Source organism: Dasypus novemcinctus, chromosome 26 (assembly GCF_030445035.2).
Source record: "Dasypus novemcinctus isolate mDasNov1 chromosome 26, mDasNov1.1.hap2, whole genome shotgun sequence".
Classification (NCBI taxonomy): domain Eukaryota; kingdom Metazoa; phylum Chordata; class Mammalia; order Cingulata; family Dasypodidae; genus Dasypus; species Dasypus novemcinctus.
In genome coordinates this window covers 5,708,418-5,989,652 of record NC_080698.1, presented here as the reverse complement: position 1 = coordinate 5,989,652, position 281,235 = coordinate 5,708,418, and the positions used below count along the sequence as shown (strand labels likewise).

The window sequence follows — 281,235 nt, the reverse complement described above, 5'->3', positions numbered from 1 at the left end:
GTGCCCTGCCCGATGTCACACAGCCACAGAACCAGTTTAGAATTACTGCAGAGAAACCAGCACACTCCCCAGGCCACGAAGTGCCCTGAAGGCGGCGGACTTCACTCGACTTCAGGGGAGCGGCCCTTGGGCGGCATCCCCTGCTGGAGCACACCCTTCCTGGCAGCCCCGGGCAGCGGCCCCCGCAGGCCCCTCCCGCCGTCCGTCCGCACCTCGGCCCTTCCTTTTACAGCACTCTCCGGACTTCTAAATAAGTTCTCCTTTCTGTTGATAATTACATTTAAAAAAAAAAAAGCTTTGCGCCCCCAGCCGGCTGTGATCATCCTTTTGGGCCAGCGACACGAGCTCACGGGTCCCCCGCTGGCGATCCAGGGTGCCTTTCCAGCCTGCGGGCTCGACTCCCTCGGAGCCCGTGCACCTCCCCGGCTTCTCCCCAACCTCGCCCCTCTACCCCGTCCTCCCCTCCGCCCTCCCCCAGGGTAACTGAGGCCCCCCGAGCACGAGCCCAGCTCCCACGCAGAGCTGCCGCCTCCCGCCAGTGCGCCGGTGGATTTCAGCACGCTCCTGGCTCAGGAGACGTTAGGATAGCTCAAGCCCTTTTTACCCCAACACCTGCAAGGGAGCTGGAGAGGAGTTCATCTCGGGGTGCACGTTGGCCGGGGCTCAGGCGGGGATGGAGGTGCCGGGCAGGGAAGCAGTGGAAGGGGGCCGAGCGCTGGGGAGGGAAGGGACGAGCACAGGCCGGGCCGGGGCGAGGGAAGGCTGGGCAGAGCGGCTCGGCCGCGCCCGGAGCAGGTGGCTGTGGCCGTGCTTTCCCAGGTGGCTACCGCGGGGACCCGCTCCCGAGCCACCCGGCGCAGCGTGCTTCTCCTCGCCGACGCGGGTGGCCTGTGCTGCTGCAGCCCGGGGCACCGGGGCACGAGGCGGGCGGCTTCCCGGCTGATGCCAGGCCCCAGAGGCGCCGCGGGTCCACCTCGCTCTACAGGACTTCAGCCTGGGGCACGTTCTGGCCGCGAGGCCACACAGAGGCCCGACGCCACCCGAAGAGGGACGCCGCGCCGGCCCCGCTGCCGCAGCCCTGGGGCCTCACGCCGGGCCCCCGTCCCACGGAAACCGCCCGAGAGACTCGAGCCGGAACCACCACGGCCCTTTCTCAAATCCCTTCCCTGCGGAAACCCTGCGGGTGGTACAGTGGGCGTGGGTTTGAGGCACCCACCCTGGGGCCTTTTGTTACGCAGCACTAGCGCGGGAGCGGTGATTCTGGCCAAGGTTATTTCAGGGAGGGAAGCGACGTGGAGAGCTGAGGTCACTGCGGATGGTCTGAGGAAAGAGGCGTCGCTTGCTGCTCCTGGATCTTCGCCAACAGGCGGCTGGGATTGAACGGCTCGCGCCCTGAGTGGCCCGGGGTCTCCGGGGACACGCCCTCCTTCCCCGTGGAGCCCGCGGCGAGAGCGCAAGCCCCCCCGCCCACGCTGTGGGTCAACCCCCTGTTTCCGTTTCCCCACGGGGCAGTGTTCTTGGGCCCACAAACGGCGCCATTTCCACGACAGAAATGGGTTGGCTCTTACCCCGGGGATTTTGGGTCACTGGTGTACAGTTCGGTGGCCTCGGCAGATGCTGTTCCCCGGCTGCAGCTGGGGGCCATCGGCTCACGGCCGCGCCTGCCTCTCCCCGTCACTCGTCCCTCGGGCTTCGCTGCCGTGGGCCCCGGGCTCCCGCGCCTTCCCTCGGCGCCCGCGCGCCTCTCTGCCTCTGTGGCCTCTTTCCGTGTCTGCAGCTTTTTATTCCTCGTTTATAAAGGCCTCTGGGTAGAGGATTCACACCCACCCTGGGCCTGCAACCCAATCAAAGGCCCTTAGGTGGGTGCTCAGACCACCCCCGGGTCCTCAGGCACGCAGGCCTAGTCCAGCGCCCACCCCCGTGACCACCACCCCAGGGAGCTCCCTGGGCACCAAGGCAACAAAAGTTCTCCCTTGAGCAGCTCCAGTCTCCACCCCTCTCTGCATCGTGGGTCAGAGAGCACAGGCCAAAGCATCATCCTGTTCCCTCCCCCACCCCCCAATTAAACTCCCCCGTTACCCATCAAAACCCCCAGACATAGGGACAGCTGCGGCGGAGAACAGAGTGCTCCGTGCCCATCGCGCCTGCTCAGCTCACCAAAGACGCTCTCAGCTGGACTCCTCTCAGCCGATGGCCTCCTCTCCGCAGCGCACAGCTGACCGTCGAGGAACCAGAAATCCAGACAAGACCGTGTGAACGACCGCCCAGAGAAACGGGGATGGGAGAAGGGCGACGCTAAGACCGATCAGTCGCAGGAACCTTTCCCAGCAGTGCCGGGGGAGCATCACTGCGCATTTCATTCTAGATTCGAGGAGATGCCGGTGCCATGATGGAAACACAAAATGACACAGTTATTTTCAAACCACTTTGCTTTAAAAATGCAGAGATGATGACATGCGGACCGAGATGACTGTACACTGGAGGCTGGAAATTGCTAAGAGCTGGTCATCCCAGAGTCACCGTCGGCATCGTAAGCTGGATACGTTAGCTGAGAGGATCTGTCCCTCGGGCATGTGGGGCTGAGAGGACAGCTCTGGTGGCACCGAGCGTGGTTATCGCCAAGCAGGACGGAATCTGAGCTGACGTCCGCAGCTGCTTCCCTTCCTGGAGTGTCTAGACAAGACATGAAGAGTGAGGACCTCATTCCCTCAGATCTTATGACAATTAAAGACATGGGGAAGAAATGGAAGATCAAAGATGAGCTTTAAAGAGTCCCAGACCAGGAAAGCCGTGCTCCGTGTGAGAGTCAAGGGAAAGGGAGCTGAAACTGCCGAACTGAGGGAAGCGGATGTGGCTCACCTGATAGAGCGTCCGTCTACCACATGGAGGGTCCAGGGTTCAAACCCAGGGCCTCCTGACCCGTGTGGAGCTGGCCCACGGACAGTGCTGATGCGCGCAAGGAGTGCCGTGCCACAGAGGGGTGTCCCCCGCATAGGGGAGCCCCACGCACAAGGAGTGCACCCTGCAAGGAGAGCCGCTCCACACAAAGAAAGCACAGCCTGCTCAGGAGTGGTGCCGCACACACGGAGAGCTGCCGCAGCAAGATGACGCAACAAAAAGAGACGCAGTTTTCTAGTGTCACAGGATAATGCAAGGGGACGCAGAAGAACACAGCAAATGGACACAGAGAGCACACAATGGGGGGATAGGGGAAAGAAATAAATAGTAAAATAAAATAAAAGAAAGAAAGCAACTGCTGAAGTGCTGTGAGCTAAGCCTATGAGGGAATCTCATCGGAAAAAACGCCTGAGGTGGGAAGCAGCACTGATGCTCGTGCCACTTAGGGCACAGGGCCCCGGCGCCCACCCAGCCTGAGGCTTTTCAGGATGTACACAGACCCATTTGTCATCTACTTCTTTTCTCTCCCAGTAGGAAATGGTGACTTTTTGGCCCATGCCCTTTTCCTCTGTCCTTCATGACTCACAGATCGATTAATTGGGTCCCGCTTTGGTGACACACGGGCTGACCCTGCAGTAGAACTCCCCGTTTTGTTCCCGTCTCCCCCTCCCCCTCAGCATCAGGGGAGGCGAGGGCTGGAGCCCACCCCACCCCAGGGGCGGGGCCTAACAGTCCGAGCCAATGGTGGCGGCACATGCCCCGCTCTTCCTGTGATTGGCGGGACACGAGCCTGGCCAATGAGACATGAGTGAGAGTGTATGGGGCACGCTTGAGAACTGCTTTTTTACTGACCAGAAAGAGACGCACAGGAGGAGGGGCCTCTCTGTTTTAACCCTGGACATCGCTGGGTGTTCTGCTGGGGCTGGAGCTGTGACCGCCAGCCTGCGACGAGTGGGAGCCTAGCGAATGATGGAAAGGCAGAAGGGGCCTTTGCCATGGAGCTTTCGAATTAGCGACCTTGGAGACACCCAGGCTTGGGTATTTTTATTGCTGAAACTATTCGCAGTTGGTATTTCCACTGCGTGTAGCTGGAAACATCCAAACTGATAACTACTTAACCTTCCTCCAGTCTTCCCATTCTTGCCCAGTGGCCTCTTGGTGGGGACACTCCTTTCCTTTTTCATTCCTTTCATGTACCCAAAGATGGTGATAGGCATGGCTGATCAATTTGGCAAAAGGTCAACACTGCACCTGTGTCGTAGAAATGTGGTACCCTTGAGTTTTGAAATGAAATCAGGCATCAAATTCCAAAGCAGTGGTTCTAATTTTCAAAGGTCATAGATCCCTTTGCAAAGCCGATGAGAACTAAGAAGCAGCCCCTGAGAAGAATGAGCGAGCACAACCAACGTGTGCCAATACCAGGCCCACATGCTAAAGCCCCGGAAGCAGCTCAGGAATCACTTGTGGGAATCTCCACGAAAGCCTGACGTGGGTCAGAGGTGTCCATGTGTCCAGCTTATTCTGGACTTTTTGTTCACATAGTGGGATGAAGGAATTTTTTTACCAGGATTCAGGGGAAGGCTTTAACTGGAGCAGTGTGTGTCCATGCGTATGTGTTTGTGATGTGTGTAAAGGGTGCGAGGGAGAGAAATCCCAAGGAGACTGGACTATATTCTCCAAATGTTTGTGTAGTATATGGGGAGCCCCACAGGAGAGCTTTGAAAGGCAACCAAGAGAGGCTGGTGCCACCAAGATGGTGGGTAGCCGTGGTGTGTGACAGGCGGGTCCACATAACCCCTCAGATCTTCAGTAAAGTTACCAAACTCATTAAAGTAGAGAAAAGTTGGATTTCCTCTGGAAAAGACTGGTGGGGGTAAGGTCGCGTCTGGGTTGGAGGTGAGACAACACACACCAGCAGAGTGTGGTGCCAGAGAGAAGCCTAAGGAAAAAAGGTTTTAAAAAAAGATTAGGGGAAGTGGATTTGGCTCAACTGATAGAGCAGCCGCCTACCACGTGGGAGGTCCAGGGTTCAAACCCAGGGCCTCCTGATCTGTGTGCTGAGCTGGCCCATGTGCAGTGCAGCCGCACACAAGGAGTGCCATGCCACGCAGGGGTGTCCCCTGTGTAAGGGACCCCCACGCACAAGGAGCGTGCCCCATAAAGGAGAGTCGCCCCGTGCGGAAAAAGCGCAGCCCGCCCAGGAGTGGTGCTGCACACATGGAGAGCTGATGCAGTAAGATGACGCAATAAAAAGAGACACAGATTCCCAGAGCTGCCAAGAATACAAGCGGACACAGAAGAACACACAGCGAATGGACACAAGAGAGCAGACAATGAGGGGGGGAGAAATAAATAAAATAAATCTTTTTTAAAAATCAATCAGTTAATTAATTTAATGAAAAGATTAGGAGTTGAAATTTATAGAATCTACGAGAAAGGATCTGAACTTGCCCAATCCACTACACAGACTGTTTATATCAAATTTATTAAATCTCCAAGGGGCAGGAAGGATGGTCAGATTCCACGGGCGTCCTGAGTTCAGCCACAGGCCCTGAAAAGCACAGCAAGCCGGCGAGCCCGTTCTCGCTCAGATCCGTCCAAGTGAAGGAAACATTTTTCCAGGGTTATTTTTTTTACCTATGGATATTGCCACAACATTGTCTTCTATTTTTATTGCGTTAGCATGACTGTGTAGTATTTTGGCTACATGCATTATTCTTCCAACTATTTTCATCAAGAGCCTATTGTAGGTGTAAGGCAAACACAGGCGAGCTTTGGTTTTCAAATCCCGACACTCGCACTTTTTTCCTCTGGAATTTCCCACCAAATCTGCCGTATGATGGGAACGAGAACCCACGGGAAATGAACCGCAGCTGCATTAGCCCGGGCAAGTGTCTGCTAACTCCGTGTGCCTGGAACACAACCGGCTGGCGCCAATTTTAACAACCCCCCCTTCTGCTCTCCGGATACCTGAGCCGAAAGAGAAATGACACGGTGGTGGAAGCAGGGCTGGAGAAGGCAGGTCGGAAAACCTCCAGGGACACTGGCTCCCACTCACCTCCCGCCCCTCGCCCCACCCCCGTGAGCCTCGGGCACCTGCCTCCTGGCCCCCAGTCGGAGGTGGAGACTGCGCCAGGCCTGCAGGTGTGCGCACTGGGGGGGACGAGGGAGGGAGGGGGGCAGGGCCTGCCTGAGAAAACAGGTTTCGCTCCGGCCTCCTTCCCTCACCCGGATGGGAAGGGCAAGAGGCAACTAATTCACTGAGGCACCTTCACTACTTTTTTTTTCCCTTTGAGGTAAATTTTATTATTCAGCTAAATAAGAAACATTTTCACCTTTGCTCTTCCGTTGCCAATAATCGATTCAAGGTGCAGAGAGCAGTTTTAAGTTCAGCAACCACAAACGAACGGGCACTTTCAGCTTTATTAGATTCTTCCATTTGAGCTTCCTTTTCGCCAGTGAGCTGCTGTGTTGTTTTGGTTGCTATAAATCTTCCTCTAGAGCCTTTTGGAGTAGTCTGATTGAAATGAAATGCGAAACAGGAGCAACGATTCAAAGGCCTTAAGAATAAAACAAAGTTAAACTCCTGTGCTTCTGTGGATTTTCTGCTTGTCACCCCCCCCCTACAGATCTGGAATATGTGCACCCACTGCTCTTACTTCAACTCCCCCTGCGCCAAAGCCCACCCACAGCCCCGAAGCCGCCAGGGAGCGCCTCCCTTTGGACGCCAGCGCCCCTGCCCGCTAGCCAGCCAGCGCCCGGGCTCAGACACCCACACCCCGAGGCTGCAGAAGAGCTGGAGCGGGGAGGGCCAGAGCAGCCCCCCGTCCCTCCAGCCGGCGGAGCACCCTGGGGCGGCCTCAGAGCTGCACGACCGGTCCGTGCCTTCTCGGGGCGTCCGGGGTGTGCCATGACGCTGGGAGGTCTCCGAGGGGTGGTGAGTGACGTCCACCGCCCCCAGCGGCCTCGGCGGGGAGGCCTTCTCGCACAGTTCAGGGTGACAGAGGTTCGAGACCCAGGCAGGGTGGGCGCTCCTGGAGGCCGCCCCGTCCTGGGCGTCGCTCCAGCCTCCGCCTTCACGGCGCCTCCTCCTGTGCGTCCCTCTGCACCTTCAGGGGTCCTGTTAAAACGACCCCAGTCCAGCGGAGCCCTTCTGAGCTCACCTAAGTGCAGCCACCGACCCCGTATTTTCAAGTAAGGTCACATTCCGGGGTTCCGGGTGGACATGAATTGGGGGGTATCATTTAACCCAGTACAGTCTGGGGATGTGGATGAGATTCTGTTACTCTTTTCACAGATGGAGAAAGCTCTTGAAGATGCTGTGCTTTGTCGGCCGTGTTTCCAGGCAGTGGACGCGCTTTACTTCGTGGGGGAGGGAAGGCATGCGGGCCAATGCCCACGGCACAGGGGAGAAAGAGGGAGGAGCCACGCGGGAAACCCAGACCCTGCTCTGTGGACTCAGAGGAAGAGACTTCTGACTCGGGAAATCTGGGAAGACTTCCTGGAGGAGGAAAGATTCAAAGGAGACGTTAGAGTAAGGATGGGACTTCAATGGATGGACGAGGAGAAAATGGTGTTTTGTTCCAGATAGACCGTTTTTTGGCAGGAAGGGGGAGAAACCAACTCAGACCACTTCGTGGGAAGGAGTTTCCCTACAGGCAAGTACATGGACTAAAGTGACGGCGGAATTCCAGGGACCTGTCCTTCCCTTCGGACACCCCTTCCTCCTCCTGCTGGTTTCCTCGACAACGAGACTCACGGGGCGCCCCCTGGGTCAGAAGCAGCTGCTGGACGTGGAGCAGGGAGGGTGGAGGCGCTGCAGCCCTCCCGCGCTTCCTGCCTGAGTTTGAGGGTGAAGTAGGAAGGCCACTTGCTGGGTGGGGTGGCCTGCGCAGCCCTCCTCCCTTCCTCGGGAACCTCTCCCTTCACGCCCCCGGCCCCTGCCCCCACCCCCCCCCCCCGTGCCCCTGCCCCTTGCCCCCCCCATGCCCCCATGCCATGCCCCTGGCCCCTGCCATCTGCCCCTGCCCCTGCCCCCTGCCCTCTTTCCCCACCGCCACCCTGTGCCCCCAGCCCCTGCTGCCTGTCCCTGCCCCTGCCGCCTGCCTTTGCCCCCACCCCCCAGCCCCCACCCCCCAGGCCCCCCCGTCCCTGCCCTGTGCCCCCGGCCCCTGCCCCCTGCCCTGGCCCCCACCCCCTACTCTTGCCCTTGCCCCCTGCCCCCGCCCCATGCCCCTGGCCCCTGCTGCCTGCCCTTGCCCCCTGCCCCCTGTGCCCTGCCCTCAACCCCACCCCCAAGCCCCCGCCCCCACCCCCTACCATTGCCCTCGCCCCCTGCCCCTGCCTCCCCCTGCCCAGCCCAGCATGCCCTCCTCCGGAGGAGGCGCACCCTCAGGCGCCCATGCCGGGAGGGAAGGAGGCGCTCCCCCGCACGGCTGCTCTGCGCCCCCGTCCTTCAGGGCAGGCCCTGGTGGAGACTCGGGCTCCATAACGGGGTCCCAGCGAGCCGGCGAGCCTCACGAAGGGCTGGGGACTCACCTGCAGCCCCCAGCAGGCCTCCGGAGCCCCCATTTCATCCCCTCCACACCGAGGCAGGGCCTCCCCGGCATTGCGGGTGTTTCCTAATTAATATCTGTCACCAGGGCCAGCCAGGGCCGTCCCGCGGGCGGCGTTCCAGGAAGTCACCTGCCGCCCGGGGTGCAGGCAGCGCCCGCCAGATGCCAGGGGGTGAGGCTGGCGGACCGAACCCGGCCACGTCCAGGCGCACCCGCGACCACGACGCGTCCTCCACACGCACCGGCGGGGCCCAAATGACTTCATCCCGCTCCAGACCGGGGGACCCGGGGTCCCGTCCTGTGTCCCAGCAGGCAGAGGGAGGGAGCTCATCCTGGTGAGAGTCACGGGGTCCCCCTGCACTCACCCACGTCACCCTGAATCCGGGACGGCCTGGCCGTTCCTGGGGGCTGAGGCCTCGGGGGCCAGCGAGCTGCCGGGCCCGTCCAGCCGGCGCGGGCGCACCTTGTCCCGTCCCTTCTGTCCCCCGGCCTTTGTTTCGTCAGCAGTATCCCCCGCCGCTTTTGGTTTGGGGGAGCCGGGGGGGCGACCTGCGCCTTTTAGCGGTTCCGTCACTTTGCCGCCCCTTGTTCTGGAGCCTAGGGTTTCGTTTAGTTTGGGGGCGTTTCTTTTTCCTCCTGAAGATGGGCTGAACTTGCCCCCCCTTTCAAAGAAACCTTGCGTGTCCCTAGGGCTGGTGAGAAAGCTGGGTGTGATACTTCCTCGGCCAAGGGTGGGAGCAGGATGCAAGACAGAGAGGCGGGTGGGGTCCCCCACGCCCCGGACCTCCAGCCCCTACCTGTCCAGCCGCCCCGCCGCCAGGGCAGGGGACAGGACAGGCCCAGGGGGGACTCGAGTCCCCGCGGCCTCCACCCCAGCCCTGCCCCACCGAGGGAAAGCCGGAAGGAGGAGGCCTGTATCCATCAGCAGATGTCCTCCCGGGTGGCTCCACCAAGCGGAGCTCGGCGGCCGCTTGCCGGGATGGCGGGTCCCCGCGGCCTCCAGCGCAGCGCGGGCGCAGCCCCACATTAAGACCTGGCAGTGATGGCCGGAACTCCTGTTCCCACAGGCTGTACCGCAGGCTCCCTTGTCTCTCTCTTCCCAGATACTCCCGTCCCCAGGGCAGCCGGCACCCCCAGAGAAACGGAGCAGGTGAGTCAGCACATTCCTTACCTGCTGACCCGCCCCACCTGCCTGGGAGCAGAATCCGCCAGCACCCTTTACAGACACCCTCCCTGCTGCTCCGGGCAGAAATATAAGTTTCAGAGTCACCCCAGAAAGAGTCACGGGGACTTACACAAAAAGTAGGCACTGAGCTTCCTGGCAGGCAAAGGAAAAATGGATTTATCCTGCTTTAATTGTTAAATCAAAGAAAACATAACATATCATCTCAGGGACCCAAATCTAAGCAAATTTTCCTAATCCAGAGAGAGAGATTTCAAAAATATAAATGTGGAGGGGAAAGCACCTTGACCACTAAAGACTAAATACTGACCACCTGGTGGGAGAATTGAACAAGCTTGGCAGGGGCAGCCAGGGGGCATTTTACAAAACGCACAGTTATTTTTCCTGTGGCCCTTTCAAAATCCTCTGGAACTTGCACAAACCGCAAATTGCCAGCCCCGCCCCAGACCTACAGAATTGGAATCTCAGGGGGCGGCCAGGAGTCTGCACTTTCTCTGGAGTCGCCCAGGCAATTCTTGGGCACCCCACAATCGGAGAACTGACTTAGAACCTGCGCACCCTCGGAAGCTGCATTCCAAGTTGGACCTGCCAGAGTAGCACCTGTTTCCCCCACTGCGGCCTCCCTGAGCAGCAAAAGAAGTGTCCCCCCCCCTCCCCCCCGGGGATCCTGCCAGCGGCAGCCCTGGAAAACCAGGCGTTTTTCAAGGTCCCCTGCCCACACGTGGCCCCCGCTCCGGCCACATTAGCCTGAGTCCTCTGAGACGCAGGTGCCAAGAAGGGGTTAACGTGTCTGGGCTCCAGTAGGGGCCCTGCCTGTGTGGCAGGAAATGGGGAGGGAGCTGGGCAGGCTGTAAGTTGAACCTGACCCCAAGTCGGCTTGCCGGATTTAATAAGTAAAACATGGGGCTCCCGGGTAACTCTGATTTTAACTATAAACCAGACATCTGCAATTCACATTGGACTGAGGGTCTCGGATTGCACCTGGCAACTCGAACCCCAAGCAGGGGGCAAAGGTGGGCAGAGTGGGGACGTCCTAGCCACCCTGCGCAGAGGGGGTGTAAGAAAGAAATCTTCTTCTGGAAGAAAATAAGGCTCACCCGATTGTGGAAAAGAAAAAATTTATTCTCAGTCTTGCAAGAAGGGGCGCACAACCAAAAAATGTGGCTGGCGCCCCGAACAAAGAAGAATGACATAATTTATCCCCCTAAGCCCAGCACGCACGCCCTTCCTCTGTTTCTCCATAGATTGGCTACTTTAGAGGTTACAGCCTATTCGAGAAGATCTAACTTTCAAAAGTTTGTGATTAACTGCTTCCCCCATCACATTCCAACCATTTTAGCTTTTACCTGCTCCTTTTGCCAAATAAGGAGTGGAATTTAGTGCTGAATTGGTATTGACTTAGCTCTTTCTTGGGCATCCTTTTTACCAGCTATAGGACTGGCTTAAGCCGGTTTCCTTTGTTCCTGCTTAATCTGGGAGTGGGAGACTGAGGCCGTAGGCTGCCAGGTTACATTAATTAATATTTTCTTCCTTTATGTGAAAACTGAACTAATCTTCGTTTCTTACAGCGGGGACGTCCTAGCTGCTGTGCAAAGTCTGGGGGAGTCCCGGGTGCCCGGGGAGTGGGCCGGCCCCGGTGTCCCTGCCGCACTCGGCACTGATGGCCGGAGCGTGGGAAGGCACCCTCAGTGCAGGTGCGGGTGGCCCTTGGTCAGCCACCTCCCTGCGGTGGCCGCCCACCCCCACGCTCACGGCGGCAGGCTGGAGCACGGCGACTGCCACGGACACGTGCTCTAGCCCAGGCTCAGCGTTCTTGAAATGACGGCAAGAAAAAGCACCTGCGCCTCCGTTTTGCCCCCGACTCGCCGGTACACTGGACGGATAAACGGGGGTGGCGAGAGGGAGGACTTCTCAGTCCCGAGGTCAAAGGGTGCTTGTGCGGATCGGCCTTTGCAAAGGCTCGAGCCCCTGGCGGGGCCTGGGTCCCCCCATTTGAACGGCTCTCCTGGTGGGGGGCCCTCTGCCTCTGCCCTGCAGGGACCCCCCAGCACCGCTCAGCGGATGTGACCACGCCCCGCAGGCCTCAGGGGGAGTGGAGAGGAGGGCTGGAGGACAGCCCCTTGGGAGGCAGGCAGGGGTCCCCAGAACCCTGCATTGCCCTGTTCAAACTGTTCACATAAACTGTTCCATAACTGTTCCATAAACGCTCTGATACTTCTCCTTTCAAAAGTGGAGTCCAGCCCTCCTCTCCTTGCGTGTGGGGCATGCTTAGTGACTTGCTGTTAGCCAATGGAATGTGGCGGAAGCAATGCTGCCCCGTCCAAGCCTGGGGCCTTTATTAGCCAAAGGGGTGCTGATGCAAAGTACCAGAAATCGGTCGGCTTTTATAAAGGGTATTTATGTGGGGTAGGAGCTTACAGACACCAGGCCATAAAGCATAAGGTACTTCTCTCACCAGTCTGTTGCCACGTCTGCCAGGCCGTCTGCCTTCCTCTCAAGGCTCCGTGGTCCTGGCTTCTTCCAGTCTCAGCTGGAGGCTGGGCTAAGTCTCGTCTCTCTCCTGGGGCTTGTTTCTCTCTGGGTGCAGCTGCTCCGCTCTCCCCACAAGATCAGCTGTAGACGGTCAGGCAAACGGCTTCTCTCTCTTCGGGGCCTCTGCCGTGTCTAGTGGAGCCTCCTCTCCTTCCTCACGTTTCTGCTTCTCTGTGTCTACTTCCACAGGCTCCAGCACTGAAACCCCAACTTTCTCTTCTGCCCTGTTGTTTTCTCTGAGTCCCCGCCAGGGGGACTGTGACTCAACATCCTACTGATGTGGCCCAATCAAAGCCTCAATCATTTATTTAATCGAGTAAAAGTGAAACCTCTGAATCCAGTACAATCTAATATGCCCAGAGGGACAGGCCAGTTCACAAACACAATCCACGATCTACTTTTGGAATTCATAGCCAACACCAACCTGCAGGGGAGCCCGGAAGGCCCCGTGGCTTCCGCTCCCGGCCGGCTTGCCCTGCGGGAACCAGCTGCCCCCCCGTGCAGCTGCTCGGATCCGCCCCGGTCAAGACCTCGGATGACCGCAGCCCTGGCCGAAAGCTTGAGCACAACATCACGAGCGACGCGGAGCCAGAGCCACCAGGACACTGCTCCTGAATTCCTGACACACAGAAGCTGCAAGATAACTGATGCTTATTGTTTTCAGCCCCTGCATTTTGGGGTAATTCCTCACTCAGCAATAGATAACACATGCTAGCATTACAGTTACAAGTTCAAATCTCAGTTCCACTGCCTGGCTCTCTGTTCCTGGGCAAGGTACCGAACCCCTCTAAGTATTAGCCCCCTCTGGCTGCCCCCCAAACTGCATCCCACTAACTGGGGTGCCCTGAGAGGCCAGCCAGTTCCCTCCAAACATCTCCCGCCTTACTCTTGGCAAAGGCTTTCAGCCTTAAGTCAAGATTTTGTGGACTTATTTTCGGGCAGGGCAGGGGCCCTGGTCCCAGCTCTCAGGGCTTGGGAAAGGGCCTCAGAGGATAAGGGGGGCGATCCAAGGTCGCGGCCGGCATGCCCCTCCTGGCCCTCGGAATCCTGGCCACGTGCTCTGCACCCTTCCAGCTGCCCAGAGCTGCTCCCTGGGCCCTCAGGAAACCCCCTCCTGCTGGGGAGACCTGCAAGTGCCTGGGAGCTTCACACCCACCCCCTACCCCCCCAGCAGCCTGGGGGGCCAGGCTGAGGCCACACCTCCCCCCAGGACCCCCCTCGCTGGGCCGCTGCCCCTTCCCTTCCCCTCCCTTCCCGGGTTCTCCTGGTGAGCAGTCTGACCACTGCTATTCCAAAATAGACACTGGATTATGTTTGCGATCTGGTCTGTACCTGGGCGTGATTGAGTTATGATGAGGGGTGGGGACTCAGAGACAAAAGACATGGCAGGGAAGGGGATTTGGCTCAACTGATAGAGCATCCGCCTACCACATGGGAGGTCCAGGGTTCAAACCCGGGGCCTCCTTGACCCATGTGGTGAGCTGGCCCACGCGCAGTGCTGATGCGCGCAAGGAGTGCCCTGCCACACAGGGGTGTCCCCCCCACAGGGGAGCCTCACACGCAAGGAGTGTGCCCCATAAGGAGAGCCATCCCATGTGAAAAAAGCTCAGCCCACCCTGGAGTGGCGCCGCACACACAGAGAGCTGACGCAGCAGGATAATGCAAGAAAAAGAAACACAGATTCCTGGTGCCACTGACAAGAATACAAGCAGACACAGAAGAACACAGAATGGACACAGAGAGCAGACAACTTGGGGGGGAGGGGAGAGAAATAAATAAATCTTTTTAAAAAAAGGCATGGCAAAGGACAGAGTTGGGGGTTTCTGATGTTGGGGTTTTGATGTTGGAGTGTGATGCTGAAGCCTTAAGCTGCAGCCCTGGGAAGTCAGCTCACAGGGGAAAGAGAAGCCAGCCCCAGGAAGGGAGGAACGCTGAGCCCAGGAAGTAGCAAGCCTTGGGAAAGAAGGAATCTTGAATCCAGAGAGAAGCAAAACCCTGGAAAGGAGGAACCCAGGAAGCCTGAGCCCTCGCAGACGTCAGCAGCCATCTTGCTCCAACACATGGAAATAGACTTTGGTGAGGGAAGTAGCTTATGCTTTATGACCTGGTATCTGTAAGCTCCTACCCCAAACAAATACCCTTTATAAAACCAGCCGATCTCTGGTACTTTGCACCAGCACCCCTTTGGCTGACTGCTACACCCGGGAAGGTGCCATGATAAGGTGCCCGCACTCAAATCCTTGGCCCGGCCTCCGCGAGACCCTGACCTCAGGTGGGGAAGGAGCCTGGGCGGCCCTCCCTGAGCGTGGCCACAGCGCCACGCCAAGGGCACCGTTATGGATCCCGATCCTGGGTAGGACCGTCGCGCCACCTCTCCCGCGACAGCTGGCAGCAGGAGTTGCTGCTCTACCGTGCCACAGCGGAGGAAATGGGCACCAGGAGGCGCCGAGGGAAGGGGCAGAGGTGGGCCTCCAGCTCCGATGCGTTTCTCCGGGGGCGCCTCACTGCCTCCCCTCTCAGGGCTGCTTGGGAGGAGTCTCCCCCTGCTCACTGGTCAGCCCAGGAACACAGGTCCATTTCTAACCACAACGTCTCGAAGAAGAGGCAGCGCTCGAGGCACAGCGCTCCAGGCAGAGGGCTCGAGGCAGCGCTGCAGCCTGCTCCCCGTCCTCGGCCCTGGGGGTGGGCGGTGGAGGTGACGGCAGGTGCCTGTGTGCTGTCCCGGGGCCCCTGGCAGGACGGAGAGCTGCCCTTTCAAATGAAGCCACAAGGGCCAGCTGGCAGGGGTCCCTCAGCTGGAGGCAGGGCCCTCAGCAGCAGAGGAAATGGCGGGAAGATGAGTTCAGCCTCTCCTCCTTCCTGGGTCCCCCCAGGATCCTGGGTGGCCCCTCTTCTCATCTCTCACGACTGCGCTCGCTCTGTGCTCCAGCAACCGCGAGCACAACCTCGGCCTCTGCTGGGGCTGCTCCCCTCACCACGCTTCTTTCTGGAAGCGCTTCCTGAACCTGTTTTTTAGGTGGGTGCCATGAGGTGCATGGGTTAAAGGCTGGAGATCAGGCTCTTCTGCTGAACAAACGTATGAACTTGGGAAGTTATTCAACTTGTCCTTGGTGTTCTCATCTGTAAAATGGAGCCAAAGACACCTCCAATGGCTGTTGTGAAGGAAAATAAGAGAATTATATGTAAAGCACTGGACAGAGGGCCTGGTACATAATGAACGCTCTTTCTTTCTCAGATAGATAGATAGATAAATGTGATGATTAGATAGATAGTAGGTAGATGTGATTATAATAGATAGATAGAGATAGATGTGATGATTAGATAGATAGTAGACAGATGTGATTATGATAGATAGATGGATAGCTGGATAACAGAAAGAGAGAGAGATAGATGATAGAGAGAGAGAGAATTGGGGATTGAGTCACACCCCCCACGAAAGGCATGTCCCAACCCCTGGCCCTGAGAATGTGAACCCACTTGCCAGTGGACCCATGACGCTGTGGAAGTGTGGCCAGGCTGAAGGAAGGTGGGCCTTGGACCAACATGACTGAAGACATGGAGGGAGGAGGTCACAGGAGCAGCCAGAGGCTGGAGGTCAATGGAACCCAGAAGAGAAAGGAGAAAATGGCATCATGTGCAATGCCAGGTGACAGAAGAGCCAAGGGCCTAGGATTGCCAGCAGCCAGCCCCAGGACGCCACAATCTTTGGGGAGAAAGCATTGCCTAACCAACACCTTGATTTTGGACTTCCCCTCACCTCCAGACTCTGAGCCAATAAATTCCCATTGCTTAAGCCATCTCTCTGTGTGCTCTTTGTTTTAGCAGCTGGAAACTAAGATGATGATAGATTAGACAGAAAGAGATAGATAGATAGATAGATAGATAGATAGATAGATAGATAGATAGATAGATAGATAATCAACTGATAGATGATGGATATACAGGTAGAGATAGAGGAATCAGCTCTTGATGTAAAGTTCTAAGTGCCAGGCACAGTGCTGGGGTCTGGAAATGCTGGACGGGTCTGACAGAGCACTTGAGACAGAGCAGGCTCTTAATCAGTGTCTTCTTTTTACTTGATGTGGATCGACTTGCTCATCCCTCACCTGCAGTGGGAGACTGTGGTTTGTGAGACAATGTAATGTTGGAGTTAAGAACCCAGACTGGGGAAGCGGACTTGGCCCAGTGGTTAGGGCGTCTGCCTACCACATGGGAGGTCTACGGTTCAAACCCTGGGCCTCCTTGACCCGTGTGCAGCTGGCCCACGCGCAGTGCTGATGCGCGCAAGGAGTGCCGTGCCACACAGGGGTGTGCCCGCGTAGGGGAACCCCACACGCAAGGAGTGCGCCCCGTAAGGAGAGCCGCCCAGCACGAAAGAAAGTGCAGCCTGCCCAGGAATGGCGCCGCACACACGGAGAGCTGACACAACAAGATGACGAACAAAAAGAAACACAGATTCCTGGTGCCACTGATAAGGATAGAAGTGGTCACAGAAGAACACACAGCAAATGGACACAGAGAGCAGACAACTGGGGAGGGGGAGAGAAATAAACTAAAAAAAAGAAAAGCAGTCTGTCACCTTTAAAAAAAAAAAGAACTCAGACTGCTTCCAGCTAAGAGCCTCTTCACAGGGAGTATTGAGTTCAAATCCCAGCTCCTCCCTTTCCAGCTATGTAACTTCAGGTAAATCTCCAATTTACTTTCAGAGGTTGTTGGAAGGATCAATACGTGCTTTGGGCAGCATAAAGCAAGTGCCAATGAAATGGGAGGTGACAGTGACAAACAAGGGCTTCTGGGGATGCCAAGATGCAAAGGAAGACTGTCAGGGAGGAATTTCCAGCACGTGCAGGCAGGAGAGGAGGTGCACTTGGAGACGGGTGACCTTCCCAGCGATCTGCAGCATCAAGTCCCTGCAGGGCCCATTTTGACAGTCTGTCCTAGAGCCGGTTCTGGGCTCGGCCACAGCGCCGTCAGTCCTAACACGGGGACCCGCGGAGGAACAGGGTGAAGAGTTCTTGATAAAATAAAAACACCCTTTCGTAAATGCTGTCTGGAAGCATGCCAGGGACTTACGTGTTTTACGGTGGTTCATTTACACCTCACAACAGCCCTGTGAAGCAGATGTCGTTATGCCCATTTTATAGAGGAGGAAATTGAGCCTCAGGTGCCAGAACCTGCCCAAGTCCATCAAGAGCAGCGGCAGGATTCCAGCCCAGGAGCCGCTGGCGGGCCCTTCTCCTAGTACATCCCCTCCCGGCAGAGCCCCTTGGCTTTCGGGCAGCGTTCTTTTCTCTCCATCACAACCTAAAGCCGCGGATGAATCGTAGGAGGATCCTGTGTTGAGTCTTAGGATGACTGGTGTGGCCAGCGTTCCTTCCCAGCTCCAGCTGTCTCAGCGGTGGGAGCGCTCGCTGTCTGTCAAGCACCTCTGCGGAGGTGCTCAACCCAGACCCAGGTCCGCGAGCATGAAGTTTCCACCCCGTAGGAATCAACTCGCGCGTCTTTGTGAACTCTCCAGCATCTGCTCAGTAAATGGTTGTTGCATGAATACATGAAAAAGAGCAACTGTCCCTTACTGCGTGTTACTAATCTTCCTCTCCTTTGTTATCTCCTTGGCCTGGTCCTTGACCCAGGTCCAGCTCACAGTAGGTCCGCATGGTCCATCCATGGAGCCAGTTTGTGGTCATTCCCCTGTCCCCAAATGTGAAATGCAAATGGATTCTTGGGAGAAAAGTCCCCACATTGGGTCCTTGTTCTGGGGAGCTACTCTCATGGAAAAGGCCAAAGGGAAGCCCCTGGCCATGCCTCCCCCACCCACGTGGAGAATGGCAGAGACCAGTGTCTCCTTACCCTCAAGAGATGCCAAGATGGTGGTGCCCTGCCGAAGCCAGATGGGTCCTGAAGGGTGACAGTGAACTTCAAACTTAAAATCTAGTAGCCCAAGCTGATCCCCGGGCATGCTGTCTTTGCTGGAGCGGGCTAACAAGGCCCACGTGCGTGGTGTGCAGGCTTTAGCCTGGCAAATGCATTTTCCTTTTATCTCATCCTTACCGGAAAAGGAGATCAGAAACCATTCTGTTTCACTCGGGATGGGCAGCAGCGTACATTCATGATCTCGCCCAAGGGCCACGTTATCTCTCGCCTTTGGTCATGAATCCAAAGGGACCTACATTACTGGAGACGCAGGGACACCATCGTCCCCGACATTGATGAGATCACGTCATCGGAACAAAAGATGGAGCCCTGACAAATGGATCGGAGGCTTTACTGAGACGTGGGCCCTCCGGAGGGCGGGAGGCAAATTCCAGGAAGACTAAGGACACAGCTCGTCCCCTCCAAAGTGAGGAACGACTTCCTGCCCCTGCACTGAGCAGAAGCACCAGGTGGGCCTTTCAGGCCTGGACGCAGCATGTCCCACGCTGGGGGCTGCTGCCACCACCTGTGTGCCCAGCGGCATGGGTGGGGCCCTGAGCGGAGAGGGTTCTGCAGCAGGGCCAGGCTGTGGGGGACGGGGCCCAGCCAGTGGGTGACGGAGGCTCGGAAGGACCCCGTGGCATTAGAGGTGGGCTTGGGGCCTGTGACAGTGAACAGTAGACACCTGGGGTTCTGGAGCATCATCCGCTCTGGAGAGTTACGTACTTTTGGAAAACAGCGCCTGGCAGAGTCCCTGGGCCCTGGAGGGGATACAACGCCCAGCCACGGGACTTCCCACGCCCACGTGGCCAAAGCCGCCCATCCGGAGCAGGGCTCCAAAGACCCGCCAAGGGGTAGGGTCAAGCCCAGAGCTGCCCATCGTCAGACGGAAATGCCACAGCCAAGACCAAGCCCGAGCAGGGCCGGGGGGCACGAGTCACCGCACAGGCAGGTGGCCCGGACCGTGCCACCGGCCCACTGGGGCACAGGCCCGTCCCCCCCGCCTCGGCCCACGCCAGAGCCCGCAGGAAAGAAAGGCTGAGCTGGGCTCACGGGCGGGTCAGTCTTGTTTGTGGGTGAGGGCTGAAAATGGACCACAGCCCCATTCCGGGGCAGCCTTGAAAGACAGCAGTGACAAAAGGAGTGGAGAGAGAAGGGGGGAGGACCGGAGTGTGGCCAGGCCATGGGCAGTAGGGAACAGCATGGCTGGGCTGTCAGGGGCCTGGAAGAGAAAAAGGGGATGATGGGACAGAGGCAGGGGGAGGGGCTGTGGGTGTGCCCCCCGGGAGCGTCCCCAGAGAGCATCCTCCACCCGGGGCAGCAGGCGAGCCGTGGGTCCTGCGTGAGTGGGCTGCACCCACTGGGGTGGGTGGGCTTCCCCCTAGAGTCCCCCAGGAAAAGAGACCCAAGAGAATCCCAGAGGAGCCGCTTCTGGAATTAGCGCTGTAAAACTGCAGAACCCGAGCGGCGCGAGGGGTGGACTGCGGCCGAGGCTTGAGCGCTGCCCGGGTGGACCGCCCTCCCCTGCTGATGGCGCGCGGCTGAGCGCCGCTGCTGAACCTGCCTGACCCAAGGCCGGGTCCTCGTCACGCGGGCAGCCTGCGGTCAGCACCGGTCACTCCAGCACAGGTCCACCGCCGGCTCCAGCCCCACTCTGGGCAACGAGCGCCTGAGCACCGTACGCAGCGCGGCGCACCTGCTCCTTAGCTGTCAGACGCATGTTCTGACGGTTCACAGATGGAACTGGGTGGCGGGTGCCGTGCTGCGGACACAGAGAGAAAAGCATGTGCGGTCCGGGGAGAAGAAATTTAGGAGGGCCTCCCAGAGGTGGTGGCATTTGACCACATCCTGGAGCACAAGGAAGAGGAGTTCAGAGGCACAGAGCAGCATTCAGCCACAGGGGCCAGGGACTGGCAGGGCCCGATGCCAGGTGCCCCTTCGCGGCCATGGTGCTCCTCTCCTGCGCCTCCACGGAGCGGGGGGATTCGACACTCCCCCCACCCGGAGCTGGTCTGCTGGCCTGGGGGGCGTGATTTCCGCTGGCCTGAGGCTCACACTCCAGTCCCCACTGCGACCCCCGCAAAACCCCTGCAGTATTTCATTTTCTCGTTACTTAATGGGCCTGGCGCTAGTCACCCCGACCTCATCAGACCCCCGTGTCCCGCCAGCGCCAGGCCTTGTTCCCCACCAGTCTCTCCAGTGGGCTGTGGCTGGGGGCAGATGCTTCAGAAGTGACTGCCCAGTGGAACTGTCACTTACTGTTTCGTTTTTAGAACCAGACAAGCAAGATAAGTACCTCACAGAAAGCGTTCGATTTTCAAGAAGAGGGAAAAATAATTACCCGCAACCCCACACCCCAGCCCTCCTGTGGTAACCTGTCTGTGCATCTTCTTTGGGTCTTTTCTCAAAAGCCTACAATATCCTTTAACCAGTTACTTTTACTTGGGAATCCTGAGTTTTCCATTTAATGTCCCAGTGCACGCTTTCTTCACAATTTCTTTACTAATGAATACACAGTGCTCTGTCGAGTGGATGAGCCACGTTGTGCTTCATCATGAGTCCACCGGTCGCCATGTAGGTGGTGTCCAGTTTTTCCCTGCAGGGGACATCGTCCCACCGAGAACTTTTTCCAAAAGCAGAATTACCTCCTCAGGACAATTCCCAGGACAGAAACAACTGGGTCAGAAGCTGCAGGTGTATTTCTGGCTCTGGTTAGACAAATTGTCACAGTGACTTCTGATTTTGAGTTGTGATTATGGTAGTTGATGTCATTGTTGCTCTAAGAGTAAAAGATGGGGAAGCAGATGGGGTTCAAGCGATGGGGCTCCCACCTACTATATGGGAGGTCCAGGGTTCGATGGCCCGCATGGCGAGCTGGCCCAGGTGGAGGGCCGGCCCACACAGGAGTGTTGCCCCACGCAGGAGTGCTGGCCTGTGTGGCAAGCTGGCCCGAGCAGAGAGCTGGCACAGCAAGATGAGACAACAAAAAGGGACAATAAGAGACATAGCAGACCAGAGAGCTGAGGTGGTGCAAGAGATTGAGCACCTCTCTCCCACTCTGGAAGGTTCCAGGATCGGTTCCCATTGTCACCTGAAGAGAAGACAAGCAGACACAGAAGAACACACAGAGAATGGACAGAGAACAGACAACGAGGGGGAGAAGGGGGAATAAATAAATAAATAAATCTTAAAAAAAAAAAGTAAAAGATGACTGGTGTAGGAAATTTGGAAAAGTTGAAAGAAATGAATAAAAATCACCCATATTTCACATGCCTAAAGAGAATCATTATTGCTAACATGTTGGTATGTTTCTTTCCAGTCTATTGTTCTCTTTTTCTTTTTTTTTAGAGATTCATTTTTATTTACTTCTCTCCACTTCCCCTCTGCCCCTAATGTCTGCTCTTGTGTCCATTCGCTGTGTGTTCTCCTGTGTCCACTTGCATTCTTGGCGGCACTGGTAATCCGTGTCTCTTTTCGTTGCATCATCTTGTTGTGTCAGTTCTCTGTGTGTGCGGCGCCACTCCTGGGCGGGCTGCACTTTTTTCACATTGGGCAGCTCTCCTTGCAGGGCACACTCCTTGCACATGGGGCTCCCCTATGCAGGGGACACCCCTGTGTGGCACGGCACTCCTTGTGCACAGCAGCACTGCGCGTGGGCCAGCTCATTACGTAGGCCAGGAGGCCCTGGGTTTGAACCCTGGACCTCCTATATGGTAAGCAGACGCTCTATCAGTTGAGCCATATCTCCTTCCCATCCAGTCTATTATTCTTTATGTAAAATTTAGGCTTTTTTGTTTGTTTCTTTGTTTGTTTCAGGGCATGCGTGAATCAATGTAATTATGACTATACTCCAAATATATTGTAGATCACAATTTTCCTGTAACATAATAGCTAAGCATTTTCCAATTTATTGTAAGTTCATATATATATCAAGTTTAGGAAATGCATAATTTCCCACTGAGTACAAGGATCCTCATTTACTCTCCTATTATCCTGTTTGGGGGCATTTAAACTGGTTCCACCTTTTTTGCTTTTAAAAGCATATGCCACACAGGAGCAGATGTGACTCAAGCAGTTAAGCACCTGCTTCCCACATGGGAGGTCTCAGGTTTGGTGCCCAGTGCCTCCTAAAGACAAAAAAACAACAAGCAAAACAAATGAAAACACAAACTCAGGGGAGCCGATATGGCTCCGTGGTTGAGCGCCAGCTTCCCACATATGAAGTCCCGGGCTCAATCCTTAGGGCTGGTGCCTCAAAAAGAAAATTGTTACAAATAAATTTGCAAATTGACTTTTAAAAGTGATTTGTGAGTTGAGTAAATAGAAAAATTATGGAAACTCATACTAGAAGAGGTGACTAATTGGTCCTGATGGTGCAAAAGATTCCTTTCAAAACTTTTTCTCTGACTCATGAACAGAATTGAAATAACCAAGAGTGCCTGTGTTTCGTTTTGATTTGTCGGCAATCAAAGCCAGTGCCGCTGGCATCAGGGGCCCCAGCGCGCGGATGGCTTCACCGCTGCCATGTGCCTCGGGCAAGTCTTGCAGCCCTACATCTGGTAGCAGCAGCACTTCCTTCCACCAGCCTGCATCTGCGCGCAGAGGTTTCTTGTTTTTTCCAGTTTATTTTTGTCTTTATTTATTTTTTAATGTTACATTAAAAAAATATGAGGTCCCCATATACCCAACCACCCATCCCACTCCTCCCACAACAACCTCCTCCAACATCATAGGAAACTCACTGCACTCAGTGAACACATCTCTGAGCACTGCTGCACCACATGGTCAATGGTCCACATTTAAGCTTACATGCTCCCCCAGTCCACCCAGGGGGCCATGGGAGGACATACAATGTCCAGTAACTTTCCCCACAGTACCACCCAGGACAACTCCAAGTCCCGAAAATGCCCCCATATCACATCTCTTCTTTCCACTCCCCCCCGCCCCCCACCAGCAGCCATCATGGCCACTTTCTCCACCTCAATGCCACATTTACTTCCATCACTAATCACAACAATTCCAGAATAGAGCATCAGCAAGTCCACTCCAATCCATACTCCACTCCTCCATTCTGTGGACCCTGGGATGGTTGTGTCCACTCCACCTCTGTATCGAGAGGGTGCTTGGATTCCACTTGGATGATGGATGCAGTTCTCCTGTTTGCACTTGTAGGCACTCTTGGCTCCCTGGCATGGTGGTTGACCTTCACCTTCCTATTAGCTGGCTGGGGTAAGTCCAATAAACCAGAGGATAGGAGTTGCAAGTCTGTTGAGGCTCAGGGCCTGGCTATCACATGGAGAGTCCAGAGATTCAGGTCCCCTGAGTATACACTAAACCCCAGTGCCAACCACAGGTCTGGTAAAAGTGACAGGAGAGGCTTGTGAACAAAGATCACATCTGAGTCCAATTCCATCACACTTAGGAACACAAACTCCAAAGTAGGGCCAACTGACATGGCACTGAACTCCATCTGCCATGACCATAGAAACTGTGGGTCTCTGTAACCCTCACAAGAACCAATACCTGGGGTTGTATCTACTTTACCTGTCTCTGGGACTCTGTTGAGATGTGTGTAAGGGTGACCTCTCTGATGACCTCCCGGCTCTTTTTTGGAGACTCATGACCATATAAACTCATTTGTCCTTTCCATTTCCGCCTATCATTCAAGGTCAAAAAGCATTTTTAACTCCTGATATTACATGTAGTCTGATATATTCTGCTGGTCTGAGTTGACCCTTTCATTCAAGGTCGATCTCTGGTCACATCATCAGCTCGTACTTGGTAGTAATCCCTCGGTGCCAGGGAGGCTCATCCCCGGGAGTCATGTCCCATGATGGGGGGAAGGCAATGCATTTATATGCTGAGTTTGGCTTCGACATTGGCCATATTTGAGCAATATGGAGGCTCCCAGGAGGTAACTCTTAGGCACCCTGCAGCTCTAGGCCTAGTTCTTATTTCAGACACACAGGCTCACAAGCATAGTCATTAGCATCAAGGGCTCATTGTTGGACCATCCTTCCTTATTGGTCTTAGCCATTGCACTTGGGGGGGTTGTTGCTGTTCCCTTAGGGAATGCAACAGAGCTCCCCCAGCCAGGAACTCAGCACTCCCCCACCTGTCGTTCCCAACTGTAACCACCATGAAGATAATCAAACATTTTTATGCATCCCACACATATGCTCTGGAGAACTCCCTCCCAATCATGCGCCCCCCACCAATAACCCCCCACACCAGTATTCCTCCCCTGTCACCATTGAACCCCTCTGTGGCCCAAAACCTCCCTGAAAATGAAGCTCAATATATTGCCAGTTTCCATTAATAGTAAAATGGAATATAGTGATGGGTTTAAAGGTTAGATATAGAATACATACTAATTTAGAAAAATTAAATAAAAATAAATTGGGGTATCAAAAATTTTTAAATGAAAAAGTTTTGTTTTTGATGTTTTGCCTTCCATCACTGCAATAAGTTTGCCCCGTATGCACATTGGCAAGGCAACTTCTTCCATCTCTTCCTCAGATTCTATGTACTTTCTTTTTCTTTTTTTTTTTTTTTTCTAATTATTAAGCTTGTCTTCACAAAAGTTTTACACCACAGTAGTTCATATATACAATATACGGTACTCCCACATATTCAACATCAGACACTTTGTCCCTTCCCCCCAATAATCTTTTTACATGTTCATGGTATATTTACTGCAACTGATGTACAGATATTGAGACAATAGCTTTCAAACAAGGTTACTCTTGGGTTTACATTATGGTTTATATTTTAGACTATACAATTTTCTAAATTTTTAGTTATCTTATGTTTTTCATTATGATTTACATTTTAACCTATAGGCCCATATACATTTTTGGTGTAATTTAACATGTCCTATATCCATCCTTGCATAATCTTGTGGAACACTTCCATAGCCCCACAGTTACACTGATTCCACCTATTCAATACCTCTTTTCCCCTCCTCTCAGGGCCCACAGTGACAATCACTCTTCATGCTTGAAGGGCCATGTTCAGAGATACTTGCAAGAATGTCTGAGGGCTTGACATGCTCGACTGCCCTAATGCAGTGGGAGCCACCATTTCTCTCGAGAGATACAATTCCCTCTATTTGAGAACATTGGCCTCCCCAGGATGTGGGTATAACTTCGCTCGCATTGTATGGGTCTCCATCCAATGATATAACCTACTATGACAAAATGAGCACTCACACACTCCCTAGAAGCCTGTCCTGCATCAGATTCTCCCCTTTAAGCATCTTAAACAGGTAGACTTCCTTATTATATTTTGGAAAAAAAGTTTTCTCAACATTATACTCTCAACCACATACCTGACAATCTCCTATGTTCATATGTTCCCCCATTCTCCCCCCAGTTTCTTGGGCCATATTACCCATCCTCCCCTCCCTAGCACCCCTCAAGCCCACAAAGTCCCACCCAAAGGTATCCCTATGCCCCCATTTTATCCCTTCTCTCTACAAATACTTACCTCCAGTTTATCATAGATTTCACCCATAGATTTCATAGATTTCAGCTCACAACCTTCCTCTACCCCCCAAATTCCTTTAAGGCTATCATCCAGTCTCTAGCTCTGAGGCAACTTGCTTTATTTATTTCATATCATTGAGGTCATGTAGTATTTGTCCTTCAATGCCTGGGTTGCTTCCCTCAACATAAGGTTCTCAAGGTTCATCCATGTTATCACATGTGTTTGTAGTGTATTTGTTCTTAAAGCTGAGTAGTATTCCATTGTATGTATATACCACATTTTATTTATCCACTCATCTGTTCATGGGCATTTGGGTTGATTCCAACTTTTGGCAATAGGAAACAATGCTGCTATGAACATTGGTGTGCATATATCAGTTTGTGTCCTTGTTTTCAGTTCTACTGGGTATATACCCAGCAGTGGAATTGCTGGGTCATATGGCAAATCTATAGCTAGTTTTTTGAGAAACCGCCAAACTGTCCTCCAGAATGGCTGGATCTTTCTGCATTCACCAGCAGTGGACGAGTGTTCCCATTCCTCCACATCCTCTCCAGCATTTGTAGTCTTCTGTTTTTTTCATAGCTGCCAATCTTACGGGAGTAAGACGGTATCTAATTGTAGTTTCGATTTGCATTTCCCTGATAGCTAGAGATTTGGAGGATTTTTTCATGTGCTTTTTAGCCATTTGTATTTCTTCTTTGGAGAAGTGTGTGTTTAAATCTTTTTCCCATTTTTTAAATGGGTTGTCTTTTTATTTTCAAGATATAGGAGTTCTTTGTATATGCGAGATATAAGTCTCCTATCAGATATATGGCTACCAAATATTTTCTCCCATTGTGTAGGTTCTCTTTTCACTTTTGTGACAAACTCCTTTTAGGTACAGAAGACTTTAATTTTGAGGAAGTCCCATTTATCTATTTGTTCTTTTGCTGCTCGTGCTTTGGTATGAAGTTCATGAAGCCATTTCCTATTACAAGGTCCTGTAGATGGTTCCCAACATTGTTTTCCAAAGCCTTTATGGTCTTAGCTCTTTATGTAGGTCTTTGATCCATCTTGAGTTGACTTTTGTATAAGGTGTGAGTTGGTAATCCTCTTTCATTCTTTTATATATGGACATCCAGTTCTCCAGGCACCATTTGTTGAAGAGGCCATTCTCTTCCAGTTGAGAGGGTTTGGTGGCCTTATCAAATATTATATGACTGTATATATTAAGAGCTATATCAGAACCCTCAATTCAGTTCCATTGGTCAGTGTGCCTATCCTTGTGCCAATACCATGCTGTTTTCACTACTGTAGCTTTGTAGTATGTTTTGAAGTCAGGTAATGTGATTCCTCCAATTTCTTTTTTCTTTTTCAATGTGTCTTTGGCTATTCGGGGCATCTTTCCTTTCTGAATAAATTTCATAGCTAGTTTTTCTAGTTCATTAAAGAATGCTGTGTTGATTTTTATTGGGATTGCATTGAATGTGTAGATCAGTTTTGGTAGGATAGACATCTTAATAATATTTAGTCTTCCTATCCATGAACAGGTAATATTCTTCCATTTATTTAAGTCTTCTTTGATTTCCTTGAACAGGGTTGTGTAGTTTTTTGTGTATAAGTCTTTTATATCTTTGGTTAAATTTATTCCTAGGTGTTTGATTTCTTTATTTACTATTGTAAATGGTATTTGTTTCTTGATTTCCTCCTGAGGTTGTTCATTATTGGTGTACAGAAAGGCTACTGATTTTTGCGTATTGATCTTATAACCTGTGACTGTACTGAACTCATTTATGAGTTGTAGAAGCTTTCTTGTAGACTTCTCAGGGTTTTCTATGTATAGGAGCATGTCATCTGTAAATAATGAAATTTTGACTTCTTCCTTTCCAATTTGGATGACTTTTATATCTGTTTCTTGCCTCAGTGCTCGAGCAAGTACTTCTAAGTCAATGTTAAATAGAAGGGGTGATAGTGGGCATCCTTGTCTTGTTCCTGATCTTAGAGGGAAAGATTTTAGGATTTCACCATTGTAAATGATGTTGGCTGTGGGTTTTTCATATATATCCTTTATCATGTTCAGAAAATTTCCTTGCATTCCGATCTTTTGCAGTGTTTTTATCAAGAAAGAGTGCTGTATTTTGTCACATGCTTTTTCTGCATCTATAGATATGATCATGTAATTTTTTTCCTTTAGTCTGTTTATATGGTGTATTACATTGATTGATTTTCTTATGTTGAACCATCCTTGCATATCCGGAATGAATCCCACTTCGTCATGGTGTATAATTCGTTTAATGTGTTGTTGAACACAATTAGCAAGTATTTTGTTGAGGATTTTTGCATCTAGGTTCATTAGGGAAATTGGTCTGTAATTTTCTTTTCTTGTGTTGTCTTTGTTTGGCTTTGGTATTAGGGTAATGTTGGCATCATAGAATGAGTTAGGCAATGTTCCTTCTGTTTCGATTTTTTGGAAGAGTTTCAGCAAAATTGGCGTTAGTTCTTTCTGGAATGTTTGGTAGAATTCACCTGTGAAGCCATCTGGCCCTGGGCTCTTCTTAGTTGGAAAGTTTTTAATGACTGATTCTATCTCTTTATTTGTGATTGGTTTGTTGAGATCATTAATTTCTTCTTTCATCAATAGAGGTTGCTTATGTGTTTCCAGGAATTTGTCCGTTTCCTCTAAATTGTCCTTCTTGTTGGAATATAGTTTTTCAAAGTATCCTCTTATGATAGTCTTTATTTCTGTGGGGTCAGTGGTGATATCTCCTTTCTCATTTCTTATTTTGTGTATTTGCATCTTCTCCCTTTTTTTCTTTGTTAGTCTAGCTAAGGGTTTGTCAATTTTATTGATCTTCTCAAAGAACTGGCTCTTGGATTTGTTTATCTTTTCAAATGCTTTCTTATTTTCTATTTCATTTAGTTCTGCTCTTATCTTTGTTATTTCTTTCTTTCTTCTTCCTTTGGGGTTACTTTGTTGTTTTTTTACTAATTCCTCCAAGTGTGCAGTTAGTTCTTCAATTTTAGCTCTTTCTTCTTTTTTGATGTATGAATTTATGGCTATAAATTTCCCTCTCAGTACTGCTTTTGCTGCATCCCATAAGTTTTGATATGTTGTGTTATCATTTTCATTAGTTTCAAGTTAGTTATTAATTTCTTTTGAGATTTCCTCCTTGATCCACTGTTTTTCTAAGAGTGTGCGGTTTAATTTCCATATCTTGTTGTGAAATCTGGGTCTCTGGCCCTTGTAGATTTCCAGCTTCACTCCACTGTGGTCAGAGAAATTATTTTGTATGATTTCAATATTTCTGAATTGAGACTTTCTTTGTGGCCTAGCATATGATCTATCTTGGAGAATGATCCATATGCACTTGAGAAAAATGTATATCCTGCTGTATTTGGGTGTAATGTTCTGTATATATCTATTAGGTCCAGCTCCTCTAATATACAGTTCAAAGTTTTTGTTTCTTTATTGATTCTCTTTTGAGATGTTCTGTCCAAAGTTGATAGTAGTGTATTAAAGTCCCCCACTGTAATTGTAGAGGCATCTATTCTTTCACTTAGTTTTTCCAGTGTGTGCCTTACATATTTGGAGGTGCCCTTGTTAGAAGCATAAATATTTATGATTGTTCATTCTTCTTGAAAGATTATCCCTTTCACTAATATGCAGTGTCCGTCTTTGTCTCTCACAATTGTTTTGCATTTAAAGTCTATTTTGTCTGATATTAATATAGCTACTCCTGCTCTTTTTGGATTATTGTTTGCTTGTAAGATTGTATTCCAGCCACTCACTTTCAACCTCCTTGAGTCCCTGGGTCTAAGATGAGTTTCCTGTAGACAACATATAGATGGGTCATATTTCCTTATCCAATCTTCCAGTCTGTGTCTCTTAACAGGTGAGTTTAATCCACTGACATTCAGTGTTATTTCTTTCAAGGAATTACTTATATTAGCCATATTTCCTTTGGATTTGTGTTTGTCTTATTTTTTTTTTTTTTTCTCTTTTTGCAGTTTTAGCTGTTCTTACACTCTCCTTCAACTCTGTCTCTCCTGTTTGTTTCTTTCCTCCTGCAGAACTCCCTTTAATTTCTTGAAGGGCAGGTTTCTTGTTGGCATACTCTCTTAGTTTTTCTTTATCTGTGAATATTTTGAACTCTCCATCATTTTTGAATGCTAGCTTTGCTGGATAGAGTATTCTTGGTTGGAAATTCTTTTCTTTTAGTATCTTGAATATGTCATACCACTGCCTTTTTGCCTCCATGGTTTCATATGAGACATCAGCACTTAATCTTATGGATCCTCCCTTGTGTGTGATGGTTCTCTTTTCTCTTGCTCCTTTTAGTATTTTCTCTTTGTCTTGAGCATTGGATAATTTGACAATAATATGTCTTGGAGTAGGCCTGTTGGGATTTATGCTGTTTGGGGTGCATTGTGCTTCCTGGACATGTATATCCATCTCCCTCAATAGGTTTGGGAAGTTTTCAGCCATTATTTCCTCCAACACCCCTTCTGTCCCCTTTCCCTTCTCTTCTCCTTTTGGGATGCCTATTATGTGTATGTCTGTGCGTTTTGCATTGTCATTCAGGTCCCTAAGTCCCTGCTGGATTTTTTCTATCTTTTTATCGATTAATTCTACTATCTGTTTGATTTCAAATGTACTGTCTTCCACATCACTAATTCTTTCTTCTGCCTCTTCAAATCTGCTGTTATTTGCTGACAGTGTATTATTGATTTTTTGGATTGTGCTATTGATCCCCATCATCTCTGTGATCTTTTTGTGCATGATCATAAGTTCTTCTGTATGCTCTCCAAGTGTTTTCTTAATATGCTTAATCTCTTCCTTCACTTCATTGAATTGGTCCATGATGCATGTTTTGAGAGCTTTAATTACTTGTTCAGTGTTCCACTTCTCTTCCTGGCTTTTAGTTTGTTCATTGTATTGGGCCATGTTTTCCTGATTATTGGTGTGGTCTGTAGTTTTTTGTTGCTGTCTGGTCAATTTTATCTTGTTGGGTTTATTCTGTTGATTATCTTCTTATTCTAGCCTTGGGGTTTAATTAGTTGTAGTTTTTGCATGCATGTTAAGTCTTCTCTTTGTCACTTTTTTCTTCTTATTCTATTTCTCCTTGTTGTTGGCTAAGTTCCCTCAAAGGAAAATATTAGGTCCAGAGAAAGCAAAAGGGGCAAGAAAAGAAAAATATAATAGTAGTATTGACAGTGAGTGCTAGCAGAAGAACCAAGTGAGATCTAGGAGAATGGATATAGAACTCATGGAAGCTGTGTATAGTTAAGACCGTAAAAGAGTGGAGTACCTATAATGAGATAGTAAACTGAATACGGGGAGTAATATACTATGAATTAAAAGGTCAGTGTAGTCAGGAGAGAGGGAAAACGAAAAGAGAGGACAATAACATAAAGAGTGAATAAATGATAGAAAACAGATTAGAGATAAAAAGTCAGAAATATTGGGGGTTAAACAGAGAGAGGTGGAATGTAAGAAAAACAATAAATGATGGAGGAGAGTATTATGTAAAGGAAAGGGGATAGCGTTGGTAGCCAAAATCAGTACACCCAGAAAAGAGAAAATTGAGGATGAGGAATCACAACAAATAAGAAATGTTGCCTGCAGCACTAATATAAAAAAAGAAAAAGGGGGAGGGGGAGGGAGAAAGAGAGAAGAAAAATAAAAGTAGAGAGAGGGGAGAAAAAAGAAAAAGAAAAAAAAAGGGTGGTGGGGGGGGGGGGGGAAAGAGGAAGAAAAAACCAGAAAACAGACCAACAGAAAAGACCAGACAAGGCCCCAGGCAAAGAATCCTCTTTGCAATTGAATAAACTGCTTAGGAGTCTGACCTTCCCCCTTCTCCCTTCCTCACTTCCTTCTCTCCCAGGGCAGCAGGAAGGCTGTGTGAGGGCTCCTGCAGGAAATTCAAATGGGTCCCTGGTGAACCAACTCACCTGAGAAGATAATGACTCTTAATTTCTCGAGAGCGCACCCACCCCTGGCAGGAACCCTAAATATGCTACTGGAAGCCTGTAAAGCGTGTCCTACTGTCCCTCTCCCTTAGGTGTGCTACAAGGGGGCTGGTTAGTTTTCTGACTCCACCTCCTCCCAGATCGAGTTTCCTGTCCCAGGGAGATTAGGTAAATTGGGCTCTCACCAGATTCGCCTCTTCTCTATTCCTAGGCTCTCCCCAAGTCAGCTAATATCTCCTCCAAACTCAATAAAAAAGGGGGGACCAGAAAACTGAGCCTGCACTCCTTGGCCCCCCTGCACCTCCCACCTAAACTCTCCCACTCCTGGAATTCGTCTGCGCCTGGAGGGGTAGGGCAATGCCGGATTCCGGGAGTGCTGGGCTGGGGAACAGAGGCCCAGGAGAATGTGGACCCAGGGCATTTAGCGTGGGTCGCGGGGGTCCAGGGGACACAGGCTTGGGGTTCACGCATTTGGGGGCACGGGGCTTGGAGTCTCCGCCCCACGACCGTCAGTTCTCAGTGAACACCGCAGCTCCCAGCCCTCGGCGGCGAGGGATTTACCTTCCCACGGCCTCTGCGTTCAGTGTTAGAAACCCGCGGTTCCACCTTGAGCAAACACCAATTCTGCTGCAGTCTCGCCAAATCGATGTCCAGACACCTCCCGCCCTGCAGGTTCCCAAAACAGCCCGCTCCGTTGGGATTCCGTCACCACTCAGCCGGTCCCTTGCAAGAGAGATGACAACGGTGCACTTACTCAGAGGCCATCTTGCCCCGCCTCCCACAGGTTTCACTAGAAGTCCTGCCGCAGGGAGCCGATGTAGCTCAGTGGTTGAGCACCTGCTTCCCAGGTATGACATCTAGGTTCAGTCCCTGATACCTCCTAAAATTTAAATTAAAAATTAAAAACATCCACAGTCTCACCTCTGAGCTGCCGTTTGCTTCCTCGAGGACACGAGATCCACGGGTGTCCAAGGCTGGGGAGGGAGATCAGGAGCGAGCAGCACGGCTCGGTCCCGCCCAGGCCGCTAAGCGCGGCCCAAGTAGCTTCCTATGTGCAGACCTGGGAAGAGCAAGACTGTTAGGTTGGAAAACGGCCCCGGGGGACAGCGCAGGGTGAGGCTGTGCTCTCATTTGTGTAAAGATAAAACAGCACCAGAGACGGAGCGAGAGAGAGCAGCAAAGGGCTTAGTGGAACTCAGTGTCCCCAGAAATTTACCTGACTTACAAATGAAGGGTTTTGTTCAGTGAAAAGGCGATCTGGCCAATGACAGGTCTCAACGGAGAAATAATAAGCTGCAAGGCCGTAAAGGCGTTTATTTGGGGTCTTGGGATTGCAAACCAGAGAGCACGGCTTCAGGCAGCAGCCTGAGCTCTGCCTTGTCCTGGCATCTCCAGGAGAGGGTTTTTCGAGGAAAGAAGAAGCATGGACAAGCTGTTCGCAGGGGAGGATACTTGGGTGCTGCGGCTGTCCCTCTGGTGGGTGACCTGTGCTCTCTGTCTCTGGTTTGTTATGGTCCAGATGTCCTCGGGTCTTGGGAGCCCGGCTGCTCGAGGCGTTGCAAACTTAGCAGCATCTGGCTGAGCCCTGCCTGAGAGCGACTTCTAGTAGGACCCACCGGCTCCGTTTGAAAGCTCCTGACCACAGAAACGCCGATGAGCTTGGCTCCTTTTAACACTGGCGAGGTGGGAAGGTGTGAGGCCGGCTTCCCCAGACGCTTCCTCTGCCCCGGGCCGACTGCAGCTGAGACCCCCATCTCCCAGGCCCTCCCACCCTGCCCAGCTGGTCAGCAGGGCAGAAACCCTCGGAGGCTGCGAGTAAAAGGAGAGCGGGGCGGGGTGGGAGGGCAGGAGGGGGCAAGGAAAAGAGAAAGGCCGGCGTCCTCCCGGTAGCCAGGAAGGCCGCGGCCGGGGGCTGACGCTGCTCTCGAGCACGAGCGTCTCGCCCGCATCCTCCTCTTGGGATGCCCAGGGGGTGAGGGCCGCGGCAGCCTGGCCGCCACTGCCGGAGGCGGGGCCCTCCTGGGACGGGACCTGGGGCCCCCGTCGGCCTGGCCTCGCGGGGACACGGGCCCGCCTCGGGACGGCTGGACACGGGCGCCTCCGCCACCTCCTCCTCTGCACGCGCTCTCCGGCTCCTTGACAAGGTTTTGGAGCAAAGCACCTGAGCGCGCTAAGGCCTGGGAGGGACGATGAGACGCCGCGGCCAGTGGCTTCCAGGTGGCTCTTTCTCATCGGTAGGAATTAGTCTTTGGCGATAGAGCAATTAAATTGGACAGAACACGGGGAGACCGTGACCACAAAGCGGAAGCCCTGAGTAACAGGGGGAGGCCTGCGGGAGGGCACGGGGTGGACGGGAGGTGCCGCCCAAGGTGAGCCCATCTCCTGGGGCCGAGCGCCCCCGCTGGACGTCCCCGGCCCCCTCTTGACGCCAGCTCCCCGCTCGAGAGCTGGGCGGGCCGGGGCGAGGGGGCGATCTGGCTCTGTCCTCACCAACTTCCCACCAGGGTCGGAGAGGAGCCGGCCAAAGCCTGACCATGGCCGGGATTTGCTACAGAAAATGTCTCTTCCGACCTGCTCCTGCCCGTGGAATTCCACCCGTCAGGACCCAACTAGCCAGGGTCCCTCTCCCAGGCTTCCAAATCCCTGAGAAAAGACTCAGGAGACAGACAGGACTGCAGTATTGTCTCTACAAGGACAGCTCGTGCTTCGGGGTGACCGGGCCGGGCTCGGCAGTGAGGGCTTCGGGGGGGGACCCCATTTGGGCCTCACAGCGGCCCTGTGGCATCGACGCGAGTTATCTTTCCATTGATCGTGAAGACATGGAGGCACGCACGGGTTAGGGACCTGCCCACGAGCACCCCGCCGGCGAGAAGTGGGGAGCCAGGCCGCAGAGCGAGTGCTCGTGAGGGCCCGAGCACCCCCCATGCCGGCCACACTGGCCCGAGGGCGAGGCTCCAGCTGAGGCCGCGGGGCTCAGGGACGCGTCCCTCTCGTCCCTCTCGAAGGAGCCCGGCCTTGCCCTCCAGTCACGGCCGTGCCAGCCCCGGGTGGGGCGTGGCCCGGGGCACATCCCACGGGGGAGCGTGGACACCTGCACCCCAAAGACAGAAAGGCCACGGGCTCTGAGGGGCCCCCGGGCTGTCCTCCTTCACGCTGCGTCGCCTGAGTCGCTTCTCAAAAGCGCTCGCGCCCACCCCGATTCAAGCGGGCTCCCTGGGGGTGCCCAGGCGCCTGTGTCCCTGAAACGCTCCGGCTGGTTCTGACCGGCAGCCAGGGCTGAGGGCCGCTCCCGGCAGGAACTTCCTTGAGGGACAGCAAAGCCGAGGGCCGGCCCTGCCCTCTCACGGCGATTTCGCACGCGGGGGTGGGAGCCGCGGTCAGTCTCCGGGGGCGAATTTGTTTTGGTGATTTCATCTGGGACGGCTGAGATCCAGCCCCAAAGGGGAGGCTGTCGTGGTGGGGCAGGCAGCGCCGGGGGCGGCCGGTGGCCGGGGCCAAGAGGGCCCAGCAGGACCCAGCCGGCGTCCCCCTGCTGGGCTCCCACGGCTCAGGGTTAGAAACTGCCTTAGAAGCACCCAGGGCGGCCTCGGTGCCCAGGAGCAGCCTTGGTGGCCTTCACAGCGTCTGCCGGGCATCTCACGGCCTCAGTGGACTAGCTGCTCTGCTCCAGTGGTCTCTCTCTATTTTTTAAAATTTCTCCCCCCGCCCCCCCACACCCTGTTGTCTGCTCTGTGTCCATTTGCTGTGTGTTCTTCTGTGACCGCTTCTATCCTTATCAGCAGCACCAGGAATCTGTGTTTCTTCTTGTTGTGTCAGTTCTCCGTGTATGCGGCGCCATTCCTGGGCAGGCTGCACTTTCTTTCACACTGGGCGGCTCTCCTCACGGGCGCACTCCTTATGCGGGGGACACCCCTGCGTGGCACAGCACTCCCTGCGCACATCAGCACTGCACATGGGCCAGCTCCACACGGGTCAAGGAGGCCCAGGATTTGAACCGCAGGCCATGTGGTAGGCAGGTGTCTAACCATTGGACCAAGTCCGCTTCCCCATCCAGTGGTCTCTCTTGACTGGCAACTCTTCCTTGAACTGAGCTAGAACTTCCTTTCTGGAACAGCCAACCATACCCCATCTCTGCAAACGAGAATTCTCATCTCAGCTCAAGAGAACCGCCCTGTGACCTCTGAAATCTGTCCTCACACCCCCAGAACCTGCTCTGATGGGGACTGACGCCCTCAGGTCCCTCGAGGTCAGCACAAGCTACCTGCCCCAGCCCCTTACCACTCTGTCAGAGCGTCTCAGGGCTCCACCAGGGCGCTCGTCGTGCCACCAGGTACCGAGTGACGGCACTGAGTTCTGTCTGTACTCTACAAACCCTCTCTACAGCACTGGAAACAGATCCTGTGATAAGCCTCCTGTAGATGGGGAAACTAAGGCTCAGAGCTGTAGAGCCTCTTGCCCGGAGTCACACAGCAGGTTGTTGGTGGGACTGGGCTTCAGGCCACTCGTCTCACTGACCCTCCCCTGTCCGGGCCCCCCGGGGGCTGCCCAGAAAGCACATCGGAGCAGGTGCTCTGTGCGCCACGGCGGGGGCAGTGGAACAGCCACCGCCCTTGGCCTCCTAATCAGACGGGGGTTGACTCCATCGCCGTCGTTTCCACGATGGCCTGCCACGGCCAGCTTCAGGCACCCCATTGGTCAACCCCTCCCAGAAGAGAGGAACGCTGTCCTTGAGGAAGTGTGCCCAGCCCCCCCGTCCCACCCTGGGGGAGGTAAAGAGTGTTTGAAGTTTCCTCCCAAATGAGCTCATTTTTGCCACTTCCGGTTCTCAGCACTGTCTTTGGAACTAGTGTCTGATCCTTCAAATATATTTCATTATGTGAAAAATGCAGACAGCCCCAGAAAGGAAAATTGAAGCAGCCCGTAAAGTGATGAAAATGTTCAGGGATTAGCTAGCAGTGCTTGATGCACAAATTTATGAAAATACTAAAAACCACTCAAATGTACATTTTTAAAGGGTGAATTTGATGGCATGGGCACTGTAGCTCAAAAAAGCTATTAGTGAAAAAAAATACACTCCATAAAGCGCATACGTTTACTGGATTCAAGTGAACTTGGAAAGTTCTGGAAGGGATGAATGTGACAATCCCTTTAATATCTTTATATCACGAACATGCTCAATTTGTATAAAGTGGCTCAGCAAATCTGCCGTCTTTAAAACTGGCCCATTACATGAACGCCCGTTCTTTAGAGCCGTGGAAAGCAGGGAAGGCTGGGGCAGCATGCTCTGTGACCCTGAGCTCTTTGTTAAACTGCAGAATATCTAACACCGGAGGAAGGCTGTTCAAGTGGGGGGCAGTGGGGCTCGAGGACCAGCAGGCTGAGCTGTTTAAAACGATTTCTGCTTATTACTGGTTCTGAAGAATATCTAAAGACCTGAGTACTGAATTTCCTCAAAGCTAAGACACCATTGCTTACAAGGCTCGCCACTATTGCAGGCATTTCCAAGAAAGAATAAAACACCCTGTCTTCCTATCAAATCAGCTGTGGCATACATCCCAATTTCAGAGATGCCGAAGTGTGAGGAAAAATGAATGTCTCTGATGAAGATCCACTGAGGAGAGGAAACGAAATGCAAATACACCCACACGTGCACACATGCAAAAGCATACTAAATGTACATCATTATATAGAAACACTATATCATGCTTATAAAAATTCTACTTTGTAGTATTTGTAATACATGTAATTCATTAGTAAAATGGTATATACAGTTTGTAAGTGAATATGTATGTGTTTAAGTCATATACTCAAATAAATGAATGCTCTGAATCCATGAGATGTCATGAAAGACTTTTGAGGTGAAACATGTGGGAAGCATCTGACTTAAACAGGTCCCTCCCCGCAGGCCTCGTCAGAGCTTTGAGCAGGCTCACGGGTGCTATGAGCAAGAAGAAGTAGTTAAGAATGAGGTCTTCACACACACAGTGGTCCACAGATGCCTTTTTTTTTTTAAAGATTTTATTTTATTATTATTTTTTTATTTATTCCTCTCCCCCTCTCCCCCTGGTGGTCTGCTCTCATTGTCCATTTGCTGTGTAGTCTTCTGTGTCCGCTTGTATTCTCATCAGCAGCACCAGAAATCTGTGTCTCTTTTTGCTGCGTCAGCTCTCCCTGTGTGCAGCGCCACTCCTGGGCAGGCTGTGCTTTTTTCGCACAGGGTGGCTCTCCTTGCAGGGTGCACTCCTTACATGTGGGGCTCCCCTACGCAGGGGATACCTCTGCGTGGCAGGGCACTCCTTGCGCACATCAGCACTGCACATGGGCCAGCTCACCACATGGGCCAGGAGGCCCTGGGTTTGAACCCTGGACCTCCCATGTGGTAGGTGGATGCTCTATCCATCGAGCAAATCCACTTCCCTGGTTACCTTTCAAATGTCATTTTTAAAAGATTGCAGCATGAGTCAGCACAGTAGCAGAAAATGTTGTGTGAGTGCAGAAAGGCATGGAAAAGGGCACGGGGCCTGCGTTTAGTAGGAGTGTGGCAAATATTTGTCAGTAGAGGAATGGCTACAATTTCATGTACTCTTGCAAAGCTATGACCAAATGCCTATGGTTATGGAACTTAAGAATGAAAGTAGAAGAAACAGAATTAGGATAAGCTGCGTTTTATCATGGAGACGCATGCCAAAGGAGAGCTGACCACCCGCCAAGCAACGCAAGGGAAGGCAGAGGCTGCTGCATGCCCTGCCGTCTGTGTGTCAAGCATCATTCTGTCAGAAGCTTCCCCCGACTTTGACTTAACTTCTAGCAAAACATGGTGCAGTTGAGGAAAACATGAAAAGGAAAATGCAAACTCAATCTTGGTGTTCTTTGGCTAGCCTCAAATTTGTACCGACTGGGTAGACACTCTGCGTGTTATGAAAGCGCCGTGTCACGAGTTAGTTCGCCACACGTTTCTTTCTTAGTGGCACAGAAGGTTGTGGCGCTTCTTCCCCTGGGTAGAATCTTTGAATTGATTAGTGTGTGCGATGAGGTGGACACGAACTCACTTCACTAGGGGAGTACCTCGAAGGCCATTCCTGAGGGGACACACAGGTGGTGTGAGAATCGAGGCAACTCACTGAGCATCAGAAAAGAAGCAACCAGACAGCAGGTGCCTCCCAGCAGAAGCCCACTGCCCCGTGGGCGAAGAGGTCCTGCCAAGACAGACAGATTCAGGACCTCCTCGAGCTCCACCACCAGCTCGGGACGCAGAGGCAGAGGCGCCCACCCAGGGGCTCCAGGGCAGGCCAAGGACCCAGCTTCTTCAGTAATAAGCCTAAAGGAGAAAAACAGAAGGACGGGGGAACCCGACAGATTGAAAGATTTAAATAGGTTTAAAAGACAGATCATGGACTTCATGACTCACTTGAAGGAACAGAGTGTGAGGGGGACTAAGGCTCAGGTTGCAGTGAGGGGGACTAAGGCTAAGTTTGCAGTGAGGGGGCTAAGGCTGAGGTTGCAGTGGAGAAACCAGGCAGACACCCCCTTTCAAGGGACGCAGGACCCGGGGAGTCACAGAGCCCCAAAGTGGTGTGACGAGAAGGGCATCTCACCTCTGTTGGAATTCTTCCCAAAGATGCTTAACCCCATTGAATCGTGGAGAAAATATCAGGCAAACCCAGATGGAGAGGGCGGTCCCCAGTTCACCTGGCCTGCCCCCTCAAAACCGTCCAGGACGTAAAAAACAAGGAGGGACTGAGAACCTCACAGACTGGGGGAGTCTAAGGGCCCGTGACGACCAAACGCGATGTGGGGGCCTGGACGGGGTGCTGGAACAGAGAAAGGATGTTAGCGGGAAAACTGGTGAGCTCCGGAGGAGTTAACGCAACCGCCCCGTGGTAACACGGTGACGCAAGAATAAGACGTCCACGATAGAGGAACCTGGGGGAAAGGCACCTTCTTTGTACGTACTCACTATCTTTGCAACTGAAAACATAAAGTTATACCATAGGAACCAAATATATTGTGAAACATATTGTATGATTCAAAGAAAAGTGATCGGTATCCAGGACATTTAATTGAGAAATGTATGTTTTTCAACTGCGTTTTCTGTTTAGTGTTTTTTTTTTATCCCTCTTCCCCTTGCGACTTTTTGCGTGCTGTCGGTTCTCTGTGTCCATTCGCTGTACGTTCCTCCGTGTCTGTATTTATTTATTTTCCCCTCCCCCTTGCGGCTTGCTTGCCGTCTGCTCTCTGTGTCCATTCGCTGCCGGCTCTTCTGTGTTATTGCTTGTCTTCCTTCTTGTGTTGCGTCACCTTGCTGAGTCAGCTCTCCGTGGCACCTGCGGGCCGGGCAGCCCTCTGCAGCATGGGGACAAGCCCACCTTCACAAGGGGGCCCCGGGATGCGAACCGAGGGCCTCCCATACGGTAGACGGGAGCTCATCTGATTGAGCCACAGTCACTTCCCCTGTTTAGCTTTTAATTGTTTCTATTTTCATTTATTAAATGTACAAAATAAAGTTTTTAAAAATTGGGGATAAAAAAGATACCAAAGAATCTGTTTATTTTTTAAAAAGACATACCAACCAAAGACAATATATAAACCTAATTTGGATCCTGATTCAAACAACTAAACTATTTAAAAAAAAAAAAAAAGACACATATGAGACAATTGAAAATTTGAACACCTACCAGACATTTGATGCTGGCAAGGAGTCATCATTCATTATTTTTATATGTGATGATGGAAATATGCTATCAAAAAGTCCTAACTGGTTAGAGATACGTACTGAAATCTTTGCAGATGAAATGACTCAGTGTCTGAGGTTTGCTTTAAAATGATATAGAAAGCGGAAAAAGCGGGCAGGGGTGGGGACAGGTGGGGGTGACCACGAGTTGAAGCTGGATGATGGGTAACAACGGGTAGTGGGGTGCACCGTCCCATGCTCTCTGGTTTTGGGTGTGCTTGAGGTTTTGTGTAAGAGGAAAGATCCCCTGGCAGAGGCGATGGGGCCGGGCTCAGTGTCCCCCATCTCTGCCTCGAGCGGCTTGTGCCCTGGCCGGCTGGCAGGACGGGGCCCCTTCGCCATGCGGTGGCACCTCGAGGAGGGGCAGGCCCGCGCCTGCCTGGCACGTGCACCAGGGGAGCAGGCTTGCGCCCGCCCATGCCCACAGACTGGAGTGGGTAGGACAGTGAAGGCGGGGTAGGGGGCACCCCGGCACTCACGGCCTGCCCGATGGCGGGCACCAAGGGCTTCCACGCTGCTTGGCCAGCCCGGCCACCCCAGACACCTGGTGGCCTGGCCAGCCCAGACCCAGGCCCTCCGGGCTCCTGGACCAGCCGCGGCCCTGGCCAGCAGGAAGCACCAAGAGCCTCAGCCCGCACCCCTCGCCCAGGGCCACCTTCCCACCAGCCCGTGGGGCCAGGGGGAGGGGCACTGGCCATTCCACGGAGACAACAGCCGCGGCGCAGCGGGGGCCGAGGCCAAGCCGCAAAGAGCTGCGTGTCCGAGGGGGCGGCGGTGTGGTGAGTGGAGGGCGGGGCGCGAGGAGTCGTGCTGGCAGAGGCGAGGGCAGGGATTTTAGGCAGGGCTGCTCCTGGGCTCCTGCCTGCCCCTCAAGGTGGCCCGACTGCCTCACCCCTGCCTTGACCTCCGGCCGGCAGGAAGGTGACAGCCGACCCGCGCCGAGGCTGCCAGCTCGATGGCCTGTGACTCGATTCCCTCTCCGGGGGAAAGAAAAGCCTGGAAAGCCTTCTAAAGGCTGTTCTCCTTCCAAATTCCAAAGAGAAACATAGGAAAGAAAGAAGCTAGGCTGGCAGGCGGGGAGCTGACGCGGGGATGCGTCACATCCGAGGGCGGAGCAGGCTCCGGGGTGGGCAGGCTCGGCTTTCTCTGCCCCGCGGGCACGGGGCTTCCAGAGAGCCCGTTGCTCAACCACGAGACAGGAGGGGGGGCTCGGTCTCCTACCACGCGACCCCTCGTCCTGCCCCTGACGTTTCAGCCGACATCCCGGGTGGCATGACGCAGGGGGTGACGGATTGCCAGGTGTCGGTCACTTTGGGGCGACCCCTGAAGGCGGCCCCCACCTCCCGCTGCCACGTCCTGAGGCACACAGAACCCAGACAGCTCGGTGTCCGGTCCTCGGCAGCGTGCCCGGGGCTCCGTGAGGATTGTCCCTGTTTGAGTCATCCGAAGACTGAAATCGTACCACGCGATTGCCCCTGGGCCACGTTACTTGGCACAGTCATTCCCAAGGAACTCCTAGCTGCCCCGCGCCGTGGCGAACCCTCCCTCCCGAGGCTCGCCGCGGGGCCTCTGTCTGAACCGACTGCGCAGCTTCCGCCGTCATCCAGGAAGCGGCGCGGGCAGTGGCACTGCGGGCTGTCCGTGCAGGGAGAGGCCGACGTCGCGAGCTTGTCTAAGCACCTTCTCAGGCAAACTGCCTATTCACAGGCTCTGCTGAGACCAAATAAAGGCCCAGCCCACCGGCCCACCGGCCCCCGGGCCAAGCCCACCAGGCTGGGGTTGCTGCCAGACACCCAGCGTGGGCCACAGTGACCTCGTTCTGGAAGCCAGGGGCCCTACCTCTTCTTTTAAAGATTTGTTTTTTTATTTATTTCTCTCCCCTTCCCCGCGCCCTCCCCCCAGTTGTCTGCTCTCTGTGTCCATTCACTGTGTGTTCTGTGTCCGCTTCAGTTGTTGTCAGCGGCACCAGGAATCTGTGTCTCTTTTTGTTGCGTCATCTTGCTGCGTCAGCTCTCCGTGTGGGCTGCACCATTCCTGGGCAGGCTGCACTTTCTTTCGCCCTGGGTGGCTCTCCTTACGGGGCGCACTCCTTGCACGTGGGGCATCCTACTCAGGGGACACCCCTGAGCGGCACAGCACTCCTTGCGCGCATCAGCACTGCGCAGGGACCAGCTCACCACACTCAAGTTCCAAGGAGCTCTGTGGGCTCTGCTGGCCCTGGCAGCCCCCCACGCCTGCACGGGCCGGAGGGATGGATTCACCCCACAGCTGTTTGTCGAGCACCAGCTAAGTAATAAGCCCTGTTTTGGCTAGAGAGCGCTGTGATCAATACACAGAGACAGCCTCCTGCCTTGGAGAGCCGACACCCTCGTAGCTGACCAAGGCAGTAGAGAAGTTCTCGTCCGAGAACTCTCCCCTGCACCTGCACGCCTTGTGTCCCGGCCCAGCTGACCCCCGTGGCTAAAGCCATCTAGCTAACTTCACCATGCGCTGACTATGTGCCACGCACTGGGCTAAAACTTTTACATATTTGATCTCATTGATCTTTATAACACCATACAAAGGATGCCCCGGTTCACGGATGAGGAAACTGAGGCACGTAGAGCTGAACGAGTTGCACCAGCTGGTGAGACAGCAAATCCGAATTCGAATCCAGGACACCTGAGAGCAGGCGGGGTTCGCAGCCGCTGAGCCATCCTGCCGCCCCGTTTAGTGCGCTGAGTCACCCGGGCTCCTCCCTCCACGGGCCCCGGCACCAGAAGAGTCTCCTGGGCTTGCCTTGCAATTGGGATCCCAAGATCTCAGAAGCCCAAAATATCACAGGCTTGCAAAAGAGAGCAGTTTACGCTCTCCCACATATTAATAGAAATCCGGGGAGGAGCCCAGGGTGGCCGCGTCACCCCATGGGACCGGGGCCTCGGGCTCCTTCTTGGCGGTTGCTCAGCGGGTGCTCCCTGCGTCTGGAGGGCACACAGAGGCTGAGCCGGGGGGGACGCGTGTCCCAGCCAGACACCCATATCATTTCAGCGGGCTCATCAAGAAAAGCAATCGTTCCATGGGACTTGCCTCTGTCCACCTGTCCATCTGGTCCCTCAGGGAAGGGGGGCCCCAGCAGACATCCTTGGCCACACGTTTCACAGCACGGCCCAGTGGCACCGGCTGCTCTCTGAAGTGCGTGCTCCTCCCCCGGGAGCGCCTCATCTCTCTCTCCTGGCTGGATCTTGGGCTTCTTGTGTCCAGAAGCAGATGTACAGGAAGCTAGGAAAGCTCAAAGGCCCCTTCCAAGGGCCCGCGCTCCCTGCTCAGGGGCTTCTGTACAATTTGCGGAGGCAGGTACTGCAAGTGCACACGGCGTCTTCCTGCCGCCGCCCCCCATCCCGCTTCCCCTGACGCAGCGCAGCGCTGAGCGGCGGGGGCGTTTCGGGATCTGGCTAAGGGAGTGACCAAGTGGAGACACAGTCGGTTGGGGCTGGTGGTATGTTTAATGTAATTCACAGGCACGTTCATGTTAAGTCACGGCTAGTCATCGTGTTGCAGTATCGGCTTCCGGGGATGGTGCCGCCCGCCGCGCTGGCTCCCGAGCTGAGCGGAGCAAGGCGCGAGGCCAGAGATCGTGTCATAACAGGGCCCGTCTACAGCACCCACCAGGCGTTTACGGAAAATGGAGGGAGCCCGGGGAGCGTAAAACGTGAAGCAGCAGACGCTGTTCTCATCTATGCCCGGTCAAAAATAAATTGATGGGAAGCAGATTTGGCCCAACGGACAGGGCGTCCGCCTACCACATGGGAGGTCCAGGGTTCAAACCCAGGGCCTCCTGACACATGTGATGAGCTGGCCCATGCGCAGTGCTGATGCGCGCAAGGAGTGCCGTGCCACACAGGGGTGTCCCCCATGTAGGGGAGCCCCATGCACAAGGAGTGCACCTCGTGAGGAGAGCTGCCCAGTGCGAAAAGAGTGCAGCCTGCCCAGGGATGGTGCTACACACATGAGAGCTGACGCAGCAAGATGATGCAACAAATAGAGACACAGATTCCTAGTGCCACTGACAAGAACACAAGCAGACACAGAAGAACACACAGCAAATGGACACAGAGAGCAGACAACTGCGGGGGGGGGGGGCAGACTAGAAAGGGGAGAGAAATAAATAAAAAAAAATTTTAAAAAAATAAATAAATTGATAACGCAGCATATACAGTTATAAATTCACTGTGGTTTTTTTTCTTTTTATTTAATGGGAAGGTTTGTAGGACACAAACCTGTAGTGATTGTATAAACATGGGTACATCTGTAGGGGAACTCACGTTATGTATCCCCAACAAATCGGATTAGCATTTTAACTTATCTGATGCTTTCTGTCCTGTTAAAATCTGGCAGTTACAGATGAACTAGCACATACACCAATGAAGCGAAATGCTTGAGAAAATGAATGATACAGAGCTGTAGCAGGCAGTTAATAGTAAAGATATTATGCTATTTTTCTGGATCTGGGCAAGTTTGGTAATATTTTTCCTTTTTTTTTTTCAAGTTTGTAATTTGTTGCAATTTTCTGCTCACTCTAAATATGTAATCACGTTCCCCATCTGATATTCTATTTGTAATTTTGTATCCTCTTTCTTAAAGGGGATCCCCAAAAGTGATTAAGATCAGGTCCCACAAACCTAGATCTACACCTCCTTTGGTTTCATGGATTTCTTGTTTAATGGAATATAACCACGAGCATTTTCCTGAGAAAAGGTGGGTAGGAGGGCTTCCCTCTTACCCCCTCCCCCCCCAGATCTTGGATCTCTAAACTTTCCCCTTTTTCACCTCTTCACTTAATTGGTAGTTTGGCTGGGTATAGAATTCTAAGTTGGAAATTATTTTCCTTCAGAATTTTGAAGGCATTTCTTTATTGTCTTCCAGCTTCCAGTGTTGCTATTGAGAAATCCAAAGCCATTCTGATTTTTGTTCTTTTGTATAAGACTCTTTTCTTGTCTCTGGGAGTAACAGGATCTTCTTTTTGTTCACAGGTTTCTGAAATTTCACCATGGTAAGCCTGGATATGGGCCTTCTTTACCCATTGTGATGGACACTCCAGGGACCTATAAATCTAGAAATTCAGGTTATTCAGGTCTAGGAAAGTCTTCTTTTTTTTTTAAGGAGGTACTGGGGATTGAACCCAGGACCTCATAAAGGAAAGCCACTGAGCTACCTCTGTTCCCCAATAAGAGTCGGGGTTTTTTGTTTGTTTTTTAGGAGGTCTGGGGATTGAACCCAGAACCGTGTACATGGGAAGCAGATGCTCAACCACCTTTGTTCCATCCATTCCCGGAGATTCTGGAATTATATCACTGAAGATGTCTTTCCTGTGTTTTATCTGTCCTCTGTTCCTGGGACTTTTGAGGATTCCAAAGTGCAAATCATGTTATGTCTCCGTTTTCCCCACTGCTGCCCTCTCCAAGCAGAGAGGGTTACACTTGTTCATCTGCTTTCCAGCTTTCCAGATGATTTTGCTGTCGTGTTCTGTTCTCCCTGTCTTTGTGACCTTCTGTATTTTTCTTTCCTCCGAATACCTGTTCTGTAGCTTTCGTGGGGTTTCAGGAGGAGTAAAACTTAGAAGGGATTATCTGACAATCTGTCATTTCTCTCTGGCAACAGCCTGTTGCTGCCTGGATTTCCTCCAGGTGAGAAATAACCTTTTAAAATGGACTCCTTCCATGCAGCCACGTTTTTTAAATGCAAAACAGCTCCACATCTTGGCAATGCTTCGCTCACAGTCCACTCGGAAAACAAAGACATTATTTCAGCACATCTTGACTTCAGTTTATGATTGTGTCGTCACCTGGAGAATGCAGAAGCGCCTCGCTTCTCTCATCCCTTCTCTTTGCTGCCATTGTCTGGAACCATCGATTTACCCCTCACACTGGGAATTACTGGCTCTCGTGCCATTTTCAGAAGATTGGTGTCAACCAGCCCAGGGAGACCAGTTAAGCAAACTTTGGAGAAATGAGACAGCACTGAAATAACCTGCTCCTGAGGCTTAAACTTGTCAAGCAATATTTCCGATATTTTGGATTTAATGCACTGCCAGTCTTTAATAAGGTGCTATTAATATTACTGTTACTATTACATGTGGGAAACAATAGTGTTTGACTGCTAGGAAAAGAAGCTGGGGTACAGATGCCCACTTAGAATTAGGAAAAACAGACGACATCTGCTCTTACCTTCCTGGGCAGATGGAACATTTTTTAAGTTTTTTTACAAGATATTTCTTCAAATTTCTTGCCCTTAATTCAGTGGAGAGACACAAGCACCTCCCTGCTTTCCTCATCCTCTTCCTTCTCTCTCTCTCTCTCGACCGTTCCCGGCTCTCCGCCCCCCCGAGGGAAGTGGTCCAGGAGACAAGGTCCAAGTTCCCTGCAGCTCGCAGTCCTGGCCTCTCTGTAGGCTGGGTGGGGGGATCCCACCTCCAGCCTGAGGGCAGCGTGCTCCCACCCCTGGAGACACAGAAGGAAGGGGGAGCTCCTCAGAGGGGACCGCACACCCCAGCTGACAACGGGGCGACCCACAGGGACCAGCTCCCGCAGGAATGAAGCAGGCGGACGTCCTCACGCGTGCTTGGTGCCCATCCAGCCCCCCGGGACGGCCTGGGTGACCCCGGCCCAGGCGCGGCCTCCTTATGGGCACGCCGGTGGCCCACACGGTCATTTCGGCAGCACCGGGGTCTGCTGGCCGAGAGGTCCTGACCCATCCACAACTCTTCCTGTGGCCCTGTGACCCTGGACTTGGTGCACGGCCTACAGGGCAGAGGAGAGACGGAGGACCTTGGGAAGCAGACACAGGCTGCACGCCCGGGAGGAGGGTGTCACAGACCGGGCATCGGGGACCTTGCACCCCAGTTTTGGGCTTGGATGTGGCAGGCCCTCCCGCTTAGTTGGCTCCTCTCGGACCTTTCCATCTCCATGCACTCATTCGCTCCTTCGCTCGTTCTTCGGAAGCTCCGCACAGCAGCTCCGGTGATGGAGCGCTCATCCCGCACCGTCTAAGGCAACCTGTGCAGCTGACGGTCCGCCGGCGCCTGGGCTCAGGTTGCGGAACTCAGCAGCCTGTTTCCGCCGCGGCGCCCACGGTCGCTGCGGGCCTCAGCACGCCGCAGGCGGGGGCCACGGTCCCGCCGTGCCCTTGGCTTTCAAGTCCGGCGTCCAGCGGCACCAGCCAGGCAGCGCAAGGGAGAGGAGGGCGGCCGGGCACGGGCGGTCCACACGGGGATCCCCTGGGGAACGGGGCGCGCACCGGCCTCCGTCGTTCCCCGGAAGGCGGCCGGGCCCCTCCTGGGCGACCTTAGAGCCTGCGGAGAAAAGGACCTTTAGACCCGGAGCGCCACTGCCCCCCCGCCGCGGAGGGCGGGCTCGGCCGGCGAAGGCAGGGCAGGGCAGGGCCGCGGGGCGGGGGCCGAGGCAGGAAGGGCGGCGGGCGGGCCCCCGCGCAGGGCGGAGCCGAGCGCGCCCGCCGCAGGTGAGCCAGCGGGGCCCGAGTGCGGCGCGGCCGGTGCCAGGCGCGGGCGCCCGCGGCCTCCGCTCCGAGCCACCCACCCGAGCCGCCTTCCCCGCCAAGGCCCGGCCGCCCCGAAGCCATGGCCGGCCTGGCCCGCGGGGTCCCGCTGGCGCTGCTGGGGGCCTTGGTGCTGGGCGCGGCGCGCCTGCCGCACGGGGCGGGTGAGTGCGGGGCGTCCCGGGGCGTCGGGGCGGGTGAGTGCGGGGCGTCCCGGGGCGTCGGGGCGGGTGAGTGCGGGGCGCCGGGCGCGGGCTGCGCGCAGTGGCCGAGGCTCCGGGGATGCGGAGCGGGCGGGTGCGGGGCGCAGAGCGGGCGGCGGTGGCCGTGGCCGTGGCGGTCGCGCTGCGCCGAGGGCGCCTCGTCGGGCGTGGTGGCCGCGCGCCCCTGGGGTGGGAGAAAGCCCGCCCCGGCGCAGGCCGCACACGTGCCAGTGTCCCCGAGCGGGGGTGATCCCGCACCGGCCGAGGAGCGGGGGCAGCGCCCCGGAGCCGAGCCCGGGAGGCCTCCGAGGTGGCGCCCGCGCCCGGGGGCTGCGCCGGGATTCCTGGGGGCCCCGGCGGGCGGCAGGGGAGCGGGCCTTCCGCCCCCAGCCTCCTCGCCTGACCAGGGAGAAGGTGCAAGAAGCCCGCACTTAGGCGCCCTGGTTCCGCGCCCGCCCCTTCCGCGCCCTCCTGCTCTCCCCAAGTTCAGGCTCGTTAAGTGGAGACCTAACGCGCCCGCCCGGGCAGGCCCCGGGCACCGCGCTCTCACCTGCGCGTGGTGACCTTAACAGCCGAGGGGGGCGCGGGGCTGGTGCGGGGACCTGTGCCCCAGGCAACGCTGTGGGCCCTGAGGTCTTAGAGCGGTGGAGGTGGCCTGATTCCTGGAGGAAGCACTTGAGGCCAGGCCTCTCCTGAGAGCACAGGCCCTAGGTCCTCTAAACACAGCTCTCCAGGAAGGTGGGGTCCCCGTGCCTGCCCGCACCCAGGAAGGCGTTTGTTTGGCAGGCAGGTAGAGTAAAAGAAGGAGTAAGACCGGGCAGGGTGAGGTGTGCCTGGGTGTCGCAGTGGCTGCATCACCCGCCCAGCCGGCACAGCTTCCTGGTTCCTTTCTCCAACGTCAGGTGACGTATCGCCGCAGTCGACAAAAGTAAAAGACCTCGTTTAAAGCATGGTGTGTGAATTTAATGATTTAGGGCTGATTTTCAAGATTTCCTTTAATGGGAAAAAGAGGAATAAAGAGTGATCTGAGTGAGAAAAGTAAAGCATGTGTCCCCACACTTGAGAGCAGTGTGGGAAATGCGGGGAGTTGAGATGGTTCTCGGTGGTGGGTGACAGCAGCTGGGGACCCCTGGGGTACGGTGCTGCACAGCGAGCCGTAGCGTGGCGGGAGCGGCAGCCCGTCCTGGCTGACATCCGCTGCCCTGGGGACGTGGCCGTTTCGGTGTCCGGTGGCTCCAGTGCAGCCCTTCCTTCCAGGGAGCTCCTAGCCGCCCGAGCCACGCCTGGGGGTCAGTGTGGAGATAGCGGGGTGCAGGGCTCCTCCGGGTTCACCTGCCTGCACCCCTTCCCGGGGTCCCCGGAGCGGCCTGTGCCTCTGTGCCCCCGCTTTGCCTGGACACTTGGGGTAGGTCTGAGACGCCGAGGCCTCCGCAGTCACTGGAGAAGCAGGGGGCCGGCCTGGCGGGTTTGCTTGACAAATTCCTGAGCTCTTCTAGTAAAGGCGCCAGAGAAATTAAAGGGTGCGTCGCTGCTTAGGTGGGGAGGCGAGGGGAGTCTCCCTCTTGGTGGGCTGTGTCTGGGGCTGCCGCCCCCCGCCAGGAGTGGCGCGCTGACTGCGCTGGAACCGAGGCTTTGTCGGAACCCCTGGCTGCCTTCCAAGAAGTGCTCAGACGCGGGAGTCAGGCTCGGGGGCCTGGCCTTGCTCTCGTTGGTTCTTGCCAAATGTGATAGATCCACAAGGTGTGAGTGTGGGGTCCTCGTTCTTCGGGTTCGCGGGAGGCGCTGCTGGCTGTCGTCTGGCCTGTGGGGGCCCCCCGCCCCCCACATACACCCACAGACTTGCCCAACTTGGAAGTGAGAGGACAGCGGCGTGCCCGCCCTGAGGATGTGTTGGGTCGCCCTCCTGGTCAGCCTCGGGGCTCGCCTCAACTGCAGCCATTTCGTCTTGATGGCTGTGTCCTCATGCACACACATGCCCTCCGGGGGCCTCTCCTGGCCATCCCTGTGGAGGGAGTGAAAATGTTTTAAGTAATACATATTTACTGTTGAGAAGCCGCCAATAAATATAAGCAACCTGAAAAGCAATCATCTGTGAGCAAGCCATCTTGATCACCTTGTGTACAGACTTCTTGGTGCATGGGCGTGCGCACATAGGTGTGTGTTTAAAACCAAATGGGGTCATCCCCGTCATATGGCTTTAACCAATCCCCTATTGTTGGACACTTAGGTTGCTTCCATTTTTTTCTATTAAAGATAGAAAATGCCCCAAGATAGGAGACTGATGTATCAATTTTGACAGGCCTTTTTCCGTGAAATGACAATACAAATCACGTGGCAGAAGATTATATAATGACACGGAAAGACGTTGTCATGGTGCCTGGGTTGTAAAGTACTGCCCTCTGGACTGTCCCATTTTCATCTCTCCAAGAGTGAGTCCCTCTGCCTGTACTGCTCTTCACATCCTTGACCCCTTCTTTTGGGAAGAATTCTGGGAATGGAATTGCTGGGTTGAAGAGTGGCAAGGACGTGGGGCTTTGGGCTCATGTTTCCGCACCGCCCCGTGGAGAGCGTCGCGGTGTACCTTACGGCCGGCAGGGCACGAGTGCCTTTTTCCCCACCTTCACCCCTGCTTGTCACCGTGGCTGTTTTACTAGCGCCTACGGAAGAGCATTTTCCTCCTTTACTTCAGCAACCCTGGCCAGTGTTGGTGGGTGACACTCCTAGTCCAGCAGGGCTCCTGACCTTTTTTTGCCAAAATAGAACAGAACTTGAACGCCTTGGGGCATCGCCTGGGCCTCGCCTGTGCTTGCCCAGCGGTGCTGACCTGGATTTGGAGGGCGCACGTTGGCGGGCAGTGGAGGGGCACGGTTTGCTGGTCAGAGGGCCGAGGAGGGTGGGCATTGACCTCTGATTTGGGGCACCCATGGCAAAGGCTCTCTTCCCAGGTGATTAGGAAGGGTCCCTCCTGTTCAAGTATCAATCTAATTGTAAAAGTTTATCCCATAATCCAATTGTTCTAAACCCCTTCTCACCCTTTGTTATCAGCCCATCACTTCCTCCCTGGCAGCAGAGAGCATTCTAGACAAACAGGCAAGGAGAGCCAAGTTCCCTCCCTCGCCTCTTTGTAGCCCTGGGTTTGTATTCGTCCCTTCAGTCTTTTACATTACTGTCCTGCCTGCTACAGCTACTTGTAATTGCTCGTACACATTGAGGGCTGGCTCTGCCAGGCTCTCTCCAAGTCCTGTATGTGGAGCATCTCCTGCTCGGGATCCGTGATCCAATCGTGAAATCGTTCTGCATGAAAACACTAAGAAGGTCCTGTGTCTCAGTTATTCAAATGGAAAGAATGATGAGGCGTGCACAGAACCCCCAAACCCCACAGTTTCCGCAGGCCTAATGGAAACACAGGAGGATGCCGAGACAGAATTAACCAGGCCTGTTACGTTAAAATACCCGCGGCACCACTTACTTGTGCTTGTTCCCAGACACCCGTTCCGCAGCGGTGACTCGCAGCAGTTGTCCCTGTTGGCTCTCGCTGTGGCCCGGGGGTCCTGAGTCTACCTGCCGCGTTTAGGATATGAGGGGAGACTTCCGGCATGTCCTTCTGTCTAAAATGCTGGGCCGTGTTTGGAGATGTAAATACACATTTCCTAAATAGACATTGGCAACAAAAATTTTTTTGGATGGAAGAAACATAAGCTCTTCGAAGTCTGTGTAGTAAAAACCAAACTGTTTTCTCCTGAGAAAATGTAAATTGAGGCACAGTCTTGGGGAGGCCCGCATGTCATGTCGTCCTCTGTCCTCTCAAGCAAATGCCCTATAGCCTCCCTTTACCAGTGAGGAAGGGAAGGCGCGGAGAGGAAAATAACCTGCCCCGGGTTACCCAGAAGGTGGGTGGAGGTGCTCAGATGCCAACCCAGGGCGTCCGGCTCTCGAACCCAGACCCCACCACTGCTCGGCCGGTGGTGGCAGCGGACCCCTGCGGCACCATTTGCTGGACACTGTCTCTACACTCCGGAATTTTTTTCTTTAATTTAAAAAAATTTAACCAACACTGACTGAATGTACTGTTCCTATTTGTCCTGGGAATGAATATGTGTTTTTAATATTCCAACAAGTTGAAACAGGGTTTGGGAAAAAGAACACGTGCACATAGTAACAAAAAGTCAAGTGGTATAAAGGGACCTGCAGGGAAACGTAAATTCCTATCTACCTCCCACCCCAGACCCCAGACCCCCCCAGAGGCAGCCACGGTTTCTTGGGCATTGGCCCAGAGCTGTTCTGTGCAGGTACAAGCTGATAAGTCCATCAACGTTTTTTACACAAATGGGAGCATACTATAGAATATAGTATAGGATACATACCACGCGCATCTCTTTCTCTCTTTTTTTTTCTTTCTTTTTTTTTACTAAACTCAGTAAAAAAGTCTGTGTGGACTGAAAGTGAGTCCTCACCCGTGTGCACAGGGTCTATCAGTAGACACCGGGATTTCGAGAAGAGGAAAGCTTTATTTAGCAAAGGCTAGCCTCACGGAGACAGGAGGACAGTTATTTTCCTCCTGTCTATTTACCCGAGCTGGAATGGTGAGGGGTATTTACTGAATTAAGCCAAGGGAGGTGGGGATAAGGCTGCTAGGCCGCTGGTTGGTTAGTCAGCGTTCAGACTAGGGGTTGCACGTTGGTTGTTCGCGCAGGCTGACGGGCCCCATGTTTCTGATGCTGCCAGAACGTGTGATGGGAGGACCTCTTGCTTCCTTCTTGGGTCTGGTGTTTCTCTTTCCTGTTGTTTCTGCTCTCCTTGATTCCACCCGCCAGGGTGTTTTATGGTCCCGGGTCATTTTAACTTGAGGTCTCTTCCTCTGGCCGCGTGCGTCATTAATTTCAGTTCTGTGGGGAGTGAAGAAAACAGGACCTTGTCCTGAGGACAGCCAGATTCCTCCTTCATCTTCAAAGAGGGAAGTGGAAGTCCTGACAAGTTAGTCAGGAGGGGCTATTGTAGTGGGTTAGTGTGTTTCAGGGAGTGTGATTTTTACTACTATAATTCGGCAACGTTTTCTACATGGGTCTTTTAACTGCCTGTTCCTTTGCACTTAAAGCTAATTAAGGCTGGCCTGGCTGGAGCAGCCCAAAACAAGAACTTATGGAGTATGTCGGTGGGAATTCCGGAGAAAAGAGACGTGGAGACTTTTGCAGCCTAGTTAGGGAGGGAGCTGCTTCCGCAGTAAAAGGCATGTCAGGGTCCACTCCAAGTCCACAGCAGAACATACTGTCCCGTTTCTTTTTGACAGCTGCGTGATATTCCTTGGCTTGGGCACACCGGGCTGTATTTACCCCATTCCTCAGTGAGGCATCATTTCCAGTCTTTTGCCGCTATAAATAGACCTCCATGGCCATCTTTGCAGCTAACCATGTTGGGTACATGGACAAGCTTATCCGTAAGCAAAATTCCTGGAGGAGGAATTACTGGATCAAAGGGTTTGTACAGAAAGTTTCAAAGAACAATTGGAGGAAAAGGAGTAGTGCAGAGGCAAAGCAACTAGTCCAGGTCACAGCTCGTAGGTGGCGATGCGCTCTCTGAATCTGAGCAGTCTTCTTCCAGAGTGCAGCCACCTACCACCTTCAGTTCAAATTAATCACAAACTTTAGGTGAGCGGAGTGTTTTGCATTTCCTTTCAAATATTGACTTTCGACTAAGTGACCAGAATGCCATGGCCACGATGTATCAAGGAGCTGAAGGCGGGCCTGGGCTGTGGTGGCCCAGGTATGTTGTTGAGTGATTAGTTCTTACTGACTTCGGATGAGTCTCAGAGCGAAGGTGGCACCTGCTGCTGTAACACACAAGCCCAAACACGTGTGGTGGCTCCAACACAATACGTAATTATGTCTTGCTCATGTAAGGCCCAAAGCAGGGCGTCTTCTCCAAGCAAGGCTGGCAGGACCCAGGCTCCTCCCACTTTCTGGCCTCGCCATCTTTAGCACGTGGCTTCTGTGTTCATCTGCATCAAACTGGTAGAGCAAAAAAGAGGGGTCTTGCCTGGGAGGTTTTTATGGGGCAGGAATGGAGGTGGGCCGCATCGCTTCCACTCCCATGCCACCGGCTAGAACTCAGTGGCGTGGCCCCACCCACCTGGAATCGAGGGTGGAAACATGGGCTAGCTGTGAGCCCAGGAAGAAGCTGGCATTGTCCAGCTGGCAAGGCGTGGGCAGAGCGGTGGGAGCACCAGGTAGGAGAGTCAGGACACCAGGGCTCCACGTCTTGTCAACAGCTTTACAGCTTGGGAAAAATTGCCTTGCCTCTTGACCTCGGAGTTTCTATCTTTAATTTAGAAGCTTGAACTCTACAGAGGAAACTTCCGGCCCTAATGTTTTATGAACCGTTTTAAACCAAAGCTGATTTCTGGAATTTCTGGAGGCTTCTGACCTGGTGAACCAGCTCTGGCAGATTCATAGCCAACCACTGTGAGTTAAGTAACTGGAACAGCCAGCAGGCACTTATTAAACACCCATGGAATAAACAGATGGATAGTCCAAGGCAGGTATCGAATGCACCCATGATGGGTGCATTCCCAGGGAGGGAATGATCCAACAGAAGTTAGGGGACTCTTCCAAGCCACCCTGCTAGAAGGTGGCAGGGTCAGGAAGGACCAAAGTCCGATCGCTTGGCTCCCAAGGCAGACGGAAGAGGAGGAGGAGGGATGCGGATAAACATAGTCTCAGGGGCTGCACTTGTGAGCTCAAATACTGGGAAAGCCAGAAAGGAAGCAGATAGAAAGTGTGGCTCGTCGGATGGGACCACAGCCGTCTGGTGTCAGTGGTGGCGTCGGTGGGTTTGCAGGAATGCAGTCCCACTCCTGGAAACCTTCGAGGGGGATAACCAGAAAATGGCAGAGCGCGTCACAGTGGGGACCGTGATGCTACAAAGCAGTGTGTGGGAACAGCATGCCTTGTGCGGTTGTCTTCCCTTTCTGTCTGTATGTCGTATGAGCCCAGGGAAAAAAGCCTGAAGGAAGTAGCTGAACTGAAAACACCTGGCCTCCTGATGGGACCCAGGGGAATCCTCAGGAGTGAAAGACAGTTACTGATGACAGTGGTGACAGGAACTTGGCACGGCCCCGTGCTGGCATCCGTCCCTTCTGCTGGGTAGAGGCGCAGCTCAGTGACGTGACCGCGAGGCCATTCAACTCCGCACCGCAGAACGCCTACATCCTTCAATGTTAAATTTGGAAATGTCTTTTCAAAAAAATTAAAACCGTTCCCTGAGCACAGATGGTGTGACTTTCTTTAAGTTTTAAACGAAGCGCAAACACTCCTACCCTCAATGACAGAAGATCAAAGTGTTCTGGGTGAAATGTGCCATTTCTGCAGAAATGTACGAGGTGCCAATCTGCTGCCTTTGTTGGATGATAACGACAGTCTCTGGAAATAAGAGTTTTGTCAGCTTTCCAAGTCCAAGACTGCACGGAGTTCAAGTCAGGCTGTGGCCTTGCTTTTGTGTCTGCCCACCTGGCTGTCCACGATGGCAAAACCCTTGGAGCCTGGGGGAGCTGCTGCCACCCTGACTCTGTGCGGCCCCACGGGAGCTGCTGCCACGCTGACTCTGTGTGGCCCCACGGGAGCTGCTGCCACCCTGACTCTGTGCAGCCCCACGGGAGCTGCATGCGGACGGCCTACAGCCATATCTGCTGGGACAGATCTGGAGGTGGGAACGTCAGGCCATCCCAGCAAGGACGTTTGGCTCCTGAGCACAGCTCACAGCCATGTGGAGAGCACCACGTGGAGGACACGCAGGTTGGGGAGCGAAGCCCCTGAGTGTGAAGGGCCCAGGGCTCCTCCTCGGCCTGGGCAGGCCCTGTGCTGCCAGGCGAGGGGCACGCCGGCTGTGCGGGAGAGAGGGAGGGGTGCCGACGCGCGGCTGCTCTTCTGGAAGTCTGAGCTGTCTGCCGGAGGCCCCCGGGCATCAGGGATCCCGACCCAGGAGGAGGCACCCCGGGGTGATGGGCCATGCTCGCCGTGGATGGACCCGCTGGCAGGTCTCGCTGGCGTCGGGCCTGGGAGCGCCTCCGGTCCAGCCTCTCTCCCTCTCGTGGCTTCTGAGGGCTTGCCCACTGCTGCATTTCCCATTCACACTGTGCACCCCAAAGGGCTCAGGTTCCTGACGGGGAACTGGCAGAGGGAGAAGGGACAGAGAAACGGAAGGACAGGAGCCTTTCTAGCTTTTTGGAAACAGCCTTGCTCTGATAAGCTGTGGAGTTGGGCAAAGCTAGGTTCAAAGTCAGACTCCACCACGTTTTGGGTGACCTTGGGCATTTTATGTAACTTCTCTAAGACTCAATGGCGATGGCAGAGGTTGGCTCCACGATTGGCTAAAATCATGTGTGTAAATCCCTCAGCACTGTATCTGGCCTGGAACAAATTCCTCAGTTAATGAGAGTTGCTGTTGCCTTGACAGTTTGAGTTGGGCCCAGGAAAAAGATTTAGATTGTCAGTGGACAATCTGGCTAAAGTGCTGGGCCATGGAGTGTGTGAGCTCCCTACTGGGAGACCCACGGTGCTTCAGCGAATGTCCCAGCTCAGGCAACTCAGGGCACCTAGGAGGAGAGCTGCAAGAAATTTCTACGAGTGGAGCCCCTGGATGAGAAGGCCCATGCAGGAAATTGTTCTCAAAAACACTAGAAGTTTTTAAAAATTGTTTGCAAGTGAGTGCCTCTACACACGTCCATTTCCTGCTACCCAAGGAACTGACCATACCAGTGTTACATAACGTAAGTGGCCTGCCCAGGGACACACGAGGTGTAGAGGAGAGTGGCCTATCTCTGTGAACAGGTGTCATAAACTGAGACAGGGCTGGTGTGTACCAGCCCGTGAAACCAGAGCCAGAACTCCGTGGAGCCTGGCCGGCCACCGCCTTGAATCCCCACGGAGAGAGGGAAACTGCTGGCCATCTTATCAGGCACCTCCCCCTTGGGCTCAACCTGTTAGGGGAAAGGTGTCAGCTTGTCAGAGCATAGAAACCATTTCTCAGATTGTGAACAGTGCTTGCCGAAGCGCACCACCATCCAAATGCAGGGGAGCCTTTGAAATGGCAGCTTCCAGCCTCCCGTAGGAAATACGAGTCATGATACAGCCAAGAACTGGGGAAGCCAGACAAGGTGTATCCCCGAGACAGCTCCTTGTCCCGGAGCTGAAGACTGGAAACAACCAAATGCCCCTCATTTGGAAGTCTGGTGAAATAAATCGTGGTACATCCAAACAATGGGATTCTGGGCAGCCATTAAAAGAATGAGGCAGCTCTCTATGCACTGACATAAAATCACCTCCAAAATGTAATGTGGAGAGGAAAACCCAAGGTATGCCATGCTACCTTTTGGCAAAATGAAATAAAATAAAAAGAGATGATACATAGATATACACTTGTATAGTCATAGATTATCTCTGGAAGGACACACAAGAAACTGGTAATGATGATCACCCCTGGGAAGAGAACTGGATTCAAGGTTAAGAAGAAGACTTTACAGTTCAATTTTTTTTTTTTTACTTTGTGATGCATGTATTATTTATCTAAATGTAAATAATTTCAGCTTTATTGTGGCATAATATATAAATATACCATAAAATTCAGCACTCAGTTATACAGTTTGACAAGTCCTGTCAAAGCATGATATAAGGTTTCCGTCACCCGCTGCATTTCCCCAGGACCCTTTGCAATCAGTCCTGCCCCTTGGCCCCTGGAAACCACTGATTTACCTTCTATCCCATAGTTTGCCTTTAAAATACTTTTAAATTTAATTTAGAAAAAAAATTGAAGCCGGGTATGAGTATAGCAATCAATACTTTTGTTGCGTTTCAAAACAAATTTCCAGAGTGTAGAGCCTGTCTTTTTAAAAAGTGCAAAGTTACTTCCTGCCAGAATTTGTGTAGAAAGGTTGGAGTGGAAGTGTTAGGTTACTAGGATTCTGGGAACTGATAAACAAAAGCTGCCTTCTCTCCTTGTAGCTTTTCTTGAAAAGCAACTTGCTGCATTTTCCTGCTAGCCAGTTTTTAGGGCCTAGCACTGAGCCAACCTGGAGAACTGATTTTTGAATAGAATGTCTTGGGAAGATCTATCCCAGTCCTGGGTCATTTTGGTACCAAATCCACTTAATTCCACAGATATTGGTGGTCTCCTATACTAGATGCTGGGCATCTAGCCCTTGCAACCACAGTCCCTTGCTCTTGAGGGGCTCACCATCTAGAAGGGTTTCAAACATGTTACCAGGGGCCACAAATTGGTCACTTGGAAGCCTTGGCACAGTTACGTTGGATGTTTTGATATAAGCTAAATTACAAAGTATTACCAGAGCATGCACCCTCTGATTCAACAAAGACCATCTTCCCTCTTGGTTGCTCTCATTTATATTACTTACCCAGACCCTGAAAGGCATTTGAATTTGTGACACTGTCCAGTGTGATAAGTGCAGCAAAAGATATATGTATAAGATTTGCAATGAAGGTTGGGTATGGGAATAGCTTCTGTTGGCATGAAAAAGAGGAGGAGGGCAAGGTGTCCTGAGCATCTAATGTCAGTGGGACATCATAACAGAACCCTGAGACTGCTTCATTCTGGAGCAGAAGTATGGCTCTATTATTGATTACCAACAATCCCACAGTATTGTTTTGGTATTTGAAAAGGGATCTGCCATCGTCTCTGAAATGACAGCTTGCTAAGTGATCCACTGTCTGGAAAGATGTAATGCAGAGTTAGTTCTTCAATGTCTTTATTTATAACTGGAAGCCAGCTGCAGGAGCAAAACGTAATTGGGTTGAATGAGGATTAAATGGCTCCTTATTCTGGAATTTTCAGACTGAGTTTTGTTCCTGTCCTATTCTTCCTTCTCAAGAGCACTTAGCAGTAGGACCAACTCCTACTGTGAAGAAGGAATATGGTCCATGAAAATGAAAGTGCCCTGACCCGTAATCAATCTCTCTCTCAAGTTCCACCTACCAACACTATGTACTTTAGAACCAGGCATCTCAAAACCCCCATCTCCGCATTCTTGGTCCTCCAATTTAGTTTTTCCTATCCCTAAACTATTAGTGTAACTTCCCTGACTGCTGGCTGGCCCCAGCACACCTTATCCAGGTGCCAGTAACGGCTGTCCTGTTTGACCTAGACACCTGCCACGATGGCCATCCTCATTGACATCACACTTCCATGGGCTGGCCTGGCTCCTTTAGGTGTGGAAGGCATGTGCCTGTCTGGCCTCACAAATCTCCTGGGGTATGCTGACCTGTTTCTCCCTGGACTCCTAGGTTTGCCTGATGGAATCACTTTCTTGACCTGGTCTACGATCATTTGTGAGAACTTTATTCAAAGACTTCTTCCCCATCTCAGGCTATGTGGGTTGACCTCTCTTTTGATTGCTGAAAACGAACAAGAGAAAAGGGGGAGGTTGGAGTTGGTGCTCATCTCTAGTCCCTGAAATAAGAGGAGGTTTAAACAGAAGATGCATGCCGAATAGGTTTCCTTGGCCCCTGGGATGGTGATGCACCCACACTCCCCAGTCATGTTCCCCTAAGTGATCAGAGACCAGGTCTTTGCAATTAAGAAACTGGTAGACCTAAGGCCCCCCAAAGACCAATTTCACCCCTCTCTCAACTTCCATTCAGTGAAGGATGGCATTCAGAATGGCTCCGTCTCTGTGCCCTGGGTGCAGTGGGCGGGGGCTGCAGTCTGGCTTTCCATGTGCTCCCGTCTTTCTAGGAGCAGGTGGTGAGCCAGCTGTTGGTCAGCTTTCAGGCAGTAAAAGTCCAGGTGTGGGTGGCTGCCAAAGTACTGTCAGTAAAGGCAGCGAGGGAGGCGGTGAAGACGTCAGAGGCGAGAGGGACGACCTGACGCCACCCCTGGCTGCCCAGGGCGTGTCACTAATGGGGGAGGAGCCCACCAAGTATTGCCTTGGCTGGCTAGCCCTTCCACCCTCCGACATCTGCTGTGGTCTCAGGAGCCTCCTTACTGGGGCAGAGGGCAGGGTGGCTATTCAGAGTGGGTGTTTGGAAAAGAAAACACCAGCGCCTCTCTCCGTGTGGGTGGCGTGAAGCGGTACAAGCTTAAGTGAGTCCTTTTGACTGCTGTCCCTCTCTAGCTGAGATCTGAGCAAGCACTTGGGCCCAGGTTGCTGGTGGCCTGTGTCCTCGAGGATGACATCTTGAAGTGGCAGAAAGGGTGTGGGCTGTGGAGTCAGGCATGCTTGGGTTCGCATCTCAGCTGTGTGTTTTTCCAGCTGTGAATTCTAAGAGGTTACCTAAGGGAAATGTGCAGAAAGTGTCCATCGCATGGGGGATGCTGAACAAGTGGGGTCTGCTGAGTTACTACCGTCATTTCTAGAAGGATGGCAGCCCTCTGCCATGGCTAGCCCCTATACAGCCTGATGCTTCCAGAGTCTGGGGTTCAGAAGTCAGGCTCCCCACTGGGTCTCTCCTTGAATTCTGGGTTCTGCCTGGGCTCCCTCTTCTTGCTCTCGTTCAGCCCACAGGGCAAGCTGAGATGACCAGCCGTGGGAAACCTTGACCACGGCATCAACTTCTCTCTGACCTACTCATCCGCTGGCCTCCCGCCACCTTGCAGTATCTGAACACAAACTTTACAGTAAATGCAGTGTTCTAGACTCATAAGAGTGGTGACGGAGCACAGGATGGGAGGCTCAGCATCCCAAACAATACCTTGTCCTTCCCCAGCTCCTTTCCTTGAGCGATTCAGCAGGTCCTACAAAAACCGTGTACCGTCCCTGCCTGGTACCCCATCTGGCTGCGGAGCCTGTCTTCATTTTCTATTGTTGCGTAACAAATTGCCATAGACGTAGTGGCTTAAAGCAGCACCCATTTATTAGCTCACGGCTCTGTGGGCCAGAAGTCCAGCTGCAGCATGAGGAGCTGTCAATTCAGGGTTCCCCAGGGCTGAAGTCGAGACGTCAGCAAGCTGTGTTCTCCTTTGAGCTCAGGGTCCTCTTGAAGTACACACGATCGTGGCAGAATTCAGATCCTTGTGGCTGTAGGTCTGAGGTCCCCATTTCTTTGCTGGCTGTCAGGCAGGGGCCACTCTCAGCTCTTAGAGGCCACTCGCTTTCTTTGCCACCTGACCCGCTCCATCTTCCAAATGAGCTACAGAGAATCACCTTCATGTTGAATCCCTCTCACACTCTGACTCTTTCTCCAAGAAAAGCTCAGTCTCATTGAAAGCTCCCCTGATTACGTCAGGCCCACCCAGGATACCCCTCCTTTCTTAGAGTCATGGGAGCCATGCAATAGGACCTAATCACATGGGTGATTTCCCATCCTCTTCCAAGGCCCTCCCACACCAAGGGGTGGATATTATACAAGGGTGTGGGTCACTGGAAGTCACCTTGGATTTCTGCCTGCCGCAGGTACAGTGGCTCAGGGGTTTGTCCCATCCGTAGTGGCCATGCTTAGTTAAGGGCCTGCCACATGTCCAGCCCCATTTTCTGAGCTTTCTTTATGAGGTCTCATTCCAATATTTGTAAAAATCCCACATTGTTGATAATTTCAATCAAATGTGATAGACAAAAACCCAAGGCTTACGGTAAGGTCGCTTGTCCAGGGTGGCCCAGCGAGTAACTGAGTGGACTGAGCACACGAGACAGGAAGTGTCACGCTCATCAGGTGGCGTGATGGGGCCGATATATTCCAGTGGCCCCAGAACAGATCCCTGTCTCAGTAGAACCTCCGCCCTCCGCCCTCGTGGTTGGGTTTTCAAAGCTGCCAGCTCACCCGAATTCAAGGTGACTGCTTTGCTAATGGAACATTTCCCCGCCACCCCCAGCCCCACCTCTTGTCTCTAGCATTATCTTTTGAAGGAGGATGAAGAATAAGGTAGAAATAGGCTGTTGCCACTTTCTAGAAAAGCCGGTTTTAAACTAAACTTACTTTTAGTTTAACCAGCTCATGGCTTATGTTCAGACAAGTGAAAACCCTTTATATTGCTCCTAATCACCAAAGAATGCAATCCTTGTCAAAAAGCTGAAGTTTTTCTCAGCAGCTGTTGTCACCTAAGCTGGACGCTGCTGTTCAGTCTGTAGCACAGAGGAATGAAGAAAGTAAAGGTCTTTTGAAGGCATGTGGCTGACAGGCGGGGGGATTCTGACCCATTTTTCTCTTGCCAGGTATCTTAGTTAGGGTTCTCTAGGGAAACAGAACTGACGGGAGGTATCTGTAAATAATATGAGATTTTATAAAATTGTCTCATGTGACCTTGGGGATACACAAGTCCGAACTCCACAGGGCAGGCTGCAAACCAGGGGCTCCAATGAAAGTCCTTGATGAGTTCCCAGGAGACATTGACTGTCCAAAGCAGAGCTGGGAATTCTCTCTCTGAATGCTGAAATCACTTCCCTTGTTAAGGCCTTCAACTGATTGGGTGAGACGTCACTCATTGCTGACAGCAATCTCCTTGGCTGGTTGTCGGTGTAACCAGCCTTCTATGCAGTCAACTCACTGATGATTAAAGTCCGTAAATGTCCTCGTATTACAGTTAGCCCAGTGCTTGCTTGACCAGACAACCAGATACCATTACCTGGCAGAGCTGACCCAGTAGCCTAACCTTCACACCAGGGAAATGCTGCTGGTTATTTTTCTTAACCCTTAGCCATCTTTTGAGTTTTCTAGTTATTACATCTTCTTTTTCTTTTAAGAAAAATCTCTTCTCCCTTCCCCCAAAGAGACTAAGGGAGGTGTGAGTTTGAGTTGTAGTCCTTTTGCTCCACTTTTCATTGCTATTCCAATGAACGATTAGCATCAGTTTAACAGTGAAGCGCATGTTAGCGTCTAAGGCGTGCTCCGGAAGTGCAGTGGTGCGCGCAGAGCCAACACCTCTCTCCCCACAGAGAGGAAGCCTTGACAGCCCCGGGGTGCCATTCCACCAGCCACAAACGCGCCCCCGCCCCCAGCATAGCGCCCTGCTCTTTGGGCGACAGACCACGGGAAAGGACCCCTGAAATCTGAAGCCAGCAGGTTTTGCTTCTCATCCTTAGAGTTGGGCAAGCGACCATCGGTCACAACCGGGGCTGTGAAGCTCTCAAGATCCAGGGCCTGGAGGGCAGACTTCGAGTCCTCGTGGACAAGACCCAGTGCCCCACACTTGACAGGCACAAAGAGGGACTCAAGAGGGGGCGGGGGCGTGCCCAGGGGGCGGGGAGAGGGCTGGTCTCCTGAGCCAGCAGAGGGAGTTCCTGATCGCTAGCAATGGTTTTCCTGAGTTGCAGAAATGTCTTTGTTGAGACCTACAGTTAAGTGCCTAAATCTTAAGTGCACAGCTGGATGGGTTTTACACATGTGTGTGTATTCACATCCGTGTGTGTGTGTGTATCTAGTCATCACCCAGATCGAGATTGGAACGCTTCCTCCTGCCGATAGTTAATTCCTGTCCCTCAGGATGTCCCTGCGCCGACTGATGAGCACAGGTGAGCTTTGTCTTCTGGAGCTTGAAATAAAAGGAATCCGTGTTCGGGTTCTTGTTTAATCCTCCTGCTCAGTTTTCATCGCAGGGAGTCAAACAGCCGTTTAATCTCTGCAGGCAAGCTTGGGCCAGCGGGAACTCAATTCTTGAGGGCTGCCACCTGAAGCGACGGAACACTCAGCAGCTTCTGCGCCCCGGCAGGTGGGCGGGGGCGTTCCGTGTGCGTGCCCGCGGGCACGTACGAGTCAGTGCCTCCGTCTACTCGGCTCCTTCCCCTTCCGTCCCGTGGTCCTCCGTGACCTCCATGGTGGCCTTGGTTCACACTTCAAGGTCTGAGTGACCCTTTTTACCGTTTCGTGAAATGCCGATGTGATGCGAGGTGGCCCTCTGACGGCTTAGCGCATCGTCATGAATTCTTTCCCGTGGTCATGAACTGAGTTATACTGGTTGTTTCAGTCTATGATTCCCGTGTTTAACGTTTGTTATTACGCAGCTGCTTCATCAACCTCCATCAAAATTGCAAAACCGAGGTGTCTTTAGGCCGTCCGCTTCGTGGTTCATGTCCTTAAGTCCTTCCCCTGCTTCCCTGTCCTGACCTCATCCGGCCCAGCCCCGTGTCCCGCACCAGGAGAGAGGCCACCCTTGATCACCCCAGGCCCTTTATCTGTAACTGGTGGACCTGGTTCCACCCCCTGGAGGGTGACTACGATTGCAGGGCTTAGCGCTTAGGCTTAAGATGGGGCCCTTTCCCTGGGGGAGCCTGTGAAGTTAAATTGTGGTGGAACGGCAGACAAGTTCCTGTGGCCACCTAGGACCCAGGATCTTCTTTTGGGAGCTATGCCTGGTCTTGGGGGCTGGATGGCCACCTACCCAGCCATCGACCCCTTTCCCCAGACCTCCAACAGAAATCCAAAGCATTCCCCTAGCTTGGCCCGGCTGCCACACTGCCCCAGCCTCTTCCACTCCACGTCCCTTTACTTCTACGAAGGAGAATGAGAGGCTGTTGCCTGGCTCGCCCTGCAACCAACCTGGGGCCTAAGGTCAGGGGGTGGGCGTGGTAGGTTGGTGGGCCTTCCAGGGCCACCTTGGTTCCCAAGCCAAGGGACAGGTAGCTGCCCAGTTCAGACACCTGGAAGGATGGGGGCGGGGGCTCTCCATTCCTCTGAGAAGCATATGCCCAGTTGAGATGAAGGCACCCCAGTTAAAGAGGCAGACAGGTGGGCAGGTGGGATTACAGAGCTTCTCCTAAACTTCGGTCTGATTTTGCCCGTGAGTCTCACTGGTGGTCACAAGAAGTGACCGCCAGGCCGTGGCTTCTGCAGGATGCTGCTCCCTCAAGCCTAGCACTAGCCCCTCACGACTCGTGCCCTGTCCCAGGATCACGGCTGCTTTTCTTCAGCCATGTTAACCCCTCCCGCCCACAACAGCCCCCCAGGCAAACCTCCGGGGCCGCTGAACCACGCCGATTCCCTTCCCCTCGTCCTTGCAGCAAGACACTGCGGAAAAAATAAACAACCGTTCCAGTTCTCCAGGCACCATTTGTTGAATAGGCCATTCTCTCCTAGTTGAGAGGGTTTGGTGGCTTTATCGAATATTATATGGCTATATATTTGAGGTTCTATATCAGAACTTTCAATTCAACTCCATTGGTCAGTGTGTCTCTCCTTATGCCAGTACCATGCTGTTTTCACTACTGTAGCTTTATAGTATGTTTTGAAGTCAGGTAGTGTGATTCCTCCAATTTCATTTTTCTTTTTCAATATGTCTTTGGCTATTCGGGGCCTCTTTCCTTTCCAAATAAATTTCATAGTTAGTTTTTCTAGTTCCTTAAAGAATGCTGTGTTGATTTTTATTGGGATTGTATTGAATGTGTAGATCAGTTTTGGTAGGATAGACATCTTAATAATATTTATTCTTCCATTTATTTAGGTCTTCTTTGATTTCCTTGAACAGTCTTGTGTAGTTCTCTGTGTATAAGTTTTTTACATCTTTAGTTAAATTTATTCGTAAATATTTGATTTTTTTATTTACTATTGTAAATGGTATTTGTTTCTTGATTTCCTCCTGATGTTGCTCATTATTGGTGTACAAATTTCAGGGGCCCGTGAATCTTAAATTTAAACTCAAGCGACACTTCCAAGTGGTTCGGAAAGGAAGGAGGATTGGAGTTCACCCAGGGTGCCCTTTTGACCACGTTAAACAAGCATCTTTCCCTTGGGAGGTCCCGATGACCCCTTGGAGAGCCAACAGCTCAGAAGTATTGTTTTCTGCCTTGATTGCCTGGGACAAGCCTGGGACAAGCCATTCTCCTCAAAAAGTTCCAGGTGGGGAAGCAGCTGTGGCTCAATCAGATGAGCTCCAGTCTACCATATGGGAGGCCCTGGGTTCATGTCCCGGGGCCACCTTGTGAAGGCAGGCTGGCCCACACGCTGTGGAGCACTGCCCGGCCCACAGATGCCGCAGAGAGCTGACTCAGCAAGGTGACGCAACAAAAAGAAAGGAGACAAATGAGAACACAGAAGAGCCCACAACGAATGGATACAGAGAGCAGACAGCATGCAAAAAGCCACAAGCGGGGGAGGGGGATAAAAAATAAATTAAATTAAGATTTTTTTAAAAATCACTGGTGGAGTGCAGTGCTTCTCGGGCAGGCCAGCGCCACTGGGCCGTTGTTTCTCGTGCGCTGGGCCCTGGAGTCGGACGGCTTAGCCGGACCCCCTCTCTGCCCCTTACAAATCATGGTGCCTGTGCAAGGTACTGCACCTCTCTGAGCCTCCGTTTCCTTGTCTGTAAAGTGGAGGTAACTGTTAGAACCTCCTCGAGGGCTGGCTGGAGGATTCATAAATGCTTATCAAGCGCCAGCGTGGGGACTGGCGCACAGTGGGTGCACAGACCTTGCGTCTCGATCCCGGGGGCTTCTTGTCCACAGAGAGACTGGGGATTCCCTGCAGATAGCACCTCGGGTTCTGATTCTTTTTTATGTGAATGTGGGAAACCAAGCTACTTCTGAGTGGACAGAGCACTGTCCTTCCTGGTGTGATGCCTCAGTTTACCAGTCTTTGAATGGACCTGGCCAAGGCATTGACGTCGGGTGGCTAGACCAGTTGCCCCTCCACTGCCTTCAGGCCTCACTGCCCCAGACCCACGGGTTAGGAATCTGAGTCTGGTGACACGGCAGCCCGACGTCCCTTCCCAACGGCGGGCGCCATTAAAACAGGTTGTACTGGGGGTGGCCCCCAGCCCCTTGGTGGCAGCCAGCCACTCTGTTCACTAAATAAAAATGGCAGCGGTTACTCCCCTTCGCTGGTCGACTTAACCTGCCCCGGCAGCTTCTAAGAGGGCAGCTCAGCATGGCACCGGGGGGGATGGTACCTTGGGGGTACCAGGGGTGCCAGATTGAACCAGAATGTTCCAGATGCTTCTTGGGAAAGTCAGTTCACTTCTCTGAGCCTCACAGGGGTGCCGGGGCCCCGTGAGTTGCAGCGCTGCACGCCTGCACTCCCTCTCCAGCCTCCTCTGCCCGGACTCCGCGGCGTGGCCCCGAGGAAGCCATGGCCTGCACCCCTCGGTGTCCCAGCGCCCTCCACCTGTCCTTCCCGATACCCACGTGCTCCTGCTACTCTCTCGAGACCCAGCTGAATCGGCGCCCCTGCTGCGAAGCCTCCTTGGCCACAGCCCCCGGGCGGTTAGCTCGTGGCCTTCAGGGTGCCTTGAACTTCCTTGGAGGTGCCGGGTGGGGCAGATGGGCCAGAAGGCAAACGTGCCTTTAACTGCTGTGGCCGCAGCCGCCGCTCTCAGGGGCGGAAGCAAGCCCCCCGGGGAGGTGAGCCAGAGCGTGACGCCGCTGGGGACACTTCCTCGGACCCCAGTTTAAGGACACGTGCTCCAAACCTGGGCCCTGAAAGCAGCCACCGCGCTGCCTGGTGCTGCGTCGTGGCCGCGTGGCCTTGCCGAGAGAGGGGTGTCGGTCTGCAACGTGGCGCCTCCCTAAGGGACGATGCGGTGGTGGCGACCCAGCGCCTCTCCCCTCTCAGGCTCGCTGTGGGGTCTGACTCTCCACTCGGGCCGTGTCGGATGAGCCTGTCTTCACAGAAGGTGCCAGCTGAGTCACAATGACACGGTTTGGTTTCTGTCTCCCTCGCCGTCCTGGGGGCCCCTCGGGGGCTCCATGTGTCTCATTTACCCCCCGGTGCCCAGGCTGAGCCCAGGCCCTGGCCAGGGGCCACTCGGTTACTCATCGTTGAACGGAGAGCACCCAGCTCCCCAGGGATCCAGACCCAGAGCCCGGCAGCTGGCTCCCACCCGTCTAAAAAACTTTAGTCACGTCTCTCGGTCCTTTATGCTGTGTTTGGCAAACCTGGTGTTTACCTGCCGGAATTCCCTTCCTTGTGTTTGCCTCCCCTCACTGCAATCTAGAATCATTGCAAAGAAATAGGATCGGGGGTTGAAGAGGTAACAGGGCTGCTTGTATAATTTCCTGTGTGTCATGACGAACGGTGATTAAAGCCGTTGGAAATTCCTGCCCGAGAAGCGGCAGGTGAGGCAGAAACTAGCAGAGGTGGCCTAATAAGGAGAGGCGGGGAGTGGGAAGCGGAGGAAGAGGCCGGTGACTCACCAGCCCGAGGCCGGGGCCCATGAGCCGCACCGAGGTGCAGGGCTGCCCTGTTTCCTTCTAGCCGGAAAGACCTAGAAATCCCACCAGAACCTGAGCATTGCGTGCACTCCCGGAACTGAGGTCACGGAGCCCCTGAAGTATTAGACCCGAAACGCGCCCAGTTCCCGGCAGACGAGAGAAAGGAGCACCGAGGGGCACGCCCTGTCTGTTTCCTTTGAACCGCCATCCATTGAGCAGGTGCTCAGGTGTGCCAGGCCCGCGGGGGTCGGAGGCTGAGGTTTCATTCCACTGCGCGTGGTGCTCCCCATTTCAGGGATGTAGGCGCGGGATGATTCATAGCGGTGAGTGCGGAAGAGACATGTGCAAACAAAATAGTCTCAAACTCACAGCGTTCATGATACCAATGAGCTGGCAGGCTGCAAGCAGCGGGTCTCCCTGCTGCTTCGACTCCATGGAGAGAAATGCTGTTAGCGTGGTGGGATCGGCGGGGTGGAAGGAAGAGTCTAGGTTTTGAATATGGACGTGGCTGCAGCTCTCTCCCCGAACCGGGGCCCCCGGGGGACATAAGTATCCCTTAGTTGAAAGTGGCAGTCGTGTGGCTGCAACGCCCTAGGATGTGGCCCTGCTGCCAGGTCCAGCTGGCTCTGCCGGACAGGGGGCTGGAGCTTATACTTCCTCTGAGTGCGAGCCTGGAAGCCAGGTGAGGACCCTCAAGTCCAAGTTCTCTGGTCTGGGTCCCGGAGAGCTAGACAGCTAGATAGGTGTGGTTAGGGGGCAGAGCGTGTTGTCCAGCACAGGAGCGAGGCAGGATGTTAAAACCAACCAGAGCAGGTCGTTTAGCCCTTACGAGGCTCCGTGTTCCTTGTCCGTCGAGCAGCTTCCCCGGCCGTTCTCTGATGCTTCGCAGCCGGGGTATCTAAAATATTCTGCTCCAGACATCTCGGACGTGAGGTTTTAGGAACACTGGCCAGCCAGACAAGAAGCAGAGTCCGCGCCCAGCCGGCTGTGGCCTGCTGCTTTCCCGCAGGTGCGCCCAGAGCTGCCGTTTTGCCCTCCCTTCTCAGGCCAGGAGGGAAGGACCGAAGGCGTGGGGAGAGGACGGGAGGGGACACAGCAGGGGTAAAGGCCTGAAGGGTCCTGCTCACTTGCTGTTTCTTCCTTTCTCCAGAGGCCTTTGAGATTGCTCTGCCGCCTGGAAGCAACATCTCCGTTCTCATCCAACTCAGGACCCCAGCCCCGCCAGGGAGGCCCTGCTATATCCTGTTTTCTAAAAAACATTTAATTTCGTTGACCATCAAATCTGGAGAAAGAACCAGCTTTGCCTTTACCTGCCAGAATCCAGAGCATCACTTTGCCGTAGAGATCCAGAAGAATATTGGTGCGTACATACTCGTAAGCGGTTTGACAGACACTTTTAAGTGTCTCTGTGCCTCCCTGCGCCCCTTGCCCATGCTAGGCCAGTCTCTAACGCTAAAGAAGTAAGATCTGTTTGCAAGCCCTGCACTTCATTTAGCTCTCCTGCGTCTAGTCCCAGTTCAAGCAGCCCTAGGAGAAGATCACAAAGAGAGTCAGCAGCACAGCTAGTAAGTAACAGACAGGGACATGAACCCAGCTCCTCTGTGCCCTTAACCACTAGGCTACGCTGCCCCTCAACAGAGCACTGGCCAGAGCCACAAGCTACTTCAGGTCTGCCTGATGTGCTAAAGACGTCGGGCTGATGTGGAGGGGAAATCAAGGGAATTAAAGAAGGTAGCCTGGGTGCTGGGGGACAGAAGCATCAGAAGTTTGAGGAGGTAGAAGTGGGGAGTGGGTCCACAAGACACAGCCTTGGACATGACTGGTCATGTGACTCGTCACTGGTCACATGACTTCATCTGAATGACTTTATGCTGCGCTTTGTGCCTCAGTTTATTCTGGGCTGTAAAATAAGGGTCATCATACCAACCAATAGGATTGTTACGCGAATGAAATAACGATAATGGATTGAATTTAATAAACTATAGCAATTTGGTATTTTTCATAATTTTGATTTGGGGATAAAGGAGATTGATATAGGAAATAATAATCAGACAGAAAAAATTAAATTTATAAGCTTTTAATCATTTTAAGGTGAGCTTGCCAAATAGGAATTAAGAGATGTTTTAACAACAAAAGCACTTTTTCTGACCCAATCAAAGCCATATTCAGAGAAAATTCCTTAGTCTGTAAGGGGAAATGAATGAGACAACCTAATCAAGAAGCAAGGGAGTGGATATGGCTCAGTGGTTAAGCACCAGCTTCCCATATATGAGGTCCCAGCTCAATCACCAGCCCCTGGTACCTCAAAAAAAAAAAAAAAAGCAAGCAATTCATAAAAAGAAAAGGAGAAGTAAAAGGATTAAAAAACAGCAGTTTTTAAAACTACTTTTTAAAACTAAAAAAATACAATAAAACTAATTTTGCTAAATAGCGCCAAGGCCAGTTCTCTGAAAACACAAATTAAACAGACAAATCTCAGACTAGTCTGATGGAAAAAAGAGAGAGAAAATACAAATCCACAACATTAAAAATGCAAAAGTGAATTCAGCAACATACAGAGGCAAATTCTAAAATTTTAAGACTATGTATGACATTATGAAAATAAATGTAAAATCTGCATACAATGGACAATTTTCAGGGAAAATGTCATGTGATGAAATTGATTCATGGAAAAGTAGGAAACCTGAAATAACCAACGAGATGGCTGGAAAAAATGTCCAAGATAGGGGGTAGCAGGGGCTAGATAATATAGAAATGGTTTCATGGACGAGTTCTTTTCTTTTCTTTTTTTTTTTTTTCATGGACGAGTTCTGTAAAACTTCAAGAAGAGATAATTCCTGTAAAATTCAAACCATTTTACAAGAGTGTTGGTAAACTTTTTCTGTAAAAGGCCAGATAGTAAATATCCTAGGTTTTGTGGGACAGATGTCTCTGTGACAGCCACTCAGCTCTGCTGTTGTAACATGAAATCAGCCACAATCAATGCACGGAAGGGCATGACTGTGCTCAGGGAAATGTTAAATAACAGGTAGTGGCTAGACTGTGGACTGTGAGGTGTGGTTTGCTGATCCCTGTTCTAGAGCACAGAAAGAAGGGAAGTTTCCCAGTTCATTTTACAGCCCTGATGTCAAAATCAAACAAAGCATGACAAGAGAAAAGCGTAGACCAATCTTTTGTGAATATAAATGCAAAAACATCCTAAGGAAAATATGTAAGTATATATTGGTAATGAATAAAAATACTTTTTAAAATTCATGTCACTACAAAAAAAAAAGAAAAGAAAAGCCAAGGACCGAGGATTGCCAGCAGCTAGCCCCAGAATGCCACGTAATTCTAGGAGAAAGCATCACCCTGGTGGCAACTCGGTTTTGGACTTCTCGACTAAAAACCATGAGACAATAAATTCCCATTGTCTAAGTAAAAAAAATATGTATTGATATACCAAATTTTTAAAATGCATTGAGAATAAAATAACAAGAGCAGAGAAGGTTCGTTTGAAGAATGCAAGTATGTTTTAATATTAGCAAATTACTGAATGTGATCTTTGGCTTATTAGGTTAGAGGAGGGGAAAAGTACTTGAGATTATATGAAAAGAAGATTTTTTTAAAGTATTTAAAAGACTTTCAGTAAACTAGAAATAAATATTTTCTTATCCCAATAAGGTATGTCTATCAAAAACTGATAGCAAAAACCGTACTTGACAAACACAGAAGTCTTATCAATTAAACAGGGAAAAGCGTTAAGGAGTCTCAGTATGTATGCTATGTCAACATTTTTCTGAAAGTTCTAACAAAGACAATAAGACAAGAAAATAAAATAGGTAAAATTATTGGAGTAAAAAACAGTATTATCTTTATTTGCTGAATGATGTGGTCTTCCTCCTGGAACATAAAGAGAATCAAAAGAAAGTTATGAGAATTAATAAAAGAATTCAGCAAGTTTTCCCAATACTTGGTAAAAATTCCCAAACTAATAGCTTTTATATATGTCAGTAATAAGCATTTAGAAAATATAATGGGGAAAATAGATATGGCTCAAGCGGTTGAGTGCCTGCTTCCCACATGGGAGGCCCCAGGTTCTATCCCCAGTGCCTCTTTTTTTTTTTTTTTTAAAGATTTATTTATTTATTTAATTTCCCCCTCCCTCCCCTGGTTGTCTGTTCTTGGTGTCTATTTGCTGCGTCTTGTTTCTTTGTCCGCTTCTGTTGTCGTCAGCGGCACGGGAAGTGTGGGTGGCGCCATTCCTGGGCAGGCTGCACTTTCTTTTCACGCTGGGCGGCTCTCCTCACGGGCGCACTCCTTGCGCGTGGGGCTCCCCCATGCGGGGGACACCCTTGCGTGGCACGGCACTCCTTGCGCGCATCAGCACTGCGCATGGCCAGCTCCACACGGGTCAAGGAGGCCCGGGGTTTGAACCGCGGACCTCCCATATGGTAGACGGACGCCCTAACCACTGGGCCAAAGTCCGTTTCCCCCTAGTGCCTCTTAAAAACAAAAACAAACAACAAACAAACAAATGAGAAAAAGCAACTCAGGGAATCTGATGTGGCGCAGTGACTGAGCGCTGGCTTCTCACACACGGGGTCCCGGGTTCAATCCCTGGCACCTCAGAAAATAATCATAATAATAATGGTAAAAAGGATCCTGCTAATGATAACAAAAATTAAATATTTAGGAATAATCCTAATAAATACAGAGAATGTATCTGAAGCAAAATATGAAATTTTACTGAAAGACAGAAAAGAATAAATAAATGGGGAGAGGTGCCGTGTCCATTGGTGGAAACCACAGCATTTTTAAAGTGCCAATTCTCCCCAGGTTAATGTACCCATTTAATTCACTTACAATTAAAATCCCAATGAAGCTTTTGCAGAACTGAAGAGAATTTTGTTAGGAATCCAGTGAAATGGTGTGTTGCTATCAAAAGAAGGAAGTCTGTGTCTTCAACATAAAAAGATGCCCAAGATATTTCTGTTCAGTTAAAAACAATGCAGTTTTTATTGGGAGAATAATTTGTATAGTTCATTCCCACTTTATCACATACACACACATGCATGCACATGCACATATTATCTTACAAGTCCAGAGTCCAGAGGCATAAGCACCAAATGTCAATCTTCTGTGATCTCTCTAGGGAGTGGGAGGGAGGCGGAGCAAAACAGGTGCCTTCGTCTTCTCTTTCTAGTCTGCCATACTTGGTAGCCTTTCTGTTCTTACTATTGAGCATGCATTACTTACACAAACCGAAAAAGTGGCTTCCATTTTGAAAGAGAAAAAGAGACACAAATGACATTTCTCACAAGTCAAGCATTTGACTGTATTGGCATCTCTCTGCTAGGATGCCACGTTGAGTTTATTACGTCCTGTTTTCTCTCCGTGCTCAGAAGAATTGAGAATCACTTCAGAAATAACAGCCCTCCATCTTCTGGATAGGAATCATTTTAGTTTCCTTAAAGGTTTTTCGCTGGGTGGGATGCAGGAAAAGGTGTGGAAGCACGCCCATCATTTGACTGCTCTTACCTGTGTGTCTGTCCCAAAACCAGAGCTCTCAGCAACGAACTAAAACCCGCTTTCGTGATCTGCCTGTCCCAGTGTCACGTGGCTGGTGGCCAAGCCCAGGCTGGGAGCTGGGGCTTTCTGAATCTAGGTTCTTGGTGTGGAATTATATCACAATCTCCCGCTGTTTCAGGCGTTAAACAGGGTTGAGAAAGGTTTAGGGTCTCCCTGGACTAGAGTCCCTAACACCCAGCAGGGGCCTGCTGGAGAGAGGTACGGGGGAAGCTACCTGAGGCCAACTTTTTGAAGGAAAGAGGTGGCTTGATATAAATAATTCCTAAAGAACAGGTCCTGTGTAGTGGCACGCAGCCTCGTGTCAGCCGCGTTACTCCCGTGTTATCTAACCCTGGTCGGGCAGCCCAGTGCACTGGCGAGACCGCAGGTTGAACCTACACAGCCCGGGCTTGTCCTGGGATCGCCACGTACTTCCTGCAAGCGCTGGCGCTGCTCACCCAGACTCCGCGGCTGCTGCAAAATGAGAGGTTTGGCGTGGATGAGCTCAGAGGGCCTAGACATCTCTGAAATGTTCCCCATAATTCCCTTGGACAACACTGTCAAATAGCCCAAGAGAGCAATAATAACAATCTGCAGACCACTGCACTTGATCCCAGGTGCAAGACGACAAAAGCCTTTCGTGTCACGTTGCTCGGTTTCCATGGCTTCTTCCACACTGCCCTCTCACCGCCTCCTTGATAGGGACGTTTCATGTTTTGTTTTAAAAGGCTCAGGAAACAAAGCACATGGAAGGATGCCATTGGCTGAGAGCATTTTATTTTTTAATCACCCGCCATGGTAATAAAATACCAGCATTTAAACCTTGGGACAGGAAGACACCTGTGCCATGAAGGGGAGTTGTTGGTGATGGGCGTGTCGATGGGAAAACCACTTTTCAGTGTGCGTCTTGGCATTGTGCCCGAGAAATTGTGAATCTGGGGCTCTCCAGATGGAGGAAGTAGGACTTTCTGCAGCATTCTTTCCATTGCAAGTGGCCTCCCTCTGGCTTCCGGGAAAGCCAGTGCAGGGGCCCACCAGCTGGCTGGTGCAGCTTGGAAGCCTGGTAGTTAGGAGGGGGCTTGGTCTGGTTCCCTGAAAGCAGAGTCTGGGGCGGGATTCTGTGGAAGAACCTTCGTGAAAAGAGGGCAGCGGGACAGAGAAGGGAAGAAGCTGAGCAGGGATTGGTTTCCCCGGAGGCCTGCCTCGACCTGACCCCACAGCAGCGGCGCCAGCGTGAATTTGGCGTCGCCGGCTCTGTCACGGGCAGCACGGCGGCCAGTGCTCCAGCGCCAGGCGCCTCCTGGCTCTGGGAGTCGCTTGGGGCCTCCTCGGGGCAGGGTGGGTCTGTGGGCCCCCCGGCCACCACACTGGCAGCAGCGGGGGGCGGGCACCCAGCCTCGTGCTGGTCAAGGCCACCTTGGCGACACCCCGAGCGTGGCCGTGGGGGCCGAGCGGGGCGTGGCGTGCGTGGCCTCGTGGCCCTGGTGATCACAGGTTGTTTTTTTGTGGCTGTGTTCCAGACTGCATGTCCGGCCCGTGTCCCTTCGGGGAGGTCCAGCTCCAGCCCCCGACAGCGGCGCTGCCCGCCCTCAACAGGACGTTCGTCTGGGACGTGCGTGCCCACAAGAGCGTCGGCCTGGAGCTACGCTTCTCCCTGCCCCGCCTGCGGCAGATTGGGCCGGGCCAGCGCTGCCCCGACGGCGTCACGCACGCCATCAGCGGCCGCCTCCGCGGCGCCGCGGTGGGGATCGGGACCTTCTGCAGCAACGGCACCGTGTCCCGCATCAAGATGCAGGAGGGCGTGAAGATGGCCTTGCACCTGCCCTGGTCCCACCCCAGGAACGTGTCCGGCTTCAGCATCGCAAACCGGTCGTCTATAAAACGTGAGCGCCCTTCCCCTCCCCGCTGTGGGATCTGGCCGGGCCGGCAAAACCACCCCGGTCCTGGCCACCAGCGTTCCAAGTTGGCGCGTTGTGTGGTTCTCCCTCAGTGCTCAGCGGAGGACTCTGCGCTCCTGGCAGCAATGTGGCTCAGCGTCCCCGGTGTGAACGCAGCCTTATCTATGGAGCAGCAAGTGACAGCTCTTTTCTTTGTTCCTCTGTGCACAGGAGGTTTTTTCCCAAAGAAATGAAATGGGGGAGCAGGTGCAGCTCAGTGGCTGAGCACCTGCTTCCCGTGTATGAGGTCCTGGGTTCAATCCCCAGTACGTCCTAAAAAAAAACAAAAGAAAGAAAGAAATGGGATTGGTTCTCCAGACCCACCATGGTTGCTCCATTTTTAATTTCTTTGTCCTGTTTTTGGTCTCACATTTCTACTTCTCTTTCAGCCCTGCGCTACAGCTGGCTGACCCTAGCTCACAAGAGCCGGCTGTTAAATACTCAGCAATTTTATAAGCTGGCGTTAAGCAGAGCCATTACTAAAACTAAGTATAGGAACATGCATGAAATAAATTATATTAGAAGCAAAGGTAATAAATACCCAGAACTCATCCCTTCCTAATTACTTGGCTACTTACGATTCTGCGTGCTCGTAGGGTTATTTGTGTCGATCGCGTGTGTGGTGGAAATAACACGCCGTGGGGGTATGTTGGTGTGCGTCTCTTCCCGGCTCCACAGCCGGGCACCTCGTGTAGCCGGGCACCTCGTGTAGGCGGCTCGAAATGAGCCACGGCGGGAGCGTTTACACCGTGGAGGTTGGCAGGCGCTAGGCACCAGGCCGCCTCTTTCCGGCGAGTCGTTTATTGCACGTTTACGCGCACAGCGCTGGTGCCCTGCTTACCCAGCCCGCCTTGGGCGTGGACGTACGCGTGCACACCAGCCGCGCTGAGAAGCGTAATTAGCTCGTTCTCCAGCATCCACGCCCCTGGGCCCCGGCCCATCGGGGGGTCTGATCGCCTCCCTTTCTCTCTGGTTGGGGTCTGCCCCCCCCCAGGTCTGTGCCTCATCGAGTCCGTGTTTGAGGAAGAGGGCTCGGCCACCCTGATGTCCGCCAACTACCCTGGGGGCTTCCCCGAGGACGAGCTCATGACCTGGCAGTTCGTGGTCCCGGCGCACCTGCGGGCGAGCGTCTCCTTCCTCAACTTCAGCGTCTCCAACTGCGAGAAGAAGCAGGAGCGGGTGGAGTACTACATCCCCGGCTCCGCCACCAACCCCGAGGTGTTCCAGCTGCAGGACCAGCAGCCCGGCAACATGGCCGGGAACTTCAATCTCTCCCTGCAGGGATGTGACCAGGACGCCCAGAATCCCGGGATCCTCCGGCTGCAGTTTCAAGTTCTGGTCCAACATCCACAGAACGAGAGCAGTAAGTGGCGCCGCGCTTTCCTCCCCCCACCTCCACCCCCGCCCCAGCACCTGCTGTCCTCCCCGGGCCGTCTGTTTACAGAGAGGCTCCTTCCTGGTTTTCACCTGTGGCTTCTGGAAAACTTGGACTCTGGACCTGTAATAGTTCAGGAAGTGGTTGCGGGGCCGCCAGGCAGGCTCGTTGGTGCCCTCCTGGCACGAGGGCCTATTTTGGCTCGGTAAGCGGAGACCAAGTCTCGCATTCAGGGCGCGAGGTTGTTTTCAGAAGGCGTTGGAAGGTTACCTTCTAGAGTTTGTGTCTTGACCCTGCAATGTGAATTAGGGTGTTACCGGTATGACACAATGACAATAGCTGTTTGTGGTTTTTTTAAGATTTATTTTTTATTTATTCCCCTTCCCCACCCCCCCACCCCAGTTGTCTGCTCTCTCTGTCCATCCTCTGTGTGTTCTTCTGTGTTTGCCTGTATTCTTGTCAGTGGCACCAGGAATCTGTGTCTCTTTTTGTTGCGTCATCTTGCTGCATCAGCTCTCTGTGTGTGCAATGCCGCTCCCGGGCAGGCTGCACTTTCTTTCACACTGGGTGGCTCTCTTTACGGGGCACATTCCTTGCATGTGGGGCTCCCCTATGTGGGGGACACCCCTGTGTGGCACGGCACTCCTTGTGCACAGCACCACTGCATGTGGGCCAGCTCCACACGGGTCGGGAGGCCCTGGGATTGAACCCTGGACCTCCCATGTGGTAGACGGATGCTCTATCAGTTGGGCCAAATCTGCTTCCCACAATAGCTGTTTTATGGCCCAAGCCACCCCATGCCGTGGACACACCTGGCAGCCTCAGCTATTCCTTCTTTCAGCCCTGTAGGGGAGGTGGGAATCGTCTTCCTTTACAGCTGAGAAACCAGAGGTTCAGAGCAGAGATAGCCTGATGTCACACGGCTCGCCCAGAGCAGGGCAAGCCTGGGACCAAGGCTGTGCTCTGGGCCACTCTGACCCCAGGCCGGCGGGCAGAGTCCGCGGGGGCATCTTTCCACAATCTCAGGTGCCAGGCCGTGGACCGAGCGCCTCCTCACGTGGGGCCCCTGGATGCTCACCCTGGTCCTGACCCTGAGGGGAGTGGAGTGGGTTTTGAGAGAAAAGGTACAAGATGAGTTCGCAGTGGCTGTTCGGGGGGCTCTCCCATGGACTGTGAGGATCACGTGTGACGGGGGCCTTAGACCAGGACGTGTCCCATGTGTGCCGAGGATGGGCTCTGACCAGAGGGCTGCTTCTTGTTCTTGTTTTTATTTTTAAAGATTTATTTTTTATTTATTTCTCTCCTCTTCTTCGCTCCTCCCCTAGTTGTCCACTCTCTGTGTCCATTCGCTGTGTGTTCTTCTGTGTCTGCTTCTGTTGTCAGCGGCACGGGAATCTGTGTCTCTTTGTTGCATCATCTTGCTGCATCAGCTCTCTGTGTGTGCAGCGCCACTCCTGGGCAGGCTGCACTTTCTTTCGCACTGGGCAGCTCTCCTTGCGGGGTACATTCCTTGCGCGTGGGGCTCCCTTATGTGGGGGACACCCCTGCGTGGCCCAGCACTCTGTGTGCAGCAGCACTGCGCATGGACCAGCTCCACACGGGTCAAGGAGGCCCTGAGTTTGACCTCCCATGTGGTAGGCGGACGCCCCATCCATTGAGCTAAATCCGCTTCCCTTGTTTTTATTTTTACTTACTTCCAGGAAGCAGGCAGGGCCAGGCAGGAAAACGTGCGAAGGGGCGTGGGATGGCGTTCTAGCAGGGATGTCGTGGAGGCCCCGAGGGCCGCCCGCTGGCTGGCGCTGCCTGGTGCCCCCTCGGCGCCCTCGGGAAGCCTCAGCTCTGCCCGCGCTGGCCCGAGTGCCCAAGGCTCAGCTCAGCCAGGGAGGAGGCAGGGCTTCCTGAGACGTCCCCCGGAGCTGCCCGTTCACAAGTGTTCACGGCCCACATCGGTTCTCTATCGCTGCGCTGCGTCGGACACAGCCGGGAGGGGACGCGGCGGGGCGGGCTGGGGCTCAGAAGGCGAGGGCTGCCGCCGGCCTCTGAGTTAGCTGTCTGCTGTGACATCGGCTGGGTCGGGTTCTGGAACGCATCGCACGTTTAAACGTGCTCCCGTTTTGAGGCAGATAGTGGTTCACATCCGTTTAGGGGCGTCGAGCTGCTCGGGGGCTTCGGGGTTGCGCTGTCGTAGAGGATGGGTGGGCTTGGCCGGCGGGGATACCGTGGGGGATAAAATTAGGTCGGGTTGGACTCCCCGGGAGCTCCGGTGTCTGGACAGCTCCACCCGGACCCCGAATCGCCCCTCCACTCCCAGGGCCTGCCCGGGGCCCCCTGGCGCTCCTGCCCCCCGTCCTTCGGGAGCGTTTGCGGGGGGCTCATCCGGGGCAGCCCCGCCCGGCGGTCGAGGGCACGGCTCGGGCGCCGGCCTCTGCGTGGGAGCCCCGGGCCCCCCGCTGCTGCGTGGCGAGTCGCTTCACCCCCCGGGACCCTTATGTAAATGGAGGTGACAGGACCAGCCTCGCAAGGGTGCGTGAGGACAAGGTGAGGCAGCGCGGCGCCTGGCAGCTCGAAGGCGCGCTTTGAGGACCCTGTCAGCGCTGGTCGGGGCAGGGGTGCACGGTGAAAAGGGCTCAGCCCTTGTCCTAGAGGGAGGAGACCTGCAGGGCGCAGGCAGTGCCTCATGGGGCGGTTTTCGTGGCGGGTTAGGGAGTCTCGCCCCTGGGACAGGGAACCTCGGGCAGGGAGGAACGTCCAGGGGAGGCCGCAGCCAAGCCCGGCCCTGCTGGAAAGCCCCCTCGGGCTGAGCGCCCGCGTCCCTGCCGGCCTCCCAGGGCTCTGCGCACTGCACCTGCCCTCGCCTGGTCCTGGAGAAGAGGAAGGGAAGCTGGGCGGCGGAGGCTTGAGAGGTGGGCGCCCCTGCCCGTGCTCCTCCCAGAAAATCAGAGGAAAAGCCCCTGCGGCCTGCGCCCGTCTGAGCCCAGGCCCCGGCCTCTTGCCCCCGACTCGCCCCGCCTTTGTCCCCTGTGCAGGAAAGAGCTCCCCAGACAAGAGGCAGCACCCCGAGAGCGCACACGAGGATGGTTTGCGTCCTCAGGCCCCGTGCTGGCTCTGTCCGTCTCCGTGTCTGCGTGCCCTCAGCTCCTCCCGACCTGGAGTCTTGTCTTCTCCGTCTTCCTTCCCTCGGCGCAGTTTCCAGCACATTCCAGGCTCCCCGTACATCCTTGCTGCACCATCTTGGGAGGCAGCACCTTGTCCACAGTGGTCGAGAGCCCGTGCTCCACCCCCATGTGGAGGGCAAGAGGCAGGGGGCGCACCCAGAGGGCACCTGCTCCGAGCAAGAGCAGAGGCAGAGCCTGGAGACCTCCAGCCAAAGAGGTGGCTGAACAGCAGGCCCTGGAAAGCCGCGGCGGGGGCTGGAGGCGCACAGGCCCCCAGCCAGCCCAGACCCCTCGCCATCCATGGCAGGTCCTGAGCACGCTGGTCCAGGCGGAAGAAAAACCTCTGAATGTGGACCCCAGGCGGGTGGTAGGCTGCACCTGATGGGGGGCGGGGAACACCCTAATTAGGACACCCTACTCCCAGAGGTCTCTACTTGGCTGCAGAGTATCGTTAGGTTCAAACCAATCCCAGAGGACTCCCGCAGGGAAGATCTGTGCGTGGTTTGGCCACAAACATCCTGTGTCTTAGGATGAGTGGCATCACAGCTGCCCAGGACCTGGGAGCCACTCACCTGGCTGGCTGAGATGGCAGGTGTGAGCCCCACCCATGGCTGGTGCTGCCCAAAGCGTGCAGCTCGGCGACGCCCGAGAGCCTGGTTCTCGTTTGTCTCCACCAGGCAAATCTTGTTTTTATTAAGTTCTCCGCCGAGCACTCTCTTTTCCTTTTCGGTCATGCAGGTGACACTTTGTTACCTGGAGAAAGAAAAACTAATTCGGTCCTCTTGGAGTTTATCCTGATCAACAAGTAGAGTAAGACCTTCTCCATTGTCCCACGCAACCTGATTCTCTTTTTATGACCATTTCTCAGCTGTTCGGGTGGCCCGCTGGTAACGCTTAGCCAGTTAGTGCTGTTCACCTCTCCACAGCAGCCCCTTTAGCGGGAGCAGGCGCCGGCCTAGGGCGCCGCACGCCCTCCTCTAGCTCCCAGAAGATGAAAATACCAAACGGACCAGCTTCTGTAAGACTGGGTTTCTGGGTTTTCGCAAGTCAAATATCGGAGGTGGGTGTGAGTTTCCAGCATGTTACAAGGGTCGCAGGAGGCTTTGGTTCGTGAATCTAACTACGTGCTGGCCGCGAAGCTTTTACAACCTCTAGGAGCCCCCTGGACCCCTAACTAATTGTTGGCTTTTGTTTTTATTTTTTTGTTCAGTAACTCATGCTCTGTGAGTCTTTATTGTTCTGGCATCATGTATGAATGATATACTTCAATAAAAATTTTAAAAATGTAAAAAGCTTAGTGCAGGGAAGCAGATATGGCTCAAGTGATTGAGCTCCTGCCTACCACATGGGAGGTCCCTGGTTGGTTCCTGCTGCCTCCTAAAGAAGACAAAGAGCTAATGTGATGGATAGGTGCAGCAAGCTGACACAAGAAGATGACTCAACAAGAGACACAAGAAGAAGAAACACATAGTGAGAGAACCAACAAAGCAGGGAACAGTGGTGGTGCAAGCTTTTGGATGCTTCCCTCACACATCCAAGGTCCCAGTTTCAGTTCCTGGTGCCTCCTAAAGAAACAAGGAAGATGAACAGACACAGCAAGTGCAGACAACGAGGGGGTGAGGAGAAATAAGTAAATAATAAAAAATAAAAAGCTTAGCACACTGAAAAAAAAAGTTGTCCTGGCAGCGTTGATTTTGTTGCTTCTGGCGTTCCCACAAAGTCCATTTTCATTTTCAAGGGAGAAGTCTCAGTCTCTGGACCCCGTGAAGATGACCGAGCCTTCTGTCAGTAACCTAATCCCCTCAAAGTTTCCCCATGGCTCTAGAAGCAGCGTCCGTCATTACCACCTGGCCAGGGGCTTTCTGTGGTGAGGGGAAGTCGCCGGGTCTCTTTAAACCCCAGGCTCACCTCGTGTTTTCACATGAAGGCCGAGGCCTCTGCGTCGTGCAGAGCACACAGGATTCTTTCCAGAGTCTTGAGTCCCAGTCAGGGCTCTGCCCCTTGAGGAGCGAGACGCCTTCTCCGCTGTAAAGCGCTGAGAACCACACCGCCTCTCCACCCCTCCTGAGGGTTCGCTCTTTCTAGAGCTTTCCTTTGGTCGGTGAGTGGTTACTAGGCCAGAGGAGGGCTGCCGTCCCCCGCTCCTCGGCCCAGCGTGGACGCTGCACCTATCCTTTCAGCTATTTTGAGACCCAACCAGAAGAGGTGTGGACAGAAGGCGTTTGAAGTGACCGAGGGAGAACACGTGTGCGGGGTGGAGAGTGGTAACGAGGGGCCTCCCTTCAGAGGGTTCGCTCCAGAGCTGGAATCAGTTTTCTCCACAACCTGTGCTCTGTTCGGCTCAACTGCTGGGTGAAAAGTCACGGGCCGCCTGATTATTACACAGTTTTACAACTTTCAAAGGAAGTAAGAACTAACACCACAGTGCCGTGTCACACCCGCTAGGACGGCTGGGGGAAGAAAGGCCGGCGACAGCAAACGAGGGCGCGAATGCGAAGCTGTCATCTCTCAGGCACTCGGGCGAGGGTAAAATGGCGAAGCCGTGAGACCTCTGCAGTTTCCTGGGAAGTGAAATTAACCTACGTAGAAACTCCATTGCAAGCCATTTACCAGAGAGAACTGGAACGCTACGTCCACTCAAAGACTTGTCAAAGGACGGTCACAGTTGTCTTATTTATAACGGACAAAAATGGAATCGGCCCAAACCTCCATCAACTGAAGAGTGGACAAACTCCTTCAACGGACTCCTATGCAGCAGTAACAACTTCTGATACCCACACGACACGGAGGAGTCTTAAAAACATTCTGCTGAGTAAAAAAAGGCAATGCAGAAGAGCCCACGCTGTGTGATCCCGTTTATATGCAGTCCAGAGCGGGCAGAATCAGTGGTGGAAGTGAGAAAGTGGGTGCCCTTGAGAGAAGGGGAGCTGGGGATTGACTGGAGGGGCCAACAGAGAAGTCCCAGGGCTTGGGTTGCTGGTGGTACCGTGGGTGTGCAGAACTGTTCTGGAACGCATTAAACTGAACCCTGAAGGCCTGTGCGTTCTGTTTGTGTAAATTATACCTCAAAAAATAAAAAAGAAAGTCAAGGGAAGATAAACCAAATGGTTAGGAGGGTACAGCCAGGGGCCCGACTGCTCTGGGTCCCACTTACCAGCTAGCTGTGTGACTTCGGAAAAGTTACTTGACTTTGCTAAGATTGTATTTTCTAAAATGGGGAGAACAATAAATAGTACGACCTTCAACAAACTCAAACCGCGGACGTCTCGGGAAGGATCTATTTACTGTTGTATTCCAATGTGACAGAGCCGTGTGGAAGGTGGACAGACCCTCTCCAGGTGTTTGGTGACCGATAGTTGGACTAAACCAAATCCGCCCAAACGCGGCGCACTCTCAGGCATGTCAAGGAACACGTTGGCGTTGTGTGGCGGGGCAGACCAGCGCGGCGCAGCGGGGTGGCAGCGGCGGTTTCCAGCGGGCGTGACGTCCGAGCGAGCTGCACGGGACTCGATCCCAGAGCTCGCACGACTGCCGGTCTACTCGGCGCAGCCAGCAGGCTGGAGAAGAGAAGCCGGGGTCCCCAGAGGCAGCGGGCTTCGTGAAACGGGCACAGGCTTTGTCCTCAGAAGGACGTGGGCTTGAATCCCCATCCCCATGCTTCCGAGACTCAGTTTCCCTGTCTGCAGAATGGGGGTGATAGCACCTGCTGTGCTGCATTGTGTTTTTGTTCTGAATTGTCTCCCGCCCCCGAGGGAGACTTAGACATCCCCCCCCCACTGACGGCAGAGCTGGCGTGGGTCTTTGCTTTAGCCGCTGATCTGGAGGCAGAAGCGGTTCCGACGCCACCCAGGAGAAGCTGCAGCACCCGACGTGTGTTTCCCACCTAGCCCTCTCTCCCGAGCCGCACTGCCAGTCCAGTGTGCAGGTAAGATACGGACGCCTTGTCCCACAAGTTCTCCAGACTTGGCCTCCATGCCCACTTTCTAGAAGCCTCCAGAAGCTGTGATCCACCCACGCAGGAAGCAGAATCCATGAAGAGAGAGAGATGAGGGGTCCACGAGCCCAGAGCCTAATCCAAGACGGCAGCCGCAGGATGGGGGGAGGGCAGCTCAGAAGGCTCTGGAGAGGTTTCTAGAAAGATAAGGTCGATGAGTGTCTGCTCGGTTTGGAGGGAAGCCGAGGCGGGGAGGCGTGGTAGAAATCAGACCCGGAGCTGAGGGTAGCTGAAGCGGCCTTTAACGAGCGGGCTGAGCAGGTGCTGAGCCTGGAAGACCCCAGCAGCCCGGGTGGGGGGTTATAGCTCGTCCTGGGGCGAGACTGCCGCGGGCTGGAGCGGGCTGGAGCGGGCCAGTTCACGCTGGCTTCGCGGTCGTGTGGGCTCTGTAGGTCCATCCCTGTCCCTCGGACCTGGGCTGCTACTTTCAGACCTGAAGGTCAGGAGCTCAGGTTCACAGCACCTAGGAGCGCACCTGCAGGAGGGGGCGGGGGCAGGGCCTCACAGCAGCCGGGTTCACAAACACGGGGGAAGGAAATTTCTGCCCGTGGGAGGTGAATTCTTGATAAGTGAATGGAAACTCGGGAAATGACACAAATGACGCTGATTCACTGCAGGGAGAAGGAAAGCAGTGAAGGTCCACCCCCCAGAGTGGTTATCCACGCTCTCTATTGATTTTGTTTTACAGTCACGGCAACGCAAACAGAATCAGGATCGAACTGAAAATAGGGGCATGTGTTGGCAGGTGGGGGACCTGGAAGTGGGCACGGGCGGGGGAAGGAGAGGGAAATGCACGTCTTCCTTAGAGGGAAGCAGGAGAAAACGCCTGAACCTGGCCACGAAGCAGCTGTTGAGCGACCTGGGGGGCTGAAGCTGGAACCCACTCCAAGAACTGCAGGTTGTTCCAGGAGGGGGGCAGACGCTGGAGGGGGCTCTTTCACGGGAAACCGGGTGAAGCTGCGGGTGGGTGGTTCTCATCCAGGAGCCATCCGCCCCCCGCCCCGCCCCCACCCCGGGGCCACTTGACTGTTTGCGACATTTCTGGTTGTCACGGCTGTCCGGGGGCGTAGAGACCACAGATGGCCCAGTGCAGGGGCCGCCCCCCAGCAGGGCGCCACCCGGCCCCCAGAGGCCATCGCGCCATTGGAAGAACTTACACTCGGAGCCCGTGGAACTTTGATCACCGACAACGCGGGGGAGGGTGGGAGCCGGCTGCAGCTGGGCGGTGGGCCTCGATTGGGTGGGCACGGGCTGCGGGGGCACCCGGCGAGGGCCCCGATGGGGAGGGGCAGGGTGTCCTGGGCTGGCAGTGAGGGTGAGTTTTAAAGGACAGTAAGAAGCAGGCCGGACGTGGGGGCACGAGATTTCAAATCCATTTAATAAACCATGTCGTATTTAAGAGAGCAGCATTGGAATGTTTGCTCCAGCTCCGGGCATGGGGCATGTCTCTGATTAAAGCCCTCTTAGCTGCTGAGCTCCCTGGCGTCCTGCTCAAAAGGAGAAAGTCCACTAACTATACGGTTCTCGTTACTGGGAAGGAGGAAGCCTGGCAGGCCCCCTCGGTAAACAGCTTTCCCAGTGCGGAGCTGAGCTTCCTCGCTGAAGGCAGGGAGGCCAAGGGACCTGGCGGGCGGCATTGCCACCACCTTGCACCGGCACCCACCTAATTTGATGAGTTTCTATAAAAGCTCAATGAATGAAGTTAAAAAGCAACTCCATAAAAATTGACTTCCAGGGCTTCGTAGGGTGGTCTTCTGGGAATGACGGTATAAAGTCTTTCGTGAAGCCATCTGGCAGTCTGTTCTACAGAGTTGAAAAATATTCCTGTTTTACCCAGCAATCACAGTTCTGGAACTATTGTGTAAAAATAGATCAAAATAATAAAGTCAAACACGCAGAAGTGCCTGCCAGAGCCTTGCCGCATATGTGACAAGAAACCACTTAAGAGACATCACTGAAGTGGCCGATACTTGTGCAATTTTTTCCACTTACCCAAGAAAGACATGAATATTTCCTTGTAAAAATTCAGACAGTACAGACCACGCCCACGTCCCCACTTCCAGACCTGTGTCTGGGGTCACAGCTGTGGACCTTGTCGTATTTCTCTCCAGGCCCTTTGCCTCTTCCCGTGCGTGTGTATGTACATGTAGTGTAGGCACATCGTTTTATGAGAGATGTTACAACCTACCTGGTATCTACTCTACAAGTCATTCTACAACTTGCTGTGCTGTATATCTTGGAGGTTTTTATTTCTGTTTAGATCTCCCTCGTTCTTTTTAATTGCTGCATAATATTCCATTCATGAATATTCCATAGTTTATTCAACTTCTCTGATATTAGGTGGTCTCTCGTTTTCCACCATTTCAGTGCTGTGGTGAGAACACAGGCAGGGCATGCTGCTGGGTTCCCAGGGCTGCAGTTTCATTTGTATAGTGATGCCCAAATTGTTAAAACAGCATCTTGCACACTTGCCAGCAGTGTGAGAGTGGGCCTGTTTCTCTATAGCCTCCCCAGCACTTGCTATTACCAGGCTTTTTGATTTCCCCTCATCCGATCAGGGGGAATCTGTAACACTTTCAATTTGCTTTTCTCTGATTACTAGTGACATTAAGAACTTTTCATGTTTTGGATATTTGGACATTTGTTTCTCCTTTTCTCTGAACTGCTTGGTTTTCCTTTACATAGTTTTATTGGGTGATTGTCTTTCTCATGTTCATTTATCAGGTTTTTTAAAATATATTCTAGATTTGAATTCTTGGTTTCCTTTATATTTGGCAAATATTCTTTCTCGGCGTGACCCTTGTCCTCTGACTTTATTTATGGCACCAGTTGTCAGATATTTTAATCCTTTTCTTGTGGCTTTTATCATTCCAGTCGACTCCACTAGCATGAGGCTGTTCTTTGTTCTATGGTGGTGACTGCTGTGACAAGCAATCTAAATTTACTCTTTTGCTAATGGGAGAGTCAGGGCACCCAGCCCAGCCTGTAGAGCAGTTCATCTTTTCCTCGCCAGTTCAAAAACCAGTGTTTATTAAAGACTAAATACCATGACTCTGTCTTTACCCTGCCTAATCTATTCTTCTATTCCTGCACTCAGAGCATACTGTTAATTGTAGGAGGCTGTATGAAGGGGGGTGGAGAAGTTCACTTGGTTGAGTGTTTTGCAGCTATTAAGATGAATGGATAAAAAGATTAGTAACTATGAAAACTATATAGTAAAATAAAGTGTATAAAACAATAAAATAAAAGCAGAGTATGCAGTTTTATGTACACCGTGCTTGTAAGCAGGTAAAAATATGTGTACATATGAACAAGGACTAAAATGAAGAATGAAAACAGCTCAATGCTGTCCATTATGTTTCTTTTTTAATTTCTTTGAAAGTTATTATAACTGTTGCCTTAAAAATAGAAAGATTTTCAAACATTCCCCAGCCATGATACTACTTTACCGTTTTCTTCTCAGGAAATGTTTTGGACTAATTTTTTAAAAAACATTTTATGGTGAAATAATTTCAAACTTACAGGGCAGGTGCATAAATGATACAAATCCCATAGAGAACTCCACCTTACCCCCCCGCCCCCGGATACCCAGGTCCACCCAGCCTAACATTTCACCACCCCTGCCGTTATCATTCTCTCATCTGCCTTCTTAGGTATATGTTTTACGAACATTTGGGAGAAGGTTGCACACATCATACTCCTTGAACATATAAGACTTCTGTGTCCATCTCCTACCAGCAAGGATATTTACTTATGTAATCCCCTTAAGTGCAGTTACCAAGTTTAAGAAATGCAATGTTGATAAAAACTTGCATTCCATGTGCCAATTTCTTTCTTATGTGCCAATAATGTCCTTTTGGGCCTTTTCTCCTCCATTCTTAGATCCCATCCGGTATCATTATTACAGTTAATTGTCATTATCGCTTTAGTTTCTCTTTCTGTTTTTTTAAGTTGGGAAAACCTGTACAACTTAAATCTTCCCCTCCCAGCCCCTCCCGGGCACACCCTTTGGGGGATTTTGATCACGTCTGCAGGGCTGCAGTGCCCTCACCCCCTCCATCCCTGCAACTCTCCCTTCACCCCAACCAGACCCTACACTCGATTTGCTCTAACTCGCCGTTCCCCTCCCCGCCCCCGGCCTCCGCTAACCTGTGCTTCACTCTCCGCCTCTTCGCGTTTCCCCAGTCGCTGATACTTTCTTCGTGGTTACCATGGGGCTTAAACTGAACATCATAAATCTTGTTTGCTTTGATACCAATTTAACAATCATAAACTGTGCGTTCATAGACTGTGTTCCTATACCCCGTCTCCCCACCTTTATGTAGTTCCTGTCACAAATTATATGTTTATACTTAATGAGTCCAAAACCACTGATTTATCATTATATATATTCTTTTTTAGATTTATTTTATTTATTACACCCCCCACCCCACCCCCATTGTCTGCTCTCGTGTCCATTCGCTGTGTGTTCTTCTGTGTCCGCTTGCATTCTCAGCGGCACCAGGAATCTGTCTATTTTGTTGTTGTTGCATCATCTTGCTGCGTCAGCTCTCCGTGTGTGCGGCGCCACTCCTGGGCAGGCTGCGCTTTTTCCACGCGGGGCAGCTCCTTGCCTTGCACGCAGCAGCACTGCGCATGGGCCAGCTCCACACGGGCCAGGAGGCCCTGGATTTGAACTCTGGACCTCCCATGTGGTAGGCGGACACTCTCAGTTGAGCTGCCTCCGCTTCCCTATCATTGTATTTTATGCATTTGCCTTTTAGACCCAGTAGGAAATGTGAAAGTGTAAAAAACTACACCAGCTCTGGTATTTATATTTACCCACATCCTTGTCTTTCCTGGAGATCTTTATTTCCTCATGTGGCTCCAGAGAGCTGTCTAGTGTCCTTTCCTGTCACCCTTTGGCTCTCCCTTCAGCATTTCTTGCAGGGCCAGTCTAGTGGTGACGAGGCCCCGGGTTTTTGTTTATCTAGGACTGTCTTAATTCCTCTCTCATTTCTGAAAGACAGTCTTGCCGGGTATAGAATTCTTGGTGGGCAGTTTTTGCTTTCAGCATTTTTTTTCTCCCCCCTCGTCCCCTTGTCTGCTCTCTGCCCATTCGCTGTGTGTTCTTCTGTGTCTGCTTATATTCTCTTTTTTTTTTGTCTTTATTTTTTTAATTTTACATTCAAAAAATATGAGGTCCTCATATACCCCCCACCCCCCTCACCCCATAACAACAATCTCCTCCATCATCATGAGACATTCATTGCATTTGGTGAATACATCTCTGAGCCCCGCTGCACCTCATGGTCAATGGTCCACACCATAGCCCACACTCTCCCACAGTCCACCCAGTGGGCCATGGGAGGACATACAATGTCCAGTAACTGTCCCTGCAGCACCACCCAGGACAACTCCAACCCCCAAAAATGCCCCCACATCACATCTCTTCCTCCCACTCCCTACCCCCAGCAGCCACCATGGCCACTTTCTCCACACCAATGCCACATTTCTTCGATTACTAATCACAATAGTTCATGAATAGAATATCAGTAAGTCCACGCTAATCCATACTCTATTCCTCCATCCCGTGGACCTTAGAATGCTTGTGTCCCTTAGGTGGCTCCAGGAACTGATCCTAGGACCTTCTGGAGCGAGAGAGAGGTGATCATTCTCTTGCGCCACCTGAGCTCCCTGGTCTGCTGAGTCTCTTACTGTCTCTCCTCTGTGTCTCTTTTTGTTGCGTCATCTCGCTGCACCAGCTCTCCGCATGGGCCAGCACCCCACGTGGGCAGAACTCCTTGCACAGGGCAGCACTCTACCTGGGCCAGCTCGCCACAAGGGCCAGCTTGCCCTCACCAGGAGGCCCTGGGCATTGAACCCTGGACCTGCTATATGGTAGACAGGAGCCCAGTTGCTTGAGCCACATCCGCTTCTCTGCTTTCAGCATTTTAATTGTCTTCCCATATAGGCCATATATTCCCATAAATATGCCTTCTCGCTTCCACGGTGTCCAATGAGAAATCAATCTTATTGAATCTCCCTTGTGCACGACACGTTGCTTCTGTCTAGCAACTTTCGGAATTTTCTCTTTATCTTTGGCACTCAACAGTTGGATTATTAACTTGGCACTTCATGACTCTATTTGGGTTTATCCTGCTTGGAGTTTGTTGAGCATTTGGATGTGTATATTTATGTCTCAGTTTAAATTTGTACGTTTGCAGCCCTTATTTCCTTGAATATTCTCTCTGACCCTTTGTCTCTTCCTCCTCCTTCTGGGACTCCCACGATGTGACGTCGGTACCAACGGCGTCCCCCAGCTCCTGGGCCTGGTCACTTTGCGTCCTTCTTCCCTCTTTCTGCTCCTCAGATGGGATGGGTTCACTCGACTTACCTTCAAGTTCTGTGAATCGTTCTTCTGTCACCTCCAATCTGCTATCGAACTTATCTAGGGAATTTTTAACTTCTGTTACTGTGGCCTTCACCTCTGTTTGTTTCCTTTTCATAATTTCCATCTCTCTATTAATGTTCTCTTTCTTTTTTTTTTTGGCAGTACCAGGGATTGAACCTGGGACCTCGTACAAGCGAAGCAGGCACTCAACCACTGAGCCACACACCGCTCCTTAGTAGTCTGTGTTCAGCAGTTGTTTTCCTGATTTCCTTGACTGCTTTGGTCATGTTTCCTTTAGCTCTTTGAGCATGTTTAGGACCATTTTTAAAGTCTTGGTCTGGTGTGCCCCAGCTCTGACCTTCTTCACTGGTGGCTTCTAATGCTGTAATCCTCTCTTTAGCCTGAGCCATCACTTTCTCTTTCTTTGTATGTTTTGTAACCTTTTGTTGAAACCTGGACATCTGGATGTATTTTAACGTGTTACTGCTGGAATTTAGATGCTGAGGCATCTGTTCCTTAAGCTTGTGTCCAGCTACTGTAATGACAGAGCTCGCCTTGAGCGCCAGGAGCTAGCAACAAAAAACAAAGACGGAAAAAAGAGCCAGTTTTCCTACTCTTTGTAGATTGACCTGGGCAGATCCGCCCCTTCAGGGCTTCGCCGCAGTGAGCTGGGAAGAGCGCCAGGCCGAAGCCTTTCTGAGCCGTGTGTCTAGTCTTGGGCGTGCACACGCGGCCCTAGGAGTTCCCGTCTACACGGACACGCATGTTCCCTCTTCCCTGGGGAAAGTGTCCCCATGCCCGGGCACGGCGCTGTGTGTCCTGCAGCCAGCCGTCCCTCGCCCAGGCAGCACGCCCTGGCGGCTCTCCACGGCGCTCTGTAGGCGCGCCCAGCAGCCACCATCTACACACGGGGCGAGTCCTGACATGTTGAGTTCCTCGGTCCCCAGACAGGCCGGGCTGGACACACACGCCCCACGTGTGCACGAGGGCACCTGTGTCCCCCCGGAGGGGCCAAGCATCTGCCCTGGGAGCTGGGGCTGCCAGCCAGGGATGGGGCAGGGGCCGGCCAGGGCCCCCGGTCCCCCCTCTTTGAAGATGGCTTTGTCCTGCTGCAGCACTCGCTGTCGCTGCTGTCGTTGACTTTTCTCCGGAGCTTCCGGGAAGCGCATGCTGCAGGTTCCTGTGGCTGCCCAGCACGTCTGCTCCTTCTGCCAGGCCGGGTCCTGGCGCTCGTTTTTTGCCATTTCCTGTGGTTGCTGCCAGGCCCCCATCACGGCTGTTTCTCTTTGTCGTTCCAGATAAAACCTACCTGGTTGACCTGAGTAACGAGCGGGACATGTCGCTCACCATCGAGCCGCGGCTGGGCAAGCAGGGCCACGGGTTTGTGCCAGGCTGCTTCGTGTGTCTGGAGTCTCGGACCTGCAGTTCCAACGTGACCCTGGCCGCCGGCTCCAAGCACAGCATCTCCTTCCTCTGTGATGACCTCACGCGCCTGTGGATAAACGCGGAGAAAACCATAGGTATGCCCGTGCATGCCCGTCCAGGCCCGGCACGCCCCCGGCCTGTCTTCCCGGTGGGGTCGGGGGTGGGTGTGCAGCACAGGGCGGGCACGGGCCATGAGAGGCAAGAGGAGCCAGGCAGAGGCACGCCCGGGGCCAGGCGCCCGCTCAGCCTGCAGGTGCATCCTTTGGAGGTGTGGCCCGAGGCGTTGCGCGTTCCTGTGCCAGCTTCCCAAGGCGCCGTGCCCCGTGCCCACACCCCCCCAAGGTGCCGCGCCCCCTGCCCACACCCTCCGAGGATCACATGCCCCTGCCCACACCCCCCAAGGATCACAGGCCCCCTGCTCACACCCCCTGAGGCATGGCACGCCCCCTGCCCACACCCCTCCAGGCTTATGCCCCCTGCCCACACCCCCCTCAAGCCTCATATACCCCCTGCCCACACCCCCGAGGCTCTCGTGCCCCCTCCCCACAACCCCCGAGCCTCGCACACCCCCTGCCCACACCCCCCGAGGCTCTCATGCCCCCTGCCCACACCCCCCGAGGGTCGCACGCCCCGTGCCCACACTTCCTAAGATTGCACACCGTGTGCCCACACCCCCCGGGCGCTGCACACCCCGTGCCCACGCTGTGTCTCCTCGGCCCTCCTTCCAGGCCCCTGCTCGTGAAATCCTCTCCTCCGTGTAGCTCTCCCCCTCCTCTTCCATCCCCATGCCCTCTGCCCCCCTCGCCACCCACTTGTCTTCTTTCACAACAGCCAGTATCCTTGAGGGCAGGCGCTTTGGCTCGTCTATTTCCATCCCTGTAGGCTCTGGCACTGCTGGGCCTGTGCCAGCCGCTTTGTAAACGCTTGGTGAATGGCGGGCAGCAAAACCAGAGTGCACCCCCGCCGGGCCACCCACACCCCGTATCTTGAAATGGGTGCTCTTAAGAGTCTGTGCAACAGATGCAGGAACGGGGACCACTGAAGGCAAAGGAGGCTGCCTGAGGGGGGCGAGTCTAGAGCCCCCCAGTCGCCTCTCACTGCTCTAACCACTACGCAAACTGCCCCCCTTGGGCTGGCGTGCTGAGCAACACGCCTGCCCACGACATCTAGGACACAGACACGCAGAAGGGAGAACATGAGCAGAAAGGAAGGAGAACTTCCAACCATCAGTTCTCCGCAGAGGTGTCTGCCAAGTGGGTAGACAGTACAAGAGGGAGCACCAGAAAAGGAGCATCCGGGAGCCCAGGTGGAGGACAGAGCGGGAGAGGGGAGCGGGGGGCCCGGGCTGACCTGACAGACAGGAGAAAAGCTTCTGGTTCTCCACTTCGCATGGGTACCACAAGCCCCTCTTTTCCAGGCTGCACTGACCACCGCTACTGCCACAGGAGGTCCTTCCCGCTGCAGGTGCCCAGGGACATCCTCCAGCTGCCCGTGCAGCTGCACGACTTCTCCTGGAAGCTGGTGGTGCCCAAGGAGAGGCTGAGCCTGGCGCTGGTGCCGGCGCAGAAGCTGCAGCAGCACACCCACGAGAGGCCCTGCAATACCAGCTACAGCTACCGCGTGGCCAGTGCCGCCCGGGACCTTTACTTTGGCTCCTTCTGCCCCGGAGGCTCCGTCGAGCAGATCCAGGTGAAGGAGAACGTCTCGCTGACCCTCCGCACCTTTGCCCCCAGCTTCCACCAGGACGTCTCCAGGCAGGGCCTGACCGTGTCCTTCATACCGTATTTCAAAGGTAAGGTGATTTTCTTTCTCTCCCCCCAGTTTCCTGCCCCCTTAGTCTTTCTAGTTTGGGCCTTATATTTTAGTCTGGTTTTTGGTTTGTTTTTTTTAAAGATTTATTTTTTATTTCTCTCCCCTTCCCTGCCCCGCCCCAGTTGTCTGCTCTCTGTGTCCATTCGCTGTGTGCTCTTCTGTGTCCACTTATATTCTTGTCAGCGGCACCGGGAATCTGTGTCTCTTTTTGTTGCATCATCTTGCAGCATCAGCTCTCTGTGTGTGCGGGCCCTGCTCCTGGGCAGGCTGCACTTTCTTTCGCGCTGGGCGGCTCTCCTTGCAGGGTGCACTCCTTGCACGTGGAACTCCCCTACGTGGGGAAACCCTGTGTGGCATGACACTCCTTGCGCGCAGCAGCTCTGCGCGTGGGCCAGCTCACCACATGGGTCATGAGGCCCTGGGTTTGAACCTTGGACCTCCCATGTGGTAGGCGGACGCTCTGTCAGTTGAGCCAAATCTGCTTCCCTTAGCCTGGTTTTGTGGTCACTGTAATTAAGTTGATGGTTTGGAGATAAGGGGTGGCTAAGTAGGCTGGTCCTCACACGAGACAACTGGAAGATGATGAGTGCTAATCCAAACTGTGCCGTTAGCGTGGTGTGGAATTTCAGGGGTTAGGAATAAGAAGGCTCTTCCTGACGGTGGGAGGTGATGGGTAAGCAGCAGAACACGTAACCAGGTTCAGAGCCCTTTTGGATGCCGTTTGACAAAGATGATGGCATAAGAGTCTCAAGGATGCCATTCCCCTACAGAATGTTTGAAAAACCAGCAAAAACTGGTAGAGTTATCTTCCTCAAAAGAGTTAAAGGGTTGCAGTACCTTGGCAAGTGCCAAATGAAGAAAGCGCCCCTTTAAAAATCACAGGGCTGGAGAGGATTATGAGAAGGTGGTGGAGTGGGAAGCTCCAGGAGTCAGTCCCTCCAGCTAAGCCTCTGTGAGCTGCAGGAACTGTCTGAACCAACTATGTGAGAACTCTGGAGTCGGGTGGAACACTGTGCACCATCCAGGGATGAGCAGGAGGAGGAGGCTGGCACGTGCAGTAAATACCAGTAGATTCCACCCTCTGCGCCGCGGCTACACTGCCCCATCCCCCAGCGGTGTGGCTGCAGAGTGGAGGCCACAGCCCCGGCTGCTAGTGCAGCTTGCTGGGGCCAGGGTGGGTTCTAAGGACCGAGTCCGCCATAATCTGGAGCATGTGCTCTGATCACTGGTCACTGCTTTGGGTCAGCTACTTTAGGTGACTGGGAAAAGCTGCAGAGGTTCTGAAAGAGGCAATAACTTTTTTCTTTCTTCTCTTTGACACTTTCCCATTCCCTATTTGGAATGGACTCTCATGAATTGATGGCTCCAGTCCTCAGCAGCAGCAACAACAACAAACTTGCAATCCCAAAGAAGTAGGAGAAATAGATTTCCAGCATTACAACATAAAACTCAGAATGTCTAGTTCTTAACAAAAATAAATTACAAAACCTACAAAGAAACAGGAAAATATGACCCATTCACAGGGGTAAAAAAAATTGCCAGAAACCATCCCTGAGGAAGTACGTACATTAGAACTATAGTCAAAGATTTTAAGTCAACCACCTTAAATATGTTCAATGAACTAACATAATCCATATACAAAGAACTAAAGTAAATTAGGAAAACGTTGTCTAAACAAAATAAAGACATGGAAAAGGAACCAAACAGAGGGGAGCAGATGTAGCTCAAGTGGCGGAGCACCTGCTTCCCAGGTACAAGGTCCCAGGTTCAATCCCTGGTACCTCCTGAAAACAAACGAAAAAAACCAGCTCTCATTGGGGACTGGATGTAGCTCAGTGGTTGAGTGCCTGCTTCCCATGTATGAGGTCCTGAGTTCAATCCCCAGTCCTCCCCCTCCAAAAAAAGGAACCAAACAGAAATGTTGGAGCTACAAAATACAGTAATTGAAATGAGAAACTCAGATTCAACAGCAGATCTGAACAGGCAGAAGAAAGTCTTGGCAACCTTGAATATAAGACAGTAGAAATTATCCAGTATGAGGAACAAAAAGAAAAAATAATGAATAAAAATGAATTAGAGGGATGTGGACTTGGCTCAATGGATAGAGCGTCTGCCTACTACATGGGAGGTCCATGGTTCAAACCCAGGGCCTCCTTGACCCATGTGGAGCTGGCCCACGCGCAGTGCTGATGCGCACAAGGAGTGCCATGCCACACAGGGGTGTCCCCTGCATAGGGGAGCCCCACGTGCAAGGAGTGCACCCCATAAGGAGAACCGCCCAGCACAAAAGAAAGTTCAGCCTAGCCAGGAGTGGCGCTGGACACAGGGAGAGCTGACGCAGCAAGATGAAGCAACAAAAAGAGACACAGATTCCTGGTGCTGCTGACAAGAATAGAAGTAGACACAGAAGATGACACAGCGAATGGACATAGAGGGCAGACGATGTCAGGGGGGAGGGGAGAGAAATAAATAAAAATAAATCTTTAAAAAAAAAAAGTGAACAGAGCCTGAGGGACCTGTGGAACACCACGAAGCATAAAAACACACATTATTGGAGTCCCAGAAGGAAAATAGAGAGAAAAGCGGCAGAAAAAGTATTTGAAAAAAATAATAGTGGAAAACTTCCCAAATTTGATGACAGACATGAATATATATGTCCAGGAAGCTCAAAAAGCTCCAAGCAAGATAGACTCTAAGAGATACGCATCAAGACACATTAAAGCTAAATTGTCAAATTCCAAAGACCATGAGGATTTTTAAAGTAGCAAGTGAGAAGTGTCTTGTCACATTAAAGGAATCCCCAGTAAGACTAACAGCAGATTTCTCATAAGAATCCATGGAAGCCAGAAGACAGTGGATCAGCATATTTAATGTCCTTTAGAGATGAAAACTCTCAACCTAAAAGTCTATATCCAGCAAAATGACATTTACAGATAAATAATATCTGAAAGAATTCATTCCAGAAGACCTGCTCTACAAGAACTGCTAAATAAATCCTTCAGGCTGAAATAAAAGGATATCAGATAGTAAACTCTTAAGTCGTAGGAAGAAATAAAGAACACTGGTAAAGGTCATTACACAGGAAAATATGAAATCCTGTATTATTTTAATTTTGGTTTGTAAATGCTTGTTCTCTCCTATATGACTTAGGCAAATGTGTAAAATGATATTTTACATCTATGTTAATGGGCAAACAATGCATAAAGATTAATCTGAGATAACAACATAATGGGGGAGGGACAGAGATATATAGGAGTAAAGAGTTTATTACTGAAACTAGGTTGTTATTAGTTTAAGATGTTCATTGAATTTACAGAGGTAACTACTGAGAAAATAACTAAAAAATAAATAGAAAAGAAAAGGGAATCAAAATGGTACACTACTAAAAAAGCAACTAAATATTTTCTAAAAGGCAGTAATAATATAATTAAGAAGAAAAAACATGCTATACATTAAGAAAAAAATAGTTAAATGGCAGAAACAAATTCTTTCTTCACAGATATTTTTAATGTCAGTGGATTAAAATCATGATCCATCTATATGCTGTCTACAAGAGACTCACTTTTGGTATAGAAACACAAAGGGGTTGAAAGTAAAAGGGTGAAAGAAGATATTTCATGAAACAGTAATCAAAAGAGAGCTGAACTGGTTATATTCTTCTTAGAATAGAATTTAAATAAAAATATATGACTAGAGACAAAAAAGGATATTATATATTGATAAAAGTTTCAATCCAACAAGAAAATATAATGATTATAAACACACCTCTCAAGAGAGCCCCAAAATGTATGAAGCAAAAATCAGTGAACAGGGAGCAGAGGCGGTTTAAGCGATCAGGCACCTCCTCCCTCGTGGGAGGTGCAGGGATCGGTTCCCGGTGCCTCCTAAAAGAAAAGAGAAGACAGCGCACAATGAACAGACACAGCAAGTACAAACAATGAGGGGGTGGGGGTGAATAAATAAATAAAATCTTTAGGAAAAAATTAAAAATGAATTTACAAATCAATGAACAATATTAAACAGTTTGAACACGTGAACACACAAAGAACACTCCACCCAACAACAGCAGAATACACATTCTTCTCAAGTGCACATGGAACGTTTTCCAGGACAGGCCATATGTTAGGCGACTAACCCAATCTTACTAAATTTTAAAATATTGAAATCATACAAAATATCTTCTCAGGCCACACTGGAGTAAAGCAGGAAATCAATAAAGGAAAACTGGACATTTTACAAATGTGTAGAAATTAAACAACACAATATTAACCCACCAATGGGTCAAAGAAAAAAAAAATCACACAGGAAATTAGGAAATACCTTGAAACAAACAAAAATGAACACACAACATACCAAAACTTGTGGGATGCAGCAAAGTCAGTACTCAGAAGGAAATTTTAGCTCCGAATGCCTACATTAAAAAATAAGAAAGGGAAACAGACTTGGCCCAGTGGTTAGGGCGTCCGTCTACCACATGGGAGGTCCAAGGTTCAAACCCTGGGCCTCCATGACCCGTGTGCAGCCGGCCCATGCGCAGTGCTGATGCGCGCAAGGAGTGCCAGGCCACGCAGGGGTGTCCCCCGCGTAGGGGAGCCCCACGCCAAAGGAGTGCGCCCCATAAGGAGAGCCGCCCAGTGTGAAAGAAAGAGCAGCCTGCCCAGGAATGGCGCCGCACACACTTCCAGTGCCGCTGACAACAACTGAAGCGGACGAAGAAACAAGACGCAGCAAATAGACAGAGAACAGACAACCGGGGAAGGGGGCGGAATTAAATAAATAAAATAAATCTTTAAAAATAAATAAATAAATAAGAAAGGTCACATAGCAATAACCTAACTTCACACCTTCAGACACTAGAACAAGAAGAGTAAACTAAACCCAAAGTTAATAGAAAGAAGGAAATAGTGATGATTAGAATAGAGATCAATGAAATAGGCAACAGAATCAGCAAAACCAAAAGTTGTTTTTTTGAAGATCGATAAAATCAACAAACTTTAGCCAGACAAAGAAAAAGAGAACGAGAACACAAATAGCTAAAATCAAGAATGAAAGTGGGAACATTACCACTGGCCTTACAGAAATAAAAAGGATTATTAGAGGGTAGCATGAACAACTATACGCCATTAGAAAACCCATATGAAATGGAAAAATTCTTAAAACCACACAAATTACCTAATCTGACACAGAAGAAATAGAAAATCTTTTAAGACCTATAACAAATAAAAAGATTGAATCAGGAATCACTAACTTCCCAACAAAGAAGTCTGGCACCAGATGGTTTCGCTGTTGAATTCTATCAACTCTTTAAAAATTTGACACCAATCCTTCTCAAACTCTTCCAACAAATAGAGGAGGAGGGATCATTCCTTATCTTATTCTATGAGACCGGCATTACCCTGACACCAAAGCTGAATAAAAAAGCTTAAGAAAAGAAAAATTCAGACCAAATTCCCTATGAATGTAGATGGAAAAGTCCTCCGCACAGGCCAGAGGATCCAACAGTCAATTGAAAGGCTTATATACCATGACCAAGTGGGATTTATTTCAGGAATGCAATGATGGTTCAACATAAGGATCAGTCAGTGTAATATATCACTTAATAGAATGAAGGGGGGAAAAACACACATGATCATCTCAATTGATGCAGAAAAAGCATTTGATAAAATCCAACGTCCTTTCATGATAAAAACACATAGAAAACTAGGAATAGATGAGAACTTTCTCAACATGATAAAGGATATTTATGAAAAAACCCAGAGCAGTTATACTCAGTAGCAAAAGACCAAAAGCTTTCCCCCTAAGGTCAGGAACAACACAGGATGCCTGCTGTCACTGCTGTTACTGGACATTGTACTGGAGGTTCTAGCCAGAGCTTTCAAGCAAGAAAAAGGCATCCAAATTGGAAAAGAAGTCAAATTACCCATATTCACAGATGACAAAGATGCCTATATATAGAAAACCCCCCAAAAAATCTATAAGAGACCTATTAAAAATAATGAATGAAATCAGCAAAGTTGTGGATACAAGACAAACATAGAGAAGATAGTTCAGTTCCTGTACACCAGTAACGAACAATTTGTAAAGGCAATCAAAAAAACAATTCCATTTACAGTAGCTTCTAAAAGAATAAAATATCTAGAAATAAATTTAACCAAGGAAGTAAGCGACTTGTACATTGAAAACTACAAACATTGCTGAAAGAAATTAAGGAAGACGTAGGTAAATGGAAAGACATTCTGTATTCATGTATTGGATGACTTAATATTTATAAGATATCAATTCTGCCTAAAGTGACCAACAAATTAAATAACACTCTCTACCAAAATTCCAGCAATTTTTTTTTTTGCAGAAGTTGAAAAGCTGGTCCTCAAATTCATATGGAATTGCAAGGGCCCTAAATAACCAAAACAATCCTGAAAAAGAAGAACAATGTTGGAGGACTCACATTTCCTGATTTCAAAACTTACTATAAAGCTACAGAAATTAAAACAGTGTATTATGATATTGAGAGTCCTGAGTTAAATCTGCACATCTGTGGCCAGTTGATTTCCCAAGTCGTTACATCAGAGAAGCAATAGTCTCTTCAGCAAATGTTGGGACAACTGAAATCTACATGCAAAAGAATGAATGTGGACTCTTACCTTTCACCATATAAAAATATTAATTCAAAATAGATCAAAGACAAATATAAGAGCTAATACTATAAAATTCTTACAAGAAAACATAAGGAAATATTTTCAGGACCTTGTAGTAGGCAGTAGATTTTCAGATTTTCATCAAAAGCATGAACAACAGAAGAAAAAGTAGATAAATGGGACTTCATCAAAATTTAAAATCTTTCATGCATCAAAAGGCTTATCATGAAAGAAAAAGACAGCCTACAGAGTGGGAGAAAATATTTGGAAACCACGTATCTGATAAAGGTTAGTATCCGGAATAAATAAATAAATCCTACAATTCAACAGCAAAAAGATAACCCAATTTTCTAAAATGGACAAAAGATTTGAATAGGCATTTCTCCAAAGAAGATATACAAGTGGCCGGAGCACATGATTCCCCCGTCAGGGAATCGCAAATCAAAACCATGATGCAAACAGAGAATAAAAATAAGAGGGAAAAAAACACAGTGCAATGCCATTTCATGCCCGCTAAAATGGCAAATATAAAAAAAAATAAAATAACCAGAAAGTAAGTGTTGGAGAGGATGTGCAAAAACAGGAACACTTGTTCATTTTTGTTGGAAGGAATTTTTAAATAGTGTAGCTGCTGTGGAAGACAGCTTGGTGTTTCCTCAGAAGACTAAGTATAGAATTATCATATGATTTGGCAATCCCACTTATAGATATATACCCAAAAGATTTGAACAGATACTGGCACACCAATGCTCATAGCAGCTTTATTCACCAGTGCCAAAAGATGGAAGAAATTCAAGTGTCCATCACAGATGAATGGATAAACAAAATGTGGTGCATACATAGACAATGGAATGAAATTTAGCTGTAAAAGGAATGAAATTCTGATATGTGCAACACATGGATGAAAAATGTCAAGTTGTCTTGATGAAATAAGCCAGACACAAAAAGAAAAATATTGGATGATCTCACTGATAGGAAACAATTAGAATAAGTAAACTCATAGAGTCAGAAACTAGAATAAAGGTTACCAGGAGCTGGGTTGGAGGGTAGGGAATGGGGAGTTAATGCCTAACTGGGGCAGAATTCCTGCTCGGATGGATGGTGGATGGTAATGGATGGAGCTGATGATGGCAAACACTGTGACTGCAGTTACCACCTCTGCATTGTATAACTGAATGTGGTTAAAGGGGGAAATTTTAGATTGTATATGTTACTAGATGTATTAGTCAGTCAAAAGGGTGCTAATGCAAAATACCAGAAATTGGTTGGTTTTTATAAAGGGTATTTATTTGGGGTAGGAGCTTACAGATACCAGGCCATGAAGCATAAGTTACTTCCTTCACCAAAGTCTATTTCCACGTGTTGGAGCAAGATGGCTGCTGACGTCTGCGAGGGCTCAGGCTTCCTGGGTTCCTCTGGGCTCAGCTCCTCTGTTTTCTCCACAAGGTCAGCCGTAGACTATCCAGTGAACAGCTCTCTCTCTCTCCCCGGAGCTCCAGCTTCAGCATCAAGCTCCGACATTAAAAGCCCCCAACTCTGTCCTTTGCCATGTCTTCTATCTGTGAGTGGGTGGGGACTCGACGCCCTACTGGCACAAGAGGTTTGCGTGGTTACTTAATCAAGTAAACCTGTGAATCCAATATATCTAATATGTCCAGAGGCGAAGATCAGCTTACAAACATAATCCAATGTTTCTTTTTGGAATTCATCAATAATATCAAACTGCTACACTAGAATAAAAAATTTAAAAACAACAACATAGAACCGTACAACACAGTGTGCCCTAACAGGAACTATGGACTATAGTTAATAGCACAATTATAATATTTTTCATCAATTGTAACATTGGTACCACAGTAATGCGAAGGATTAAAAATAGCGGGGAAAATTAATTTTTAAAAAACTCTTGGAAAAAATAATACAATTTTAAAAAATGAAAATACACACCAAAAAAACTCTTGGAAACAGATTATTAAGTAATAATCAAATATTCCCTAGTCCTGGGTTTTTCTGTAGTGACCTGAAAAGCCCGGGCAGACGCTTTCTGACTCTGCGTGGACTGGGCAGAATGCTCTGGGAGCCCGGGGAAGGAGGACGGGGAGACGTGGTCTGCAGTGCTGTGGGCAGGAGACGAGGTCTAAACCGCTCACGCCGGGTGAAAGCCACACGGTTTGCTTAAGAACATCAGTCACCGTTACTGTTTGCTCCAAGCACAGGGACGTTCAGTTAGAGGCCGTTTTAAAATTTGCCAAGACCTTCATTTGAGGTTTGTTCTCAGAGGCAGGAGTGGGAGGGACAGGAACCTTTGGCCGTGAGATTGAGGTCCGTCCAGGCTGCCTGATTTCTCCAACGTTACCAGGGAAATTCCTTCTGGGGAGTCTTAGAAAATAAGACCTCTTCTCATCGGTGTAAAATGTTGCATTTTTATCTGGCCTGAAGGTCAGGAATGAGTGAGTGGACGTGGCCCTTTCAGATTTATCATTCTAGAATTCTTCCCCAGAACCTAGAAGTTTTTTGGTTTTTATTTTTGTGGTTTTTTTTTTTAATCTCTGAAACTGAACCCGGTATATACCAGTCCATCACCAGGCAGGAGCATTAGGTGGGTGTTAACCGTACCCAGCCCAAGAAAGCTGCCAGAGCCACTGGTCTGGCCAACAGGCATATTTGGGTTTCGTTACTTTGTTTTGCTTTTTCTAAAGAACTGAGCTCCAGGCTAGACAAGCTTCTAATGCTGCCCTGACCAGTACACAATAGCAGAAACATATGGCTATTTTTTTTTAAGAGAATATTTATTTATTTATTTATTTTTATTTCTCTCCCCTTCCCCGCCCCCTGTTGTCTGCTCTTTGTGTCCATTCGCTATGTGTTCTTCTGTGTCTGCCTGTATTCTTGTCAGTGGCACCCAGAAGCTGTGTCTCTTTTTGTTGCGTCATCTTGTTGCATCAGCTCTCCATGTGTGCAGCGCCGTTCTTGAGCAGGCTGCACTTTCTTTCACGCTAGGCGGCTCTCCTTACGGGGTGCTCTCCTTGTGCATGGAGCTCCCCTACACGGGGGACACCCGTGTGGCAGGGCACTCCTTGCGTGCATCAGCACTGTGCACAGGCCAGCTCACCACCTGGGTCAGGAGGCCCTGGGTTTGAACCCTGGACCTCCCATGTGGTAGGCGGATGCTCTATCTGTTGAGCCAAATCCACTTCCCTCATGTGGCTATTTAAATGAATGTTAAACAAAAGTTAAAACTTCAGCTCCTCGGTCACACCGGCCCATTCCAGGTGCTCAGGAGACACGTGTGCTAGCGGTGCCCATGTTGGACCGTGCGGGCAGAGACCATTTCCACCATTGCAGCCCTTTTCCCTCCATTTCGAGCGAGAGGAACAGCAATCTCGATTCCCTCCTTTCCCACAGAGGAAGGCATTTTCACGGTGGCCCCAGAGATGCAGAGCAAGGTCTACCTGAGGACCCCTAACTGGGACCGCGGCCTGCCGCCCCTCGCCTCGGTGTCCTGGAATGTCAGCGTGCCCGGCGACCAGGTGGCCTGCCTGACCTTCTCCAAGGAGCGGACCGGCGTGGTCTGCCAGACGGGGCGCGCCTTCATGATCATCCAGGAGCAGCGGACCAGAGCCGAGGAGATCTTCAGCCTGGAGGAGGAGGTGCTCCCCAAGCCCAGCTTCCGCCGTCACAGCTTCTGGGTCAATATCTCCAACTGCAGCCCCGTGAGCGGCAAGCAGCTGGACCTGCTCTTCTGGGTGACGCTCACCCCAAGGACCACGGGTAAGGGCCTTCAAGTTCTTTCAGGGATAGCAGTGGGCAGAAAATTGGCAGCTGAGGGGTGAGGAGCAAGCCAGGAATGGGAGTCAGCACATGGGGATTTGAGTGCTGGCTGTCCCTGTATCAGTCAGCTATTGTATCGACAATGCTGCATAACAAACTACCCTAGAACTTAATGGCTTAAAAACAACTATTTATTATTGCTCCCAGATTGGCTGGGCAGTTCTGGTCTGAGCTGGGCTTACTTGCAGGCAGCCATGGATTGGGAAGGCGACTTTCCTAAATACTCACCCATGTCTGGGCTCAGCCAAAATCAGCTAGGATGACTGGGTGTACTTGGCTCTCCTCCAGTTGGTCTCACCCTCCAGCCTGGGTTTATTCTCATAGTAGAGGCAGGGACATCCAGGAGAAACTGGAAGCACACAAGGTCTCTTGGTGCTTAGGGTAGGCCCTCACACACCATCATCCCTTCTACCGCATCTTTTGGCCAAAGCAAGTCATGTGAGCAGCCTTGATTCTCCCACTTGATGGGAGAAGCTGCAGAGTTGCAGAGTAAAGGACATATTTCAGGGAGGGGAGAAACAGGGCATTTTTTTAGTCAGTCTACCACAATCCTTTACTCTGATGTAGGGGAAGGCTGTGCACTCCCATGATCTCAGCTTCCTTTTCTGCAGAGAGTAGGTGATGATAAAAGGATTGCGGGGATTTGGTGTGCCTGATTAAAATGTGGGGACCTGGAAGGTGTGGCACAGGTACGTGGATATTTAGTACCAGTAAACACCGAATCCATGAAATGCCTTCAGGGCAGGCCTCAGAGCCGGCAAAGGACCCTGCCTTTACCCACAGCCACAGGAGCCCCCGAAGACTTTTGAGCAAGGAAATGCCCTATTCCTATTTGCACGTGGGGCAAGACAGTCCCTGGTGTGGCCTCGTTTCAGAGATGGACACAAAGCATCAGAGAGTGTTAGAAGGGACGTGGAGGTTGTTTCTTCCAGCCCCTTCCTTTTCTGGCCATCAGAGAGATGGAGTATCTGCCCAAGACCCCAGCAGGTTAGCCAAAGATTTGACAGGACCTGAGAGCCCTCAGTGGAAAGCTCTCTCCCGTTCTCGGTCAGTGCCTGGGGTTTCCTCCTCTCTGATGTTCGTTTTCTGCCATTTTCTCTATTCCTATTTTCTCTCAACCTCACCTTCTATTTTCTTAATGAACAAGGAAGAATGCCTAAATCCCTGTTTGGTGCAGCGTTCCCTCTCTGAGTTTTTTTCTTTTTCCTTTGTCCAACTCTAGGAAAACACAGCCTAGATGAAACAACCCCTTCCTTAACTCCTTCACTCTGTCTGTGCCCTGCTTTCTTCTACTCTCATCTGCACTGCTCTTCTCCAAGACAGGCCATGGTGATTGGGAACAGCACCTGGTAGTGTAGGCCTGGAGCAGCCTTTAGAGTAGATCTGGTAGGTCCCCCCAGTTTACTTCCTTATCTATTACTGCATAGCAAACTTCCCCAAAATTTAGCAGGCTTATGATGATAACTATTTTATTTGCTCACAATCCCATGGGCCAGGAATTTGGACAAGGCACAGCTGGATGGCTCATCTCTGTTCCAAGGAATCCGGGCCTCAGCCAGAGGCCTCGGACAGCTGGAGTCTGGCTGGTCTGGGTCAACGGGGCCATATGTCCAGGGCCGTGGTGCCCACCCTCGATGGGGTTCCTCGGTCTTTTTTCTCATGGAGTCTCCTCGTAGCTGGTTGGGCTTCCTCACAGCATGGTGGTCTAGCAGAGACTTCTTCCATGGTGGCCATCTTTCCCTCAGAGAGAGAGTTCAAGCTGCTGGTCCTCTTCAAGGTTAGGCCCAGAAATGGCATAGCCATGTTCTATCGGTCAACCCAAATTCAAGAGGAAGGGAAATAGTCTCCAACTAAGTTGAGGAGGAGCATCGCATAGAGGGCAGGAAGGGACGGGCGGCAGCCATCTTTGGAGACTATGACGCGGTCACCGTTGGCTTCACCCAAGTCTCCTCATCTCTCTCCTGTGTGTCTCTGCTCACAGACCTGACCACCATCGTCATCGCGGTCGTGGGAGGCGGAGCCTTACTGCTGTTTGCGCTCGGACTCATCATTTGCTTTGTGAGAAAGAAGTAGGTGGAATTTCTCAAAGCTGCTTTGACATCTCCTCAGGTCACACAGACCAGACGTAATTTTAATTGCTGACTTTGCTTGCTTGCTTCCTCTTTCTGCCCCAAAGAGCAGCAGTAAATAATGCTGCCAGATGTAAGTTATGCTTGGAGGGGAAAGAAAGCCCATACACGGGGGAGGGAAGAAGTGCCTTGACCGTTTTTGCCTACAGTTAGCCCTAAGCTGCCTCCGCTCGAGGCCCCTGTGAACCATTTACCGTGTCCTGGTTAGACTGTAGTCATCGCAGGGGAGGGCGTGGCAGGAAGAAGCTTCCTCAGGCCCTGCCAGGCCAGGTCTGAGCCCTCTCGCTCTGCCACCTTGAGGAAAGCGCACGCGGGTTGCCCCTGCTCGCTGACCTGGGGGCTCTTGAGCGCACCGTCTATTTTATGCTTGTTTATTGAGCTCTAGACGAGCACCAACGAGCTGGCCCTGTGGGTGAGAGGAAGGCAGGCCCAGCTCCTGACTCGCTCTACCTTCCGCCCCCTCGGGACGGCGGCTTCTGCCTCAGGAAAGGAGGACCATTCTTAGAGAGAGTCCATGCTGCCACCAGACTTCATAAATTCTACTCAGATTTCTGTGTGAAACCATGGGGAAGGGGGAGAAATGTGTTTTCCTTAGCATGATCTGACCTTCCAGAAAGTTTCAAAATGAAAACATTTTTTATGAATGGTGGCCGTGACGGAGCAAACAACTGAAATCCCTGACCTGAGACTGTCTAAAAAGGTGTCCCCTGAGACGGCAGACCTGCTCCCAGCAGACACAGGAGAGCGCTTTTCTCTGCGAAAGGCCACTGTGCACACATCCCACAGGGGCTTCTTCCCAACGTCACTTCCTGCTTCTCCCAGGAAGCTGCCTTGTCTGGGCTGCACAGAATGTGAACCTGTGGCATCGACGCCGGGCCCCTGCTCCCCCCAGGAGGGCGTCTGCTCTAAACGGCCGCAGTTCTGGCCTGAGGGTCACTCCCTGGCCACGGGTGAGGTCACTGGCTGGCAGGTGTGCATAAGTTGCTGTGGGAGATGGCAGGGAAACGGTGCCAACACACCCGTTCGGTGAACGTGTTTTCCAAAGGCCTCCTGGGCACTAAGAGCCACGCGGGGTGCCACGGGAGCCACGGCGAGCACGACGGGCCCTGCTGCAGAGCTCAGTCCAGGGGAGCACAGGGAAGACGGAGGCAGGCAAATAAATCAGCCATTTGGGCGCAGCACTAGAAAGTGGTCGTGGAAGTATCACCACGGCCGGACCTTGGGGGCCCATCCTCCTGGCCAGAGACTCGGTGTTGCGAGCTGAAGGTAGTAGCTTCACTTTTCATCCCAGGAAAGTGCCGGGAGCCTGCCCCCAGCTAGTGAACAGCCTGCACACGCAGGGCCGGCGGGCTGGCCGGCCTGCTGTCCTCCTCTCCACTCGCCGGCCAGCTGAAAACCCGGCCTCCCTGCTGTGTGGTTCCGAGACGGCGGCGCAGCCTTTGTTTCCCCTGGTGGGGAACGCAGATGCCCGTCCACATCCTGGTTTCCAAGAACAGTAAAAACCAAACGTTCCTGGTGCTCTTGAGCGCTCCGGCAGTGCAGCCTGAATCGGGTCTTCTTCTCAGCACTTTCTCTTTTGGAGCCAATTGCTCAGAACTGGCTTCTGATCTTCTCTCCCTCAACTCAAGTTGAACACAGAAATGCAGGCTTCCGGCCTGAGGCACCGTGTTGTCATTGGACATCTAGAAGGGCAGCGTCAGCCACGGGACAGTACCGGGTCCTGGGGTGGCCTGTGCGAGCCTGAGCCTGATGCACTTTAGAAGGGCCTGGAAGCACCATTGCCCACAGGGGAGGGGAGGGCTGCCAGCCATCTCCCCCACTGGATACTGCAAATCTGCCATCGAGGACGAGCCTGAGCAAGGCTGGTGCATTGAAGGCACCCGCTCTAAGCCACTCTGCCAGCTGCGACCCTTTAGTTTCCACCTTGAAAACTGGAGACGGGGCGGTGGGTGTAGCTCAAGGGTTGAGCTCCTGCTTCCCATGGACGAGGTCCTGGGTTCAATCCCTGGTGTCTCCTAAAAAGACAAAAGCTGGTCCTTTCTCTGTGCTCCCTGAGGTCAGCAGTTTTGGTGTCAAATGCTAAGCGATTTGGGGGCGCTGGGGAGACCCTTCAGGACCTGAGGAGCCTACCTTTGGGCCGGGCCGTATGATCGGGCACATCCCGGGTTGTCTGCTTTCTGAATTTCCTTTCTCCCCCTAGGAAGAAGAAGGTAAACAAGGGCCCCGCTGTCGGCGTCTACGACGGCAACATCAACACCCAGCTGCCGAGGCAGCCAAAAAAGTTCCAGAAGGGACGCAAGGACAACGACTCGCACGTGTACGCGGTCATTGACGACACCATGGTGTACGGCCACCTGCTGCAGGACTCCAGCGGGTCCTTCCTCCAGCCGGAGGTGGACGCCTACCGGCCCTTCCAGGGCCCCATGGGGGACTGCCCTCCCTCCCCGCCCCTCATGGGTTCCCGGGCACCCACGGCGAAGGTGGCCGCAGAAGAGCCACCCCCAGCCTCCCCTCCGGAGTCCGAGAGCGAACCCTACACCTTCTCCCACCCCAACAAGGAGAGTGTGGGCAACGGCAGCACAGCCGTCCCCTTGCTGGACATGCAGGGGCCGGCGGACCCAGCGCAGTAACTGCATCTGCCCCCACAGGCCTCCCTGAGATGCAGAGCCGGGCGCTGGCCCCCCGTTAGCCTTCCCAAGCAGAAGTCCTGAAGAGGAGGAGCTGCATGGAAGGACCTGCAGGAGGCATTTCCCAGCACCGCCCGCAGCTCGTCTCCAACTCGCGCCACAGACGTGACAAATTCTGCTCTGACGCAGCGTCGCAGTTCATGTCCTCTGAGCTGAGGTTCTTTGCAGAACGGATGTAATGAGAGGGAAGGGGCGCCACTGGCCCAGCTCAGGGTGGCAGCCCCTGGGTGTGGAATGGGAAGCAGAGCTTGTCCCCTTCAGAGATGCGCTTCCCATCCCTAGGCGCCCACCAAGGCCCCTGCTCTCACAGGGGCCCTGGATGAAATGACAATGTGCCTTTTACTCTTACTATTTACCTAGAGGTCCTGTGGACTTAAGGGCTTGCGTGTATGGCCACGCAGCAAGTTTTGCCTGCCTTTAGGGACCGCCAGTGCTACCTGGTTGGGACAGCTGGGTTTTGAGTTCTCCTGATCACCTGATAAAGATGTGCTTGTCCCTTGGGAGGTGGCAATAATTTGTCCAGCCAGAAAAGACATGCTGCATGTCTGCCGTGGTAAGGGACTCCCCTGTTCTCTGATCTTCATGTGTCTAGCCCGCTGCAGAAATTCACCTTGAGTGCCCTTGTCCATGAGTCCTGGAAATGAGAGAAATCTGAGCTGTCATGTGTGGTTCTCCCAACTGCAACAGTACTTGGATATTTAAACAGAAATTTAGAGTATATTTTCGTCCTCCTAAAAAGTTTAAAATTACTGCAGAGTGGCTCCCTAGGACTGCTGTGACAAATGAGCACAAATTTGGTGACTTCAACACCACAGATGTGTTATCTGGCAGTTGCGGAGGTCAGAAGCCATGGGTTTCGCGGGACTAAAATCGAGGTGTTGGCGGGGACCTTCGGGGGGCTGGGAGAACCCGTTTCCTTGCCACCTCCAGCTTCGAGAGGCCACCGGCCTGCCTCAGCTCGCGGCCCTCGAGTCGTCCTCAAGCTGGGCTCCCGTGATGCCCCCCCCCCTTTCACTTAGAAGGAAATTTCCTTTCTAAGCCCACCCGGATGAACCAGGGCAGATAAGCCAGGGAAATCTCCCATCTTAAGAGCCTTAACTTAAGGAGTTTGCCAGCTCCCTTCTGCCATGTAAGGTGAATACTCAGATTTCAAGGGTTTGGCCGTGGACGTCTTTGAGGGACCAGTCTACAAGCATCTCCCTCTCCTGCTTGGAGCAGCTGCACGGTGACCTGGTCCGGGGCATCTTGGCTAGCCTGCACAGTCTTTGCAAGGACTGCTTATGCTCATATTTGAATTGGTAACATTTCCACGTAAAAATCCAGACTGGCAGGTCTGGCCACCCCAGGGCTCATGTTCTCACTGCCAGCGTGGCTGGGACAGTCCCCCGGTCACCTCCGGCCACCCTGCTATGCTGCCATTGACCAGCGCCCTTGCGGGGTTGTTTCCTGGTCGTGAACTAGAAGGTTTGGGAGCTGTATCTCTTTTTTCTCCTTTTTTTTTTTAGCAGATCAGTTCTATTGATACCTATTAATATGGGAGCCACATCTCTTTTCAAGTGGGAAGAGGCACCATGAGGCTGGAGTATGTTTCAAGAACATTTCTCCTCACACTCTCAGTTGCTACTCGTCCTGGAATCTCTAGCTATCATTTGTGGGTTTGTGTTCTGACTGTACCTTTTTAGTGTCTTTAACTGGGTTCCACAGTTCACTCTTCCTCAGCCGGATCCCTCCTGCTCGTTTCTGAGCAGCTTTTTCTCAGGTTAGGCCCTTGTGCCTGAGGATTCTGGGAGCTGTGAGGAAACACACCCAGTCAGGCCGTGTACTTGTTAGGGCCTGTCGGCGTCACACAGTCCGCAGTTCTGCCGTGGCCAGGGCCCTGGCCTTGGCTTCACTGTGCTCAGGGAAGGCACCGCCTCGGCTTGTTCCAGGGCCACGCCGCTTCTCTCAGGAGCTTTGTGGTCTCCTCAAGGTCTTCTCCACAGCCTCTTCAGCTCTTTCTGGGGAGGAATTTGGTTTGTTTCTAGTGCCCTCAGTGCCGCCTGTGCCAGCAGCAGCCTTGCCCTCTGAAAGGCTGGCTCCCTGCCCGTTACCTTTAGCCTCTTGAGCCAAGAGGAGGGCTCTGGCTTCCTTCCCTCAGCTGAAATTTCATCTCCTAAAATTGCAGCTTCAGCCCTGGGCCGACGTTCTCCACCTTCCCCAGCCTCCCGGCCTCTTCCGAGGCCCACTCTAGTGGTCTGCGTCCTCCCGGGGGCAGATCGGCCCCCTTTGGCTGACTGTCCACCAGGCACATCACTCGCTTGCAGGGGCCTCAGGCAGCCATTTTCTTCTGAGCGCAAAACCACAGGCCAAGTTCTGTCTTCCTGAGACTCAGGGAGAGATTTCCTGAAGAGGTCTTCTGAAGACGGGCCTGGCCCGACGCTCCCCTGGCTGTTTTCTCCAGGGTTCCTGGAAGCCAGTCAGACGCCGCTTGCCGAAGCCCGCGGTGCCAGCCAGCGCTGAGGCCCCAGGCAGCTCCCACGCGTCGTGCCCGGAAGCACGGTCCGGGGTCTGGGAGCTAATGTGGGCGCCGTCCTGCACGGGAGGGAGGCGGGGACAATCCCACATCCAGAGGACATAATCTTGGCGAAACTTAGAGGACTGGTTTGCACGCTTAACCGGAAATAATTTATTTATTGTAATTTCTAGGTGGCATTTTATTCATTTCCTATGCTTTTTTTAAAAAATAAATGTACAAAAAATACAGACATCAAGTTGTTTAGATGCTTCAGCTACTTGTGCCCGGGTTCAGCTGTGGCCCCTGCTCCCCAGCTGTCACCGTGACCGGCTCGACATGGCTCAGCAGACGCTGCCTCCTCCACGTGTTCACGGGAGAGGAAGCCGGGCCTTAGGCCGCGGGCGCGCTCTTCATTTGACCAACACATTGTGTGAGACACACATGTTGTTTTTTTATTCCATGAAATAAAAATGTTAGTCTCGGAGTCTCGATACCACTGATTTCCCAATTTTCACTCTATGCAGGCTGAGTAAAGGAGCTGCTGCCAGTGGGCCCCTCAGGTGAGCGCTGGTTCTGCTCTCTCGTTGAGGCAGCAGGAGCCCCCTTTGTGTGACCATTCCCAGACGGACCCCACGGAGGCCCGAGGCCCTCTGAGCCTCCGGTGGAGGGTGCACCCTCGGCCAAGCAGAGGAGAGGGAGGCTGGTGGGAGAGGGACGCCCCCGCCACCCCCGTGCCCTTGGAGAGGAAACCCGAGCACATCCGTCGGATGCACCTGGGAGGACGCACGTGCTGTGTAACCAGCCACCCCAAAACTCGGTGCGCTGAGACGAGAAGAGTCGTTTAATTTGCTCACAGATCTGCAGCCCGAGCAGGGCTGAGCGGGGTGGCTCGTCCCTGCGCCATGCAGCGTCCGTGGGCACGGAGTGAAAGAACCCACTTTCAGGTGGCTCCCCGCACGCTGGCCGGCTGGGAGTGTTGCTTCCCCGTCTTGGACGCTGCCCGCATCCAGGCCTTCTTCACGGCCTGGGGGCTGCGTTGCAGGAGTGAGTGTCCCCAGGGTCCGAGCGGCCAGTCCCTCAGGGCCTGGGCCTGGAACCCAGCACGGTGTCACTGGAGCTCTTCCGGGGGCGCGTCCGTCACAGAGCCTGCCGAGAAGCAAGGGCAGGAAACAAAGGCTCCTGCACGTCACGGGAGAGCTCACGGATTTGCAGCCGTCTCTGATATGCTGCGGCGGGACCGGAGACCAGGGCCAAGGGGCCGTGCTGGCCAGTCCTTTTCCCTTCCCGCCACGTCCACCTCCGTGCCACGGCCCGCCTCCCTCACTGCCCCTGCTGCCGGGGCCTTTCTCCGTCTTCCACCTTCTGTTCTCTCTACCTGCACACGGCCCCAAGGGATGCCAGCTGCGTGCTCTGTGTTGACGGTGCCCCAAATCTCAGCACCCCGTGGGCTCTAAGCCCACATTGCCCACAGCCTGGCTATTCCAGTGGTTCCCGAAACCTGAGACTCCAGAGGTGTCATCCTATTACCTGCTCGACTCCTTGCCCTGATCTTCTTCCCCTTTGACGTGAGTTCGTCTCTTGGCCCTACCTAGCCGGGTAGCCTTGCGCTGGGTTCTTTTCCTGGGCCTCTGTTTTCTCAAATGGCTCCCAGAGCTTAAATCTTCAAAGGTCACCCACAGTTCTAAAATGCTTTGATACGTCCGGTCACCCAGGGCCAAACTGCTCGACCCGACTTCGGCTCGTCCCCGTCACTCTCCGTGATTGCTCTAGATTCTTCCGCCATCCAGCCCCCTCCTTTCCACCAGGCTTTGCTCGTCACGGGACACCCCCACTCTGAACCGTGTGCCTTCAGATTGGGTCCTGAGAACAAAAGCTGCCGTCTCGTGCTGGAGGAAGGACGGCTGCGGTCTACCACCCGGCCCGCCTCACCTCTCCAGAACCCACCCCCTTCCCCGACCCGACCTGGAAGCTTCGGGGTGCCTCCCGGCAACCCCGGCCCACGCCCCCGCTATTCCTGGACAACTCTCACCCAAAGCTGTCCGCTCTCAGCACCCCCCCCCCCCGTGAAAATCCCCCCAGCCCCTCAGATCCTATATCACAGACCCTGCTTCCCCCAGGAAGCCCTCCCGCTACACCCTAGCAGCAGTCCAACCCGCTTCCCGCTGGACCACGCACGCGCCACGCTTCCACAGGAGTATGTGCCTTGCGTGGCGTTCGCCCCGCACGCTCGTACCTGTCTCGGCGGCAGAGGCCCGTGTCCTGTAACTGGTTCATCTGCCTCACGCAGCCCACATGGTGGGGACCCTAGAAATAGGTCTGCTGGGTCTACTTGTCAGGCTGGAGACGCACCGCACAGCAGCGGGGGCCTCGGGCGGGTGCCGTGGTGGCGTCTTCCAGATGCGGGGACCTGGGATGGTTGCAGCAGCAGTGTCCCCTCCAGGTCCCTGGTGAGGAAGAGGAGGTGCAGGAGGGGGAGTCACCTGCCGGGGACCACAAACACCAGGCGACAGGCAGGACAGGGCCTGCGCGGCCTTTCCACGGGCCGTGGCTCAGCTGGGACCCCGAGGGCGGGGGGTGCTGCCGGGGAGCCCCCTGGGGCCCTGCTCTCCTCTCTCCTTCCTCCCCAGGCCCTGGGCATTGGGGTCAGAAGCCTCAAGGACTCTGAGGCCAGGACGCCTGGTCCCAGGCCCCACCTGTGCGCCCTCTGGACTTGGCACCCCAGGGTCTGGTGGGAGAGCCACAGGGCAGCGCGCCTCCGGCCCGCCAGGCGGTGCCAGCCCTCTCTTCCGCCCTCACCCCTGCCCTTCAGCCCACCTGTGTGGTTTTGGGGGTCGCTGTTGAAACAGGGCCACACGAGGCACCCTCCACGGGGCCATGGAACGTGCAAGCTACCCCCAGCCCCAGGGCCCACGAGGCCTCCGGGGGGGGCTGGTTCTTGGCCTTAAAGGTGCTCGTGAGGCACAAAAAGGCCGGACCCGTCCTCAGCAGGCTACCGGCTGCTTCCCACCCTTGATGAAGATATTGCAGGGGCCTGGACTGCGGTCATTTGAGATCCTGACCACAAGCAGGATGAGTGGCCTCAGGCCCCAGGACGAGGGCAGAGCCCGCGCGGGGGTCATGGAAGAGCCCCCGCCCCCCTGCAGCCCAGCAGCACACCAGCCCGCAGCCCACAGCCCGCAGCCCGCAGCCCGCGGCCCACCAGCCCACAGCCCGCAGCCCACCAGCCCACCAGCCCGCAGCCCACAGCCCACAGCCCACCAGCCCACAGCCCACAGCCCACCAGCCCACCAGCCCACCAGCCCGTAGCCCACCAGCCCACAGCCCACCAACCCGCAGCCCACCAGCCCACCAGCCCACCAGCCCGCAACCCACCAACCCGCAGCCCACCAGCCCACAGCCCACAGCCCACCAGCCCACCAGCCCACCAGCCCACAACCCTCCAGCCTGCAGCCCACCAGCCCACCAGCCCACAGCCCACAGCCCACCCACCCTCAGCTTCCTAGGCCTCTCTCCCGCTGGGCTGTGGACACTCTGGCCAGTGCCATCCCCCAGCCCCGGAGGCCGGACCAGCCTGGGAGCGCAGTCCGCGCAGTGGCACTGGCCGGCTCAGCAGGGCCTGCCTGGGCTTCCTGGGCCCCGCATGCCCATTCTGCACGGGTCCCACCCGGAGGGCAAGCTGCTCCCGCCCCACTTCACAGAGGCAGAAGCAGGCTCTCGGGGGGCACCGACTTGCCGGGTCCCACAGTGAAGCAAGGAACCAAGATGGGAGTCTGCTGTGTCTTCAGCTCCCTCACGGGTCACGCCACTTTGCTCACCCAGATTTTCCTCTCCTGGAGATCAGATATTTTTAAATGTTATGAAAGGGCCCTTAAGTACCACACTTTGGGTTAAAACACAATTATTAAACTGATCATCTGGAAAGAGAATATTTGTAAATAAGTTTAGAATGGTGCAGTTCAATATGGTAGCCGCTAGCTGCAAGTGGCTGTTAAAATGTAAGTTGCAATTCATTAAAATTCCATTTTTTAATTTAAAGTTCAGCTCCGCAGTCACACTAGTCATGTGACTAAGGGACTGCCATATTGGACAGAGAGACAGAAAATCCTATTGGATGTGCTGACACCGTGTGTGTGTGTGTGTGTGTGTGTGTGTGTGTGTGAGTATGTACAGCGTTTCTATCACAGGTATGAGACTTAATGGGAGGGCTCCCTGTCCAGCCTTCTGCCCAGGCTAGCAGCAGCATCCCGTGCCCCACCTGCTGCTTTAGGTCGGGATGCCTTCGCTGCTCTATAGGAGGACGAAATTAACTGAGAAACAGTGACACCCTTTATGCGTTGAACACTTACTTTGTGCCCGGAAGTCTATGAACTGTTTCATCTGGGCAGTTCTCCCGAACCTCGTACCTGAGCTTCAGCTCACCCTACCTGAGGGCACTGGAGGTCGTCTCTCCCTCCCTCGTCCAGGAGGCGTCTCCTTCACTCGGCCGCCTGGCCTCAGGCTCGCTGGCTTCCCACCGTGCCCTCTGGCCTCCCCACCTCGCCCTCCTTTGCGGGGTTTCCCTCCACCCCCAGCCCCCATCTCCCAATCTCTACACATCGAGAGGCCCCCGTTCACTCCTGAGAGCCTCTTGTTCTCGCTCCACTCACTCACGGGGTGGCCTCCTCATTGGTCATGCTCGTCTAGCCTAGCCAGACGTCTCCCCTTAATTTCTGACTTATGTGTCTCTCTCGACTCAGCATCTTCAGTCGGTGTCTCATGGGCATCTCAAATTCAACTCCCCTAAATGATACCTCCTGACATTGCCCCTCAAAACCCCAGGGTGAGGGTGGCCGGGAGCTCGGCTCCAACCCGGCTGATGGCAGCTCCATCCTTCCAGTTGCTCAGACCACAACCTTTGACTCCTCTCTTTCTCTCACGTCCGTTTCCTGCCCACCAGAAGATCCTGTTGGCTCTTCCTTCTACCCAGAGCCCAAGCCCTTCTCCCCACCTCCACTGCTTTTGCTTGATCCAAGCCATCGTCATTTCTCACCTGGATGGGGCAGCCGCCTGCGCTAGTCAGCGTCCTCTCGAGACAATAGCCAAGTGCTTCTGTTAATGTATAAGGCAGATTTTACAACAAACACTTCCATGACCCAAACACTTCCAAAACCCTTCCATGGCCCCAGTCACTCAAGGGAGAAGTTAGCGCCCACGAGGCCCTACAAGACGTGACCCCGCCACCTCTCTGACCTCAGCTCCTGCCACGCAGCCCTCAATCGCCCTCCTCCACGCACACAGCCCCTTGGCTACTTCTTCAACAGTCCAGTGCCACTAACTCTGTACTTGCTGTCCCCTTGCCTGGAGTGTTCTCCCTCCAGGTAGACCCCCGGCTCTCTCCCTGGCCTTAGTTAAGTCTTTAAAGTCGCTGAGTACTTCCGGGAACTCCCACGTGGCTTCCCTGGCCACAGTCTCCAAAATTCAAGCTTTCCTCCAATGTCAACCCTTCATAGCCACCTGTTCTGCTTTACTGTGCACTCCCAATGCTTCTCAGCACCTACAAACTCTATGTCTTGTGTATTTATCCTATCTTATGTTCAGTATTCTGACTAAATTATAAACTCCACGAGGCAGGGACTGTGGGTGTGTTTTGCTTACCACGGCATCCTCAGAACCTGGAGAAGTACCTGGCACATGGACAAGTTCAGATTGAGGTAATAAAACCAATAGTGGCTTAAACAAGATAGGGGCCTATTTTCTCACAAGAACATTAGGGGTGTTTCTATTTTTCTCTTTCACCATCCTGGATATGGCATCTACCATCGCTATTCCCTCATGGTCTCAATGTGCCTGCCAGAACTCCACCCATCACATACACATTCCAGGCAGGCGAAAAGGAGATGGGGCAGAAAGACACACATCTGTCAGCTGAGGCAAAAACCCTTTTAAAGTGCTTTCCCAGAAGCCCCATCCCATGTGAGGCTTACAGTTTACATCTGTCTTCAAAGACGATTGAAAAATTAGCTGGGCCATTGGTGACCTTGCAATGTAAAGTTCTTTTACTAAAAAAGAATGAGAGACTGTATATTGAGTAGGCAACTTCACACTATTGTTTCAGTCCCAGTGTCTTATATATTTATTGGTTTGTTTGCATATAAATAAGCTTGCGAGTTTCATTGCTCAAAAATGTACATTTGTTTCCAGCATAATGAAGGGATCGCCTTTGATTAGATGGCTAGGTTCTCTTCATTCAAACATTTTTGCATCGGGATAATTTTTCTCAGTTGCCTGCCTTATCAGTTTAAAAGCCTCTAAGGAGACCTCTCCCATCCCATCACTTTCCTTAGCTGATTAGAAGCCACTCTAATAGCTACTGTGTGTTTTAAATAGTTTCATCCTGTCTTTACATACTCGTGAAAAATATTTGAGTATAATTTAACATTGAAACTTTTTTTTCTAACATGAAAATGAGCATGTTTTTGGCAGGCTTCAAATGAAGGCCATTGTGTAACGCGATACAGTGCTGACACCACAAAAGATCTGTCGTGGCTCTAGCTGGAACATAGTGACGATTTCTTCTTTTATTATTTTTTACATAATAGGCATCAACTAACCCCAAAGTACCACTTGTCCCTAAAAGTTTATGGACATACGAGCCTTGGTCATCACTGAGTGATGCGGACATATGGACAGTGAAGGGGCTGCATGGAATGGCTGGTTTATGTGAGGGGCCCATCACGTCAGTGCGTTCATCCTCGGCGCCCCCCCATTTTGAGCAGGGCCTGCGTCTGTTGAGTCTCCAGGCCTCCTGAAGCCTTCCCTGGATGCAGTGTTTGTCCCTCTGGCCTCAGTGGACATCACCTGCCCTTCGCGGCTGGTGTCTTCTTCAATGGCCCAGGGCCTCCCTGGAGGGCTTTCTCAAAGCCGCATCAAACTGCCGGGATATTTATCTAAAATGCACATTCCTGGCTCTCCACCAGGAGCTCTGGGCCTGCAGCGCACCTCGCCAAGCTTCCAAGCCAAGGCCACACGGGAGAGGGGCCGCCCGGGGCGCTGGTGGGCGAGGCTGCGGGACGAGGACTGAGGCTCCGCAGGCGACCTGGACAGAGACCCGAGGCCACCCCGTGCCCCGCGGGGGGGCTCCGCGTCACCCACCCAACTTGCAAATGCCGGGTCAGGGACCACTTCCCAGCGGCCAGAGGGTCAGCCTCGCCCTGGACCTGCGATTCCTTCTGGCACTGGCCCACGGAGCCCAGGAAGTGGCAAACGGGCAGGCGTTTCCCAGGGCCACGCCGCACCTGCTCAGCCCAGCCCCTCGCGGGCGGCTCGAGGGTGAGCCGCTGGCGGCACACGGGGTCAGGGTCTTCACCCACAAGTGTGACCGTTTAAAAATGACCCCGTGAGACTCTGAAGTGACCTTTTTTTTTTTTAATTTTCCTCAATCTTTTAAAGCATTGCTTGAAAGGAGACAAGAAAATAAATTTAAAATATAAAAAAAATAAATAATAAACTGTTGGACAGGTTCTTAGGGAAATCTTTCAACACACAAAAGAGGAGAGAATAGTACAATGACGGCTAGCGTAGCCATCACCCCGTTACTGTGGCTTTTCCACCATTACCGGCCTCTCGCCATGCTTGAGTCACGGAGGTCCCTCACCCAGGGGACTGGCCTCTCCCTGCAGAAGGCCCTTGGAGAAGCTGCAGGGGTTGCCCCTACCTCCGGCCCCGGCCCCTCCCCAGCGCTTAGCCGCCTCCGGAAATGTAAAGAACACCGAGACCAGCAGGCTTGCAGGGACTGGGAGGTGTGCTTCCCCGGGGAGGCTTGACCAGGCAACGCTTCCCCCCAGACAGCGGAGCGCCCCGCGGCACGGCGTTCACAGGGTTAAACGCACCCACCTTGCTCGGGCAGCTCCAGCATCCCATAATAGGTACCCAGGAATTGGGAGAAACGGGAAAACAAGCTAAATGTGATCATCACCCCAATTATCTAAGCCTGGGGTTCTAAGGGCTCTTTATTTTTTTTTTTTAATTCTTTTTTTTTTTATTATTTTTCTAAGGGCTCTTAGAAAAAGGCAACCTCGCCTTCCTTTTTTGGGTTCTCAATCTTGTAACACACAACATCATTCATAAGCCTAGAAAAATCCCCAGTCGGGTTCGAGTGGCCCCAGCGTCTTCCAAGGAAGAGATGACTGCGAGCCGTCTGTGCCCTCCCCAGTCATCAGCGTCAGAGAGGCAGGGCGCAGCAAATCACGGCCACCTCCCCTCTGCGTGGACGGCAGGTGAGGCGTCTAGCTCAAACTCTCGGAATTATATAAATGCGATAAACGGGTTAGGAAAGCAAACTCTGGTTTTATTCCCATGGGATATCAATCATGTTAACTTAAAAAATAGACCTCTTATTTTGGGGTCTCTCTCCCAGCTCCTCAAATGCTCTCAGATCCAGATTTACCGCCTTACCCTCCCCTCCTTAACTACTGAGTTGCATCTGGGCCTGGCACTCATTCCATTTTGTAGGTCATCTTTTCACCTTTTTTATTTTTCACTTACACTTCGACAAAGGAACTGTCCACTGGGCCTGTTGTCATAGGAATGAACGGGGCCTGTGGGCCCTCTCTCCTCAGCCCCCTCACTCAAAAGCCTAAACCCTGGCCACGCCTGGGCCACAGGGCCACCCCTGGCTGCTCCGGGCTGGGGACAGGGGGGAGCTGAGGCTGCAGCATCCACAGGAGGAGGCAGGTGCTGGGTGAATGGCCCCTCCAGGAAGCGGCAATGGACACCGGGCAAGGAAGATGACAGGTGCGCTCTCCCCTCCCTGCGCCTGCTGCAAGCTGCTTCGCAGCTGAGGACGCTGGGGTGTGGGACCAGGGAGCCGCGGTCAGGCTGAGCCCCCGCCGTCATGCAGACGCGCCACAGGCCTCAGCCGCTGCTTGGGGAGGGGGCCGCAGCCGGGAGCGGGCCCTGTGCAGAGAAGCAAGCCCACCGCCCACCGGGAAAGGGCACGGGGGAGTGGCCTGTGAAGCTTACACACATGGATAATTTTATCAGACCCACCTGTATTTGTTTTCAGAAAACATCTGTCCCCAAACCGAAGGAGATGGAGGAGTGGCTGTGAAGTGTCAGCTGTGGGACCTCGCAAGCACCTGGCTCTCTGGGCCTAAACTACCTCCACTGTCAAAGGTCGATTCTAGTCCTAGCCAAAGCGGTGACCGCTAGGGTCTGAAGAGATGGTGTGTATTTCAGTGTCTGAATTTAGCAGCCGCTTTAGTTAAGTCTGCATTCGAGAGGAAAGCAGCACCAGCAGTCCGCTTGTTCGGGCTGGGCCTCGTCTTCGGCAATCGGCTGTCTTTTCCTGGGGGCTGGCAGTTCTCCAGCTAATTGTGTCAAATGTGAAGGCACTGTCCTCCTCCTCCTCTCCAAACTCATCTAGCCGCCAGCTCCAGCAGGCTGGCATCTGATCCCCCAGCAGACGTGCAGCCCTAGAAAGAGGCACACCTGAGAGCAGGGTCACCGCGCGGGGCGCAGCCTGCAGGGCGCCGAGGCATTGCCTGCTTCGGTGTGAGAGGAAGGCATTTGGCTGCCACATCCGGGCAGGCAGGTGCCCCTGTCTGAGGTGACCCAGGGCAGGGCAGGACCCCACTGGAGATAACACATTTGAGACAGTAAAGGGGTGACACTAAGCTGGTCCCCACAGCATTCCCAGCAGCGTGGCTTGAAGTAACCATAGCAACCAACTACCTGGTTCTCCCTCTCTCCTCCCCCAAAAAAGATAACTCAATGCCAGGGGATGGACAAGCTGCATCGCTCCAAAGATGGCCCCACTCCTGCAGGGACAGATGCTGGACATTGTGTGTCCTGCCATGGCCCACTGGGTGGACTGGGGGAGAGTGTGGACTACAGTGTAAACTATAATCCATGCAGGGCAGCAGTGCTCCAGAATGTATTCACCAAATGCAATGAATGTGCCACGATGACGGAAGAGGCTGTGGATGTGGGAGGAGTGGGGTGAGGGGGGTGGGGGGGTATATGGGGACCTCATATTTTTTTAATGTAACATTTAAAAAAAATAAAGAAGGAAAAATAAAATAATGTAAAGACAGCCCCAAGGTCATCGCTCCTCCAAAATAGTGCCGAGCCACAGGGGTGTCAGTACCCGAAAGAGCCTCGACGCCCGGAAGGTTTTAAATAGAAGTTTGGGGGAAGCAGACTTGGCCCAGTGCTTAGGGCGTCCGCCTACCACACGGGAGGTCCAAGTTTCAAGCCCCGGGCCTCCTTGACCCGTGTGGAGCTGGCCCATGCGCAGTGCTGATGCGCGCAAGGAGTGCCGTGCCACGCAGGGGTGTCCCCCGCGTAGGGGAGCCCCACGCGCAAGGAGTGTGCCCCGTAAGGAGAGCCGCCCAGCGTGAAAGAAAGTGCAGCCTGCCCAGGAATGGCGCTGCACACACGGAGAGCTGACACAACAAGATGACGCAACAAAAAGAGACACAGATTCCTGTGCCACTGACAACAACAGAAGTGGACAAAGGAGACGCAGCAAATAGACACAGAGAACAGACAACCGGGGTAGGGGGGAAGGGGAGAGAAATAAATAAATAAATCTTTTTTAAAAAAAAGAAGTTTGGAAAAGATCTGGTGAAATGGGAACCGTCAACAGCGTTTCCCTTCAAGGAAGAAAACGGGGAGGCTGGGAAGCTTTTCACCGTATCGCCTTTTATAACTTTTAAATCTGAACTTTGAGAATGTGTCTCATTGGAAAACAAAAGGAAAACGAAAGGTTTCATGTTATTAAATGTCCCCAACAAGGCTCCGCGGCCTCACCTGAGTCCTCTGTTTGTCAGAGACTTTGAGCCTGTCCTCCCGCCCTGTGGCGTGGCCTCTGAGCCTCTCCTTTAGGTCCCTGGTCCCTCCCAGGGAGGCGGGGAAGGTGTGGAGCGGGAACACTGCGCGGCCGCTTGCACGCCTCCACCCGCTCGGCCAGCCTCCTGCCCCAACACGCCAACGTCCCCAAGGCCTGACCCCAGCGGGGGGAGGGGGGCGGGCGCCGGGCTCCCTCACCAGGAACGAGGAGGCCTGGCGCCCGCCGGGGAAGTGGGTGCTGGAGTACTTCGTGTCACCCAGGAAGTTCAGGTCTGGCCTCCCCAGGGTCCGGGCTGGAGGGGCTGGAGCCCCCGGGGCCTGAGGCCCAGCCGAGAGCTGCCAGGAGAGTTCACGGAGAGGCGTCCACACGGTGGGGGCCGCCGGCGCCATCGCTGTAATCTGAGGGGGGGGTGGGTAGCCAAAATCCAAGGCCAGGATTCTGTGGGGAGTAAAAGAGCCTCTCTCTGTCTCTCCTGTAGTTGGTGCTGAGGTTTAGTGTACACCCAGGGGACCTGAATCTCTGGACTGACCATGTGACAGCCAGGCCCTTAACCTAAACAGACTTGCAACCCCTACGCTCTGGTTTCTTGGACTTACCCCACTCAGCTAACATGGAGGTGAAGAAGGTCAACCAGCACACCAGGGAGCCAAGAGTGCCTACAGCTGAAAGCAGGAGAATTGCATCCAGCATCCATGTGGAATCTAAGCCCCCTCTTGATATAGATGTGGAGTGGACACAATCATTCCAGGGTCCACAGGATGGAGGAATAGAGTATGGATTAGAGTGGACCTACTGATATTCTATTCATGAACTATTGTGATTAGTAATCGAAGAAAATGTGGCATTGGTGTGGAGAAAGTGGCCATGGTGGCTGCTGGGGGTAGGGAGTGGGAGGAAGAGATGTGATGTGGGGGCATTTTTGGGGGTTGGAGTTGTCCTGGGTGTTGTTATGGGGGGAGGAGGGGGGTGAGGGGGGTGGGGGGTAGATGGGGACCTCATATTTTTTTAATGTAACATTAAAAAAATAAAGACCAAAAAAAAAAAAAGAGCCTCTCTGCCCGACACTGGCATTCGGTCTGTACTTGGGGCCCTGGGCTGGCTGGCATCTCAGGACACCAGCCCAGAGCGGTTCCACCCTCCAGCCCTTTCTTTTCACAAGACACTAATGGCTTGGCCGCCTGCCACCACGGTGCTGCCTGAGCTTGTCTGCAGTCCCAGCACAGGTGGGGTCCTGTGCTGTTCCTGGGTGAAGCCTCTCCCCCTCCTCCCCCCTCCAGGCCCTCCTCCGCCTGCCACCGGGGCTGCCCCCACACGCCCCCGCAGCCACCAGGAGGCTGGCCGGTGGGGCGTCTTCCCAAGGCCTTTGATCTCAAGGGAGCCGGCGCTGCGATCACTAATTCACCTTCACACCTTCCCTCGTGATTTTCAAAGCACTTTCACAAACATGTCACCCGATGCGCCTGCTTAGGCTGACAAACAATGCCTCTGAACTGAGTCAGTCCTGTGAGGTAAGTATTAAAGCAGAACTGGGCGTCTTATCCTTCCACCTCTCCTCCATCTCCTCTTCCTCCTCCTCAAACTAACATCCCCTGGACTCGTGGTTTTGACTGCGGCCTCACAGCAAGGCAGTGGTGAGCCCCCTGGTCTCCGGCACCCCTGGGTCTATTGGTAAAACTTCTAAGTGGCTGCTATCTTTTTCTCAGTATTTCCGTGATCCCAATAGCTTAGTTCCCTTCAGAGCTCTTGAGCAGGTGTCCCCGCAGGCCTTTGACTGCGGGTTCCTATGACTCATTCAGAGGGGGGAAAAGTACAGTTTAAAGTTGCCAAAGGAGACTAGAATGAACCAGCCTTTTTACTCTGAGATCCCCAATTTCCCGGAAAGCTGAGCATTCCTAAGCATTAGTCCTTTCCATCCCATTCCAGAAAGATACCATAAAAGGGTCTGCAAAAGTAACTCATTCAACAGGATACGAGTTTGAGGCTTGTAGAGGCATCACCCATCCCTGCTCCCCACGTTGCTGAGGGGAAATCTGGAGACACAGGGCGTTTACACAGGGTGCCATCGCCCGCTGTATTAGTCAGCCAAAGGGGTGCTGATGCGAAATACCAGGAACTGGTTAGTTTTTATTTGGGGTAGAAGCTTACAGACACCAGGCCATAAAGCATAAGTTACTTCCCTCACCAAAGTCTATTTTCACGTGTTGGAGCAAGATGGCTGCCGATGGCTGCGAGGTTCAGGCTTCCTGGGTTCCTCTCTTCCTGGGACTCGTTTCTCTTTCCTCTGTGAGCTTATTTCCTGGGGCTCCAGCTTAAGACTTCAGCATCAAACTCCAACATCAAAAACCCTCCAGATCTGTCCTTTGCCATGTCTTTTATCTCCACTGGTGGGTGGGGACTCAGCACCCTACTGACATGGTCCAATCAAAGCCCTAATCACAACTTAATCACGCCCAGGTACAGACCAGATTACAAACATAATCCAAAATCTATTTTTGGAATTTACAACTATATCAAACTGCTATACCTGCAATGGCTCAACAGGCCACAGAAAAGGCACTTTGAACTAGTCAGGCTTGGTTATTATTTTACAAGCATATGGAGAAAAATCATCCAAAACTTGAAAGTAAGGTCCTTTCCAAAAGAAGTTAACGTAAGAGTAATTGAATGCCCTGGGGGAATGAAAACTTTTGTTTGACTTGCTATTTACTGGGACTCAGACTCTGTAAAAGTAGACGTTACCTTGTAGGAAACCGTTAAATTGTAAATAATTTTTGTCGGAGAGAGATGCAAATGAACTCTGTCCAATAGAAAAGATGAACTCTAAAGATGGCCCATAGGACACTAACCAGTTTTGTATCTACATTGCCATTTTAGTTCATTATTTTTCCCACTCACTGTACATCTGCTCTACATTACAGTTCTTCAGGGGAAAAACAAAGGGAAAAAAAAAACCTCTTTGTGGGCTGTTTTCTCAAACAAGCTACCACCACCAAGAGAGAAATAGCAGACCTGAGGCACCCAGCGCTGCGGCTCCTCGCGGCCACCCACTGCGTGCTCCAGGGTTGGCTCCGCCACCACCGCCGGGAGAAACCTGCACAGAGAAAGACGCTGTGATGCTCCCTCACGGTGAGACACAGTGGGAGCATCCTCATCCCACGAGGAGAGTGGCCTCGTCCCAGGGATGTGGGGGTAGAGACGACCGAGAAAACTCACCGGAAGGGCTGGGCAGGCTGGGTAGAGGGGGCAGGGTCTCTAAACCGGGGCTTGAGCTAGCCGAAGAACGGCTGTACCCCAGCTCTAGCCCTGTTGGCCCCATGAGGGCAGGGACTTTGCTTTGTTCATCTCTCATCCCTAGAAAAGTTAGAAAATGGGCCACTAAGGGAAGCTCTGCAGCCAGCATTCTGGGGTGAAAGAGATGGCATGAAACTTATGAAGGAGAGGAGTGGCGTGGAGGGGTAAACATTTCTCCGAACTCATCAAACTGTACTTAAAATGTGTGCATTTTACTGTGGGCAAATTATACCACAATAAAACTGATGTGAAAAGAAAAAAAAAAAAGACGAATCAGGATTTCCTGTGTTTTTTAAGATAGTCTGTGACTCACTCTAAGCAATGGCTGGTTTATAGAGAACTGATTTCACTCTCCTGCCATTTGAGAGCTTCTATTTGAAATGCAAATACTTATTATAAATGCAAATACTTTGGGAAACCTAGTGGAGAAAGAAGCCTTTCCTTTCATCACTTTTAAGAACAAAAAACTAAAATAGATTCGTAATGTTGCCGGATTTTCTCTAGGTTCTTGGCTAAGCTACAAAAAATGAATTTTAAGCGCAAACCACTTTAGTCAGGCCAGTAATTTATTAAGGAACTGAGAGAAGGGAAATGGGAGAAAATAACAGATTATGGGTCCCAGATAGAGAGGAAAGGGCTGAAGAGAGATTAAAAAGGGCTGATTTCTAGACCATAAATCCCCATTACAGATTATAGAGCCCCAGGTTTACTTGCAGGCTGATTCAGGGAGAAAAGTCAAGAACGGGGCAGTTAGGATTTCCCGCTTGCTTTTTAAACCATTAATTATTCCACTCCTTTACTAATGTTGGGGGAGGAATCCCAGTTGTTTGCTGTTTTCATTGATTAACCCACCCCTCAATCCCCCTGGGAGGGTCCAATGATAAGGCCCCTAGAGAATATCCAGCTTCCCCTTCATACTGGAGGAACCTCGTCCAGATGGGGGTTCTGGAAAGTTCTTCCAGCAGCCACCTTGTGGGGTATCCACGGCCACGGGGGCTTTTTGCCAGGTTCCAGATCCATCAATTGATTCCTTAGTCTTCAGCCTGCCTCAATAATTTGGTACTGGCTGACCAATTGCCCTTCTTTCATCTAGCAAAATATCAAAGAATTGTGAAAAATAAGAATTAGAAGGAATGTTAATGATTAGTGACCAATCCATTTATTTTACGGATGAGAAACAGAGGCCCAGCTAAGGGAAGGACAACTGGGGAAAATGTGCTTTTCTCTGAAGATCCTTTCCAGGATCCTCTCTAGGGGTCGAGTCTGTTCAGAAATCTTCACTTCCTCTTGAAAGGCAGCCCGGTGACATTTCTGCACCACAGGTACTTCCAATAATGAAGATTAAAAAGGCTTTATCACTTTTTAAAAATTACTAATGCCAAATCACTCTAGTATAGCTAGGATGAAGTGGTATTTTCAATTATGTTTTCCTTAAGTAACATGATAACAAGGTCCTTTTGAGTTAATAAAGCCTTTGTCTTTGGTGCTCAAAAAAAAATCTAATTTATTTTCTCCAGGCCAGGAACATTGATTTTTACACTTGCTAGAGACACTACAAGCACAGACTTCTTGCAAAAATGGATTAAGATGTTCCTATTTGTCTTCGGTTCCTTGCCAAGGGTTGAACAATGATTAAGCATCACAGCTGCTTGGTCTGCAGGAAGAATTTAAGTGCTGGTAGCACTAAACAGCAGGGTATTTATTCTGTTGAATATCCAATTCTATTCCGTTATTTCGATTCACTCTTGTTGAGCACTTAGTATGTGCAAAACACTGTGCTAAGTGCTGATGGGAAAGAAATAAACTTGCCAGTAGAGCGCTGTGAGGTTTAGACACATGGTGGGAGGGGTTTGGATTACAAACCTTAGATGGTAGCTCATTCATTTGGCAAGCATGCATAGAAAAGGCACCACGCTAGGGGCTAGCTGTCTTGAGCTAAGAAGACACTCTTAAGCTAGAAGAGGAACGAAGGTGGAGCCGTGACTGGAGGGCAGGGGTAGGAATGAGGGAACTGTTTTGATAATGGCTGGTGAGGATGGTAGCATAAAATTGTGAAACGTCTCTAACAGCACTGAAATATATATCTGAGTATGGTCAAAAGGGGAAATGTTAGGTCGCATACATGGTACCAGAATTTTTTTAAAATTTTTAAAACTCTATGGAACTGTACAACACACACATCAAACCCTAAGTTAAACCATGGACTACGGTTAATAGTACAATTATTAAAACGTGCTTTCATCAGTTGTAACAAATGTACCACACACCAAGGTAAGGTGTTAATATTAGGGTGATACATGGGAATACTGTATTTTATTCATGATTGTTCTGTAAACCCACAAGTTCTCTTATTTTTAAAAAATACGATTTTTGCCAATTTTTAATCAGTTTTCCCAGTTCCGAGCTTTTGTTCCTCACTCTGCTCCCAAGGCAACCGACCATATTGCGGGTTATTTATATTCACAAACAAGCTCCATCAATCTATAAATTAATTAAAGCACATCGTAGTGATTTCTGAGAAATATTCTTTAATGAATACCTTTCACTGTAAATGCTGAAAAAGAAAATCCTGAACTCTCTCCCGGTCCTGAGGATTGCTGAGGACCTCAGCAGCGTCCAGTTTATACTTTCTTACTCCTGTGAGAGCCAGGCTTATCTCAAGATTTAACGTTGAGCCCAGATCTCTTCGTAGAGAACCACAGTTTCTTTAGGAAGAGCAACCCAGTATTTAAACCCACATCGGGGCCACAGGCAAGTAAGCGAGCCAGACAGCTGGCAAGGGTGGCACTGCCACACGAAGTGCCCTGGACATTGAGCCACCGCATCAGCGCAAGGGGCAGGGGGCACTTCCAAGAGGTTTAGTCCCCTCTCAAGTTTCTGAATAGACTTTTTCCAGGTTCCCTTTCCTAAGATTCTTGAGGACCCAAAGAGTCAAGGAGAGCACTGTGGGCAGAGAGGAGCATTTGGGAGCTCAGGGCTGTGCTGCCGGCGCTTCCCCTGGGCACCCTGTCCACGGGCCTGGCCGCCAGGGAGCCGCCCTCTCGCGGCGAGGTGAGGAAAGCGGCCCACCCAGCGCTCGCGGTGCTCAGGCCCGAGGTCTCCCGGCTCGTCTAGCGCTCCCAGGGCGAAGCTCTGTCCCCGGGTGTCAGGGCAGGGCCCCCAGGCCGGGCTCGGCCCGGCGCAGCCCCAGCTCCCCTGGCGGAGGAGAGAAGGCGCGTCCCGAGGCGCGTTTTCACCCCGCGCGCGCCTCCTCTCCACGCCCCCGCCCCCGCCGGCGCCCTGACTGTAAAAGGTCAGACGTGGGCCGGGGCCTGGGCAAGGGCGCGGAGAGGCCTCGGCCCGCCAGACCCCAGGGTGGGAACGCGCCGCGAGGCCCGACGGGGAGCGCTGCCGAGGGGGGCTCGGCCCGCCAGTCTCGCCGCGGCGGAGGAGCGGCCGCGGGAGGAGCAGCGCAGCCTGCGCGCACGCCGAGCCGCCGGGGGGCGTCGGGGGGAACAGCCGAGGGCGGGGACGGGGGAGCGGGGCAATGGGGGGGACAGCGCGGGGCCAGGAGGGACCGCCCAAGGCCGGGGGGCGGGGGGCAGCGGGGCGGGACAGCGGGCGACAGCTCGAGGCGGGGGGCCAGGGCGCGGTGGAGCAGAGAGGTCCAGAGAACTCCTCCCGCGCCCGAGCCCCTGCCCGCGGCCCGCGCGGCCCACTTTCTGCCCGGGGCAGGCCCCGCCCAGGCCCCGCGTTCTGCCCGGCGCAGCCCCGCCCCTACCCCCGCCCCGCCCCGCGTTCTGCCTGCAGCCCCGCCCCCGCCCCACGTTCTGCCGGGCGCAGGCCCCGCCCCCGCCTCGGCACCCCGCCCCACCCCACCTCGCCCCGCGTTCTGCCCGGCGCAGCCTCGCCCCCGCCCCACGTTCTGCCGGGCGCAGGCCCCGCCCCCGCCTCGGCTCCCCGCCCCGCCCCGCGTTCTGCCGGGCGCAGGCCCCGTCCCCGCCTCGGCTCCCCGCCCCGCCCCGCGTTCTGCCCGGCGCCGCCCCGCCCCCGCCTCGGCGCCCCGCCCCGGCGCCCCGCCCCGCCCCGCGTTCTGCCCGGCGCCGCCCCGCCCCCGCCTCGGCGCCCCGCCCCGCGTTCTGCCCGGCACCGCCCCGCCCCCGCCTTGGCGCCCCGCCCCGCCCCGCCCCGCGTTCTGCCCTGCGCCGCCCCGCCCCCGCCCTGGCTCCCCGCCCCGCCCCGCCCCGCCCCGCGTTCTGCCGGGCGCAGGCCCCGCCCAGGCCCCGCCCAGGCCGACGGGCGGAACCGCGCAGGCTGAGGAGCTTTGTTCCACCTCGCGGGGCTCCCCCGGAGGCGTCCTGCGGAAAAGTGCCCGCCTTGCGGGAGCTGAGCCCGGGGAGCGCGCGGCGGAGGGAGTCCAGATGCGGTGCCGCCCGCGCGGGGGCGAGCACACCGCCTGGCCCCGGGTAGGACAAGGGCCTGGAGCTGGGGAGCCCTTCACCCCCTCGCCGGTTCACGTCTTCAGCGCTGGGGGGCGAGGCGGGTCGTTCCGCCGCAAGCCCGCGCCCTCCGGCCCTTTCTCTGGAGCAGCCCGGCCCCGGCCCCGCCGAGCCTGTCCGCGTGGTGGGCCAGCAGGGCTTGTGGCGAGCAGGGCCAGGGGCGTTCTTCCAGACGCCCCCCCGGCCAGAGCAGTGGAGGACGCCTTCCGGGCGCGTCGCCTCTGAGTTCCCGGTTCCCGGGGGCCAGCCCCTTCTAGAAGGTTCCTTTACGTAACTGACGCACTCGACTTCCACGCCTAGTTAAAAGTTGGGATGTTACAGGGTGATGGGAATATGGGGAAGCCTGGGAAAACAACTGGTGGGACCTATAGACTGTGGTTAACAGCAATGCTGTGATATTCCTGCAACGATGCCAAAGCTGTATCGTGTTGATAATGGAGGTGTATGGAAAAAGTGCCAAATGAAGGCTGTGAACCGTGATTGGTGGTAATAGTCTGGTGATATTGTCTCATTATCTGTAACAAATGTTCCACCAGGCTGTGGAGTTGTATGGGAAATCCACACAGCTTTATGATTGTTTTGCAAGTTCACAATATCTGTAACAAAATGTATTTTTGAAAATTAGTATGTGTTGAGAGGGAAATACACCAAATGTAAGATAAGGACTATAGTTGGTAGTAATATTTTGATGATGCTCTTACATAGTTTGTAACAAATGTTTTACATCAATGCAAAGAGTTGGTGGAGGGGTGACGTGTGAGACCCCTGTGTGATGTTATGTATGTTTAGTTTGTAAGTTCACACTCTTCACTATACACTTATTGTTTATGTGTGTTCATGTATGAATGATATACTTCAATTTAAAAAAAAATTTTAAGTTGAGATGTTAACTTTAAGTCTCTGGAAATTCCCTCATTATTTGTTCCTTTGGTTTTCTCCTGAAAGGCCTGTGTGTCTCTATTGTGATGACCACTCAGAGAACCTCAGGTAGGGTCTCGGGAGGAGTTTGGGGGCCTGGTACCTAGCTAGAGTCCTCCTTACTTGCTTCCATCTGACACGAAGGAAGGGAAGGGAAAGACTTGGCCATCAGTCACTCCCTTTCCAGCCCATTCTGAAAAGGGTGACTCTGGGGGCAGATGTGGCTCAAGCAGTTGAGCACCCGCCTCCCACATGGGAGGTCCTGGGTTTGGTTCCCAGTGCCTCCTAAAGGAAAATAAAAATACAGAAGGTTGACTGTGGACCTCATTCCCAAGAGCAGATGTCCCTCTCCTGTCCTTCCTGACCCCTCCCTGACTGCTCATCAGTGTGATCTGCTGGTCCCCCTCCTGTTTGTTGGAGCCCCAGTACTTCTTCGAATCTCTTTTCTCTTAGAGCAGCGGTTCTTAACCAAGGGTCCATGGACCCCTTTGTGGATCTGAAAAAAAATTAGCTTATTATCATTATTTTCTCTGACCTCTAACTGAAATCTAGCATATCCTTCACTTATGAATAGATGCAATAAATAAATTACAGTAGCATTCATTTCACCTGACTGGCAAAGAGGTCCATGGAACAAAAAAGGCTAAGAACTCCTGTCTTAGAGATCTGATGGCTGAGGTACCTTTCAAAGGCATAGAACTAGCGGCTGAAATGAACTTCATCTCCCCTCTACTCTGTATCGCCTAAATTCCTACTTCCGGCTTGTCTTGCCTCTGAACTTCTTAGCGCTCCTCTCTTGAAATGACCAGGTTTCCACCGTCTCTCAGGTGATCGCCTCCTCTTGTTCTCTGTACGTCAGTCTTGACCACGACTTGCCAGTTTTCCCATCCATACAAGCAGTTGGTTTTGTATGCGCGGCCATCCTTGATTCATTTAAAACTTCTTCTGCAGCTCTGGAGAAGTGAGGTGTGTTTCCACTTTGTGCGTGAGGGGGAATTTGTATGAGCTGCAGCTAGAGCCAGAAGCGGCCCTCTCGCCCGGAGGTTCGGCCGTGCCTCGGTCGGCTGTGCTGGCCTCTTTTATCCCTCTTCCTAGCTTTTCCTTTCGTCATTGTCTTGTGGCCTTTCATTTCTGATCTTTTCCTTTGCTAGGATGACTCCAGCACCTTGGAGACTGACTGGGGAGCTGAGGTCCGGGAACGGGCCAGGACCTGCTCACCTGCCTACCAGCTTTGCCCTGGAGCCACAGACCAGCAGGGACAGAGCTGCTGTCAGACAAAGTCGGGTGTGTTGACCTGTTGCCATGACAGCATCTGTTATGGGGAACCACGGAGCATCTCGGTGAGCAGGTATCGGAAGGGCGTGTAGAAGAGTTTGGGCTTGGGTTAGGGGATTTGGCAGAAGTCTCAAGGAGGCAGGAGTCTGCTCTGTTTGGGTGCTGTGGGGAAGCAGAGGCAGTTCTGCGATTGGTTGCCTTAAATTGTATATAGCAGGTGGAAGGCTTAAGGAAGTGACTGGTAAAGACATGCTCACTTCGTTAGCTGGGGGAGGGGGGTCGCCCGGTGACCTTGATGTTGTCTCTGCTGGTACGTGGCTACGTAATGGTCTCGTTTCTGCGGGACCCCATCGGATGGTGATTTGTGAGATCGGCTGTGCTCAACAGGAGAGCACGCAGCCTGGCCGTGAGCGCCAGGCCGGCTCCCAGCTCCCAGGGACTGCTTCTCTTTACTGCTACAGGGGCAAGGCCTCGAGCCTCGCGTCCCGGCCTGCACTGTACCTTCCCGTGAGGATACGGATGGTCAGGTTGGCAGCCGGCCTTGGGAGAAGTGTCTGAGAAGACAAAGACAGCGTGATTGTGCAGCCCGAGTGCAAGTAATAGAATTACTCAATTATCCTGGATATAGTTTTGCTAAATACTGCATTTTATATAATTTTATTAGCAAACAAGATTCACTACCGCTCTGGTCCTCTGAGAAGCAGATGATAAGATGGGGTTAGCAGTACAAGAGATTTATTGGGGAAAAGAACTGTGAAGAGCATGGTTTCAAAGGACAAGCGCAGGCAGGGAGTGGCTCCAGTGGGCAGTCCAGGGCTGCTCAGTCTACAGTCCAGGGCCACCCCGTGGGCAGTCCAGGGCCACCCCGGTCTACAGTCCAGGGCAGGCCCCTGTGAAGAGAGAGGGGCGGGAGGAAGTGGGGAGGAGGGACCTCGGGCCCCGGCGCGGGTCTGAGAAGCCTGGCCCGAGCTAAGTTTCCCGTCACGGCAGTGGCGTGGCCCTAGGCTCCTACCTGCTCGGCTACTGCCTGAGGCAGTGGGGGCGAGGGGGTCTCGGCGCCCCTGGGGTGGCGGCTGCAGCTGTCAGTCACCTCTGCCCAGGCAGCGGGCTCTGTCAGCGAGGTCCGAGCAGGACCCTTTGTGCCACCACAGTCTGTCCCTGCAGTCACCAGCACCGTTTAGTTTTGGTCACTGGGTCAGTTCAGGTCCTCCTGAAGCAGAGGCCAAGGTAAGATTCGATACCCAAGAGGTTTCTCAAGGCGAGTGCCTATGAGGGATGCCGGGAGACGAGAGCAGGAGAAAACCTGGGTAAATGCGATTTAGACTGTCTACAGCTAATGAGTAAGTTAATTCATTGGCAGCCACCAAATGTCTGAAGACGTTTCCGAGTGTCCCAGCCCAGGTGAGACGTGCCCGACACCGAGGGGGTGGAGTGGGTTCTCTTCCTGCTGGCATCGTAACGATTTAGGGGCAACGTAATCCCCCGGGGGCGGCAGCACAGGCTCGGCGGAGCGGGGCAGAGGACCGCCTTAGGTTTGCTCTGGCTTCTGACGCGGGGCCAGCAGGCCACGGTTCTGCCACCCAGGAACGGGCAGGCAGGCCCGGGGGGCACATTACCCTCCCAGGGCCAGCCTCTCGAGAAGACAGCTGCCGGGAGAGGACGGGTCCCAAACAAAGGCCGGACACCGTGGCCTCGGGACCAGGCGTTTATCGTAAAGGAAGTGGGCCTGACCCAGCTCCCCCCTGGAAACCCGCTCCTACAGAAGGGCTCGTGGCAGCAGGCTTTGGGGGAACCAGGTGAACGGGTCGTCACCCCTTCTTCCAGATCTTTGACTTCACCTGCTTCCAGCTCCTAGTTCTCTCCCACGTTCAGGCTGTGGCTCTGCCGTGGCTCCACGACGTCAACTGCTGGTTGTCTGCTCAAGGGCCAAGAAGCTCCAAGGTGTCGCTTGAGGTACCCAGGTACTATCTAAACGGTTGCGCTTAGCCTTCCCTGCAGCTGGACATTTGACCAAGTTCTGGCCTAAGATGTAAGGAAAAGGGAAGGTTCCCTGAATGAAATCTTTCCTGCCCATTCTCCCTTACTCTTACTTTATGTCTGGAATGTGGATGTAATGGCCGGAACTCCAGCAGCTCCATAGTGGATCGTAAGGTATCCTCAAAGATGGAAGTCTCACACTAGGATTGTAGCACAGAAAGATAAAATGAAGCTTGATCCCCTGTCACCATGGAGATGCCATTCCAGCCTTAGATTGTCTGCCTCCAGACTTCTTTCTCATTAAAACCCCTGTTTTAGGGGAGTGGGGGTATATGGGATCCTCTTATATTTTTTAAGGTAACATTTTGTATGATCTATGCATCTTTTAAAAATATTTTAAAAATCTATTGAAAACAAACAAAAAACTTTCAGATTTTCCATTGTATGCAGTCATACCTAATCCTAATACAGGTACCTACTTCCTACTGTTAATTAACTTCTTATACCATGTCCCTCAAGTTCAATCTCTACTTGTCAAAGTCAGTATAAAATAATAACCAATCTGACTTCAGCCAGTCCTGAGTATTATGCATGGTTCAACTGTTCCATGATTAGAGTGGTAGGAATTTCAGATTAAGGCAAGTATTCTGGGACTGGTGGGTTTCTTCCAAAGCCCTAACCTAGCAGGCAAGTGGCTTCACCAGCAGCTTGCTCCCAGCACACATGGGCACCACCTGGAGAACTCTGCCCTGCTTCCCAGAGGTTCTGACTTAATTCGTCTAGAGTGCAGCCTGAGCATTTTTAAAGTGCCCCAAGTGTGTCAAATGGCTGGCCCGGTGGAGAGCCTGAGTTTGGCCTGATCCACTTTAGTTCAGAACCAACTGCTCTGCCAGACCGCCTGCCCAAGAGAACGGTCTTGCTAGTAAACAAGGAGGCAGGTTACAGCTGAGCCCACTGTGGGGTTTTTTCCTACCTAGGTAAAGGTTATGGCGTGATCTTTTAGGTAGAGTAGTCTCATTTCCAAAGCTGCTTCAGAAGTAACATCATCCCACGGCCTTCACAGTGTGAGCCGAGCAGTGGGCTCGGGGTTCTGCACACACGTCTTCGCGACAGCAGTGGGAGGCGTAACGCCCACGTTATAAATGGGGAACAGCCTCGGGAGGGAGGACCCCGAGCCCTGCAGCTGATCGGAGGGTAAAGCCAGGCCCCCGCGGCTCCCGGCGGATGGCCTCTGCTCCCTGCGTCCCAGTGCACCCACTCGTTACCCCAGACGCTGGATTGGCTTGTGGAAGCCGAATGGACAGTAGCTCATGACACGTGGACTCCCGGACCTTCTCTGCTGCCTTCTCCAGAGCTTGACGCGAGTAAGTCACAGGTGGTTTGAAGCACAGACACGCAGCCGCGGCTGACATGAGAGGCTGTGAAATCTGTCTTCAGCTTCCACGTCTGGGATCTTGACTCTTGCTCCACTCTTCCATTTCAAATTGTGCAGATGAAGAGACCTCATTTCAGAGCCTGTGACTTCCCCAGAGCCACAAGACTAGAAAGCGAAAGAACTGGAATAGAATCTAAGGCTTTTCCTGACCCGGTATCGCTGACATGAATAACTTAGGCCTGGTTGCAGGTTTCCTGGTTAAACTTGGTGCTAATTAGCGGAAACCCTAATTTCCCAATTTCCCTTTGTCCCAGCTGGTTGGCTTGCGTTTCCTCATCTGAAACACATTTTCCTACCAATACTGCTCGATTCTTTTCTCTACACTGCGGAACAGGAGAGGTGCTCTGAGAAGCAAACCCAGCCCCATCCCTTCGTCCTGGAGTTCCTTAAAATGCCAGGTGTCCCGCCAGGCAGGGCGTGCCTGGAGAGCAGAGTCCAGGCCTTCTGCAGCGCGCCCCGGCTCCTGGTGGGGTGCTCGGCTCAGGGCAGGCACGCCGTACCAACCAGGGGCTCTTTGGAAGGACGGTAAACTTGAACTCGCACAAAGCTAATTTAACCTGCCGCGTGCTCTTGGCTGGCTGCTGAAGGCCCCTTTGCTTCGGCCTCTTCATGGAAGGCTGGCGGAGTCCCTGGGCTTGCTCCCGGCTGGCGCTCACGCTGCGTGAAGCAACAGTGCTTCCTAGTGGACAGCCGGGCCGTTGTTGGTAGGTTTGTCATGCATTTTCCCTCAAGAGGAAGATTGGTGAACCGTGCTCTTAAATGAGTCATCCATGAAAAGCAGAAAATCTGAACAGGAAAAAAAAATGAAATGTGTTTTCACGGGATTCCTCCCCCTGCCCCCACCCCAGCCAATACACCTCTCTATCAGCTCCTTTTTGCCAACTTCTTCCTTTTTCTTTACATCCATGCCAGTCAGCTGTACAGGCACATCGTGAAACTTCTGAAAACTTTCTTGAAGATTCAGGAAGGACTCATTGTGGATAGCAGATGGCGTGTGGGCTTTGGAACTCCACAGACCTGCCCTGGAATCCCCGCCCCCTCCCTGGGTGTTCGCAGAAAAATTATCCTCTCTGTAATACTTCCCTTTGAGGTTATTAGGAATTCTAAATAAGGTAACTTCTGGTTTGTTGCCCAGCGTATAAAAAGCGCTTCTGGGTAAGTGCCCAGCACATATTAAGATATTAAACATTGTTCTCTTTGTTTTTATTATCTTCATTTTCTCAGCACAGTCAGAATCAAAGGATGAATTTATACTTAAAAAAATGATTAAAATGGCAAATTTTATGGTATGTAGATGTTACCATGGTAAAATTTGTGAAAAAGAAAGAAATTGGTGCCCAAAACCCCCCAAAAAACGCAGGGGGGTGGATTCTGACCTGGGGGTTAAGGCTTCAGGGCCACACCGGCGAGAAAAGGTTTTTGGACGAAGCAGAGCTGTGTTATGTGTTAGGCGGATGGCGTTAGGGGAGCTCTTGGCACCCCTCAGATTATATCCCACAGGCCACCTCTAATCGAGGCTGGGACGGCCTTTCTGCTGCACGACGGGCAGTTATGCCCAAAAGACTCAGGTCTAGGGTGGGAGGAGGTAGGGACCGGGAAGGACGCCATTGCATTGGTGTAAGCAAGAGACTTGGGCCCAGGAGCAAGGGACCTAGAGAGGAGGGGACAGAGTGACAGAGCCCACAGGACAGAGACATGTCAATATAAAGAGGTTTACCACAGGGACTGCCTGATGGTGGTGGGGACCAAGTCCAAATTCTGTAGGGCAGGCCGCAAGGTGGGAACTCCAATAAGAGACCCCGAATTCCCCAGGAGAAGCCGGCTGGCTGAAGGAGAGAGAAATTCTTTCTCATTGCTGAAATCCTGAGTTCTCGCTTTAAGACCTTCAACTGACTGGCTAAGGCAGGCAGTGGCCTTTGTTGATTTAGTGGTAATCACCTATAAACACAGTCATCTATTACTAATTTAAATCCAGCTATGAAGTACCCTCACGGTAACAGGCCAGTGCTTATTGACCAAACAACTGGACACCATAACCTGGCCAAGTGGACACAAGAAATTGGCCACCACCGAAATAAAACCATGGAGTCCTAGTGATTATTTCTGTCTCAAGTGTGATGGCACTGAGGCACTGTGATGCCTCCCAGGTTTGGGATGTGAGTGACAGGTCAGTGGGGAACTCCCCTGGAGATGGTGGACTCAACAAGAGGCACAGACTCAAGTGGGAAGATCCAGATTTCTCTTTTGAACACATTGACTTAGGGGCCGGAGAACTTCTAGGTGGCAGTGTCCACCAGGCATCTGGATTTGTGCAGTTTTGAGATTCGAGAGAGACATCAAGGGCCAGTGGTTACTATAGAAAATGAGATGGGCAATGCAGGGGACGAACCTTGACTGGACAGAGGAAACAGGTACCAACTTTCTCAGCTGGGAGATTCTACAAAATCATTCCCATGGACACTTAGGTAGAAGCCTTGTATTCAGGAGTTTTAGAGATTATCTAGTTTATACCTCATTTGGCAAATGCAGAAATGGGGGGCCAAGATGCTGCACAGGCCTGCTCTAGAGTGTCATGGCCAGTGTAAAATGCATTGTGGATGCCAAATGGACAATTTGAAATATTGGTGTAGATGTCAAGAAGTGAAAGAATGGTAAAAAAAAAAACTCCAGGTGCACTGAGTGTGATGAAGTTGGACTCAGATGTGACCTTCCTACACATGCCTCTTCTGTCACTTTTACTGGACCTGTGGTTGGCGCTAAGGATGGTGTATACTCAGGAGACTTGAATCTCTGGACTTTCCATGTTCCAGCTGGGCCCTGAGCCTCAGCAGAGTTGCAACTCCTACTCTCTGGTTTGTTGGACTCACCCAGGTCAGCTAGCAGGGAGATGAAAGTAGTCAACCACTACACCAGGAAACCGAGAGTGCCTACAACTGCAAGCAAGAGAATTGCATCCATCATTCATGTGGAATCTAAGCCCCTTCTCAATATAGAGATGGAGTGGACATCACCATCCTAAGGTCCACAGGATGGAGGAAGAAAATATGGATTAGAGTGGACTTACTGATATTCTACTATGGAACTATTGTGACTAGTAATGGAAGAAATTGTAGCATTGATGTGGAAAAGGTGGCCATGGTAGTTGCTGAGGGCAGGGAGAGAGAAGAGATGTGATGTGGGGGCATTTTTGGGACTTGGAGTTGTCCTAAATGATGTTGCAGGGACAGATACTGGACATTATATATCCTGCCATAACCCACTGAATGGGCTGGGGGAGAGTGTGAACTACAACGTAAACTATTATCCATGTGGTGCAGCAGGGCTCCAAGATGTAGTCACCAAATGCAATGAAAGTGCCACAGTGATGAAAGAGGCGGTTGATGTGGGAGGAGTAGGGTAAGCGGGTGGGGGGTATATGGAAACCTCTTATATATTTTGAATGTAACATTAAAAAAAAAAAAAAAGAGATCGTAGAACAAAAAAAAAAGAAATCCAGGTGCAAATACAGTGTAGTGATTTCCAGTTCTTTGCTTTCAACAGCCTTAAAGAAGAGCCTAGTCGAGTTACCAGCTAGCAGACCAGGCAAAATAATTGCCAGTGATGAGCACCTTTTGGTCTGTAGCTTAGAAGCCGTCCTAGTACTGAGACCAGCCCCAGGTCGCGAGGGTGACCCGTCTCCGCACTGGCGGCCTCCCCTGTATTGCCTGTCCTTCCTCCTCCACCTGTCTCCTTGCCTGGGGTGAGCGATGATGGGGGAGGCTGAAGGAAGGAGCAGCAGGGGCATGGGGAGAGGCACAGTGAGCAATTAGGGAGACAAAGACAGCCAGGGGACAGAGAAAGAGGCCCTTCCCGGAGCCGGAGCCGCCGCCTCCTGCTCAGCCCGTCTCACCTTTCCAATGCCGCGATCAGCACTGTTCTCAGAGAACAGGTATTACCCAGGGCTCTTCAGGCTTATTTTCGTACCATTCCCCCAACACAATTCCTGTTAGTACACAATTGATCAAAACATCACAAGTATACTGACTTTTTATAAACACGATTAAAAATGAATCTCTTAATCCAATGGAAGGGGCTTTTTACAAAATTGGTTCATGAACCCTAAACTGAAGCAAGGTTTGGCATCAATATTATTCCTATTTTTTATTTTTAGAGCTGTAAATTTTGAGAAACCTTATACAGACAAATAAGTTGATGGGACTGAAAGAAGTTTTGTTACAGTGGTGTCATTCAATACTCGAACTTCTAAGCTATAGATCAGAAGTGCTCATCGGTGGAAACTTTTGCTTGGTCTGCTAGCTGAAAACTTGACTAGGCTCCTCTCTAAGGTGGTTGTTTTCTTTAGGATTTTTTTTTTCTTTATTTCTCTCCCCTTCTCTCCTCCCCCCCCCCCCCCCCCGCATTGTTTGCTCTCTGTGTCCATTCACTGTGTGTACTTCTGTGTCTGCTTGCATTATCCAGCAGCACTCGGAAACTGCGTCTCTTTTTGTTGCGTCATCTTGCTGTGTCAGCTCTCCATGTGTGCAGCACCACCCTGGGCGGGCTGCGTTTTTTTCACACTGGGCAGCTCTCCATATGGGGTGCACTCCTTGTGCATGGGACTCCTCTACGTGGGGATACCTCTGTGTGGCACTGCACTCCATGTGAGCATCAGCACTGCACGTGGACCAGCTCATCACACAGGTCAGGAGGCCTGGGTTTGAACCCTGGACCTCCCATGTGGTAGGCAGACGCTCTATCAGTTGAGCCAAATCTGCTTCCCTTTAAGGTTGTTGAAAGCAAAGAATTGGAAATCACTACACTTTTTTTGCAATAGGGTTTTTTTACCCATTCTTTCACTTCTCAACTCCTACACCCATATTTCAAAATGTCCATTTGGCATTTTGCACACCAGGACAATGCACAGATAGATAAGAGGTGGCCTTGCTTTTTATCAAGAGGGAGATGGTGATTGTGAAAGAGAAGGGAAAGGAGGCCTCCACCCTAGGCCTCTGCTCAAGCAGGCCAATACTAGTAAAGACGAATAGGGGAGCTAAGGATCTGGGAACGGAGCCCCTCGAAGCTACCCTTACTCCTCTACACCTTGGAAAATGTGCATGTACCGCTGAGGCTGGGCCAGGGTGAGGGCGAGGGCCAGTAAGGTGAGAGAGGCACTCACCTGGGGCACAAAATTTAAGGGGATGCCAAAAACAAAAAACAAAAAAACTTCAGTCATCAAGAGAAATAACACATGGAAGCAATATTTTTAAAAAATCAAAATGAATGCAAAAAATCCATGATGAACAAAATATCAAAATTTAAAATAAGGAAAGCTCTGCGGACAGGTGTACCCCGGTTTGAAGTCTGCAAGTTTAAGGGTCTCAGGTGTTAAGAGCATGGGTGGCTAAAACGTGGGTAACGCTTCTCGCGCTCATGCTGCCACTTGCTGCTGGCCAGCGGGCAGTGCTCGCCGCTGCTCGCAGGCTACCGCAGCGCCTGCTTCTATGCCAGCACCCATGGTCATGCAGAGGCATGGGTGTCCTCTTGCAGGGAGTCACCCACTGCAGGAACACCGAGAAAGCCCTGGCCGCTTGCATCCTGCTAGAAAGTTGGTGTAGGGTAAAAAGAGCCCAAGATGCAGGGTTAACAATGCCTAGATTTGCATCCAGCTTTGCCTCTCCTGGCTGGACCACCTTGAGGTAATAACATCAACCTTCTAAGCCTCAGTTTCCTCACCTATACAATGGACCTCCTCACTGCCCCCCCCCAACTGCCGGATCACCCAAGATGCTCCCTGCGATGATGCCAAGCTGCCTGGCACCAGGTATGAGCACAGTTCACTGCTGCAAGGTGAGCGCCTCCCCCGCCCCACCGCTCAAACCAATCATCAATCCTTACGGAAGGCAAGACTCGTTAAAAGCATCCAAGGATGCGGAGACGGCTGTGGCTGGTGGGATAAAGAAGACTTCGCGAGGAGGTGTCCCTAGAGCTCCGCGGTCAAATGGGCCAGGACTCTGCCAGGAGGCGCAGGGTCCCTGGGCTGCCTCCCGGGGTCACCTCAGGAAGCTGCAGGAACATTAAGCAAGCCTGGCGGCCGCAGGGGAAAACCCAGGCCTGGGGCTGGTTCCTGGCACTGCTACTTCCTGGCCGTGCGCCGGGGGGAGCCACTTAACTCCCCTGAGCCTCAACTTCTTTTTCTGTAAAACGGGAATAGTAACACACCTTGCCGTGGGTGGAGAACGCTACATGATGCCATACGTCAAGCTCCTGCATGCTGGTGGGCTCCGTACCCAGGAGCCACCACTGCTAACAGAGCAGGTGGCTTTCCAGGGGAGTAGAAAGGAAGGGGCAGGCGCCAGCCCTGCACCTGTGCCGTTGGGTGCACGAGGGCACCCCGGCAGGAGCCAGCAGCCCGCGCCCAGCTTTGGATCCGCAGCAGGAGGGGCCGTCGCTGGATTCCGAGCCCTGGAAGCAGAACCTACAAGAAGCGACTCAGGTCTGAGGTTCCCGCTGCGGTGCTGCATTGGGTGACTCCCCACCTGATGACTGCGCTCTGCTCATGTGGGGCACGTCCTGGTTTTCTAGAAATGCACCCCAAAGTGTTAGGGGCGAAGGGGCATCCTGACTGCAGCTCACTTTCAAACGGTTCAGAAAAAAGAAAAGAAAGGAGAAAGCAAATATGGAAGAGTGTTAGGAAATTATGTGAAAATAAAATTACATGTGTAAAAGCAAGAAGCCCGCCAGGTCCCGGCCTGCCCCCTCACCTTTGTCCTCCTCGGGCTCCGTCCTCCTCTCTTCTTTGGAGAATCCATCGGGCGTGGGAAAGCCGTGGGCCCAGCACACCCTCCCCAGGCCTCGCCCCGCACCCGGGACCCTCCCCGGGACAGCCTCCCTGCCCACGTGCCCAGCACCAGCGCAGAGACCATCCGGGAGCAGCGACTTTATTTGCAGAAGGACCCCCAGGCCTCCGTCCCCCCCGCCCTCCCCTGCCCCCGCCCCACGCGGCCCCCGCCCCACACGGCCCCCTACACGATGGCGAACTGGCACACGTAGGGCAGCGGGTCGCGGCAGCGCCTGTCAAACCAGCGGCCCGCGGCCGCGCCCGCCAGCGCTGCGCAGTTCTCGGCCTTGCCGCCGTCAGGCTGCGCCGTGATGTCCGTCTCCCAGTTCTTGAAGGTGATGCGGCGGCCGGTCATGTCCACCCAGGCGCCCTCGGCCGCCAGGTCGTTGAGCCCCAGCCAGACCTCGGCCTCGGCGCCCAGGCTGCGGCGCAGGTACTCGGCGAGCGCGTCGTTCTCGGCGCCCGTCTGCGGCGCGCCCAGCGTGCCCCCGCGCGAGATGCAGTCCTCGCTGGCCTCGTGGAAGGTCTTGGCCTGCGCGAAGGCCAGGAAGCACTTCATGTGCACCTTGGTGCCCTTCAGGCAGACTGCGGGGAGAGGGCCGTCAGCCGGGGGACCCAAGCTGCCCGCGCGCCCGCCAGCCCAGGGAGGCCCACTGTGGTCTCACTGGCCCAGGGCCAGCCCGGGGAGGCCCACTGTGGTCCCACTGGCCCAGGGCCAGCCCGGGGAGGCCCGCTGTGGTCCCACTGGCCCAGGGCCAGCCCGGGGAGGCCCGCTGTGGTCCCACTGGCCCAGGGCCAGCCCGGGGAGGCCCGCTGTGGTCCCACTGGCCCAGGGCCAGCCCGGGGAGGCCCGCTGCGGTCCCCCGGCCCAGGGCCAGCCCAGAGAGGCCCACTGTAGTCCCACCAGCCCAGGGCCAGCCCAGAGAGGCCCGCTGTGGTCCCGCCAGCCCAGGGAGGCCCGCTGTGGTCCCACTGGCCCAGGGCCAGCCCGGGGAGGGCCCGCTGTAATCCCACCGGCCCAGGGCCAGCCCCAGGAGGGCCCACTGTGATCCCGCCAGCCCAGGCCCAGCCCAGGGAGGCCCGCTGTGGTCCCACTGGCCCAGGGCCAGCCCGGGAGGCCCGCTGCGGTCCCCCAGCCCAGGGCCAGCCCCGGGAGGCCCACTGTGATCCCGCCAGCCCAGGGCCAGCCCAGAGAGGCCCGCTGTGGTCCCGCCAGCCCAGGGAGGCCTGCTGTGGTCCCACCAGCCCAGGGCCAGCCCAGGGAGGCCCACTGTGATCCCCCAGTCCAGGGCCAGACCAGGGAGGCCCACTGTAGTCCCCCAGCCCAGGGCCAGCCCGGGAGGCCCACTGTGGTCCCCCAGTCCAGGGCCAGCCCAGGGAGGCCCACTGTGGTCCCCCAGCCCAGGGCCAGCCCAGGGAGGCCCACTGTGATCCTGCCAGGCCAGGGAGGCCCGCTGTGGTTCCACCGGCGCAGAGCCAGCCCAGGGAGGCCCGCTGTGGTTCCACCAGCCTGGGGAGGCCCGCTGTGATCCTACCAACCCAGGGCCAGACCGGGGAGGCCCACTGTGATGGACGCGCCCCTGCCAGCCCAGGGAGGCCTGCTGTGCCCCTGCCAGCCCGGGCAGCCCTGCTGTGGTGAACGTGCCCACCAGCCTGGGGCTGCCCCTTCCAGGGTGGCCACATCCAGGGCCCGAGGGTGTGGGGTAGAAAGGCGGGGCCCCAGGGCCAGTGCTCCCATGGGGTGGGGCCTACGCTGCAGCAACCCCCTGCCCACTCCAGCTTCCACGGGTGCTGACCCCAGGGCTCTCCCAGGAAATGTCCCGACTGCATCCCTGAGCTGGCGTCCAGGGAGCCCAGTCGGAGCCCCCTGCTCTGACTGCCCACCCCCCGGCTGCCTCCCCAGGGCCCACGGGCACTGGGACCCAGAGGCCCTGCCCGAGACACCCACGCTGCTCCCGGGGGCTGGCTGGGGTGGGGGGAGGACGGCGCTGGCCTGAAGGCCCCACAGGCGCCATGGGCCTGGCAAGAGCCGCGGACTGTGGGCCCAGTGCCTCGGGCGTGGGACTCTGAGGAGGGCGGTGCTGACTGTGACCCCAGCCTCCAGGCTGTGACAGGCGAACTTGGGCCAGTCAGGCTAGAACAGGTTTTGACTTGGTTGGCTCTGCAGCTCGACTTGAACAAATGTGGACAAGGGCGCGTGCCCCCTGGGCGGGCAGCCCGCCCGGCCATCGGTCCTCTCCACGTTCACTTCGCAGCCATGCCCCGTGGGCCCCGGCACCCGGGAACCCCGAAGCCTTGCCCACGGGCTCCGCCCCCAGTCCTGGCCCTGCTCTCCCGGCGCTCAGCCAGGCTGTCTTCCTGCGCCAGCCTGCACCGCCCCCTGCCTTTCCTTCCTGCCCGGGACACGGCCACCCGCTGCCCAGCCCGCTCCTGAGGCCCCGGGGCTGTCAGCCCCTTTCAGGGGCGGCCTTGGCAAAGAGAGCCCCCTGGCCCGAGGCCGGGCCCCTTCCCGGGACAGCCAGCGCCTGCCCCCAGCCCTGTCGCTCCAGCTGTGGGCAGTTGTCAAGGGTCAGCCTGGCAGCAGCTGAGGTCTCCACGGAGACCACAGAGCAGCTCGGCTTCCTCCTGCCCTTCCCTCCCGGGGGTGCTGATCCCAAGGGGACCCCCGCGCACATGGCCACCACTGGAGGGAGTGAGCCCCAGGCCTCGCTCAGGGGCCGACAGAGAAACAGGGAGGGCTGAGCCTGGCTCTCCCGACGCCCAGCCCCGCACCAGGCAGGCGCTGGTCAAATCCCGCTCCGCTACAGCCAGCGTGGCAAGCTACAGCGCCTCGCTGTGCCTCAGTTTCCCCATCTTTAAAATGGGAATGATAAATCCTGCCTCTGCTTAATGAGGAGGATTAAGACAGCATCCGGGAAGGGGGACGTGAAGCTAACGGGACCCCCGGGGCCTCAGAGGCGGGTGGAGTGGGGGGCCTTCCCTGCGGGCTTGGTGAGGGTGGCCTGCGCCCTGCTCACCAGCCCCCCGGGGCCTCCTCCTTGTTGGGTGGGTGGAGCAGATCCTTGGTGGAGAGACTCCTGTCCCCCTGTGACGGTCCCACTCCCACCCCACGGGCTGTGGGCAGAGAGTGACCGAGCACACCTGGGCGGGCCAGAGGGTCTCCCCACGGGGAAGGAGGCTGGGCAGGGGCTCCCCGAAGCTCGTGCTCCCCTCACAGGGCCCTCCCTCCAGCCCCGCCTGCCCAGGGGTGCCTGCTGTCCCCTCGCCGCCCCGGGGGCGCTCACCCGTCTGCAGGGCCTGCTGCTCCTTCAGCACGGCCACCTCCTGGGCCAGGCCATCCAGCTGGCTCTTGAGCTCCTCAAACATCTTCGGGCTCACCACGTCTAGGGCAGGGTCGGGGGACGGAGGTGGTCAGAGCACAGCAGGATGGTGGCGGTGGTGCAGGGAAACTGCCCCTGGGCCTGAGGTCCCGGCCCGCCCGCTGTGTCCCCACGCGTGCGGCCCGTGGGCTCGTGGTCCCCTCCCGCCAGGGCCTCCTTCGCTAGCTCCCGGCCGCAGGGAGACCCAGGCCGCCCTGGCAGGGGCGGGGGTGGCGGGCGCTGGGTGGGAGGTGTGGGCGGGCGGGGACTCCCACAGCCCAGAGCCCAAGGAAAACAGCGCAGGAAGCTGGGCCAGCCCGGGCCCCCAGTCCCCGTCCCCCGGCAGGGCAGGGTGGCCCAGTGAGCGGGACACACGCTCCACGTCCCCACACTCAGCACCCGGGGCCCCTGCCCCCTGCGACTCTGACAGGGGAGCTGGCAGGGCCCTGGCTCCCTCACCCCCTGGAGCAGCCCCTGCCGGCGACCCTGCACCTCCCTGCCTGCCCTTCCGTCACCCCAGTGGCGGCGCCTGGCCCAGAAGACGAGGCCAGACCAGACCCGATGCAGGGGCAGCTGGCCTGGGGCCCGGGCCACCTGGCTGGAGCCTGCGCCCGCCCACCCGCCGAGGGCACCCGCACAGCCTCCCAGCAGACGCACAACTGGACCCTGAGGTGAGGCAGGGGCAGGCAGGACCCCCTGAGAGCTGTGTGGACCCCGGGGCCTTCAGGAAAGGCTGCACTCAGGATGCAGCGCGGGGAGACGCCTCCGCAGCCCACTCGGCTGTGCCCACGCAAGGCCCACGTGCGTGAGGGGCGAGCTCGAGCCTTTACCCCCCGAGAGAGGGCTTTGCAAGGGAAACCTTATTTGCAGTAATGGACAGGAATGAGCGATGGAACCTATCAAGCACGAGGAAAACACCACCCAGGTGGGCAAGGCGTGGGTTGGCACGCTGGCCTGGCAGGGCTCCGTGTCCTCGGGGCTCCGCCTCGGCAGGGCCACAGCATCGCGATCTGGCCACGGGCGCCAGCACGGGCCACTGGCGAGGTGGAGCAAGTGGGCACTGCAGGAGGGCGCCTGGCTGGGGGGCAGGCAGGGTCTCATGTGCAGCCCCTGCCATCTCCCCAAGCTTCTCTGCGACCTGTCAGCTCAGAGGTGGCACCTTTTGTCACTCGTGCCGAGGGGTCCCCCAGAAACTGGCCAGGGAGCGAGATGCTAAGAGCTGTTGTGCTCCAGCTGGGGAGGGGGGAAGCCCCAGAGGGGACGTCTCCACAGCCCGGGGCCAGGAGTCAAGAGGCCCTCGTGCCACCCTGTGTCCCCGATTCCAGGAGGGTGTTGCTGGGATGGTCCCTCCAGCTCCCCGTTCTACGGGCCTGTGCCCCATGGAGCCATCCTGCCGGGGTACCCTGGAGCACCCCCCACCCCCAGTCCTCGCCACCTGCCTTACTTCAGAAGCACCCTGAGCTTCCCCCCTGCGCACCCCACCCTGGGGTTCCCTCGCCAGACCCACCGCCTTGTTCGCCGGGGTTCCCCTGGGCGTGGCCACCGCCCCCCCTTTTGTCATCTACATCTAGATTGTTCCCATGACTTTCCATCAGGGAGAAGCTGGGGTTCACCCCAGCACCCCTGAGCTGGCACGTCCAGGGCTGGGGCCCAGGCACCTGGCTTTGACCTAACCCGGGGAGGCTGAGAACAGGCTGGTGCTTCGTGGCCGGTGCGCTCCACACAGGCCGGCCCCCCGTGGAGAAGGGACCCGGAGCGCTGGCCCGTCGGGTGAGCACAGGTGGGAGGAAAAACCAGGCTGAGCCTGTCGCCTGAGCGCGTTTCCCAGGGCGGGCCAGGCAGGATGCCGCTGGCGTCTCCATGGCGACCACGCAGGGCCGATGTCCAAGTACAAGAGCTAGACAGCCCAGGGCAGCATCTGGCCTGACCGCCTTTATTTTTCACATGATTAAAAACATAAACTTGAGAAACGCCATCATTTTCCACACTCATAAATTCTATTCTTTGCCTTTGAAACTGTCTCCTTCAGAAAGAACGTCCCTTGGTGGCCAATTTGGCTCACGCTTGGGAACACAATCGTGTGACTTTGAGTCTTCTTTTAATGAACATTTCGTAGAAGGTTGTATATCACTTTAAAGATCCAAAGTTAAAGTCTCCCTCCCAATGCATACTGCCCCAAGCCCCCCCCCGGTGCTTCTTCCCAGAAGCAATCACTGCTACAACGTCCTGTGCACCTTCCAGAAAATTCTACACATATACAAGTAAATATGAGTTTTTGTATAAATTCCTTTTTCAGGATGAATGTCAGCCTAGCACCTGTTCGTTTCATTCGCTTTAGAAGCTGCACCTTGGAGATGGGTGGGCCCTGGCATCCGGCGCAGCCTCGTCCTCGGCCGCAGCCTCGGGGGCGTCCTCGTCCTGGACCTTCATGTACTGTCCCATCTACAGAGGCCCCCGCACCCCCGGCCCCCCCCTCGTGCTCTGGGCCCCGCGCCTGGCTCTGCGCTAAATCCCCCCGCAGCCTCCCGTCCGCGGCCCCAGCGGCGCCCATTGCCATGGCGTCTCGCTTGTGTTGTCTCAACACAGCCGGGTGACCTCACCGCAGGCGGGGCGCTCAGGCAGGGCCAGGGCGACCCCAGGACACCCCACGCCCCCGAGGCCACAGGAGCGCGGGCCGCGTCCAGCGCACCAGTTCAGTTTGAGCGTTTTTATCTCCTCGAGGCTCTTGCACACATGGGGTTCAGCCCTCCCTTGTGCCGCTAGTTTACTGCTCACTTCTTGTTCTGGGCATTAAGCAGCTCCCGGGTGCCAGGAAGTGTGCCAGGCACTCTGACATAGTTACATCATTTAATCCCCGCGGCAAGCCTTTGTGCAAAGCTCACTATCCCCATTCCACCACTGAGAAACGGGGCACCGAGATTACAAGGCACGGCCTGCCCGGCCCCCCTTGAGACCCCTGAGCCACGGGCGTCTCGATGCCTGGAAGGTTTCCCCACCCCGGAGCACGCGTTCCCCGGGGCGGGCGTTTGTCTTGTTTTGATTATTCTCCTGCCTTGCGTCGGGGCAAGTCTTTATAAAGCTCCCCGGCCCCTCTGGACTCCACAGGAAAGGGAAGGCGCGTGGGGACGAGGCGGGGTGACCTGCCCCTGGAAGACGGGGGGGTCCTGTCTCCCTCCCCACAATTTTTTTTTTACTGTGGCACTTATCTATTTAACCTTTAACCAAGCAATGTCCAAAGCTTTGCTGTCAGTAGAATTTCTTGTTGACTCTGGGAACATGTATACAACACAGAACCGCTCTGTTGTAACCATTAAGGGCACACGTCGGTGGCGGCAATCGCACTCACCTGGCTGTGCTACCGTCGCCACCACCCACTACGGAGGCTTTTTCATCACCCCGAAAAGGAGCTCTGTGCCCGTGAACCAGCAGCTCCCCATGCCCCCTCCCGCGGCCCCCGCTAACCCCCGCCTCGGTGCGTCTGCTCGCTCCGGACGTGTCCCCCCGGGTGGGCTCTCGCTGTGCTGCCGGGCGCGGGTTGTCCCCTTGTCCCCGCGCTCCAGGCACGTCCTTACCTTTCTTGGCAGCGGCTGTCTTCTTGACCTTGGGGGCTGGGGTCTCGACGCTGACCTGGGTCAGGAGGCAGAAGAGGCCGGCGAGCAGGTAGGTCCCCCGGAGCTCCATGCTGCTGCTGCCCCGGTGGCCTGGTCGGAGGCTGTGGCCGCGGGGCTTGGGCTGTGCCTTAAGGCGGCGGCCACGAGGCCTCTGTCCAGGAAACCCTCCCAGGCTCGGCTGCGGTGCCAAGAGAAACCGGAGCCGCGCGGAGGGCCCGCCCCAGCCCCGCCCGGCAGCGCCGCTTCCTGGGCTTCTGAGGACACCCGAGCTGCCACGTGCCGAGCGGTGACCGGGGCGTCGGCTCACGGAGGCCTCCCAGCTGCACCCAGGGGGGTGCTGTCGTCTCCCCGCTTTACAGCTGAGGAACAGGGGGCTGGGTGGCACGGGGTGGGGGCCCATGCCACCCAGCCGAGGGCGGCCCCCGTCTCCCCATGCCAGCGGCTCCAGAACAGCGACGCTGGCACAACCTGGGGCCCCGGCCTGGTGTTTCAGGACATCTCTTGGGACCACTGGTGGCTCTGTCTCTCTGTCCTTGACGCCTCTGTGGTTAAGAGATATGAGGGCGCCCTTCACTTCTCAGCAATCCTGTCCCGAGGCCACGAGGTGGGCAAGCAAAGGTGGTGACCACAGTGGGGGGGGCCCACGGTGACCCCAGGAGGGCGCCTGGGGGGTGTTGCGGCCCAGGGGAGGGGGGTGACCCCAGGAGGGCACCTGGGGGGTGACAGGGCCCAGGGGAGGGGGGTGACCCTAGGAGAGTGGCCTGGTGGGGGGTTGGGGCCCAGGGAAGGGGGGTGACACCAGAAGGGTGGCCTGGGGGGTGTTGGGGCCTAGGGGAGGAGGGTGACACCAGGAAGGCGCCTGGGGGTGACGGGGCCCAGGGGAGGGGGGTGACACCAGAAGGGCGGCCTGGGGGGTGACGGGGCCCAGGGGAGGGGGGTGACCCCAGGAGGGAGGCCTGTGGGGGTGTCCCCAGAGGCACGGCCTGGAGCTGGGGGCAGGTGGCATCGGGGGGCGGGAAGGCTCTGCATGGGCTGTTGGGGTCCAGGTGGTGCAGGAGGGTGCACACAGGGGAGAGGGTGGCCTCACAGATGGGAGCTGGAGATTGTTGCATTCAGGGGCGTTGATCAAATTTCTCATTGTTGGAGAAGGGCATGAAAATACAGGGAGGGAGGAAACTGCAGGGACTCCTGTGGTGCTGAATTAAAGCTGGAGTCATCGCTGTGCAGTGTGGACCTCGATGGAACCATCTGTCCCCAGCTCTGCTGCTGGGGGGCTGGCGCGGCACCCCTCCAAGGCCTCGAGGCTCCCGGCACCCAGGCCCTGGCTCCTGTGAACGAGCTTCCAGTAAAGGAGCCGCAGCACCCTGGAGGAATGCTGGCTCCAGGGCTGAGCAGGGAAGGGAGAAAATGGTCCCGGACAAGTCGTTTTGCCAGAAAGCAAGGCAGTTCTCAAAGGACGGGGACAACTCCGTGGGACACCAGAGGCCAGCATGGCAGTGACCAGATCAGGGGCAATCGGAGCATCAAGAGTGACAGTCGCAGAATAGAGAAAGGAGACCACGAATAGACAGACCCAAGGAAGTCAGTGAACACGCAGCGTCGCGGGGGCACTTACATTGTCCCAAGCTACCTCCCACAGAATATATGCTATTACAGGGAAACAGGAGCAGCTTCCGGGGAGAAGCCTGGGGGCCGTCGCCTTCGTGGGGGTCACACACCTGGTCCTGTCAGGACACAGAACGCTTCTGGCAGATTCCTCCCCAAGGTTAGCAACCCACTCTAGTCCAGAGGACACGTGGCAGATACCAAACTCAGGGGTTTCCTAAAAAAATGGCCAACCAGTAACCTTCAGAAGGCCAAGGTCATGACTGACAGACTAGCTCGGCCTGAAGGAGCTCGAGGGGACGCAACAAGGCAAAGCGTGATTGTGGACAGGAGCCTTTGCTCTGGAGCACGTTACTGGGACAACTGGAGAAGCCTGCCAAGGGTCTAAGGAGCAACCGGCAGCGAGGTGTCCCTGCTCACGTCCTTGTGTGGATGGCAGGGAGATGTCCTTGTCCACGGGAAACTAACAAGTACCAGAGGGCGATGGGCATTGGGCGGACAACTCACTAGTGCCTCTGTGCTGTGGCCGCAACTCTGCTTTTAAGTTTGAGATTGTTCAAAGGGAAAATATGGCACCATGTAACTCAGGCCTTAGAACCCCTGCCTTCCAGGGCCCGCCTCGCCCCATCTGACTTGGGGGGGCGGTGCTGTCCTGAAGGCCAGAGCGGGAGCCTGGCTTGGCTGGTTGGGCAGGGGCAGGGGCCTGGGGCGGGGGGCACAGGGCTTGGCCGGGCCCTATAGTCTCAGGTGGGAGTGGGTTTTGCATTCTCAGCGGGGCCCTCGCTGAGGCAGTTGGGCCTGAAGATGGCACAGCTTGCTTCTGGGGACTCTGGGAGGGCAGCAGGTGGCGAGAGGGAAGCACTGGCCATTTGCCATGGCCGCCTCCTTTGCTTCCCTGCTCTCTCGCCTCGGCCTGCAGCGGCAGGAATGGAAGGAGTGAGCTTTCCAAGCATGAGGGGGCTGGAGGCCGCTTCCTCCAGGAAGCCCTGCCCAGCACAGACCGGAGAGGCCCCGTGGCGAGTCAGAGGTCGGGCCCACTGGGTGGGCAGCTTGGGGCTGGCCCCACGGAACCAGAGGAGCCCGGCCTGGGTGCCGACACCCGGCCCCGAGCACCCTGAGTGCCCAGCTGGGCCCCCGCCCCCCACCACGCTCCTGGGCTGGGCCGGGCCCTGGCACTCCCCGTGGCGGCCCCCTGCTGCTGATGGGGACCACAACGGGCCACAGGGCACCCTCGGCCTGTAGGGCGGGGGCCGAGCCAGGGAAGGGACATGGGGCGAGACAGCGCTCCAGGCAGAGGGGACCATGTGGGCGAAGGCCTGGAGACGGGGAGAGAGGCCCGTTCTGGGGGTGGAGGACAGGTGGGCCAGGTGGCCAAGGGCCTTGCAGCCCCGTCGAAGCCCCTGGCCGACTCCAGCAGCAGTGAGGCCGGTAAGGGGACGGCTGTGCTCAGACCCACACGGGCTGCTGAGGGGGCAGGTCAGGGCCAAGGGGTGGTGGTGAGAGGGTGGGGGTGGGGGGGTGCCTCTGCAGGCTCTGGCCGTCCTTCCCAGGGAGCAGGGTCATCTGTTCCCACCCCACAGGTCTCCACTGTGCGCGTGTGACACGCACCTGGGAGCAGGCTCCACAGGTGTAGACTTGAAGAGGGTCTACACGGCCCCACAGGTGCACCAACGGTTCTGAGAGAGGACAGGTGCATCACACGATTTCAAACCTACACCCGTCACCAGCACCTACGGCACCCTCAGGATGCTCTCCTAAGAAACAAGTCCTGTCTTGCATCACATTTGTGTGTTACAAGTGCTCCCTAGGAAGCAGATTTGGCTCAATGGATAGAGCGTCCGCCTACCACATGGGAGGTCCGCGGTTCAAACCCCGGGCCTCCTTGACCCGTGTGCAGCTGGCCCAAGGGCAGTGCTGATGCGTGCAAGGAGTGCCGTGCCACGCAGGGGTGTCCCCCGTGTAGGGGAGCCCCACGCGCAAGGAGCACACCCCATAAGGAGAGCCGCTGCACGCGAAAAAGCACAGCCTGCCCAGGAGTGGCGCCGCACACATGGAGAGCTGATGCAGCAGGATGATGCAACAGAGACACAGATTCCCAGTGCCACTGACAAGAATCCAAGCGGACACAGAAGAACAGACAAAAGGGGGGGTGGGGGGGTGAGGGAAGGGGAGAAAAATTAAAAATTAAAAAATGCTATTTCATTAAGTATAAACATTTAAGATCACAATTTTTTATAATCCCATAAAAATGACATTTCACCATTTTTTTAAGTTCACCATTGAGCCTCAAAAAATGCAAGCGGCCAATCCCTGTCTAGACCCCTGCGAGTGAGACTTTAAATGCAGGGGGCAGAGGTGTCCAGCGCACCCCGCCCTCGACGGAGGACGCCCCTGCCACTGACTGCCGGACGGTCTCCAGGCGCTTGCTTAAACCCTCAAGGCACCTGGCCCACCGTCCCCACTCGGCTCGCGGCAGAGCTGTCCCCAGGCCGAGCCATGGCTGCCTCTGAAAGGCCAGACCAGCTAGGGAGCAGCCACGCTGGAGGCCTGCAAAGACTGGACACTGGCCCCCATGTCCTCGTCTCCTCTCCACGTTCCTCTCCCCTTTTCTCCCAACTGTTCTTAAGATACGGCAACCAGGCTTTTTAACCTTCTAGAAAATCACCTTTGGATAGAATTCCGCTTGTTACTCCCTCACTGTGCTACAGCCCCCACAACAAAACATGCTTCCAGGGCCCGTGCCTCCTGAGGCCTGACTGGAGGCCTGCTCGGTTCATAGGGTCGAAGACCCCACAGGCTCTGGGTAGCAGCTGTGCCTCGACTGTCGCCAGCGTCGAGCTGATGGCCATTAAGTGCCCGGGCCCCGTCGCCAGCTCTCCCTGGCCAGGCGTGGGCCACCCCGCTGTCCGTTGCAGGGGACTCACTGAGAGCAAGGAGTAGGGACTTTGTCCTTGGAGCACTCAAGATGCCCGCGTGTCCTCGTAGTTCACCGGGCGGCAGTGGAGCTGGCTTCAGCCAGGAGAGTGACACCGGCCCACCCTCAAAGCCCAGTCTTTTCAGACCAATTTTCCTGCATAGAGAATAATCTGGAAAATAAAACCCAGGGTCAGAAAACTCAGAGAAAGAGAGCTTTGACGGCACATTTCAATTTCTAAGTGGTGGTTTTTTTCCTCCAAAGTGGGTGGAAGTCTGCTTGTACAAAACAAGCACTGGCCACCCCACCCATGTCAGCCTAAACACAAAACTTCTGGCCCAACTCAGAGACACCACCCCCATCCCTGCACAGATGTTTCCTTTCAGCTCCACTGGCCCTGTGTCAACAGAAATGTGGCCTGGCTTATGGCAGCAGAGAACCTTCCACACCCACTTCAAAGGCAAGAGCGTCCAGGGTGCAAGTCTCCAAAAACACCGCGAGGGCAGTGCCAGCCCTTTGTCTGCGTCCTGGCCTCGATGTCCCGAGGGACAGTCCTCGTTGGCTGGATGCTCCCCCTCGCTCAGCAACAGCAACACACCACACGGCCGAGGCCTTGGCACTTCTTGCTGTTTGTCCATAAAGGTCACTGGAGTCACAGTGGACAGGCAAGGGAGAGTCCTGCATTCTCAGTGTGGCTCAGACACTTGTGTAACGTGGGAAGCCATCTCCACCTACCTACACAGAGGGATCGTGTGTGAGACAGCCGGGACCTGCAGGGCTGTGGGAAGGGGGAAGACAGGTCTGAGCAGCCAGCACCACCCCAGGGGCCAGGGGCCGGGGGGACCAGGGGCCAGGGGCCAGGGCCTCCTTCCAGGACAAGGAAGCTCAGTGCTGTGACACCCCCGGCTCTTTCCACCCCTTTATTCCTTCCACTTTAGGGGACAGAAAATAACTTCCCTGATTTGTAAACTTGGGAAGAAGAACCGGGGCAGGCTCACTCCAGCTTTGCCCTTCCCGGGTGCCTTCAGCTACAAGAGATGACACAAGAAGAAAGAGAAAACTCCCGGGCCCTCCAGGAGCCTGGGAGATCCCAGCACCTTGGTGGGGCCCCCCCGCCTCCCGCCACAGCCTGGAGTTCAACAGGTGCTAAAGCCAGCTGTGCGTTTAGGGGCTCTGGAGGTGCCAGGTTGACACATGAGCCCTGCACAACCTAGCCAAAACATCTTGGCTCCTCCGTCTCGCACCAAGCCCGGTCCTCAGCCCATACCCAGGACCTGCAGATGCCCCCAGGGAAGAAAATGGCTGGAGACCCCTGCTCACTTCAGGTCTCTCTCTCCTGTGGAGTTTTAGACCCTTCACTCCTCTGTGCTTCCATAGCTCTCTGAAATCTTTAAAAATAGGATTTTGGAAACGTATGCAACACCTTCTGGTGGTTGCAGCATGAATGGTTGTCTGCCATGACCTAGGGCAGCCCCCCTGACCACAAGTCATGGCCTGGCTGCTGCCTCCTCCGGGGATACTCCCCAACGGGCGCTCCCCAGCCTAGCCAGCAGGGCATCCATGCACCGGGTCTCCTAGCAGCGCCTTCGTTTTGCTTTAGTGAAGGGGGTGCCCTCGGGGTCAGCAGCACGTTCTCTAGGGTCACACGACAAATCCATCACTACACGCTCGCTCCTACAGACCTTTAGGCCAGGTCCCACGCTTTGACGGGTGCAGTTCCTCTCAAAACCATCTGCCCAGGGCGCCTCCACTGGCTCCAAGGCTCCAGGTCCCCAATGGCTGTCGGTTACCTGTCCAGCAGGCCTGGGCAGCTCCTCCCGGTGCCCTACGGCATGGTGCCTGAGAAGCCTAGAGCAGAAGGCAATCGGCTATGGACAGCACGGGAGGCAGGATTCTGCTGACCTGGAGTGACTCGAAGGCTGCATGGGACTGTCCTGCAGCTGGGCGGGAGCGGGAGGCGAGGCTGGGATGGGCACCCAATGGCACGGAACTTACCCAACTACTTCTCTACTGGCTGGCCTTTACACGGTATTTAGGGGGGAGTATAAATATATTGGCATGAGCTTCTTCAGTGTTTTTATTCCCCTTGTATTTTGAAGTATTTACTTTGGCTACATTCTCAGAAGTATAATTATTAGGCCAAAGGGTCTGAACAACGATTTTAAGGCTTTTTATACAGACTGTCAGTTTTTTTCCAGTTAGCACTAATTTTTGCTCTGCTGGCACTTTTATATGAGAGACCACTTCTTTTACTCAGCAAAACACAAACTACTGTTAATATTCTAAACTCATGTTTTTAGATTAGAATTTACTTGATTTTGGAGACGATGGAATCACAGACACAAAAATCCAACTTGAGTATTATATATACCATTACATTCCTTACCCTTTCCTCCCCCAAAACTTGACCCCTCACCCTCAAGTTCTTAACTACCTTTTGGCCAACTTCAATGTTCTCCTCCTGATATTTATTTAAAGACCACTGAAGACAGCTCTGCTTCTGCTGGATGGGTCTCCCCAGGACAGTATTTTTCTAAGTTTGCCAGTTTCTGTTTTCCTTTCCTTTATTCTGTCTGACAGCCAGAATAATAAGACATTTCTAATAAATTTCTCTCCTGGAGACAGCCTGCTCGGTTGGTGTTTTACTTCATTTGTGATGTACACCTCTCCCATGAAGGGGTGTCCTTCAAGGAAAGGTATGGGGTGATTAGAGACAGATGTGAACATCTGTTTCTCCCCTTCCTTCTTTTTCCCTGTAACTTCCTGGCCAGCAAGTGCAGCTGGGTAACTGTCTGCTAACAGCTGGTCAAGCAAAGCCTCACCTGTCTCTCTGGAGGGAAGTGAAGCTCAGCCAGTTTCACATATACTATAGTACCCCTTCTAATTTATGTACCTCGACATGATCCCCTGAAACGAATTAAAACCCAAGGCTGCTAAACCTTATTCAAGCTCTTGTTGCATCTCTGCACCACCACTGCCAATGTTTCATGGTGGACAATCATCCGGGAGCAGGAGAAGAAGACAAAGGCTGACTTCGGCCTTGCTGCGGGCACTGGCAATCATGGCACCTGGAGGGACAACACTGGGCAATGTAAAAGGAAGAACGGAAAACCACACTCTTTGGGTTCTGAACACATTAGCCGTTCCCCCCCACCCCACTAAGGCCAAGTCTCAGCAAAGGACTGACCTGGCCACGCCAGGAGGAGATGCCCCGCGCCAGCACCCCTGGACCCCAACTGTTCTTTCCATTAAGTGATAAACTCCTAACTCCTCACCCATTTGTCTAACAAATGCAAAGAGCAAATGCCCCGGCTGAACTAGTCTTCATGAACCAGCTCCTTTCCAGGGCCCTGTAGTCTGATTTGGGAGTTTGGGTTCCCAGCCACCCTGGGAGGGGGCAGGGCAGGCAACGCCCAGCAGGACGCTGGGTTCCACCTCTGCACAGCAAGCAGAATGGAGGCGCAGAGGAGGGGCTTTCTGGCCGTGGTTATCCTAGGAGTGTGACAGCTGAGTAATCCAATGACATCACTAAAGCAGTCTTCCTTAGGCTGATAAAACAAGGAAATCTTGCCAAACAGCAGGGAATGGTTATAAAACATGAAGCTATTTCAAAATGAGTGATAAGAAAGGTGGAGCGAGGGCCAAGGTGGCCCCAAAGCCCACTCTAGGGAGCTCCGCCTGGGTCTCTTGGAATGTGGGAAGCAGGGGCTGGGCTTCCCAGGCCTCAGGGAAGGTTCTCCAGCCAGGCGGAATCTTCCTCCCTTCTCCTCCCCCGAAGCACACAAACGCACAAGGGGAATCAACTTTTCCTTGTGACTCTTATTTTGAAAGTCCTACAGGAAAAGACAATTCACAAAACACAGCACCAGCTTTTCCTCTAAGTCCTTTCGCTGGGCTCTCTTCAGGTTTGTTCCCTGGTGCCGTTCTGGACCCGGGCAGTGGAGGTTAAAGGAGTGTCCTGGGAGGGCCCACGCCCAAAGCCACACCCCCGGCACCCGGCCTCAGATTTGGCCATCATTCACTGGACAGGGGCCAGACGGCCCCACATGGACCAAGGGGCATCCTGACGGACAGCTGAAAAACGAGTCGTTCCAAAGAAGACCAGAAAATAGACTTTAATTTTATAGGTACAAATATTGCCTTAACTTGACAAGAGCTGAGAAAAATATATACAAACTTTGGTTTAAAACAAAAAGCAAAAAAACAAACAACTGATGGTGGAGGAAGTGCCGTGCGGTCAACCCAGGAATCCGACCTTCTGTCTCTTGGGCCCCAGGCCTTCTTCCTTGTGCAGGAGGCTCTGCAGGGAGCTGTGCAGCACCTTGCCCACGCGCTTGCCAGTCTGCAGGACAGGGCAGGGGACAAGAGCACACGCTCACTTGTGAGGCCCACCCCTGGCCTCCCTTTCTGCCAGCTGGCCATTCCAATATTTTATACATCCCATCTGCCTCAGGGACCTTTTTAAAAATTAAGACAAATCAAAACAACAACCAACCAAACCCTAAGAACATAATGGTCACATTCTGGAAAAACCATTGCACTAAAAAAAAAAGCCGCCGACCCCAGGCAGCAAGCAGGACGTGGCCAGGCTGCCTCGGCCATCGCTCGGTCCAGCATTCCTGCCACCGTCACGAGCAGCATCGCTGCCAACCCAATCCGGGTTCGGGTGCCAGCCGCGTCCCACCGTTCTGCAGTGAGGAGGCACAGGGAGACCACGGAGAGTTGGACTTGCCTGACAAAGCCACGGCTGGACCCAAGGGCACCCTCTAAGAAGCAGCTTCCAAGTCCCTCCCACCGAGCCTCCAAGCAGAGCTGTGTGGACGTGGCCAGGGCCCATGCCTGGGTGGGGTCTCCTGTGTCACTCCCATGCAGGGGGGCTAAGGGTGGTGTGAATGTTGGAATCAAGGCGCATCAAGAAGCCAAACCACCCACCAATTCAGCCATTACTCCTTCAACAACGGACAGAAGGGGGGAAGGTTTGGAAAACCCCCATATATGAAAACCTTTCCTTGTGCACCTGTTACTCTACCTGCCGTTAGGTTCGTGGATCCCTTTAAGAAAGCAACTGGCCAAGCACAAACCTGCAATCCCGTCAAGTCTCCCACCCTCCCGAAGCAGAGCTAATGCGACTCTGCCCCGGCTCCATTCGGAAGACCCCGGCCCAGGCCCCGCCAGTCCTCCCCGGGCCTTGCTGCAGCAGGAGGCACTCGAGGCAAGACTGAAACCTCTCCTGAGGAGAGCACCTCTGTCCAGCGGCCGGGAGTGTCGATACTGACACGGGAAGTCAGGGCAAGGGCCGACGTGATTCCAGCACGGCTTTCTCTAGAAGAGAAGGGACAAGCGTCCCAGGCCAGCCAACAGGGGCTACTGGTTATTCACGCCCCGACTGCGGAGTCCCGTGTGAGCAGGGGGAGAGCGAGCACAGGGCTGCGCCCCCTGGACTGCGACCAGGCCCCGAGCCCCAGGGGAGGCGGGCCCACTGGACAGCCGCCCCTGCCTGGTCACGAGGCCCAGGCCGCACTGGGCTGCGAGTGGGGCTCTGAGGCTCAGGCTAGGCCTGAGTGCCCCTCCTCATTTACGAGCTATGGGGCTTCAGCAAGTGACTCCTCCTCTCTGTGCCTCAGTTTCCCCAGTTGGAAAAATAAGGATAATAGTTTCCCCAGGATTGTTGTGGATTAAATGAGAAAATTTATTTAAAGAACTTATAACAGTATGTGACATATAGCAAGCACATAGGCCCTTTTTAGGGATGATTTGTTTGTTGTTTTTGTTTTTAGATATTGGAATTCTCATAAAATTCCCTTTGGAGAAAAAAATATATAAAGAGCTCCTCACTAAAACAGTTTGCGAGCCACTGGTCTGGAAAGGTCTGTAGTAGAACCCATAAAGCATTTTGAGTGTTTTGCTTAAAAAGATTAACCAGCTCCCCCAACTGTGAAGAACCACAGCTGCTGCACACTGCTGCAGACTGTGCTGAGGGCGCCTGGTGGGGCGCATGGGCAGGGTGCCATTGCGAGGACCGCGACGTGCCAGGAGCCCTGACTCGAGCCTCAGGCCTGCACCGCGCCCGGCGTCCACAGCCCCTGCTGCCCTGGTCCCGCTCTGTGGACGAGGCGGCTATGCGGAGGGCTGGTAGCACTTACAGCCCGCGCGCCACACCTCCACACCACACACCCTGCTCACTCTGTGCCTCCAAGTACAACGAGGAAAACAAGAAAAGGAAAAGGAGACAAGCGCCTGGAGTCTCCAGGGCAAAGCCATCGTTTCTCCGAGGGAAGGATGAGCGTGTGCCGCACAGAATGGAAAAGACACCAAGCCCAGGGACAGATAAGCCTGCTCCTGGCCCCGGCCCTCGAGGACCTCCGCAAAGCCGAGTGGACGCAGGGAAGGCCCGGGATGCACGCTGGGCAGGCCCAGCCCAGCCCCAAGAGGGCCAGCGGGGCCAGCTGGAGAGGCCCTGGGGTACTGCCTGAGCCCGGGGGAGCAACCCACTCCCCCAGGGCTGCCGCACTCCCGCCTGTCCCCGTTTAGACTCTCCTCAGCCTGGGAGAACGGAAGGCACCGTCCACCAGCCCCCAGCTCCCCTTTACTCTCTCCCTTCCAGGGACAGGAGAACTGAACCTGGCGTTTAGGAGATCCCCAACTCTGTGTCATCCAAGTTCAAAGCACCCACTTAGAGACGGGGAGACGTGGGACCAGAGAGGGAGGGGGACTTGCCAAGGAAAAGCAGCCCTTGCCGACAGGTTCCCGCCCACACCCGAGCCACAGCTGTGCGTGTGACCCCCGTGTGCGACCAGCACCGGCACGCGTCACAGCGCCAGAGTCTTACCTCCATCATCTCGAAGACGCTCTCTGGGTCCAGGCTGCCCCTGCCCACCTTCCTCATGCATGTCACGACCCCCTTGTTGGTCACGGACACCAGCAAGCTGGCCAAGGAGCAGGCCTCCTCCTGAAGGGTGGCGTCCACCACGTGCCGACAGCCGATCTGCGAAGGTGGGGAGCCCAGCACACACGTGGGTGCCTGTGCCCAGCTCCCGCCCAGCCCGGCCCCGCAGGGGAAGAGCTACACCAGGTGAAGGGCCTGTACTGTCCATCTAAGGTCTCACGTCCGATGCATCTTAGGAACGGGCAAAGTCCCATCTCAGGTCCCGTGTGGGCAGCGTAACAGGAACGTGTCAGGAAATGTGGGGGTGCACACGGAGAGACCATCCAAGTTGGAGACCACCAAGGGCTTCCAACGGGGAGGACGAGGCCACACGTGAGGTCACATGGGTGCTCCACTCACAACAGGGGTGAATCGAAAGCCCCCCGGCTCAGGGCCAGGCTCTAGCATGAGCAAAGCACAGGTGGCTCTGGTCAGTCATCATGTGCTTCTGTCCGAGAGGTCGCCACAGCCCAGGTCATGGAGTGCTTCAGCGGAATCAAGTCTGACCCATTCGAACCTACTCCACGACCTCTGCGTGGGCTCAACCACCCCAGCTGGCACTGGCCTGTCTGCACAGCCGCGCAGTGGGGGTTCTGTGCCAGCGCCAACATGCAGGTAGGCCCACAGGCCTCTGTGCTGATGTAAGAACCACACCTGACTCATCAGAAGCCCTAGACGGGCTCCAGCCTCCTCACCATTTGACGAGGACAAGAAGGATGGGGTTAGCCCTCACGGCAGGAGGCCTGCTGGCAGCAGGCCTGGGATGGGCCTGGGCCCTTAGCCATCCTAGACCCCACGGGGTTATGTTACGGGAATTAGAAGAAGGCTAGGCAGGAAGGGCTCAGCCAACTGGCTGACACCATGGACCCACTCGGTGCTCCTGTGTCTCCACATCTTCCAGTTCAAAGAAAAGAAGGAGCTGCTCACAGGAGTGGTTTTTAATACAACCAAACTAGTGGACAGGGCATGAAGTTACTCCTATAACGGTTTCCAAACCAACCTCTCGACTGACTGTGTGACCTCGCTGGCTTGGGCATGGAAGGAAGAACAGACCACGAAGCACAAGTCCATACCTTGCACAGAGTGACAATGCAGGGGACATTCTCGACGTTCAGCCGGATGCAGTCATAAGGGTCATCGGACAGTTCAATGTCCTTCGACCCCTCTTCATCCTCCAGAACACGAACCCTTGGTATCCTGGAAGCAGGAACACAATGGAAATTCTACTTAAGCACTGAAAGAAAGAGAACTGCTTTCCCCTGAGCTGGAGAACAGGAGCCAGAACCCCAGTGCCTCACAAGAGAAAGTCCCGCTGGGCCTGTCCTCCTCCTCCCCACCCTCGCCAGTTCTGTAAAGAGCTCAGATGCATTGGGGAGCTGGTGGCGGGTCCCTGGTCGCCAAAACCTGGGGTCCCGATAGCGGGGCGGCCCGCAGGTCCAGGGCGGGGATGCACTGCTGCGGGGTGGGAGCCGTGCCATCACCAAAAAAAAGCTTGCCGAGGCCAAGTATAAGGAGCGAGGGACTGTCTTGGCAGAGGACCAGCTGGCCCAGACGTCAAAGCAGTTGGATATGTTCAAGACCAACCTGGAGGAATTTGCCAGCAAGCACAAATAGGAGATCCAGAAGAATCCCAAGTTCCAAGGACAGTTCCAGGACATGTGTGCCACCACTGGGGTGGATACCCTGGCCTCTGGAAAAGGATTCTGGTCTGAGATGCTGGGCGTAGAGGATTTCTATTATGAGCTGGGTGTCCAGATTATTGAAGTATGCCTGGCCCTCAAGCACCGGAATGGAGGTCTGATAACTCTGGAGGAGCTACAACAGGTGTTAAAAGGAAGGGCAAGTTCGCCCAGGATGTCAGCCAGTAGGTTTTGCCGCCCAACCCCTTGGAGGGTAGAAAGAAGTCTTTAACAATCAGATGGAATTCTTTTCTCCCTACTCCTCTCATATGTCTGGGCTAGCTAAGAAATCATTTTTATTACTCTTTATAATCAGAAAAAGTTATGTTTTCAGTTTAGAAAACTTTGAAAAATACAGAGAGGTGAAAGAAGAAAACAAAACCTTCCATTATTAAGTGAGAGATTACAGCTGTTAAACATTTTGGTATATTCCTTCTAAGCATTTTTTTTTCATGCATAAATAAATATTATTTTTTAAAACATAAAAAAAAAAAGCTCAGATGGGACACCACCATGCAGTGGGGAAAGGTGGTCTTTTGAGAAAGGAATGCATCCTATATGGACTGCAGATGTAAATGGGAAAGATAAAATGAAGTTTTTTAGAAGAAAAACTGAGACCATCTTCACGATCTTGGAGTAGACAAGTATTTCTTGAATATAAAGGAAAAACAGGACCAATTTGATTATATTAAGACTATGAACTTTTGTTTGTCAAAGACATCATTTAAAAACTAAAAAGATAATCCGGGGTGGGAGAAAAAATTTACGAATACGTATTAAAGAACATTTACCAAACATAAAGAAAAAGACTTGACAACTCAACAGAAAATTGGGCAAAAGCCTCAAACAGGGACTTCATAAAAGAGGTGATCCAGGGAGACAATAACCACATGACAAGGTGGTCAACTTAAAAAGTCATCAGGGAAATGCAAGCTGAAAGTGCAATATGAGAACAAGACACTCACCGTACGGCTAATATTAAAGGGACACAAACCCGTGGGTGGAGTAAAACCCAGGACTCGTACACTGCTGGTTGGGGTATCAAGGGAAAAGCTCTTTGGAAAGCTGTTTTGTAGTATCTACAAAAACTCAACCTAGCTGTACACCATGACCCAGAACTGCCATTCCCACACAACGGAAATGGAGAAATACGTGCACCAAAAGACAAACCCAAGAAAGTTCATGCCCAGCGCTACTCGTAAAAGCCCCAAACTAGAAACTGCCCAGCTGCCCATCAAGAATGAAATGAATCACGTGGGCATTTTCCCACAATGCTCCTGTAAGAAGAGCGCATACTGATACGGGCAAGAAGGTGAATGAATCAAACAAGGCTCTCAACTGAGGCAGACACAGGACAGGCTATCCTGTGGGTCCACGTCGAGCAAGTACAGAATGACCCACGGGTCAGAGATGAGGAGCGCTGTTACCCTCGTAGGAGCGGTGATGCAGGAAGAGGGGGCTGGGCTGCTGGCCACGTTCCATTTCTTGAGCTGGGTCCTGAAAGAACCATTTAACCCACGAGGCTGGTTCACTGCAGCATGGGGTGAGAAACCAGGGGAAGAGGGCACCCCAGCTCCTGCAGGGGCAGCAGTGCTGGTGCTCCTCCTAAGCCCCGTGACACAGTCCCCTGGCCGTCCATCCACACAGGCCATGTCCAGAGCGAGGGGCTCCGACCACAGAACGCCTCCCAGGGCAGGGAGCCCGGCTAGGTGAGCCCCCCGTGTAAGCGCTCAGTAGGTCACTTACTTGCTCACCTCCCAACCACCAGCAAACAGTCTACTTGAACAAAATCAAGGAGCCAGCTTGAATTGTGGTCATTGTGTTCACACACACACAGTGTCTCCTGATGTCCCAATCCCTTGTCCACAGCACGGCCGGGCAGAAGGGTCAGAGAATAGCCTCAGATGGCCTTTACCCTTCTAAAGCACCCTGACTGTGCCCTCTCCATGTTCTGGGGAACCCAGTGCCTCACCAAGCGCCCTCTCCTCACTGCCTGCAGGCTACTGTGGTCTGGGAATGAGACATGGCTGTGTCCGTGACAGATGTCCTCCCCGGGTGAGCAGCTGGGCTCGCCATCCTGTGCACAGCGTTCTCCCAACACCTCCCGCACAGCCACCTGCCTCGCCTGGATCCCCAGGCTCCTCCTGCCCTGGTGCCCAGGGAAGCCAGCTGGCACCCAGGGAATTTGTGAGGCTCGAGGTAGAACAGATGGCAGCTTCCCTTCCTTCTCCGGCACAGCCCAAGCAGAGGCTGCTGCTAAGGGGCTCTGGCACCCAGGCCCAGCACAGAGGACTACGGGGCTGGGGATGCCAGGCCCACACCCTCACTGGTCTCAGCCAATGGTACAGTGGCCCAGTTAAGGGTAGGGACCCTACAGCTGTCATTCTCAGCAAATAGTCCATCCCATGATTCCTGACCTAAATATGTCTTTGTTTTTGTTCCTTTTAATTACACAGGTTGTCAAAATTCCTACCATGGAAAAATTCTAGACTACGGTAAGAGAAATGTTAAATCACCCACAATCCTGTAAACAAACACTGAGAAGTAATCACAATGATCATTTTGGGGTGTGTGTATACAGACACATACCCAAACATATTAAATATAAGAATTACCAAAACCAAAACACAACAGAACAAACCAAAAAAAAAGAACACCAGGGGAAGCAGCTGTGGCTCAATCAGTTGGGCTCCCGTCTAACACACGGGAGGCCCTGGGTTTGCGTCCCGGGCCTCCTTGTGAAGGCAGGCTCGCCTGCACGCTGAAGAGAGCCGCCGGCTCGGGCGCTGCGGAGAGACACCCAGCCAGCAAGCGCCAAAGTGCTGTCTAGTCCACAAGCACCGCAGAGTGCCGCTGGCCCGCAAGCACCGCAGAGAGCCAATTCAGCAAGGTGACGCAACAAAAAGGAAGACAAGTGAAAACACAGAAGAGCACACAGTGAATGGACACAGAGAGCAGACAACAAGCATGCTGCAAGGGGGAGGGAATAAACAAAAATAAATACAGACACACAGAAGAACGCACAGCAAATGGACACAGAGAGCAGACAGCAAGCAAGCTGCGGGGAGGGGGGGATACATAAATAAATAAACATTATCCAGTAAATGGCTTCCTATAAATATGCTGCTGGTGTGGATTTCAGCCCCCATGTTGGGACACTCATGTTATTTCCAATTTCTCAGTATCACAGAGACACTGCTGGCCTTTACTTACTTATCCTATTACTTCCTTAAAATATACCCCTAGAAGTTTCTAATACCCTAAGATTCCCTGTTACCTTAATGTAACCTCTCATGGAATGAACTCCCACAGACTTATTTCCAAATGCTGCAAGCGACCCTCAAAGCACTTGGTGCACAGAAAGGGGAAACACTCTATAACCAGAGGAAATGCTGACTCTGAAACAGCTCGGCCACGTCCCTGGCTACGCAGCCCTTCTAGGAGGCCGTGCCACACCGGCATAACATGTCCAGGTCTTTGCTTAAACCCCAAGAGTGGCTGCTGCTCTGATTTTCCAACATTCACTTCTGGAAACAAGAAACACCTGAGCAGCCACTGTCGGGCACTATTCGTGCTGCTGGGGATACAGCAGAGCACAAGACAGGCAGAACTCCCTGCCCCGTTTATCCTGCAAGAGGCAGATGGGTTAAGGGTGATTTCTACTTGTTTTGCTTCTCTATAATTTTCTTATATTTTTCTACATTTTACTTATGAAGATAACACAAACTATAAATACAGAAGTATATACATATACTTAGTTTTAACTTCAGATACCACCATTTTTAACACCAGAGCCTCTTGTCATCGTCACCTGAGGGGCTAGAGTAGAAATCTCTTCAGTGTTCCACCACAAGTGTCTGCTCAAGTTCTCCACAGGCCCGCAGGGCTGCCTGCAGGAAGACGTACCTTGTGTTGAAGAGAGCAGCCTTCACAGCGATGGAGATGGCATCAAACAAATTTCCACCACACTCCAGCAGCTGAAGGAGACAGGGGTGGAGGGCAGAAAAAAGACAAGCACCATTATTACTTTAGGACTATCCAAGTGAAAGGACACCAATGCCTAAGAAATGCTAGTAGGGCATGTGCTTTCAAAATAAAGGTGGGAGTGGGTGGAGCTCAGTGGTTGAGTGCCTGCCTTCCACACACAAGGTCCTAGGTTCGATCTTCAGCACCTCCTTAAAAAAATAAAATAAAAAAATACAGGAAACAGTGCACATGACTGCTCTCTGGCACGTCAATGCTGCCATCACTGGCACAGCCTGTCCACCCCAACTACAAGCGCTGCCCTCTTACAGCTGCACACGCAGATCACACGGGTGAGGGTGCCGCTGACCCCTGCCCTGGTGCCACCCCTCAGGGGCCCTGGCCTGCTGCGGACCTCCTCCCACACCCCTCCAGCCAGCTGGCTTGCACCTGTGCAAAGGCTTGTTCGCCTTCATTTTGCTCCAAATAGCTGCTGAATGCATCACGAGTGTTACGGCGCCTTAGCCTGGCCTCCAAACAAGGAAAACAGGGCAGCCACTGAGGCGGCCGCTGCCTCCAGGTTCCGCTTAGCAGTGTGACCAGACCCTGTAGCACCTGTTGTGTGGAATCATCAGCATACAGCCAACGCTTACTTCAACTTGTAGCACCACACGTTTTACACAAACTACACTAAAAACCAAGGCCTCCTACAAGTTTCTACCCAGGAGTGAAAGCGCTGGCCACAACCCTGCGCTCTTCTAGCCAAGCGGGCGAGACCGCATTAGCCAGCCCCGAGGGGCAGGCCGTTCTGGCCTGATTTTTGGAGGAGCCTTGGCCTGAGGTTGTGGAACAGAACCAAGTGAGCGATCCCATGTAAAAAAGGTGAGGAAGGCATGAGGAGAAAGCAGTGTCTTTCACTGTGTGTTTGTCCAGCGTCTAGACAAACTCTGCCCTCCACCTGCACTGTGAATCCCGGAGGGCTGGGACCCCGTTGGTTCTGTTCATCCTGCGTCCCTGAAGCCCTGCCCACGGGCCCCACGCAGAGCCTGCCAGGTACCCGCGGACCCTAGCTGGAGCCCTGCTGACCCAGCCAGTTCAGCACCCACACCTGGCGTGCCCCTTGCAGGCTCCTTGTCCTGCTCAGCGTGTGGCCCGCTCTCCATGCAAAGCTCAGGCTCACCCCCCTCTCCCACCACCCTGCAATCCACCGCTGATTAAAAGAGCTCGCTTCCTCCCCCGCCAACGCGCCCACGTGGCTGTGCACCTGCAGCTCACCCACCTAGCACCTGGACGAGCTCTTCCCGCCCTGGGCATTGTTCGGGTGTAGACCGCCATGCGGCAAAGGGGCCGCAGACTCGGCCAGGCTGCCTGCATCCAAATCCTGCCTTCACCAGTCGGCTGTGTGACCCTCCTGTGCCTCGGGGAGGATAATAATCACACCCATCTCCCTTAACAGAGTTGTTAGGACGGCGGTATGTGTGAATATTTGATTTCAGGGGGTCTGGCCTGCAGGAAGCATTACTGTTATTAAGTAAGCAGCGATCACTCTTTCAATTTCCACTTTTGTCCCTCAGACTTCCTGAGGCTGTGTGCTGCACGTTCTCCACCTTCCTCACTGACAGCAGAGGTTCTGAACCCAGCTGTGCATCGGAATCCCCCAGGTGAGGCGGCACAGGTGAGGAGCTAGAACCTGCCCTGTACTCCATCTCCAGAGAGTGCTCTCATCAGCCTGGACTGAAGACCACCCCTTCAGGCTCACAGCACCTGACACAAAGCTGTGTGGACGGCTGTTCTGGTCACTGAGAGGACCCCGGAGAGCACCTCGGGCAGCCCTGCCCTGATGGGACGTGGAGGCCCTCTCGCCATGGCCCAGCCGCCTGACTGACACTGTCCTGCACTGAGCCCCCGAAGGCTGATCACAAAACTAACTCTGAACTCAAGCGGGCTCATCTCCAGCAGTGATCAAGAGGGCGGAATGCTGAATGCTGACGCTGCTGCGGCGCCTCCCAGGACAGACGCCAGCCAGCCTGCGCCTGCCTCCAGGCCTCGGTCTGCTGCCCTGACACCCACGCCTGCCACTCCCTGGCCCTGTGCCCTCTGAGCTGCGCTTTCCGCCTTAGTAAGGCAGAGCGTACCCCTCCGGAGGGCGGCCGGGAGGATCGTGAGGGTCCTGGCACGTGGTAGGTGCTACAGGCCTGACCTTCAGAGGAAGGTCTCTGCTGTCAACCAGGCCCCTAGCAGAACCGTTTTGCTAAACACAGCGGTACAGCCAAGAGGCGGGGGAGCGGGGATGGAACACTGGGGGTACCGGGGTGTCTAAACAGGCCCAGGCAACGGGAGCCACAGAGCCCCCAGGACCGTGATCCAGAGCAGGCTGTAGGTGTCCACCCCTCCAGCAGAGAACCCCTGGGACAGAGCGGAACTGGAGCCGCCCCCTTCAGGTGCACACAGCCGAGAAGGGCCCTCTCAGGGGAACAGTGCAACCTCCTATTAGCATCCTGAGGGTGACAGGCTTCATTTCGTAAGGCAAACATTGACCAATGCGAGGAAAGACAGCAAGTTCCCCCAAAACCCTGCTCCTCCTGTCCCCTCCTTGACCCCCAAGACATGCAGGCTCAGGCTTCCTGTGGCCTCACTCAGCCGGGGCCAGGCGCTGCGTGGCTCTCCGCCCCTCCCCCAGTCGCGGCCCCCACTCTGCTCCCAGCACCACTCCCGACCCGCCTCCCTCCAAAGGGCCCTTTTCCGTGCTCAGTGCCACAAAGTCCCAACAGCAACCCCATCTGGGCAAAACCTGATGCCACTGAAAAACTACAAAAAGCAGAGACAAGTGACATTTCTATGAGGTTAAATTTCTACTCTCATCAAATAACCCAATTTGGGGGGCAGATATGATTCCAGAAAAAGGTGGATCATCTGAATGTAATAGGTCGGTGTTTGTCTTTTAAGTAAATGTGTCTGTAGTAAAAGTATAAACACATGGATGAATGCACAATGACTATTTGTTTTGAAAGATGGACCCTGCCTGAGGATTACACAAACCATCAGTAAAAATAAATCACAGGAGGGAAGCAGATGTGGCTCAAGCAATTGCGCTCCCACCTGCCACATGGGCGACATGAGGATGGTGACATTTCAAAAGTTCATGTCCTCTTCCGAAAGCCTTTTTTTTTTTTTTAAATATTAGAAAAAAACCCAAAAGCCAGGAGCCTTAAAAAGAACCCAGTGCATACCCCTGGACACCCCTGCTCACCACACACCCCTGCTGGAAGGAGGAAGGGTGCTGTGTCTGAACTGAGAGAATGCCCCTATAGTCATCAGCTCTGTAAAAACCTCCGCTGACAGAACACCCTTCTGTTGCTTTGACTCTGAATAAAAAATGTATCAGGGGAAGCAGATGTGGCCCAAGCAACTGGGCTCCCATCTACAACACGGGAAGTCCAGGGATAAATTCCCAGAGCTTCCTGGTGAAAAGCGAGCTGGCCCACGGGGTGAGCTGGCCTGCGTGGAGTGCTGGCCCGCGTGGAGTGCTGGCCCGCGTGGAGTGCTGGCCCGCGTGGAGTGCTGGCCCGCGTGGAGTGCTGGCCTGCGTGGAGTGCTGGCCTGCGTGGAGTGCTGGCCCAGGTAGAATAGTGGCCTGCATGGAGAGCTGGCACAGCAAGATGATGCAACAAAAAGAGACAAAGAGGAGAGACAATAAGAGACACAGCAGACCAGGGACCTGAGGGGGCACAAGATATTGAGCACCTCTCTCTACTCCAGAAGGTCCCAGGATTGGTTCCCGGAGCCACCTGCAGAGAAGACAAAGAGACACAGAAGAATATAGAAAGCAGACAGCGAGTGCAAAACCAAAATGGGGGGCAGAAATAAACAAATAAATAAATCCTTAAAAAAAACTATCAGCCACGGGGACTTCAAGAGACTTCTGCACACCGATGTTCACAACGGCATTCATTCACAATGGCCAAAAGGCGGAAGCAACCCAGGTGTCCATCAACAGGTGAATGGAGAAGCAGAGTGTGATCCATACGTACAGTGAAGTATTCCTCAGCCGTAAAAAGAACGAAGTACATGCGTACGACAACACAGATGAACCTCGAAGACATCATATTAAATAACACAAGCTGCACCCACAAGGACACAAAATAGTTAGAATATGCCAAATTCCTAGGTAGAAATTATATTGGAATGTGGTTAAAAAGGGAAAATTTTAGATTGTGTTACAAGACAAAAATGAGACAAAACCAAACCATAGGACTAGACAGCACAGCGATCCCTAATGTAAACCGTGGGCTCTACTTAGTAGAATATTATAGTAACGTTGTTTCATGAAGAGGAACAAAGGCACCACAGTAATGTAAAACATTAATAAAAGGGAAAACTCTTGAATGCGTGCATGAGTTTGTGTGGTGGGTGGGTATAGGGAAATGCTGTACTTCCCACATGATTTTTCTGTAAACTTACAACTATGCTAATAAATTAAAAACAACACTCTATACCAGCCCGCTCACTGGACCACCCTCCTGCAAAACCACAGAGTGTTCAAGCACCCAGGGGGCCCAGCAGGATCTCCAAGGCAACACCCACATCTTTAACTTCTGGGGGGACAGGGGAGAGACAGTGACTCCCAACCCAGGGCGGAACCTGCCCCTCTCCCGGCAGCTGCGCAGCCTGCCTCTTCCTGGTAAGACCTGCAGGCTGCCAGTTCCTGCCTTCTAAGGACCAGGATCTGCCAAAGTGCCTGCTTACGGAGTCCCTCACCAAGTGATTCTGCTCAGGAGGGAGGAGAAAGACAAACGGACTTGCACCGTCATCATTTTTATCCCTGAGCATCAGCATTCTGGACAAACCTAACAAAACCCTGTTGGGGCGTGGATGTGGCTCAAGCAGTTGGGCACCTGCTTCCCACATGGGAGGTCCAGGATTCGGTTCCCGGTGCCTCCTAACAACAAAACAAGGAAATAAACAACAACAACAAAAAAACAACCCAAGGTAGCGTTCAGTGTGTAAGGGACGGCTTCGCACATATGAGGGCCTGGGTTCAGTGCCCGGCCTCAGTACCTCAAAAAACAGAAACAAAACAAAACAAAAAAAACCCTTTTGACGATGGTAAGCACTGCTGCCTTGTGGCTGTGCTTCACCCCCGATCTCTCAAATTGACTTTATCCAGAAAGCCTGCCCTGTTCAGGAACAGCCAGGCTGTTCCTCCTCAGGAAGCTCACTCTCAGTCACAAGCTCTGCTGAGCTCCAGATTCATCAAAGAATCTTTGTGGTCAACGGCTTAACCACATGTCCTCAATCTGCAGGAGAAAATGAAGTTCCTAATCTCAAAGTCCACAAAATTTAACAGAATGCAGTAAATTAGACCTGAGAGCTTACGCATGAACAAGCAGTTGTCTGCTGCATGATTACACAGAAGGAAAATTCATTACAGCGGCACAGAGAAGTTAGTCAAGGGCCAAAATCCAGGGCGAGGACCAGTAGGAGGGAAGCCACGGGGAGGAATTGGAGCGCTGGAAGGAAAGACTCCGGGATGGAGGCTCTGGGAAGGAGACAGAGTGCAGGGCCCTGCGCTGGGAAATGAGGGGGCTCAGAGCAAACCGGCTCCAGGGTGCTTTCAAGGGTCGACAGCCTCTGAGATCAAGAGCAGGCGGTGGCCTCTGAGATCAAGAGCAGGCGGTGGACACAAACAGACCTGACCTTGAGGCCCAAGGCCACCACTCACAAGCTGAGATCTTGTGGTCTACTTACTTAACCTCTCTGTGTCTTAGTTCCCTCACTTGCGATTGGGGAAAAATAACAGTGGCCACTTTCAAAGGGCTTGTAAAGTCTAAATGAAAATGCATGAATTTGAATTTAGGATTAAATGAGATAAATGTCACTGGACGGAACTTTTTAGAGGAACACTTCCATAATTTGTTAAGCTGCTTTTGTCTGTTATCTTTTGAAGTTGAAATAAAGTTTACTTTAAAAAAAGAGTGCATGTAAAGATTTTACAATCATTCCAAGCAGAAGAATGTGCCAACTTGTCCTTACTCTGTCCGTCAACTCTGGCACCATTTAGAAAGCATCTCTTGTTTTTCACCTTCCCTGACAACTTCGGTGGTAATTTTAGGTGCTCCCCTGAAATGCCTGTTTTGATTTTATTATAGGCTGGCAGGCACTGTGTGTAAGCTAGAGACACATGATGTACTTACTCAAAAGCTGTGGCAGGAGTCTCCCTTTCCCTGGAAGTCGCACACCAAGCACAGCGAGGAAAGCAGGCCCCTGGTTTCCAACAAGGCAGAGCGCGGCTGTGCGGCAGGTGTACTCACCAGCACGTCCACGTAGAGGACCCAGCAGTGCTCCCGAGGGCTGATGCAGAGGGACTTCAGGTCGACGCTGCTCTTGTTGTGAAATATCCGGTAGAGGGTATTAGCGATCTCCGTGCCAAGGTCATCACCTCCTCGCCCTTCAAATTCAGGGGTGGCACTGGCTGAACTACACAGAATGGCAACAGAGAAGCTGAGTGAGGATTTTCAAACGCAAAGCCCAAGGGGCAAGGCCTTACCCCGCTTCCTGCACGGAGCTAAAGCCAGCAGCCACACAAGGAAGGCCACTGAAGTGAGAAGACAAGGCGTCTTCCGTCTTCCCAGCCTCTAGACGACCAGGAGGAGCCAGACCAGCAGCATGGCTGGATTTGTCAGTATGAGGAGGTCCCACTACTTCTAACAGAAGCTGTCTTCAACCCAAAAGAGGAGAAAGATGGGAAACTGACACTTGGCTGGTAGTAATCGACTCTCGTGTCCTGAGAGTACAATGAACACTCCTCGCTTCTCCGGCAAGCCCGGCCTAGAGAGTGCGACAGTCTGGCTCACAGAGGGGTTACTTCGTACCCGCCATGCCCGGCCTGCCGGCCACAGAATGCCCCGTCACAGCAGTAGCTGAGAAGACAGGCCCAGATATGCCAGAGTTAGGTCAAAAACTTTATCACTGTACTGAAAAGGAGACCAATTAAAGAAAGAAGCATTGTTGGCTCATTAAATATTGGGTTACCCTTTTTACTTTGATATTTTTCAAGAGAAATAAAATTTCCTTTTTGGCCTCTTGACACACAAGCCCCAATTACCACAACAAAGAATGAACAGGATCCAACAACTGCCACCATAAGCACTACTTTTTAAAAAGTGTTTAACAGGATATTTTTGAGTGCTTTGGCTTAACACAAACAAAAACTGACAATGCCTGTGACATAAGTAAACATTCCAGTAATTATTTTCTTGTAACGATAAAGGCTCAGAAAGGTAAGAAACCAACTTTCAAGATGGCTCTACAAAATCGCATCGTGACGCTTTCTGACCCTGAGTCCCCCTCTCCATCCATTCGTCCACCTGGAAGGTATCAAGCCCGGCACAGGCATGGGGGACCCAGAAACTGAGCAAGGTGATGCTGACCCCTCCATGCAATTCTGGTGAAATAAGGGGCATTTCGGGATAGGGAGCAAACAACAAGGGGTGTAGTTTGTGCTAGGGGTTTAGGAGACCTCAAAGCTGAAGATGAAGAGGAGCTGGTCAGGTCACACAGAGGCCGGGGGACCCAGGCAAAGCAAACAGTCTGTCTGAAGGCCCAAGGCAGGGCCTAGCCCACACGGAGTGCTAAAGGGAACCTGACCTACCATGCTCAAAGTTCCCTTGTCCAGCCTCTTCTGCTACAGGTGGAAGAGCGAATCCTAGAACCATCAGTTGTGCACAAACTTTGCTTCTCTACGTAGAGTCCCCTCTTTCCACCTCGGCCAGCAGGAGCCCAAATTAAGATCCCCAGGAGAAGCATCCCCTGCCATAGCAACCCTGCTGTGCCCTCACTGCTTCAGCCCGACTCAGGCATATAGCCACAAAAAGCAGCTCGTTGTTGGTGAAATAAACAAAGCAGGGACCAAGTTGATTTTGCATCACCAGCAAAACAGCCAGGTTCTAACTGAAACACTAAGCAAGCAGTATGAAGTCACAGCTCTGAGAGCTTAAAAACACATCTACACAGCTCTCTCTGTCAACAAATCCAGCCAGAAAAGCTTATGTTTAAAATGCTAACCTTTTCCTGAAGGGAGCAGGCCACATCCCCCTGGGGTGACACTTACTTGGGGACTAACGTGTTAGCTCTATTATAGTCCTAGGGAATAGTTTACAGAAGTTTCCAGGCCCAACTGTCTAAAGTCATCTACCTCTAAAGTGGAAATTTTAACCTCTGTAAAACAGAGGTTTGTTTTTTAAGCACGTCATTCTTTCAGCAGAGCCGGCAGCCAGGCAGCAGAGAAGGGTCAGAGACCCAGGAGGCCAGGAGAAGCTCTTGGGCCTTGTGCTGTCTTGGTGGACGGCGACTCTGGGGAAGAGGCTGGGAAAGCAGAAGGCAGTTTTCCAGGATGGGGGACGCAGTGCTTTGGATATCATAAGAAAAGCAAGAGACCCCATACTGCCCAAGGATGAAGGAAGGGAACAGGACTGGAGAAATCAGGGCTCTGCCCTGCCAGTAGGGACGTTCCTAGCACACGGATCCTTTCTGACAGAGTCGGAAACTAGACCTGCGAAGCCCTGAGCGGTCTTCTCTAAGCCCGCAGGGTTCAGACAGCTACCTCCAAGTACCTAAACGAAGGCCACAAGGAGAGCAGTAGAGACCGCCGCAAACCCTCCAACCCTGGCTAAAGGCTAATGCACTCAACATCTAAAAACTTCACAGAGCAGCCCCCCAGGTGGGGTATGGCCGGCAGGACGACACTGGGAGACCTCCGGGAGGGGCCCGTAACAACGTGCATGTTTACTAGTGCTAGGCACCATCCTCAGCGCTTCGGATGTATTATCTCACTTAATTCTCACACAGTTCTACAAGGGAGATACTGTTACTGACCCCATTTTAGAGATAAGGAAACTAAGTCACAGAGAGGCCACACAACGGGTGACTGAAGGAGTTAAGATTCTGACCCCGGGAGCCTGGCCCTTATCCACTCGGCTCGCTTACTCTCCTGCATGTGTAATTCTGTGCTTGCAGTCTCACCTCAGTCAGGGTGGCTTTCTTTGGCCCTGATGAGCAGGTGCTCTTGTCATGGGGCTTATCACCAGACCCCAAATGTTGGAGTCAAGGACTGGAGACCAAGTGGGGTCACTCAGCCCCCAGACTTGATGAAGGTCTGTCTCTAAGGCAGGGCTCTTAACCAGGGGTCTGTGAGTTTGAACTGAAATTCAAAAAAGCATTATTCTTGTGGGGATGTGTTGGTGCACGTGTAATCTATTTATTAAATAATACACAGTATAGTGGGGACTTAGTGAGGTGTCTGTGGTTTTCACTTGACTGGCTAAGGGGTCCATGAAACAAAAAACGGTTAAGAACCCCTGCTATAAAGGATAGAAATCTTAAAAAAAAAAAAAAAGCTTCTCTGTTAAGTACAAAGTTTAAGAAGAGAGTGAGAACATAGGCTGGCAATCCTACACTCCTGCTCATATGCCATACAATGAATTCTCTCCACAGGGGAATACACACACTTCCTATTTGAACTTTCTATATTTCCAGCTACCAAAACCAAGTCAGAGCCCTCATAAAGCAGGACCCAGCCCCTCCTCAGGCCTGTGGGAACCATTTACTGAGCTGGGTGAACTAATAAGGATCCTGGGGACGCTGCCCCTCCCAGTTCTCCACCCCTCCTGACTCATCACTTCCACCCCACTCCTGCTTGGCACATCTCTGGGCTAACTGGGGTAGGGTGGGATCAAGGCCACACCACCTGGAATGGGACTCCAGACACTAAGGCCATGGTTGCTTTTCTTGTGGTCAGACCAGCTTGCAAACCACGGAGCCTTAAGGCCAGGTGAGCCCAGGCCAGGCCTGCGGCAGAAAGAGCGACTCGGTGGGTACCTGGGACAGGGCTGACTCGGGGCCTTACCTCTTCACTCGCCATCTAGCCCCACAGCAGGGTGCAAGGCTCTGAGTCCTCCATGTAGGCACGTGTCCATTTCAGGAACACTGACACAGCGTCACTGCAAGCCCCTGCATGAAATCTCCAGAACAGTTATTACCCCATCAGCTCTGGAGACTTTCAAGGTACAGCTGGCCTCAAATGCCTTCTGCAGGTTGCCCCTCTTTTGCCTGTAGCCGCAGCCCCTTTGGCCAAGGACAGTGCCCTTCAAGCAGCCCCATGCAGGCAAGGACCAAGACCAAGCGGCTCGACCCGTACGCCTGGGCTTGATGCTTCTGGTTCCATGTTAGTGAAAAACACACGGGACCACATTAAAAAGGAGTTTAGATCCCAAAGGGCATGACAAGTGCTGGGCACACCAAAACGTCTACAAATGAAACACATGCTCCTCAATTCCCCAAATTAAAAACCCAAGCCTCTCTTGGAGAAGACAAACCACAGTCCTAAACCCTTCAACAGCGGTCAGAGAACTGAGGAATGAGTTGATGGACCGCCACCCAGTGGTGACTCGGAGTCACATACCCGCTCACCTTTCCCAAAGTTTGAAAGTTCTCATTTAAGATGGCATATTCTCAGGCTAACCCAAGCAGACCAAAGTCACGAGTTACAGTTAAGAGTTAAAAGGTGCCAACTGCTCCCAGTTTAGTGCAAGTGCTGACAGGCGTCTCTAGAGCAGAGCTCGGGAAGCCGAGTCGTCACCTGCTCTGCAGGTCTGGCGATCAAGACAGGGTAGACAAAAAAAAAAAAAAAAAAAAAGACAGGGTAGACAAGCACCTGTCCAAAAGGGCTGTGAGACTTACACTGAGATTCTTCAAGGAGTGTAGGTGTAGCTCAGGGGTTGAGCACCTGCCTTGAACGTATGAGGTTCCCGGTTCAATCCCCGGTACCTCCTAAAACAAAAACAAAAACAAAAAACTCTTCACTGTTCCCAAGACACAGGAAAAATTATGGGGGTGGGGAGTAGTATCTACGTCAGGCTCCACGCATTATTCCATGTAAACAAAACCAAAGTTAAATAAGTGAACAGAAAGCAATTAAGTTTTCTGAGACCTATCTATCACTGGAAATTTAAAGAATTAAAACCCAGAGTTGGTGATAAGCAGTTAAATCAAATGGCTCAGACAGGCAGGAGTGGCCCTTCCTCCCCCCATTACCTTCCTCCCGAAGGATAACAACTGCGTTTTAGCCTGTAGATGAGCAGGGCCTTGAGCCTGCCCGCAGGAAACACAGGCCCGTGGGGGGAGGAACTGGGCGCCGCCTTCACTGGGTCAGGACCAAGTGGTTCACGTACTCAGGGCAGTTAGGAGGTGCTCCCTGAAGCCCCAAGTGAGGCTCTGACAAAGGTGGTGGCCGGTGCCTGGGAGCCTGGCCCCATGCTGTAAGAAGACGGGGTTCTGTCAGACTCTCCTAACAACCCACCATGTAAAGAAGCTGAGTGCGCCATCCTGGGACTAGTCACCTAGAGAAACAGGGTCAGGACTCCCTGGGAGGGGAGCTCCTGGGCCTGTGCAGGGCCTTCTAGACTTAAAAAGGAGACGCCAGCAGGCAGCCACTTGGGCTGGGAGTGGGCCACTGCCAGGTGTCAGGTCCTAGGAGAAGAAGCCGCTCCTCTCACCCTGGAGTCTCCTCCCTTGCAGCTGGAGAAAGAGGCAAGAGCAGCAGGCTAACCTGGAGCCGTGTGAGGGTCAGACATGCAGCCACAATGAAGCATCTGCCCAGGACAAGCATCTGAGGGCAGCGCCCTCTCTGGTGTGGCCATGCTGCGTGTCTTTGGCCAGGCCAAGACAAATGAGGCAGGAGATAATGAAGGGGAAGAAAAGGATAGCAAGCTGGTTTCTCACACACGGCATCTGCTCCTCAGTGACGGTTATGGCGCTGGATCAGGCAGGCTGGGGCCAGGAGGGCACTGTGTGTCCTTCAGCAGCCAGAAAGGGATAAGCGGGGGCCCGACAAGGTCACTGTCATCCATAGGAACTCCAAGGATGGGCCGCTTCCACCGACAGCTCAGCGTGAGGGCAGCTCGGAGAACAGGGAGAGGAAGGGGGAGGGCAGTGGGCCGGGAGGAGTGGAGGCAGACTGCTGGAGAGGAGCATGCCCCTCCACGGCTGGCCCTCTGCCATGTCCAAAGGGGGCAGATGGTAATACCTATTTCACAGGAGTACTGTGAGCATTAACTTCTGTGCTTGGCAGAGAAGACTGAAAAGACTATTTGAATGTGAGCTGGCATCCACACAGAGAAGGGCTAAGAAAGCAGGCCTGAGGCTGCTATCTTTAGCAGCGCCTGCCTGCAAGGTGGGTTCCACTGGCATCTGGAGACGAGGCTCGTGGAGTGCTCTCAGTCAACAGCTCATCAATAAGGGCGGCTCAATGAGTCTGCTGTTTGTGCAAAAACTATGGCTTATGATGAACACCTGCTTTCCCTGTGGGAGTCTGGAATTTCGGCAGGTGCTAAGCAGAGGGCGCCTATATGACCAACACCCACTAAAATCCTCGGGCCTCGAGTCTCTAATGGGCTTCTCTGGGCAGAAACAGTGCCTAACTGTTGCTGTGTTTTCATGGCTCTAGTAAATTTCAGCAATCAGTACAACTACATGCTGGATCCTGTAAGTTCTTCTAGCAAATCTCCAAATGTGGGGGTGGTCTTGAAAACCAATACAGCATCAATATTGCATACCTGCCCTGGCACGAGCCCACAGAGACCATGAACCACCTCAAGGAGGCCTGCTGTCACGCCGGACTAGAAACAACATAACAGGCAAGCGAAGGCCTGACCAGCAACTGGGTAAAAAGCGCCCATTCCCAGGAGAGACAGGTGTGGGAGGGAGAGGACTACTATTTGCCAAAAGCCCTCTGGGAGCCAGGTACTGTGCTGGGTGCTCTAGCTTCATTACTGCACTCCCTCATCACCACGTTATTATCTCCATTCTATAAACGAATGCGAAGACGGAGTAACCTGCCTGAGGGCGCAGAGCTAGCCAGAAAAGGAGCCAAGGTTCTGGCCCAAGGCCAACTGACTGCAGAGGCTGCAGAGTCCCAGCACCCGTGCCGCTGCCCCGCTGCCACGGGCTCGGCTGCTGGCCAACGGAGCACCTGGCTCGCCCCACACCTCACTCTGCCCAGCACGTCATGAATAGTTTTCTGCAAAGCAAGAGCAGGAAGAGAAACAGCCTCTAAGACCAAACGATCCTTACCCTCGTAACAAGCATGGCCTGGGATGCCTGGCAGATGTCCCCCTTTTTCAGACAGAGAAACTGAAGCCCAAAGAGGGCCAGGTGATTTGGACAAGAGCGGGACTAGAGCCAAGATCTCCTTACACCTATCCCAGCACCTGGCACATAAGAGGAACTCAGTAAATGGCTGCTGGCTAGACAGGAGACAACTAAGAAAACACAAAGTAAGAGTGGGCGCAAGGGCACAACAGGAAACCAGAGGTTCATTGATTCATTTTTGAATCTTCATCTTTTAAACTATTTTGTTTAAAAAAAAAAAACAAAACTCATGTACTGACCAGTCCACAAAGAACTCCAAGTAGCCTTCGTGTGGTTTCTCCAGCTTTGGCGTCCCCATTTCTGCTTTCACTCCCACCAGGATGTCCGTGTGGCCCTGTGGACACATATGTGAAGGGTCCTCACTCGGGGCGTCCAGCCAAGCACCCCCAGCTCCCTCCTCTCCCAGGCACACCCCCCTGAGGGCCTGTCCTTGGAGCAGTCCTGGGCCTGGAAAGGGGCTCGCGGGAAAGGTGAGGGTCCTTCAGACCTGGAGAGACCCCCTCCCTGGTATGGCTTGGCTCTCCCACTTCCCCAGGAGCTATCCACACTCCTAACGCCCAGAGGACCTGCAGCTGGTGGCTAAGGCCTCCCCACCCCCCCACCTGGGCACAGACCGTGGCCCCTGCACTCACCAGCTTGACCCTGGCAGACCCGCTGGTGTTGGACACGACGTCAGTTTCCACTTCGACACATCGGTAGTCCTCACAGCCACGGCCGTCCACACGGAGGTCCTCCTGAGCACAACCACCACAAAGCGGAGGCTGTGAGACCCGCTCCTGAGATCCCCAGGGAACACGCAGTACAGCGTCTCCTTTGCTCTCAGTGGGCCACCTGAAATTCTTAGCCCTTAGCAAACAACAATGCCGACTGACGTATGAGAAAACGGAGACTCAGAGAGACTAAGTGACTTCTCCAAGGCCCTAAAACTTAGTAAGGGCAAAGGCAGGTTTCCTTTCCAGGGCTGTATGACTGCACAGTTCACATTACACACCACTACACAGTAGGCCAAGTTCACACTACACACCACCACGCGGAGCAGGTCAAGTTCACACTATATACCACTACACAGAGCAGGCCCAGTTCACACAACACACTACCACGCGGAGGTCAAGTTCACACTACACACCACCACGCAGAGCAGGCCCAGTTCACACGATACACCACCACACAGAGTAGATCAAGTTCACACTACACACCACTATGAAGAGCAAGCACACAAAACTTTAAAAAAAATTTTTTTGCTGTTGTGCCTTTTCATTTAAAATAAAAAACAGATTAAATAGTATTCAATTATATATAAAACTGGAGTCCAGAGTTCATGGTAGGGACAGCTCAGAAGATGGAGACAAGGATATAGTTACACTATTTTCTTCTTCTTAGTTCTTTGGAGGTGGTTCAGATGAAAGATGTGGAGTGTGTGAGCTCTGGGTGGATGAATTAGTCCCAGAAATAGTTAACATACATTTGTGATCTCTATCAGTGACAAAGTAAGTCACTTCTCCAAATCTGCAATTCTTCAAACTGCATCAAGTACAAGCCATCAGAGCTACAGGGTCAACTGTCTCATCAGCAGTCCTTCTATCCCAGAACTCAAAAAGATCACTCTGTAAACAGCTAAAACAAAACCTAGCTGATATCTTCTAAAACGGGCCTTATCCTGAGCAGGACAACCCTGCTTTTGTAACCAAGTTTCCTGGAACACGTCACACCCGTCCTCTATGTATTGTCTAGGGCTGCTTCTGTGTTACGGCCAGAGGAGTTTCAAGAGAGACTTACGGCCCACCAAGCCCAGAACCTTGTCCTTCATAGGCAGAGTCCAACTCTGCTGCAGAAGACAGGCTTCAGGGGTCCTGTGGCCTGCCCACTGCTAACTACGTCAAGAGTTACGCTTAAATAACTTAGGCCTATAAAAAGCTGCAAAAATAGTAGAGTTCCCATCAACTCTTCACCTGGCTTCCCCTACTGCTGACCACATACATAACCTTAGTAGAACTACCAACACCTGAATTAACAGTCGTCCAGTACTATCAACAAAGCCACAGGCTTTACTCCAGTTCCACCTGTTTGTCCACGCATGCCTTCTGGCCCAGGGGTCATCCAGGACCACACTGCATCTGCCTGTCAGGTCTCCTCAGCCTCCTTCCCTCTGAGACAGCTCCTCCTCTTCCCTTTTTCCTCTTTCAAACCTTGACACTGTTGGGGAGTACTAGTCAGTTATTCTGTTGTTTTCTCAGGGTTAGACTGAGGGTAGAGGTCAGCAAGAGCACCATAAGAGCGATGCCATGCCGTTTCCACCAGTCATCTCAGACCACGTGATGCCAGTGTTTCACTACTGGTGACGCTGACTTCCATCCTTGGTTAGGAACTGTCTGCCAGGTCTTCTCCACTGCAAAAAACTTCCCTTTGGCCTTACTGTCTTGGGAGAAAATACTTTGAGACTGTGTAAATATCTTGTTCTCCTCCAACTTCCTCCTACTAAACTCAGCACCCACCAGGGGATTTTGCCTGCAACAATTATGACCGTGATGTTTGCCTAGTGGTGATTCTCTATTTCCTTCATTCCTTTGTCATTTATTAACTGGACTTCTTCTATAGAAAGAGCTGTCCCTTCTTCCCTTTATTTCCTTCGCCAATTATTTATCAACATAACTCACAGGTATTTATTTTAAGCTATGGGTTATAATTCGGTACTATTCTTTCTTGTTGTTGTTCAAAGCAGTCCAGACTTGGCCACTGGGCGCTCTTTTAGGTTGGTTCCTGCGTCTTTTCAACATACCATTAACCTTTCATGGGCACTTTATTTTCTGGCACTTTAAGATGTTCCAGTCCCTCATATTTTCCCTGCCCCAACCCCAGAAGCAGCCATTTCTCTCAAGAGCCCTGGTTCCTTTGATTAGACAATGCCATTTAAAAACCAGGATCTGGGTGCTAAGTATGGGAATAGCAACTGCTTCTAGAACTTCTGAGCAGACAGAGTGAGATAATATATGTATGCATACTGAGCCACACATCCACACACATCTATTTTATTACTATATGACTTAATAACAACTTATTGTTACAACATTTCTATCAATATATATCTTAAGAAGCCCTGCGTTCACAATGACTACTCAAATCTAGCATCATGGGGTTCACACTAACCTTCCTCCTTTTTCTTTTTTTTCAGTTTTTTCACCCTTTTATTTTTTTTTACTGCTTTTTTTCCCTCCCCCCCCCCCATTGTCTGTTCTCTGTGTCTGTTTGCTGCGTGTTCTTTGTCTGCTTCTGTTGTCAGCAGCACGGGAATCTGTGTTTCTTTTTGTTGCGTCATCTTGTTGTGTCAGCTCTCTGTGTGTGTGGCACCATTCCTGGGCAGGCTGCACTTTCTTTTGCACTGGGTGGCTCTCCTTACGGGGCGCACTCCTTGCACGTGGGGCTCCCCTACGCGGGGGACACCCCTGCATGGCAGGGTATTCCTTACCCGCATCAGCACTGCGCATGGGCCAGCTCCACACAGGTCAAGGAGGCCCCGGGTTTGAACCGTGAACCTCCCATGTGGTAGGCGGACGCCCTAACCACTGGGCCAAGTCTGCTTCACTCCTTTTTCTATTTTTAACTTCCTTCTCAGACAAGGAGAAAAATACAGCTCTCATAGCTACAGTCTTGGTATACACACAAAGGACTATCAGCACTCTAACCCATACCCCAGTGGGAAACAAACACACTAACAGAGTACAGCATTTGTACAGAATTCTTTTGTCTTGAGCCTTGCAACACCCACTCTAAAACCTGTTTTCCAGTTACTTAGGTTAGACCTTTTCTTCTCCCTTGTCCTGCAGTGTGCTTACCTTATTCATCTGTAACACAGGCTCATTTGGAACTATTTGTATTCCAATTTGAGTTACCCCACTTTCTGGTTACTTCTAATTTATTTATTTGGGGATATGTGGACCATCACTAAGGCTGTAAGAGTCCAGGCTATTGGAAAAAGGATGCTCAGAGAAATGTCCCTCTCTCCTTATTCCTACTACCCTGTTTTCATCCCTGCTTTCTCTCTACTCCTTTCTCACCTACCCAGGTATGGAATCGCTCTCCTAAGTTTCAGATTTATCCTTCCTGTATTTCTTTTGCACAACTGAAAGATACAAGCAAATTTTTAACAATCCCTTCCTTCTTATAAGAATGATGACACACCATAGATACTATTTTGTACTTTGCTTTTTTTTTTAACTTAAAAACATATCCAGGAAAGCACTCCCCATCAGCTCCTATAGATCTTCCTCATTCTTTGTAACCTTTTTCCGCCAGAAAAAGAATTAACTAATGATTTAGATACCCCCCAACAAGTTAAAAAAACACTGTTCTAAAGTATGTAGTTATCTGAAAAACTTACCTTTAAACTGTCTGGCTAACTGCACATAAGACACTTTTTTTTTATTTCGAGAAATTAAGTAAATATAGAAAAGCAAAACACTGCAGGGCTCTCCCTCCTTCCCCCCAGAACTAACTACTACCATCTGCTGTATTTGCTTCAGCTCTTTCACTCCCTCACTCCCCTTCAAATGAGAGCAAAATGAACATCATAAATCAAGTTGAAGTCCTCTTTGCAGCCCATCTACCCCCAGCCCATTCCCTCCCCTCAAGGCAATCACTATCTTGAGACTGGATGACCTGCACTTGAACATCAACAGATTTTCAAGTCTAGGAGAGGGGAGCCTGCCTGGCTGAGCTCCATAAAGCACCCCTCCTCCTGGAAGGATCCTACAACTATGTAACTCTGCCTCACACCCCCACCCAAAGAGGCTGAAAGCTTTCTAGGGCAATCTCTGATGCCCCAGTTTGCCCTAGCCCGCAGGTGTGCTCAGCTAGGAGAGGGAAAACCTGCTCCAGAAACACCTACATTACAAGGAACCCTTTGTGAGTACGGACAGAGGCCGAGTGAGAGTGATCACCACACACGTGCCGTTAACTAGTGCTTGCCCTGGGGCAGGTCCCCTCACAGGACTGGTTGCTTCCCTATTTATAATAGATGGTTTCAAATGTGCTTCTCTAATTCTACAGAACTATAAGTTAAGTTGGCAGCAATTATTGGCAAAACACATTAACTCTACCTCAGGTGATGTGCTAGCAGCATGACAGTTTACTCATTTAATCCCCACAATTACCCCGTGAGAGAGTATTATTCAGTTCATCTTACAAACAGGGAAACTGAGGTCGAAAGACGCTAAATGATATGCCCGAGGTCACACAGTCTGTAAGTGGCCAGCCACAATTTAAGTTCCAGGCCAGGGCTCTTCACCACTGTTCCACACAGCCTCCTGCATCCCAAAGGTCTCTTCACACAGGGAGCCAGCACAGGCTCCTCTCCAAGGAGAACCTGGCTGGGTATGCCAAGTGCTCCTGATGACGATGACGACGACAAAGCAAGAAGCCACGCAGCACAGGGCTTCCAACTACTGCTTTTAAATACCACCCATTCTGGAAAGATCCAGCCACACTTCTCCTTTGTATGACAACCCACATGTTCCAGGATGGGGCTGGTGGCGGGTCGGAAGACCAAGCCTCACCAAATCTGTCTTTCCAGCATTCTTCCCCCAACTGTTAAATCACCCTCTTTGCTCCCCGGGGAAACCTCAGTGGAAAAGGCTCAGGAAACAAACAGGAGATAAATGAAACCCGTCAAAAATGCCTTTCCAAGGCCACATAAAACAAATAAATTTTCATTGACAAACAGCATCCAAAAGAATAGGAGAAAAACAAAAGAAAACAAAAAACAGCAAGTCAAGTCCATGAATCACTGCGTCCAGGACAACTTTTTAAATACAATTTCCTTATAAAAGCTTTGGGAAATTGCCCAAGCCTGCCTGGCCTGGCTTGGTGCCTGGGAATCCACCACAATTTTATTTATCTACAGGACTCAGGAGGAAAAGAATTCGTCATGTGTGAACACTTGAGCAGGGGCTGCCCTGAAGGGAAAGCTCCATTTTAAAAATCAATAGGGCTGTCAAGAGCTGCAGGACAAAACCACGGGGTGGAGGCCGGTCCTCCACTGAGGACCTGAGAGCAGCTTTCTAGGTAAGGGGCTTGTGGCTGCTGGGAGGACTCCTGGCATTTTCCAGGGCCATCGCCTCTGTGAGCACAACCTTCCACTTGGGTGCAGGGTGGTGGAAAGTCACCTTCTAACTACATTTGACTCTCTACTGTCACATACCAGCCGCATGCCCTTGAACAAGTTCCTCAATGGTTCTCAGCTGGTTTCCTCATCTAAATCATGGGACTGACCCCAACCTTATCAAGTCCCCTTCCTCTGCTTCTGGGGGCAGGTATTATAGCCCACAGAATCCTCATAAACCCTGGAGAGAGGTAGAAGTACCCTCAACTCAGAGACGAAGACTCTGAAGCACTAAGTTTCAGTGCTCTGCTTGAGACAGAGGGGAAGTGCATATAACTCTGGACTCAGAACTGCTGTTCTTCCCACTCAAGTAACACAGCCTTTCACTCCTGAGTAGACACGGACAAGTCTGTGCTACTAAGCTACTAACCCAACACACCTGGGAGGATTTCAGGCTCAGTATGATCCTCTAAGGTGATATAAGCTCCTTACTACCGTGCTTTGACCTGTCCAAACCTCAGAGCATGCTAGAAGAGATCTGAGACTTAAAACCTCCTCTACCAGGGAAGAATAAATACTGAGTCCTGAAGATACATAGGAGGGACACCTGCCATGGATTTAGGGTAGCATATGATGCCCTAAGGATGCCTTCCAGAGCATTAGAGCCAGTTATCTTTTGTTCCTTTCACCCACACTAACTACACCACTCCCTTGGTACGTATCTTATGGCATATCCCTTATAGTCCATTGCCCGTATGTTATTCCTTTCTCCTGTCTCTCTTATGTAGCCTTCATTTATGTCCACACAAATATGTTTCAGTGCCCTGTTTCCCACATAATCTGCCAGGGGCTGGGTATACAATGGTGAATAAAAGCAAACAACTTTGCCCAAGCTAGATCTTAAGCATCTCATGGGCCAGAAATGCTTATATTTTTTGGCTTCCCCACAGCACTCATCATGTAAAAGATGTGTAATAAAGTGGGTCTCTGATAGGCTGTGGGATAGCTAGTGAGTTGCCATGGAAACTGAGGCTGTTCGAGTGACGCCTCTAACCTTGAGAGGTAACAGACAAGGAGGACACACTTGGCTTTCCTACATTCTTTGGTGCCACTGTCAGAGATGGAATGTGAGAAAAAACAGGCTGCACGGTGGAATCCATTTTTCATGGCTGGGGTAGCAAAGAAAGAAACAAAGGATTTTAGACTTTGAGGCAAAATGTGATGCTTAATGCCTCCCCCAAGAAGCATCTTTGAAAAGAAAAAAAATCACCTGAAAAGTGGCAAAAAATTAAGATAGGGAAAGGTAAATTCAGTTTCTCTGTGAACACTGACATATCCTGTCCCCAAACACAAATAACATACATGTTACCCAATAACACACACATATCCCACTAATCCTGACCTGAAGGTTAAACACAAGCTCATGGAACTGTGAGTTCTGACTCTGTTATTCAGGTCTAACATGCAACCTGTCAGCCAAATATGAACATTTCTTCATCTGTAACTATCAACAACAACAGCAGGGCACGATTTCAAAAAGGACACGCGCTTAACTCATCATTGCAGAGCTTCACTGATAGCTGGCCGCCTGAGCCTGACGGTTATGGCACAGGACCACCGGCTCTGTAGGAGGCCTCCGCAGGGCAAGGCCGTGAAGGAAGGGGAGGGACTCTAGCGAGAACTGGGCTGAAGAACTGGGACGGGCGGACTGCACCACGGCATCCCAAGTGGGGAATGGGCCCAAGAGGGAATCCATTACCAAGTCCAACGTCCTCCAACTCTCCTCTTCGGGGAGTCAAAACCAGGAGTGGAAGACTGAGCACAGAAGAGGCTGGGTTCTGGCTGCCTCTGGGGACCTCAGTTCTCCATTGGCAAAATAGGTAGCAGCAACAATCATACCCCCGACCGCGGGGCCGCTTTTTAACCCGTAACATCCCTCCCCCTTTATCTGTAAAGCGGCTTTTATTTGCAGAGCGCGGTCACCTCGGATGCATGCTCCCTCTGCGCCTCCCAACCACGGGGTGAGGAAAAGTGGGCCAGGAACCCCCACTTCACCCCCATTCCCTGTAAGAGAAAACGAAGGCTCGGTAAAAGAAGAGAACACGCGAAGGCCTAAGAGATGGCCCGGAGGGCGGTGCGCCTTCACTGAAGAGAGGTCTCGGGGAGCGCCTCCCACCCGGGTTCAGAGCCCTGTAGGCCCGACAGCTGCCTGAACGCCAGCAGACCTGCGTGGAAGCCGGGTCCTCCACACCACCACGCCGACGCTGCTGGCTCCGGCCGCCCCGGCCTCAGGGCCCTGCACCGCGGGACGGCCCCCGCGGCGGCCCCGCCACTCCCCACAGCGAGCCCAGGGCAGCCGGGGCCGCCGCCGCGCTACCTGGACGCCGTGCACGATGTACACCTTCTCCGCCTCGCTCAGCGCCACCGACGCCATGCTGCCAGGCCGGCCTGCGCCGGCACGTCACCGCCGCGCCGCGCCTGCGCGTCATCAGCGTGCGCCGGGCCCCTCCCGCCGCCGCCGCCGCCGCCGCCGCCGGGAGCTCGATGGGCTTCACCTGCGCGCCGTCCAGTGTCTGGCGGAGTCCCGGGAGCTGCGGCACCGCGAGGCGGACAGCCATCGCCGCAGGAGGCCGGGTCCCGGGCCGGGGGCTCCGGGGAGAGGCGACGGCGGCGGCGGGAGCCCCCCCGGGGGCCTGGCACCGGGAAACTGCCTCCGGCTTCACGGTCAGTTGGGCGGGGGACTGGGGTTGGCGTGAAGAAGCTGGGGCGAGGCGAGGGGCGCGGGCCGGGACCCGGGGACTCGCGGTGGGAGAGGCGCGCCGCGTGGTGTGCCCCGAGCTCGAGTTGAGGTAGCAGGTCGTGTGTGTGTGTGACCCCGAGTCTGGGGGGCCGGCCGTGCTGACTGGCCTGGGCGCTCTCCCCACTCTCCGCCCCCCCATCCCCCGCTCCATTTCCCTGGTCCCTGGAATGGTTGAGGAGAAGAGGCAATGAAGCCCTGTTCAGATCGTTCTCGGTGGGAAGGGCCAGTAGGGGAGGACACTCCACCCTTCGCCCACCCCGCGGAATCGCGTCTCTCTGGCGGACCGAATGCTAGTCCAGGACCTGGCAGGGTCCCTTTGCTCCGGGCGGTCTTCGGATCGTTGTCCGGAAGAAAGTAGCTGCGAGGCAGTCGGCGCTGGCGGAGGGCGCAGTGCCGGGGCGCACCCAGCCCTTCCCAGTAGGGATTGGAAGCCCTAGCTCGATGTGGGTGATCACCGGGGGCTGCTCAGGACGGGGGGTGGGGGCAGCCAGTCTGGTGCTGTGGCCGAGTCAGCGTGTGGACCTCGGTATTCAGAGAGGATACCTGCAAGGTGAAGCTGGGGTCACCGTAGGAGCCCTTTAAGGCGGGGCAGACAAGGTACTGTGCACGTTGTAAAAGGGCCCTGTAGGTTAATGGGGGCAAGTTGACACAAAGTGATTGTAAAAGAGAGGGAATCTGATGACTTTTCCTGATGTCCCACTTTTGAGGAACCCCTCTGTTCTCAAAAGTGAAAGTAAATAACTCTTGATAGCTTGATCATCCAAAGAACAGTTTGTGAGTCTCAGATAGTGGTTTTGGTACACTTTCACAGACAACTACTGGGAAACCATTATGGATGGGACTCCTTGCTAGCTTTGGAACATTAAGACAAGTAAAACACAACCGCCCAGAGAAGCACCCCAAACAGAGAGGGAGGCTCCAGGACCAACGTAACTTTAGACCATGGTGGTTAGAGCGATGATGGCAGCACCAGTGGGTGCAGTGAGGTTGGGAGAGAGAGGGTTGAGAGGTGCTGCGAGAAGTGTCTGCCCACATTCATAGGCTTTTAGTTGTTGAACCCCAAAATAGATGATCACTTCTTCTTAGATGCCTGGGCAGCAGTTGTTTCTTATACGTAGTTCTGTCACCTACAGGGAAGACATCTAACAGGGTTGGACTTTGCCCTCCCGGAAAGCTGGGTGCAGTGAAACCAGAATAGTTTCCTCCTTATGGAGGTACAGGTGTCCCACCTGTTGTGGCACATAGATTCCTTTGTGTGTTTCTGTGAGGAAGTCCATGTGATGAGGTAACAAGGGATTGCTGATGTTAGAAACGGTATTTTGTGCTAGAGATTGCTAAGAAAGGAGAGACCCTGGAAGTGGGATTTTAGTTACTTGGATATCTGAGGGCATTGAGGACTTAAAAGGGGGCAGCAAATTGACAGATCAGAAAAGACATGGAGCTGGAAAAGTCTGAGCTTGGATACCATGTTGCCATCCTTATATAAAATCTTTCAATATGTCTTTAAAATTATGGAACATATAGTTGAACTGTCCTCCTGACAGCTCCCAAAAGGTTCCTTGCTGGAAGGGTTGACACTATTTGCTAAATGATGTTATGAACAATGTCTGATATATTAGTCTGAGTAGGTATGAGAGATATAAGAGTAGAATGTTCATTTTAAATTCTATATTAAAACAATGGCACCTTCCCTAATGGTTCTACTTAAATGTTGCCAGAAATTTTTATCACATTTGCTATGTTAGTGAATTAGACATTTTAAAAATCCAAAAATTCAGAGTTCTTTTCACTTAACTGAAGCAATTCAGAGAATGTGTGATAGCCAAAACCAAGAAGCCAGGAATGGCAAATAGTTCCATTAAACCAGCTTGTTTTCCTATCACTGTCAGATTCTTTGGGGGGCATACTGTTTTGTAGGTCTGTTCATACTAAAACTCTGTGCTCTATTTATTTAACACAAACTTACCTAGTGCTTATTATGTGCCAAGCACTGTTCTAGCACTTTACGGAGATTAATTCATTCAGTCCTTACAACAACTCTGTGAGACAGGTACTATTATTATCCCCGTTTAAGAGATGGGGAAACTGAGGTGCAGAGAGATTAAGTGTTTTGACCAAGGTCGCAGGACATAGACTGGCAGTCAGAATTTGAATCCACCCAATGTAGCTCCTCTCCCTGCACTCCTAACAATCACCTTATCTGGTCTCCTTCCATTGACCCTCCACTTCATTGACCTGAGTATTGATGAAGGCAACCAGTATTTATTATGGAATTGGCACTGCCTTATAAATTATAGTTAGTTTTAATCCCAAAGGCAAGGAATCAATTTCCAGCATAAACTCACATCCCTTGAATCCTTTTCTCTAGAGGAGCATGGAATGCGGTACTGATGGGAAGTTCCTTTGTCTGTTTCAGCCCACTCCTTTAGATCAGGAAAAAAGTTAGATTCAGGCCAAGTAAAGCTTCTCTCGAAGTGGCTGAGGAGAGCCCTCACCAGCAAAAGGGGCCGGCAGATCTGATGCAGATTCTGACCACGTGTTCTTCAAACAGTCAGGAAGTGCTGTTTGCATGCCTGCAGGCCCCTGGCAATCTTGTGGGCTTGGAGAGAGAGAAAAGAAATCCAAACTATAGCACCTGCCCAAAAGGAATTAGGAATCTATTATAGTTGGGGACCCCGGGCACTTGAACTAGTGCATGAACAAGACCATAAAATTAAGTGCTCAATTGAAACACATGGTAATTAGAAGAGAGGCCAGCCTGTAATAAGGTGCTAATTGTGCAGACCAGACATCAAATGTAAGAGGTGAGGAGCTGTTCCTAGCCACTAGTGGGCCATAGTAACACTACAGAGATGGAGTAAATCTGTCCCCCCAGCCTTGGTTAATTAAAGCAATAAAAAGCCAGTTACAGAATTGCTGGGGCAGTCCCTGGGGTGGTGTGCCAGTCCCTGTGGTGCTGAAGTTGCAGAGAGCCCTTTTAGCCCAGCAGGGCACCATTTTATTCCCAGGCTTAAAGAGACATGGCCAGGTTTTAGGCCCTTTCCTTTGCATTTTCACCATAAGCCCAGCACCCCAGAAAAGCACAAATGGAGCTATTTTCTGCATAGCTCTCTTTTCTTTAAACATGTTGCATTTTCTCGCTGGTACTTTGCCTTAAAGAATACTAAATGTAACTAACCTGTCATGGTCTGGCCAGCAGGTCTGTGTCTATCTTACTGTTCTAGAAATTTTAACTTGGGAATATATGGGTAAGGCTTATTCCCATGGGCGGAGGGCTCTTTAGGTGTGCTCCATTTTGAGAGGGCGGCAGAGTGCTTTCTAGGTCTCATTAGAGTGTTAGGAGAAAAGAAGATCATTTAATGATTACCAAATCTGGAAAGATTTAATCACATGTACACACCCTGAGAACCATAGAAAGGAACTGAGGCTGAGGTAGCAATGCCTAGATATTGACCTGTTGGGAGAAAAAAGAAGGCTAGTGCCATGCTGCCTCTTGTTGCTTCCTGTTTTTGCATTTTTAGGCCTTTACTTCCTTTTCAAAAGCAAATTTCCAGGGACAAATGGCCCAGACATCCCTGGCTCTCATCTGTGAAGATGCGAAGGCTATTAGTTTCATGTCCCACCTAATTCAATCAAGCATCACAATATGACTGAAATGCCATGAGAACTCTGTCTTGTCACAGTTTCCTCCAAACCATAGCCTTCAAGGGTGGTGGAGACTTGGCATTTGGAATCTGGATTTTCTCTGCTGATACCTGAGTATCTCCTATTCCAGGTCAGTAGGGATGGAATGCTTTTGAGTGGCATGGATCTCTTACCTTAGAAAGATGAGCCTAGTAGGGCAAGTTAGTTCTGACCGTAGTTACGTTGCAATAAGTTTTGACTTTGGTATATACGATGCAATAAGTTTTGACTTTGTGCGTCTCTAAACTGAGAAATAATAGCAAAGAGTTTAGAAGAGCTTAGGGGAATAATGATCTATGGCTGAAAGATCCTGGCTTTGATGCTATCTTGCTTTATAACCTTGAGCAAATCACTTGACCTTTCTAAGGTCATGTACATTTACCCTAAAATGTATATCTTAGCAGGTTGTAAAACTCAGAGCAGATCCTGGATATGCAAATTTTTAAACATTGGAAAATGGTCATGTTTAACTTTGGATTTTAAGACTTCTCTCATCTGCCATTTTATAATATTTAATGTGATAGTGCTTTTCCCATTCTGAAAAAAATTTAAGTATGCCAAAGGAGATTGCATGCCATATTTGATTGGAAAACCTGAGCATACTCAGGAAAGTTGACAGTTCCAGTAAATGTTGCCTTTAAAAAATAATATCCTTTTTTGTATATTAGCAAAAAATAGGGGAAAGAAGTTAAGGGAAACTTTTGGTAAAAATGTATAAAATCCAAGACATGAACAAAGATGTCGAATTTGCTCCTGAGAACAGAAGAATCAGAAAATCAGCTCTGCTTGGGTCCTTCACATGTCAGCTGGACCATCCCCCTCGTTTTATTGAAGAGCAAACAGAGGCCCATAGAAAGTATATATTCTGCCCAAGATCATGAGGTTAGTAAATGGCAGGACTGGGAGTAGAACTCTGGCCCCTCAACTCCAAGCCCAGTCTTCATTCCACTTAACATTGGCTTCCCACCCACTTCCAAAGCCCTCTAGCAGACTCCAGAGAGCCGCCAGCCTGGAGGATGGGGGCAGGGCCCTTGCCCCCTGCAGCCTGGTTTCCACAGTCCCAGGCTCCCTGCATGGCCACTTAGTGTGTCCCCAGGGCTAAGTGGCATCAAGGGAGACCTGAAAGCCAAATGGCAACCCATATCGAACGAAACCTGGGTACAGTTGTGATACCTGCTTCTACTTTCTCTTCCCTGGTTATTCTTTCAGATCCCTCCAAGCACGTTTGCCTTTAGTCTCTAAAAAAAAGCCAGCTCTTGCTTACGTGATGTCATAGTGGCTGTGTCTCTGCACAGGGCGCAATGTGAGGCCAAGTGCCATTTGCAACACCCTTGGGTGGGGAACCTTTGCTGGTTGGTCTCTCGGGAAAAGCAGCATCCTGGTACTAGGCCCCAAAGGCAGTCCCACAGAGTGTTCCTCAGCAGCAGATTTGGGGGGCTAAATCTTAGGGTCACTCTCCTGGCTGAGATTTCCTAGATTATGGCAGGGTCAGTCTTCTGAATGTTGGCTAGTGGTCAGCCAGGGGCCCACCTTAGAATCCAAGCTGCTTAAGTTCAGGCTTGTGACTGCATGCAGCCCACCCGATAGCACCATCCATGCATAGGCACATGTAAGTAACCCGAGGCCACTGGTGGAGACAGCAGCACCCCTTGTTTTCTAGTTATTAGGCAAAATTCAATGGTTGTGAGTGGCTAAAACAGGCGTTGGAGTGAGCGCAGTCTTGGAGATGTATCCTGTCTCTCCGACTTCTGAAAGTATAACTTAAGCAAACTTCTCCATGCCTCATTTCATCTCTAAAGGGGGTGGGAAAGTGGGGGAGGAGTGAGATAGTGTAAACGTGTGGGTCAGACAGTGTGGGGCACATCTAGTGCTCCTCCCAGTGCCTGGAGGGTGGCAGACCTTCAGGAAGAAGCAGGCAAGGGTCAGGGCCGGGCCTGTGTTCAGCAGCCCCATGCTGGGGCAACAGCCAAGCCACACGCCCTGTCTCCAAGGCCGCCCTGACAGGCCAGAAGGCAGTATGCTGTCAGGTGAGCCGTGCACTTGATTACAAACGGTTGCCTGTGCTATGAGAATATCATACTCATTAACTGGGTAGCTAGATCAGTAATTTATCCTTTGTAAGGGTTTCCCTGCTGCATTGCAGACTTCCTGCAAGGAGGAGTAATGAAGAGAGCCAGCAACATAGCGACTACTTAGATGGCAGTCGGCACCATCCGACAGACCTAGAAAACTAGGTGGCAGCTGGTACCATCCGACAGTCCTAGACAGCCCATTAGCCACCTCGGAGCAGTTTATGGGAGACTCCTTGACCTTTGCTTCTTTACCCCCCTGATGAAAGGCCAGACCAGAGTCTGGAAGAGGCAGTTTGTCCTCACTGTCTCTTTCCGAAAGGCTGTTATTTTTGAGGGCCCAGAGTTGTGAGGTCATCCAGTGGCCGTGAAGCTCTGTTAAAAAGGCAGCTGCCAGGGGAGCCAATGTGGCTCAGTGGTCAAGTGCCAGCTTCCCACATCTGAGGCCCCGGGTCCAATCCCTGGCCCTGGTACCTCAAAAAAAAAAAAAAAAAAAAAAAAAGGCAGCTGCGAGAAGTACAATGGCTCATGGAAGAAGGAATGCTGCTTTTTTTTTTTCTTTTAAAGAATGGGTATTACATGGGAGGTCCGCGGTTCAAACCCCAGGCCTCCTTAACCCGTGTGGAGCTGGCCCATGCGCAGTGCTGATACGCGCAAGGAGTGCCGCGCCACACAGGGGTGTCCCCCGCATAGGGGAGCCCCACGCGCAGGGAGTGCACCCATAAGGAGAGACGCCCAGCGTGAAAGAAAGTGCAGCCTGCCCAGGAATGGCGCCGCCCACACTTCCCGTGCTGCTGACGACAACAGAAGCGGACAAAGAAACAAGACGCAGCAAATAGACACAGAGAACAGACAACCAGGGGAGGGGGGTTATTAAATAAATAAATAAATCTTTTAAAAAAAAAAGAATGGGTATTATGGGCTCCCGGTTGCTAGTGGAAGAAAAGCATGCAGAGAGCCCATTTCTCAGGTTTTTAAAAAAGTCACAGAGCTTAGAGATCTAGTCCACTGCCGTCGCTGGAGAGATGGAGACGCTAAAGGTGAGTTGAAGTGACTTCAGCCTTCTGGAATATGTATGGGGGAACAAGGGGCTCCTGTTGCCAGCTTGGTCATTCCTCCCCATGCCCATTTTGCAAAAAAGATGTGGTGGAAGGTATGGCTCTGGTGGCAGGTGGAGTGGGGAGGAGTGGGGTGGAATCCCGCCTCCTCCACTCCCTCCCCTTGGAACCCTGTCGGGCTGCTGGGCCTTGCTTCTTCCCTCTACAGAGTAGCCCCGCAGCGGGTTGTAAAAGTCGAAGCAATTTAAAGCTGCTTTGTGAGCCTCAGGCCTCAAGGCACCCAGGCAATGTCCATCCCCAACGCCTTGCCCCAGACGGCGCTGTGCGACCTTAGGCCTTACTCAGCATCTCAAGGGGACTTTGATTTCCTCGTCTGTAAAACGGGTATTTGATGGTCTTTAAGGCCCCTTCCAGCTCTAGAATTCTAGTTGGGATAGTGGAATTTTTTTTTACCAGTTAATCATCTGCGTGGTCTGGTTTTAAAGCTGTCTCCGTGGTTTTCCTTGTCATTGCTACATAGATAAGCCACACTCGTAGAAAGGGCAAGAAGCGCCTGTTAGCCAGGCAAGAGGCGGTCTCTAATGATCCCCAACGTTTGCAACATGTTCTGTCACATATTGTGTGTGTATATGTTAAAAATAGATCAGTAAAGCCCAGAGGTGGTAAAATAGTCCCTTGTGGGAAAGGGAAGAACTGTTAGCCTCCGTGAACTGCCCAAAGCCCCAGCATTTTGGTGAGATGAAGATCCAGTGTTAGAAATCTGAATGTGTGCTACTCACTGGGTCTTATAAGGTAGTCGATTTTCAGTTAGGATGGCAAATTTAGGAGGGGAAGCCAGTTTTTACTTTTTTCTTCTTTCAAAGTTGAAAATTGAATATGACAGAGGAGAGGCAGGCAGAGGAAGACAGACTCCCCAGTGGAGAAAGAAACTGGGTGGACCTCTTCACAAAAAGCTCCTGTACAATGGCCAGGCGCCCTGCCTGCCTGGGCGCCTTCCAGGCTGCAGGGCGGGCCGGAGAGAAGGTATCTTTCCTCTGGGAGGCTTGGGGCCACGCCCTAACTTTTTTCAAAATGTTTACTGACTCATTCTGGGTTTTTTTAATTGAAATATTTCAAACAAATAGTGATTCATGGTTCTTTCTTTGTTTTCCTAAGACATCTAAAAATGGGCATAAAATATGCAAACCTTTGAATCCTTATACAAACTAAGTTAAAGAATTGCCCAAGTCATATAAATTAATTTTCTACTTGATGAAATTCATTTCTAAAGCTGCCAGGGCAAGAACCATTTATTTTTCTTTAAAGCTGTAAACCTGACTTGTGAATCCATTTTTATTTTGTGTCTATCACTCTAAAGCATGATTTAATGTCTAGGCCAAGTTCAAGAAGGATACCAGATCAGCCCTCCAACACAGTCTAGCATAGTACTAGATTTGTTAAAATATTAAATATGCAATTGACACAAATTTTGACCAAAGACAGAACCCTCCTTTTTAAGGGTTTCTCCTACTTGGCTTATGTTTGTGGCATCTGCTAAGGAGTTGATGATGTTGAGTTTTAGCTACTATGTGTTGTGCTTATAGGGTCTCAGAACACTTAATCCGTTAATTTTTTTTAAGTGTTTGGATGATCTTAATGCTAAGCCAAGAGAAAATAATATCACGAAATTTTAAATTTCATATATATATATTTTTTAAGGAGGTACAGGGGTTGAACCCAGGACCTTGTACATGAGAAGCAGGCACTCGGCTGCTAAGCTACACCTCTTCCTCCTGTATATTTTTTTACTTAATTTTTAAAAATACAGATGTTGTAGGTTTACAGAAAAATCATGTAAAAAATACACTGTTCCAGGAAGTGGATGTGGCTCAACGGATAGAGCATCAGTCTACCATATGGAGGGTTCAGGGTTCAATCCCCAGGACCTCCTGACCTGTGTGGTGAGCTGGCCCATGCACAGTGCTGCCATGCGCAAGGAGTGCTGTGCCACGCATGGGCGCCCCACATAGGGGAGACCCACATGCATGGAGTACGCCCCGTAAGGAGAGCCACTCCATGTGAAAAAAGCACAGGCTGCCCAGGAGTGGCACCGCACACACAGAGATGACACAGCAAGATGACACAGCAAAAAAGAGACGCCGTTTCTGGGTGCTGCTGGATAATGCAAGCAGACATAGAAGAACACACAGCAAATGGACACAGCAGACAACGGGGTGGGGGCGGGGCGCGGGAAGGGGAGAGAAATGAATAAAATAAATCTTTAAAAAAAAATACACTGTTCCCATATTAGCTCTCCCGTGTTAATATCTTGCATTAGTATTGTTACCAGATTTTATTTAGGTTTTTGACTTATGCTGCAGAAATGAATTTCAAGAGTATGCCTGATGAGTTAGACCAGTAATTTATTTAGGTAGGGAGGGAAGAGAAATGGGAGAATAGATCAGGGGTCCCAGGGAGAGAGGAAGGGGCTGAAAGTGATAAAGAGGTCTGATTTACAGGCTACAGTTTCCCATTATAGGTTGAAGTCCCCAGTTTACTTGCATGGCCACATGGCAGAGGAAAAATGGCGAGAGTGGTATCCTGAGGGCAGGACGGGTCCAGAGGCGAGTAAGCTCAGGACAGCGAGCTTAGGCCCCGTGCCTGCCTTTTGAACTGTTAATTATCCCACCCCTTTGCTAATGGCAGGGAAGGAGTTCCAGCTGTTTACTGTTTTAATTGCTTATTTCCCCCATCAATCTCCCACGAGGGCCCAATGATAATGTCCTTGGGGGAAATATCCGGGGCTACTGGCTTCCCGCGGAAGTCATCTGAGTGGCAGAATCTTGGGGGAGGGTCTTCCCACAGCCATCTTGGGGTTACAGATGTCCACATGGACCTCTTGCCAGGTTCCAGATGCATCTATTGATTCTCTATCTTACTAGCCTGCTTCAGTATGATATATTTGTTATAATTCATGAAAGAGAATTTTTTATAATTTTACTTTTTTTGTACTTTGATAATTTTATTTTTATAATTGAGTAATTTTATCATTGTCTTTTTCCTTTCTATCTATTTCTGTCTTTGGGTCTAAGGTGAGTCTGTCAGCAGTACATAGTTGGATTGTGCTTTTTCATTCTGCCAGTCTTTGTCTTTTGGGTGGGGAGTTTAATCCATTAACTTTCAGAGTTTTTACTATAAAGACAGTACTGTCTTTAGCCATTTTGTCCATTGATTTTATATGTCATAATCCTTTTTTGTTTTTTTTTTGGTCTCTCTTTCCTTTATTGCAACTTCCTTTTCTATATAGTTGATCTCTTTTTGGAGGGGGGTATTACCTTTTTTTTCAAGATACATAGAATATAGTTGATCTCTTGTAATGTACCTGACTGACCTCTTTTTTTTTTTTTTAAGATTTATTTATTTATTTATTTCTCCCCCACCCCTCATTGTATGTTCTTTGTGTCTTCTCGTGCTTTCTTCTGTGTCTGCTTGTCTTCCCTTTAGGCAGCGCCAGGAACTAATCCTGGGACCTTCTGAGGTGCTCAGGTTCTTGTACCACTTCAGCTCCCTGGTCTAATGCATCTCTCACTTGTCTCTCCTTTGTGTCTCTTTTTGTTGCATCATCTTGCTGCACTAGCTGTCCACTCGGGCCAGCTCGCAGTGCAGGCCAGCTTGCCTTCACCAGGAGGCCCTGGGAATCAAACTCTGGACCTCCCATATGATAGACGGGAGCCCAATCGCTTAAGCCACATCTGCTTTCCTGATCTCTTTCTTATTTTTGTTTCTGTATAAATTTTTTTAAACTTTATTTTATACATTTAATAATTGAAAATATAAACAAAAAATAAAAAGAAAACACAGTTGAATAAAAACAAACATTTCTCAAATGTACTGGATACATATAAAAACTTTTTCATCATACAATATACAATATATTTGGTTCATAGTAACGCAATCATACAGTATTTGTCCTTCCGTGTCTGACTTCACTTAGCATAATGTCCTCCAGGTTCATCCATCTTGTCATGTGCTTTATGACTTCATTTCTTCTTACAGCTGCGTACTCTTCCATCATGTGAATACATCACAGTTTGTTTATCCATTCTTTGGTTTTTGGACACCTGGGTTCTTTCATCTTTTGGCAATCATGAATAATGCTGCCATGAACATCGGTGTGCAGATGTCTGTTTGTGTCACTGCTCTCAGTTCTTTTGGATATATACCCAGTAGTGGTATTGTAGGGTCATGTGGCAAGTCTATATTAAACTTCTTTAGGAACTGCCAAACAGTCCTCCACATTAACTGTACTATTCTGCATTTCCACTAACAGTGAATAAGTGTTCCTATCTCTCCACATCCTCTCCAACACTTGTAGTTCTCTGTCTTTTTAATAGTGGCCATTCCATAGGTGTGAAATGATATCTCATTGTAGTTTTGATTTTCATTTCCCTAATCATTAGTGATGTTGAACATGTTTTCATGTGTTTTTTTTGCCATTTGTGTTTGTTCTTTGGACAAATGCCTATTCATGACTTTTACCCATTTTTTAATTGGGTGGCTTGACTTTTTATTGTTTAGTTGTAAGATCCCTTTATATATCCTGGATATTAAACCCTTATCAGACATGATTTCCAAATATTTTCTCCCATTGAGTCAGCTCTTTTTCACCCTTTTGACACAGTCGTGTGAGGTGCAAAAGTGTTTAATTTTGAGGTGGTCCCGTTTATCTGTTTTTTCTTTGGTTGCACATGCTTTGGGTATAAGGTACAAGAAACCTGCCAATCTGATCCACTACAGCTTTCTGAATCCTGCCAAAACCATTACATCTGAAAAGTATGCTCAGCAAATCCATGAGATGCACCAAAAACTGCACCACCTACAGCTGACATTGGTCAACAGAAAGGACCCAATTCTTCTCGACGACAATGTCAGACCACATGTCACACAACCAATGCTTCAAAAGCTGAACAAATTGGGCTACGAAGTTTTGCCTCATCCTCCATATTCACCTGAACTCTTGCCAACCAACTACTACTTCTTCAAGCATCTCGACAACTTTTTGCAGGGAAAACACTTCCACAACCAGCAGGATGCGTAAAATGCTTTCCAAGAGTTCGTCGAATTCCAAAGCACAGATCTTTACAAGTATAAGCAAACTTATTTCTCATTGACAAAAATGTGTTGATTGTAATGGTTCCTGTTTTAATTAATAAAGATATGTTTGAGCCTAGTTTTAATGATTTAAAATTCACCATCTGAAACAGCAATTCCTTTTGCACCAACTTAATAGTAGTTTTATGGTCCTGGATTTTATATTTAGGTCTTTGATCCATTTGGAGAGGGAGTAAGATAGGTGTCCTCTTTTCATTCTTTTGGTTATAGATAACCAGTTCCCCCTGCACCATTTGTTGAAGAGAATGTTTTGTCCCAGTAACATGGAGTTGGTAGGTTTGTCAAAAACTAGTTGACTGTATAGGTGAGGGTTTATTTCTGGATTCTCAATTCTGTTCCATTGATCGATGTGTCTATCTTTATGCCAGTACCATGCTGTTTTGACCACTGTAGCTTCGTAATATGTCAAGCAGTGAGATTCTTCCCACGTTGCTTTTCTTTTTTAGAACGCTTTTGGCTATTCGGGTACACTTACCCTTCCAAATGAATTTAGTAATTGCCTTTTCTAATTCTGTAAAGTAGGCTGTTGGAATTTTGATTGGTATTGCATTGAATCTATAAGTCAGTTTGGGTAAGATTGGCATTTTCACGATATTTATTTTTCTAATCCATGAACACATTTGTTAGGTTTTTTAAAAATTTATTTTAGCATTGTTTTATAGTTTTCTGCATATAGGTCCTGTACTAATTTAATTAATTCCTAGATGTTTGAGTCTTGATGCTGTTATTGTGAATATAATTTTTCCCCTGATTTCCTCCTCAGATTATTCAGTACTAGCATACAAAAACATTACTGATTTCTGTGTGTTAATCTTGTATCCTACTTTGCTGAACTCATTTATTAGCTCAAGTAGCTTTGTCGTGGAAACTTGAAAATTTTCAAAATACAGGATCATGACATCTGAAAACGGAGTGAGTGTTTTACTTCCTTTTTTCCTATTTGGATGCCTTTATTTTATTTTATTTTTTTATTTTTGTCTAATTGCCGTAGCTAGAACTTCCAGTACAATATTGAATAACAATGGTGACAGCGGGCATCCTTGTCTTATTCCAGACCTTAGAGGGAAAGCTTTCAGCCTTTCCCCATTGAGTATGATGTTGGCTGTGGGTTTTTCATATACGCCTTTTATGAGATTGAGGAATTTTCATTCTATTTCTGTCTTTTGAAGACTTTTATCAAAATGGATGCTGGATTTTGTCAAATGCCTTTTCTGTGTCAATTGAGATGATCATGTGGTTTTTCCCTTCAGTTTGCTAATGTGGTGTATTGCATTGATTGATTTTCTTATGTTGAGCCAGCCTTACTTACCAGGACTAAATCCCACTTGGTCATAATGTAGAAGTCTTGATATGCTGTTGGATTCAATTTGCAAGTATTTTGTTGAAATTTTTTGCATCTATGTTCATTAGAGAGATTGGTCTGTAATTTTCTTTTCTTATACTATGTTTATCTGACTTTCGTTTTAGGACGATGTTGGCTTCATAAAATGTATTGGATAATTTTCCCTCCTCTTCAATTTTCTGGAAGTGTTTAAGCAGGATTGGTGTTAATTATTTTCAAAATGCTTAGTAGAATCCACCTGTGAAGCCATTTGGTCCTGGAGTTTTCTTTGCTGGGAGATTTTTGATGACAGGTTCAGTCTCTTTAAATGTGATTGGTTTGTTTAAGTCCTTTTATTTCTTGTAGCATCAGTGTAGGTTAGTTGTGCATTTCTAGAAATTTGTCCATTTCATCTAGGTTGTTTAGTTTGTTGGTATACAGTTTCTCATAATATTTTCTTATGGTTCATTTTATTTCTGCAGAGTCAGTTGTAACTTCTCCCTTTCATTTCTGACTGTATTTATTTGCACCTTCTCTCTTTTTTCCTTTGTTAGTCTACCTAGGGGTTTGTCTATTATTGATCTTCTCAAAGAACCAGCTTTGGTTTGGTTGATTTTCTGTATTGTTTTTTTTGTTCTCAATTTCATTTATTTCTGCTTTAATCTTTATTACTCCTTTCCTTCTGCTTGTGTTGGGATTGGTTTGCTGTTCTTTTTCTGGTTTCTCTAGTTGTTCAGTTAAATCTTTGAGTTTAGCTCTTTCTTCTCTTTTAATACAGGCATTTAGGGCTATAAATTTTCCTCTCAAGACTGCCCTCACTGTATCCCATAAGTTTTGATAAGTTGTTTCTTATTTTCTTTTGTCTCAATTTATTTCCTGATTTCACTTGCAATTTCTTCTTTGACCCACTGATTATTTAAGAGTGTGTTGTTCAGCCTCTATACATTTGTGAATTGATGTTTTTCCTGTCTATTATTGATTTCCAGTTTCATTCCATTATGATCTGAGAAAGTGCTTTGTATAATTTCAGTCTTTTCATATTTATTGAGAGCTGTACCCTAACATTTTGTTTGTCCTTTAGAAAGATCCACTGGCACTTGAGAAGAATGTATAACCCGCTGAGTTTGTATGCAGCGTTCTGTATACGTCTGTTAGGTCTAATTTGTTTATCATATTGTTCAAATTGTCTGTTTCCTTATTGATCTTTTTTTTTTTTATAAATGTAGCTATTCTTTTTTTTTTTTTTTTAAGATTTATTTATTTAATTCCACCCCACCCCCCGGTTGTCTGTTCTCTGTGTCTATTTGCTGCATCTTGTTTCTTTGTCTGCTTCTGTTGTCATCAGCGGCACGGGAAGTGTGGGCGGCACCATTCCTGGGCAGGCTGCACTTTATTTCGCGCTGGGCGGCTCTCCTTACGGGGCGCACTCCTTGCGCGTGGGGCTCCCCTACGCGGGGACACCCCTGCGTGGCAGGGCACTCCTTGCGTGCATCAGCACTGCGCATGGGCCAGCTCCACACGGGTCAAGGAGGCCCGGGGTTTGAACCGCGGACCTCCCATGTGGTAGATGGACGCCCTATCCACTGGGCCAAGTCCGTTTCCCCTTATTGATCTTTTGTCTCAGCACTGCGCATGGGCCAGCTCCACACGGGTCAAGGAGGTCCGGGGTTTGAACCGCGGACCTCCCATGTGGTAGACGGACGCCCTATCCACTGGGCCAAGTCCGTTTCCCCTTATTGATCTTTTGTCTAGTTCTGTCTAATGATGAGAATGGGGTGTTGAAGTCTCCAATAATTATTGTAAAGATGTCTATTTGCCCCTTCCGTTTTGCTAGAGTTTGTCTCATCCATTTTGGGGCACCGTTGTTAAGTGCACAGATATTTATAACTGTTAAATCTTCCTGGTGAATTGTTCCTTTTATTAATATATATTGGCCTTCTGTATCTCTTACAACTTTTTTGCATTTAAAGTCTCTTTTGTCTGATATTGGCATACCTAACCCTGCTCTTTTCTGGTTACTATTTGCATGGAGTATCTTTTTCCAACCTTTTACTTTTATCTGGTTTGTATCCCTGGGTAAGGTGAGTTTCTTGTAAGCATCATATGAATGGCTCATGTTTTTTTATTCATTCTGTCAGCCTGTATCTTTTGATTGGGGAGTTTAATTCACTCACTTTCAATGATATTACTCTAAATGCATTATTTACTTGCACCATTTTTTCTTTGGTTTTCATATGTCTTATCTTTATCTGTCTTTTTACTCTCTTGATTATCTATCCTTTTCTCTACTCTTTTTTCTATACTCTCCTCCAGGCCTCTCTCTCATGTCTTTTTATTTCAGGTTCTAAGAGTTCCTTTAATATTTCCTGCAAAGATGGGTTCTTTTTTGCAAACTCTTACTTTCTGTTTGTTTGTATTTCATACACACCTTCATATTTGGAGGGCAGTTTTGCTGGATGGAGAATTCTCAGCTGGCAGATTTCTCTTTCAGTATCCTAATTGTGTCATACCACTGTCTTCTCGCCTCCATGGTTTCTGAAGAGAAATCTGTACTAAGTCTTACTGGGCATCCCTTATATGTAATGGTTGGCTTCTCCCTTGCTGCTCTGAGAATTTTCTCTCCATCTTTGACATTCTGAGCAATATGTGTCTTGGAGTAGGTCTATTTGGATTTATTCTGATTGGGGTATGGTGCGGTTCTTGGGCATGTAGGTTCATTTCTTTCATGAGAGTTGAAAATTTTTCAGCTATTGTTTCCTCAAATACTCTTTGTTCCCCTTATCCCTCCTCTCCTCCTTCTGGAACTCCCATGACACGCATGTTGTTATGTTTCGTATTGTCATTCAACTCCCTGAGCCCCTGCTCAAGTTTTTTCACTCCTTTCTCTCTTTGTTTTTTCCTCCAGTTTTCAGCTGTTCTGTCTTCCTTCTATCATTTTGAGTCTGCTTTTGTATGCTTTGGAAATTTATGTGCATCTTGCTAATTCTTTCAAGTCCTGTATCTCTTCTGGGGCTTTAATATATTCCTCTTCTTGGACCATGTCTTCCATTTTCTTAGTATGGCTCATAATTTTTTGCTGATGTCTAGGCATCCGATTAGAATGTAGTTTACTCAGATGCTCAATTTCTTTCTCTTTTGTAGGGATTTAGTGACGGGAGGCTGTGTGTTACCACTGCTCTTTGATTCTTGGCTCGACCTGGATTATTAGGATTGCCCCTGCTAATTGCTCAAAACTGGGCTCTGGGACCCAGTATTTGATTGCAGACCCGCTTCCTAGAGCCTTGGGGAGGGAAGCTATAAAGGCTGGAAAAAGCCTCTCCTACTTAAATTTTCTCAGGTATGCTTCCTTGGTCTGCCAGGAGATGGTGGTCTTTGGCAGCTCTCAGTTTAATGCCTGGTTGGAGTGTATTTGTTGCAGCACAGACAAGATCAATGTGATAGAGCTTCCTGCCTGGAGGCTAGGAGCCTTGTAATTCAAACTTTCTCAGAGACAGTTCTCAGACCTTCTCTGGCAGTACCCTCCCTTTTCCCAGGTAGGAAGTAATTCCACTCCCCTCTGTGTCCTCAACAATCAGTCCCGGTTAGTAGAGAAAGAGATTGTGAGAGCCCTAAACCTTGGCGCAGCCCCACCCTACCTGGAAGGGCTCCTGGGACACAGCAGACCAAATTTGTGAGTCAAAAGCTGAGTTGGACTTAGTCTGCATCCCTTTCTCTCCCCTTTCTTGGGGTACTGTATCCCTGGAGCCCCCTTTGTCTGTAACCACAGGCCCAGAGGCCTGAGAATTCTAAAGTGTCTTTACTGTGGGGGAGAGTTCCAGCAGCAGCAGCTGCTGGTTTCAACTCACAATTCTGTGGTTGCGATTCCTCTCCTTTCTCCCTCTCTCCTCAGGGCAGTGTTCAGCCCTCGCCTGGTGTCCTAAACCCTAGATCTTTCCCCAGGCTATTTCAGCCTGTCCTGTAGCTATTTTTCTGAAGGAGAAGAGAGTCCCATGTCTTTCTGTCCTGTGTCTTCCTGGTAGTCTCTCTGTATGTTTTTAAAATGCTTTCTTTGTGCTTACCCTGGCATTTGTGTTACTCAACCAACATCTATAAGCTACTACTTTGAAAAGGCACCAGTTTAGTTTCAGTAACATACACGTTCTCTGATCTCATATCCGTCTGTTTCCCCTCTTCATGTTGTTTTTGTTCCATCTTACCTCTTTTTATTTTGTGCGTCCATTATCAGGAAATATCCCTTTTTCTTGTTCAACCATATTCTGACTCTTATAGAAATTAAAGAATAGAGTATGTATATTGAGGCTACAGGGCTATTGGGTTTTGCATTTACCCTTTTAGTTACCGTTAATGAAGATCTTCATTTCTTCACAGTATGCCAAGCCACTCTCTCCTGTCCTTTCCTTTCAACCTGCAGAACTCCCTTTAGTAATTCTTGTAGGATAGGTCTTTTGTTGACAAACTCTCAGTTTCTGTTTTTCTGTGAATATTTTAAACTCTCCCTCATTTTTGAAGGACAGTTTTGCCAGATAAAGAATTTTCGGCTGGCAGTTTTTCTCTCTCAGTACCTTAAATATATCATATCAGTACCTTCTCTCTTCCATGGTTTCTGATGAGTCTGATTGAGGAACCCTCGTATGTGCCAAATCACTTTTCTCTTACTACACTTTCTCTTAATACTTTCAGAATTCTCTACCTTTGGCATTTGGCATTCTGATTAGTATATGTCTTGGAGTAAGTCGTTAGGGTTTATTCTGTTTGGAGTATGTTGCTCTTCTTACACATATGTATGTGTGTTTTCCATAAAAGTCTATTAGGGAGTATTCTGTTTGGAGTATCTTACACTTCTTAAACATGTATGTGTGTTTTCCATAAAAGTTGGAAAATTTGTGACCCATTATTTCCTCAAATATTCTTTTTTGCCCCCTTTGTCTTCTCCTTCTGGGACACCCATGATGTGTATATTTGGAAACTTTGTGCTCTCTCTCACATCCGTTAGACACTGCTCAATTTTTTTTATTATTCTTTTCTCTATCTGTTCTTCTGACTATGATTTCAATTGTACTGTCTTCTAGTTCACAGATTCTTTTGCCTGTTCAAATGTGCTATTGTACTATTGTATTTTTTTTTTTGAGACAAGTATTTTTTTTTCACTTTTTTATTTTTTAGAAGATATTTCTATTACATAAATGTTACAGAGTATAGGGGATTCCCATATGCCCCACTCCACACACCTCCCACATTTTCCTACATTAGCAACATTTTTCCTCAGTGTGGTACATTCATTGCAATTGATAAACACATTTTGGAGCATTGCCACTAAGCATGGACCATAGTTTACATTGTAGTTCACACTCTCCCCGTTCAACTCTGTAGGTTATGGCCGGATATATAATGGTTTGTATCTGTCATTACAGTGTCATTCAAGATGATTCCCAAGTCCCAAAAATGCCCACTGTCACACCTGTTGCTCCCTCTCCCTAACCACAGAACATCCGTGGGTCACTTCCTCCACAACAATGGTATTTCTTCCATTCTTAGAATCACAACAAGTCTATAGTAGAATACTAGTAAATTTATTTTAGTCCATAGTTCATTCCCCAGTCCTGAGGACTCTAGGATGTTGATGCCCACTCCACCATTAATTGAGGGGGGCTTTGATCCCATACACCCTATTGATGGGTCTCCTCTTGCAGTTGCAGGCACTCTCAGTTCCTTGGTATGTTGTTTGTCCATCATCTCCTCCCTGTTAGTTGCCTTGGGCAAGTCCATTGAGCTGGAGAGTAGGTGTTGCAACTCCATTGAGATTCAAGGCTCAGTTGGCACATGGACAGCCCAAAGACCCAAGTCACCTAGATGTACATCTACCAACTCTAGTGCTAATTAAGGTTCAAATAGAAGGACAGAAGAGTCATGCATAGTGAAACCACTCCTGAGTCCAACTCTGTCACTCTGGGGAGGATACAGATTAGGGCCCACTGGCAAGGGACCAAATTTCTATCTGCCCTGACTATTGTATCTGGATGTCTCCATAACCCTGAGGAGCTTCACTATTTGCAGTAGTATCTACTTTGCCAAAGAGATCATTTTGAGATGTGCATAAGCACTACCTCTAGGATGGCCTCCCAACTCACTTTGAAGTCTCTTAGCCATACAGACTCATTTGTCTTTAGCTTTTCTCCCTGGTCAAGTTCTTTTTTTTTTTTTTTCCCAAAATGCATTGCTTGTTTGGTACTTGGTAGCAATCCCTTGGTGCCAGGAAGGCTCATCCCCGGGAGTCATGTCCCATGCTGGGGGAAAGTTATTGCTTTTATATGCTGAGTTCGGCTTAGAGAGAGGCCACATTTGAGCAATAAGGAGGATCCCCGTAGGTAACTCTGTGTCACTTGGCTATGTTTTAATTTCAAGAGCAAAGGCTCTTAAGCATAGTCATCAAAATCAAGGGTCCTTCAGTGGACCATCATCCTTCACAAGCCATTGTCCCTGTACTTGGGGCATTCTTGTTGTTCCATTAGAGAATGTGGCAGAGTCCCCAGATGGGAATTTGATATTCTTTTGGTTATTGCGTGAATCCTATTGTATTTTTAATCTCCATTATTTTGCCTTTCATGCCCATTTCTATTATGTTTCTTTTAAACTTTCAAATTCTTCTTTCTGTTCACACATTGTCCTTTTTTTTTTTTTAAGATTTATTTATTTATTTAATTCTGTCCCCCTTCCCCAGTTGTCTGTTCTCTGTGTCTATTTGCTGCGTCTTGTTTCTTTGTCCGCTCCTGTTGTCGTCAGCGGCACAGGAAGTGTGGGCGGCGCTATTCCTGGGTAGGCTGCATTTTCTTTCACGCTAGGCGGCTCTCCTTACAGGGTGCACTCCTTGCGCGTGGGCTCCCCTATGCGGGGGACACCCCTGCATGGCACGGCACTCCTTGCGTGCATCAGCACTGCGCATGGGCCAGCTCCACACGGGTCAAGGAGGTCCGGGGCTTGAACCGCGGACCTCCCATGTGTAGACGGATGCCCTAACCACTGGGCCAAGTCCGCTTCCCACATTGTCCTCTTAATATCCTTTAGTTCTGTGTCCATATTTTCTTTCATCTTCCTGTATTGATTTAGGAGGTTTGTTTGAAATTCTTTGATTGGTTCCAAATTCTTTGTCTCCTCTGAAGTTTTAATTTGTTCCTTTGACTGAGCCATATCTTCCAGTTTCTTAGTATGGCTTGTAATTTTTTGCTGCTGTCTGGGTATTGATTACTTTGACATGTTAACTCTGAAGGTCAGTTTCTCCCTCTTGTCTAGGATTTTATTGTCAATTGGCTTTCTGCTAAGGCTCTTCTTTGACACCTAGTCCAACTTATTCTGGACCTATTGAGTAGCCTATATTTAACTGTTTGAATCTTCTCAGCTCTTCTCCATCTGTTTCTTTCCCTGGATATGCAGTATACAGCTTTTAAGATTGTACTTTTTATGCAATTGTTTCACCATGAGGGAAACGCTTCCTTTCCTCTGTTCCTTCTGTGGGCATCTTGATCTGTTCTGTTCAGTTTCGGTGGTTTTTTTGTTTTTTTGTTTTTGGGGGGTGGGGTTGTTTTGTTTTATTTTGTTTTTGTTTTGAGGTGCCAGGGCCAGGGATTAAACTTGGGGCCCTGCAAGTGGGAAGCTGGCCCTCAACCATGAGCTGTGGACTCCCTTGGGTTGGTTTTTTCATTTGTTTACTTGTTTGTCTGTGTTTTTAGGAGGCACCAGGAACTGAACCTGGGACCTCCCATGTAGGAAGCAGACACTCAAACACTTGAGCACACATCCACTCCCTGTTCTGTTTTTGTGCAGAATTTTCTCCCCAACTCCTATGACTTGTTTATATTCTCTCACTCAGTTCCCCCTTTTCCTTGCATTTTTCAGTTCTGGAACCCATCTTGTCTTACAGCAGCTCAGTTCCCCCCCACTCCCCCTTTTTTTTTCCTTCGAAGCTTTTCTACCTCCAGTTTCTTCCCCATTAGGGTCTTCCATCCTGGAGACCCAGATGGGATCAATTCAGAAAGGTGAGTTGTCCAGAAAGGTCTGTCTTGCATTTAGGTGGCCCAGCAAACGGAGAGTGGACTGAGTGTGCATGCCTCTTGCCAGCAGTTCTGCCATGGTCTTTTTTTTTCCCTCCTGGGGTCTTTTTTGTATTTGACTCTCCTTAGCAGCTTGTGTTCTGCCCTGGGCCGCCGTACCAGAATGTGTGTGGGGCTCTAACTCACTGCTGGGAGGGGCTTCCTGGGCTGGGCCACGCTACCCTGAGATGCCCAAGCTGCACAGGACCAAGTGAGGGGAGCAGTCTGGAGGGTCCCAGTAGGAAATTTCCTACCTGATCTTGGAGATTGTTGCTTTTTCTTAAATTCAGCGTTTGTGAAATCCTTCTCTAGTCTCTATTGTCCTTCAGAGTTCTAGTCAAGTAGAATTTGTCCTTTTGTTTGTTGATTCTGAGGGAAGACTTTTCCAGGAACTGTCTTAGGGCACCATGTTGATGACATCTCCCCCTGGTTTTGAGTTTGTTCCACCAGTCTGTGTCCAGGTATTTCACACAGGCTTTAATGATTTGTGCTCATTGCCCTTTGGTAATGCTACTTAATCTGTACATTTCCATAGTCTGCTTATGTGCTGTGCATGAATACTTGCATGGATGTGAGAGCATGGGTGGGTGTGGTGTTTTTAAAAAATAACGTTCACAAAGTACTTGGAGGTCCTTCTAAGGAATTTGGTTTTGGATCTAGCTGACTTTTGGTATAGTATCTTGTCACATGAAAGCAGGTCAGGTAAGGTTTATTGGTGATCTGAGAGGATCTGGGGTCCTTGGGAGACTCACCAGATTGAGAACAATGAGATTTGGAAGCTCTCATGCATCCAGTATTATATAGTCCTTTTCTGGTTTATGTGACAATCATGTCTTTGACCCCTGTCTGTAAAGCGTGGACTTGGGGTTGGTTTATAGCGATCTATTCCTCCCTCAACAAATGACGGTTAACTGCAGGCCCCTTCATTTGGCTGGATTTTGCCCATCACTAGTGGTCAGCACTTGTCTAGGCCAGGAGTACAGCCAGACCAACCTGCTAGTGGCCCACAGGGGCATGGAAATTGTGAGCCTGTCCTTCCCACCACTGTGCAGACTCTCTGAGCTCTCCCCAGCTGCGGATAGGCCGCCTGAAAATTGAGTCATGGGTGGAATGCCAGGCTGACCAAGCAACCCTGTCCCTGGGCTGATGGCGCCCAGACTCTGCTTCACTAAGTACTATGTGCCTGTCTGTCTGTGTTAGTGGAGGGGCACGCTGGCAGCCAGGCATAAAGAAGCACTTACACTGTCCATAGGTCCAGAAGCAGTTTTTAGAAAACTACCACTAATTTCAGTTATTCCTTCGTTTTTGCTTCTGAAAGTTGAGGAGGGAAGATTGGATGATTTCCTTAGACTTACCACAGGCTTCCCCCACACAGCTCAGGTGATAAGGCTGACACCAAGTCACTGGGATTGCTAGCCCTAGGGTTCCGATCCTGAGAATTCAGGTCTCCTGTGACTTCCTTTCCCCCAGGGCTGCGTCCCTCTGCCTCTCGCCTTAGGGTGCCCCTGGGTCACATGTGAATAATAAGTACTTTGGGCATGGATCACCAGCGCAAGAGCTACGGCCTTCTAGTGCCCTAAACCCCTTGGCCAAAGGCACAGTGTAATGTATTGCTAGAATTAAAATTGCAAAATGATTCTTGTTCTCAGTCCTTCCTAGAAAAGTAGTAGCCTCTTAGAGGAATGGAAAGCCACCAGACTGGAGCCAGGACCTGCTACCATAGTGTCCATGGAGCTCATTCACCTCTGGACCCTGAGCCCACTGACCTCTCCTGCCTGTCACTGCTGTCGTGGCCTGGCCGCATTGTGGATCTGATCCCCTTGCTACTGTGCTCAGGAATGTTCAGCTGCCCCCCAGTGCCTCCAGGGTAAACTCCCAACTAAGTATGAAATCCAAGGCCTTCTGAGACATAACCTCCTGCCTTTAAAGCTTCACGTCCAGTCAGCCCCCTACTCCCCACGAAGGCCATGTGCACGCACCATGGGCCCCCCACCCCCCTCCCTGCTTACCTGCCCCCTTGCACAGTGTCTGCACAGGGCACTTCCCTGGCTCCATGCCCTGCTCAGGTGCTGCCCCTTCAGAAGATCTGACCACACAAAAGCCTATTGATCTCACCTCTATTCTCTTTTTTTTGCACCATGTTCATTCCTCTCTTGTGTTGTTCATTAGTCACCTTTGTGTTTGGGTTGTTCGTAGGGTACATCTGTGTGAGTTATAAATCCATTCACTCCAAGACCTATTAATTTGAGCGCTCTCTCACGCCAGACACCAGGCTGCAGAGCTGAACAAATGGGGGCTTGCAGGTTAGTAAGACGAGCCTTAGCAGCTCAGGGTGGGAGGGGGCATGGAGGGCGGGCAGGGCACCCCACACCCTTGTTGGCCTCATCATCCCGGCTGCACAAGCTTCCTGCCCAGCTCCTTGCACCTAGACCGTGAATGTCTTTTGGACTTGAATTGAGTTGCAGAGAGGAGACTTTAGAGAGCAAACAGGGCAAGAGGATAGGAGAACAGGGGGGCCGGCCCTGGGAGGACACGGGCTGCCTGGTGGGGAGGGGAGTTAGGGTGCTGGGCCTTGCTGTCCTCCAAGGCCTGCCCCAGAACCCTGAGCAGCTAGTTCTGCCCCTCTCCTCATAAGCCAAGAGCTCATGAGGGCCTGGGTCCTTGGCAAAAGAGCTGCTCAACCCGGGGGTGGAGTTGCCCTAATTTAAAGCAGAGCAGGCAAAGGGATCTGTGTTTGCTTTCATTGCTGCTGTCGTCGTTAGCGGTAGGATGACGGGAACATGTACCACTTGCTTCAGAGTAGGCTTTAAAGCACTGCTCACGTGTTCAGTTGGCTAAGTAAAGGAACAGATACTTCCTGGAAAGTCACTCCTGTTGCTCTTTGGGGGTGGGGAGGGGTTAAGTAAACTCCTAAAGTATGCCTCACTTGGTTTCAATCTGGATATTTTGAAATTCTGAAGTGTGGATTGGAACGTGCTCCTCTGGTCAGCCTTAGTGCCGGGTGTGCCCTTAACTTTCCTTCATGCCCGCTCTCACATCTCCGCCGGAGCACTCTCTGTAATCCCACGTTGTTCGAGGGCAGGACCCGAGGCTCAGGGAGTAGAAGTCACAGCCCACCTCCTCCATGGTCCTGCTCGGTGCACCATCCTTCCCCAGCGTGGCCCTGCACGTAAGGCGATGAGGCCTTTGGAGGCAGGATTCAGCCACCCCACTCACGTGCGTCACCTCCTGTCTTCGTTTGATGAACAGTTGGCTGCTCTGTGGCCAGGCCCTGATCTAATGAAAAGACAGGCTCCAGCCCTGGAGGGCCATGTCAGGAGAGCAGAGCAGTACCTATTGCCTAAAATTAGTAAGTTTTTTAACAAGCACATCTAACCAGATTGAGTTCCTTTGCTTTTCCAGCCCATGGCCAATGGGCAGTCATAATAGAGTATGTTGGGAGGATTGGCGACTGTAGATGCAGAAATGACTGGTAGCCAAGAGTGGAGGAGAAAGGCAAAGCCACCAGGAAGGCCCAGAGCTAGAATTACAGTGTCCTGAGCGGGCCGGCTAGTGCGAGGCAGCGAGCCCGTGGCCCTCGGTAGCGCCTGAGGACCTCGCTACAGAACATACTCCAGTGATTGATCTTCCCGGCAACAACTAAATCATTCCAGAAAAAAAAAACAGTGATCGTCGTACTTAAGGCAGGGGTAGCAATATTATCTCCCACCCCCTTTTTTTTTTTTTTAGGATTTCGAACAAATGGTTAAAATATTGCGCTTCTGCTTAGGAACCAGCCACAGTTACTTACCTGGGAAATTCACTTACGTGGAAGAGCTTATCCCTCAGCCAAACCACTCAGATGAAACGTTCATCAAGCCATTGCCATATATACAGTCAGGAATGAGCAGTCGTCAAAGGATAGAATGCTGTAAACTGAGTGCAGAGTGAGCATACCGTCAACACTGGAAGTATCTAAGCAGGAAAATTGTTCTAAAATTTATTGTGGCGATCGTCCATTTATGAACGCCACACCGCTTCTCATAACTGAAGAACAGTTGGCTCAAGTGCAGAGACCACAGGAGGCTGTGCTGCCTCAGAGGTGGCTGGGGTGGGGTAAATTATAACTGACCATCTCCAGCAAAGGGAAGCAGGGGTCGCAGTGGTTCTCGATTGTTTATTTGGTGGGTAAACTACTGTTTAGAGCAAGGAGTTGGCAAGCTTTTCCTGTATAGGGCCAGGGGTCCTGTTACTACTTACCTCTGTCATTGTACAAACGTATCCATAGATAACACATAATCGAGTGGCGTGGCTTTGGGCCAGTAAAACTTCTTTAGTGTAGAGCATTAATTGGCAATTGTGGAAACATAGGCGATGGGCACAAAAACCTGTACGGCAGCAGGATAAAACTAGAGGATGCCTGTATCTCGAGGTTGTTAAAATGTTGAGCCTGGATCATCTTTTTAATCATTGTGGACTTTCAGCTTTTTGTTTGCTGTTGACTAAAAGGAATACAGAATTTTGAAATTTGCTGGGCACACATCAGGCCCCAGATATCATCACTAGCCTGTGGTCTGCTGTACTTGCTTCAGGTAGGCTCATGTCTCTTTCAATGCCTTTAGGTTTTCACTGACTTCATTAATTGCCACTGTCCTCTGGAGGGCAGAGGGTCCCTGCAGTAGGAGATTTTGGTACACCACGATGACTTGACTTGGGATGGTTACTCCATATGTGTCGACTCCTTGGTCCCCAGCTCCTGGCACAGTGTGTCCAGCACGTAGTAGTAACTCTGTGAATATTTGATAAGACAATATTCCTTTGGACAGGTACATGATATACATTTAGCTGCTTTTCAGCCTCCCTAGGAGAGAGGCCCTACCTTATTTTGTTAGTAGTCTGAGCATCTTTTGACCTTGGAATGTCGCTTTCTGGATACATCCTTACTATCCATGGCTGTGCTGAACTCTTTCTGTTTTGTGCCAGGAGAAGGAAAGTAGTGCAAAAAGGGTAAGGATAACCCAACACGACCATTGAAAGCCTGCCCTTTCCTTCAGAGCTGCATTCTTCAGGAAATCGCATGTAACTAGTGTGCTCTTGAGTGATTGCCTCTGCTGTATAGTGACTTGATGCTCCACACTCTGATGTGCCACTTGCCTGTGCGCAGGTGGCTTTTCCCCTGACACCTACATCTGGTGTGGACCTTAAACCACCACCGTTTCTGAGAAACCTGGTTCTGTTGCCGCAGGCCCCGGAGTCGAGGCTGGAGGGCGGTCTGGGCTTGCTGTGCCGGGTTGTAGACGCTGTGGACAGAGAGACTGTAGTTACTGAGTCTTAGTCAGTTCACTGCTGTCTCCAGACACTCGAGATGCAGCTGTTGGGAGGGAAGGACGCGCTGCTCAGCACGCGGCTCTGAAGGAGGGGCTGGCTTTCCTGGAGAGCAGCCTGTGCAGCATGCCGGTCTGCTCTCCCTCATCAGTACCTCCACGGACTCCTGCCACCCTCACCCCAGCCCGTGAGGACGGAGCCGGCCAGGGCTGAGTGTGTTCACGGCTGAGGAGACAGGCTCACAGAGCCCCCCATCCAGGTGGAGGGACGTCTCTGGGCTCACTGTCGAACACTCTCTACGCTTTGCCTCGTAACTTCTAGGGGAGCAGAGCTCAGTGTCTCTTATCCCTGGAAAACCAGTTGAGCCAGGGCTAAAAACCTGGCTTGTTCCCAGAATTTTCCCCATCCCAACGACTGCTTTGCCTTTGTCATTACCTCATACAGAGCAGGCTGCTGTTAGCACTAGTCCTAGGTAACTAAATTCCTCCTCCTCACCCCGTTAATCCCAGACAGCCCCAGCACCAGTCCTTTGGTTTGCCCCTGTCTATAGGGCGTGGTTACTGCTGAAGACAGTTTCCCGGGGGCTCCCCCCGCCCCCCAGCTCCATCTCCCTTTCTTTCCCGTCCTCCTTCCTCTTGGTCTTTTAAATTAAAATGTGTGTACATCTCCTGAGGCGTTGTCTGCCCAGTAGACCCTTAATAAATGAGGAGACAGCCCTAGTCCCTCTGCGTGGGTGCTGTGTCGCCCACCACTGCCCGGCTGAACTGGAGCAAGGCATTTCACCTTTGGAGACTCTTACGTGTCCCGCGAAGGCTCTGGGCAAGGTGGCCCTGTCTCCTAAGTCCACTCTCATAAGCAGGGAAGAGAACTCAGGTTTTAAATGAACAAGATGTTGAAGCAGCTTTTCCGCAAGGGGTTCACACATAAATACGCATGGCTCACTTTGGGAGGATGAGTGCGCCAGGTGTCCTTGATGACAAGACAGCACCAAGTTTCTGGGTCCTCTCCTTTCTTTCAGATGCCAGCATGGACAGAATAGCTTATGATGCTTATCCCCGCCCACCACTTCCGAGACATTGAGCGGAAACCAGAATACCTCCAGCCGGAAAAGTGTGTCCCACCTCCCCACTCCGGCCCTGTGGGAACCATGTGGTTTATCCGCGACGGCTGCGGCATCGCCTGTGCCATCGTCACCTGGATTCTGGTCCTCTACGCAGAGTTTGTGGTCCTCTTTGTCATGCTGATTCCATCCCGAGACTATGCCTACAGCATCATCAATGGACTCGTCTTCAACCTGCTGGCCTTCTTGGCCCTGGCCTCCCACTGCCGGGCCATGCTGACGGACCCCGTGAGTATGTCTGGGCTTGTTTTGACCAGCCCACACTCTCCTCCTCTGGCCCTGGTATGGCCACAGCCTGCATGCTCCCCCTGGACCTTGGAAACTTGGTGAACAGGAGGGTCGGGCTGGGGTGGGAAAGTGGAATTCTGGCCAGGGAAGAGGAGACAGCGCCGTGCCACAACCTGTCTCCATTGAACAACACTGTGTGTACCTTGATGTTCACGTTCATCAAAGCTGCCATGGGAGGGGTTTCGTCTAGCGGAGACAGCCAGATGCAGAGCGCAGTCAGATAACCATGGAGAATGGGGCCTGACGACCAGAGCAGAGCATGCTGGGAGTGGGCTGGGCTGGGCCAGGTGGGTTTCCCAGTCAAGGTAGGGCTGGAGCCAGGCGGCTTTGAAGTTAAAGCCGTGTCCAGCTCTGGGAGCCTGTACCGAGCTGGCCTTCACCCTGGGCGAGGCTTACCTAAAAGACTGGACCGCCCGTCTCAGGCCACCGCAGCTTCCTCTCGGTGGACGCCTGTGGGTAACGCAGTGGCGCTCCACACAATGCCTTAGCTAAGTACACTGAGCCGCGCACGTGGCTGTTGAAGGTCCGGGCCCCCTGGTACTCGGTCCTCCATCGCTGGCCATTGTGTGACTTGATAAAGACCGCCTGCGACTTGATCGCTTCAGGCGTGGGACATACGTGTTTAAATTAAGAACAGGCAAGCAAGCCAGCACTGTTCATGTCACTGGCTACGTGGATGTACTTCGTGTCTGCAGGCCTCAGGGAGAACACAGTAAGGATGGCGGTGGCCTGAGCTAGTTCCCTGATAAAGGGCTCCATTTCCTGCTGGTTCACGTGGTGGATTTTTAATCTGCCCCAAGGGACCGTGGCAGTGACTGGTCGACAGCACTTCTTTTCGTGCATGTGCCTCGGGGAGATGGCATGACACCAATGGGGAGGTGCCTGTTGGCCCCATGTTAGCACCCTACGGGGCCCCTGAGTAGCCTCAGCTTTAGTCACAGGTGCTCCAACACATGAGTATGAAAACATCAAGTTGCTCACACTGAAAACAAGTTAAGGGTTTATTCAGAAATGTTTATGCACCCTTGCTACTGGGGACAAGGAAAAGACATTATTTTGCTCAGCCTGTAGTTTAGTGTCTGCGAAGTCCCAGGCACTCTTCCTTGCCTTGAGGTGCTCTCTGACTAGAGGAAAAGACAGGTGAGAATAGCCCTGAGTGATGAAAGCTCTGGCAGAAGAAAGCACAATTTGCCAAGGGTGGGGACATGCCTATGATGGCAGGCTGCCTGGAGGAGGTGATGCCCAGGCCAGTTCTCGTCAGAACAGTGGAAGTGTTGGGTGGAGGTGGCAGGTGGTGGGGCAGGGTTCCAGGTAGAGGGAGCAGCGCACACAGGCACAGGAGCGTGGGGTGTGGCTCTTCCGGGAGCCAGGCGTTGCTGGGCGCCGTGGGAACCTGGGAGGAAAATGGCTTGAGGTGGTAGGGTAGGTAGATTGCCAAAGAAGGAGCGTGGGGGCAGGTGGCGAGGGGCCCTGAGGACATGAGCCAGAAGAGAGATGAGAGCAGGTTGTCGTATGAAATGGTAGGGACCTCACCGGCGTCCTAAGGAGGGGCCCTATGTCATAAAGTGCCTCTCTGAGAGTTCCCTTCTGGAAGCCTGAGCCAGACAGGCTCTGCCCCTACAGGCCTGCGTTCTCGCAGGGGCAGAGCAGCAAAGGCAGCTGTGCTGTGCTGGGGGCCCCAGAGAGCACTGGGCAGAAACGAGGCTGTCGGCCAGCTGCCATGTGTGAAGACGTGGCAGAGCTAGGTGGCTGCAGAGCATGCTAAGTGCCTTATGGACAGTCAGATGGATGATCAGGACGGTGTGGCGGGTGACTACTTTAGGTCGAGGTGGTCAGGGAAGGCTTCTCGGAGGCGGTGCCATCTGAGCTGAGTCCCGTGTGACACAAAGCAGCAAACCCGGCCCGTGCTGGTCCCAGGGCAAAGAGCAGGTCCAGAGGCCTGAAGAGGAGCGCTCTCGCAGCCTTGTGGAATGGACCGAGGGCAGCAGGCCCCTGCCTGAGGGAGGGCTAGAGGGGAGCCAGGCTGGTGTGGCCGAGGGCTTCGCTCTTTACTCCAGCTGCGGTGGGTGCTGGCAGGAGGCTCTCCTCTTGGTAGAGGTAGGTTGAGGCAGCAAAGTGGGCCAGATGAGGCATGGTGGCCGCTTGGACCGAGGTGGAAGCAGTGCAGCTGGAAAGGAGCTTTTGGGTTTGGAGTGTGTTTTAGGTTAGCAGTTCTCAAGCTTGGCTGCACGCTGGAATTCCCTGGGGCAGGTGCTGGGGGTTTACTGGGGTGTTTTAAAGCTCCCAGCTGCCTCCTGCACCCCAGGCCTGCCTGCAGACTGTCAGAAGAGCCGTCAGAATGGAGGTGGGGCAGAGCGTGTGCCTTCCAGAGTCTTGGCGAGAGCAGTTGGGGGGCTTGGGGGGCCGTTTGTTGAATGGGAAACTCAGGAAGAGACTAGATTTTGGAAGAGAGAGCAGGACTTGTGCTTTATGTGCAAGCAGACATGCCAGTTGCCCAGGGAATAGTTACATATGGAGCTTGTGGAGAGTTAGGGTCAGAGTTAGAGCCCGCGGCTGACCAGGGAGCGGGACGGCCCCGCGGGGAGGAGCCTTCCCCGGCACGCCTGCTGCCCTGCACAGGGTGCTCCATCGCACGGGCATCGCGGTGCACGGCCAGGTGCGCTAGAGCTCGACTCCCACAGCGGTCTGGGGCTCGGTTTCCAACCTCGAGGGGCAAGACCATGGACTCTGCCCCAAACACCAGGCACCTTCCCATAGAGGTGTTTTGCTGGTGGCCCTAAAGACAACTGGGCAAAAAAAAATGACCAAGCTATCAAATACTGCCATGTGTTGAGGAGAGCAACTCAAAGTGGGTCCTCTGGTATCTCCAAGCTTCCTGTGGCCTCTCCGTGTGGCCACCAGCCTCTTCCCATACTCAGCATGTGGCATCTAATGCAAAACCTGCCTGCAAAACAGAGCAGCGGAACTGTGGGGGATGGAGCTGCCCAGGCCCCCCGGGGACCCTGGCCTCCAGGTCCCCTTACAAAGCGGATCAATTAGGGGCTCGTTCTGCACACCGCGGGGGAGTCTGTTTTTAGAAAGACTTCACCGTAGGATTCTAAGGAGTTCCCTATGGGAGTGAGATGTTTTGTGTCTTAAGAATTCATGTTGCACATAATTTTTCAGAAAAATGTGCTTCCTAAGGTTATAAACAACATATCCATTGCATGTCATATTTTTAACTCTTACTAGTAAAATATATATATATATATTCTTATAGTTAAATATATGTAGTCCTACTTCCAGCTTTGCAATTCTTATTCCAAATGTAACATCAGAACAATTGCAGCCACCACGCCTTCTGGCCCATTCAACAGTCATTTACTCCTACGCAGTAGTAAATGGGTCCCCATGGAACTTGGGCAGAAAAGAGAAGAGGGAAATGACTCACAAATCTGTAAGCAGCCCTTTTGGAGGGGAAGATCCCATTTGAGAAACTGGGCAAGAGAGTTAGGCCTGTGAGGAGAGGGAAGAGGACAGATGGACGTGGAAGGGGACAGGCGCTGCGCTGGGCCTGTGCTCGGGGCTGGAGGCACGGGTGGGGAGGAGCCCAAGTCAGCCCAGTGCTTGATCTCCGGGTCCCTATCCCAGCAACAGCTCAGAGATTGTGACGTGTCCTTGTCCTGTGTTCCTAAAACACTCCAGATGTGCAGAGGTCTAGAGTGGCTCCACTTGCCCAGAGGTGGCAGCATCTTGAAAACAACATGGTCTCAGAAGCCTATTTCTCATACCCCTCTTTCTCCCTCCCCTGATTTCACCACCTTTTCTTCTCCAGTTAAAAATATTTTTAATGCCTCATCCTGAGGCATTCCCATTAGGATTTCGATCCAGGACAGTATCTGTCTCCAGAGGATGCTGAGAGCTGAGACCGTTTTTTTTTGTGCTGGCCACCAGGAGACTCAAAGCTGAGCATTATGCTTAATCACAGCTGTTGTGTAAGCTCTTATGATAACCCTATTTTTGCCCCTCCTTTCCTCTGTCCCAGTCATCTATTATACTCATTGCAAATGATCTCAAATCTGAGATTTGAGAAAAGGGAGAATATAAATTACAATCCACTTGAACCACATCGTTAAGAAATAACAAACAGCTGTCTGCTGCCCACCCCCCTGGAGTCTCGCCATGTGAGTGAATGCCTTCCTATCACAGACCTCAGACTGCAGGCCGCTGGTTTAGCTTTCAGCTGCCCACCCCTGTACTGGGCTTACTTCGCTACTGCTGCTGGAGCACCTGGAGCCTCTCACACCTTAAAGAGCTCAAGCCTGTCAGCCAGGGCAGGTCGGTTATTCACTGGCAGCATGGTGGTGTCCGGGGGCTCAGAGGAATCGCAGGCCTAAGAGGCCTGCTCCAAGGGTGGCCAAAGCAGAGCCTTGCCTGTCTTGCCCATCAGTTTTGGCGCTTTCCTGGTCAGGCCAGGGAGGGGCCTGTCTCTGGGCTTGTTCAAGGAAGGAGTGGCAGCTCCCCTCCTGTTAGGCAACTTTGTGTACTATGACTGAGCAACTTCAAATACCAATGGGAAAATCTTTCTGGCTTCAGAGAGGAGAATGACCAAGGGATCAGCCACCTGCTGCCATCCTGTGGAGAGGCCAGGCAGCTTTGGGAAGCGGGTCTGGGCTGGCACCTGTGTCCTGACAATAGTTTATTCTGAAATGTATAATAGGTTCCAAGACAAAACTTCATTCTAGCTGCAGGTGACAAAAGGTGTTACAGCAGAGAAGCCGGATGTTTAAACAGGAATGAAAGCAAGGGTGATCCTGGCCTCGGGCACAACAAGGAACAGCTCCTTTTTGCCAGGTTTCCTAATTCCCCTGGTAGCCAGAGGGCCCTTCCCCGCAGCCTGCGCTGTCAGCGCCTGGAACAGTGCTCCTGTTCTGTTTGTCTCTGCTTGAAAGCCTTGTCTTCCTCGTCCGTTTCCTTGGCCTGCTTCCTGGGCTGCTTCAGGCACTTCTTGCCACCATTGCAGCTGGACATGCACCTGCTGCCCTTCCCCAGACCCTGCCACTGGGAGCGGAGGCCCCAGCCTGCCCCTCGTGCCTGTCCAGCCACGCAGAGCCGCTGATTGGCTCTGGGACAGTTTAAGCACGTTTTCATCCTGGTTGCTTGAACTAGACAGGAATGCTGAGTCCTTGAGATCACCGGCATTCCTTTAGAACCTGTCTCCATTGCTTTCCCTTGTGTCCTTTTTGCATTGTTTTATTATCCCAGGGACTTACTGAAACAGATGTATTTTATTCCCTAGTAAGTGTGGTGATAGTTGTTGGCAGTAGAATGATGTTATGGCATCACAGCAATTTAAAAAATGCCTCATCCAAGTCGCTCAGTAGAAATACCTAGTAAATATACACTTTGTCCTCTGATATACGCACAGGATTGCCTCGGACTGAATCCTGATTTAGCCACTTGTTAGCTATGTGATCTTAAAAGTTACTTACTCTGCTTCAATTACCTCATCTATAAAATGAGGAATATTAGTCTCTAACCTCCTACACTTATTGTCAGAATTAACTGAGGGAAGCAGATCTGGCCCAAGCAATTGGGCTCCTGCCTACCACTTGGGATGTCCATGGTTCGGATCCAGGTGCTAAAGAAGACAGTGAGGAAAGCGGATGTGGCCCAAGTGATAAGGCCTCCGCCTACCCTATGGGAGGACCTGGGTTCAATCCCTGGGGCTTCCTGGTGAAAAAGAAGAGAAAGCATGCCTGCACAGCAAGCCAGTGCCCACACAGTGAGCCAAGTGCCCGTGTAAGTGCCCGCGCAGTGAGCCAGTGCCACACAGGCTAGTCACGCAGCAAGATGATGATGCAACAAAAAAGACGAAAGGGAGAGTCAAAGTGAAGTGCAGCAGAGACCAGGAACTGAGGTGGCGCAGTTGACAGGGAACCTCTTTCCGTATCAGGGGTCCCCAGGATCGAACCCTTCTGAATCCTAGAGAAGAAAGATGAGAAGCAAAGACAAAAAAGAGAAATGGAAAGAGATGACGACACAGTGATTAGACACAGACAGCAAAAGACAGTGGGGCAGGGGCGGGGGAGGGGGAAAATCTTTAAGAAAATAAAAAGTAGTGAACTCGGGAAACGGACTTTGGCCCAGTGGTTAGGGCGTCCGTCTACCACATGGGAGGTCCGCGGTTCAAGCCCCGGGCCTCCTTGACCCGTGTGGAGCTGGCCCATGCGCGGTGCTGATGCGCGCAGGGAGTGCCGTGCCGCGCAGGGGTGTCCCCCGCGTAGGGGAGCCCCATGCGCAGGGAGTGCATCCATGGGGAGGGCCGCCCAGCGCGAAGGGGGGAGCAGCCTGCCGAGGAGTGGCGCTGCCCACACTTCCCGTGCCGCTGACGACAACAGAAGCGGACAAGGAGACAAGACGCAGCAAGAAGACACAGAAAACAGACAACCGGGGGAGGGGAGGGGAATTAAATAAATAAAAAATAAATCTTAAAAAAAAAAAAAAAAAGTAGTGAACTGCTGCGACAGGCAGGAGCAGCAAGCTGATACAACAAGCTGACATAACAAGAGACACAAGAAGAAAAACATAATGAGAGACACAACAAAGCAGGGAGCAGAGGTTCCCAGTGCCTCCTAAAGAGGATGGCAAGCTGACACAACAAGATGACGCAACAGGAGACACAAGGAAAAGCAACAAAGCAGGGAACAGGGGTGGCTTAAATGCTTAGGTGCCTCCCTCCCACATCGGAAGTCCCAGGTTTGGTTCCCAGTGCTTCCTAAGGAAACAAGATGAACAGACACAGCAAGTGCAAACAACAAGGGGGTGGGGAGAGGTAAATAAATAAATCTTTAAAAAACAAAACAAAACAGAATGAACTGGGTAAATACATATAAAGCCCTTGGAACTGTGCCTGGTGTAAGGCAGGCACTCAGTATAGGTCTGTTCCAGCATCATTAGTGTCTGGCTTGGCCTGTCAAATACCTGCTCCATGCCAGGCCCTGGGCAAGTTGCCGATAAGTTGAAAGACGTTGTCACCTTTCAAGGAATTTGTAAGTCGTGTAGGAGAGATGAGTGTATAATTAAATGTGTGTTGTGATGCAGACACAAGCTGTGGTAACACAAAGTCCAGGTGGTGGGCTCTGCCTTGGAGGTGGGCCATCTGGAAGCTGGCAGAGGAGGCGCTCCCTGAGCAGGTCTTGTTTTGGCTGCAAGAGGCAGAGAAGTGCCGGGCAGGGGAGAGGGAGGGGGTGGCAGCACGGGTCCCTGAGGCGGCAGAGGGGGATTTGAGAGCACATGCCTTTGGGGAACTCTAGGTAGTCCATACGGTGGGCCTCCAGCGGGAGGGGGCGGCCCGGGACGGACAGGCCTCGTGAGCCTGCGCAGGAGCTCAGACTCCCTGCCGCAGTGCCCAGGGAGCCCCTGAGGTGTCTGGGCAGGAGAGGAGCGGGTGAGGGTCACGTTTTAGAAGGCTGCTCTGGGGAGACAGGGCAGAGAGGGGCTGCGGGGCAGAGAGGGGCTGCAGGGCAGGGAGAGACAAGGTGGGAAGCCCCCCGGGGCATCCGCCAGGAGTCCAGGCAGCTGGCGGTGGTGTGGAGGGATTGTCTGGGGGGCGTAGGAGAGGAGGGGCAACAGGCAGGGGGCTGGACGGGTTGGGCCTGGTTCCTGGGTTCCTACCCTGGAAGGCTGTGTCCAGAGCTGGGCGTGCCGAGGACCGGGCGCAGGAGACAAGGGGAGCCGCTTGGGGAGAAAGTAGGGGGCTCACGTTTCACCATGCGTGCTGAATCTGGGAGTTGGGTTTCGTCTTGTTTTAATGCCCTTTGGATAGCCAGGGAGCAGCAGCTACAGCTCCCAAGGGGGTCTGGAGTGAAGCCAGAGACGGGGGCTCATCACTTCGTGGTACTAGGGGGAGGGGTGTTGTCGGTGAAATGGTCCGGGAGAGAGTGGGGAGCGAGCCTGGGAGGCTGCGGGGGGCACCTGGGGAGCGCCAGGGAGACCCACGGGGAGGGGTCAGGGGCACTGGCGGGTGGAGAGGACACCCCAAGGAAGGTGAGAGCCAGGACTCAGCCTCTGGATTTGGTGACAGGGATTGTGGAGTGACCTGGCGAGAGTGGTCGCCTGGTGTGGCGGGCACAGGTGCCAGAGAGCAGTGCGGCAGCAGCGAGGGGGCAGAGAGGCTTCAGGGCTGGCCCGGAGCCCTGGGTTTCATGCGTGGTTTTTCCATAAACTTACAACTTCTCTAATAAAAAATACATCTCCATCCAACTAAAAAAATTAAGAACTATATGCCAAGTGCCATTGTACACACCATATTCTCCTTACCCACCAAAATTTGTTTGCTTTTAAAATTTTGTCACAGGCTTTTCTGGCATCTGACTGCATTTTCCAGACCAATTTTTTTCTACTTCTTTTTTTAACTTTTCAATGAAACATTTGAGACATCTGAAAGGGCATAAAGGATCATATGATGAACACGACGTATTCACCACCCACTGCAAAATACCACAGTACAAAGACCATTGTGGCCCCGTGTACCCCTCCCCCAGGCCTCCTGCTCCCAGCCTCCCCACCCCCAAAGGTGAGCCTTACCCTGAGGCACATGTGGTTTTCAGCGCCGTGGCACCCATGGCACCTCTGAGCCTGAGCCTGGGATCCGTATCTCCAGAAGTTTCCTCCTGGCCCCGTCTCCACCCCCCTGGCAGTCCTGAGCCTCCACCCGTGAGATGAACATCCACGTGGACAAGCATCCTTTGGATTTTCTCGTTGCCTCCCTGTGTCCTGCCCCTCGAGATCCCTGGCCCCTCGTCCTCAGGACACACCATCCTGCCACGTGCTGCCCCTGCCGTGAGCGCCTTGGCGCAGCACTCGGCCATAGCGGAAGGCCTCTCCAGGGAGACGCCGGGTAGCACCAGCCCGGAGGCCCAGGCTGCGCTTCCGCCGCGCTCACCAGGGCCAGCCAGGAGCACCTCAGGGGTTGGGAAAAGAGGTCAGAGCCCAGGGGTCTGGAGACCCCCAGAGTACCCAGGGCCTTCTGTACAAATGGAAGATCTTTCCATAGTTGAGCAGTAGTGCTGAATTTTTTCTCTGCTGCTGGGAAGAGACCCTTGCCCATCCCTCTTACTCCACCTGCTCTGCCTGTCACCTGAAGGGACCGTCCCCCTCCCAGGTGTCCTCTCCTGCCCCATCCACCAGGACCCTCCTCGCCTTCCTGGACTCCCCACCCACAGCCTCCCTCGTCCCCTCGGCTCCTGGGCACCGGCGGCCATGCCTTTCACCAGCTGCTCGGCCTGGGCCACCTCACCATGCCTGTGTGTCCGCGTGTCTGTCACCCCACAGGTGGAGGCCCAGCCCCCATCGCTTCTTTGCACTTCCCACAGTGCTCAGCACAACGTAGTCTTTCAGGAGAGAGCTATTGGTTGATTTATCTTTTGTAGTTTCCTTAGTTGGACTCAATCCCCTGTGGCTCATTTTCTTAGCAAAAGACAAAAAAACACTGCTTCCCCTGTACCCCCAGCATTTGAAGATTTTTCTGTTTCTTTGGTGCCGCTTCCCTTCCCAGAATTCTTTTGTAGGAAAGGGTCTGACCTCCTCCCCTGCCTGGGAAGCCCTCACTCGCCCTGTTAGTGTGTCAGCTCCTGTCTGGGGCGAGCAGGCTGCGCTCAGCGCCTCAGCCCCACCCACCTGCCCACCCACGTGGACACCCTCCTCCTCACCCCGGGCCCCCGGGACTTTGGGGCTGTCTCAGCTTCTGTTCTGTGCTGTCACGCAGAGGTCCCTGACGGTGATGTCTTGTGGACACCCGCTGAGGAGTGCAGGCCCGTGTCCTGTAGACCTGACGCAACCCCCTAGCTGTCGGCGGGTGCTTGCTTGGGAGCTGGCCAAGCACATGGCCTGCTCCAGGACGGTGGCCGTGGCGCCCTTCCTGTTCATTCTGCACACCTTCACCGGCCTTTCACCGTGGCCTGCGCTGCTGGGCCCTTCGCCATGGCCCCGTGTCCGTGCTGCGTGCCAGGCTGGGGGCTCTGGTGCTGAACGTCGGGCCTCATGGAGCTCCTGCTCTAGCACAGTAGTTCTCAGCCCTGGCTGTAGAGGAGCCAACTCTACTGGAGCTTTTAAAAATGTAGGTGTGGGTCCCAGCCCGGGACAGTTTTTGTTGGTAGGGCTGCTGCGTTAGAGTCCAGGCACCTGTATTTTTTTAAAGCTGCAGAGTTGACTCCAACCCACAACCAAGATTAGAGGCTGTCAGATCCTGAGCACTTTCTCTGTACCAACAAGCATCACCTAAGCCCTTTCTGCAAGTTGTCTAGTTTAGCCCTCACAGGAACTCTGGGAATTAGGTAAGTTTAGTTCTGGTTCACCAGTGAGGAAACCTGAGGCACAGAGAGTCCAACCTGTCCATAGGCACATCACTTCCAGGTGTAGAACTCAGCCTTAGACCGGGGTTGGTAATGTCCAGGCCAGCCCCAGCCCTCATGCGGTGTCCCTGACGGGCTTCTCTCCTGCTTCTTGGGCCCACACTTCCATCCGCCCTCCTGGACGTCCTCCTGGGCGTCCCTGAGGCACGTCCGCCTTGGCACCCAGTCTGGTCCCCTCCTGCCCAGGCTGGCTTCTCCTGTGCTCTCTTGGCTTTTTGGTGTCTGCATTTACCCAGCCGCTGAAAGTGGAAGTGGAACACAAACATCTTCTACAGCCCGACATTGTTTATCAGTCTCCAAAAGGCAGCTCATCTTATTCCTGACCCCGTAACAAGGAGCAGGGCCCAGGGCTCAGCCCTGACGGGCACACGGTGGAGGTTGGCTGGTGAGACCCTCTTAGGCCTGGGTGCTGCCGTTGGTCCTGTTGGGTGAGTTAAGCCTCCCCGCTTGGCTCCAGGGAGAGTGTGGACAGTTAGAACAAGAATAGAAAGTGGGCACAGCAGACTAGAAGGACTGGATAGCAAATTGGGAAGTTCCGGTCAGGAGAACGAGTCAAATATTGGAGGGCGGTTGCTCACAGTTGTTTGTGGATTCACCAAGAACTATGTACAAAGTGCAATCCTTCATAGCAATCCTAGTTTAAAAGCAGAAGACTGGATTACGGTTTAAACAGAACCCATGGCAACCCAGAGCTGCCAGCCTGTTCTTGGAAAACCAGACTGGGAGGGAGGCTGCTCAGCCGTGAGCGCTCGGAGGCAGGAGCTGTTCCCGGGAAATTTGGTGTAGACTAGATGGGTGAGTGAAATCTCTGTGGTAACGTTTACATAGGAAAGAGTGGATTCAATGAGAAATGGGATTTTAGTAACATGAAAATGGAAAAGAGTTGGGAACAATTTAACAGTTTTGGTATAGGAAATTAATTCAGAGTACTGGGTCCTAATGGCATTTTCTCGGGAAGATCCTTTGTCACTAAATACTCATCGGCGTTGGCGCAGCTCTGAATGGCAAGCTACCCACAGTGGGGAGCGGCATCCTGGCCTGGCAGCTGCTGCTTAGAAATAACCATCTCCACCATGGCTCATCAGAGCCAGTGGAACCCACACTCCAACCCCTTCCTCTTCCTTGCAGGGGGCTGTGCCCAAAGGAAATGCCACCAAAGAATTCATCGAGAGTTTACAGCTGAAGCCCGGGCAGGTGGTGTACAAGTGTCCCAAATGCTGCAGCATCAAGCCCGACCGAGCCCACCACTGCAGGTACAGACCACCCCGGGCCAGGACAGCACAGGCCCTGCCAAGTGCCCTGCCCTGGGCCCGGAGGCACCGGCGAGCTCGCTCGGTTACAGCGGGCATTTGATGGGGTCAGGACACCCGTGCAAGACTTGGCTCCGCCACACCTGGCACGCGACTCTGGGCCGGCCCCTAGGTCAGCCTCTGTTTCCTGTTACCTTTAAACCTGGAGCGATTCCTGCTCTCCTTTCCTCACAGCCTTATTACAAGATCCCAGCGAGACTGGGCTTTAGAGAATTATTCTGCGAACGTCTAATACTTTACATGTTTAAGAAGCTGGCTTCTTTTTTTTTTTTGCTTAAATTTCATAGGGAATTTGCCCTTGAATGAAAGCTTTTCTTTAAAACAAAACGATATTTCTCACGGTTGTGACAGTATATAAAAATCACCCAACAAAAAAAGTGTCCCGTCTTACCTGTGGTGATTTTCCCTTTGGGTTTTGAGATTTCTCTGTTGTTTTGAGTGTTCACCCAGAGGGCATCCAGCTGAAACAGCTGTGTTTTACGTGACAGGAATAACCTCTAGTGTAAATAAATGTCCCTTGGTTCTGGGCCGTGGGTGTGTTTGGGGTAGGAGGACCAGTCTTGGTGACGAGAGTCGGTGTGAGGACTTCTGGGTGGGGGGGGGGGTTCTGAGCACCTGAAAGGAGGAGGAGAACCGCAGCCCCCAGCCCTCGGCTACCTGGGGCCTCCCTGCCCCTCAGCCCCACCTGACCCATCACCCCCAGGGGTCAGTACTGCTGTAGGAAGGAGCGTCTCTAGGTGAGGAAATCTGGGCTCAGAGGAGTTACATGTCTTCTCCGAGATCACACAGCTGCTGATACCAGAGGCTGGATTTGGGCCCAGTGGTTCTGGCTTGCTCCCCACTAGACCTCCAGTTTGGGGGAGTCTCATAGCTTTAGGTGATTGTGTGTACCTGTTGGTCTGCCAGTCTGTCTGAACGAGAGCTCTGGAGACGACCACAGCGAGATGCCACCTGTCGCAGGGGAGGGCGGAGGGGTGCACCCCTTTGGGTGAGCCCCTGGGGTTTGGGTGGGGCCTGTGGTGACGGCCGCATCCTGTGAGGTGTTCTGGGTCAGCGTGCTCTGAGATGTGCTAGAAACGAATTCCAAGCTTGCCCCTGGCACGGGGATGGGGACGTCAGCATTGCCCCTGCCTCCCCCGCGAGGCAGGCAGCCCTGGCTCAGAAGGGTGGGCAGTGCAGGGCACCGGCCAGCCCTGGCGCTGGAGAGGCCAGTGCTGGGGTCCAGGGCTCTCCCTGCCACACTGTGGACCCGGGCCGGTAGCTGCATCTCTCTGAGCCTTCAAAAGGATGAAACGAGTTGTCTTGAGGATCAAATATGCAAAGCTGTCCACGCCGCCTGGTGCCACCAGTGCAGGCCGTTGGTTAATGAGGAGTTGGGGTGTGCTGGGTCTGTGAAGGCTGAACCGGAAACAGAGGTGTTAACTCTGTAGGAAAGAACCTGGGGGCAGCGCGGTGGGTTTCTCTTCCTCGCGGAGCCCTCGACCGCCTCCACTGCCTGGCGCTCTCCTCGCCGCCGCCTCCTCGCCGGGCACATCCGAGGGAGGCATTCCTGAGGCTAGTAAACAGATGAGCTCGAGCAGAGCGGGCGCTGCGGGCTGGGGTGGGCTCGAGTGAGGACGCCCGTGCTTGCCTGCTCCTGCCTGGGAAGCGTGTGCTGACCGCGGCTGCTTCGGGGTGGCATGCCGTGGCCCACGCCGTCGGGGGACCCCCGGCTTGGCATGGGAACCGACCTGCCCTCTTCCTCGAGTGCCGCCCCAGCACACCGGGCAGAGCTGGGGTGGCGTGTGGTTGGTGGAGCCGAGAGGCCAGCCCCTGCTTAGAGAAAGCTGGCGCACGTCCTGCGCTGTGTGCACACGCGTGTGTCTAGACCCAGCTCCTTGGTTTCTGTGGTATGTCCGCTGCCTTCCTGGCAACGAGGTGCTCTGGAACCCCAGCCTGCTCCCCTCCTGGCTTCCAGTTCACAAGGCCGTGGGAGCGCCGGAAGTTCTGCGGGGAGAGCCGCGTCTGCTCCTGTGGGCACCACAGGGTTAGCTGCTGCCGTGGGCTCTTCTTGCACGAGGCGGTGCAGACCTCTGACCCTGACAGCGCCTCCCCCCCGCACCCCACACACCGACGCATGTACACGCCCAGCAGCCGGCTCCGGGGGCGGTGGGCATGATTCTGGTGATTTTTATAATTTTATGATTGCTGTGCTGTTCTTGAACGGTGTCTTTATGTTGATTATCTCACTTGGTGCTCACAGCGCCCTGGCAGTTCGGGGTGATTGCCGTGAAGCCGGGCTCTTCGCCAGCCCTCACAGTGGGCCCTGGCCTTGCGCACCGCCCTGCCAGCCACAGAGCCCTTCTGTCCTCAGCACCCGCACTCCCTTGCCTGAAGGAACTTCCAGGCTGGGCCAGGAAGTAGCCTAGATGGCTTTTCTGCCTACAGTTTCCATCACAGCTGATGAGGTGTGAAATGAAGACCTCTGTGCCCCCAGGGCCCCTTTGGGACCTGCTGGCTCTTTTCTTCTGTCCCCTGGGAGGCATCCCAGCGGGCGGGCGTGGTGGAGCTTGTGTCCCAGCCTTCCTCTTTCCCTGAGGGGTATCAGAGCCTGCCTGCAGGAGAGGTTGCGGGTGAGGCCCTCGGCTCTGGCTGCCATGAGGGCTTCCACGTGGCCCTGCCCAGGCACTCCTGCCTGAGGGTCCCGGCACAGGGTGTGCTGCCGCAGAGAGAGCATCCCCAGGGAGGACAGCTGTGTCCTGGGGGGCCGTCACCCAGCTCCTCCAGGAAGGGCCTTGTGCCTCCGGGAAGGGCCTCCTGCCCCCGGGGGCGCTCACAGGCCCTCGAGACCCTGGACGTTTGCGCTGTGGCTGGTCGAGTTGGGCTCCGAGCTGGGCTCCGGGGCCTGAGAGGATGGTGGGGGAACTGGAGGACGCGGGAGAAGACCCTGCTTCTAACCAGTGACCTGAGGCCCAGAAGGGGCAGCAGAACCTCGAAGCCAGGGACACCCAAAGAAGCTCACTTAGGCTTTTGGGCTTTTGACTGGCTGGTTCTGCGCGCTCAGATGCGCAGCCAGCCTGGGCGCACGCCAGCCCACGGTCTCCACCCGAGACCCTGGAGGCAGCGCCGGGCGGAGCGGGAAGGGAGGAGCAGTCATCTCCAAGGGGGAGGCTGAGGGAAGGTGTATGGGGGCACCTCGGAGCCTCCGGTGAGAAGAGCGGAGAAAGGGCCCGGGGTGGGACATCCACAGCCCAGGCAGGGGACGGTCCCTGCAGGTGTTGGGAGAAGCCCCGGCAGGACCCTGGTCTGCGGGAACCGCGAGCCTTCGTGGGCACGCAGCGGGTAGTAGGAGCTTGCTGGCTCTGAGCAGGTAGAGTCCCGGGAGGGGGTCAGCAGGCGTGGGGGGGTGGGGAGGCGGCAGGCGACGGAGGCCCACCCTTCTTCCTCTTGGCACAGACGGTGCCTGGGGTGAAAGAGCAGGGCGGGGGTGCCTGGAGGGTCCCCACCCTGGGCGTCCTCCAGCCCAGCCCGGAGTCCCCCAGCCAGGGTTCGGGCAGCCCAGGCAAGTGGCCTCTAAGCAGCACGTCCAGCCACGGTGGGTCTCCTGGCAGCCCTCCCCTCACTGTGCTGCCACTTGGCCCAGGAGCTGGCTCTGGCAGCTCCTTACACCAGGGAGAGAAGTGCCCCGGGGGTCTCGGAAGCACGGCTGTTCCCAGTGGGAGGGCCCACCCCATGCGGTGCCTCAAGGCAGAGACCCGTCTCCCAGGGAGAAGGGGACTTACCATGAGAGCACAAGCAAGGACGGGGGACCCTCCCCAGACCAGTTCCCATGAGAAAGGGCTGGGGGGCTTATAGGGCGACCAAGGGACGCTGAGGGGTGCATCCCTGCCATCTGGGGGTGACTGAAACGTTCCTAAAGGGTCTCCTGACAGGGATGTAGCAAATTTATTAAGCCTGTCCTATCTCCTATGTGCAAAACTGTTTGATGTCCAGTTCCTAGCCTCTCATCCCAGGGAAGCTGCCGGCTTCCTGCTCTGGAAGGTGCTCCCAGCACCATTCTGTGACTCTGCTGAGGTGTGATCTTATTGCTGACTTTCTGGGAATAGAACTGGGAAGTTCTGGTTATCGTCCTTCTAGGAACTAAGAACAAAGAGTAAACTCCTAAGATTAGGTTCATAGAAAACCAGTTCAGGTAGATGGGGGAAGGTATTTAAATTTTTCTAGAGCTGCTTAAGAAGAGAAAAAATTTTCCCCCTGGATGGCTCCCTTGTCTGTTTGCTCATTGTCTGCTCATTGTTTTTGCTCATTGTCCACTCCTCGTTTGTCTTCTTTAGGAGGGACTAGGAACTGAACCCAGGACGTCCTGTGTGGGAGGCGGGTGCCCAACTGCTTGAGTCACATCCACTTCCCGAGAAATTTTTAAAAGCACATTTTCTACCTAAATTGGCATTTCATGTCTCTAAACACAAGAAACTCAGGGCCCAATGTTTGGGACCAGCAGTCAAGGCTCTCACTTCTTCCCTTCTCTCTGGAGGATGTGTGTATTTCTAACTGCCCGGCGTGACTCGGCCTTTGTGAAGCCCGAGCTTCCCTGCGTTCACACCTTAGTCCTCAGAGGGGCTGGGGGGCGCAGGGAGGGCCTGGCCGTGAGCCTCAGCTACACGCTTGGGCAGCTCTCTGAGGCTCTCGAGCCACTTGGCACCTCCCTGCCACTGAACGAGCACTGCCTGGAGCACCCACTTGAAATTCTCTCGGAAATAAGAGCGGATGGATGAGAAACTGCTCCTCTGCCTGGCGCAGGTGCTCTCAGACAGGGCGGGGCTGCAGAGCCCCGGGCCCACTGTCTGGGGCGGGCACGCAGGAAATGGGCTGCAGCGTGTGGCAGGGGGAGCCCGGGGGCGGGGGCTGGGAGGCCCGGAGCAGCTCCTCTTCACTATCTCCTTGTCTGTACTTTTGAAAGTGTTGCCAATTTAAAAGCATGTTTTAATTTCACGTATCTGTGGAGAGAGGATGAGCTGGGAAGCAGCCTGGCCGGTCCGGGCTTTCTGGTCATTTCCCTCCACATCCCCTCCACCGCCCCTAGGGAGATTCTAGAGCCAGGGCAGCGTCTGAGCTGTGCCCTTGCCCGATGTGCCCACGTTAGCAGAGGCTCTGGCATTGTGGGGGACGGAGCGGGGACACCAGGGTGAATTGTCCCCTCCTCGGAGCCAGGCCCAGCGTCTGCTCCTTCTGTTTCGTACCATAGGGCACCCGAGGCTTAGAGTTCTGCCGGTTTGACGGGTAGCTCAGCTGGGAAGTTGGGGGCTCAGACCCAGGGCTGCCTTGCCTCTGACACGCACCCCTCCTCCTCGGGGGGGTGAGCCCTGCGGCCCGGCGTCGGCCGTGGACCCCGCTGCGGAGCTCCCTCCGAACGGCCTGTGCTTCCCCGTCCTGGAGTCCCAGGGACCAGCTCACCCCCAGCCCCAGAAGCGCGCCCTGCCCTGCCCCTGTGTCCGTCAGCCCCTTGTCTCAGCAGGACACGGAGGCCCACTCCTGCCAGTGCCCCCACGCGCTTCAGAACCCGGGATAAAGCAGACCTGCGCTGTCGAGGCTCAGCAGAGAACAAAGGAAGGTTTACAAAAAGCAAACAAGAAACCTAGGTCTTGTTTCTAAGCCTGTATTTATAGGATTTGAAACTGTTCTGAACAAATAATGCCCCAAGATAAACCTCAGGGAGCCCTATATTAATGAAATGAGAGAACAACTTTTGATAAGCACACCTATTGGCTGATGGGTGGTTCTGAACTTGAGCTTTGGAAAACAGCTGCTTGTAAGCCCTCGTTAGTCTTGTACTCTTTTTTTATTATTATTTTTCAGGAAGCTTTAGATTATATAAATGTTACATCAAAAATATGGGGAGGGGGTCCCATATACCCCACCCCTCCCCCTCCACTGTTCCTGTTCTCCTTTTCCACACTCTTCCTTTGTGGTGTCAGAAGAAGAAAAAAGGTGGAGGGAAGTTCTCTATCAAGTAAGCTTGCATTCTCAGCCCAGAAATTACCCAATAACACGTAATATGGCAGTTACCAAGATGGCCTGCGCTGCAGTTAGGCGCCGTGGCTTCCTGCTTTTTTCAGCCAAGCGGGGCTTTCTGTGGAGCAGGAAGGTGGCAGGGCCTGGGAGCGCCTGCCTGGGGCGCCCTGAGGAGCAGGCTTTACCCCTGGCTGCAAGGGGGAGTCCCGCGGCCCTCGGGCTTTGGCCTAGTAGGGTTAGGAGTGGCTGTTCTCCGCATCCCACGCCCACAGTCGTTTTTGACTCTTTTCTTGGTGAGCGCAGTTCTAAGGTCAGTGCCCCTCGGGAGCACAGCCTCTTAGCCGTGCCACCGCCATCCTACCTGTGTGCTAAAGCCAGGGGCCCGGGGCTCCAAGCCCCTGCCTCCCCAGCCCCTTGCAGACGCTTCCCCCGGCCCAGCAGAGCAGGCGCAGGGCCGGGAAGTCCTTTCCGAGGGGCGGGCCTGGAGCCGCGGGCCCTGGGCTCCTCCGTGGGCCCTCCCGCCTGCTGGACGCCTGCCCAGCCTCCCGCCACCACGACAGGCCCCTGACTGCCTCATTTGTGGCCGTTTCAGTGTCTGTAAGCGGTGCATTCGGAAGATGGACCACCACTGTCCCTGGGTCAACAACTGCGTTGGCGAGAACAACCAGAAGTACTTCGTCCTGTTTACAGTAAGTCACCTCGGGAGCTGCCCCTTCCTCCACGGAGCAGTGGGGCGCCTTGTTCTTGGGGCATTCTCAGCCCTCGCAGTGCTCTTTGCTGCCGTACCCAGTACTGCCTGGTCTCGGAGCCCTCCACTCCCACCCCAGCCCTCCCTGGCCCAGCCCATGCTGCACCCAAGCCCTTCCCTCGAGGACTTGGCGGTCTGGTTCGAGCTGGTCGGCTCTAAGCAGGTGCTCTGCTCTGGGCTCCCGTCACCAGTGCTGGACCTTTGTAGCCAAAGAAGGCTTTTGGTGGTGACCGCAGAGCCTCCCTCCGCTGTGGGCAGCTGGAGGGTATTTGGTGGGAAGGCCGGGGCGAGGGCGGGGGCCGTCAGAGGCAGCGTCAGGCCTGGAGCTGGGGGCTGGGGGCCGGGGAGCTGGGGAATCCCCAGGTGCTGAGTTTGCTCAGGGGGGTTTCCACGTGCCCCCGCCCCCAAACCTGCCCAGGCGGAGAGTCTCGTGACACGGGCGCCTGCACTGCTTTCCTCTTCCAGATGTACATAGCGCTCATCTCCCTGCACGCCCTCATCATGGTGGGGTTCCACTTCCTGCACTGCTTCGAAGAAGACTGGACGAGTGAGTATGCACCAGGGCCCCTCCCTGCTCCGGGCTGGGGTTGTGAGCCAGGGGACTTAGTCCCCTTCCTGGTGCCAGGGCCACCCTCGTCTTACTAGATATCCTGCAAATCTACGGCGTCACCAGGGAAGGAACAGCAGAGGCCCGAATCTCTCTTCATGAAAAAAAGCAGCCCCTTAAAGTCAGTTCAACAGGTAAAGTAGTGAGCTGGGCAGAGCCCTGGACTGAGCACACCCACGGAAAGTGCAGGCCCCCAGCAGGGAGGAGAGTCCTGGGAGCAGAGACCTGGGGTTTGTGTATCTTCAAATGAGGCCCTTTAGTCAGAGGTCTCTTTATTCCAGTTTTGCCTAGTCTGCATTTTTAACTTTCTCTCCAGGATGGGGAGTTTGCTCAATTTTCGTGGTAGTGGTTTTTAAACTGCTTATACTGACAGTTATCCTTTACATTAAGATTGTAAAAAAAAAAAAAAAAAGATTGTAGACAAGTTCTCCCTACTTTAAAAGTATCCCATTTAGTGAGCAAATGTGAGAAGATGGCTCAAAGGCTGAGGAAAATAGTAGACACTGTGAGTAAGAGAGGCCCCGTGCAGGCTAGCGCCTCACACACCCACTGAGTCAGGCGTCTTGCCCAGGAAAGTCACGTGTCCACTGTTTTCCCCACAATGGGTCCCCCTGCTCATTTCATCATCTTCTGGAAGTTTTGCTTTTCCTGCACATAGGTCAACTTCTTTGCAAAGCAATTTCTTGCTATTATTTTTCCCCCAGAACTCTTGAGATTGGGAAAAGGATAATATATTTAGCTCCCAGTCAGACATGAAGAGGCTGCTGGGCCTGTGCTCATTGCCCCATCTGCCCTGTCCTACTCTGCCTGCCTCCCCCACCCCTAGCTCTTCCCGTCTCGACATGCCCTAGAGGGAGGGAAACCCATGTCTCACCGTCTTCACGAGTACCACGGTTCTGGCATGAGCCAGAGAGGGGCTTCAGACTGGTGAAGGTGGGGAGGAAAGAGGGAGGGTGACGAGAGGGGGTGTCTGCACAGCTGGATAGGTCTCCAGCACGTTCCGTGATCACTCGGTGGGCATTCTGAAAGTACTTGCACCCTGCGAGACCCTCCAAATGCGTTTCAACTCCAGAGGTGGCCTTGGCAACTTGATCGAGTAGTCTAAGGACATTTTATCATCACAAACGCCACCCACCAATCCTTGGGCCAAGAGACTCCCAGCAGTGACAGGAGTAACCCAGCCCGTCAAGGCTGCAAAATGTCTGTCCTTGGAATGGTGCTGGGAGCCAGGCACGCCATGAAGAGCTTCCTGACAGGGCCTCATTTGGCCCTTATGTCAAGCTTGCACTTTGCAGATGACAAAAACCAGGCTCCCAGCAGCTGAGCGCATTCCCCGGGGCCACGCAGCCAAGGAGGGGCTGCGCTTCAGACCTTGGCCTGGCAGGCTTTGGGGCCCAGATCTCCCCAGCTGTGCTCTGGCCATCTTTGGTCAAGGCTCCTGTGGCACCCTGTTCCCATGGAAGCGAGGCTGGGAAGGGGCAGGCGGGCCCCACTTGGAGGCCCGAGAGTTGACTGCATGTGACAATTAAGAACGTCACTGCTCAGCGCTGCTTGCCATGGGAGGCCAAGGGGCTCTCCACCAGGGGGAGGACACTCTGAGTTGATGTTTCAGGAAGGGAAGGGAGGTAGTTCCACATTTGTTTGGTTCTAGTTCTTTTCTCCCCAGAACCCCCAGCCCAGGAGAGGAAGGCCCCTTGCAAACACACAGGGATGGAGAAAGGCCGCAGCGCTGGGCTCCGGCTCCAGCTCCAGCGCTGGGGCAGCTGAGGCAGCCAAGGAGCTGGGCGACCCCTCAGGAGGAGCCCTGGGAGGGGCCAGGCCCCCACAGACCTGTGCTGTGCCTTGGCCTGGCCTGGCCCGTGTGAGCTCCTGACTCCTCAAGTCGAGGGGACAGCCCTTTCTACGTTACAGGAAAGGAGACCTCACGCCCAGAAAGCGCAAACCTCTTGCCCAGGTTCCCTTATTGTCAGGCACTCTTCCCGCTGTGCGCAAAGCCAAGTCCCTGCCCCTGTGACGCTGGAGTGTGGCGATTGAGGCAGGGTTCAGATAAGCTCAGAAAGCAGCAGGTTACTCCACAAGGGTGTTACAGGAATGGCTCGGCCAGGCCTAGGTGTTAGCGGGAGGACCTTAGCGTTCACCAGCAGAATGACGCAGGAACGCCCAGACAACTGTGGCCACCCGAGGGCTGGACTGAGACCTCTCCACCTGCGCAGCCTGCGCTCTGCTGTCTGCGGCAAGGAGCCTCCCTGCAGTGTCATCGGTTCATGACCTGTCCCCTCACACCTCGGTCAGAGTCATCACTGTGTCCTTCCGCGGGCAGGCACTGCGCTGGGCTCCGCGGTGCAGACATTACCTTCTGGCCAAGAAAAGGGGCAGTGAGCGGGGGGGGGACGAGAGTTCAGAAAGGGAGGCCCCGGGCTCTTCCCCGAGGGGGTGCTCGGGCAGCCAGAGCCCGAGGGGGCAGGGTGGTCGAGGCCAGAGACGGGACACCCACGAGGCTGCAGGCAGGCGGGCGCGGTGGGCGGCCCGCGAGCGCGTGTCCCGTCCCTTGCAGAGTGCAGCTCCTTCTCCCCACCCACCACGGTGATCCTGCTCATCCTGCTGTGCTTTGAGGGGCTGCTCTTCCTCATATTCACATCAGTGATGTTCGGGACCCAGGTGCACTCCATCTGCACGGACGAGACGGTAAGCGGCGCCCGCCCCCTCCACAGCCGGGCTTGGGGCACCGGGCAGGGGCTGCTGGGAGGCCGCGCGCAGGCCAGACCTGGGTGCGCCAGGGTCCCGGATCCTCTGCCTGTGCACACGAGCCCCCACCCGGTGCTGGCCCAGCTGCCCTGGCTGGAAGGTTCCCTCGGCCCGGAGCCCCTCCATCTTGACCCGGTGACTGTCACACACCGCGCTGCACCTGTCAGTCTGGAGACCACAGGCCTGGAGTTAGGGTGGTCTGCCAAGGGGGCGCTGACCATGCCAGAAGAGGTGACAGTATGAGCAGTGGGGAACGAGCTCTCGCCCGGCCTCCAGGCCCCGGCCCAGCTCCGTTGCCTTCCAGCCTTTGCTCCCTCCCAGCCCACCTGCCTCCCCCGTCAGACCTGCAGCTCCCTCTCGGGGTGGAACGCACTCCCCTGGTGCCACTGCCGCCACCTCCTCACCCTGCTGAAGTATCCAGAGCGTCAGGGCGGCCGGCCCAGGCTGGGACGTGGGCGTCTCTTCCCCTTTGGGCTTGGGGCCTGGAGGAGGCGGGAGGACTGGAGCCGAGGCTGAGCGTGCACACCGCTGGCCTCCCCAGGCAGAGCTCAGCAGGCCGGCGGTGGGGCCTGCGCAGACACCCTGGAGGGCGGCCCTAGGGGGGCGGAGTCCTCCCCCCACCCCATGGGCAGAGAAGGATATGCTGCCAGGGCCCCGGCGCCTGCACCTGCGGGAACGCCTGACTGTTGAGAAGGTCGGGGACTCTCAGCAAGTCGTCTTTTATGGTAAGAAGTAGCATCGTTGCGTCAGTTTCTGTGACAGCAGTAGCACCGGTGTGGACCCAGCTGCTCACCCAGCGGTGAACGGAGCAGCTTCTCTGTGGAAGACTGGCAGGCCCCCCACTGCTGCCACGCGTGGGGCAGCACAGGCCCTCCTGGAGGAGGGAGGGAGCCCCAGGGCGCCCCCTCGCCAGCTGTGCAGAGGACTCCCGCTGGGCGGCCCCTGCTCCTCTGCCAGCTACCACGTGGACCCCTCCTCACCAGAGACCCCGGCAGCCGGGTGCAGCTGCCCTGGCAGCCAGAGGTGCCACCTGAAGTGCCGAGAAGGGGAGGGCCCCTTTTTCTCCTTGAGACTAGCGAGGCGAGGCGTGGGCCCTGACCGCTGCCATGCTGGCGTCCGTTCTTGCTTCTCCCCGGGGGCCGCTAGGAAGGCCTGTCACTCTGAGGCTGACCGCTCTGCCCGGGCGCCCCTCTAACCCGCGCTCCTCTCTCCCTCCTCCTCTGTGCCGGCTTCCCACCCCGCCAGCCTCTCAGTTGGTGTCTCGCCAGCCCGCGCAGCGCGTGCTTCCTGACCTCCCAGGCTGGCAAGACTGGCAGCGCCAGAGCAGTCGTTGGATTTATTAGGGTTTTGTTGGGTCTTTTTTTGTCTGCAAAGTGGTCATAGTAGCGTCACACTCCCTATGAACCTCTCCCCAATTAAAGACGGTCTCTGGTTAGCGTGTTGTCGGCCCCCTGCCGGCTCTGGGCATCTTCTTTCACCCGAGCCTTCACGGCCCCGCATCCATGGCCCCGCACGAGGCCAGCCGCCCCTCCAGACCGCAGGTGAGGGCGCCTGGTACCCGGCCTCCTTAGCTGAGCAGAAGGCGCAGGCTTGGCGCTGGTGGCGTAGGGGCCTGTGGCGCTTGCTTCTCATTCCCTTCTTGAGGGGACTCATAAATGTGTGTGCCTGCCAAAAACAAACTATTCTACTTTTAAAATAGCTTTTCATTAAAAAGAGAGAACAAGAAAAAAAAATGATTACCTAGATAGCTTTAAAGATCACCTTAAAAAGGAAGCATGACTCCATTCACCTCAAGCTAATGGACATCCCGCCCCAAAAAACCACAGCAATAAAGTGCTTGACTCAAAGTGTGACTGTTCTTGTTTTCAGGGAATAGAACAATTGAAAAAGGAAGAGAGAAGATGGGCTAAAAAAACAAAGTGGATGAACATGAAAGCCGTTTTTGGCCACCCGTTTTCTCTAGGCTGGGCCAGCCCCTTTGCCACGCCAGACCAAGGGAAGGCAGACCCCTACCAGTACGTGGTCTGAGGGACCCGGGCACCACTGCCCCCCAGCACAGACCGCAGCCCAGCACCGCCGGCCGAGCCGTGCTCATGAATGTCTAAACCGAGAAAGCAAAGCAACTACTCTCAGTTTTTTTTAATATCTCAAGCAAAATGGCTGAACATTGCAGAGAAAAAAAAAAGCCCCATGTTTTATTTTTAACAGATCATCCTTTCTATTTTTTGGTGACGGAAGCTGCTCTTCTTTTCCTTTTCATATCACCACTCTCACCTCTGGTTTCCGTCCTGCTGTCTGTCTGGCGTGACTTGTGGACAGGGGCTGTGTTGGGCGCCCGCTTCTGCTGACTGAGACGTGACGCTGGCGCGTGGACAAACTGGTCCCAGACGTCCAGTTGTGGACACTAGGAGAGCCGGAGGGCCGTGGCTCCGCGGCCCAGCAGGGAGGGGCAGGCTCCTGGATGGGACTTGAAACCTCACTGAAGATGGACCCTTCCCCCTGAGCACAGAGGGGCAGGACCAGGGCTGGAGCTGCCCCAGGGGCCCTGGACACTGCGGCCTCATCCCCCAGCTGGACTGGTTTGCCTCGTCATTCATGACGTCAATTGCCTGCCTTGTACCTGATGGGTTGGGACGTGTGGTGCGAACTTGGGGTCGGGGCAGGGCTGAAAGGGATCTTATTTGTATTCTGAATCAGCAAATATATTCCCTCTGATTATTTGGAAGAGTGTGGAGGAAAGAAATTTTTCCAGTTCAAAATGCCTTACACAATCAAAAGCAGGGAAAACAAAGTACGCAGGTCCAAGCGATCTCCACTTTTCTTTGCTGCTCCTCCTTCTCACCCCACCCACCACCCTTCTCCAGCCAGGCACCAGGTGGCCAGTTAATGCCATGTGCAGTGGGCGTCGGGGACCCCAGAGCCGCCAGCTCTATTTTAGAAATCTCTACAGTGGGTTCACTTTCAGATGTTTTAGACCCATACATGTGCACATTCCCACGTCTTGCCATGTTTCAGCCCGGAGGCTGTCATTGGGCTGGCCGCTTGCCTGCCTGCTGGCCTCCGTGCAGGGCCCGCCCTGTCCCCAGTGTCGACACGTGGCCGCGCCACTCCACGCCACAAACAGACGTGGCCGAGCCTCTGGCACCGAGGCCTGATAGCGTCTCCATTGGGAAGGGTTTTGTTGTGTCCAGTCTCTTGAGAGAGGAAGAGGGGCCTGCAGGAGCAGGAAGGCAGTTGGTGGGGTGCGGCAGGCCCCTCGCAGGAGCACCCAGCACCAACCGGCTGTGAGCTCGCACACCTTGGTGGTTTTTTTGTTGTTTTTTTTGTTAGGTTAAGCACTTGGCACAAACCTCCTTTTTAAAAAGCTTTTAAAAAGGGTGGGGGTGGGGGATAAGGTTTATTAAGTCCGGTTCTGGGCAGGGAGAAAATTAATCTAGCCATATGTGATTTTTCAGAAAAGTGAGTGGAACATGCTGCATCGTTTCAAGTCTGTCCGTGCTTCCACGTGGAAACAAAATGCAATAAAATTTTTCTGAAACCTGTCCTGCCTTAGCTCTGCCCTCTCTGGTGGTCTCCCTGGAGGGAGAGCAGCTGGCCCACGGTCGGCGGGAGGGTTCTGTCCAGGCGTGTTTCGTTCTTCGTGGGTGTCTGCTTCCTCTCTCGAACGAGGCTTTTGCCGGTTTCCAGGACCATTATGGCTCCTCTTTGGACAAGGCCCTGCGTGCCCTCTTGGATCTTCTGCATCCCTCGTGTTGGTGGGCTCTCATCTGAAGCCTGCGGAGTCCACTGCCGCAGGGTGGGGAGGGGGCGGCGGCAGCCGGAGGGAAGCGCAGTTCCCCGGCCTTGCAGATGAGAGCCGAGAAGGGTGTCCCCTCAGAGGTTTAACCGAGAGCTCTGCAGCCTTTTCTGCATGAATTAACTCGTCCTCACCTCTGCTGTGTTATTTATGCTCCAAACCAGAGAGTCTAAATGGTTTTAAAGTGCTATTTTTAGATCCAGTTTTTAGATCCACATGTTTGTAGCATTTGTTCTCCACATGCTTCCAAAAAATTCAGAGTTGACTTCGGTGTATCAGAGAAGTGTGGTTGTGTTGAAAGGGCTCTGGAATTTAGGAGATTCTGGCCCTGCTCCCCGGCCTCCAGGTTCGCGCTCGCACAGGCCGTGCTGCAGCCCTCACCTGCTGCTGAGGAAGAGACACTGGGCTTGGGAAATGGTTCTCTGAGTGTTTGGATGCCCTTGAAATAGTCCGTCTTCCCAGGCGCCCTGAGAGGAGCCCCGGCCGGCCCCTTCCTCGTGCAGTCTCAGGAACGCAGCACAGAGGGCTCAGGCTGTACGAGCCTTAAGCCGAGTCACCCTTCAACCTGAGCACGCTGTGCGTGTCTTTCCCAGAGAGAGAGGCTCCCGCAGCCATCCCGGGTGATTTTACCTCTGGGTTTGTACCAGCCCTTCGCAGAAGGAATGACTTCCCAGCTCGCAGCCACCCCGAATGCTGCACTCACAGGAGGCGGGATGTCCCAAGGCCCCCAGCGCCTTTCCTCCTCCACCAGGTGGAGACCGGGCACAGTGGCCGAGGAGCGGGCTGTCGCGGCCCCGTGCGTGCTTGACTCTGGCCCACGAGCACCCGGGAAGAGACGGCCTCCCTGCGCTCTCCTCACTGCCTCCGTATCGTGACCGGACGTCCCTGCTGCAGCGCAGCGCCAGCTTCTCTTCGGCATAAGAGTCCTGCCAGCTGTGGATGATGGCCTCACGGGCAAAGGAGCCAATAGGAGCCGCCTTTCCGAAGGTGGACTTTGGGGCAGTGGAGCGACAGAGAGGCCTCACGCGGCCCCCGGCTTCCTTTCCACCCGTCAGCTGAGGTCTGTGCTCACGGCACCCAGGCTGGACCTGCAGGAGGCTCAGGTCAGACAAGTCACCGCCTGTTTGCACGGGCTTGGTGCCGAGGTGCACACACGGTGGATCCGGGTGTAAACGCGTGTGCGCGTGTGCCCGTGGGTAGACCGTCTCACCACTGCGACCCTTCCTCCTTGCGGGAGCCCAGAGCGAGGCGCCTTGTCTTACCAGCTTCTGCCCATTCTGGCTGGGCCACTCAGTTAAAATTCACCACCTTGTTGCCAAAAATTGTCAGGTGAGGCAAGTTCCCGGACACTTACTAGCCACCCTTGTGAGGTTAGCACCACATGGAAATCCCTCCCTTTAAAAGCCCACGTTAGTGGACCCTCGGTTTCTCGTTTCAAAACCTGGACTGCGTCAGCGTAAAGGGCGGCCCCCCAGCAGAAGAGCGGGGCCTCGACCCAGGAGGGATCCTTAAACGGCGGAGAAACGTGGAGAGAGGAGGACTGCTGGAACCCCGCAGGGCCTGCGCTGCAGGTGGGTGGAAGGGTCTCAAAGGAAGCTTCCAGAAGCACCGGCACCACCTGGGAGCTTGTTAGAAAAGCACATTCTCCAGCCTCCCCCCGACCTGCCAAGTCCACCCGGGAGTGGGGCGCAGCAGGCAGTTTGAGCAGCCCTCCAGGCAGTTCTGACGGACACTCGGGTTTGAGAATCTTGGGGCTCACAGGCGTCGCCCCGGTGGGTCCTGTACTGCTGGGCTCGGAGTGGTGCTGGCCGGGAGGCCACAGGTGCTCCTGCCAGGAGAGACCGCTGAGCTCCTCCCCTCGTCACCCTCGGCCTTCCAGTGGACGAACGCTGAGCAGGTGACCACGGTCCGTTTGAAGGGAGCCCAGTTGTTCGCCCGCCCGAGCCCCCTCGTGCATCGCGCCAGTCTGACCAGTCTCTGGATCTTGTGCTCACTGGGTGAAGAACCCACCCAGAGGGAGAGGGGGGGCAGAGCTGGGGCCTCCAGGAGGGGCTGGCGGCCGTTGAGCCATCTGGAGCCAGTGGCATTTTAGGAGCCCAAACATGTCAGGCCTAACAGTCGCCTTCTAGAAGAGAATGAACTTAGTCAAGCCACTCACCAGTCTACCCTCCATACCTAAAGCCTTCATTCCTCCAGCCTTTCTCCCAAGGAAAAGTAGTCTCTGGCTCGCGCAGCGTAACTGCCCTAGAAAGCCAAGTGGCCCCGGGAGCCCTCTGTCCACACACGAGCTGACGACGCCGGTCCACGGAGGAACCAAGAGCACAGCGGTGCTTGCCAGAAAGCCCTGGGGGAGGCACATGCTCTAACAAGGACATAAAGCATGCCCGGAGCTCCTGCAACGGAGGCCGCCCGGGTGCTGGTGGCCGCCCCGGCCTCGGTCTGTGTTCGAATCCCTGCTCAGCCCCTTACCACCTGTACGACCTTGGGCCCGAGCTTCCCTGGGCCTCAGTTTTCTAACTGTGGAATTTTGGAATGTTCATCTCCATCACAAGATGAGGTGGGTGCGAGGATTAGAGTGACGAATGTCACTACAAGCGTGATGTCTACACATGGTTTGGCTTCAGTATGTCCAGCTGTGCTTTCATGGGTCACAACCGTTCGTGATTCGGGAGATTATTTTATTGCACTTTCTTGAAGAAATAGGAAAGGAAATGCATTGCACATTGTAGGATAAGGACTGTCTCATGAAACGTGGGTGTGGGTGCTGGGTTGCCAGGGGGAAGTATTTCCTCTTGTGGGTTTGCAATTAAAAGGTATGCAACCCCACTTCTGGGTATATACCCAGAAGAACTGAGAGCAGGGACACGAGCAGACACTGCGTGCTGATGTTCATAGCAGCAGTGTTCACGATTCCAAAAGCTGGAAACAACCCAGGTGTCCATCAACAGACAAATGGATAAGCTGTGGTCTAGTCACACGATGGAATATTATGCAGCTGTAAGAAGAAATGAAGTCGTAAAGCATATGACAACATGGATGAACCTGAGGACATTATGGTAAACGAAGAAAGCCGGACACAAAAGGACAAATGCTATGTGATTGCATTACCATGAACCAAATATAAACATATTGTGCGATTCAGGAAAAAATGTATAGGTATCCAGTACATTTAATTGGGAAATGTATGTTTTTATTCAGCTGTTTTCTTTTTAGTTTTTGTTTATATTTTCAGTTATTAAAAGTACAAAATAAACTTCTTAAAAAAATTTTTAAATAAAAGGTATGCAACCCCTGCAGTAGGGACTCTGTTGTCTGGCCAAGTACCAGAAGGGCAGGTGTGCTCCGGCCTGCACGGGACCTGGCTTTCCGGTGAGGTGGGGCACGGGACAGCCTGAGCTTGTGCGGGAGCCTTCGTCCTGGGGCACTGGGGCGTTGCGTCTGCCACCTGGCAATGTCCTGGCTCCCTGCACCTCTCAACAGGGTGGTACCACCAACCCAGAAGAGGGCGTGGGATCCCCAGAGCAAGTCACCTCCGTGGGCCTTTGCTGCACCTCCTGAAAAGGGCAGCCTGGCAAGGGGCCAGTTGGGGCCCACACGGCATCCTCAAGATGACCCACATGAGGTTTCCCGAGACCTGTGTTGACAAGGGCCGTTTTCAAAACAGCTTTTTTTTTTTCATTATTATAAAAGTAGGAACTGCTCAAGAAAACTTGGAATGTGTGCAAAGTCTGCAGAAGTAAATACAAATTACACAAGAGACAAAAGAAGAAAAACATGAAAAACACAACAAAGCAGGGAGTGGAGGTTCCCAGGGCCTCCTGAAGAAAAACAAGACAGCAAGCTGATGCTATGGGCAGGCGCAGCAAGCTGACACAGCAAGAGACACAAGAAGAAAAATAAAATGACAGACACGATAAAGCAGGGAACAGAGGTGGCTCAAGTGATTAGGTGCCTGCCTCCCATATTGGGAATCTGGGTTCAGTTCCCAGTGCCTCCTAAAGAAACAAGAAAAACATAGAGACACAGCAAGTGTAAACAACAAGGGGGTGGGAAAAAGAAATCATAAAAAAAAAAATACAAATCACCTAAAATCCCACTCCAAAGGTAAGAGTGCCATGATAATGTCATGGGTACAGACAGGATCTTCCAAAATCAGATAAAATCTCTGTAAACTCTATTTTCAATATCTGCATAGTGTTCTGTTTTACATAACAATTTACTTAGCCATCAATTATTGGACATGTTGGTATTTTCCAGCTTTTCATTATTTTAATTCTGTATTCATGTTTTTTGGTTTTGTTTTGTTTTTAATTTTAGGATACAATTTTTTTTAAGACTTATTTTATTTCTCTTCCCCTTCACCCCTCTTCCCCCCGCCCCCCGCCACTGTTGTCTGCTCTCTTGTATCCATTCACTGTGTGTTTTGTGTCCGCTTGCATTCTCAGCAGCACCAGGAATCTGTGTCTCTTTTTGTTGCATCATCTTACTGCGTCAGCTCTCCGTGTGTGCGGCGTCACTCCTGGGCAGGCTGCACTTTTTTTTTACATGGGGCGGCTCTCCTTGTGGGGCGCATAGCTTGTGTTTGGGGCTCCCCTATGCAGGGGACACCCCTGCGTGGCAGGGCACTCCTTGTGTGCATCAGCACTGTGCATGGGCCAGCTCCACACGGGTCAAGGAGGCCCGGGGTTTGAACCCTGAACCTCCCATGTGGTAGGTGGATGCTCTATCAGTTGAGCCACATCCGCTTCCCATGTATTCATGTTTGTATTGCATAAATCTGTATCTAAGATTATTTTTTATTTTTTTAACTTTTTATTGTGAAATAATTTTGGATTTAGAACAATGTTGCAAAAATAATGCAAAATGTTTTCCAAACACTCTTGAATCTAGCTGTGCCAAATGTGAACATCTTACATAACCATGAACAAATACCAAAAACAAAAACAAAAACGAGAAATTAATATTGCTGCAATACCATTAACTAATCCGCATTTCTTATTCGATTTTCTCCACTTGTCCCACTAATGTCCTTTCTGTTCCAGGAGCCCACATCGCATCAGTGGCATCATGTCTCCTTAGTCTCTTCCAATCCAGCTTCAGTCTTTGACTTTCATGGCCTTGACCCTTGTCCTTTCTGAGGTGAAATTCACATTTCATAAAAACACCCATTTTAAAGTGTGTGGTTTAGTGGCATTTGGTACATTGATGCAACCACCTCCTCTGTCCAGTTCCGAAACATTTTTGTCAGGCCTTGACCCTTTGGAAGAGTAAAGGCCAGGCATTCTGTCGCGTGTCCTTCAAGGTGGGGTGCATGATGCTCCTGTGATTAGGCTGAGGCCGTGCTTTTGGTAAGAAACGGCTGGGAAGCGTGGGAGGGAGCGGCGATGCGGCGGAGGTGGCCTGACCCCTCGGTTGAGGGGTACATGCAAGGCGCCCCTGAGGAGGAGGGCTGCGGGATGGCCTGCCTCACGCGCTCTCGGGATTAGACCGAGGGCGTTGGCAGAACATCGCTGAGGTGCACGGCCGAGGGCATGTGGCATCGCCACGTCTTGTCGTGGGTGGTGTTGATTTGATCACTCGGCTGAGGTGGTATGTGCGAGGTCTCACCCCTGTAAAGATACTGTTCTTCCTTTTGTGATCAATAAGCACCTTTAACCTATAATTTTTTAAAGCCAAGACTCTTAAACCTCTGAGATGCATATGGGAAGAAAGAGTGCTGGAGAATGGCCCAGGGAACAGTCAGATCTCTGTATATGTGCCTCAGTTTCCCTTTCTGCCTACCAAAAAGGATTATACCAGTTACATAAGGATCTTGTGTGGAAAAGAAGAGGCTCCCCAGAACCAGGGACCCAGGGGTCTTTCCAAGGTGGGTTCACATGAGCCTGGCAGACCCAACAGCAAATCCCCTTGACTTCCGGAAGCGATGGAGAAGGTGGGGCCCCCTGGGGAGTCGGACGCCTCCCTGGAGGGTGTGGTGGGCCTGGAGAGCTGGCCTCGCTGTGCCTTCAACTCCTCTGAGCTTTTTCCTGCCCCCTCACCCTCTTTCTGTGGCCTGGCGGGTGAGTCGCGGCCAGCACCCAGAGGCAGGTGAGTGGGCCGCTCAGGAGAGGCCCAGGTGCATCCAGTGCATGGCCAGGCCTGCGCCGCCCCCTGCGCCGCCCCCCTGCGCCGCCCGCTGCACGTTGGCTGGCCGCACACACCCGCCCCCCGCCTGCATGCTGTTTGTTTCCTGCGCACCCCCTCTCCCCGTCATCCTTCCTCATGCTAAGTTTGCTGCGCCTACCCGCGGGGATGGCCCAGGACATTTGGAGGGTCTCCGTGGATGGGTAGCCTGTGATACCACTGACGGCCTGCCTGTGCCCAGAAGGAGAGAGAGGGAGGGCTGGGGCGGGCGGGGGGCACAAGCCAGTTCCATGCGAAGGCCCTGCTTGCTGTTCTCCGCGCCACCCCCACGCCCCCACCGGCCCTCTGAGGGCCCCCCCGGGCCCGCCTGTTCCAGGCCTCCCGGCTCTGCCGGCCCGGGGCTGGGGGGTGGGGGTGCACAGCCCGTGCTGCGCTGACCCTCTGTCCCCATTGTCCCTGCAGACCATTGAGCGCCTCAAACGGAAGAATCAGCCCCGGCAGCGGGCGGGCAGCTGGAAGGCTGTCGAGGACACCTTTGGCGGGAGCCTGTCCCTCAACTGGCTCAACCCCTTCTCCCGGCCGTGTCAGCCCGAGGTCCCCGGTGACAAGGACTTGGTGCGGCGCGCGGCATCGCTGTCGGACATCGACAACACCGAGAGGACGGAGGAGCAGCTGGAGGAGGAGAAGGAGGAGGAGGACTCCGTGGAGGTGATAGACGAGTAGAGGCCGCCGGCGGGCGCGCGCCGGGCAGAGTCCCCGTCACCCTCGGTGCTGCGGCTGTGGCCCCCGGGGCTCCCGGGTCGGACGCGCTCCCCTCTCCCTCGAGATCTCCACGCTGGGCCAGCGCTGGGGCGCCGGGTGGCCTGACACGGCTGGGGAAGCTGAGGGACTTCCTCCGAGCTCCCCTAAGAAGAGTCTGACCCTCGGGGCCAGGAACCAGCCTCCGAGACAGGCGGCCTTCGCGGCCTCCGCCCAGCAAAGGGGCAGCTCGGGGGCCGAAAAGAACTCGGCCCTGACCTTCCTTGGGGTGCCTGCCTCCCTGGCTTTTGAAAACCAAGGCTGTGGTGCCACGACGGAAGGCCGGGGGGCTGGCCTCAGGGACCTGGTTTTGGACCTTGACATCGGGAGAGACCACCTGGAGAGGCTGCAGGGGTCCCCGCTGCTCCCCGGAAAGGGCCCCTCCCCGCAGCCCAAAGCCACGGAAAGACACGGCCACTCGGCTCCCGTCAGGGGGTGGGGCTGGGTTTGAAGGAGGACCCCTGACCCTAGGCCAGATGCGCACCCGTGCGGGAGACACCCGGTCGGAAGCAGCCCTGAGTTGTGTCAGTGGTGCCAAAAATCAGCGCCCATGCGTAGACACTGGAATCTTCACTGAGTCAGCTTGGAACTGCCCTGCCTTGTGGTCACCCCCCCGTCCACAGGGAGGTGGGGGAGGACCGAGGTCGAGCCCCAGGAGACTGCGCCCCCCCATGAGAACTTAATATACCCTTCCCTCCTGGGGAGAAGGTGGCACCCCACACAGGCAGAGCTGGCCAGGGACCTGCCCCCGGAGGAAGGCCAGCTCTTCCACGATGGCGCCGTCTTGTCTCCTGGAAGGAAGGTGGTGAGCAGGGCCGGCAGCCTAACAGACACCTGCCCGCCCCACACCCCAGGATGGGCCGGACCTTAGGTCACCCCACGCGAAGCCCCAGGTGTCTGTGACCACCCTGGAAGGTCCAAGCCTGGGAGGGGCTCTTGCGCTGCTCACAGAGTCCAGAAGGCCCTGTGTCCCAGCCTGACCAAGAACCGGCTCCACTGACCCCAGCCGCGGTCTCGCCCTGGTATCGGGTGGCACCGGACTGGGAGGAGGGCGGGAGCGCCAAGGCAGCCTGCCATGCAAGGCCTGCTCCGGGGTCCCTTCCGGCTCCGGGGTGGAGGGCGTGGGACCCGGCCCCTAGGCCTGGAGCCCAGCGAATCGGGGGTCAAGGTCAGAGCTTGGAGACGCAGCCCCTGAGAAAGGGGCGTTGGTGAACGTGGGAAAGGGAAGGGAGCCGCGTCCCACGGGAGGGTGGGGACTCCATCAGAGCCCCTCTGGTGACAACCGATGACCCAGCGGGGCCTGGGGAGAATTTCCCAGAGGGGTCTGTTCCCCAAGCCAGCTCTGTCCGGCGCTTTGCGAGGGGCGACCCCAGGACAGGCAGGCGGCCCTCCCCTCCCGGGCGCAGGCGTATTTTCTAGGCCACGTCAGCTTTAGTGTGAGCTGCTGATGCCGTGGGGGCCCCAGGTGGCACCAAGGCCATCACCCTGCATGTGGACAGGGCCAGCCCGGCTCCAGAGCGAGGTGCGCTGGCTGCGGGGCCCCTGCTCCCCACCCGTCCAAAGGCGGCCCTGGGGGCCACACGCTGGATCGTGCCCGGGAGGCGCCACACGTCGCGGAGAGCTGCGCCAGCCCCTGGCGTTCCCCACGGCAGCCGCGGCAGGAGGACAGGGCGCTGGCCCGGTCTGCTGATGATGCGTCCCTGGGCCGAGGTCGGACATGGGCAGCGCCGCAGGCCTCTGCGCTCGGGAGTTGACACCGCCGCCCTGGGGCCAGCCGGGCCCAGACGCAGAGGCACCGCCAGCCCCCACCCAGCGCCATCTTCTCGCTCGGCTCCCCGCGGGGCTGGAGGTGTCCCGCCCGCAGCCAGGACTGGGGTGTGGACAGAAGCTGCCGAGCCCAGGGACACGGTGGCCGGTGACAGCGCAGCGTTCTCCTGCGGAGCCTCACCTGAAGAAGCGCGGCTGCGTGCCGGGGCTGAGGCCCTGCAGGGGAGGCTGGCGCGGGCCTCGCCCTCTCCTGGAGTAAAGCGCTGTGCCCGCCGCGGCGGCCAGGGCCCTCGGCCTGGGCAGCGTGCTCGACGGCCTCCAGGCCTTCCGGAACGCGCGGGCGTGCGGGTGCTCAGGGAGGGCCTCTCTGCCTGTCCCATGTGCTACCTCCAGCCAAGGGCTGTAATCGCCTTTCATGCAATAAGCATTTAGTGGACGCCCACTGCATGCCAGGGAGGTGGGCATTTGGGCCGCGAGCCACCAGGCCTGGGGCCTTTCTACTTTGGAGCCCATCCCCAGCTGGACGGCCTCCGGGGAAGGAGACTGAGCTACACGCTCCGTCCTGAAATGCCACGCAAGTGACATGCACACTAAGCCTCCTGCACCCCGCGTGTCCCTCCTGGGTGCTGTCCAGTTAGGGGCACTGCACGTCCTGAACAGGGCGTGGGGAAAAGAAGCCTGGCCCACTGGCCTGGGGAATGGCAAGCATCCCGTGGCTGCTCAAGTGCCCCCGTGGCAGCCAGCACCGGAAGCCTGAAAGCTTGTTCACGTGAAAAGATGCCACCGGTGACCCACGGTCACCTCGAAGTGGTCAGGGGCTCACGAAAAGCATATCGCGCATGTGGGCAAGCTCTAGGGGGCAGAGCACGAGGGAGGGAGCGTGAGCTGACGGGGAAGGGCTTTCGGTGGGCACGAGACCCCCTTGCCCGGAGACGCTCCCCCTGGCAGGGCCCTGCTCGGGGCAGAGGCCGCTGCTGCGCCCGCGTGAAGAGCTCAGGGGCCTCGCCCCGGCTTCGGAGCCCCCCCTGGGTGGGCCTCTACCCTCGGAGGACTAGCCGAGCCTGGGGAAGAGCCGGGGCCAGTGGGGGGCCAGCGCCGCCTCCCGGGGCACCTGCCAGCACCTGCCCCGGCCCCCGGCCCCGTGGGTCCAGCCCTGGTGAGGCGAGATGGGGGGCGGGCACGCGCCTCCAAGCGGGAGCCCCCTCAGGCTGGTCTTTACCCCGAAGGCCGGGAAGGGCCGCCTGTCGTGAGGCAGCCAAGCGGGCACCCCCGCCGCAGCCTGCCCCTCTGCGCCGGGCCGGCGGCTCACTGGAAGGCCCGAGGGCAGCTTCATTCCTGGGTCCTAAGGTAAATTTTATTTCCTGGGCAGTGGGAGGGCAGAAAAGGAGGAGAAACAAGGGGCTCAGAAAGTCGCAAACCAGTGGAGGGCCACATCCGGGGCGGTGCCACAAAGGCACACCATCCAGTGGCATGTCGGGCTGGTGCGGAGGGCTGCCTGGAGGAGGTGCTGGAGGGCAGCCGTGAGGTGTCTGGCTGGGACTGGGGTGGACAGGGCTCGAGGGAGCGGCTGGAGAGAAGGGGGCTGTCCGTCCTCCCCCACAGGGGCCCCTGAGCCCATCAGCACCATCCTCGAGGGCCGGAGCAGCCCTGGGTCACCCGCCGACCCCGGGACCCTCAGCCCGCCCTGGGGAGAGCGCTGTGGAGGAGCTGGGTCCACGACGCCCACAGCCTCGAGGTGACTAGAGTGTGGCAGGGGAAGACGCGCAGTCTCCCGGGCTCCCAGCCCTGGCCCCTGGGCCCGCGGGCGGCCCCACGTGTCACCACGCCCAGCACGGCCGGAAAAGCCACCAGCCCCCCCGTGCTCCCTGCCCGCAGCGGGGAAGAGCTGCCCCCAGAGGCGGCGGTGGGCTCCCAGCAGGCCCCCGGCTGTGCCCCCGGGACACCCGAGTCCTGGGCTGAGGTGGCACCTCCTGGCGGGGGCGTCCCGCGGTCCTGACGCTCCAGGGAGTGGCCCTGCGGCTCCGGGTGCCGGGATGGTGGTCCTGCCCCTGAGGCCGTGGGGGTGCGGGTGCTCCAGGGCCCGGCGGGGAGTTTCCAGCCGCGGAGGAGGCGACCCGGCGACGCCACAGACGTGACCTAGTGGGTCTGGCCGCCCGTGGCCCTCGTCGAGTTGCCCTTTGACCTCCTGCTCTTAAGCCGGATTGGCTCTTGACTCTGCCCGCACACGAGTAAACGTCATCATCACCCCCGATCCGAAAGCCCGTCGCGAAGCAGGACGTGCGGTGCCAGCCGGTGCCCCCGCCGCCCTTGCCACCGCGTCAGGAGAGGCTGTTGGAGGAGAGCGAGCGGCGCGGCCCGAACCTCTTCCACTAGGTGGAACTAAACCTGACGGCGGACGTCTCGGCTCCTTCCCTGGGGTGCGCTGTGCTGGGGACCTCCCGGAGAGCCCGGGCACACGGCCCACCAAGAAGGCTGTGCAGGGGCAGCGTGCCCCGCGGGAGGCACCAGAGCCCCGGCCTCAGCGGAGAGGCCTGGTCATCCGACGGCGCAGCGTGCCGGGCCACCACCCCAGGTCTGTCCGAACACCCAGGGCGTCTGGCGAATGTCGCTACCAGGCCCGGTGCTCCAGAGGCAGGTGCAGCCCCGGGGGCTGACCCATGTGGCCCGCGTGGAGCGCACCCACGGCCGCTGGCCGTCAGCAGCATCGCTGGCAGCCTCAGCTTGTGTCTGGCGCACAGGGTGAGTCGTACCCCCCTCAGCTGGCATGCCAAAATCACTGACTGCCGTACAACCCAGCACCCAGCAACTGAAAAACATAAAGCATCTCACTCACAAGCACTGCAAAAGCTACACTACACCTTGGAATTAATTCAGCTAGGAGTGTGCATATTATATATGAAGAAAACAGTCGCTGTCTTCTAAGGATCATGAAGAAGGCCTGGAAAATTAAATGATATCCCACACTCCAAACGGGAAGCCCGGTATTCTCATTTGGCACGATCCTCCCCCAAATAAATCAATAAATTCAATGCAGTACCAATCAAAATCCCCAACAATATATAAAAGTGCTATGACAAGACAATTCTAAAAGTTCTATGGAAAAGAAGAGTGAGGGGGAATGTGCTTATTATATGTCAATATGTTCTGTTAATTACAGTAATTTTAATGGCACAGTATGACATTAGAAGACAAATCAAATAAGCAAATTAAAGAGTCCAGAGATCCAGAAATATATGGGAGTTAACAAAGTAATAAAAGTAACACTTCAAAGCACTAGGAAAATGATAGCTTATTCAATAAAGTCCAAACACAAAAAAGTTAAGTTCCAGATAAATAATTATGAAAATAAGGCCAAAAATTCTAGGAAAAACATTGGAATATTTCTGTATTCTTGGGATGACATGAAATCCAGGATCCATAGTGGAAAAGATTGACAAATTTGGCTACATTAAAGTGCTAATGGTGAAAGACATCTTAGAGTTTAGTTTTAAAAAAATAAAGACCACAAAATGCTGTTTGCTACAGAACACTTTTCTGTGTAGAGTGCACACAAATCAATATGAAAGATAAATGACTCGATTGAAAATGGGCAAAAGATATGAGCAGGTAATTCACAGGATACAGTTAATTAAGAAAAAATATTCAGCCACATAATCACAGATACAAGTTAAAGCAACAATGAGATTAACCATTATTTAGCAAAAATAAAAAATCTGTTGGTGGAGCATAAGTCAATGCAACCTTTTGGGAAAGCACTCTGGCACAGTCAAAATGTTATAGGGGGAAGCGGAATTGACCCAATGGATAGGGCGTCTGCCCACCACATGGGGGGTCCAAGGGTCAAACCCCGGGCCTCCTTGACCGGTGTAGAGCTGGCCCATGTGCAGTGCTGATGTGCGCAAGGAGTGCCCTGCCACGCAGGGGTGTCCCCATGTAGGGGAATCCCACACACAGGGACTGCGCCCTGTAAGGAGAGCTGCCCAGCACGAAAGAAAGTGCAGCCTGCCCAGGAATGGCGCTGCACACATGGAGAGCTGACACAGCAAGATGACGCAACAAAAAGAAAAACAGATTCCCGGTGCTGCTGATAAGCATAGAGGCAATCAGAAGAACACACAGCGAATGGACACAGAGAGCAGACAACCGAGGGCAGGGGGGGAGGAGAATAAAAAATTTTTTTTTTTTAATGTTTAGGGGAGCAGATGTGGCTCAGGCCGTTGGGCAACTGCCTACCAAATGGGAGGTCCTGGGTTTGGTTCCCAGTACCTCCTAAAAGAAGAAACAGATAGCAAAAAAAAAACAAAAACAACGAGCAATGCGCAAGCACACTAGGGAGCCATTTTGGGAGCAGGGAGGAGGGGGGCGGGGGTTGGCAGGATATTTAAAAATACGTAGTTATAATCCCATTCTGGGAATTCACATTTCATAAACACTTGCACACATGTGGAAAGATACGTGTCCAGAGTTTGTTTCTGTCCTGTTTGTAAGAACACTCGGGCCTCTGCACCAAGTCAAACGTCTGCCGCTGGGAGACGCCCGGCCTTTCCAAAGAGAACCCGGCGTGCATAAAGGGATGCGCTGGGAATTCTTGAGGACACGAGTGCAGCTACGCGGCCGGCCGCCTTGCCCGGGTTAGGTGTCTGTAGCAGGGCGGGGATGAGGGAAAGCACACACGTCACGTGCCTGTGTTCATGACATGCTGCGGTGGAGGCGCGCCCGTGGGTGAGTCACTGACCCAGGGACTGCGTATGCCACAGGCCTGCAGCCTGCAGAGAGCAGCCCGCCAGCGCCTCGCATCCGGGGCCTTGTCGGAGATTTTTTAAGGCGCCCCAGGAATGCCATCCCACGCCAGCGGGGGTCCGAGCCCGACGCGCGCCCTGGCCCCTTTGCCGCCGTAACCGGGATCCCCCCCGAGCAGCTGCAGGCCGCCGGCGCCGCCTCGCCCCCGCCTGGGTTCTGAGACCCCTTAGCAGAGGGATGGATGCAGCCCCCCCAGGGGGGTCCTCGAAGCAAGGGCCGCTCGCAGAGGGTCCCACAGAGCCCCGCCCGGAGCCCAGGGCCAAGCAGCGGGACCGGTGCCATGCCCGCCCAGCACAGCCCCCACCGGGGCCCCTCCTCGCCCGTGGACTTGGGTCCCCCCCACCCGAGGCCCGGAACAGCAGAGGAGCTTCCAGCCGGGCTGCCTCGCGGAGCAGCCGGGAGAGGAGCGGCCGGGGGCTCCCTCAGCGCCTCGCCCGCCCCCCCGGCCGCCGCCTCGCGGCCCTGGCCCCGTCTCCCCGGCTCGCATCCTGCTGCTTCAGGCCTGACCTCGTTTCATCATCTTCCTCCAGACGTCGTCGTCCCCCCGCCTCACGGTTCCTCCCTCCCGCTGGCCAGGAGACCCAGCGTCTCAACCCTCTTCACTCCTGAGGCACAGCCAGGGCCGAGGCCCGCTGACAGGATGCCTCGCGACCCCGATGACAGGCGCCTTGAGACCCTGATGACACAGGAGAGGAAACCTCGTGGCCCCGCTGACTGGCACCTCGTGACCCCGATGACAGGACAGGACGCCTCGCGGCTCCGCCAACAGGACAGGACGCCTCGCAACCCCAGTGACAGGCGCCTCGAGACCCCGATGACAGGACAGGATGCCTCGCGGCCCCGCTGACAGGCGCCTCGCCACCCTGGAACGAGACCGTCCAGGGGACACTCTTCTCCCTGGCTCCTCTCCGAGTGGGAAGAAGTACTTGGCTAAGCCACAGGGTGGGGCGAGTCCCCAGGGAAGCTCTCCACGTTTCTGTCGTGACAGGAAGGCGGCCAGGCCTCGCCCCGGCCCCGCCCCGGCCCGCAGCACCATGATGAACGCTCTCCTAAGCGGGCCAGATGCTTTGCCTGCCCGGGGTCCCCACTCACGACACAGCCCTGGGCCAAGGCCGCAGCGCCTGTGTCCGGGCAGGCCGGGGCTCTGGCTGAGAAGGACCCGGCTGTGCGTGGCCTCGCGTGGCCCTCCGCAGAGGCCTCGGCACGGGGACCCCTTTTCAAAGGAGGAAAACGGAACCGGCACAGCCAGAACAGCCCGGTCCACGCCGCACGGCGGGCCGCCTGGGCGAGGGTCCCAGAGTCCTCAGTGCCTGCCCTCGGCACACACCGGCCCCTGCCGGCCCCGCTGCTTGGTGGCCTCTGAGCAGGGCCCTGAGTCACCCTCCTGGCTGTGCCCCGCTCCTCCTCGCCTCCGAACTCAGCACCCGCGCGCTCGCACCGTGGGCACTGTGGAAACCCACGTGGCGTCTGTGGGAGGAAAAGCTCCCACGCTCATGTCCCACATCCGGTGGGCAGTGCTGACGCGGCCAGGCTCAAGTTGTTTTTTTTTTAGGATTTATTTTATTTATTTCTCTCTCCTTCCCCTATTGTCTGCTCTCTTGTCCATTCACTGTGTGTTCTTCTGCGTCTGCTTGCATTGTCAAGTGGCACTGGGAATCTGTGTTTCTTTTGTTGCGTCATCTTGCTGTGTCAGCTCTCTGCGTGTGCGGCGCCACTCCTGGGTGGGCTGCACTTTTTTCACGCAGGGCGGCTCTCCTTGCAGGGCACACACCTTCAGCGTGAGGTACCCCTACGTGGGGGGCACCCCTGCGTGGCACAGCGCTCCTTGTGTGCATCAGCGCTGCACATGGGCCAGCTGCACACGGGTCAGGAGGCCTGGGGATTGAGCCCTGGATGCTCCCTGTGGTAGGCGGACAGTCCGTCGGTTTTACCACGTCCGCTTCCCCAGGCTCAAGTATTCAGGAGAGCAGGACAGTTTTGCTGTCAGGCTGCTGCAGCTGGAGGGAGAGCCGAGAGCTCCCTGGCACAGACACCGCGCAGGACAAACGGACAGGGCAGCCCCTCGGGGCAAAATAGGGCCTGTCACGACGGGGCTCAGGCAAACGCTCCCAGGACAAATTAACTTTGACTGGGTGTTTTGGGAACTGCGAACCACAAAAATAAAACAATCCAGCCGAAAAACCATGGCACGGTTTGTAAACAGGCAATTCGCTGGAAAGAAAACCCAATGGCCACCGTGAAAAAATACCCAGGAGAGGCAAGTTTAAATCAAGCACCATGTAGTTCACACTCTGCTGATAAGAGTTCACATATCGTGGACTGCAATTTTGAAAGTTCGAAACAACCTACATGTCTACCAATAGGGGAAGGTCAACTCAACAAAGGGGTTTCCAGCCACTAGAATTCCATTAGGCAGAAGAAAGAACGAGCCGCTCTCCGAGACACTGGCAGGCCGAGGGCTGCCGTGGGGCAAAGCCAGCGGGTTAAAGGCACGCGCACAGCGGAGGGCACGGCAGCGGGCAGGCAGGCGTCTGCACTGTGGCAAGGGCAGGTCCTCCAGCGCCTCCTTACACTGCGTGTAAAGGACCTAATATCCCAACTCCCAGGGCCGGTCAGGCAGACGTGCCCACGCCCACCGAGCGACCCGCGGACGGTGCTGCCGCAGACACCGCAGGCCTGTCAGAGCGAAAGACAGGAAACCGCCCGGCCTGCGCCGAGGGCCGGCGGGCCAGGGCAGCCGCGCACGCGAGGTCCCGTGGGCACGGGTACGGAGGAAGGGCGCCCGTGGTTTCCTCCCGGCCCGACCCCTCTGGACTGCGTTTCCTCGCTCTCGAGATCACCTTGGGGGTAAGATGCCATTCAAGGGTCAACAGAGCAGGATGGCCAGGCTCGGTCACAGGACCCCGTCCACGGCACTCCGCGCTCAGACCTCAGCGCGGGCCTCCAGGGCTGTCCTGCACGGCGCCGCTGGGAGTCGCTGGGCTCATTTCGAGCAAAGAGCTATTTCCTGAGGGCCCACGTTGTGCAGGTCCGAAGTGACCCCCACCCCCCCCCCCCCCCGGCACTGCAGTCCCCCCAGCTCCCTCCCCGCGCCCTCCGACCTCGTGCCTTGCAGGGGGTGCACCCCGACCGCACCTTGTGGGCGCCGTGTGGCGCTGCCTTTGCCTGCGCAGCACCTGGGGGGGAGCCGCGGCCTGGGCCTCAGAGGACGGCAGCCCCCCTCAGACCCAGCAGCCAGGAGGCAGGAGGCGGCGTTCGAGAGCGGGGGGCCTGTGGGCCGTGAGCTTGCCCGAGAGAAAGTTCCAGACGGGAGAGCCTCTGGAGGGGCAGGGCCAGCCTTTCGGGAAGCAGCTGGGCGGGAGGCGAACTCGGTGGCCAGACAGCGCGGAGCCCTGAGTCAGCACGGGTTTTCAAAGAGGCACATGAAGGGGGCGTGGAAGTGGGAACCGACAGAGGCTGGGATCTGGCCGTCTGCAAAGAATCTGTTCACCGAAAAAGACAGGCGGAGCTATCTACAGAACTTGGGTTCTGACAGTGAGTGGGAGGAAGAGAAGCTTCTTTGGGTCTGCACCACTCCTCCAGCTGCCCTCTGGGTAAATTCCCACTTACACAAAGTGGAGATTTTCCTGGATATGGAGATTGGAAATATTTCCTTTTGTAACGTTAATGATGGATCCCGTATTTATATTTATGTTTACCAAAATTTCAGCTACTGAACCACTGCGCCCTTTCTTTTGTCCTTCATGTCCAAGGAATGGTGATAAAGGCTCTCTGAGACTCTATCCTGTTAGGAATCTCAGCATCCCATTCTCCAGCACAACCAAAGACAGAATAATAAACGCAAGCTAATATATAAAATAAAATAAAATAAAAAGAGGCACCATTCCTGTTGGCCCCTCCCCAGCTCTGAAAGTGCTCCCCAAAGGAAGAGGCAGAAGCGGCTGGAACAGGCTCCAAAGGGCAGCGGGGACGGGCACTGCGGGCTCTCAGCGCTGGCAACTGAGGAATCAGGACCAGGTGGGAGGGCAGGAAGTCCTGGGGACAGGACGGCTGTGTACGGACACGGCAGAGGACCTGGCCGCCACGGGAGCCCAGCACCCCAGCCGGGGCGCCCCAGCCCAGCAGGGTGGCTGCCCCTCTCAAGGTGACAGAAGCCCGTGGCAGCACCAGGCCGCTTCCAGCCTCCGGCTTGGTCCTCACCCCGCCACCTGCCGGCGTTCCTCGAGGTGGCCCCGGGGCCCCTTCCAGGCTGCCCACCTTGTGGGCGTGGCGGAGTCTTCTCTTAGGTGCCGCTGGCCCCGCTGACCACCCTGCTGGGGACACGCCTCCTGTGGGGCCCCAGCGCTTGCTCCTTTTCCTTCCCCGTGGCCCTGCGTTCCCGGCCGCCTCTCCTTGCAACGTCGGCCTTTCTCACCTGCCTGTGCCGCCGGTCACCCTGTCCTGCTGCTGCGTTTGACCCCACCTCCTGGGGGTCACTCCTGGGCCTCTCCTCTCCCGTGAGTCCAGCCCACCACGAACTGGAAGTCCCCCCCGGGACCCTCTCCAGACATGGTGAACGGGGCTCATCTCCCTCTCAGGACCGCCCACCCCACCCAGGCTCTCAGAGTCGCCATGACACAAGTGGCCACGGGAAGCAGAGGGTCAAAGGACACGCATCCCACTGGACCTCATCCTCCCTTCCCCCACCCGGCCAGCCCCACTCCGGGGAAGTCCCTGCTCGGGGTGGGACCTGCGCAGGTTCTGTGGGACAGTGGTGATGAGCAGGGCCTCAGGTCAGAGAACGCTGGTTTCCAAACCTGGCCCAGGGAAGCGGATGTGGCTCAGGGGATTGAGCTCCCGCCTACCACATGGGAGGTCTCAGGTTTGGTTCCCAGAGCCTCCTGGAGAAGGCAAGCTGGCACGACAGGCAGGCATGGCGAGCTGAAGCAACAAGATGACACGACATAGAGACGCAAAGGGGAAAGACAATGAGAGACACAGCAAACCAGGGAGCTGAGGCGGCTGAAGTGATTGAGCACCTCTCTTCCACATCAGAGGTCCTGGGTTCAGTTCTCGGTGCCTCCTAAAAACAAAAAACAAGCAAACAAACGAAAGGAAACCAACTCAGTGGACCCAGTGTGGCTCAGTGGTTGAGTGCCGGCTTCCCACATACTAGGTCTAGGGTTTAACCCTGGCTCCAGTACAAAACAAAACAAAACAAAGCCTGGCACAGTCACTTACCTGTGTGAGCTTGGATAAGTGACCTGACATCTCTGAACCCCAGCTCTGCCTCCCTAAAATGTGGCTTAGAACCTCACCGGCTACTTCACTTCTGGGGCAAGGTCATGACATGTTTAGCACTGAGCTTGGCGTGTTAGTAAACGCTCAAGCATATTAGCTTCTACAACAATCACTAGTTAGTAATAATGATTATTAACAGTAACAAGGGGTTGATGATAACAATGGTAGTTACTTTTGTTGACTATAAATTATAGCTATTAATAGCAATCAGTGTAAAAATTATTCTCGACCTCAACCACCACCATCATCATCGTGGTCATCTCGACCAGAGCTAAGCTCACTACTGGCTACAGTCCAAATCTGCCCCCCTGCTGTCTGTAAATAAAGTTTTATTGGCACACAGCCACACCATTCATTCACTTACTGCCAGTGGCTGCTTGAGGGCTTCAGCAGGTTCTGTAGTTGCCGTGGCCCAAGAGGCCTTGTTAGGTCCTTTGCAGGAAGTCTACTGCCCCTGCTGGCGGCTATCCCCCCTGACTCGGGACCTGAGGCCAGAGCCCTGTGGTGCTGACCGCCCCCAGGAGCTTGGGGTGCTCTCGGCTGACCCCCCCCAGTCCCCGCGGCCTCCCGCGACACCACATCGGCTCCCCCCTTCCTGCTCCCGACCTCACTGGCCCCTGAGCCCGGGGCCTTCACTGCAGAGTTGCGCGTGGTGGACGGCGGTCAGCAGCGGGGCCACAGCGGGGCCACAGCGGGGGCACGGGGAGGCCGGGCAGGCGCGCCCGGGGGGGGGGGTCCGCGTCCCCCGTCTAGTTCCCAGCCTTCCCTGCCCAGCCACAGGCACCCCTAAATCCACCGCAGTGACGACACTCGCCAACCCACGCAGGGCCGGCAGGCAGCTGTGCCCGAGGGCGGGGGCACCGTCGCTCCTCTCCAGGCTGCCCTGGACTGTTCTGGAAGGGGGACACGCTCAGCTTCGGGGAACCCCTCCTGGAGATGAGGGCTCATCTGCCGGCTCAGCTCTGTTCCCAAGTGGAGCGGGCAGTCACCGCCACCCGCCTCGCACGCTAAGGGGACAACCTTTTTAAAACCCTTGGTCAGATCGTCTTCCCACGATGGAGACCCTCCAGAGACCCCTGGCTGCCGGATCAAAGCCACCCCCCTCTCTGCGGCTGCAGGGGGCCCAGCAGCGCGGGCCCTGGCCCCGCCCCCTCCCGGCCAGGCCCCGCCCCTCCTCCCGCCAGGCACCAGCTCCCCCCCCTCCCCCCCCCCCCCCCCCCCCCCCCCCGCCCCGCTAGGTCTGGTCCCCCAGGCGGCTGGTGCCGACCTGCGCAGTGAGGCCTCGCGCTCTTTCCCGGGCCCTTGCGCTCTTTCCCCGGCCCTTGCGCTTGCTAAGCCCGCCGGGAAGGCGCTCAGCCCTTTGTCCAGCGGCTCTCGGCAGGCAGGTCACCTCCCAGGGCAGCCCCCCGACCCTGACCCAGTCAGCCCGCTCTGACCCGCTGGCTCTCTCGCCCAGGGGCCCTCGTGTTGGTTTCGTCCTGGATGTGCCCCTGCCCGCCCGCTCTTGTTCTCCTGCTGGTTTCCTGTCTGTCCGCCTCGAGCTGGCTGAGCCCAGGCCCCCAGGGCAGGACTGACCGGCACTGCGGGGTGGCCGCTGTGTGGGATTCCCTAACAGCGGCGCTGGGAAAGCCCATTGGCCAGGACCAAGGGGACACTGGGCCGAGCAGAGCTGGCAGCAGAGCTGGCATCTGGGGGTTCCTCCTAGAGGGGCTCCCTGGGCCTCACCTTGTACAGGAGCATGGCTGTGGCTGAACCCCGCTTCCTTCGGGGAGTCTGGATTTCGGTCCGTGCCAGGCATGCGGTGTTCCCATGCCCAGCTCCCAGTAAAACCCCTAGACGCCCAGTCCGTAGTGGGTTTTCCTGGCACAACACTTCAGGTGTCGTCACCCCTGGCCAGGGAAGTCGGGCACGTCCTGCTGACCAAGGTCGCCTGAGCCTGAGCCTGCCTTCCTCGGCTTGGCCCCGAGCGCCTCTTCCCCTTTAGTCTGCTTTACAGTAACTACCACCAAGTGTCTCGAATCTTCCATTCTCTCCACCATAAGAAAACACTTACTTCTTTACACTAACAGAAGTTTTCTTAACCACTGTTCTGCTTCTTACCTTCTTCTCTTTCTCTACAACTGTCCTGCAGCTTATTTCCTGGCCACCCAAGGAGATCTCTCTCATTCTTTTCAGAGGCTCCTAATCCCCGCGATGGACATTGAGATGGTTTCAAGTCTAAGTTGACTATAAACTCTGCTACAGTGGACTTCTTTGCCCCTGCGTCTTTGAACTTACATGATAATGTTTGTAAGAGAAATCTCCAAAGTGGAACTGCTGTGTCACAGGATAGACTGCCGTTAATTTCAGTAGATGTTGCAAAAGCCCAGAGACTGCACTGATGGCACTTCCACAAGACGCGAAGATGCCACCCGTGTATTTAACGTTATGTAGTCGGGGTTTTTTGGGTTTTGTTTTGGCTTTTTTGAGGTACCAGGGCCAGGGATTGAACTGGGGGCCTCCTAAGTGGGAAGCCAGCACTCAACCACTGAACCACACTGGCTCTCTGGAGTTGGTTTTTCATTTGTCTTTGTTTTTAGGAGGACCAGAAACAGAACCCAGGACCTCCCGTGTGGGAAGCAGGTGCTCAACTGCTTGAGCCACCTCCGCTCCCTGTGAAGTCAGTTTTTATCTATCTTTTCCTTTGAAACACCTTCTCTACTCCAAAATTATTTTTTGTACTGTCTTCATTTTCTTCTTTTACAGGTTCATCTTTGCCTTTTCTGGAATTTTCTGTGGTGTAAGAAATGCGGTAGGGATCCAGCTTTGTTTTCCCCCACATACTAACCAGTTGTCCCAATACCCTGAGCTGCAGAATCTTTTCCCCACCAATATGAAATACCACCTCCATTCCACACCCACCACTCTCAGGGCCCTATTTGGATGCGGGGACTTCTGAAGGCGGCTGGGAGAACAAGTGAAGTATTTATTGTTCATGAGACACCACGTGGGTCCCCAGCCAGCCGGCGCAGATGTGCGGGGGGTGACGGTTGCTTGGGGGAAGCCGGTGGACAGGGCCGTCTCCAGCACCCCAGTCCCTCCCACCAACGCCCCCACTGGTGCCTGCGAGGCTACGGCATCTGGTCCTCGTGACCGGGAGGCAAAGCCAAGCTGTGCACAGCAGGGCAGGCAGGGCCTGCGGCACCCAGTGGACACACTCCGGGGCTGGGCCCCCGCCCTGCCGCTTGCCATCGGAGCCCTCGGGAGCCAGCACCCCCGAGCAGCGGGTGAAACAGGTGGGGGCCAGGTAAGCCCGGCGCTGTGGGCAGGCAGCTCACAAAGCACTTCCTCGGGTCGGTGTTTTCGTAGCTGAGAAAGCCCACAGCCTAGAGACGTGAACTCGTTAGCGGCACGGCCGAGACTTGAACTGGAGTTTCCCCGAGTCAGGAGGGTCTTCTCGTCCCAGCCTGTTGCGCCTTTTGTCCCAGGCCCTTTTCTCTCCCTCCGAGTCGGTGTCCGGGAGAGTCAGCCACTGCTCCATGACCACGACTCAATGAGGGGGTCCGATTTCCTCTTCAGTGTCACTCGGAACAGAGCTGCCCCTCGCAGCTCCCAAGCAGCCTTCCCTGCGCCCCGCCCTTCCTCAAGGGAGCGAGGTGTGAGCAGGCCCTGCCAGGCTCGGAGAGGGGCTGGGGAGTCCACGAGGGGCGTCAAGCCCAGCCCCACCCACCCTGGTGTGACCCGGGGTAGTGACCCTGGCCCCCGATCTACGGTGCCCACCCGCGGGGGTGGGGGGGCGGGGCTCCTCCTGGGACATAGCCGGCACACGGACCCTCCTCTTCCCTTCTTGGGGCAGCGTCACTGTTCAACGCAGAAGACCCTCTGGGGCGGCAGCATTCACCGAGGCGTGAGACAGGACGAGACAGGCTGAGGGTCCTCGCCCAGGTCCCGGCCCGCACTCCTGAAAGCCGGGAAGCCACGGAACGCCCGGGCAGGCGGCGGAGCTGTTCCGCACGAAGGGAGACCAAAGGGCCATGACAGTGGAATGCGAAGTGTGGCCCAGGACGTGCTTTGGCTATAAAGGACATTATTGGGACAACTGGAAAATGTTAACAAGATTGGTAGATGAGTTAACAGTATTGTGTCCATGTTAGAGGTAAAGGGACATCATGTCTGCAATTTTTTTTTTTTTTTGAGGTACCAGGGCTGGGGATTGAACCGGGACCTGGTATGTGGGAAGCCAGCGCTTGACCACTGAGCCCCATCGGCTCCTGAGTTGGTTTTCTCGTTTGTGTGCTTGTCGTTAGTTTTTAGGAGGCGCTGGGGACCTCCCATGCGGGCAGCAGGCACTCCGCGGCTAGAGCCACAGCTGCTCCCTGCAGCTTACGCTCAATAGTTTAAAAGGAAAAGTCTCTCCCTATCATTCTCTACCTACCTATCAGGAAGGATAAACAAGACGGCAATCACCTGGGGAATCTGGGTCAAGGGCATATGGGAATTCTTTTTACGATCCTTACAACTGCTCAGTAAATCTGAAGGTATGCCTAAATAAAAGGTAAAAAAAAAAAAAAAAAAAAGACCCGGAGAACAGCTCAGGGGGCTCACAGGTAAGCGGTGGGCGAGGACAATGGCAGGCCTCTGGGTCAGTTTCTTTCCTAATAAGTAAAACGAGGTCCCCACAGTGAGGACAAACCCTCGTCCTGGTGGCGGCTCCGAGGAGAGTGACCGCAGCTCCCCGCTGGCCGCCCTCGGCCTTTTCCGCTCTGGGGTGCCAGCGTTTCAGCTCATCCTGGCTGCCACCTTCTACTCTGAGATGCAGAAAACAGTCCACACCTGGTAGTTTTAACTTTAAAAAAAAAGTCTTTATTAACCCCGTCTTCCTTAATACCTAAGCACGACACAGGGGCCTGCGACGTCGGCACGCAGCCCACGAGCACTGACGCCAGCGTGACGGGCTGGCCTTGGTCTCAAGTACCACACACGAGGAAGACCAGCCCAGGGTCTCCAGCACCTGCCGAGGCGCTCGTGAGGGTCCCACGCCCGACGCGGATCCATCCGGAGAGCTTCGGCCAGCTCCTGCTCCGCTGGGCCTCCCCTGCAGAGGTCAGGCCTCGTGCCCTCAAGGCTGTCGGTTGGGGCCTGTGTTCCTGGGCAGCAGGGCTAGAGGCCGGCGGCATCTCCCTGTGCCGGTGCCGGACCGTCGGAAGCTGCCCGCCCAGGCCACCCTGAGCAGCGGGCCCACAGGCCAGCCCGGCCACCAGAGCGTCTTCCCAGCGGGGCCGTCCAGCCGGCCGCTGCTACTGCTGCTTGTGGGGAAGCGCCTTCCAGGTTGGCGGGAGCTTCCTGTGGACCAGCGTGAGCCCGCAGAGGATGAGGAAGACGCCGCCCCACCACAGCACCTCCTGGCACTCTCCATACAGCACGTAGCCCAGGACGGCCTGAGGGACAGGACACAGGGTGACACGGTGCAGGCAGGGCACACCTCACCGCCCGGCGGCATGCCTCCTGCAAGGGCCAGCAGGGAGGGCGGACGACCAGAGGCCCGGCGCCCTGCCCGGCCCCCTCCCACCGCAGGACGGGGCGAGATGCCCCTCACAGGAGGGGCCCGGCAAGCTGGGAAGAGCTGGCGCCTCGTCGCCAGCCCCTGCCTTGGGGGCCGCTCCCCACCGTGTCAGGACCGAGTGCACTCGGCTCCGCCTTGCCCGCCTCGGGCTCCCAGGAGGCCAGGCTTTGGGGAGGCCGGCTGCGGGGCTGCACGGGACCTCGGAGGCCCCACTGTGGAGGCAGAGCGAGCAGGCGGGCTTTTGGCAGCTGGATTTCCTTTTGTTTTAATTCTTTTACTTTTTTGGAGTTGGATTTCATTCCCATCTAACTTGAGAATCTCCCCACGCTTGCAGGCGAGAAGAGCAGCCACGCAGTGCTCTGTGGCCACTCGGCTCTGGGCGCAGCTATGTGCTGCAGTTTTAAGGAGGCACGCTCCTGGCAGTGTGTGCCCATTACCCGTCCCCGGGATGCAGGCACGAGCCCTGACCAAGGGGTGAGGCAAGCGGCACAGGGGTTAAGCAAGTAGCCTGAAGCCTGGGGACCACAGCTCTGCCAGGTGGTGGCCGACAACCCCCGGTCACAGGGGTATATACAGCCTAAGGAACCCCCACCTGCCCCAATCTAGGCCAGGTCTGATAGCACGTCTACTGCTCTTCTCTGGCCCACTAGCTTCCACCTTCAGGATGAGGACCCCCTGCTCTAAGCTCTAGCACCCAGTCCTGGAACCAGCACATGGTGGGAAGGCACTCGGCACCTCTCCCTCCAGCCCTAGGCTGACCCTGGGGTCTCTGGGAATAGGGTCATAACCGATGAAGTGGGGGCTGCTACAGTGAAAGCCAGCACCCCAAGCAAGAGAGAAACTGAGTCACCTCACCTTTGACACCCAAAAGCCACCAGGACTGGCTACAACAGCTGCAAAGGAGCCATACAGCCCTACAAAGGCTTGTCCCAGCTGACATGTAAGAACTTCGGGCCAGGCTTAGGGAGATCCCTGTCCTAGAGGCTGGAGACAACAGGGCCCCGGGCTGATTCTGTGTCCATCAGAACAAATGCTTGTCACATGCACAGGGACATGAACATCCCAGCAGCCAGATCCTTCAGTGATGACTCAAGCAGGACTGTTGAGGCGTCACAGTCAAGGGCTCCCCAACCTGAACGCATACACAGTCAGTTTGGGGAAGGCCCGACAATCTGGCCAATCCAGTCAGCCCCATCTGTGAGTAGCCTGGGAGCCACCGGTTTCTTTTCTTTGCTGTGGAATGAATAATTACTTCTCTACCACGTCAGGCCCGCTGATACCAACTCTCTGGCAATGGATGTGTCTGATTTAAGTCTGGCTGAGGAGCAGAATCAGGGAGAGGCTGGGGGAGGAGGAGGGGCAGGAGAAGCTCTGCCCAGATTGGCCCACAGATCCCATGCGAGTCAGCAGCCAGCTGGGGCCAGAAGAGGCCCTGCAGAGAAGTCACAAAGCCACACGCAACTGCCCGGGAATGGACCTGCTGGCCACAAGGTCCTGGCTGGCTGAGCACCCAGCCTCTGTCCTTTGTCTTGTCTGGGAGAGGAGAGGTTTCCCAAGGACAGCGTACCCTAATAACAAGTGACAAACGTTACCCCCCAGAACACTACTCACCGAGCTGAGGATGTTTGAAAAAGTCACTGTAACAGATGCAATGGCTGAAGACATGGAGAAACTGAGGCCCCGGCTAAAGAACGTCCACATCAGAGAATTGGTGATCGCCATGACTATGATGCCTAATACGCACAAGCCCATGTTCACCTGCAGGAGAAAGTGCCACTGCAGCCACTGCAGCCACTGCAGCCACTGCTTGACCTGCAGCCCCAGCAGGACAGCCCACGGGGTCCCCAGAGCTTTCCTGCACAGGGCCTCACTTAACCCTCTGTGGGCAGCAGGCAGGCCCATTTGAGATGAAACCAACTCAGGGAGGTCACCTGCTTGGCTACCCTGGTGGCCACAGGATCTTGGGCAGCAGTACTGACCATAATCGGTGTTTCCTGTTGACCAGTCCCTACTGACCCCACAGGGACCAGTGCCTGAAGACCAGTCCCAGGAGCCAAGCATCCATTATCTGGTGTATGAGCAAGCCAGGGGTCGAGGCCTCACCTGTGGGGACCTGATAAGGCATGAACTAGCCGTGTCTTCTGACCTGACCCCCACCCTGGGCAGGTTAACAGCTTGCTGGGCCTACTGGGTATTTTTTAGCTTTTACTCTGTGCCAGCCCCTGTGTTAGGTGCTTTAATGCATTCTTGTTTATTCCTTAACTTCATTTCACAGATAAAGAACCCGAGGCATAGATTAAGAAACTTGCCAATTTTTTAGCTTTTACTCTGTGCCAGCCCCTGTGTTAGGTGCTTTAATGCATTCTTGTTTATTCCTTAACTTCATTTCACAGATAAAGAACCCGAGGCATAGATTAAGAAACTTGCCAAAGTGCCACAGGTCATGACAGAGCCCCAGGAGTCAAATCCAGGCAGTGAGGCTCCATGAGGGAGCCCTGAGAGGGGAGGGGACATGCAGACCCTTTGGAGCCTCCTAGGCAAAGCTGCTTCCTCTAGGGGTTGTATCCATCAAGACATACTCTTGAATATTTCTAAGGGTTTTCCAGCAGTTGAATATATAGTGTCTTGAGGAAGGGGTACCTTCTTAAAAGTTACAAAAATGCACTGTAAGGGCCAGCGGCAGCCTCCATCTATAAAAGGTTAGAGGCCTGGTTCACAAGTGCAGACTAGAAAACCTCATGGCTCATAGTCACCCATTTACCTTGGATCATGGACCCTAGGTAGGCTTGCACCTAAATAATAATGGCCTTCAGTCTGTCCACTCTCCTGGTCAGGGCCCAACCCTGCGCTGCAGACGCAATGAAATCCTTCTATCAAGTAGAGCTGGCCTAGGACTCGGGATCGGACATGCAAGGAGGTGCAGATGCCTTAGCAGAAGTGGAAGCAGTTTAGGAGTTCTCAGCCTCAGGAGAACATCCAGCATGTTTCTCAGTCTTCCCCTTTTACCTAGGATACACTAAACTTGTCATTTCCCCAGCAGCTGGGAAAACCGGTCAGAACACCCGTACACTATAGAGATAGGCAACAGGCTTCTCACCTTGAGTCACCGTGAAGAGAGATGTGCAGGCACAAGGGGCTTAAAATGAGAAACAGAGTGGAGGTAGAAGGTGGACGTCTTCCCCGAGAGCGAAACTAGCCCAATCGGAGGAAAAGACTTGAGGTGCCAGGTAAGGGGGGGGCCTCAGTCCCTGACATCTCTCACCGCCTACACGGGACGAGGCTGGGACGGGCCCCGGCTGAGGGCAGCGCCGCTCCGGCCAGCAGGCCTACCAGGCCAAGGGGTGAGTGCGCCCTGCGCCCCCATCCCGGGCCCACCCCGGGGCCTCGCGGCGCCCTCCTCCCCGGCACCCCCCCGCCCGCCCGCAGCAGCGGCGCCCCCGGCTCGACCTCGCTGCCGAAGGCCAGCTTGGCGGAGGCGGCGGCCAGGGCCCCGAACGCGCCGGCGCACAGGCAGTTGAACGCGCCCCAGAAGCGGCGCCGCATCGCGCCGGCCTGGAGGTGCGGGGGGAAGTCGGCGGGGGTGTCGGGGTAGGCCGCCGGGGACACGGCGCCGCGCGGGGACAGCGGCCTCTCGGCCATGACGCCGGTCGCCGACGACCCGCCAGCCCGCCGCGCCGGTCGCCCCGAGCGCGCGCCGCCATTGGACGGCGGCGTCACGTGACGAGACGCTCACGTGAGCGGGGGGGCCATTCGGGCTCCTGCAGGTGATGGCGGGCGAGGGCGTGGCCGCCTGGGCCGAGCCAGGCCTTCGGGGCGGGGCCTCTGCCCCCGCCCCGCCCCCGGCCCAGTCCTGTCCTGTCACGCCCCGGCGCCTGCCACGCCACGCCCCTGCCACGCCCCTGTTCCGCCTCTGCCCCATCCCGGCTCCGCCCCGCCCCTACCCCGCGGCGGGAGGCCTGTGCAGAGAAGCCCGCGACCCGCTGTCGCAGGCCGAGACTGTGGCTGCGAGCGTGAAGGCGTGTGACCTGCAGCTGCAGTTCTCTTCGACCTCTCCTGGGAGGTTCCTGAAAATGCTGCCCTGCCAAGACTCCCTGAATCCGAGCCTGCATTTTAAGCCGACTTCCGGGGGGTTCACGTGCACCTTCCGGTTTAAGAAGCGCAGGTAGAAGGGCGGAGGGCGCTTTGGCCTAGGGACCTCCAGACCAAGGAACCAGGACTCAGGGTTAGGGCTTCAGGCAAATCAAAAGACACAGTCGTAGAAAATCAGGAAAATATGCATGAGGAGAAAATAGGTGATCCATAACCTCTCCACTCAATCAGGATCAGCATTACTTCTAACTTTTATGCACCTCTGTATGTTAGAAATATTTTAAATAGTACATTATGTTTAAAAATAAATTACTCTTTAAAGTTGATATCATCTCCCGGACTCCAGTCCAGGATAGCCACTAACTATTTTTTTTCCTTTGTATATTTAATTATACATAATATATGTAACATATTTGTATGTACGGGACTTTTTAAAAGTGAAAATCATTTCCCAGTGCACATACTGTTCAGCAGCATTCCTTTCCCCCTTGGGAAGATTTCGAGCAAGTCTCTATGTCCTCTTGTCTCTCTCCCTGGGGGTTTGTGGCTCAAATAAAAGCATCGATGGCACTTACAACCTCTACTTGCTACAAATTGTTTATCCTATTTTCCAGATGAGGAAACAGGCTCATAGACACCTCACTGCCTGGCAGTGTGAACCCCAGCTCAAAAGTGCTCCTCTCTGAAAGCTCCTGTGTTACTTGAACCTTCAGCCAAGCAAGTGATGCTGCCTGGTCATCTGCACGCAGGAAGGAATGTGCTTATGTAGAGCGAATGCTGATGTGGGCTATGGGTGTGAAACGGTAAGAGGCTGCAGTCCTGCCCTTGGTGACAATGGCAACGACTCTAGGCCCAGGAAACAGTTTAACAATGCAAGGTCTATAAACTTTAAGTATTTAAGGGAAATGCAAGCCAAATATGCTAAAAGTTTATCTAGAATGTATGAAGTCCATGCTAAAAGCTTACCTAAGATGTGGAAGATATATATGCTAATTCAAGCCTATTGAAAACTGAAACAAAGGGACCATTTAATCTTTCCTCTCTGCATAAAAGAAATTTGAAAGTCTTGTTCAGGGCTTGGGATTGAAACAGAAAGTTCCTGAGTCCGGCCGGCCGTCAATAAACCATTTTTCCTTCTCAAAATCATTCCTGAGTCCTGGCCTCTCTATACGCAAATAATTGAACCTCTCTCAAATTCTACAACATCACCATCAGCTAAGAGGCAGGTCTCAGGCACCTCACCCAGGTCCCTACCTTCGTGCTGGTCCTGTGGTTACCTGCAAGTTCATCCAGGCCAGGGACCACCCCTTTCTTTCACCTCCAGGTCTGCGGTGCCCAGTGCAGGGCCTTGCTCTGGGGGTGATGGTGGAATTGACACCATCCTCGAGCACTCTGCCGGAAGGTGATTTCTGCCCCCTTGACAACGGTCCCTCTGGAGCTTCTCTGCACGCATGTCGCTCGGGGCCCATGTTCCAAGGAAGGTTCTGCTGGGGACGTCTGGCGGTGGGCTTAGGCAGCTCCCAGGTGGCACTGCTGCTAGTCTAAGCCACACTGAGCAGCAGGGTCAGGTGACCGCTGCCCTACATGCACTCACATGCCTTGCACCATGCAGCCTCCCAAACGGGGCTTTGTTAGGGCAGCAGCCACACGTCTTCTTTTTCTTGGTTCCTGTCACAGTGCCCAAAACTCACCAACTTATGTACTAATTAATTAAACAAACCTCAAAGATGGCTTACAGGTAGAAGATGCCTATCATATCCTGAGGCCCAGTTACATTCCCCTAAGCCTTTAGGGGCCAGGCTCCCAAATTTAACAGGCTGACTGTAGCTGTGAGGGTGGTTTTACTCTGTTGGTCAATATGTCTATCTTTATGTGAATACAATGCTGTTTTTACCACTGTAGCTAAATAATAAGCTTTAAAGTCAGGGAGTGAGGGTCCTCCAGCTTCATTCTTTATAATAACATTTTTGGCTATTGGGGGCCACTTGCCCTTCTAAATAACTTTCATAATTGGCTTTTCCATTTCTGCACACACTAAAAAAGCCATTGGGGTTTTTTGGGGGATTACATTGATTCTATAAATCAGTTTCGGTAGAATTGACATCCTAATGCTATTTCGTCTTCCAATCCATGAACATAAAATGTTTTTCCATTTATTTAGATCTTCTTTAGTTTCTTTTAGCAATATTTTATGGTTTCCTGAATACAGGTCCTTTATGTCCTGATTAAGTTTAAAGAGTGAAGTCTGTTGCCATGTGTTGGAAGAAGATGGCTGCCAGTCTCTGCAAGGGTTTAGCCTTCCTCTTTCTCTTAAGTTTAATGGTCCCAGCTTCTTCCGATCTCAGCTGTAGGCTGACATAAGGCTTGTCTGTCTCTCTGGGCTCAGCTGCAGCTGTAGGCTATCAGGATCATCTCTCTTCCCAGGGCCTCTGCCATGTCTATGGAGCTGTCTCAATTCCTCTGTGTTCTTCTCTGTGTATCTGCTTGTGTGCGAGACTTTTATCAGCCCAGCAAGAGGGTGGGGACCCAACACTGAGTCACACTGTAATGACATGACTGAATCAAAACTCTAATCTTAACATAATTTAATCAGACATCCCAGCTGAATCTAATACACTCAAAGGGTTATCACACCCAGAGGAACAGACCAGTTTACAAACATAATCTCTCTTTATGGAATTCATAAATAATCTCAAACTGCCACAGTTGCATTCCTCCCCTTATGTTTTTGTTCCCCAATCTTCAGGATTTGGGGATGGTGATGCCCATTCTGCTTCGGATTGAAAAGGGGCTTAGACCTTATGGGACAGATGGAAGGAACTGTTTTGCTTATAGTTGTAGACACTTTGCTTTTTGAGATGGGAGTTGTCCATCATCATCATTTTGTTAGTTATCCTGGGTGAGTCCAGTGAACTAAAGAGTAAGTTTTGGCTGTGACTCAGCCGAGATTCAAGGCTAAAGTGGCATATGAGCAGAGAAAATTTAAGTCTCTGGGACATACATTTAATGGATATAGTGCAAATTATCTAATATATTTTTCATCTTATCCATTGTGTCTTTCATTCCCATAAGATGTTACTTTTCTTTGCAGGTTCTCATATTGTTTTTTATGCTCAGCCAGTGTCTTCCTAATATCCTTGATCTTTTTAGCTATATTTTCCTCCAACTCCTTGACTTGATTTAGGAGATTTCCGTGAACATCACTGATTAGTTGTCTTTCTTTTTTTGAAGATTTATTTTTTTAATCATCCCCCTGCCACCCCCACCCCCACCCCGACGTGGTTTACGCTAGTTGTCTGCTCGTTGTGTGCTTATCTTCTCTTTAGGAGGCATCAGGAACCAAACCCGGGACCTCCCACATGGCAACGGCTTGAGCCACTTCTGCTCCCTGCTTGTTTTGTCTCTCATAGTGTGTCATTGTTGTGTCTCTTTGTTGCATTTTGTTTGGCTAGCTCACCACACCAGCCTGTCGTGTCAGCTTGCTGTCTTGCCCATCTTCTTTATTTTTTAAATGTTACAATAAAAAAAATGAGGTCCCCATCTACCCCCCCACCCCCCTCATCCCACTCCTCCCCCCATAACAACAACCTCCTCCATCATCATGAGACATTCATTGCACTTGGTGAATATATCTCTGAGCACTGCTGCACCTCATGGTCAATGGTCCATACCATAGCTCACACTCTCCCACAGTCCACCCAGTGGGCCATGGGAGGACATACAATGTCTGGTAACTGTCCCCGCAACAATACCCAGGACAACTCCAAGTCCCAAAAAAGCCCCCACATCTCATCTCTTCCTCCCATTTCCTACCCCTAGCAGCCACCATGGCCACTTTCTCCACACCAGTGCCACATTTTCTTCGATTACTAATCACAATAGTTCATGAACAGAATATCAGTAAGTCCACTCTAATCCATACTCTATTCCTCCATCCTGTGGACCCTGGAATGGTTGTGTCCACTCCACATCTATATCAGGAAGGGGCTTAGATTCCACATGGATGCTGGATGCAATTCTCCTGCTTTCAGTTGTAGGCACTCTTGGCTCCCTGGTGTGGTGGTTGACCTTCTTCAACTCCATGTTAGCTGAGTGGGGTAAGTCCAATAAACCAGAGTGTAGGAGTTGCAAGTCTGTTGAGGTTCAGGGCCTGGCTATCACATGGTCAGTCCAGAGATTCAGATCCCCTGGGTATACACTAAACTCTGGTAAAAGTAACAGGAGAGGTTTGTGGACAGGGATCACATCTGAGTCCAGCTCCATCACACAGAAACACAAACTCCAAAGTAGGGCCAACTGACATGGCACTGAACTCCATCTGCCAAGACCATAGAACCTGTGGGTCTCTGTAGCCCTCAGAAGAACCAATACCTGGGGTTGCATCTACTTTTATCTGTCTCTGGTACTCTGCTCAGGTATGCATAAGGGCAACCCCTCTGATAACCTCCTGGCTCTTTTTGGAGACTCATAGCTATTGGAGATTTAGACCCGAAGGGTATCAGGAATGAAAGAAAGAGAAAAGGAAGAGTGAAAGAAAGAGAAAGAAAAAAAGAAAGAACAAGAGAGCTGGGATCAGGGAGTCTGCGAGTAGAGACTCATCAGACAACTTTATTGTTTACAAGGGGCTCTCTATATACCCCAGTCTATGTGACAACAAGCAGGAACATGCAATTAACTATCAGCATTACTCAAAGTCTAAGAAATTCAAAACAATCTTATCTCAAGGTACAAAGTCTAAGTGTTCTATTTACTACAAAAGAAATGTGCTCATATCTTCTTTCAGCTTTTAACAGCTTCATCCCATTTGCCAGGAACTCTTAATTACTGCATTCCTTAGGTTGCAAGCGTAGCCATGGAGACAGCACATCTCTCCTTGGTGAGGCCACTGTGCCTAGTTTCCAACACATAGCCATATAAACTCACTTGTCCTTTCCATTTCCCCCTTTTATCCAGGTCAAAAAGCATTTTTAACTCCTGGTATTATATGTAGACTGAGATATTCTGCTGGTCTGAGTTGACCTTTTTATTCAAGGTCATTTTCTAGTTACATCATCAGCTGGTACTTGGTAGCAATCCCTCAGCACCAGGGAGGCTCATCCCCGGGAATCATGTCCCATGCTGGAGGGGAAGGCAATGCATTTACATGCTGAGTTTGGCTTTGAGACTGGCCACATTTGAGCAACACAGAGGCTCTCAGGAGGTAACTTTTAGGCACCCTGCAGCTCTAGGCCTTGATCTTATTTCAGGTGCACAGGATATCAAGCATAGTCATTAGTATCAAGGGCTCATTGTTGGACCTTCCTTCTTTTTTGGTCTTTGCCATTGCACTTGGGGGATTATTGCTGTTCCTTTAGGGAACGTGATAGAGCTCCCCTGGCTAGGAACTCAACACTCCCTCAGTTGTTGTTTTTAATTGTAACCACTCTGAAAATATCTAAACATTTTCTCTTTTATTTTTTATTTTTTTGGCTTTTTAAAAAAAATGAGGTCCCCATATACCCCCCAGCCCCCTCACCCCACTCCTCCCCCCATAGCAACAATCTCATCCATCATCATGAGACATTCATTGCATTTGGTGAATACATCTCTGAGCACCGCCGCACCTAGTGGTCAGTGGTCCACATCATAGCCCACACTCTCCCACATTCCACCCAGTGGGCCATGGGAGGACATACAATGTCCGGTAGCTGTCCCTGCAGCATCACCCAGGACAACTCCAAGTCCCGAAAATGCCTCCATATCTCATCTCTTCCTCCCATTCTCCACACCCAGCAGCCACCATGGCCACTTTCTCCACACCAATGCCACATTTTCTTCGATTACTAATCATTTTAGCTCATGAATAGAATATCAGTAAGTCCACTCTAATCCATATTCTATTCCTCAATCCTGTGGACCTTGGAATGGTTGTGTCCACTCCACATCTATATCAAGATGGGGCTTAGATTTCACATGGATGCTGGATGCAATCCTCTTACAGTTGTAGGCACTCTTGGCTCCATGGTGTGGTGGTTGACCTTCTTCAACTCCATGTTAGCTGAGTGGGGTAAGTCCAATAAATCAGAGTGTAGGAGCTGAAGACTGTTGAGGCTCAGGGCTTGGCTATCATATGGTCAGTCCAGAGATTCAGATCCCCTGGGTATATATTAAACCCCAGCAGCAACTACAGTTCTGGTAAAAGTAACAGTAGAGGCTTGTGAAAAAAGATCACATCTGAGTCCAGCTCCATCACACAAACACAACCTCCAAAGAAGGGCCAACTGACATGACACTGAACTCCATCTGCCATGACCATAGACCCTGTGGGTCTCTGTAGCCCTCAGAAGAACCAATACCCGGAGTTGTATCTACTTTATCTGTCTCTGGGACTCTACTGAGGTGTGCATAAGGGCAACCCCTCTGATAACCTCCCAGCTCTTTTTGGAGACTCATAGCCATATAAACTCATTTGTCCTTTCCATTTCCCCCTTGATTCAGGTCAAAAAGCATATATCCAAACATTTTTATGTACTCTGGATATATGCCCTGGAGAACTCCCTGCCAACTATGTGTCCCCTGTCAATAACATCCCACACCAGTATTCCTCCCCTGCCATTGTTGAACCTCTCTGTGATCCAAAACTTCTTAAAAAATGAAGCCCAATATATTGCCAGGCTCATCTTCTTTAGGAGGCACTGGGAACTGAACCCAGGACCTCCCATGTGGTAGGTGGGCACCCAACTGCTTGAGCCACATCCACTTCCTGATTAGCTGTCTTAAATCCTGTGTCTCACCAAGGTTTGATCCTTTGGCTGGGCCACAGCTTCCTGTTTCTTGGTATGGCCTGTAGTTTTTTGCTGATGTCTAGTCATCTGATTATGTTAGTGAATTTACTCTAATGGACAATTTCTCTCTCTTGCCTAATGATTTTGTTTCATGGATTTTCTTTGAATTTTCGTTCAACTTATTCTAAATCTTTAAGATTACCCAGGTTGTCATTAAAAAAGGGCCAGGGGATCCATTAATGGCTGCAGATCCAATTCAAGAGTGCCTGGGCATGAGAAACTCCCCAAAGCTTTTTTACTTATTGCAGTTTCTCAGCATGCCAGTAAATGGCACTCTTTGCCAAACCTTTCCATGAAGGTGTCTCTTTCAGCCTCCACTGGCTGGTAATTCTGGTCTGGCCAGAGTTGAGATTCGAAGCGGGCTCCTCTGGCCAAACTCATTGAAGAGAAACCACTCTCCGCCCTCCACCACACCCTTGCTTCCCACAGGGAGGAAGATGTCTGTTTCCCTCTCAGCTGGCTGCTGGGAACCAAGGGTTTTACCCAGGCTGTTTGCCTTGGGGGAGGGGGGAGGGGTGCCATTCCTGGCGGGGGCTGGTAACTCCTGGTTTTCGCTTTGGCCTCTTCCCTCTGTCCCTCTCTTCCTGGGCTATACATAGCACTTTCCTGGTACACAGACTGTGAAAGCAACCCTCTCAGCTTTGTGCCCTTCCTCTATTGCTTTTTAAGAGAGTTGAGCCCTGCTGCTCTACTCCAATGCCATCTTCCTGGAAGTCCCCCAGGACCTAGCAATTTTTTTATCCCCCTCCCCTTGTGACTTTTTGCGTGGTCTGCTCTGTGTCCATTTTGCCATATGTTCTTCTGTGTCTGTATTTATTTTCCCCTCCTTCCTTGCCGCTTGCCTGCCATCTGCTCTCTGTGTTCATTTGCTGCCGGCTCTTCTGTGTTCTTGCTTGTCTCCCTTCTTTTGTTGCGTCACCTTTGCCGAGCCAGCTCTCTGCATCGACTGTGGGCTGGATGGCGCTCTTGGCGTGCGGGTGAGCCTGCCTTCACAAGGAGGCCCTGGGACGCGAACCAAGGACCTCCCATATGGTAGGCGGGAGCTCATCTGATTGAACCACAGCTGCTTCCCAGGCCCTAGCAACTTTGTATTCAGTATTTGAATTCCTTGAGTGCCTGCAAAATGTATATGCTTCAGTCCCAACAAAACCTGGATAACCTTTTGGCCTCCTAACAGATTTCCCTACTTCCACTTTTATCTATTAGAATAAAACTGAAACTCACATTCTGCCCCTGCCTGTCCCTCCTACATCATCCAATAACAGATGTAGCAGTTTGATATGGTTTATGAATTCCAAAAGTCAATACTAGATTATGTTTGTAAACTGGTCTGTACCTCGGCATGACTAAATTATGATTAGGATTTTAATTGGGCCACATCAGTAGGGTGTTGAGTCCCCACCCCAAGGGGGACTCACAGATAAAAGACATGGCAAAGGAACAGAGTTGGAGTTTTTGATGCTGGAGTTTTGAGCTGGAGCCCAGGAAATGAACACACAGAACACAGAGGAATAGAGACAGCTCCTTAGAGATGGCAGATGCCCCCGGGAGAGAGACAGAGCCAGTTGCCTGATAGTCCACAGCTGGCCTTGTGGAGAGAGGCAAAATCTAGAGAGCCTCATAGTCTACAACTGACCTTGAGGAGAAAACAGAGGTGCTGAGCCTGAAGAGAAATGAGCCCTGGCAGGAGAGGAACCCAAGAAGCCTGAATCCTGGCAGACATCGGCAGCCATCTTGCCCCGACACATGGCAACAGACTCTGGTGAGGGAAGTAACTTATGCTTTATGGCCTGGTGTCTGTAAGCTTCTACCCCAAATAAACATCCTTTATAAAAGTCAACAGATTTCAGGTATTTTGCATCAGCACCCCTTTGGCTGACTAATACACTAGTCTTTCCCTCTCACATGGTTCTGTAACCATATGGATCTCTTTTGTATTCCTTCAAAAAGCCAAGCTATTTCCTCTATCTGGAGTCCTTTCTCTGACCCATCAAGTGGCCAGAACTTTCTCATACTTTGGGTTTTGGCTTAAATGTTAGCTCCTTAGATGGCCCTTTCTTAATCACCTTATCTTAAAATAGGTTTTCTCCCATTTCTATCACACATTACTTATTCCCTTTCCCTGCTGCATTTGCAGCTCTTAGAACAGTGCCTGTCACTTGTAGATGCTCAAAAAAGTCGCTGAAAGAGCGACCACCTCCTTGAAGGCATTTACTATCGAGTGCAGGTCTCACCTCCTCCAGCAAGGCCATCGCCCCCTTGTCGAGCCTCTCTCTTCCTTGCCTGCCCTGCCAAGTAACCTTCTCTCTCCTCTGTTGCTTTCTTCCCTCTTCCTTTTCTATCTTCCTGTTTTTTCCTGGATTTCCCCCTCTACCCCTCTCCAGTCCTTCCTGTGTCTCTCTCCTTTCCCTTTCTTTTCCATTTGTTTCCCACTGTTTATTCAGTTAATCAAATGAGCACATACCCCAGTCTAGGCCCTGTTCCAAGAAGCAGAATTGCCTGGATACCTAAGACAGGATCCCTGTCCTTCTAGGGTTCCACCTTCTTTTTTTTTTAAGGTAAGCATTGTGGGCTATAAATGTCCCTCTCGGCGCCATCTTTACGGTATCCCACAGGTTTTGATATTTTGTGTTTCCATTTTCATTTGTCTCAAGATATTTGCTGAATTCACCTGCAATTTCTTCTTTGGCCCACTGATTGTTTTAAGAGTGTGTTGTTGGGAAATGGACTTGGCCCAATGGATAGGGCATCCGCCTACCACATGGGAGGTCCGCGGTTCAAACCCATGACCTCCTTGACCCGTGTGGGGCTGGCCCATGTGCAGTGCTGATGCACCCAGGGAGTGCTGTGCCACGCAGGGATGTCCCCCGCGTGGGGGAGCCCCATGAACGGGGGGGTGCGCCCGTGGGGAGAGCCACCCAGCACGAAAGAAAGTCCAGCCTGCCCAGGAGTGGCGCCATGCACACAGAGAGCTGATGCAGCAGGATGACGCAAGAAAAAGAGAAACAGATTCCTGGGGTGCTGGCAAGAATAGAAGCAGACACAGAAGAACACACAGCGAGTGAATGCGGAGAGCGGACAACTGGGGGGGGGGAGGGGAGAGAAATAAAAATATATATATTTTTAAAATGTGTTATTTAATCTCCATATATTTATGAATTTTCCTTATTTCTGTCCATTATTGATTTCTAACTTCAATCTGTTATGATCACACAAAGTGTTTTGTATGATTTCAATCTTTTTAAATTTATTGAGACTTGTGATGCAACATATGGTCGATCTTGGAGAAGGATCCATGACCACTTGAAAAGAATGTATATCCTGCTGTTCTGGGATGCAGTGCTCTGTAGATGTCTGTTAGGTCCAGTCCATTTATTGTATTTTTCAAGTTCTCTGTTTATTTATCCTCTGTCCAGATGTTCTATCCAATACTGAGAGTGGTATATTGAAGTCTCCAACTATAATTTTAGAGGGATATCTATTTCTCCTTTCAGCTTTGCCAGTGTGTCTCATGTACCTTGGGGGCACTGAGGTGAGGTGCATGAATATTTAGAATAGTTATTTCTTCTTATTGAATTGTCCCTTTTATTAATATATAATGGCTTTCTTAGTCACTTCTAACACTTTTCCATGTAAAATCTATTTTGTCCAATATTAGTATCACTACTCCAGCTCTTTTTTTTTTTGGTTACTATTTGCATGGAGTAT

At 53.1% G+C, this 281,235-nt stretch overlaps 5 protein-coding genes and 3 long non-coding RNA genes across 13 annotated transcripts; 4 read left to right on the top strand and 4 right to left on the bottom strand.

Annotated features, from left to right (window-relative positions):
* Positions 1 to 47,772: 47,772 nt before the first annotated feature.
* Positions 47,773 to 111,940, top strand: CDCP1 (CUB domain containing protein 1). The gene is made up of 9 exons (XM_004476777.4): positions 47,773 to 47,943; positions 69,210 to 69,419; positions 75,130 to 75,492; positions 76,541 to 76,909; positions 91,742 to 91,963; positions 93,286 to 93,660; positions 103,721 to 104,086; positions 106,128 to 106,215; positions 108,476 to 111,940. The coding sequence occupies exons 1-9, from the start codon at positions 47,862 to 47,864 to the stop codon at positions 108,903 to 108,905; spliced, it is 2,505 nt and encodes an 834-aa protein (XP_004476834.2). The 5' UTR covers positions 47,773 to 47,861; the 3' UTR covers positions 108,906 to 111,940.
* Positions 111,941 to 112,298: 358 nt separating this feature from the next.
* Positions 112,299 to 122,311, bottom strand: LOC101435733 (uncharacterized). Its single transcript, XR_188907.4, has 4 exons — positions 122,248 to 122,311; positions 116,486 to 116,544; positions 113,690 to 113,900; positions 112,299 to 112,602 (listed from the first exon to the last, which is right to left on the bottom strand). It is a non-coding gene; the product is annotated as an uncharacterized lncRNA (long non-coding RNA).
* Positions 122,312 to 129,835: 7,524 nt separating this feature from the next.
* On the top strand, positions 129,836 to 136,861 carry LOC111760071 (uncharacterized). The gene is made up of 2 exons (XR_009183660.2): positions 129,836 to 130,023; positions 132,126 to 136,861. It is a non-coding gene; the product is annotated as an uncharacterized lncRNA (long non-coding RNA).
* A 5,701-nt stretch (positions 136,862 to 142,562) lies between these two features.
* Positions 142,563 to 149,632, bottom strand: CLEC3B (C-type lectin domain family 3 member B). The gene is made up of 3 exons (XM_004476776.5): positions 149,410 to 149,632; positions 145,763 to 145,861; positions 142,563 to 143,063 (listed from the first exon to the last, which is right to left on the bottom strand). Exons 1-3 carry the CDS (start codon positions 149,516 to 149,518, stop codon positions 142,663 to 142,665), a joined length of 609 nt encoding a protein of 202 aa, XP_004476833.2. The 5' UTR covers positions 149,519 to 149,632; the 3' UTR covers positions 142,563 to 142,662.
* Positions 149,633 to 158,063: 8,431 nt separating this feature from the next.
* Positions 158,064 to 188,304, bottom strand: EXOSC7 (exosome component 7). The gene is made up of 8 exons (XM_004476775.4): positions 188,212 to 188,304; positions 180,373 to 180,474; positions 179,980 to 180,074; positions 172,846 to 173,011; positions 166,478 to 166,548; positions 161,966 to 162,089; positions 160,797 to 160,952; positions 158,064 to 158,309 (listed from the first exon to the last, which is right to left on the bottom strand). Exons 1-8 carry the CDS (start codon positions 188,266 to 188,268, stop codon positions 158,205 to 158,207), a joined length of 876 nt encoding a protein of 291 aa, XP_004476832.1. The 5' UTR covers positions 188,269 to 188,304; the 3' UTR covers positions 158,064 to 158,204.
* A 54-nt stretch (positions 188,305 to 188,358) lies between these two features.
* Positions 188,359 to 249,792, top strand: ZDHHC3 (zinc finger DHHC-type palmitoyltransferase 3). 6 transcript variants are annotated; one of them, XM_004476771.5, is made up of 9 exons: positions 188,359 to 188,558; positions 216,324 to 216,653; positions 228,236 to 228,360; positions 235,001 to 235,097; positions 235,622 to 235,703; positions 235,802 to 235,897; positions 238,318 to 238,448; positions 239,050 to 239,233; positions 240,378 to 242,050. In XM_004476771.5, the coding sequence occupies exons 2-9, from the start codon at positions 216,348 to 216,350 to the stop codon at positions 240,416 to 240,418; spliced, it is 1,062 nt and encodes a 353-aa protein (XP_004476828.1). In that variant the 5' UTR covers positions 188,359 to 188,558; positions 216,324 to 216,347; the 3' UTR covers positions 240,419 to 242,050. The 6 variants fall into 6 exon arrangements, with proteins under 6 accessions (XP_004476828.1, XP_004476827.2, XP_004476829.2 ...); XM_004476770.5 differs by lacking the exons at positions 239,050 to 239,233; positions 240,378 to 242,050 and adding an exon at positions 248,890 to 249,792; XM_004476773.5 differs by lacking the exon at positions 239,050 to 239,233 and having other exon boundaries at positions 188,363 to 188,558.
* A 16,096-nt stretch (positions 249,793 to 265,888) lies between these two features.
* Positions 265,889 to 270,286, bottom strand: TMEM42 (transmembrane protein 42). The gene is made up of 3 exons (XM_004476769.5): positions 270,062 to 270,286; positions 268,226 to 268,372; positions 265,889 to 266,489 (listed from the first exon to the last, which is right to left on the bottom strand). The coding sequence occupies exons 1-3, from the start codon at positions 270,251 to 270,253 to the stop codon at positions 266,349 to 266,351; spliced, it is 480 nt and encodes a 159-aa protein (XP_004476826.1). The 5' UTR covers positions 270,254 to 270,286; the 3' UTR covers positions 265,889 to 266,348.
* A 255-nt stretch (positions 270,287 to 270,541) lies between these two features.
* On the top strand, positions 270,542 to 271,849 carry LOC131276171 (uncharacterized). The gene is made up of 2 exons (XR_009183656.2): positions 270,542 to 270,776; positions 271,318 to 271,849. It is a non-coding gene; the product is annotated as an uncharacterized lncRNA (long non-coding RNA).
* Positions 271,850 to 281,235: the final 9,386 nt, after the last annotated feature.

Excerpts from the sequence above, each read along its gene's own strand:
- EXOSC7 (XM_004476775.4), bottom strand. The coding sequence starts at position 188,268 with ATGGCGTCGGTGGCGCTGAGCGAGGCGGAGAAGGTGTACATCGTGCAC. Across the intron at positions 173,012-179,979 it reads TTGGAGTTCTTTGTGGACTG|TTCAGCCAGTGCCACCCCTG; the intron begins GTCAGTACATGA and ends CATTCTGTGTAG. Across the intron at positions 160,953-161,965 it reads GCATTGTCACTCTGTGCAAG|ATCGGCTGTCGGCACGTGGT; the intron begins GTATGGACTTGT and ends CCACCTTCGCAG.
- ZDHHC3 (XM_004476770.5), top strand. The coding sequence starts at position 216,348 with ATGATGCTTATCCCCGCCCACCACTTCCGAGACATTGAGCGGAAACCA. Across the intron at positions 216,654-228,235 it reads GGGCCATGCTGACGGACCCC|GGGGCTGTGCCCAAAGGAAA; the intron begins GTGAGTATGTCT and ends TCTTCCTTGCAG. Across the intron at positions 235,898-238,317 it reads CCTTAAAGTCAGTTCAACAG|AGTGCAGCTCCTTCTCCCCA; the intron begins GTAAAGTAGTGA and ends CGTCCCTTGCAG.
- TMEM42 (XM_004476769.5), bottom strand. The coding sequence starts at position 270,253 with ATGGCCGAGAGGCCGCTGTCCCCGCGCGGCGCCGTGTCCCCGGCGGCC. Across the intron at positions 268,373-270,061 it reads AGCTGGCCTTCGGCAGCGAG|GTGAACATGGGCTTGTGCGT; the intron begins GTCGAGCCGGGG and ends TTTCTCCTGCAG. Across the intron at positions 266,490-268,225 it reads TTTCAAACATCCTCAGCTCG|GCCGTCCTGGGCTACGTGCT; the intron begins GTGAGTAGTGTT and ends CCTGTCCCTCAG.
- CLEC3B (XM_004476776.5), bottom strand. The coding sequence starts at position 149,518 with ATGGAGCTCCGGGGGACCTACCTGCTCGCCGGCCTCTTCTGCCTCCTG. Across the intron at positions 145,862-149,409 it reads GACAGCCGCTGCCAAGAAAG|ACGTGGTGAGCCCGAAGATG; the intron begins GTAAGGACGTGC and ends ACCCTGCCCTAG. Across the intron at positions 143,064-145,762 it reads GCAGCAGGCCCTGCAGACGG|TCTGCCTGAAGGGCACCAAG; the intron begins GTGAGCGCCCCC and ends CTCTCCCCGCAG.
- CDCP1 (XM_004476777.4), top strand. The coding sequence starts at position 47,862 with ATGGCCGGCCTGGCCCGCGGGGTCCCGCTGGCGCTGCTGGGGGCCTTG. Across the intron at positions 47,944-69,209 it reads GCGCCTGCCGCACGGGGCGG|AGGCCTTTGAGATTGCTCTG; the intron begins GTGAGTGCGGGG and ends TCCTTTCTCCAG. Across the intron at positions 75,493-76,540 it reads AAACCGGTCGTCTATAAAAC|GTCTGTGCCTCATCGAGTCC; the intron begins GTGAGCGCCCTT and ends GCCCCCCCCCAG.